Source organism: Equus caballus, chromosome 8 (assembly GCF_041296265.1).
Source record: "Equus caballus isolate H_3958 breed thoroughbred chromosome 8, TB-T2T, whole genome shotgun sequence".
NCBI classification, from domain to species: Eukaryota; Metazoa; Chordata; class Mammalia; order Perissodactyla; family Equidae; genus Equus; species Equus caballus.
The window spans coordinates 24778509-25007540 of record NC_091691.1 but is presented as its reverse complement, the minus strand read 5'-3'; the positions used below and the strand labels follow the sequence as shown (position 1 = coordinate 25007540).

General features: G+C 42.1%; 7 protein-coding genes and 2 long non-coding RNA genes across 66 annotated transcripts; 5 read left to right on the top strand and 4 right to left on the bottom strand.

Annotated features, from left to right (window-relative positions):
- Nucleotides 1-24909: 24909 nt before the first annotated feature.
- On the bottom strand, nt 24910-29709 carry LOC138915216 (uncharacterized). Its single transcript, XR_011420844.1, has 2 exons — nt 29533-29709; nt 24910-28228 (listed from the first exon to the last, which is right to left on the bottom strand). It is a non-coding gene; the product is annotated as an uncharacterized lncRNA (long non-coding RNA).
- On the top strand, nt 28659-142871 carry CLIP1 (CAP-Gly domain containing linker protein 1). Of its 50 annotated transcripts, XM_070220270.1 has the most exons (28): nt 44039-44302; nt 51594-51720; nt 60277-60469; nt 62559-63130; nt 73090-73214; nt 75086-75308; nt 78983-79180; nt 79799-79902; nt 82036-82096; nt 83374-83406; nt 86447-86551; nt 90730-91674; nt 94013-94129; nt 96518-96575; nt 97085-97168; nt 98047-98203; nt 99601-99766; nt 99864-100079; nt 102345-104612; nt 105974-106090; nt 108398-108504; nt 113425-113545; nt 131287-131339; nt 137251-137368; nt 137449-137599; nt 138219-138268; nt 140745-140869; nt 141181-142871. In XM_070220270.1, the coding sequence occupies exons 3-28, from the start codon at nt 60385-60387 to the stop codon at nt 141404-141406; spliced, it is 6585 nt and encodes a 2194-aa protein (XP_070076371.1). In that variant the 5' UTR covers nt 44039-44302; nt 51594-51720; nt 60277-60384; the 3' UTR covers nt 141407-142871. The 50 variants fall into 50 exon arrangements, with proteins under 50 accessions (XP_070076414.1, XP_070076369.1, XP_070076372.1 ...); XM_070220268.1 differs by lacking the exons at nt 44039-44302; nt 51594-51720 and adding an exon at nt 28691-28860; XM_023647225.2 differs by lacking the exon at nt 51594-51720 and having other exon boundaries at nt 43570-44302.
- On the bottom strand, nt 43794-47080 carry LOC111774664 (uncharacterized). Its single transcript, XR_002809757.2, has 3 exons — nt 46910-47080; nt 46564-46681; nt 43794-44776 (listed from the first exon to the last, which is right to left on the bottom strand). It is a non-coding gene; the product is annotated as an uncharacterized lncRNA (long non-coding RNA).
- Nucleotides 142872-144460: 1589 nt separating the features above from the next.
- Nucleotides 144461-164890, top strand: VPS33A (VPS33A core subunit of CORVET and HOPS complexes). Its single transcript, XM_001496784.7, has 13 exons — nt 144461-144873; nt 146409-146474; nt 146922-147049; nt 147945-148131; nt 153801-153917; nt 154874-155048; nt 155921-156114; nt 157340-157466; nt 158387-158454; nt 159191-159328; nt 161395-161532; nt 163764-163932; nt 164316-164890. Exons 1-13 carry the CDS (start codon nt 144772-144774, stop codon nt 164495-164497), a joined length of 1791 nt encoding a protein of 596 aa, XP_001496834.1. The 5' UTR covers nt 144461-144771; the 3' UTR covers nt 164498-164890.
- A 4886-nt stretch (nt 164891-169776) lies between these two features.
- LOC138915214 (uncharacterized) lies at nt 169777-169911 on the top strand. The gene has a single exon (XM_070220331.1). It carries the CDS (start codon nt 169777-169779, stop codon nt 169909-169911), a length of 135 nt encoding a protein of 44 aa, XP_070076432.1.
- A 124-nt stretch (nt 169912-170035) lies between these two features.
- Nucleotides 170036-180288, top strand: DIABLO (diablo IAP-binding mitochondrial protein). Of its 2 annotated transcripts, none has more exons than XM_001496711.5 (6): nt 170036-170446; nt 171292-171418; nt 176171-176302; nt 177212-177322; nt 177497-177593; nt 179494-180288. In XM_001496711.5, exons 1-6 carry the CDS (start codon nt 170298-170300, stop codon nt 179688-179690), a joined length of 813 nt encoding a protein of 270 aa, XP_001496761.2. In that variant the 5' UTR covers nt 170036-170297; the 3' UTR covers nt 179691-180288. The 2 variants fall into 2 exon arrangements, with proteins under 2 accessions (XP_001496761.2, XP_023502987.1); XM_023647219.2 differs by having other exon boundaries at nt 170381-170651.
- Nucleotides 180289-180507: 219 nt separating this feature from the next.
- On the bottom strand, nt 180508-184460 carry B3GNT4 (UDP-GlcNAc:betaGal beta-1,3-N-acetylglucosaminyltransferase 4). The gene is made up of 2 exons (XM_023647218.2): nt 184334-184460; nt 180508-181739 (listed from the first exon to the last, which is right to left on the bottom strand). Exon 2 carries the CDS (start codon nt 181729-181731, stop codon nt 180676-180678), a length of 1056 nt encoding a protein of 351 aa, XP_023502986.1. The 5' UTR covers nt 181732-181739; nt 184334-184460; the 3' UTR covers nt 180508-180675.
- Nucleotides 184461-184671: 211 nt separating this feature from the next.
- Nucleotides 184672-214230, bottom strand: LRRC43 (leucine rich repeat containing 43). Of its 8 annotated transcripts, none has more exons than XR_011420842.1 (16): nt 214033-214230; nt 207403-208844; nt 206423-206884; nt 204570-204830; nt 203447-203557; nt 201864-202003; nt 199433-199671; nt 198606-198793; nt 197787-198022; nt 195987-196128; nt 195686-195811; nt 195393-195581; nt 194905-194935; nt 194736-194771; nt 185858-186248; nt 184672-184827 (listed from the first exon to the last, which is right to left on the bottom strand). XR_011420842.1 is itself a non-coding variant. In XM_070220327.1 (16 exons), exons 4-16 carry the CDS (start codon nt 206513-206515, stop codon nt 184700-184702), a joined length of 1920 nt encoding a protein of 639 aa, XP_070076428.1. In that variant the 5' UTR covers nt 206516-206884; nt 207403-208844; nt 213898-213981; nt 214092-214230; the 3' UTR covers nt 184672-184699. The 8 variants fall into 8 exon arrangements, 7 of the variants coding, with proteins under 7 accessions (XP_070076428.1, XP_070076429.1, XP_005612673.3 ...); XM_070220327.1 differs by lacking the exon at nt 185858-186248 and adding an exon at nt 213898-213981 and having other exon boundaries at nt 214092-214230; XM_070220328.1 differs by lacking the exon at nt 185858-186248 and having other exon boundaries at nt 194736-194794.
- A 5146-nt stretch (nt 214231-219376) lies between these two features.
- On the top strand, nt 219377-221907 carry IL31 (interleukin 31). The gene is made up of 3 exons (XM_070220330.1): nt 219377-219492; nt 219663-219811; nt 221206-221907. Exons 1-3 carry the CDS (start codon nt 219477-219479, stop codon nt 221500-221502), a joined length of 462 nt encoding a protein of 153 aa, XP_070076431.1. The 5' UTR covers nt 219377-219476; the 3' UTR covers nt 221503-221907.
- The last annotated feature ends 7125 nt before the right edge of the window (nt 221908-229032 follow it).

Below are 229032 nucleotides of genomic sequence, written 5' to 3'. Positions count from 1 at the left end.
CACAGGGCCATGGGTTTAAGTATTCATTGGAGGGTATTTGAAGACTTCCGGAAAGAGAAACTTTGAGCTGATCCTTAACAGGAGAATTTCCGTAGACAAAATGAGCATTGAGATGTACAAGAAATAGCTCGAGTGAAACAACAGGAGCACTCAGGAAATGGCGGATGGTAGAGAAGAGGACTTGTAAAAGGGTGGTTCGTTCATTGATGCTGAGAACTGTTGATTGCTTTGCTATGGAGTTTGAATTTTAAGGAAAAGGATCTGATGAAGATCTTTCAGTGAGGAGTGATATTTCAGGAAAAGAAATCCTAAAGCAAAATTCAGAATAAGTTGAAGAGACGTTTTATAAAAGGGAGCCCAGAAAAATGGGAAGTAGTTGCCTTCAGAAGGTGCCCCATTTTAAAAGTTTATTCTCTGCTGTATGTGTGTGTTATGAAGAGAACGGTGGGTGGAGGAGTAAGTTACTGTTTGGACTTGTCCGTGCGGGCACAGGTCTGCAGGTGTGGGCAGGTGAGGTCATAATTCAGCACTTGTGATTCAGGATGGACTTGGAGCAGGGTGGGGACTGGCTTCTAATCCTTGCCTTCGTTTGAAAGGAATGTGAAGTGTAACATGGGTTGCTAAAACAAAGCCAGCTGTCATCTCCTTGGGCGGGTAAGAGAAAGAGGCTCTGTCCTTAGGAAAATACCAAAGGACCGATTTCTTATTTCAAAAGCTTGCATTTTCTTAAGTGGTCAAAAATATGGTCTACTTTCCACCAAGAGGCTTCCATCTAGTTGGTTCTATCCTTCAAGTTCTCTGCCGGAGTCATTTTCCCCTTCTGTCTCATACTTTGTAGGTTATCATTAGCAGGCAAAACCAACAAGGGTGTTGTAACAATTTTGAATACCCAAGTAGCTTGTAAGGCATGACTCAGTTTCCAAGAACCCAGTGTGTCCGCACAACCTGTGTTTTTCTTCAGCCATTAGGAAAATTCTTTTTCCTTCAACTTAGTATATTCATTTGCTTTAATGGTATAAATTCACTTTAAAATGTTTAGGGTTGGGGGCCAGCCCCATGGCACGCTCCGCTTCAGAGGCCCAGGGTTTTGCCAGTTCGGATCCTGGATAAAATCTTTAAAAAAACTTTAAGGGGCTGGCCCTGTGGCCGAGTGGTTAAGTTCGCGCACTCCGCTGCAGGCGGCCCAGTGTTTCGTTGGTTCGAATCCTGGGCGCAGACATGGCACTGCTCGTCGAGCCATGCTGAGGCGGCGTCCCACATGCCACAACTAGAAGGACCCACAACTAAAAACATACAACTATGTACCTGGTGGCTTTGGGGAGAAAAAGGAAAAAAAAAGAAATCTTAAAAAAAAAACTTAAAAAAAATCTTAATTTTTTAAATTAAATGGATAAAATCTTTAAAAAAATGTTTAGGGTTAAATTATTTTGTTAAGGTGTTTATAAACAGTTCTCAATTACAGAGCCATTTCTGTATTCTTAATAAATTAGAAGTCTTTGAACAAGCATGATTCATAAAAAACTAGCAATGTAGCTAGAACATTTATATTGGAATATGGGAGTGGAAGGGGAAAAATGTGACAGCTGTCTAAAAAGGAGGAAATGTCTTTTTTTTTAATCTAAAAAAAATTGCATTTTGGGGGGAAAGAGAGTGAGGCTGTAAGATTAGATGAAACTGAAAGACCTCCCTCCCTATTCAAACAGTTGAAGAACATGTCTTTGTCATCTGCACGCACTTAGACTTTGAATTTGTGGATTTTATAATTTAGAAAACAGCCTCCCCATAAAATTCACATCTCATACCCTTCTATTAGCTGTTGTTAAATGCTCATGCATTGGCTCCAATATCTAGTACATTTTCATTTGTAATTAAATTATACCCTTTCATAACCATTTAAGAGTAAAATGAGAGACTTGATTTTTCTTTGTCTAAAATGTTTGCTTTTTAAATTGTAAGCAGAAGGAATAAAAAAGCCATAAATTTGAAGGAAAAAAACCCATAAAGGAAGCCCATACCATTTTTCTACATACAATGTAGAAATTTATTTTCTCACCAGACAATTTTCTAAACCCAAAACTTTTTTTCTTTCCGAAAATGGAAATTTTGTTTTTAAAGATTTTAGTTTTTCTTTTTTTCCCCAAAGCCCCTGGGTACGTAGTTGCCTACTTTTAGTTGTGGATCCTTCTAGTTGTGGCATGTGGGACGCCGCCTCAGCATGGCTTGATGAGTGGTGCCATGTCCACGCCCAGGATCTGAACCGGCGAAACCCTGGGCCACCAAAGTGGAGGGCGAGAACCCAACCACTTGGCCACGGGGCCGGCCCCTTGAAAATGGAAATTATTTGTTTTGTTGCTGATTAAAGATATATTTGTTTGTAAATTCAAACAAAACAATAATATGGAGAAAAAATCCTGTATAATCACAACTTTCAGAGAAAATCATTGTTCACAGTTTGGTATACCTTTTTCCTGAGGAAATACATGTAACTAAGAATTTTTTGTTAAAGTTTCATGTATATATAAGTGTGTTTTAACAAAAGTGAGATTATACTGTACTTTCCTTGTCAGTATTTGAAAGCTAATTATTCTTAGTGGGTGCATAGTAGCATACCATATTTTATTTGATATTGTTTATGATATTTTGTTAACAATGCTGCAGTGAACATTTTTAAAGGTAAATCTTTGAATATCTGTGGAAATAAGTATAAAGGATGCACTCCTAGATTATCAGATTGAATATCTTATGTTTATTGGCAATTTTTATTTCTTCTATGAATTGTCTTTATATCCTTTGCTCATTGTTCTATTGGTTTATTTAATGATATATAATAATTCTTTATTAAAAATACATATCTTTTGTTACATACACTGCCAATTTATGTTTTTAATTTGTCATGTATATTTTAACTCGTTTATGATACCTTTTGTAGTATAGAAATTTCAAATTGCTATGAGTCAAATCTTTGAATCTTTTCCTTTATGAATTGACAATTTTGGTGTGATGTTGTATTTTCCAAAAGACTTCTTGTTTTGCAAATTCACCATCTGATTTCCGATAATGTGGTTATTGATAGAAACTGGTATTGAAAAATTATTTCCTCCTCAGTATTTAAATTGTGTAATTAATAAGACTCTCTCTCCTTACAACTCTCCAAGTTTATTTTCATATAGATGATTTTACTAATTACTGTCCAGATTTGATTCATTATACCCTGACTTATCACTATATTTTAGGTTTTCTTTCTTTCTTTTTTTTAAAGATTTTATTTTTACTTTTTCTCCTCAAAGCCCCCTGGTACATAGTTGCAAATTTTTAGTTGTGGGTCCTTCTAGTTGTGGCATGTGGCACACTGCCTCAGCATGGCCTGATGAGCGGTGCCATATCCGTGCCCAGGATCCGAACCAGCAAAACCCCGGGCCACCAAAGCAGAGCGTGCAAACTTAACTGCTCGGCCACGGGGCCGGCCCCTAGGTTTTCTTTCTGAATAAACTGGAAAGAGAATCTCATTGTCTTTCCTTTTATTGGATTATTTTTTTACATATGGATTAAATGAAAAAAAAAAAACAGAAAGAATGACTACAGCAGAATGCCAAAAATATTTTATAACCTAACCAAAAGAAGAAACAGATGATGCAAAAAAAAAAAAAGGTTAGGATGCTAATGCTTTTATTATATCTGTGGTAATGGGAAATCTTGTATACTACAAATTCTAGATGTCAGAAATGCATTTTTCAGACAAAATTATCAATGATCTGGCTACATTTGGAATTTTTGTAATATAAGGAATTACTAAAAATGCCAGGAGTATGGCCCTGACTCAGCTTTCCACCATTTAGACTGCTGAGATGCTCCTCTGTAGAGCTGACCTCGTACCAGAATAACTTCTTAAAGTTTCCAGTTGTGGAGGCGAGTTCATTAGTCATAAGTGAGAATGACAAGTGAAACTGGATTAGAACAGGTTACAGGATTAGACCCAGGGCAAATTTCTCACGGTTTCTAACGAGTTCCCGTCTGTTCCTACCACATGCCTACTTTCGTGTCTGTCCTGATCTTTGACTCTCTCAAACAATTACGATTCTGTTTGTCGTATTGGTCCAGTTTACTTTAAAGGTTTGACGTACGAATATATGGAGGAATACTGAGGCCCTCGTATATTAGGTTGGTTGAAACCTAGTATGGTTTCCTGACTCACAGAATCGAACATGAGGACACGCACAGCAGGCACATGGTAGGAACACAATGTGTTGCCTACATTCGTAACTGAAAGAAATGTTTCCCTGAATTTTATCCAAAAGGTCTGTGGACTCACAGCGAAGAACCTTGCATTAGAGGAATCTGGTGAGAAGTTTCTCAGACCTGCCTTAGGTCATTTGCTCTGCCTGTGTCCTCTGCCTGGACTGCTTTTCCCCTGACATCCGATCGGCTAAGTCCCTTACCTCCTTCAAGTCTGTGCTTAAGTTCCACCTTCTCAATGCGATGACCATGACCACCTGATTTAAAACTCCCCCCCCACACACATGTGCACCACTCACTCACCCCCACCCCCTTGATCTGCTCTCTTTTCCGGGGCATTTTTCACTCTCTAACATATTACATAATGACTTTGCTTATTGTTTATTGTCTGCCTTCCCCCGTTGGAATTTCAGTTCCACAAGAGCAGGGATCTTTCTGTCCACTGATATGTCCCATGGGTCTAGAACAGTGCCTGGCACATTAGTAAATGTTCAATAAAGTTTTATTAAGTGACTAGATTTGAAAGTTGACATATCGTGTTTATTACCTTTTAGAGATGGGCTGACAACTGGATTCATGCACAGGAAAGGTTTGAACTTTGTGATCTCTAAGGTCCCTTCCAACTCTTGAGTTTCTGGTTTTGTCCCCACTTAAGCTTCCTTCGCCATGAACTGCATTTCATTTTTGATGAACTGAAAGATTTTCCTAAGCTCATTCTTTATTCTGATATTCAGAGCAAAACTACCATCATATGTAATATGCTTTGTGTGAATGATTCACTCCTGGGTGTATTTAGGATGTATAGACAAAGATAGGCCTTACTGTATTCCTAAGAAGAAATCGGGGGCCGACCCAGTGGTGCAGCAGTTAAGTTCGCAGGTTCCACTTCAGGAGCCCAAGGTCCGCCAGTTTGGATCCCAGATGTGGACCTACACACCGCTTGTCAAGCCATGCCATGGCAGCTGTCCCACATATAAAGTAGAGGAAGATGGGCACAGATGTTAGCTCAGGGCTAATCTTCCTCAAGCAAAAAAAAAAAGAGGGAGATTGGCGAGGATGTTAGCTCAGGGCGAATCTTCTTCATCAAAAAAAAAAAAGAAGAAATTGCAACCAAATGTATTATACAAAGGAATACATGAATAACTGTAGGCACAAAACATAAATGATCTACTGAAAAGTCATCAGTTGTGGTGGGAATGGCTTGTGTTGATTTCCTAGTTTATTGAGTGTTTTTCATGAAGCAAGATTGAATTTTGTCAAATACTTTTTCTGTATTGAGGTTATCATGTGGTTTTGTCATTTATTCTACTGATACAGTGTATTCCATTAGTTGGTTTTCAGGTGTTGAACCAACATTGCATTCTTGGGATAAATCCCACTTTGTCATAATACATAATCCTTTTTATACATTGGTGGATTCAATTTACTAGTATTTTCTTGAGGAGTTTACATCTATACTCATAAAGATATTGTTGTGTGGTTTTCTTTTTTCTAGTGTAGTTTTCTTTTTTGTTGTATTGATTTTTAAAGTACAATGAGATAACGAGTCTGTGGGGAGTAATCTAATCATCGGAGAACTTACATCTTAGAACCATTATTTTAAAAAACGTTTCTTCTTTCATTTTTCTCAGTTATTAAGGAAGTTTATCTCATTATTAACTCTAAGGGCAAGGACTTATTGCATTCTTAGTTAGTGTACAGTAATTACATATGCATACCATAGGGCACCTAGTAAATTTATTGCTAAATTTCACATACTTATTACCTAATTTAGTTGATTGTTTAAATTCTTTTTTTTTTTTGAGGAAGACTGGCCCTGAGCTAACATCCGTGCCCACCTTCCTCTAATTTATATGTGGGATGCCTACCACAGCATGGTGTGCCAAGCAGTGCCATGTCCGCACCCGGGATCCGAACCAGCGGACCCCAGACCGCTGAGAAGCAGAACGTGCGAACTTAACCACTGTGCCACCGGGCTGGCCCCAGATTGTTTAAATTCTTTAGCTTTCACTGATTTTACCTCAAACATCTACTTTCTGGGCATTTTGCTTCTCATTCTGCCTTTTGTTGATATGTATAATTGAAACTTGGCTAATAATTTAGTAATGTTTAATGACATATTAAAGATGGTGTATCAGTGATCTGTTGCTGTGTAACAGATGATCCCAAAACTTAGCGACTTAAAAACGTCAACAATTTATTATTTCTCATGATTCTATAGGTTGACTGGGCAGTTCTGCTCACCCTCACTTAGATTCGCTCATGTGGCTGCCTTCAGTTGGTGGCTTGACTGGGGATGGAGGTTCTGAGATGCTTCACTCCCATGTTTGGGACTTTGGTACTAGTTGTCAGCTGGGCCCCTCTCTCCATGTGACCTTACCTCATTCAGTAGTCTAGACTGAGCTCATTTACTAGTAGCAAAAGCATTCCAAGAAGGCAAAAGCAGAAGCTGAAGGCCTCTGGAGGTCTGGACTGTGAAATTCACACAATTTCTCTCCTGCCATATTCTTTGCAAGTCAGGAAGTCCAGCTCAGATTCAAGGAGTGGGGAAAGAGAGTCCAACTCTTAAGGAGATGAGTGCAAAATATTGTGGCTATTTTTTTTAATCTACTATCATGTATATTTCAAGCAAAGTATTGTAAGTCTCTTCCGTTCTTTGAGAATCCTCATGAATTCTGTAATCACTTAGTGCAATCTGTAGTGTCTAGCAAGTATGAATGATATGTTTTAAAATGGTTTTGAAAGTCACTTATTTTGGAAATATCTGAGATTAAAAATAAGTAGCTTCAAGAATAGGAAAAAAATTAAGTGGAATAAGATAATGTTTAAAATCAGAAACTGCTGAGATAACAACGTCAAATGGTAATATTAACAAATACACCTAATTTTAGAGCACTCAGTTTTTCAGACACTCTTATCCCTTGGCCTGCGAGAACACACTGCCCTTCCCAGGAATTGTTTGTCTTATGATTTGCCCAGAGTACCACATTCAAGCTTAAAGTCACGTGCTGTTGTGTCACATGATTGATGATAACTAATAGACATCAGTTCAGTAAAATTGAAAGTTGACACAAATTGAATCCTATCCGTACGAATAAGATAGTAGATGGCGTAAATATACGTGCAGCGCCTACCACATGCAATACACTTTTCTGCAACCTCTTTATGCGGAGAAGAATCAGACCTCCAGTCCCGGAGGAAACAGAAAGAACGCGAGGAACTATCACAAAGTCCTATTGAAGGTCAGAGCAGGCTGAGAACGCTACCACCTGATCAGGATGCATTTGACGTTAGTCCAATAGAGCTGAGAAGCCCAAGAGTAACTTTAGGGAAAGATCAAACTTCTTGAGACCATAATACAGTGAAGATATGCCTGTTGAAATAAATGACTTTAACAATTAGAATTGGTCCTTAGAAATAGGTTAGAGGTGCCGGGTGCTAGGCTGAGTTCCTGGATAATATCCTGAGAGGGGAGACACACAGTTGGTGCCAGAATCAGAGTCAGTTTAGCTTATATTTGAAGATGTTACCCTTGGAGAGTCTGGCATTACCCGCTGTGCTGGGTTGAATAATGTCCCCCCACAAATTCATGTGATCCACAACCTCAGAAGTGACCTTATTTGGAAATAAGGTCATTGCAGCTATAATTAGTTAAGATGAGGTCATACTGGAGTAGGGTGGGCCTTTAATCCAATATGTCTGATGTCCTTACAAGAGGGAAATTTGGACACAAAGAGAGACACACAGGGAGAACGTCATGTGAAGATGGAGGTGGCGATTGGAGGGATGTGTTTACAAGCCAAGGCATGCCAGCAAATACCAGAAGCAGGAGAGAGGCATGGAACAGATTCTCCCTCAGAGTGCCCAGAAGGCATTAACCTTGCCAACTTTCTGCCTCCAGAACTGTGAGAGAATAAATGTCTGTTGTTTAAACCATCCAGTTCATGATACTTTGTTTAGCAATCCCAGGAGACTAACACACCTAGTTAGCCGCTTAGCATGCTTATAGACCTCCATTATTAGGGACCCAGGATCCTCCTAATTGTTGGTGCTGTGTCAGTCACAACAAGTAGTTTTCCCCTTGGGGTCAACATTGCAATTTCAGCTCCAGCCATCATGTCTGTATTCCAGTCAGCAGGAAGGAGAAAAGAAAGAGAAGGGTTTGCCCTCTCCCTTTAAGAATACTTCCCAGATGTTGCACATGCTATTTCAGCTTGGCCAGAACTTAGTCTCGTGGCCACACCTAGTAACACAGGCGGCTTTGGTATTTTAGTCTTCAGTCTGGATATACATGTGCCAGGAAAAATCAGGTGTAGAAAAAGGGAAGAATGGGCCTATCCCTATGGCTGAGTGGTTGAGTTGGCGTGCTCCGCTTTGGTGGCCCAGGGTTTTGCCGGTTCGGATCCTGGGCGTGGACATGGCACCATTCATCAAGCCATGCTGAGGCGGCGTCCCACACGCCACAACTAGAAGGACCCGCAACTAAAAATATTCAACTATGTACCGGGGGGTTTTGGGAAGAAAAAGGAAAAATAAAATCTTTAAAAAAAGAAAAAGGGAAGAATGGCTTTTGAGGGGACATTGAATAGTTTCTGCCACAGTCTTTGAAAACCAAAGCAGTGTAGTTAGCAAGCAGTGTAGTTAGCCCTGAGCTCACATCCGTGCCCATCTTCCTCTACTTTATGTGTGGGACGCCTACCCCATCATGGCTTGACAAGTGGTGCCATGTCTGCACTCGGGATCCGAACCGGCGAACCCCAGGCCACTGAAGCAGAACATGGCAACTTAACTGCTGCGCCGCTGGACCAGCCCCAGAGCGAGTGCATTCTGACTGGGCTAGTGAGAGGCAAGGAGAGGCACGCTGGAAGTTACGCTTGTGTTCTTAGAAAGGCACATGGAAGCGTGAATAAGGAAATGTGTAACATCTATTGCTCTGGCACCCATCTCACAACCAGCCTTAGGATGAAACTGACTCCGCAAATGGCAGGGAAAGAGGAGAAAAGATTTTGGGTGCTTGGGAAAATTATTGGGTCACTGAATCAGCAAACGATGAAGCTCAACCAACGCTGAAGCTCAACCCTGCTCCAAACTTCCTGTTTTGTGAGCTCATAAATTATCTTATTGTTTAAGCTGAGCTGAGTTAGACCAGGGGCTGAAATCATGCTAGCTGATGTCAACGCTATTAAAATGTGAGAGACGTTTTGAACAGCAGAATATGAAACGCAATATCCGAGTAGCCTCAGCAGATTTAAGTGCCCTCATCTTCTTTTAGCTTTCGGAGTTTCATCTGGGACTCGAATAGTTTTAGCTGGCAGGAACACATGCATAGTTATTTCCAAGTAGCCTCTGATGGCTTGTGTTTGATGGAGTAATATTGGTTTTGCATTTAGGAAAGGTTCAAGTATGGGGAGACACACATTCTCTTACGTTGTTAGTGGGGATGGAAATTGGTTCAATCTTTTCCAGAGGGCAATTAAAAAAGAAATTTAAATGTGCATACTTTAGATTTAGCAGACATAATCTAAGAATTAATCCTACAAGTATATATGCACACAAGGTTGTTTATTGTGGCAATGCATGTACTAGAAACACTGAAAACAACCGAAATGTCTATCAATAGGAATCTGGTTAAATCATAGTACTCTCATGATCCTGTAATGCAATAATTGAAAAAAAAAGAGGTCTCTACAACTACTAATATGAAAAAAGACCTAGCTATCTATCTCCCTAATACATGTGTTAACTAAAGAGTGTGTGTGTGACTATATATGAATGTTATATATATATATATATTTATATAAAAGTTTATATATATAATGTGTTATATAATATATAAACTCATATTGTAACAATATACATGTTAACTAAATTATATATATATTAAATTTTATATTGTTAATGGGATATATATACATATCCCATTATATATATATATATCCCATATATATATACATATATACACACACATATATACATGTATATACATATATATGTGTGTGTGTGTGTATATATATATATATATATAAAATTAGGTGCAATACACACACAAGTTTAAACAATTTTGATTGCCTGCCTCATATCATACACAAAAGTCTATGTCAGGAGAATAAAAGATTTAATGTGGAAAGCAAACCTTAAAAATTTTTATAAGAAAATATAGAAGAATACTTTGTGACCTAGAGTTTTAAAAATATCTGGGGCCAGCCCAGTGGCGCAGCAGTTAAGTTTGCATGTTCCACTTTGGCAGCCCGGGGTTTGCCAGTTCCAATCCCAAGTACAGACTTGGCACCGCTTGGCATTCATGCTGTGGTAGGCATCCTATGTGTAAAGTAGAGGAAGATGGGCACGGATGTTAGCTCAGGGCCAGTCTTCCTCAGCAAAAAGAGGAGGATTGGCAGCAGATGTTAGTCCAGAGCGAATCTTCCTCAAAAAAAAAAAAATCTATTAATTGAAAAGCACCATTTTTCTTTTTTATTTTTTTGCTGAAGAAGATTCGCCCTGAGCTAACATTGGTTGCCAATCTTCCTTTTTGTATGTGAGCTGCCACTACAGCATGGCCACTGACAGACGAGTGGTGTAGGTCCATGCCCAGTAACTGAACCCAGGCCACAGAAGCAGAGCACACAGAACTTAACCATTAGGCCACCAGGGCTGGTCCGAAAAGCAGCATTTTTAAAAAGTGAAAAAATGAGCCACAGACTGGGAAAAGATTATATATGTGTATGTATATATATATATATAAAATGAGAATATATTAAAAACTTCTGCAATCAATTTAAAAAATGAAAGATAATCCATTGGAATAATGAGCAAAAGATACAAAGCGGCAATACACCTAAGAAAATATATTGAGTGGCCATATGAAAAGATTCTCAAGCTCATTAGTAATCAGGAAAATGCAACTTAAAAGCATGAGAGGGGCCAGCCCTTTGGCGTAGTGGTTAAGTTTGGCGCACTCTGCTTTGGCAGCCTGGGTTCTTGGGTTCAGATCCCGGGCGCAGACCTATACCACTCATCAGCCATGCTGTGGTAGTGACCCATATACAAAGTTGGCACAGATGTTAGCTCAGAGCTAATCTTCCTCAAGCAAAAAAAAGAAAAAAAAAGAGGAAGATTGGCAACAGATGTTAGCTCAGAACTAATTTTCCTCAGCAAAAACAAAAAAAAATGAGAGATTATTTCAAATCTTTCAGATGGACAAATATCTGATAATACCAAGTGTTGACAAGTATGCGGAGCAATGTGCGTATTGGGGTTGGGGATGCCTCCACAAGTAGAATGTCTAAACCCTATAAAGATCTAAACATGTCTTGGGTGGGGTGTGTGGTAGTTTTAAAATATGTCTATAAAGTGTTTGACACTCTCCTCTTCAAAAAATGGAGCCTAATTCTTCTTTCCTTGCGTGTGGACTGGACTTAGTGACCTACTGCTAATGGGGAGGTGATGGGGTGACTTCTAAGACTAGATCATAAAAAACATTGCAGCTTCCTTCTTGTTTGCTCTCCTGGATCACTGATCCTGGGGGAAGTCAGTTGCCAAGTTGTCAGGACACAAAAGCAGCCAGTAGAGAGGACCACACGGCAAGAATCGGAGGCCTCCTTCCAGCAGCCTTGAGAGTGAACCCTTTTGGGAAACAATTCTCTAGCCCAGCGTAACTTACCTTTTTGTTAATTATCGCTTCCTGCCATAGACTGAATGTTTGTGTCCCACCCCCCAAATTCCTATGTTGAAACCCCAAGGTGATGGTATTAGGAGGTGGGGTCTTTGGGAGGCAGTTAGATCATGAGGGTGGAACCCTCACGGATGGGATTAGAGTCCTTATAAAGGAGAGCACAGAGAGCTCTCTCTTCTGCCATGTGAGGACACAGCGAGAAGACGGCGTCTGTGAGCCAGGAAGCAGGCTCTTACCAGACACAGAATCTGCCGGCACCTGGATCTTGGACTTCCAGGTTCCAGAACTGTGAGAAACAAATGTCTCTTTTTTATAAACTACGCAATCTGTGGTATTTTGTTATAGCAATGTGAACGGACTAAGACATCACCTTAAGGAGAAACGTTAAATTATATTAAACTTTTATAATTGTATTAATTATTTAATCTCTCTCTCTAGTGAGAGAGTCTGAATACTAAGGAATAAGATTTTGTCAGGTGAGTTTGAGTTTTAGAGCGCCATAAACCATTGTAATATCTAAGATATTTTGCCCCTGACCAAGAACAAACTTTCATCGCCTTGGGGGCCATAATACCCCCGTTGAGAACGCATGTTCTAGCCGCAGTCAAGCCTTCAAATGACTACAGCCCCAGGGGACATCTTGACTGCGACTTCATGAGTGCCCTTGAGCCAGAAGACCCCGCTAAACCGCTTCTGGATGCCCAACCCTCAGAAATGGTGTGAGACCAGGTTTATGGTTTTAAGCACTAAGTTTTAGACTAACCTGTTACCCAGCAATAGGTAATTCAGACAAGGGGCAATGATTCAATCTACAACATATAGAATCTCAACTTGTTTAAGAGTCAAACAAAGGCTTGTCAAGGACCTTCTGCTTTGGATAATGCTGCAAAGAGAAGAAATATATTGCTTGGGAATTGCATGGACATAATGCACATTATTTACTAATAAATATAAACAAATTATTAGATTGAACCATTTGCCATTGAAGTTGCCATTTTGTACACAAAAATAGTCAAATGCCAGCAATTTCATATGGTTTCAAGAGTCTGAATGCAGAAAAACACTCTCATCAACTTTGTAGGAAGGCCTATGAACTCTTTGACTTTCTATCTCGGTTGATTCCAGTAGCCTTGAGCTTTTAACTTATCTGATCTCAGTTCTTTAATCTGTGAAATGGGCATAAGAACACTTTATCTCCTGTTCCCACAAGAATATAGATTATAGCACCTAATTAGCCTTGCTATTCAGATGCAGAGATCTGAAGCAGTGCATTATGGCTTGTTATTACTATGGATGTATTTTAAGCTTGAAGTCATGGAAAATATAAGTAGCTGGCTTTGCTGGCAGGTATTTTTCTAATGTAGCTTTTTACAGGCCTATGAATCTCCAGCTGGAAAGCTAACTTTTCTGCAGGGAAGACATTGTATCTGTTGCTAATCTTCCTCTTCTTGCTTTAGGCAGATAGTCCCTGAGCTAACATCCGTGCCAGTCTTCCTCTATTTTGTATATGGGATGCTGCCACAGCATAGCTTGACAAACTGTGTAGGTTTGAGCCCAGGATCCGAACCTGTGAACCCCAGCCACCAAAGCAGAGTGTGTGAACTTAACCACTACACCGCCAGGCTGGCCCCATTTGCTCTGTTTTTTGAAGATATCATATGTGAATAAATTCACTTAGATTAAATTTGTCTTATGACTTTGTGCATTTGGCTTTAAAGCCTATGTGTGCATATATATACGTACATTTGTGTATATATATATGTATATATATTTTTTTTTTTTTTGGCTGTTGCTCATTTGTTTGTATTTTTACTGCCAAACCAGAAGCACTGTAGATTATATTATATATAATATATATATTATATACAATATATAAAAATAAGATTATGTAATAGAAAAAAATACAACCTAATTTTCTTTTGCACTTAAGTGCCTTGAAATAAACACAGAACGGAAAATTAACTTCAGCAGCCTGAAGCCTTGCTCCGTAATAACAAAAGGAACATTCTAAACTAAAATTAACTTCCTCACCAAAGGTGCCAGTTTTTGCTTTTATGGTTTTTACATAGTTACAAAGTGAAAAAGCTCTGTGGTGCAACATGTAGAAAACTGATTTAAGATGCCAAGAAAATTCATGAGTCTCAGGGCCTGGTGGACAAACAGTAAAATGGAAGATCTGAGGGGACGAGTTCTAACACCAGTTTAAGATTTTTGATAGAATAATGACAATTGAATAAATGAAAAAAATTCTCATTAACCTCATTGAATTATGGAATCTTTTCTTGAGGATAACAACATGAGAATCACTGTCATGCAATTGTCATCCTTAACATTTTGGGAAGGTTGTCAAAATACTCTGACCATTTTGACTGGTAAGATGTTTATTCAAATACAGCAGTTGCCCTTATGATGGCTTTGAACAGAAACATTTTAGTCTTGGAAGGGGAAGTGGACATTTACCACTTCCTGTTGCCTCGAATTCAAATGCCGTTCCTATTTGGGGAATCTTGGGATAGGTTCTGAGCCCCTTTTCCTGATACAGACCGTCCGGCAGAGCTGTCCCCTCTTTTCCATCTCCGGCACAGCCTTGACCTAGGCTAAGCCAACTGGATGACACTGTTGGGAACTTTAACCTTGAGGAAGGAACATAAAGGCCCACACATGGCTAAAAAATATTCCCTATGGATGCAGCAAGGCTGAAAGTCCAAAAGAGTGGCCACAAGTGTCCAGGACATAGACCTAGTCCCACAGTTCATCCCCACGTTTGCGGGGCCCAGTGCCTCCAGTGCCTGCGCCCTCCCAGGGGCCTGCCCCTGACGGGTAGCCCCTCTCAAGTTACTTTTAGCCTCCTTTTCTCTACTAAAGGCGATACTCTTCTTTCTGTCTTTCATCCTCCAAAAATGTCCTGTTGGAAAGGAAAAACAGGTTACACTTTGGCATCTCTCCTGTTCTCTTTATCCTTGTGGGCTTTCATCCCTTCATTCCCATTTTGGTAAGATTTAGGAAGGGAGTAGAGATAAATTTTCCAACAACATAATTTTCCAACAAATTACAGGAATAATACAATGAATACCCATCAACCATCACTTAGACTCAACAATTATTAATATTGTGCCACTTAGTTTTATCTGTGTGTGTGCATTGCTGAGCCATTTGAAAAGTAAATTGTAGACATCACGACACTTCATCCCTAAATATTTCATTATGCATTTCCTGGGAATAAGGACATTCTTTTAAATAACCGAAATACCGTCAGGGTACCTAAGAAAATTACGAACCCAATTAAAGTCCACACAATTGGTTGCTATGTACCTTTACCCTCTTTTAATCTAGAACAACTCACGTTTGTTCCTCACTCATGATGCTTTTTGTTTCTTTTACTTTCTATTTTGAAACAATTATAGACTCATTGGAGGTTGTAAATTAATGTACAGGAAAGTCCCATGCACCCTTCCCCCAGCCTTCCCCAATGTTAACATCTTATATAACCATAGTACCATATCAAGACAAGAAATACACATCGGTACAATCCACTGAACTTATCAGATTTTACCAGATATACATACGCTCATTTATGAGTGTGTGTGTGTAGCTCTATGCAAAATAACAATTTTATTGAGATATAATTCATACAACATTAAATTAATCCTTTTAAAGTTTACAATTCAGTGCGTTTTGGTATAGTCATAGAGTTGTGAAACTATCACACACTCAATATTAGAATATTTTCATCAACCCAGAGAGAAACCCTGCATCCACTAGCAGTCACTACTCATTTCCTTCCTGCCCCAGCCCCTGGCAACCACTAGTCAGCTTTGTGTCTCTATCGATTTGCTTATTCTGGACATTTCATATAAATGGAATCTTTTGTGACTGGCTTCTTTCAGTTAGCATGTTTTCAAAATTCATCCATGTTGTAGCATATGTCAGTACTTCATTCCTTTTTATGGCTGGATAATATTTCATTGCATGGACGTACCACAATCTGTTTATCCACTCATCAGTTGATGAACATTGGGGTTGTTCCCACTTTTTGGCTCTTATGAATAAAACTGCTATAAATCTATGAATATTTATATACGAGTTTTTGTGTGTACATATATTTTCATTTCTCTTGGGAACATACCTATGAGTGGAATTCCTGGGTCATATGGAACTCTGTGTTCAACATTTTGAGGCATTGCCAAACTGTTTTCCAAAGTAGCTGCACCATTTTACATTCTCATCAACAATTTATGAGGGTTCTAACTTCTTCACATCCTTTCCAACACTTGTTACTATCTTTTTTATTTTACTTATCTTAGTGGGTGTGAAGTGATATCTCATTGTGATTTTCATTGGCATTTCCCTAATGACTAATGATGCTGAGCATCTTTCCACAGGCTTATTAGCCATTCGTATATCTTCTTTCGACAAATGTCTATTCAAATCCTCTGCCTATGTTTTTTTTTTTTTTAAAGATTTTATTTTTTCCTTTTTCTCCCCAAAGCCCCCTGGTACATAGTTGTATATTCTTTGTTGTGGGTCCTTCTAGTTGTGGCATGTGGGACGCTGCCTCAGCGTGGTTTGATGAGCAGTGCCATGTCCGCGCCCAGGATTCGAACCAACGAAACACTGGGCCGCCTGCAGCGGAGCGCGCGAACTTAACCACTCGGCCACGGGGCCAGCCCCGTCTCTGCCTATGTTTTAATTGGATTATATATCTTGTAATTGTTGCGTTATAAGTGTTCTTTATATATTCTTGATATAAATTCCTTAACAGATATCAAATATTTTCTCCCATTATATTTTCACTTTCTTAATGATATCCTTTAAAATACACAAGTTTATAATTTTGATGGAATCCAACCTATCTATTTTTCTTTTATTGCTTGTGCTTTTGGTATTGTATCTAAGAAATTATTGCCTAACCCAAGATCATGAAGATTTACTCCTACGTTTTCCTCTAAGAGCTGAATAGTTTTAGCTCTTCACTTTAGGTCTTTGATCCAATTTAAGTTAGTTTTTGTATATGATGTGAAGTAGGGTCCAATCTCATTCTTTATCAAGTGGATATCCATTCATCCCAGTTCTACTTGTTGAAAAGATGATTCTTTCCACCATTGAATGGTTTTGGCAAAAGACTACCTTGTCAAAAATCAGCTGACCCTAAATATAAGGGTTTTTTTCTGGACTCTTGATTCTACTCCATTAATGTATGTCTGTCCTTATTACACTGCCTTGTTTACTGCAGCATTGTAGTAGGTTTTGAAATCAGGAGGTGTCAGATCTCCAAATCTGTTCTTCTTTGTTCAAGATTTTTTGGCTATTCAAAGTCTCTTGCAATTCCATATGAATTTTAAGATCAGCTTTCCATTTCTGAAAGAGTCCAGCTGGGATTTTGATAGGAATTGCATTAAATATGGGGAGCTTTGAGGAGTTTTGCCATCCTAACAATATCAAGTATTCTGTTGCATGAATATGGGACATCTTTTCATTTATTTAGGTCTTTAATTTCTTTTAACTATATATATATATATATTTTTTTTTTTTTGAGGAAGATTAGCCCTGAGCTAACAGCTGCTGCCAATCCTCCTCTTTTTGCTGAGGAAGACTGCCCTGAGCTAACATCCATGCCCATCTTCCTCTACTTTTTTATATGTGGGACGCCTACCACAGCATGGCTTGCCAAGCAGTGCCATGTCCGCACCTGACATCCAAATCGGTGAACCCTGGGCCGCCGAAGCGGAACGTGCACACTTAACCACTGCGCCACGAGGCTGGCCCCTCTTTTAACAATATTTCATTGTTGTTTAGTGTATAATAGTCCCATTTTCTTTATTTTTTTAAAAAACGCCATTGACTATCTGAAAAAACTGGGCCAGCTGTCCTGTATAGAATGTTCCACCTTCTGGATTTGTTATTTAACTTTTCCTCCATCGCCTAGATTTCTTGTAAACTAGAAGATAGCCCTTGATTAGGCTTAATTAGATTCAGGTTCAATTATTTGGTAAGAATATTTCATAGATGGTGCTGTGTACTTTATAATGCATCGCATTCAGAGACACATAAAGGCTGGTTGTTCCACAAAAGAGCTTTAAGTAGAAGAGTTCTATTGACTTTGCTTTATCAAAATATCACCCTGGGGCCAGCCCTGATGGTGTAGTGGTTAAAGTTCAGCATTGTCTGCTTCAGCCACATAGAGTTTTGTTCCCAGGCATGGAACCACACCACTCATCTGTCAGTGGCCATGCTGTGGTGGTGGCTTACGTAAAAGAACAAGAAGGACTTACAACTAGAATATACAGCTATGTACTGGCGCTTTGGGGAGGGAAAAAAAAAGGATCTCTCTAATAACAAAGCAGGGAAGGGATTGAAAGGCAATAACACATGAGTCCAGAAGACCAACAGTCATATATTGCTGTTATTTAGAAGAAAGGACATCACTTTTTGTGTTGTAATCATCCCATAGCTGATGGTGGTCTAGACTAGAGTAACAGTAAGGATAGAGAAGAGTTGATGGGTTTACAACAAATTAGATGGACTTGACAGAACTTGGTGGCTGACTGCAGGTGGACAGGAGTTAAGGAAATAAGGAGCCTAGAGGAGGAGTTAGGAGTTCAGTATGGAATATATGCAATTTGTGCCTCTGATACAACCAGTAAGTATTTACTGAATAAATTGAAGTGGAGATGTCCAATATTCATTTGCATGTACTATCTGAAAGTCAAGAATTCTGGACTGGGGATGTAGATTTGGGAATTGTTTGTACACAGATAGTAACTGAAGACAAGCAAGTTGATGAGATTATTCAGAGAAAAAATGATGGGTGGGAAGAGAAGAGGGAACTAAAACAGAGCCTTGAGGAATATCAATATTAAGGGGTAGGTAGAGAGAGGCCTGCAAAAGAGATTGAGAAGGAACAGCCAAAGAAGAAGGAGGAAAATAAGAAGAGTGTGATGTCATAGAAAACAAGGAATCAGAAGGGCATACGGAAAGACGATGTATCAGTTAGCTATTGCTGAGTGACAAACCATCCCAAAAATTTAGTGGATTAAAACTACAACCATTTATTTAGCTCATAATTCTGTAGGTTGGAAATTTAGACTGCTTAGTTGTGTAGTTCTTCTGGTCTCAGTTGGACTCCCTGACAGGTCTGCAATCAGTTGCAGGTTATCTAGGCAGCAATTCTTATGGCGTTTGGCATGAATAATTGTGGCCACTTTTTGCAATATACCCCAGAGGGAAGAGCCAACAGTGAAAATGCTCCTAAGATATCAAATAGGTCAAATTCTTGCCTCCACTGCTCAGCTGAAACTACTGTTGCCAAAGTCATCAACGACAGCCATTTCACTAAGTTCACTAAATGACATGGCTGTCATTGATGATGTTGGGAGTCACAGTGTCAGCTAAGCAATGAGGGCAAAAGCCAGAGTGAAGTGGGGAAACAGAGACTTCAGGCTTAGAGAACTTATTCAGGAAGCTTGGCTGGGGGCCTGGCCTGGTGGCGCAGTGGTTAAGTTCGCACGTTCCGCTTTGGCGGCCCAGGGTTCGCGGGCCCAGATCCCAGGTGCGGACATGGCACCACTTGGCAAGCCATGCTGTGGTGGGCATCCCATAAATGGAGTGGAGGAAGATGGGCACGGATGTTCACTCAGGGCCAGTCTTCCTCAGCAAAAAGAGGAGGATTGGCAGCAGATGTTAGCTCAGGGCTAATCTTCCTCAAAAAAAAAAAAAAAAGAAGCTTGGCAGCTTGTCTGGGAAAGTGAAGATGGTTTGAGGGAGGGTCTTATTTTGTTTCATTCTGTTTTCAAGATAGAGAAGCTTGAATACGTTTACATGCTAATGAGGAGTCAGTAGACAGAGAGAGGCTGAAGATACTGGAGAAAAAGTGATAATTCATAAGCTTGGCATCAATGTTCAACCTGAGACCTACCTAGCAGTGTAGGAAGTTAATAAAAAATACGATAAACAACCTTATCTGGCAAAGTTCAGAACAATGAGGTAATTTTTTTTGGCTGAGGAAGACTGGCCCTGAGCTAACATCCGTGCCCATCTTCCTCTACTTTATATGTAGGACGCCTACCACAGCATGGCCTGCCAAGCAGTGCATAGGTCCACACCTGGGATCTGAACTGGTGAAGCCCCGGCCGCCAAAGCAGAACATGTGAACTTAACCGCTGCGCCACCAGGCGGTCCCCCAAAGAAACGATTTGTATGTGAAAATACTACTTGTGCTTGTATTCGTATATGGATTTCATACGTTACAGAGTATGCAAGTGTCATTTGAGGACTCTCTACTGAGGAAAAGCTCCTGTAAGCAGCTTTTGGTCTCCCCTGAACCCATGTCTACCTTGGAGCAGGACTCAGGACTACTTGGCATTCCTCTAAAAGCAAATCCAAACTCACAAAGCATTAATAAGTGATGTACATTTGTAAAAAAATTGGAGTAAAACACAGTTACATGCAACATAAATAGTAAACCAATAAAAATCCTCAGTAGCCATGTCCATTTTCTTCATAAAGTTCCTTTCAACCAGTCTATTAGCTCCTAATATTTATTTTATTGTTCTAAGTAGTTCTAGTTTGGTTCTTACCAAATACTTGCCTGAGATAAACAGGCATCATCTTAGGAGAGGAATTCTGTTCTTTCAATCTTTCTGCTTTGCCACCTTGGCCTGCTGGCTTTTGTCTTCAGGCTCATGACCTCTGGGTAACAACATAGCTGCTTCAGCTCCAGATAGCGTCTGTGTCTCCATTTATCAGGGTTTATCAGGGAAGGAAAAGCTTTCCCAGAAGTGCCTCTAGTTCACTTTCCTAGGGAAAGCCTGAGTAAGTAAGCATAAGCTGTTTGGCACATTGCCATGTCAAATATAATTGGGGTTTGTTAAGCAAAAAAGGGGAAAGGATCTGGGGTGGGTACTCAGCAATGTCAGCCGCAGCTGAGTTCCCTGAGGGTGGCTGCCCAGTGCTGTGTCCGAATGTTTGCTTGGAGCCTGCTCCTAACATATGCTGTTTCTTGGCTCAGTCAGGACTCCGTGCCTCCTCCTGCTGACTCAGCCTTCGCTCCTCTCACTGGCACAGCAGGCACCGCTGAGTCTCTGCCACGATACTGCCACAGTGGGCCCCAGAGCGGGCACACAAAGCTCTCAAACAGCCATTCATGCCACCAAGTGTCTAAAGGCGGCCAGAAGTGCGAACTGGATGTTCCTTATGCCTGACTTTGCTGCCCATCTTGTTAACGCTGTTGGCGTACAGCTACCGCCCTGCCTAAGGTTTTCTTCCATACTCTCAAATGCAGAGTGGGGACAAAGCCTCCTGTTCTGGGAGCCACCCCGCTTCCCTGTCCCAGATCTCCACCTGTCGATCTGCCTTACTTCCCTGTCTCTCTTTTTCCTTTTCCCCATCAATTTCCAGACCTGGAAGTACAGCATTCTCTCTTATTTCTTCTATGCCATATTCTTTCTTCCCATCTTCAGCCTCCTGGCTAAGTCCTAACGTTAGGAGTTTCTTCTGTACATCACAGCAGAAATGCTGTGGTCTTCCAGGCCCTTGGTATGACAGATGGGAGCTAAAGGAATTTTTTTTTTTTGAGGAAGATTAGCCCTGAGCTAACTACTGCCAATCCTCCTCTTAGTGCTGAAGAAGACTGGCCCTGAGCTAACATCCATGCCCATCTTCCTCTACTTTATACGTGGGATGCCTACCACAGCATGGTGTGCCAAGCGGTGCCATGTCCGCACCCGGGATCCGAACCAGCGAACCCCGGGCTGCCGAGAAGCAGAATGTGCGCACTTAAACCACTGTGCCACTGGGCCAGGCCAGGAATTTTTTTTTTAAGGTATGCTTTCTTTTGGTGAGGAAGATTGGCCCTGAGCTAACATCTGTTGCCAATCTTCCTCTTTTTTTCTTCCCCCCAAAGCCCCAGTAGATAGTTGAATACCCTAGTTGCTAAGTCCCTCTAGTTCTTCCATGTGGGATGTCACCACAGCATGGCTTGATGAGCAGTGTGTAGGTCTGCACCCAGGATCCAAACCGGTGAAACCTGGGCTACTGAAGTGGAGCTTGTGAAACCAACCACTACGCCACTGGGTCAGCCGCTAAAGGAATTTTTAATAATTCTTTTTTGCTAGACAATGCTGGAATATCAAGACTTTTTTTTTCTCTGCAAATTCCTATTTTGGGCTGTACAATATTGTGAATGCAACTCATGCCACTGAGTTGCTAATGGTTAAAATTAATGGTTAGGGGCTGGCCCTGTGGCCAAGTGCTTAAGTTGGCACACTCCACTTTGGCAGCCCAGGGTTTTGCTGGTTTGGGTCCTGGGTGTGGACCTGGCACTGCTCATCAGGCCACGCTGAGGCGGCGTCCCACATAGCAGAGCCAGGAGGACCTACAACTAGAATATACAACTGTGGACTGTGGGGTTTTGGGGAGAAGAAGAAAAAAAGATTGGCAACAGATGTTAGCTCAGGTGCCAATCTTTAAAAAAAAAGGTTAAAATGGCAAATTTTATGTTATATATATTTTTACCATAATTTTTGAAAAGCTAATAATGTAATATACCAAAAATCAATGAATTCTATACTTTAAATGGGTGAATTACAGGGTATGTGAATTACATCTCAATAAAGCTGTTACAAAGATCCTATTTTGAATGTCAAAACTTGAGTTGTTTTTTTTTTAAGATTTTATTTTTCCTTTTTCTCCCAAAGCCCCCCAGTACATAGTTGTGTATTTTCAGTTGTGAGTCCTTCTAGTTGTGGCATGTAGGATGCCACCTCAGCGTGGCTTGAAAAGCAGTGCCATGTCCGTGCCCAGGATTCGAACCGGTGAAACCCTGGGCCGCCAAAGTAGAGCGCGCGAACTTAGCCACTCCGCCGCGGAGCAGCCCCCAAACCTGAGTTTTAATTCTATCTTTTCCTTTACTCTTCTTGGGTAGCAATCCTACCTCACTTTCTCTCCTGCCTCCCAGTCATGTCAAATGGATGCCTTGGGCTGTCTAGGGTCAAGGTCAGGTATGAGGAAAGACAAGACAAGTGCATTAATATTTTCTTTAAAATAAATACTTTCATTAAACATTTATGTATATATCTCTCCCTTGCTTATTTAAAAAAACAACATAGCATCTTATGAACACTGTTTTGGACCTTGCTTTTTTTGTTTAAAATATTTTCCCCAGGGGCCAGCCCCGTGGCCGAGTAGTTAAGTTCGCGAGTTTTGCTTCGGTGGCCCAGGGTTTTGCCAGTTCGAATCCTGGGTGCTGACACGGCACCGCTCATTAAGCCATGCTGAGGCGGCATCCCACATACCACATCTAGAAGGATACACAACTGAAAAAAAAAATACACCACTATGTACTGGGGGGCTTTGGGAGAAAAAGGAAAAAAAATAAAATCTTTAAAAAAAATATTGTCCCCAGGAAATCGTGACATGAGTTTCATTGACAACCATTAATCTCAAGGGTATCCAACTGACCCCTTGACATGTAATAAATGTATACCCAGAATGACACACACACATGTATACTCACACAGACTGTGAGGCATGAAATCAATTAATTTAGTATTAAAGAGTTAAATAAATGAGTTAAAGTGGCATTAAAAGTTTTTAATTGAAGTCAATTAAAAACTATCTTGCATCTCCAGGATGCAGGATTGAGGACTGTATTAAATTTGCCTATTTTGTTTGAGCCTTTCCTTTTAGAAAGTGTCTAAATGAGAGTCATTTTATTTGAACGCAAGCCCTAGCAGAGGCTGACAATTCCTTGTATACACTTCCTTAGATATATAGTCCAAATTTAATTTTGGTCTCCTTTGTACTGTTAGACTTTAGATCTAATACGGTCATGATCCATCCAGTTGTCAGAATTGAACACTAAGGAAAAGCAGAATCTGTAAAATCATAAAATATGGGAGTTGGGAAGGACTTTAGTCCAAACTGCCTCCCGATTTAAAAATCTCTTTTCCAAAATCTCCCACCTACTTTATTATCATCCAATTTCTACTTGACTATTCTTTGCAGTACTTAATACTTTCATTTATTGATGTATTTATTTTCATTGAAATGATATTCGCATGACATAAAATTCACCATTTTAAAGTACACAATTCAGTAGCATTTACTGCATTCACAATGTTGTCCAACCACCACCTCTATCCTGTTCCAAACATTTTTATCACTCCAAAACGGGACCTCAGATTCGTTAAGCAGTTGCTCCCAACTCTCTCTTTCCCTAGTTCCCGGCAACCACTAAGCTACCTTCTGTCTCTATGGATTGACCTATTCTGAACATTTCATATCAATGGAATCATATGTGGCCTTTTGTGTCTGGCCTCTTTCACTCAATCTATTGTTTTTGAGGTTCATCCAGTTTATAGTATGTATCAGTACTTTTTTTTTTGGTGAGGAAGATTGCCGCTGAGCTAACATCTGTGCTACTCTTCCTCTATTTTATTTTTAATTAAAAAACTTTTTTTTGCTTTTTCTTCCCCAATCCCCCAATACATAGTTGTATATTTTTTTAGTTGTGGGTCCTTCTAGTTGTGGCACGTAGGAATGCTGCCTCAGCGTGACCTGACAAGTGGTGCCATGTCCACACCCAGGATCCGAACCAGCAAAACCCCGGGCCGCCAAAGCAGAGAGTGCGAACTTCACCACTCTCGGCCACAGGGCTGGCCCCTCTTCCTCTATTTTATATGTGGGACATGGCTTGATGAGTGGTGTGTAGGTCCATGCCCAGGATCTGAACCCACTAACCCTGGGCCACTGAAGCAGAGCACGTGAACTTAACCACCAGGCGAACACCACCAGGCCGGCCCCCAGTACTTAATTTTTAAAAAATTTTGGCTGAATAATATTTCATTGTATGGATATATCACATTTGGTTTATCCATTCATCTGTTGATGAACATTTGGCTTGTTTCCACCTTTTGGCCATTGTGAATAGTGCTGCTGTGAACATGTATATACATGTATTTGTTTGAGTCTGCTTGATTTTAGCTGAAGATAGAATCAACTTTTCATGCACTCAACAAATATTTATTGAATTAGATCAGAACTGCTGCATCAACCACTGATTCTGCAAATGTTTTGCTTTACCGATAAAAGTCACAGAATCCTAAAAATGTTTGTGGTAGGAACTTTGTAAGGCATCTTGTTCAACCCCCTCATCATGAAACTACACGCACTCAAAGCACTAGTCTATTTAGAAGGCCCCAAACACAGTTTGCGTCCTGATGTGTGGTGCACTGATACTGTTCTTTGTTAACGGAATGTGTACAATACATCTTTTGTTGTCACAAGATGGTTCTCCTTGAGAAGTGATTGTATGAATTTAAATTTACTAGCTTGTCCTTCTTCCATTGTTTCGTTTTTTGAAAAATTCCGTGAAACCACCACCATCAGCACTGTTTGTATACACTAGATATGGCAGACAGTCTTCACTGGTTTCAGTGATAAAATTAATTTTTGGCCCAAAATAGTCTGAATGCTTCATCAAGTGTTGTGGGATTTATTTTTTGGTTTCCTTTCTTTGCAGTTAAAGACACTGTCTTGCTCTGGATCAGTCACTTTTTGATTAAATGAACCAGCACTAGTTCCTTACCTTTGCAAGGAAATGTTAACATTTCCTAAAACATCAGTTAACAGGCTTTATAAATCTCTCCCTCAATTTTTAGCAGAGTTGAATGAAATTGACAAGGGGTGTGGTCTGGTGATTTCCACTGGTTATATCCACCACATTATATCCATTGTGAGTATAAAACCAGTGGAACTCGTGGAACAATGATTATCCACCTTGCTTTAGTAAACCAGATAGCAGTAAAAGTCAGGGAAGGAAGACAGGGACTTGATCTTCACTGCTCTACCCCCAATACCTGGAACAGCGCCTAGGACACAGTAGGGGTTCAGGAAACATTTGTTGGATGAGTGAATGAAATTAATTTGATTCTGGTTTCTGAAACAACGCTAGTAATAGCAGATGTAATTTAAAAGATAGCATAGTGAAAGTGAATTCCTATATCTTCTTTATAAAGACTATTTTAATCATGGACTCTCTTAGGAGTTACATTTTTAATTGTTACCTACCTATCATGGTTCAGGAACTTACAAAAAAGAAAAAAGAAAAACAAAAAAATGTACTTTTAAAGAGTATTCTTGTTATGACAGCTTTGGTTTCATTTTCTATTTTAAAAGCTCTATAAATCCTCACATCTTCATAGCAGTTTACAAAGTACTCTCCAATCACTATTTCATACTGAATGTTGTTTTTGAATGGCAATAAGAATTATTAGTTCCTTCGTGGATGTGCGGGATTATAACTGTTTTGTTTTTTTCATTTTGCTTGCTGTAATTTTATGTAATGAACGTCTATTGTTCTTTAAAAAAAAAGACAAAATACTGGAAAAAGTCCCCAGTTACTTAGAACCCAAAGTCTCAGATTCTGTCCATTTTAAAAGTAATCTACTGCGGACCAAGCATTATTCTTGGGATGCAGTTAGAGTGATGAATGAGTCAACAATCCTTGCTCTCTTGGAATCTACGTTCGAGTAGAGGTGGAGGAAGGCCACTAATAAAATAATAAACCTGCTGTATTGCAGAACACTGTCACGGAAAGAATTAATGCTAAAGAGCTGTGTAGAAACAAACCATGAGCATCTATCTCTTTACAGAGAATATTCTCTACTCATTTTGTTTGAGGACCTTAAATATCTTTTTTTTAAGAAATCAAAGTAATTCATTCACATGGTTTTAAAAAATAAAGTACAACAGGGTTCATAATGAAAAGCAACACTGTTCTGCCCTCCCCCCAACCCTGTTCCCCAGAGACCACTAATTTTTTGCTTTTAGTTCTTCTGGTGGTAACTTACATATCTCTAAAAATACACTTACATTGCTATTTATTTATCATCTGTAGACATTATATATTGAGTTTCTGTTATAACCAAAGCACCGCCATCTCTCCCCTCAACACAGTCCTACCACTCTTTGTAGTTATCTCTGGTTACATTAATGATACAATTAAACCTTTATTTTGTGCTCCAGCAAAAAAACCCCAGGTATTTACCAACTTCCCCACTTTGTAAAATGAAGATCTGGGAGCTCTTACCTGGCTTTCTACTTCTGCCATCTTCCAAGGTCTTGTCAATCGAACTGTTCTAATACTTTTACAGAGGACATGCATTTTAAAAAGCTCAGTGGCTCAATCTAAAAACAGAATGTAAACGCTTATTTTGAAGCAGGACTGTGAACAACTTCTTTAGTCCTGACACTGGCCACACTGAGCACAGTCAATGCCCTGATAGTAGGGCTGGGACTAGGCCTTGGTCACAAAATTGAAGGGGGTGCTAAAAACTCAGTAGTCAGGAGAAATAATATTTTAATGCAATCTTAAAAAAATCAAAATAAATCGCAAAAAAATCCATGAACAAAATGTCAGCATTTTAAAATAAAGACAGGCTCAGCAGAATGAGTAGAAAAAACAGAAGTATTCATAGTGGCACCCCACCGCTAACAGTGGTCTTTGCCTTATTCTACAGCATCTATGATTATGTAGGTTGCTTATTAGAGCTGAAAGTGCTCAGATGAGGGGGTGAGGTGTGCCTTTCAGATTAGGAACATGAATACTGGATTTCAAGGGTGCCACCACCACACTGACCTTGCAGCTTGCAAATCACATAGATGCTGAATTAGGAAATAGAATTTTTTGTGATTTAAAAGTGAATCGAGGGGCGGGGCCAACAGATAAATTCACTTTGTTTAAAACTTCTGCATTTCCAGTGTAGTTCCCTCCCCCCTGCTCTGTGCAGCCTGTTACTCCAGGCAGCACGGTGCTTTGAATAAAGGTCAGCAAGGGGGTCACCCTCCTGATTATTCTCTTCTACCGGGAGAGGAGGAGGAAGACCCCCGCCCCCTTATCCACCACTGAGTCGCCGCAAGATCCTGGGCTTCCCTGACAGCTGCAAATTCCTCCCAGAAGCTGCCAAGCTTCTGTGGTTGCCATGGTCCATGGGAGTGAAATGCTGGCCGGCCTCTGCTGCAGCAGCCCTGAGCAGGCTGTTGCTGCCTCCTCGCCAGTCCTTTTCAACAGCTTCTAAAGGAGATCCCATGGGGAGGAGGCAGGACGGGACATTAACCAGGGCTTCAGTCCAAGCGGCTGGGGCGAATGAAAGAGGCTTTTCTCAAACTAACGTAGCAAGTGCTGGGCTTGTTTAAAGGGCTTTTTAACCCTCGGTCTTTCCCTGGAGGGAAAGGGACGGTAGAGACGGTCCTTGCCGAGCTTCACTTGCTGTAGGCAGCTCCCTTCAGCTTTTTTCCCGGGGATTCCTCACCCTGGGTCTTTCCCTGGAGGGAGAGGAGGGCAGAGATGATGCTCCTAAACTTAACCTGCGGTGGGCAGCTCCTCCTAGCTTGATTCAAAGGATTTCTCACCCTGGGTCTGGCAAAAAAAAAAAAAAAATCAACCGCAAACAGGCTGTGGTCCAGACTAAATGCAGCTATCGGGTGTGACTTGCAAATTCTGGGAACACTTAGAGAAAACCGGGAACTAACAGAAATGATGAGAAGCCCCTCAGTCCAGGCCTCTGGGGTTTCCCTCCCACCTTCCTCCCCCTCCCGGTCCTCGTTGGGATCTGAGGGCGGGGCGGCGGGGTCGCCGGGGGTCTGGGGCTCGCCTCCCCGGCAGCGGCGGGGGCAGACAAAGAGGCGGCGGCGGGGGCTCGGGCTCGGGCTCGGGGCCGGGCGGGCGCGGCGGCCGAGCGCGCGGGGAGGGGCCGCCGCGGCGTCTTCTCCCGGCGGCGCGCGCCCGCCCGGCCCCGCGGCGGCGGCGGCGGCGGCGGCGGCGCGTCACGCTCTCCCCCGCCCGAGCCGACAAGCCGGGAGGCGGGAGGCGGCGGCCGCGCGGCTGCTGCTGCTGCAGTGGGGCAGGTGGCGGCGGCTGGCGGCTGGCGGCGACCGAGGCGGCGGCGCGGCGAGCGGTGAGCGGGGCGCAGGGCGCGGGGGGCGGCGCGGCCCTCTTCCCTTCCCTTCCCCGACCCCTCCGCACCGCTCCCTCCAGCCTGCCGGGCCCGCTCCTGCCCGCCCGGCTCGGGGCTCGGGGCTCGGGGCCGGGGTCGGGCCCGCCGTCCGGCAGGGGCCGTCCCCGAGGGCCCCCGGGAGCCCCGGGTGGGTGGGCCCGGAGGCCGGGGTCCCTGGGCTGCCCTCGTCGGAGCCGGGAAAGTGGCCGGCCCTGTCAGCGCCGAGCCCGGCCTTCCCTTTCTCCGCCCGCCTCAAGATGGAGCGTGGACTCCGTGCCCTGCGCCGCCCCAGGCGCCGCTCCCTCCTTACCCCCGCCCCCCCCCCCCCCCCGCTCCGCCCGGCCCCGGGGGGCCTGGGGTCGCCGGACCCCCGGGAGGCCGAGGCCCGGCAGGACCTGTTGCCCCGGGCGCCGCCGCCCGGTCACCTGAGCATTCCGCGGGCGGGCGTGGAGGGCACCGTGGCCGTGGCCTCCGCGGGGCGCCGGCCGGCGGGCTGGCCCCGGCTGGCCTCGGGCCTGGCCTGGCCGTGGCTTTTGTCCCCCCCCCCCCGAGTGGGGCTGTGATTCTCGGAGCGGGGGGATGACAGGAGGTGACAAGATTTGGGAGATAGTAGCGCTGCCCCGTCGCCCGAACCTTGTGCCTCGGCAGGGGATTGGCTCGGAAGGCAGATGACACTTGTTCGGAGGTCATTCTACAGGCAGAGCCTTCGGATGCCGGTCGCTGGGAGGTCCTGGGCGGCGGGCCCCGGCTTGTGATGGGGGGCAAACCCGGAACTCGGCCGTTTCTCCACTTCATGTGGTTTTTCCATCTGGCAGGACCCGAGCACCGCCCCCTCCTCCCTTCACAGCCCCTCCTCTTCGGTGGGAAGAAATTACACGTTAAGTCTGAAGTCTGTAATCGTTTGATACTTGTTTTTAGCAAAACTTGGGGGCCAATTACTGTATTTAGAAAGGACAGTGGGGAAAATTCTGTATTTTTTTTTTTTGATTCAGCAACCTTGCCTTGTTCCTGTTTTAGATTAGGACAGTGCCTGGCCGGTAGGCTCAGTAGGAGTGTTGCTGCTGCTGCTGTTATGGTTATCATTCTGGTTGGTGTCACCCTTTTATTATTATTACTTACAGTATCTGTACCAAATGTGTTTGACTTTTGGCTTTAATGATAACCTTTTGTAAGAAACCTCAAGTATGTTGCTCCCCAGCCTTGGGGCAGTTTTTCTCTGGAAATAATGCCATTAACATTTATTGAGAGCTTCCTATGGTCAGGCTCTGGGCAAGTCTTTTATGTGTTTTATCTCATTAATCAGTGTAACCCAGTGCTGGCGCTATCATTATCCCCATTTTACAGAGGAGGCGTAGAAAGGTCAAGTTCCTTGCCCAGGGTCACATAGCTAGTAAGTGGTGTCAGGATTTGGGCTCAGCTATTCTGACTCCACGTGCTTGGTTATTAAATTAGGATGGAGGATCTCTGGCAAGGAGCAAAGCTGGCCTTTATTAAAGCAAAGGAAGTGGGTGCTTGCTTGGCCAAGGCCTTGTGCTGGGTTTTTGAGGTTCAGAGAAAGTAGTAAGGTACGTCTCAGGCCTCCCGCTAGGCCTAGTTCGGAAGGGTAAAAAACTGAAACTGAGTAGGCCCTTGCGAGATACTCTGTCTGAAGATAAAGATCCTGCCCTTCCCTACTTTTTTCAGCAATTGCTTAAGTTCCTACTTGTGCTTGAGCACAACATAAGCCGATCTGTTTTCTGTTCTTTAGGAGTTTGGTGCTCTTCTTACTTATTCTAAATAAAATTTTTTTTACTCAATGTGTAACATTGAGTCTCTCACACCCCATATGACCCATCAATGCCTATGAACTTAACTCAGGAATGTTTGACTCTCGCTTCTTAAGTGCTGTCTCTTTTGGGATTCTAAGCCCAATAGATGGTATATGAGAGATAAATTTGTCCTCTTATACTCCATGCAAAGGTAGGCACCTAAATGTATATATATAGACATATAGATATGTCTATATATATACATTTATATTCTGGGGGTATATATGGCAAGGACCTTGTATTTCACTTTATAGCATCCTCTGTAGGATTCTGCAGAGTCCCATGTGTTTGGTAAATATGTATTATTTAGTTAATTGAAAATATGTGGTCCATTAGTTTCAAGACTGGTTTTATAGAAGACAAAGCTAAATAAAAAAACAGAAGGTAGTTTAGTAAAGTCACAGAGAGATGGCTTAATATTTGTTAACACTAAAAGAACACTTTGTCTATACAATGTTAACTGAAATGAGACTTTTAACCTCATATAACTTTCTACTTTATCCCAATTAGCTTCTTTCCTCCTTTCCTTGTACAAATGAGGTGGGAGGTGGAGTGTGTTTTTCTGATGTACAGAATGGACAGTGTTTATTAGTCAGGGCAAGCCTGTAGTTGTCCTTTATAGTAGTATTTTTGAAGTGTTGTGATAGTTTCCCTAAAGGCAGCTTGTGGGGCTAATGTGTACCTATCTGTGGGCTGTAATTAGGTCTCATTTAGTATTCATTCAACAGATATTGAGCACCTACTGTGTGCCAGGTGCCATCTGGATGCTGGTGATACAGCAGTGAATAAAACAGACAGAAATCCCTGCTCTCTTGGAACTCCCCTTTGAGTAGGGGAGGCAGACAATACTCATATTAGTAAAATGCATAGTATGTTGGGAAGTGATACGTGGTAAGAAAAAAAAATCAGGGAAGGGGGAATATGAAGTTTTGGGGACAAGAGTTAGGGTAATGGAAATCTTAGGGTGGCAAGAGGAGATCTCGCTGAGAACCTGACTTTTGAGTAGAGACCTAGAGGAGGTGAGGGAATGTAGATCCCAGAGGGAAAAGCATCCTAGGAAGAGGGAACAGCAAGTGCAAAGGTCCTGAGGTGGAAGCTTGGGAGAGGGCAGATAATTTAAGGCCATATAGGTTGTAGTCCTTAAAACATTTATTAAAATATTTTAAAATAATGAAAGATATGGAATAATTTTATACCATGTTATTAGTGATTTTGATGAAGAAAAAGTTAAAGATGGGGGAACTGAGCCTCACTTACTTGCCTAAAAGACTGCACAGCCAGTGAATACATAGCTAGAAATTGAACCCTAGTTTATGTTATATTAGGCAATGCACAGAATCTGTTGGCAGTGCAACCTTAAGAAAGTGGCTGGCAGGAAGGCCAGAGCGGTGCTTGATGTTCAGACTTGCTGTTGAGTGTAGAGTGTGCTTTTCCTATTTGTATGCAGGCTCTTTGCTCAACCTTGGGAGGCCTTGTAACTGACATTTGCATGTACAGTATAGCTTTTTCCTGGAATTGTGCTCCTGGCAGCAAAGCCTTCCTTTTTAGTCTTAAAAGTTTCATGGTTATGGGGCTGGCCTGGTGGTGGTGCATCAGTTAAGTCCACAGGTTCCGTTTCTCGGCAGCCCGGGGTTCGCTGGTTCGGATCCTGGGTGCGGACATGACACCGCTTGGCAAAAGCCATGCTGTGGTAGGCGTCCCATGTATAAAAGAAGAGGAAGATGGGCATGGATGTTAGCTCAGGGCCAGGCTTCTGCAGCAAAAAGAGGAGGATTGGCAGTCGTTAGCTCAGGGCTAATCTTCCTCAAAAAAAAAAGTTTCATTGTTTAAAATTTATGTTTCATATAAACCTTTATGTAAGTCTCTTGGATCTTAATTCAAAAGCAGTGTCAGTATTACCCCGGATATGATTTTTTTTGATAACTATTTAGGGGAACTTTAAACTATCATAGTATCTTAAATATTTTTAATATACGTGTTGTATGTTTTCCATGTAGATGGAACTCAAAGAATCCATATGCTTTAAATTAGCATTTGAGTTACAGTGCACTTTTAAGGGACAACGTGTTGACTGATGATCCCATACAAGAATCTCAAGTAAGAGTGACTTCTCTTCAGATTTCAATGAGGGGAACAGAGGAGGCCTTTTTACTTTTTTGGGTAGGTTGGCAGACTGTAATTAACCAACCTTGAATTTGGCTAGGACATCTGGGTTAATATCCTGGCCCTGGCACCAAGTACCAAGGAATCTTGGCCACAATTAGTAAGGAGCTTTTTTTTTTTTTTTTAATCTCCATCTGGCACTTCCAGAAGGACAGATTCCGCTAGCACTAACTCAGTGGGTGGGTCTGTTTTTTAACTGTCGATCTTATTGTGGTTCAGCAACAAAATCTTAAAAGTACTCTTTGCAAAATCTTAGAAAAAAGGAAGTAGTCCTGTTAGAGAATCCTCTGGGGGATCTCTGGTACATCTTTCCCTGGGGAAATGATTCTCGTCTCCCTCTCCTCAGGGATGCTAATGACACTACAGACAGGCATTTTGCTGCCCTTGAGTTTTCTGTAAGCGTAAGGTCTAGTATACTTCCGACTTGAATTGAGTTGGTTTGATATTTGTGTTCTCCTTTGCTGACTTATGTCTAAGTATAGCTTGGATTAGATCCCAGTTTTAACTGCCCATTTTTTACACTTAAAATTGCCGAGTCCTTGATTTACTGGATCTTCTCTGAAGTTAAGGGCCTGAAGATCCAGATGTTCAGGACGTGCAAATCATCCAAAATTTGGGTTTGATGTATAAAGGGAAGGCAACTTGAATGCGTTTTTTCCCCCTGATTCTACAAATTCCTAGTCAAGTAGTGCATTGAAATATTTGGCATATTTTTCTCCCTCCCAGGAAATTTAAGAAATATTAGGAATATTGTCCTAAAGACCTTTTAATTAACTCTTTTGACTTCCTGCCTTCTCTCTTTAACTGATTTTCTCCTTAGAGTGAGTCTTATTGGAGACATTATCCTCTAATACCTTAAGGCAGGAAAGAACCTATTTAGACTTTTCTTTTGCAGACTAGAGAATAAATAACCTTTATAGGCAGCATAACTTTTTTACAGCCTCAGTGAAAGAAAACTTTTATCACTAAGTTTCTTTCACACATAGGTGACTAGGAAAAAGCATGTGTATCACATGAAACCATATTGCTAATTTCTGTTGTAAGGTGTCTGTGGCTTGCTTAGAATCTAGTATCAGAGTGAAATTTAGATTTTAGAAAATGTTTTCCAGTGAAGTTTTTTTTTTAGGTTTTCAGGCTTATATTTTCCTTATATACTAGTTTTACAGTGGCCCTTACATTTTAATAACGTATTTTCTCTTGTAATATGTGGGTTCAATGCATAAGGTATAAAACACACACATACAAAAACAGAAGAAAGCAAATTCGTAATCCTACTGTCCAGAGAAAATCATTTCATTATTTTAGAATATGACCTTCCAGTATTTTTTCTTTATACTTAAAAAGAATATTTATGTCTGGATCTATGTTTCTTTTCTTTTTTTTCTGAGGAAGATTCCCCCTGAGCTAACGTCTGTTGCCAGTCTTCCTCTTTTTTTGCTTGAGGAAGATTAGCCCTGAGCCGACATCTGCACCAGTCTTCTACTTTACATGTGGGTCACTGCCACAGCATTGCTGACAAGTGGTGTAGGTCTGTGCCTGGGATCTGAACCCGCGAACCTGGGCCACCAAGTGGAGTGTCCCAAACTTAACCACTATGCCACAGGGCTGGCCCCTATATTTCTAAGTAATTTAAAGTGTAATATGTTCAGTGGAAACAGTCTCAGCAAACCAACATGGGAAGTCAGAACCGGTATTAAGAAGTTTGAGGTCCTGAATTTGTTTCAGCCTCAGTTCTGTGAGTCTGTGAACTTGGGCAAATTGCTTAACCTCTCAATCTGCTTCTCGCTCTGTAAAATGGGGATGACACCTGCCCTTTCCACCCTATAGGGTTGCTGTATTGATGAAAAGAATTAGGCCTTGATGAGCTAGAGATCTCTGGATAACCTTGTCAGGTGGTAACAGTAGTGCAAAGGGAGTTTCTCAGCACTTTCAAATACCAAAGAGGCTGGGAAGACAGAGGCCAGTTGCCTGTGAGTCACCTGGTTTATTGTATCCATGCTTATAAATTTATAGTAAAGCTTTTCAGATGAATGTGACCAATAAAAAGTGTCTGGTGGGGTGGGAGAAAACCCCAAAGATGCCAGTTTATCAAACATTTGTTGAGTGCTGTGAAGACTCTGCTAGGTACAAGGAGCTCTCTGTCTCACCTTGTGAGACAACTACTCTAGGCAAGGTATAGGATAAAACGGAGGTGGGACGGGACCGTGGAAGAGATGAGTTTGTTTGGCTTGGGATGTGTGTTGGGGAGGGAATCAAAGAAAGCTTCCGAAGTACGAATTGGCACTTGTGTTTGGCATTGATGAAGAACTAGGGTTTGTAGGCAGGGACAGGTGAGGTGAGACTTTCCAGGCCAGCTTGAGCAAAGATACGAGACGTAAAAGTAGCGTGTTGAGATAATGGCAGATAGTCTGCTGTTCTGTAGTTTGAGGGCGGGTAACAGGAAATAAACTTGAGAAAAGACATTTGGGTTTATATCCAGGGGAGGCTTCCCTGCCCTGAGGAGGTCCCTCTGACTGGTCTTTAGCAGTTTATAATCGCTGAACTTTCTGCATGTCTTTTTTCTGATGTTTGGTCAAAAATATCTGGTTGTAGGTAGTAAACTGGAAAACTGCTGGCTATACGAATTCTCTTGTTTTACACAGAGTTATGCAGCCATCACCACAATCAGTTTTAGAATATTTTCTTCATACCGAAAAGAAACCTTCTACCCATTAGCAGTCACTCCTCATTTCCCCCTGACCCTCCCAGCCCTACTCTTTGTCTCTGTAAATCTGCCTGTTCCGGACGTTTCGTATAAATGGAATCAGAATATGACTGGCTTCTTTCACTTAGCAAAATGTTTTCAAGGTTCATCCATGTTGTAGCTTGTATCAATACTTCATTCTTTTTTTTTTTTGCTAGGAATGATTTGCTCTGAGCTAACATCGGTTACCAATCTTCCTCCCCCTCCCCCAAAAGCCCCAGTACATAGTTGTATATTCTAGCTGTAAGTCCTTCTGGTTCTTCTATGTGAGCTGCCGCCACAGCCTGGCTACTGACAGATGAGCGGTGGTGTATTGCACCAGGAACTGAACCCCGGCTGCCAAAGTGGAGCACACTGAGCTTTAACCACTAGGCCATCAGGGCTGGCTCACTTTGTTCTTTTTTATTTTTTATTATAGTCCATTGTCTGGATATACCACATTTTGGCTATTCACCAGCTGGTGGACATTTGGGTTGTTTCCACTTTCACAGTGCTGCTATGAACATCTGGGTATTAGTTTTTGTGTGGACATACGTTTCCATTTATCTTGGGGTGTATATCTCAGTATGGAATTGCTGGATCATATGAGAACTCTACCTTTTGAGAAACTGCAAAACTGTTTTCTAAAGTGATTGTACCACCAGCAATGATTGAGGTTCCAGTTTTTCCATATCCTCACCAACACTTGTTGTTATCTCGATTTTTTATTAGTCATCCAAGTCGGGGTGAGGTGAGGTATCTTGTGATTTTAATTTGCATTTTCCCTATGGCTAGTGATGTTGAGCACATTTTTGTGTACTTAGTGGCCATTTGTATAGCTTCTTCGGAGAATGTATCAATTATCTTTTTATTTTTTGCCTTCAAAAATTTATTAAGTATAAAAGCAAAGTGCAGAACAATAGTATGCTACCATTTAGGATAAAAAGGATGTACAAAAGAATACCAATTATCTTTCACTTGCTTTTATTATGGTAAAATACACATATAAAAATTACCATCTTAACCATTTTTAAGTGGCATTAAGTACATTCATATTGTTTTGCAACCATCCCTACCATCCATCTCCAGAGTTCTTTTCATCTTGCAAAACTGAAACTCTATTCCCATTAAACACTAATTCCCCAGTCCCTCTCTCCTTACACCTGGCAGCCACCATTCTACTTTCTGTCTCTATGATTTCGAGTACTCTTAGGCACCTCATATGAGTGGAACCATACAGCATTTGTCCTTTTGTGACTGGCTTATTTCATTTAGTGTGATGTCCTCAGGTTCATCCATGTTGTAGCATCTTTCAGAATTTCCTTCCTTTTAAAGGCTGAATAATACTCCGTTGTATGTGTATACCACATTTTGCTTACCCATTCATCTGTCAGTGGACACTTGGATTGCTTCCACGTTTTAGCTATGGCAAATAATGCTGCTATGAACATGGGTGTATAAATACCACTTTGAGATACTGCTTTCAGATATTTTGGGTATATGCCCAAAAGCAAAATTGCTAGATCCTATGGTAATTCTTTTTAATTTTTTGAGGAACTGCCATATGTTTTCCTCAGTGACTGTACCATTTTATAGTCCCACCAACAGTGCACCAGGGTTCCAGTTTCTCCACATCTCTGCCAACACTTGTTTTCTGTTTTTTTGATAGTAACCATACTAATGGGTATGAGGTTGTATCTCACTGTTTTTTTTTTTTTTAAGATTTTATTTTTCCTTTTTCTCCCCAAAGCACCCTGTACGTAGTTGTGTATTTTAGTTGTGAGTCCTTTAGTTGTGGCATGTGGAATGTCGCCTCAGCATGGCCTGACAAGCGGTGCCATGTCCGCACCCAGGATCCGAACCAGCAAAACCCTGGGCAGCTGAAGCGGAGCGCGAGAACTTAACCACTCGGCCTTGGGGCTGGCCCCTCTCCTGTGGTTATAATTTGCATTTTCCTAATGATTAGTGATGTTGAGCATCTTTTCATTCGCTTATTGGCCATTTGTACATCTTGAAGAAATGTCTATTTAAGTCCTTTACCAGTTTTGAATTGGGTTGTTTGTTTTTTTGTTGTTGAGTTTACCAATTATCTTTTAATTCATATATTCATCAAGCATTTATTGAGTGTGTACTGTAGGGGACAGTAGCACAGATGTTGGGGGTACAAAGTTGAGTAAAACAGGTACACGTTCTGCTCTTGGGGACCCCAGAGCTGTTAGCGGAAGTCAGGTTAAGAGCAAGAATTCCATCCTTTGCCTGACAGCAAATCCTGGCTCTGTTACTTTAGGAAGACCTTGCACAAACTGCTTCACTTTTGGAGTGCAGTTTTCTCATCTATAAATTGAGGATAATAGCTACTCCGTACAGTCATTGTGACAATTAAATGAATTAATGTGTGTAGACCCTAGTAAGCGTTAGTACTCTTTCCCTTCCCCTTCAGTCCCTTGTGTCTTCCTGACTTCCCATCGCTAAAGGAAGTTACGTTTCAGCACCTGAGTTTTCTCCTTTCATTTAAGTCAGAATGGGGGAAAAATCCACTTCTACTGGGAGGAGAAATGAAAACCTTTCTTCCTGCCATGTTTTGGAAAATTAATTTGAGTAGGAGTGCCTTGCCGTTACTGAACGGCATATTTTTAATGAACAGTTGTTGCTGAAGAACTTGTAATTTATGAAGAATTAAATATTCAGCATGGAAAAGCCACTCATGCTCCTCATGTCAGAACTTGTGCCTTGCCAAATTTCAGGTCCTGTCATGTGTTTGTCAGTTTTATTTCCCACTGTTTAATTAAAGGTGGAGTTTTTCTTTCTAAGGTCTAATAGAACTTGCTGTGTGTCTGTGTAGAAGATGACCTAAACAGGTGAAAAAGAACCAACAGTGACGTTGGGTGTTAAGATGCAAATGAAAACAATTCCTAGGCTCCGTTTATAGCACCTAGGCTCATTGTCCAGAAAACTCTCTTAGGGACCCTAAGTAAAATTAGTAAATGAGTAAAATTAGTAGGGGATATTTTCTCTTGAAATAGCCAGATATCCTTCAGTATTGTGAAAATAGAAATGTGGTTATTTTTTCTATTGGATCTAAAGACCTATAGCAAGTATTAAATTTGCTTATTTGCAAAGTAAAAACAAGAAGGCTTTTATAAAGAGAAAAAAACAGTAAGGAAGTAATTGATTCTTCTGTGAGTTATCTTCATGCCCTGTTCTCGTTCAGAGCAAACAGTTGGTGTGTGTTTGCTCTTAGTATGGGCAATGTCTGACTGTTTAAGGGCGAGCAACAATATGCCTGCTTTTATTCCTTTGTGAAGATTGTAAAGGGAAGCCAATTTTAACTTGCTTTGAGATTGACTCATTTATCTCGCTGCTGTATATTACAGATCAGAAACTTTTTTTCATCAGCATAGTTTAGGGTCAGGAGTCTTTAATCTGGAGATTAGAGTTTAAGTCCTAGGTTGTTAAGTAACTGTGACCTTAACGAGTGATTTCACTTTTCAGAATCAGTTTCCTCCGTGGTAAAATGAGTAAGTTGAACTAGATTGCTAAGGTCTCTTCTGATTTTAAAAGTTTATGATGCTATATTAAGCACATTTGCTCCTTTTTACATATTTTACATATTAGTATAATTGACTGCTGTCGACCTATTAAGTTCTTCTGGGATACTAACCAGGCCTAGTAATTTCAGTCCCTTTTAAGATCCATCTCTAAGCTGGTGGTATAAGAATCACAGGAATTTTGTAGAAACTTGTGTAAATGAGCAAAATAGCTCAAATTATTTGGCTTTCCATGTCCCCCTCATCTTTTTTTTTTTTTTAATTCTTTTGAAGATGGAGGAACTTTGGGAGGCTGCTTATTTTCTGCTTATCTAAGTAGCAGGAAGAAAATAAATCTTCACTCAAACTTAGTTGTACAAAGACATTCATAATTGCAGGCAGTTGCATCGTGGCACAGAGTTCTATCTTTTAAAAAAAGGTCTAATGTTCCAGCTCTCTTTGCCTTAGTTAGGTTTTGGCCTCCTCCCCCTCCTTTTTAAAATGGCTGTAGACTTTGAAACTCTGGGTACAGATTGTGTTCTGTACTATGTCATACATACTTTAAGTTTTAAAAGCATGTAATTTTCAAGCACAGAATAATTTTTCAAGGGGTTTTGTCTATCTATTGATACCCTGTTCTGACTTTGTTCAGCAACATCCTGAACTGAGTCTTCAATCACTTAAAATTCTACTTCTGACTTTGATGGAAAGATATTGTAAAACTTTCTGTTTACTTTCAGTATCTTACTGTATGATATTCTCAAACCAACACTTAGGGTTGGTAGACTGATTTTATAAATTGCTTTGTAAGGGCTCTACCAGTTAGAAGTGGGAAGTACAACTCCCTTGTAGCACCGTTTGAATTAAGGAGCCAGTTAATTTTCTGACCCTTACTGGCTTGTGTTAGTCCTTTAATGCCTAAATGGGCTTTTCACATTGATTCCCTTAAATAGTGACTACGCTATTTACTTACCTTTCATCTTTTGTACTTTATCCTTGCTAGAGATATGCAGTTTGTGTTTTTAATTCTTTGTGTTAATTTTAAAGCTGAGTCTGGCCTATTTAAAAAGTTATATCATATATTGTGTATGAAACATACATAAATGCTACTTATGTAGATAAATGTCAGTGAAAATAGATCTTAGTGGTACTCAAGTACAATAAGGTGACAGAAGGCTAAAGAAGAGCCAGAATTATGCTACCTGGAATCTTTCTAACATTTTTTGCCTAGATATTCCCTTATGAATCCAGAGTGATGACAGCAACAGGACCCATCCAGATGAATTACCCAGGAGTTGGAGATGTTTGTGGAAGTATTGGTGTTCATGAATATTTTTGACAATGGAATGAAAAAAAGGAGGATAGGCTGCATGTATTTAATATTCAATTAACGTTTGTTAAGTAATCTACCATATGAGAGGCACAGGGAACTGAAATTGTTGCAAGTAAAGACAATGAGGACCATGTTTTGAAAAATAGCTGTGAGTGCTCGTATTCTGACAAATGGCTCTTTGGAGTTGGTGTAAGTAAATCCTGTAAGAACAAGGTAATAAACTGAGTAGAGAGATGTGGAACTGAATGAAAGTGTTGACAGGTGGCCCCATACTTAAGTTGGTGTTTTTTACATTTTAGTTTTACCTTTCTCATGTCTCCTTTTCTCTTCCTTTAACTTATTTTATTATTTTGTGTCATACTTTATAATGATTTCTGAAATATATAAATTTAGCACTACATGAATATGTTATTACCACCTCTTTCTTCAGCTTGTGGATTAACTGTAAGTTTATCAAAAGTGGTACAAAATTAGCTTGAACTGTGAGAGAGGTGTCAGGTGACTTGCAGTTCTTAGAAGATTCTGTTTCTTCAGCTAGGTGATCTTTGGAGAACTCTGGCAATCTTTAAGCTAGACTACGATGCTGCTTTTTCCAATTTATATGAAAAATTAAGTAATGAACAATGGTTTTCTTAATTTCATTTTTCATTTATTGTGGGAGTTTTTTAGTTTAAGTCTTAGGCTCCTGCCACGGTATATTTAGAAAATTTAGACTTTGTACTGAACCTCAGTATTTTGTGGTATTCTATTAAGAACACCGCTATTTCCAGATGCTCTGGCCTCCTCAACACATTTGAGACACTGCTCCACCGTTTTAAGCTTACCCTTTGGAAGGACAGAGTCTGCTCTCTGGAGGATGGATTCTCTATTTCTTTCCACGTGGGAAAATGGCTTTCACTTCTTCTGTATGTTTATTTCTGGCAAGGCTGTATGGCCTTTTCCCCCTGGCTAATCTTTTCATTATTCCTGAGTCTTGGAATGGTCTGCTGGAGATGGTGGGATAAAGAAACAGAGGGACAATTTCAAAATCCCTCCCTGTCTTCCCAGGCATCAGCCTTAGTGACTTATCTCCCATGTGTATGGTTTATCCTGTTGCCTTTAAACCAGTCATTTAGTTGCTGCTGACAACAGATGGCTCCGGTCCCCTACCTTCTTCTCTCTAGTTTCTCTCACTTGTCATTACACTGATGTGAACAGTGGCTCTTCTGTGGCCTGTACCCTACACTGTGTTTGGTGAAGTCACACACATTTTCCCTGTGTTCAAGGGGCAAGCTTCGGGTAGGCCAGAACCTTAGGATGACCTTATGTGGCTTCATGTCACTCATCATCAGTTCACACTGACTGACCACTCATGTGCTTGCCAGATACTCTACCCTGGAGAAGATGCTCCTCCCTCCATCCTCCGAGGAATATTCTGCGTTTTCATTCAGTAGACTAACAAGTTTTCCAGATGTTAAAACTTGGGACAAGGCTCTTTCTTTCCTGGGTCTTACATTTTACATTATAGCCACTAGCCTGTTTCTAAGTCAAAGCCAATTTACTAAAGTTTAGGGGAAAAAATATCAGATTAGTAAGAAACTAATAGCTGACAATACAGTCGCATCCTTCACCTCTCTTTTCTCTCCTACAGTTTTTCCATCCAGTCTGCAGGCTGATCTTTCCATATGTTCTTAACACGCCATTCCTTCACTCTGCATTGGTTTACCTCAATCAGAAAGATGGAAGATGCTGCTTCAGTAAAATAATGCTCTCGCTCCCCTCTTTGTACTTGAAATGCTGCCTCCTGCCATACTGGCCTTAAATCTGCCGGTCGCTGACTCTCGGTTCCTTTCTTGTATCTTGAGACACACCTATTAAATTTTTATCTGTAACTCAATCTCTGTACTTTGCTTTGAGTTTGCGTGGGTATATTTTCAAACTCTTAGTGTAAGCTGTCAGTTTTACTGGGCAGGGCCTGTGCTGTAAGCAGGGCTTCTTTACACATTAGGTATCCCCTGTCAAATAGATATTTTAAGGGTCCTTTTGCTGTAAATGCTATTTTTTCCTTTTTTATCTTAAGAACAATTAGATTATTCAAAATTTTATGTTCAAGAGTTTACGTTTTTCTGATCTTTTCCTCACATATGTATTGTAATGAAGTAGGAAAGACGAAGGTTGCATACGCAGCCCGATTTGGGGTATTTGATTGGCAAGTGTCTTATCAATGCCAAGAGGAGAGCTACTTTATATTCTGCCTTAAACGTACATTCTACACCTGCACTGTCCAGTACAGTAGCCACAATCCGCGGATGGCTTTTGAGCACTTGAACTGTGCGAAGTCCAAGTTGTTATGTGCTATTAAGTATAAAATACACAATAGATTTCAAAGACCTAGTATGAAAAAAAGAATGTGAAATAGCTTAGTAATAATTTTTATATTGATTACATTTTGAAGTAATATTTTGGATTTACTGGGTTAAATAAAATGTTATTAGTTTCAGCTATTTTATTTTTTAAATGTGCTTACTAGAAAATTCAAAGTTATGCATATATCTCACGTTATACTTCTATTGGACAGCACTGTTCTAGAAAGTATAGTAGTGTCAACAAAGGTAATGATCTAATTTGTCTTACAGCTCTTATGTACCACCTACTGGAGGTGGTAATCGAACAGTTTACTCATAGCCTCATTGGCCTGCTTTTAAAAAGAGGCCCCAGAGTTGGGAAACCCTCTAATGCTGTTGTTTTCAGCAAATGCTTAGAGGGTGAAGTATAAATTACAGAATTGCATCATTTTATGGGTTCTTGTTTTGAGGTTGAGTCAGTTCAGAAGGGTTTTGAACTCTTACTATATATCACATGCTATCTTGGGTCCTTTGGATGCAAAGGCAAATTTCATCCCTGACCATGAGGAACTTAGTCATAGCATGCTATGCAAACAAAACACGAGTGAGTGTGATTCATCGTCCAATAATAGAAGACTGCACAGTGGCTGGAGTAGTCCAGGGGAGGGAGAGATGGGGCAGGAAGAGTAGTCAGGAGAAACCCCACGAGGAGTGATGCGTCTGCTTGTATTCTGTTAGAGTCATTTCCTGTGTCCCCCGAAGCCCTTATATATGGGAATGTGCTGCATGCAGCAGTGGAGTGTGCGCCTTGGGTGTATAAACAGCCCATATGTGGGAGATGAGGCATGACTGTGCACTTCCCATCAAACGACCTGAAGCTCAGTTCAGCTGGCATGCGAGATGTGTTTAAATTGGTCCCGGGCAGGCCTATCAGCTTAGTAATTGGGTTTTGATAGTCTTCTGTGAAGTTGAAATACTTGACCTTCCTTGTTTTACGCAGGAATTGGAGAAAATCTGTAAATGCTTGTCAATTTTATTTGTCTCTCTCAGTCTTTTCTGTATGTACAGAAATATGAATGTGAATGAAATTGAAAGAGGGGGAAAAATTGAATAACTTACATTTCTTTAGTGGAAATACTAGTCAATTTGGAAAGCCACCAGAGTATTGTGTAAGTGTTTTCAGTGGCTGAAGCAGATGAGCTCAGGTTTCAGTGTGTCTCCTGTGTTGGGGGTGGGGGAGAGCAAGTGACACAGCATACAACAGACACTTACATAACCATGACTTCAGGGGACAGGATTAAGCTGTGAATGAACCTCCCAAACTCAGGCGTATGATATTAGAACACAACATTTGAGTTTTTCTCTCAAGCTTGACTTGAAAATCAGCATCAGAAACATCTTTCAAACTAGCCTTTTCATTACTCTCAGAACTTCTTTCCACGTCCCTTCTGTTATTAAGTTCGTGGACTTTTAACGTTTTAGAATTGGAAGGGAGCTCAGACGTCTCGGAGTGCAGCTCTCTACAGGTAAGTCACTTAACCCGTCTACTGCTGGATTTCCTCTCAGTCACCCAGCGGGGCTAAGCCGAAGCCTGGGTTTCCAGAAGCCCCCTCTTCTGTACGTGCAACCTGTCTCTGGAGGCCCAGAGTTAAACTCCCTCTCCTGGCAGATTAAATTCATTGGAGATTCTTCAGCTCTCCTTTTGCCTCCCAACAGATTTTCCGGATTTGGTAAATAAAGGACTATTTTCGTTTTGCTGATGGGGCGAAATAGACTATAAAGGGACTGAGACCAAGTGTGGAGATGTGATTTGCCTCAGACGATACAGTGCCCTGCTGGAGGGTGCCAGGAGATGCTGAACCTGTTAGAGGCCCACCTTATCAGATGTGGGTTCTTCTTCACTGATGGCAGAGTACTCTTTGGCAAAGTGAGAGCCTCACTTTGAATCACTTTCACTTTTGAATCCTTGCCCTTTCATTTAGGGAGTTTCAACTTGGAATCTAAACAGTAGAACCACAAAAAGATGGAGTTAGAAATAGATCTTACTTAATCAGTATCCTCAGGTTATAGATCAGGATATTAAGGTCTGGGAGGGGTTACGTACCTGTTGAATGTCATCCGGCTGGGACAGAGTCCAGGTGTTCATTACCCAGTCTAACCTTTTTATACGTTTGTTTTTTAAAGCCACAAATTTTTTTATGACAGTAAACAAAAAACCTAAACAAAACCTTAAGAAATCAGACAAGAATTATGAAGAATATTATTCCTTTTCACTTGAACATAATTTGTACCATGCTTGTTTTTGGAAACTGCTTGTTTTGAGGAACCTCTTGTTTCTGTAAATTGCTTAAGCTTTTTTTAGGTTATGAGGGGTGAGGCAGAAGGTGGTGTTTGGATTTTACTAAAATAGCTTCTATAATAAAACTTTTTATTATCGGAAATTTCAGACAGACACAAAAGTAGAATGGTACCATCACCTATCTTGAACAGTTATCAACTCATCAGTCTTATATAAGTTTAAGTATGCTGTCATCAAACTTGTGTGTAATTTAGACATAATTTGCTCTTGCCAGTAAAATGTCTTTTTGCTTTTAAGGAAATACAATACTTTTATTTATTATTCATGTAATTGTGCTTTTTGCGGTAGGAAGCTTGTACCTCAGGTGCATAGAGTTTATTTAGGTGAGATGATTCCCAATCTCTAAGCAGAGTTTTTATCTTTATTAGGTAAGAAAAACTAGCTGCTGTAAGAAACCCCACTAATTTTGGTGACCTTAATGGATGCGAGTTTATTTTCAGTTATGGAAAAGTCCAGAGTGGGTATTTCCTGATAGGGGAATGGGGAGAAGTGATTCAGGATTCAGCCTTCTTCCACCTTGTGATCCCACATTCCTCAATCTATGCTTTCGAGGTTGCCCAGCTTGTCTCCATCAAGCCGTCGGAGGGGCTGAGAGGATGGGGGATTGTACATGGGAAGATTTTATGGGCTAGCCCTAGAAGTGGCATACCTCCCACATAGAACTCAATCACATGGTCACACTGATCTGCAAAGGGAGCTGGGAAGTGGGGTCTGTGACTCCAGGAAGAAAAAGAAAAAGGCTTGGCGAACCTCTAGCCACTCTGCATGCTTATCCACTCCTCGTACTGGCCTTGTGCTGCATTTATGTTCCTGTGTAGAAAGCTGCACGGTAGAGTCTGCTTCAGTACTCTCTGGTTGAAGGCATTTTACTGTGGCTCAAAATCATTAAATTTTTTTCCTGCTTATGAAATTATACCTATTCATTAAATAAAATGTGAGAAACCCAAGAAGACACAAATATGGTATAAAAACTACCAATATAATCCCATAACCTGGAGATAATTATTATTAATCCTTTGCTACATTTTCTTCCAATTCAATTTTTTTTCTTAAGATTGGCACCTGAGCTAACAACTGTTGCCAATCTCCTTTTTTTTTCTTTCTGCTTTTTCTCCCCAAATCCCCCCAGTATATAGTTGTATATTTTAGTTGTGGGTCCTTCTAGTTGTAGTACATGGGACGCCGCCTCAACGTTGCCTAATGAGTGGTACCATGTCTGCGCCCGGGATCCAAACCAGAGAAACCCTGGGCTGCCGTAGCGGAGCACGCGAACTTAACCACTTGGCCACGGGGCCGGCCCCCAATTCAATAATTTTTAACCACTTAGAAATAATAAAATTTCACCAATTCTTATTCTGTGCTGGCTTGCAAACTGAAGCTCATAAGCAGGGGAAAACAACAACAATAACAACAATCTGACAACTGTACCTTTTCTTAGCAAAGATACACTGTTTGGAGCTCTGCTGAGGCTTTACACTTTGGGTGTTTCTGAACTGAACTTTCTGCTTACACATTGTAATCTTCTTCTTGGTAGAAAATATTGAGGCTGGCGAAGTTAAAGAAATATTAGAATGGCAAGGCAGGAATAACATTTTAAGTTTATGATTGACTTCCTACTCACTTTTCAGAATTCTTAAATATAGCTTAATTTTCCAGGAGGGAATACTAAGAAAAGGAGTTTGAAACAGAACTAACTTGCAAACTTGAAAAATGTAAAAAATACATTCTTCGTGGTGAGCTGAATACTTGGGTGGATGTGCTTCTCCCTGCTTACCTGCATTGCTTATAGTGGTCAGTAGTGGAGAAAGATGCTGCTAATCTTAGATGGGAGGACAGTTTCTTGGGAGAAGGTGCATTTCCTGAGTCATCAGCTCCAGATTCAGGGATACCAAACCTTCTGGTTTTTCTTTAAAGTGGTGAGGTTGCATCCTAGAGGCAGACCAACATCAGAATTCCTGTTTATGAGGTCATCATCATGACCTCACAGCCGAGGTCACTTAAAATGTTTGCCCAACTTCTGGCAGGATATGAGCTGAGGCCTGGTCCAATTCTACAGTCATCATGAGGTACTGTTTGTCTCATATTCCTAGATTTGGGTTGACTTTTCTGCAACTTCTGTAGATAAAAAGTAAAGAAGTTGTCATTAGGCCCTCTATATTTTACTGAAAAAGATTATATAATGAAAAGAAAATCATTGCTTTAAAATATCCTCTGGCAGGACGTTTAAAAACAGAAGACTGAGCAGTAGAGCAGAAATGTCTCACTGTGTGAATGGGTGTGTGGTCAACCAGTGGCTCTGTTTACTAGGTGATTTGATAGCAGTTTTCCTGTTCCCTGCAAATAAACATAGCATTTTTGTTCTAGGAAAATATATCTACCACACCAGGCAAGTAACAATCTGAAATGATTAGACTTTGTTATCAGTAGTATAAATTATTTATGACCCAGAAGCCTAAATTCAGATGTATCACAATTAAGAAGAAATATCCAGAAACCTGGTCTCTAAGGGTTAATACATATAATTTTCTTAAGGATTGCCCTCCTTTAAACTGTTAACCTAAAAAATAAAACACCCAGTTATTTTACCAGCAAAGTGGATTTACTGGGGAACAGCAAAGAATTTCAGTTCGGAACAAGCAAGCTATAGCAAAAGCCACAGGCAAGTCCAAGAATCAAAGGAGAGGACCATTATTTTATAGGGAAAAAGGAGGAAATTGGGAGGAGTTGTTTTGAATGGAAGTCCATTGGAGAAGAGCAAGAGTTCAGGGTGGTGATGGTTTCTCATTGACTGAGTTGCTAGTGTGGTCCGTTTCTATTTGGGGTGCAATGTACGTTTCTTCCTATTGGGGTCTGTAATTGATGATTCTTCCTGTTGAGGACTTCTTTTTCTTGGGGTCTATTAATTGACAATCTTTCCTGTAATTGACCTCAAGTGACAGTGTGTGGCAGCTCCCTCTTTGGGCCCCTGGACTCCATTTTAAATGAAGTTTCCATTTATTAATTTTCACAAACAAAAACTTCAAAAACTCTGTGTTCCTCTGTGCTAGGAATGAGCACTTGATAAATTATCCCAATCCCATCTTTTATTTAAGTAGATACTGGATTCTCCTAAGTTTGATTCTAGAGTTAAGAGATTATGTGGCCAAAATTTTTTTGTTTTGTTTCGTTACTGCTTTTCCCCCCACAAAGCATGTCAGTATCAGAAAGACTCAATATCCACTTTTTGAAGTAGATTGCTCTTTTTGTTTCTTGAAAAAATTTTTTTTGTTTTAATAGACGTTATTTTTTAGAGCAATTTTAGTTTCACAGCAAAATTGAGTGGAAGATACAGAGATTTCCCATATACCCCCTGCTACCACACATGCATTAGACTGCTCTTTTTAAAGCATTGTCCCATGTGTTCCCCATTTTTTCCCCTCTGTAACAGTCACATGTCCCTATTTTCTTAAATATGTATGACCTAAAGTCTTAAAATATTTGCTTTCTTTGAAACTAAGAGCCCTTTATGGATTTCCTAGGTATGTTCCCTTTCAAATGTGTGTCTTTAACTGGGATGTATTTAAGACAGCTTTTAGAAATGAGACATCCTGTACATATATGTTGTAGAAACTTGAAATTACCAATTTAAGGTTAATTTTAGCTATGGGGACAGTATTTAATTGCTTTAGATCAGTGTCAGTAATTAAAGTAATTATTTCATTATCTCATTTCATTTCTGTGCTTTCAGAAATAGAACTGTGCTTTCATATATTCTTTGACAGGTAGAACAGAATTGAGTCTTTTGAATTCCCATTCTCTTTCATGGAAGGGGTATCAAGATGGGGTCTGAATGGTAGTGGTTGTTAGCAGATGGGGAATGATCCCTCAGGCATCTTGAAATGAACTCTGGTGGTTTCCTGGGGCAGCTGGAACAGTTGACGGCTCTTTGTGCTTTGCATAAAGTGTTAGATGGCACTGGCTTCACCTCCAAACTTGGGGTTCATCACTACAGTCGTGCTTTTTTTTTTTTCTTTCAAGAGCCTGATAACTAACCCATTGTTTTTTTACTACAAATAAATGTTTTCTTTATCTGCATGTTTTCAATATTCTTCCCTTTATGAGGCATATTCTAGGGGACTGCTTAGGAGTAACTGTAGTAAGTATATGTTCTATGTTTTGAGAAGGCTCTCATCTTGAACTGTATTCCCAACCTCAGAAAATTTGTTAGAACGGAAGACTGATTTTTATGTAATTTCCTGTTCAAGTAACGTGTAGTGAAAGAGGTTATATCTGAGAGGAAAGTGGGGCAGTTGGATTCTTAGAAATAACTGGCTAGTATTTGTGGTGCATACTGTGTACTGGCATTGTTCTAATCACTTGAAGCCTCTCCAGACGCTACTGTTTTCCAGTATCTAACACACTAGACAAATGTGTCCCAAACCTTAGCTTCCCAGAGGGTGGAGCACATATTTGTGTTGGGTGGAAGGAGAATAGCGCTACTTTCTGGAATCCTAACTTTGAGTAAAGCTAACATTCTCAAGGCATATAAAGCACACTTCTGTTTAGGAAATACTGAACAGGGTAGGTCTTCTAAGGTTATTTGCTTCCCTGAAATAAATGTCTTGCCCTTTTAAATTTGTTATTTAAATCAGATCTCAGAGTTAAATCACAAACTAGGATATTAATGTAGTTCAAAATTTTTGCTTATTTCAGGCCTCGCTTTTTTGTCTCTTAAAATAATCCTGTAGCTTACACAGAAAAAAAACACAAAAAACTGTTCCTCTAGTGTTGATGTTTAGCAACAAAACTTCCTGTTTTTAGGCAGAAACCTTTTAATGAGAAGGAAGAGAGTCAGAAAGGATGTGCCACTGAACCATCCATGCCTGGAGCCCTTCTCCCTGGTACAGAGTTGGTGCTTGGAAGTAGATCGCTGTCCCTGCTTCTCCCGTTTGAGAATGTACAAGCAATATAGTAGCTATTTTTGACTGTTCAGAACATTTTTCAAGTGGTTCTTGGCTTGAAAAAATATTATAACTATGGCATCAATCAATGGTGTAAATATAGGATTCTGGGGGTTAGTGTATAGTATATGTTGCAACCTTATAGTTTGGAAAGCAAGATTATAAAGTAATGTGACTGACTTTTAAAAATAAATGGAAAAAATACACCAGATCTTAAATTCTTTCATCTAGAGAGGTGTCATTCATTTATTACAGTGATACTGCCGTTAATAATTTTTGGAACTCTTGGAATTACCCTATGTGTCTTGGATAAATTTTTGCTGTGTTCAATAGTTACACGTCATTGTATTTTTGGTTCAAATTATGGAGACAGCTAGTAGTGTTTTAGAGGCAAGTCTAATGAAGACCTTTGAGAGATTGAGATGGTCACTGCCATCTTGGGTCACCACTAAAGGGCAATTTATAAACTGCCTCTGAAAGAGGAGTTAAAAAATATTTTGACCAAAGCAGTATTATTTAAATAAACTTACGGTTTCCTCAGGTGATCACTTTGAAGGACACTGTTCATTTGGCAAGTAGATTGTCCCTGGATGGAGGAGGTTCTAGAACAGTGCTGTCCAGTAGGACTTTCTGTGATAATGGAAATTATTCTACATGTTGCACTGTGGCTTTTGAGCACTCGAAAAGTGGCTGCTGTGACTGAAGAACTGAATTTTTAATTTTATTTTAAAAGAATTTAAACAGTGCATGTGGCTTAGTGGCTACCATATTGGAGAGTGTAGATCTAGAATATTTGCCTTTCAGCCTAACTTGAAGACTGGGGTGAGCAGTTTATGATAAGTTTATGATAAGAGACCAAAAGTTATCAAGGCAGAGTAGGTCATGGAATATCTGGTCCCCCTCCCCTCCCGTTGTGCACAGAGTAGGAGAAAAGCCTGGAATTTGTCATTTGTGTTCAGTGCTATCTAATCTTTAGAGGGCTCCAGTTTATCCTTGCTAAAGTGTTATCCAAAGGGTTTTAGATGAGAACCTTCCTTTGTATTTACAGTTTAATCATCAACTTTTGATGCTCATGGCTCTTCTTCCCTGAAATTTAAGACCTGCCCTGTAGCCCCCATGAATACTGTTACCTGGAGGGAGTGAAGACTTGAATGCCAACCTTTGGTTTAAATCTTTACTTGATGCTGGTGGTTAGGTTAAGATAACGGAAACAAGCAAATAAAGTAAATAATAGGCTTAAAGGAGAAACTCTAGACGTCTTTCATTTTGTACCGGTAGAATCTTGAAGTAAAAGAGGCTTTTCCTTTGAGGTGTAAGACAAGTAAAAACAGATCACAGCAAAGGTCTTAGGTGGAGCTTTAAGATTCTTTAGTCTTCTTTCAGTCTACTTTTCTAAGTTGATTTCTTACAAAAATCTTCTGATGTTAGCCAAACTGAGCTCCTCATTGTCTTATTTACACGCTTTATTCCTTTCCTTCTCATCTCCTTCCCTGAAATCTTTTCTGTCTGCCTTTTTAGAAATCCTGACTTCCAACACCTGCACAACGCTGTTACTTTTCCCTGAGCCCTGCTCAAATCCTGCCTCGCCCCTGAAGCCTTTTCTTTCTGCCCGAGTCCATCCTCCCATCTTCCAAAACACTTTCAGGTATTTCTCATAAGTTGCATCACATTCTTAGTTATTTTTCATATGTATGGGTCTTCCCTCCCCAACTACCTTATAAATTCCTTGAGCTTAGGGCTGTGTCATATATTTTTCTGTCACCTGTAGCAAGTACCAAGTATATAACTTTTAAAAATACTGGATACACCCCAACTAGTTTGTAGAGTCATTTAAACAATGGAGACTTTTTATCTCATTCATTTTATTTAGTGCGCATTGTTTATAAAGTACTGTGGGGAATATAACGATGACTAAAAGACAGTTTCTCCCCTCAGGGCATTTATAGTCTGGTGGGATCTATAGACTACACACGGTGCAGTGTGCCAGGTGCCAGAAAAGAGGTACAGACTCAGTACCGTGGGAAATTGAGCGATGGACACGTTTTCATCGGAGAGGATTGCAGAAGGTTTTGTGGGGAGGGTGAGTGATGCCTGCGTTTGCCCTTGAGTAAGGTTTCAGCAGATCAAGATAACTAGACTTGGAAAGGGTGTTCAAGGCCAAATGAACAAGCTGAAACAAAAGCATAGAGGGGTGAAAGCGCCAAGGCTTCTGTAGTGGTATTTGGGAAATCAGTCATGTGGGTGATTCGTGTGCATGTAATTGAGAAAATGAACCTCAGGTAACTTTTCTTATCAGTCGTTTAGCAGTGGTTCTCAAACTTCAGCATCAGAATCACCAGAAGGACTTGAATACAGATAGCTGGGCCCACCCCCAGATTTTGTTTCAGTAGGTTTGGGGAGGGACCCTGCTAATTTGCACTTCTAACAGGTTCCCAGGTGATGTGGATGCTGCTACCCATTTTGAGAACCACTGAGTAGAGCACCAGTCCATCTGATAACTGGCTTAGAGAAATGCCTGTTTTACATGTAGAAATACCCCCAATGTTAATGCATAATTGTGTTCTTGTTGCTTTATGTACAGACCTCTGGTCTTTCCACAGATTGTAAATTCAGGCTGCTTATGTCACTCAACCCCTAGCACAATGCTGTAACAATGGTAATACAGTGGTAAATACTGTGTTTGCTAAATCTATAAATCTATAGATTTACAGTGCATCCAAATCTATAAATATCTGAACTAGAAGTACATGCTTCTGGAAGCCCTTATGAAATGGGAGTTTTAAACCTTTGTGACTCAAAATGTAAAGAAAAATTAATATAGCAGCAATTCTCAAACTTTTTTCCTCAGGACCCCTTTAGAGTCTTACAAATTATTGAGGTCTCCAAAGAGCTTTTGTTTATGTAGGTTTTATCTGTTGATGTTTACCATATTAGAAATGAAAACGGAAAGTATTTATTAGTTCATCAGAAATTATAATAAACCCATTATGTGTTACATAAATTTTTAATGAAGAATATTTTCTAAAATAAAAAATTTAATGAGAAGATGGCCTTGCTTTACATTTTTGCAAATCTCCGTAATGTCTGGCTTTAGCAGAAGACAAGTGCTGCCTTTCCTCTCTAGGGATACATTGTTTTGGTTGAAGTACGTGAAGAAAATTGGCCTCACACAGATGAATAGGAAAGGAAGGGAAAAGAGTATTTTAAGAGCATTTTCAGAATTATGGATTTTCTTCTTTGCTACTACTTAAAGACTTGGTAGGTGGTTATTTCTTGAAGGTGGAATCTGAAACTATATGAATGAACTTTTATTGTTACATAAAAATCCGTTGTTCTAATTTGTGCTTTGAATGAATCCTTTAGCCATGAATGCTTTTGTAACATTATGCACCATTAGTTGGGAAATGTTGATTCACCGAGTTATGAGATATTCCAAATACTGGCACATTTCATTATACAGTATCAAAAACTGCATTTGTTAATATCATTGATCTCATCAGAAAAGTCTTTAGCATTGAGAAGCTTCAAGCTCACAGTGAAGGATATGTTTTCCAAAATTCTCATTTTCTCTTGAAAGCTTAGATTTTATCATTGTTAACAAATAGTTGTTTTCCTTAAAGTGACAGGCTCACATAGTTCATTTTCAGGAAAATGTCTGCTGGATACCCAAGTCTAAGTAACCATAGTTAGTAATTTTTTCAAGTGAAAATGGTGTTCCATGGACAAAGTGGTTGTCTGAGCCTGCAGTTACACGTTTGCTTGTCTTTGAGACGGTCCCGGTCCACGGCGCGCAGAAGTGCTTCACGTGTGCTTCCCATTTTGGTACTCAGGGTGTTAAAAAGGTGTGTATTCATGGTTGAAATTTAGTAAAATTATTCGTTTTTCTGCTTCATCAAGTGCTTCATCACATTATTGTGTGAAAGTGGCTTTTTTTTTTTTCCTGCAAGTACTGGTGGCAGAGAATACAAGCTTCCATTGCCTTGATCTAGCACCTACAGTTTTTACCTGCTGTTGCTTTTGTACCGCGAGTGTCAATGTCAACATAGTAGAAAAAGGCAAATACCGTCTTAGTAATATTATGAAATCAGTTTTGCCTCCCTGCAAGGGTCTTGGGAGCACATGGACCACGCTTTGAGAACCACTGTGTGATAGTAGTGAAAGTCAGGGTGGGCAGGACAGGGTACCTCTGCATCACTCCTGCTTTAGAGACCGTACCCTCAGCTTTCATAAGCTCAGAAACTTTTTTCTTTTTACCCCTTTACCCAGAGATTAGACTCCTGAATCATACTATCAAATTTAGAGATTGCACTTTATAAAATATGACTTTGTGTATTTATAATGAGAGAAATGCCAAAAGACAGCATTCTCTTTGGTCACTCTTGGAAACCTAAACCATAATCTGAGCACAGAATTTTGGAGCATTGTCTCCAGTGTCCTTAATGCCGATTTTCATCCAGCTTTGCAAATTTGACTCACCCTTTTTCATAACAGGAATGTACCTGTTCCATAGACTTTATATTTCTTTCCAGAGAACCTTTTTTCAGTGTACGTAAAATAAACATTTTCTTTTAACTCCCTTTTTCAAGACTTCTTGGGTTATACTTTTTAGTTACATACCACCTTTCTTCATTTTGGTGTGTTTTCATGTTAAATAATTTTTATACATATGAAATAAGTGTGTGTATGCAGTATATAAATCTGCCGTTTAACAAGATCCCCAGGAATTTGTATGTACATAATGAACAATGAAACAAATACCCGTATACACCCTGCCCAACTCAAAAAATTGAACATTACCATTATGTTGGATTTCAATGTGGTTTTTATAACTGATTATTACAAAACAGCATTGTTTTTTGTTAGATTTTAGGTTCATTATGTTTTGGTTGCTTCATAAATGCACTTTTTTTAGTATACTACCTCTTAATTATGATATAGGACAGATAATTTTATACTTAACTATTCATCCCCGTACTGCTGGTTTCATCTGCTAATTGAGCCCAGTTCTTTACTCCTTCTTGTCTTCCCAAACTCTTTAACTCTGCCTTCTGCAATTCAAGTTGGTGATTATCAGTCTTCTCTCTGTATCACCAACCTCTTCTCTGAACATTCTCCTTCCCTTCTTGCCTTATCTAGAACTTGGCTGGCCCTTGAAGACACTATTTTGCCTGCAGCCCTCTCAAGGTTCTACCACAGAGCCAGGAGAGTGTGGAGGTGACAACATTGTTCGATGCTTTAGAGTACTGCTCAGGTCTTCAAAAATGCCAGCTCCTCTGAAGTTCTATGACCTGACATCCTTCCTGTGGCTGATATCCACTGACCTCAGTCTCTTTCCTTCATTCCTTTTAACTTCTGCTTCCTCCTGGCCATCAACATCTCCACTACCACTCCCTTTATTTGTAGGTTCCCAAAGTCCTACCAGTAACCCCTTCAGTGCCCAGGCCTCTGAGTTCCATCCCCATAGTCAGAGCCTTCACGCTTCTCACTCTAACCACCACCTCTTATCCGTCAACCCCTTGCTACTAAAAGAAAGGGATGTCCTCAAAATGGCGGCGTTAATCACTCCTGGGACTGTTAGAAAGCAGAATCTGAGGCCCCACGCCAGCCCTACTGAGTCAGAATCTGCAGCTTAACCAGATCCTAGGAGATTTGTATGCACGTGTGAATATCCAGAGTCCTCACTGTAGCAGTCCTTCATCCTGTTGAGGCCTCTCCTCCCTTGGCCTCACCACTTTCTCGCCATCAGACCTGCTCTATCTTCCCTTCTTACCCATCTCAGATTCCTGGCCCATTTCAATCACTCCTTTAAAACACTCCTTTAAAATTGCCATCAGCTCCCTTCTTTTTCCCTTCCATTTAATTTAATTGCCAAAATTTTGATGTGGTTGAACTTTGCTACCTACTTTTCTTGTACCTGTGCTTGAGCAGAAGCTTGTTATCAGAGTGAAAATGAGGGGAGGCTGGTTTCACTTTAAATTCGTGACCACAAACCTCACAAATACTTTGGGCTGCTTGGCTTTCTTACTATGTTTTCCTAATAAGCTCCTGTTTCTTTGCTCAAAGACAGATATTTTGTGTGTTCAACTCTCTCTCTCAGCCTCCCAGAGGGTTCTCCCTCCTGTTTCCCCACTGGGTGATAAGAAAATGGAAGTATCTTTTGCATAGTAGTTTCTCAGGAAATATTTGTTGAATGAATGAATGACCATCTTGTGGGAAGGTTTCCTTCAGAGAGCTCATCTATTAGGCAAAGCACTGGCTCCCCAAAGTGCCACCACTTCTTTAACTGAGTGACCTTGGGAAAGCCACTTAACCTCTCAGACCTTTCTCATAGTCCATGACTGGGCATGATGGTAATCATTCACCTACCTTCACAGTGATTTTGAGACTCAAGGCAGTTCTGTATTTGCGCTTTGTGAACTCTTGGTGCTGCACAAATGCAGTTCATTTTAGTGATACTAGCACTAATGTTTTGGATTGTGGTGTGTGGTCTCTCCAAGTTTGAATGTTAGATTTAGTGGAAAGAACTTGGTCTCTGGAGTCACACTTGTATTCGCATTTCTGCTTCTTGGCCAGATGACTTTAGGCAGCAGGTCATTTAACAGATGAGGAAATACACGTGTTAATTTCTGAGATGTTCCTTCGCTTAAGGACAAAGAATAATTGTAGCTAATCCATAGTATTGAAAGGCTCAAATGGGATAATAATATGCATAAAAAGTATTTCTAAATTATAACCTTGTGTGTTATGGTCCTTACATTTTGAAAAGGGGGAGGAAGAAGGGTAGTTTGTCTTATTTGAGGTCCAAAACTCTTGATTCCGTGAGCACAAGCATCAAAAATTAAAATATGCTCAGTGTATAGTGAGGCGAGAACATCTTTTTTTTCTTTTGCATGTATTTTGGAATTGATTAGTTTCAACGTAACATTCACTGACCTTGAAACATTATGCAGAAATGTTGTTTCTTGGTCATTACATTTTGTGGGTAACCATGACCAAGACTTTGATCTTTTGTTTCTCAGTGAATTGATTTTTTAGAGCAAGCCTGACATGCCATTCATTAATAATGCATGAAGAAGAATCTTAAATTGGAAGATTTAGAAAACCAACATTGGTGTTGTTTCTCCTAATTCTTTTACTGAGACAAACTAGACTTTTCTCCTTCATTAAATCTTGGTCACAGTTCCCTGCTTTCGGATTCAAGTAACTCAGATGGACTGAGAGCCTGAAGCAGGAAGATTAGACAACAGAAGTCATAGATTTTGAGTTTGTGACCATTCTTAGGTTCCTAATAAGCACTTGCCTCTGTTTCTTAGGCTGAGGCTTTTAGATGGTCAGATTTTTGTGTGCTTAGGTTTGAAACTGGCTGAGGCTTGCCTAGTTGCTTATTGTGGTAGTTTTCAAAATTTCTCTTTAGGGAGGAGTGCTTGACCTGAGCCCAAGAATTCGCAGTGAAATATTTTAAGAAATACTTCATCCTCTCTTCTTGCCCTCGTAATAGCTTTTCCAGGACTATTGTGCCCCCTCTGTCTGTTCTCTTCTTACCTACCTGACCCTTGTCACTTTATGGTGTTGGAGCAGAGTGAAGAGTAGGCGAGACATTACAAGACCCCACGGTAATTTCTGTGCTTAGCCTATCCCCATCCTCAAACTTTTTGGACATGTAAATAGCTTTTCTCAGCTGAGTTTAGAGGGGACTCAGCCAGTCCCTTCTATCTGTCTAAGGCAGTAGCAAGAGCAAGTAATTTTGCTTGCAACTTACAGGCTGTGTATGGTGAGGGTCTGACAGTAAAGCAAGTGGTTTCAAACCCGACTCTGGATCAGAACCACTTGACCTGGCACACAGACTCCCACACCCACTGCCCCCGTCGTGGCAGTGATAATGATGGTGGTAGTAGTCAGCAGTATATTAATAGTCAGGATTGGCAACTACTGTCTTCAGGTACACGGCAGTTCTTTCTCTGCTAATCACAGTCTGCCCCTAGACCACGCAGTTTACCTTTGGCATTTTTTTAAACACCTTGTTTAAAAGGTGCTTGGGGGCCGGCTCTGTGGCCGAGTGGTTAAGTTCACGTGCTCCGCTTCAGTGGCCCAGGGTTTCGCCGGTTCAGATCCTGGGCACGGACGTGGCACTGCTCAAAAGGCCATGCTGAGGCGGTGTCCCACATGGTGCAACTAGAAGGACCCACAACTACAATATACCACTATGTACCAAGGGGCTTTGGGGAGAAAAAGGAAAAATAAAACCTTTAAAAAAAAAAGGTGCTTGGACCCTCTTAGGAACTGTGGGGAGCCTGCAGAGTGAGTATAATGAGGCAACTGTCTTGGTTTGGTTTCCGTTCAGTCTGATTATCTTTGAGTAGAAAAACTTACGTGGCTGTATTCGTTTGCTAGGGCTGCCATAACGAATTACCACAAACTGGGTGGCTTAAAACAGCAGAAGTTTGTTCTCTCGCAATTCTGGAGGCCAGAGGCCCAAAAGCAAGAGGCCAGTGGGATTGGTTCTCTCTGGAGCTCTGAGAGAATCCTTCTCATCCTCTCTCCTAGTTTCACCTTTAGACACATCACTGCAGCCTCTGCCTCCATCTTGACATGACCTCTCCTCTGTGTGTTCTCCTCTTCTAATAAGGACACTTGTCATTGGATTTAGGGCCTGCCCAGGTAATCCAAGATGATCTCATCTCAAGATCCTTAACTGATTTACATCTGCAAAGACTCTTTTTCCGAATAAGGTCACATTCTCACATTTGCAGGTTCCAGATGGACATATGTTTGGGGAGGCCACTGATCAACCCACTACAGGGACCATAGCAGGCTCCTCTGTCAACCCTGGCCAGATCGTTTGCTGATGCTTGGCATTGCTCTTCAGAGAGGGTGAGAGTGAGGTCTGTGCTTCACCATGCCGGCTGTACTAGTGGAGAAAAATGCAAACACAGTCATTTGAGAGAGTCAGTAAATGGCATTTTTCTCTTTGAATTGTTCTGTTTTTATGTCTAGAAATATCTTATCATATGCTAAAATCCCAAGGTCTTCCTCCTCACTTAAAAAGAATATGACAGGATACTATTTTGCTTGAGCCCAGAAATTATAGATTCATACCTGGTCTTGAGTAAATCAGAAGTTTATTGTGTTTCTGTAGACAAAACAAAGATAATTTTCTTTCAGCACTTTCCAGATATGGCTTTTTCTTATGGAGTTTGAGCTCTTCTCTAGTTTAACATTTATATGATTTTATATTGAGTATTGCATAATTCTGTGGATTTAAAAAAATGCACAGTTAATATAGGCTTGTGGTTATAAAACTTAAGCAATATAGAAGTGTATGAAGTAGAAACTGAAAACTCCTTTCTCTTCCTCCCATTAAGTTAGATGCACATTGTTTCTGGACCCGCTTCTATGGATTGTGTGGTTTTTTAGGCACTATACAGAGCTGGTGTTATTAGATACTATGAAAAAAAGTAAATAGATTGCTAGTCTTAGCTACTTGTCTTTAGAATAGTAAATTGCTTTTAAATCCATTTGAGCAGCATCTTCATGTTTTGTTCTATTTTGGGTTTTTTTGGTGAGGAAATTGGCCCTGAGCTACCATCCATTGCCAATCTTCCTCTTTTTATTGCTTGAGGAAGATTAGCTCTGAGCTGACCTCTGTGCCAGTCTTCCTCTACTCTGTATGTGGGATGCTGCCACAGCATGGCTGATGAGGGGAGGAGGTCTGTGCCTGGGATCCAAACCTGCGAACCTGGGCTACTAAAGCAGAGCATGCAGAACTTGAACTACTCGGCCATGTGGCTGGCCCCCTGTTGTTTTTAATATGTAAAGTTTTCTAAGTACCTAGGTTCAGTGTGGAGATGGTTTATTATCATATATAAGGGAAATTTTAGTCTGTGAAAACTACTTTTATTTTTTATTATTTATTTTTTTCCTTTTTCTCCCCAAAGCCCCCCAGTACATAGTTGTATATTTTTAGTTGTGGGTCCTTCTAGTTGTGGCATGTGGGACGCTGCCTCAGCATGGCCTGATGAGTGGTGCCATGTCTGTGCCCAGGATCTGAACCAGCGAAACACCCTGGGCCACCGAAGCGGAGCGCGCAAACTTAACCACTTGGCCATTGGGCTGGCCCTGAAAGCTACTTTAATAATAACTGTTGTTTCTACTTTCTTTCTCCTATAGATTCTAAACTCTTTTTATATTTTTCTATTTGCAGATTTAACCCAGAGACTGACTTCACCATAGAAACACCCACAGTTGTATCAATGGTTTGGGAAAGATAGTGGCAACAGGCAAAGGAAAACAGCTCTGAGAAACTGAGACAATGAGTTTGCTGAAACCAAGTGGGCTTAAGGCCCCTACCAAGATCCTTAAGCCTGGGAGCACAACCTTGAAGACGCCAGCTGCCGGTAGTGCTTTGTGTTTTTCCTTAATAGCAAATAAATTATACTGCTATTTGAAGACTTTAACCTGAAAACTTTAAAAAGACCATCTTAAAAAAACTTCATATTCTTGAAAATATTTGGAAAAGTTTTAATTAAAAGACATAGATTTTTACATATAGAAGTCTTAGTCAATGAAGAGTTTACTTTTTTGTAGGTTATCTTTTTAATTTAACTTAGTTGATTTAGTGTAAGGTCCTAAAATAATTGTCAAGTTAAGTAACTTCGGTATTTGATCCCTACAGTGTTAAGGTATTTCTTTCGGTTTTTACCCCATGTATTTTCCTGAACTCATCAGGACCTTTCTCCTTGGGGTTTAGGGACATGTAGAGAAAAAAAAGACTAGTCTGGCTTAAAAAATTTATTGACACTAATTGACCTGAGAGTCGGCCATTGGCGTCAATGGAGCAGGTGGTGCCATGGTTCAAGTCTGACTCGTGAGGGAACGCTTCCCCATTCTACAGATGAACCCAGCCCCTTCATCATCTTCAGCAACCTATTCCTCATCTGTTTTCCATCTCTTCCCCAACAGTACTTGGCACACATTAGATTTTTTTTTAAGAGTAAGGCAGCTTATTAATACTAAAACTTATATGCTTAAAAGGAAATAATTGTCAAGGAATTTGAGGCGCTTTTATAAAGATTGTTTTTCAGAAATTCATGCTTAAAGCATCCTGTGAAGAAGATGTACAAAGTTAGAACAGACTCTGAAAAACCAAATGGGCTGACCCTGTCCTTGGCAGGTTATTATTTGTTCTCAGAGTGTTTACTCTTCTTCTAAAAACAAAACAAAAAAACTTCCACACGTGGAAACTCCACAGTTTCCCTTTCTGTGTGGGGTAAAGAGATGTTCAGCACCATCTCTAGTCTGGCTAGACCACTCTGCTTCATCGTTGGCTCTGTCTGTTGATCAGGCCTTAGGCCGGACAAGTGTCACCTCCTCCAGGAGACCCTTCCTGACTGCTCTGCCCAAGGGAACTGTCTCCTCCACAACACTTAGACCACCTGAAATCACCTGGTGTGTCTCTTGACTGACTTTCTCCCCACCTTTAGACTCTGAGCTCTATAAGGGTATGGACTGTGCTGTCCTGCTTTGTCTCCAACAAAGAGCAATGCCTGGGACTAGTTCCTGAGTGGTAGGAGCTCAAAAAATGTGTGCAGCATGAATAAATACATTATCTCATTTAAAAACCCTCAAGATAGATAATACTTTCCCCTTACAGATAAAGGAATTCTACTCAGAGAGGTCGTGTAACATCCTAAGATCACGATATGTCTAGTAAATGGTAGAGCAACTAAGAATGTGGGCTTTCTTTGCCAATTCACACTAAATGTTTAATACATCCTTTCTGGGTGAATGCATGAATGCATTTCCAGTGTAAATATCACATTTCTGGCAAAATTTAACTCTGTCTTTACCATAGAGTAGAGATTGCACAAAGTCGTCTTACCTTAACAGGGAGTTTGACCAGATGCTATCTTTTTTTCCTTGCTGTGATTTCCATTTCTGCTGGCAAAGGAACAGGGTTTATTTGGTAGTCTTAGGATGCTGATGGTAGGGTCTGCAGCACTGAATCCCCTCTTCCATCAAGCCTAATTGTGAATCTGTGGTTAGATGGTCCAGGTCTTGTCAGCTTTTATTGACCACTCAAATGTGGCAATAGAGCCCATCTCAGTGGATCTGAATGGGTATTTGCTCATGATGTGCAGGGTCAGGGGTGGAGTAAAGAATGAAATCAGACTTATATTAGAAACTCTGAGAAAAGGACTAGTTTTTTTCATTTTGACTTCTTCCAATCTTAACTGCAAATAAGAATTAAATCTCACCAGCTCATGGAGTTTCAACAGCATTGAAAATGGTAGTGATGGATCAAATACTTTTTGCCTCCTTGCTAAAGAAAAAGAGAAGAAAGAAGAAGGAAAAACAGAACGTCTCTCGAGGAGTCGTGGCTGCTCCTGTTGTTTTTGGCTTTCTCTGGTTTATTTTGTTTTAAGTTAGGTGTTAGCTGCTTAAATGTGAAATGGAGTCTCTTCTGATCCTTGCTTCTGTTTTCAGTTGCAGCTCCAGTAGAAAAAGTAATATCCAGTGAAAAAGCATCCAGCAGTCCATCTTCTGAGACACAAGAAGAGTTCGTGGATGACTTTCGAGTTGGGGAGCGAGTTTGGGTCAATGGAAATAAGCCTGGGTTTATCCAGTTTCTGGGAGAAACCCAGTTTGCACCAGGCCAGTGGGCCGGGATTGTTTTAGATGAACCCATAGGCAAGAATGATGGTTCAGTGGCAGGAGTTCGGTATTTCCAGTGTGAGCCTTTAAAGGGCATATTCACCCGACCTTCAAAGTTGACAAGGAAGGTGCAGGCAGAAGATGAAGCTAACGGCCTGCAGACAACTCATGCTTCCAGAGCAACTTCGCCTTTGTCCACTTCTGCAGCCAGCATGATGTCCTCCACCTCAGCCACGCCCTCAAATATTCCCCATAAATCATCCCAGCCAGCACCAAAGGAACCTTCAGCTACATCTCAGATCAGCAACCTTACGAAAACTGCCAGTGAATCTATCTCCAACCTTTCGGAGGCTGGCTCAATCAAGAAAGGAGAAAGAGAGCTCAAAATTGGAGACAGAGTACTGGTGAGTCCAGAAACCTTCTAAGGTCATTATGTTGAACTCTGAGATATAATCACTGATGAGTGATTCAAATACATGCAGGCTCAGAGTCTGTTCTGGAGAGATGACCACTCATTTATAGAGAAATTAATCAGTTTTTCTAGTTGCTCAGTGTATGTGTAAACATGGAATAAAGTAGAAACTGGCTATGTAGTTTGAACATGGTATGAACAGAGGTTTGCAATGGTAGCAATTTTTCTCATTGATGAAAATTTAAAGCTTTACTATTTCACTCTTTCAGCACTTTAGACAGTTCAGTTCAAGGCATGAAGTTTGTCAGAAATCTTTAACCCTGTGCTCTTTCAGTTTCCTTCTATCTGTTCAACAGCTGTAAAATTCCCTTGGACCTGGTGGCTTCCAGTAATATAATAGGAAAACAGAGTAGCTGTTGGTCCTAAGAGTGTACCATGTGTCTTATTTAATGTGTCAACAGTGTTACGGAGAAACCCCCGTAGAACTGATACGGAAATGGAGGCTCTCGAAAGTGGTCACTTGTCCAAGTTTTGCAACCTGAAGAGTGGTGTATCTGCAGTTTAAATTTAGGTATTTTTACTTGAGAGCCTGTTGTGTAGAGCTGATGATCGAGAGTATGATTTTACATTTGGAAGTATTCTGTATGATTTTGTTATCTTACAGATAAAGAAGCTTTAGCCCAGAGAAATGCAGTGACTACCTGCAGTCACTATAGTGAGTTCATGCAGGTTTTAGAGCTAGAGCTTGGGATTTCTGTCTGCAGTCTCGTAGCATCATGAATCCAGGAGGCTGCACATAACTGTGGGAGCCCTTGAATGCCTGTTACTTTCAAGGGCTTCCTGCTGGATCCCTTAGTTTCAAGGTCAGTAGGTTCTCTCCAACTACAATAATCATGAATTTCAAAGTTTGATGCTTCAGAACTTTGCTTTCAGAGCATTCTTCAGACAGCATTTCAGGACTATGCCGCTTAATTTATATCTTGTTTGTTTAGCTAATACTCACGTGCTATACCAATTTTGAATTTGGCACAACTGCTCTTTTGTTGCAACAAAGGTTTTTTGTTTTTTTTTTTTAAGATTTAATTTTTCTCCCAAAGCCCCCCGGTACATAGTTGTGTATTTTTAGTTGTGGGTCCTTCTAGTTGTGGCATGTGGGATGCCGCCTCAGCATGGCTTGATGAGTGGTGCTGTGGCCGCGCCCAGGATTCGAACTGGTGAAGCCCTGGGCCACTGAAGCAGAGCCCGTGAACTTAACAACTTGGCCACGGCCCCGCAACAAAGGTTTTTTTTGCCTCAGGCCATATAGCTATGTGTACATTTATCACTGTCTTCTTGTTCTCAGTTTCTGTTGTTTCTGCTTTAACATGCTGCTCTGTTTAATAGAAATCTTTGACTTAGAAATTTAAGACGTTTACTTCAAAATTAATTTATTAAGGAAATTAGATTTAGAAATGTAAAATCCTAAGGGAAGTAAGATCATTAGATCCTTGTTATGTGAGGATTGGTCTAGAATTTTCCCAGCACCCCCACAGTGCCCTCATGGTTCCTGCCGTGCTGAACTCGTGCAGAGAGGGCAGAGTTCAGCCTGCCTTCTCCATGCACCTTGCCCTATATTACTTCAGTTCTTCCTCTGATGGCAGGAAGAGCAGGAAAGGGGGTTTCTGCATTAGGTGTGATGTTCAGCCATTGATCTCTGTAAGATCCAAAGATAGGAGCTCCTGAGATATGCAGGTGTCAGGCACTGATGTCTTGAGGAAGGCAGTCAGGGCTTGGAGAGGCTTCCCCTCGTCACCTCTCCCCCCACCTATGCTTCTAGTCACCATTGGGATGAATCAGCTGTACTGTGAGCTGTGCTGATTTTGGTAATATCTGGATCCTTGAGGACGGTGAGTCAGAGTTGCTTATAACAAACCCAGTTGTGTCCTTCGCATCTCTCTCTCTGGCTTCTTTGTCGCCATTTGTCCTCATCAATATGACATGGATCTTACTAGTTGAAGATTGCTTTGGTCTGTCCTATGTGATGAGCTTCTTTGGGTTGTTGCTGTGGTCACTTGACTTTCAGAGACATACCTCTTTCCAGACTAGGAATCCCTGGGGTAACTAATCACTCTTGAATGTTTTTGAGATGGTCTTGCTGCGTTTTTGGGTATATTTGGGACTTCAAGGATGTGATGTCTGAGAAACCTAGCTGTTCTGTTTCAACATGGTTGTCTCTGTGTCTGAATTGTAAGCTGTATGATGAATTCTTAGCTTATGACCATATATGAGAAGGAGACTTTTTAGCCTTTTATTTATTTATTTTTGAGGAAGTTTAGCCCTGAGCTAACATCTGCCGCCAATCCTCTGCTTTTTTTGCTGAGGAAGACTGGCCCTGAGCTAACACCGTGCCCGTCTTCCTCTACTTTATATGTGGGATACCTACCACAGCATGGCTTGCCAAGCGGTGCCATGTCTGCACCTGGGATCTGAACCGGCGAACCCTGGGCCGCCGAAGCGAAACGTGTGCACTTAACTGCTGCGCCACTGGGCCAGCCCCTAGCCTTTTATTTTTAAGTGACAAGCTTTCTCTTTCTATGAGCTGCTCCCAGGGATCTTACACTGAGAATCTTATACTGTAAATCTGTAAGTCTTCTGGATACTGGAAAAAAAAAAGTCTGCCTGATAATTTAAAAATATCTCTATGCATAAGATTTATTTTGCTTGTGTTTGAACCTTAAATAAGTACAATTCATCCAGTATGTATTTTTTTGTGTCTTTCTTCATTTGTTCAACATTATGTTTGTGAGATTTCTCAATAACGTGTAAACTTAAAACACACATAGTGGGGTCATATTATATATACACCATTTCACAATATACTTTGATAGATTTGGGGCATTTCTGTGCTAGTAAATACAACTATCCATGAAAATAATAAGCTGCTATTTGGTATCACACTGTTTGGAAGTTCAGTACCTAATCTAATCATAGACATTTAGCTTGTTTCCATCCTTTTCCCTACAAATGAAATTTCTGAGTCAAAGAGTATATAAATATTTAAAATTGTAATAGATATTGCCAAATTAAAAGCAAAAAAGCCATTTTTTTGTTCCCACAAACAGTGTACAAGTATGCTCTTTCTAAAAATTTGATTTCTTCTATTTTTCTAGATCCTCCTACCAGTGACTTAGAACCCCCGAATCTATGAGTCTGGTTGCGACGCTGCACTTACATTTGGCGTTTGTGTATCATCTGGCTGAAGGAGTTTCTTGGATTCTCTTTGGGTGGGGGGTGCTCTGAGGAAGCTGTTCTTTACCATGGCCTCTCCTTACCTTGATTGCTGATACAGTAGTTACTAGTAGAAGGATCTGTCATTTTGTACGGCCCAAAGTTGAGAAGACTCCAGATGTTCACATTAGGTTAAAAACTCTTTCTGGAGGCCTCAGCTGAATGTGGAGATCTTTTCCAGCTGGTAGGTTTTACTTAGCCTAATTCCTTTGCAGTGAGGATCGCTGCAGATTTGAATTATTTTTTCTGATTTTAGTTTGGATTTTTTTTCATTTGCAGTTTCCACAAGCCTTAAATCTGACTCAGCATAGCCTTGTAGGATTGCCGGGAAGGAAATGCAGAGAACCTTGCACTACTAATGGGAAGCTGGACTTGGCAGCTTCCTGCTATTTGTGCACAGCCAGATTCAGTAGTCAAATCTTAGCAGTTCGTAGTCAATGTTGATGCTCCTCTTCCTGCTCACTGCTTTCAGTTGTGAGAGGGTGGAATCCTAAGTGTGCTTTTCGCATGTCTACTTTTGAGGTGTGGGAATGCATGAAATAATCCACCCACCCGTCGCATTTCATGTCTTTGGCGTCACTCTCCATCTTCCTCCAGTCCTGTGGACCTGCGCGGCCTTGAATTAAGCCATCATCACCTTTGCCTGGACTTCCACACTGTTGTCCATTTAAGTTGTACATCTGATTATGCTGTTCCCCTGCATAAAACCCTTCGTGGTGCCCTGTCTGCCTATAGCAGCGGTTTTGTTTTCACACTGCTGGAGAGTTTTCTACAGGGCTCAGTAACTGGGCACTTGCTGATTAGTGTGAAATGAGGGTTCATTTTGCAAACCTAAGCCTGTGTCTTAACCCAGAGGTATCAAAGCTGGTATCTCTCCAGCCTTGAGAACTGTGCGGAGGCCCCTGGGGCTTGCGAGTTTCTGGGGGGGAAGAGGCAGCTCACTCTATCCTGCTTTGGGGCTTGGGGCGAGGAAGGTCTGACCACTGCCCGGGCCTGAGTCTGTTGAAATGCCTGTTAGTACATCACGTCTTCTAACTTTTAATACTGCATTTGTGAATTCTTTAAACATCCTTGCAAAAATATGTTGAGCCTGAGACTCTTTGTAGTTTATGATCTTATGTAGATTAGAAAAGCAGACTTCGCTAATATCATTTTGGTTACGTGGAGTACTTTTTGATCTTAGTGCCACATAAGAAACTGACTCCGGTGATTAAATATTCTGCACTTTATCAACCCCAGGGCTAGTAGGGGTAGATGTTTCTTGGTTTTGTGTTAAATGTTTAAACAGTTAAAATCTATTTTTTAAAATGAAGTATTTGTGGAACCCTGGAAATATGTTTGCCTGAACTGCCTACTTTGAAAACCGTAACTGTAGAAAATACTGAGTTTTGTTTGCTTTTTTTGTTTCATTGGTGTTTTGAGGAGTTTGGGCAAATAATTTTTTATTTAAAGATTGGCACCTGAGCTGACATCTGTTGCCAGTCTTCCTTTTTTCTTTTTTCTTCTTCTTCTCCCCAAACTGCCCCCCCCCCCCCAGTACATAGTTGTATATTCTAGTTGTGCCTCTGATTGTGCTATGTGGGACGCCACCTCAGCATGGCCTGATGAGCAGTGCCATGTCCGCACCCAGGATCTGGACCGGCGAAACCCTGGGCCGCCGAAGCTGAGCGCATGAACTTGGCCACGAGGTGACCCCAACATGTAGTTTTTAATGTCTGTCTTCTTTCACTTAGCCTAATGTTTTGAGATTCAGCATGTTATATTTCCTTTTTTTTTAATGACTGAATATATTTCATTTTATAGACATGCCTCATCTTATCCAGTTTTATTTATTTATTTAATTAGGTGAAATTTTTTTTAAAAGGAATTCATGCTCATAGTTTAAAATGTCAAATATTTGGTGCTTGCAGTCTTATATTAAGCAATTCTGTGCCCACTCTCTGAGGTAACAGATTAACCCTTTCCCTTTTTTTTTTTTCTTATTTCTCGGTATTCTTGGGGTACTGGATCCTGAAGGAGTTAATATGTTTTTCAGAAGGCAAAATTAGTTTCAAGAGTTAAAGTCCAAGTTAAGCATAACTTTTTTTAATCTTTTAACCAGTGTCTTCATAATTGTCATCTTTTGTTTACCTGTTTGTTCTGGGGAGAGTTAAAGTTAGGGGAGAATATCTGTTATACGTCATCTGCTCTTGTCATATTAGTTTTTTAAGGGGGTTTACTTACCACTGTATATTATAGATTTGGAGACTCAAAATGATACTATAAAGAAGCCACCCCACAAAATTTAATTGCTCTCAAAATTCCTGTGAAATAATCCATTATTACCACTCATTGGATGTTTTATGGTTTTATAAAGCAAGGCATGGTGAGATTAAATGGCTTGTTTGGGACTTGATAATGAATAGATGGGAGAGTTCAGAGAGGGTTAAATGTTTCCTGTTTCCTGTTTGTGGACCCATTCATGAGTCCAGCAGAATTTATCAGTGTTCCTATTTTTCACAAGAGTTTAAAAGAAGAATATATGTTTCTGTTCCCACAGCATTTTTTAGAAACCTCTTAAAGTACTTATCACTTTTTACTGGAATTATTTGAATTTCTCTTTCCGTCAGTGGCCAACACTGTGTTCTGTTTATCTTTGTGTCCTAAGGGCCCAAGCACTCAAGAAATATATATTGAATGAATGAATGAGAATTTAAAAATCTGAGATTTGCTAAAGCATGAACATGGCTGGATTTTCCTTTAGTTGAGTTTCTAGTTTAGATTAACTTCTAATTTTGACTTAGGTTGACCACAGTGTTAGGAGTTATATGCTTGTTTTCTGAGAGTAAAGAAAATTAATGGTAGTAATTTATGTTTGCCATAGGAATCTATATTTCTGGTTCAATGTTGAAAATTTTTTTCTTTCATAATCTTGATATCTGCCCTTAAAACATAGATTTGAAAATTGTGGCTTCTACTTATTGTAAATGTACATATTAAGATTCTCTGGAACACGTGAGAAGTGTTTAAGTGAACTGTGAAATAAGCAGAAAAGCATTTGAGTGATTTTAGGACTTCCTGTGACTTTCTGTCTCTGTTGAAGATATTTTGAATAATTACTAATGATCTTTTAGAAGGGAAAGGAAAGCATATTGTCTGTTACATGAGTCAACAATTCCACGTTTGGTGGGAGAAGAAGTATAAGAAAACTGGCCATTCTAGGAACTAGTAATCATGCATTTCAAACAAACTTTGTGGCATGGTATTTTTTTCAGGGTAAATGTCTGTTACCTGCATTTAGAGAAATAGTTGCTAATCAGTTATTCGTGGTAATTTTTTATAAGGCTTCTGACCTGAATGAAGCCTGTGGTTTGCTTGGAGAATTTCCTGACCACAGCCTGTTAGACGCTTCTTGGAAAAACAATTGTCATGACAGTAACTTAGGCTCACCCCCAAAGAATTCAACAGATCTTCAGAGATTGCATCATCTTCAACTAATGTACTGTGTTTTGCTCGGATCATGTTGGTTAGACTGCTGCTCTGAATGCTGTGGTGTAGGAGGATGGAGAAGACTGAGCCAATTGTATATAGACAACTATTTGTAGATTCTGTGAATACCAGTAAGAGCGTTAAAAAGTCAAATGTGCCAGATCTAGAACTAGTACTCTTGTTAGTGTGGGCAAACTAACACATACTCTTACGCTGTCGGACACTGCGCTGAGCAATTTTGTGTGGATTATTTTATTTAATCCTCACAGAAGTCATATAATTATCCCCGTGTTACTTATGAGGAAGCTGAGATTTAGAAATTAAGCAACTTGCCTAGTTAATAGACAGAGATGGCATTTGAATGTGTCCAGCTTGAGAGCTCATGCTCTGTGTTAGCATATTTCTTCTTTGCCTGCTTCTGAGACATCAAATTCACCCTCAGCCATGGGATATCTTTTTCCTTTAGTTGGTTTACATGGAAAAGGGGCCGTTTCTATGTAGGTCCCAATGGAGAAGGTCACCTTTCATTTATGCAGCAAATCTGTGTCAAGTGCCTACCCTTCTCTGCTGGGCATTGCGTGTTGAAGTGCTGGACACAAGAGACTTGCTGCCATGGAGTTTTCTCCAACCTCCAGCTCTGTCTTTCCTCAGTGATGCCTGTCATGACACCAGGATGTTTCTGGAATGTCCTGGTGCTGCCTGCCCTCTGTCACTCCCTACATGCCCTCCCTGTCTAGAGTATCTTAAACCATAACTCCTTTAGGTCCTTAAATCAGTTTCACAAGAAGTTTCTCTTTTAGAGAAAATGTAGATAGCTTTGAGGCTTTAAAGTTTTCCATCTTACCAAAGAGTTAAACAAAGCTAAGGAAAAAATGTGTCATCCCAAACTCAAGGAAAGTGGTATTCAGGGAAAAATTAGAAACAAATATCTGGGGTCGGCCCCGTGGCCAAGTGGTTAAGTTCACATGCTCCACTTTGGTGGCCCAGGGTTTCGCTGGTTCAGATCCTGGTGCAGACATGGCACCGCTCATCAGGCCATGTTGAGGTGGCGTCCCACATAGCACGACTAGAAGGACTCACAAGTAAAAATATCAACTATGCATCGGGGGGCTTTGGGGAGAAAAAGGAAAAATAAAATCTTCAAAAAAAAAAAAGAAACAAATATCTTGAGTATGAAAAAGCAAGACATGGGGCCAGCCCAGTGGCGCAGCAGTTAAGTTCGCACATTCTGCTTTGGCAGCCTGGGGTTTGCCAGTTTGGATCCCGGATGCGGACATGGCACCGCTTGGCAAGCCATGCTGTGGTAGGCGTCCCACATATAAAGTAGAGGAACATGGGCATGGATGTTAGCTCAGGGCCAGTCTTCCTCAGCAAAAAGAGGAGGATTGGTGGCAGATGTTAGCTCAGGGCTAATCTTCCTCAAAAAAATTAATTAATTAAATAAATAAATAAAAAACAAGACAAAGGATGAACTTAGTATTGGTTTTAAGAAATTAGGAGGGAAAGAACAATAAACCAAAAGTAACAAAAAGGAAATAGTAAAGATAAAAAGTGAATTAAATTAAATAGAGAACATCACAAACAAAAGGGGAAAAACTTAAAAACTAGTTCCTTATAAAGATCAATAAGATTAATTACCTTCCCAAGGTAATCTAAGTTTAACGCAATCCCATTGTACATTTTTAAGAATTAGCCAAAATGATTTTTAAATTGGTTAAACAAATAAACCTACTTAACCTAAATGTCTATGAGTAGGGGCTGATTTAATAAACTGGGTGCATCCATACAGTGGAGTGACATGCACTTGTAAATGCAAAGAAGGAAGCTCTCCATGTCTTGATATGGAACAAAGCGAAGCACAGAGCAGTGCATGTAGTACACTGGCTTTAGTGTGAAAACAACAGGGAGGAATAAAAAGCCAAATTAGCCCTTGCTTTTGTATGCCTATGGGAATGCTGGGAGGCAGGACACACTGTAGATCAATAATAGTGGTTACACCTGTGATGGTGGGAGTAGGGCAGATAGGGGACAAGAGTTTAATAAGGGAGAGTCTTTCTTCGATACATATTTATATTTAAAATTTTTGAACCATGAGAATGTATTGATTATTCAAGAATTAATTTCAATTCATTACGTATAAAGAGGGTTTTTTTTAATCAGTAAGGAAAAGGTGAACATCCCAAATGAAAAATGAGTCAGGTGCACATTGTGACTCATCTATACTGTGGAATACTAAACAGCCAGCAGTGACTGTGTCTGGGTGTTGAGAATACAGGTATTACCTTTATTTTTTGCTTGTAATGGTCTTAATTTCCTGCAGTGATCCACCTCTTTTAAAATTGGGGATGTAAAAAAACCAAAAGTAAGACAAAAGAAGCTTAGAAAAAAGTAAGAAAATCGAAGAGTATTCCAAAGAAGTAGAGTAGTAAGGAAAATGAGCAGTAGCAAATATGGTAGAGATTGTGAAGTTGCAGTAATTGAAATGCCGTGGCAGGAGGGCAGAGACTGAACTGGAACCTGTGGAAAGACTCAGACGCATCTGTGTGTTCTCATGTGCACGTGACAGAGAATGTGATGTAATGAGTATTTGAAATAGAAAAATTAAGGCAAAGGAAGGAATAATTAATAAATGCTGGTGGGATAATTGTGGACATAATTAATGTTTAGCTATTATTTAAACAATAGATGGGACAAAGAGTCAAACGTTTAAAAAGACTCACAGTTTTGAACAGTTCATGTAAAGTAAAATGTGATAATATGTATATGTTACTGCTTCCTTTACATGAGAGAATAAACACAGCAATTGTTACAGTGTAGGGACTACGGATGAATTTTGTGTTCCTTTAATGATGTAGGGGTTTTATTTTTGTGGCAGACATTTATTTTGAAGCAGGAAAATCCCTCTGGAGTATTTTTATAAAGTATTTTTCTAAGGAAGGGAATAATTAATTTGATGGACAGTCTTAATTACTCCATATTACATAGACTATTTCATTATTGGACTATATTAGGTATCAAATTACTCTGGTAATATAAGTCACCCAGGTAAAGTTTGCCTGTCTTTGGAGAGAAGTCTTCAGAGAGTTGAAGAGAAGGCGGAGAGAAGAGGTTCTGATAGAAGTGATGGAGCACAGTACTTAGTTCTTGGTTGCAGCAGCAAAGGATTAAGCTATGGAAATATGTTCATCTCGTCATTTGCACATTCTCTTCTTCCAGGTTGGTGGCACTAAGGCTGGTGTAGTCCGGTTTCTTGGGGAGACAGACTTTGCCAAGGGGGAATGGTGTGGTGTGGAATTAGACGAGCCTCTTGGGAAGAATGACGGGGCTGTGGCTGGAACCAGGTTTGTTTGGAATTGGAATCTTGTCTCCCTCTTGCATGTAAAGGTGCTCAGCACATCTCACCAATTGTGTGTAATAAAACGGAAGTGAGTGTTTTGAAGAGCTGCACTTCTATTTCCTAAGACGACTCTACTGATTGTTTTCCTCCACTAGAACTGGAGTTGTTCTTTTGACTGTCTCTTAGTAATATGTGTAACGCATCTGAGTAGATTCTGAATAGGCATTCAGTTTATTTAAGACTTTATTATTATTATTATTTTTAGAGCAGTTTTAGGTTCAAAGCAAAATTGAGAGGAAGGTTCAGAGAGTTCCTGTACACCCCCTGCCCCACACATGCACAGCTTCTCCCTTTTCAACATCCTGCACCTAATGGAACATTTGTTGCAACTGATGAACCTACATTGGCATATCATAATCAGCCAAAGTCCAAGTTCACACTTGGTGGTGTACATTCTGTGGGTTTTGATAAATGTATAATGAAATGTATCCACCATTATAGTATCATATATAGTATTCTCAATTTATTTTTCAAAATAGAAAGGAAATATGTCATCCTTTTGGCTCCTCTCCTTTTTGATAGCACTCAACCTCTGAATGAGTTTCTGGGTGTTGGGGGTCGGGGAGTGAAGAGAAGGAAGTTACCTTTGTTAGGCAAAGAACATAAAACATGTCTTCGTATCTGATGACAAGAATTCTGTCCTGTGGCAAGAGAACAGATAGCAGGCAGACCTCTTCCATTGTGAGGATAACCCCACTCTCACCTCCCAGAGATAAGATGGGTGGAAATTAAATGTACAAATGAATGCAAGAGAAATTTCCCACACTTTCTTTTCAAAATATTTTGAAGACTGGGCATAGGTACGGTATATGATGCATTATTAGTAGTATAAAGTGTTGTCATTAACATTTTACTTATAAAATGTATCCAGATTCAGGATAAAGAAGATGTGGTACATATATACAATGGAATACTACTCAGCTATAAAACAGAACAAAATCATTCCATTTGCAATAACATGGATGGACCTTGAGGGAATTATGTTAAGTGAAATAAGCCAGCGAGAGAAGGATAATCTGTGTATGACTCCACTCATATGAGGAATTTAAAATTATGGACTAAGAACAGTTTAGTGGATACCAGGGGAAAGGTGGGGTGGGGGGTGGGCACAAAGGGTGAAGTGGTGCCCCTGCAACACGAATGACAAACATTAATGTACAACTGAAATTTCACAAGATTGTAACCTATCATTAACTCAATTAAAAAAAAAAAGAGTATCCAAATTCATTGTAAGCATATGGGCTTTATCTACCCAATACAATGATAATGCCTTGAGGAGATAAAACCTCTTGGTGCTGCAACAGTTATGAAGCCGTCCTTCTTGATATTAAGACATTGTAATTCTCTAGAGTCGTATGGTCTCCAGTGTCAGTCTGAGAACTGACTGTACTGGTTGAGATTTCTCCACCTTTACTTTAGTGAATCTGCCAGAGTTAGGTGCTTGTTTGATTTCTTTTTCCCTTTGTTTGGCATGGTTTTATGAAGTGGGATCACTATATTACTAAGGTCTCCTTTATGTATGTTTATCAGATGGTAGAAATATTTATTCCTTTTGCATAGAACCTTAGTAACAGATGAATAATTCCATCTCTCTCTATCATTGTTATTTATTAGCATGTTTTCTAAAACATTATTGAGGTTACTTATCAGCCTAGATACACGTAAATGCTTCACACTGGGTATCACCCCAGCTTATTGGTAGAATTCACAGTAAACCAGTCATGAGTTAGGAGTTAGGAGAGCATTTTAGTTGTAATTGTGATTTCTTGTAATTAAGTTGTTTTTTGTTACTGTTCTTATTGTTGTTCTCTAAAGGTATTTTCAGTGTCAACCCAAATATGGCTTGTTTGCTCCTGTCCACAAAGTGACCAAGATTGGCTTCCCTTCCACTACACCAGCCAAAGCCAAGGCCGCTGCCGTGAGGCGAGTGATGGCAACCACGCCTGCCAGCCTGAAGCGCAGCCCGTCCGCCTCCTCTCTCAGCTCCGTGAGCTCGGTGGCCTCCTCCGTGAGCAGCAAGCCCAGCCGGACAGGATTAGTAAGCCTCCCTGTTCTTACTGCGTGATCACTGCGGCTGTCAGGGCACCTGCTTTGCTTTAGGAAATATTGAGTCTCTCCTTGCCCTTGTTCTAAATGTGGGTTGTAGCCTGTGAAAGTCGTTACAAGTTTCACAAGATAAAACTCCAGCAAGAATACAAGTTTTGAAATAAAGAGTTTTTAACAGCCCTTTTTAGATTCTTAAGGCTTTAAGTTGTACCAGTTCTTGGTGAGTCCGTAGTAACTACTGTTTTTTCATCTAACATATGGGATGATGTCTTTTCTCTGAAATTATTTTGAGCACAAGGATGACAGGAAGATTGGAGGGATCCTTTTCCTCAAGGATGTAGGTCTCTTTATCTTTGACTTCAGACAATTTTAGGAACTAGAGTATTTTGAGAAAAGCCGTGTTCTCAGAATTCTAGTATTACGTGAATACAGTCTAATCCAATGAAAGCAGTTAATGTGTGGAGTGTTCCTGACTTGGGCCAGAGGACACAGAGCGGAACTTATAGAACTTGAAAGGATGCTAGGAAAAGCCGTGTTTTGTTTTGTCTCCTCTCTTCATCTCATCCTCCCGCTCCCTCTTCCTCTTTCTCTGCTCTCATTTAGATCAGTAAAAATAGAATCACCAGGATTAAAATAAAATAGGCAATGCCTCATTCTGTGTGTTAATGTGGTGTTTTATTAGAGTCAAGGCAATGACTTTTTGGCTAATAAATAAGTTATCATCTCCTGCCTTTAAGTTTATTTACTTGAAGTGAGGCAAATACCATTTAAATTTGAAATGAGAGCATAAGATTGTACTCCAAACTGAACTGGAGATCTCTGCGTTATGATGGTGAACTGCAGACAAGAGTTAGAACGTTAAGTGGCATGATGGGAGTGAGGCTGCTGGCCCTTGGTCTTGTTTTGCCTTCTCTTCCGTGATCGTGGGGCAGGAATGTCAGGGGAATCTCTCCTCAGAGTGGGGGTGGTGCTCCTCTGCCAGCCAGCTGGTCTTTCTTCCTCTTAAGTTCAGGTAAAATAAATACCTGCTTGAACTTCTTCATTTTGTGTGTGAAAATAAAGTCTGCATCTTCAACAGAAAAATGGCAAATGAACTTTTATGAGAAAAGCTTGACAAGAAGAGTGAAATGGAGGTAAAGAACCCCCTCCGTTTGAACAAAGCCTGGTTCAGAGTGGGCCGGCAAACTCTGATATGGGCATCGTCTCCTTCGCTAATCCTGGACAATTTCACAAAGTGTCTGCTCTGGATTGGGAATTCTTTCTTGAGTAGTTTATATTACATTTTAATTATGAGTGTCCATTTCTTTGGAAAATAACCAATCTCTCCCTGCTCTCCCCAATGTCTTCTCTTACTTTTCAGACCAGTTCTGCTTCCCCTTAGCTCACCCCATTCAGTGAAGAAAACTGACAAAAGAGAATGTCTCTTTGCCTTGTAGAACAGCTTACTTTTGAATATCTTTACATACGGTGGCTATTGTTTCTAATTCAAAAATCACCATAAAAGAATATGCCAAGAATATAGAATAATTGAAAGTGTGACTTCCTGGAAACATATGTCAGCAATATAATCCCATTCATGTATACAAAAAAGTCTAAAGATTATTTAATGCAAAATGATCTTCTCAAAGTATTGAGCACCAAGGTGCCCAAACTTTCTGGTTTCATAGCACTTTTAGTGTCTCAGTTATTTTTTCATGGTGCCCCAGGCCAAAAGAATAGCTAACAGTTTTGTTTATTAAGTAATTAGGCCCAAACAATTAATACTTCTGTCCTAACAATTCAGTAGCTGGTTGAAAAAAAATGATACCCATTAATTGAGAGAATATTTTTTTATTCATTCTTGACCATAATCACTTACTATTAGATTGTATGCTCCTCTTGGGCGCTGCACAGCTTGTCAAACGTTGGAATCTTACTGAACACAGCTACCCTCATTTCCTATGCTGCTTTTGATTTTTGCACAGTACTGGCTTTTTGTCATGACGGTAGCCAGAACCTAGCTTTGGAAAGACATGATGTTATCGAAAGGAATGTAGTACAGTCTAAGGTTGAATTGCCTCAAACGAGTAGTTGTGTGGTGTCCACCAGGCGTTGCTGTGTTTCCCTTGAAATTTTAAAATATGCCACAGTGCCCTGTGTGTTTGCTGCAGTGCCCTGGGGTGTCTCTGCTCAGGGTTTGGGAACCTCAGATTTAGTGTCTTCAGGAAGAAACGTTAGTATGAGAAAGTATAATTTAACCATATGATGAAATTGGGAAGTCAAGGTCAGGTGGTTAAAAGAGAAAACAGGAATCCTCCCTCATATGTTTAAATAATTCAAGAAAGTTCGCTAAATAGAAACAGCAAAGGACCGTTGGGTTTGATTGGATTCCTTTACTCTTGTAGTTATCAGGTTGCCTCACTATTAACTGATAACAGATCCTTACTCACTCTGCATCCTGAACGAGGGCTCAGGTAGACTGATGAAGAGAAGAGCATTCAGGCGGCAAATGTGGCTTTGACTGCAGAAGATGAAATCGAGGCTGCTTGATCTAGAGCCAGCCATCGCTAAGGATATGGCCTTGGACAACAGCTTACCAAGGGAGGAGGCCTTTTCTTGACTACCTCCCAGCCTCTGGAGCCTAGCTTGGAAGAATATTATTCAACTTGCCCAAATTACCTGTTAACATTTAATAAGAGGTTCTTTTCTCTCTGTTTTTACGTGACGATTATCCTCAAGATGGAAGAATTGGGTACATGAAACAGCAAAGATTAACAGATGACACAACTGAAGCTTCTTTCTGCTTTCCCCAAGCTGTCTTTCTCTCCCTGCTTCTCATTTTCCTCCTGCCTTCTCCAATCCCCTTATCTTCTCCCTCTGCCCCTCCTCTACTTCTCTTTTTCCACAGATCTCTCTTCCTGCTCTTTTTTCTCCCTCCTGTGTCCTTTTCCTTCCTCTCTCTTGTGTGTGTACTTGCCCATGCATGCACACTCACCCACTCACACACACTTTTGAAGGCAGATGGAGTTTTCCTCTTAATCTTATCTTTATAAATCTCTCTGGTGATGGGGATTCATGTCTTCAAGGCTGGATTCATGAGTGAGATCTCCTCTGCCTTCATTTTGAAAGAAAAATGAAGAAAATAAATCCTGACGAAGATTCAACTGTTTAATCAATTGAAGGAAGGTTTGTGACTCAAGGGGTGACTTCTTGGTTATTTAGTGGTATTTAGAAGCTTAAGAAGTTGAAAAAAGTCTCAGCCTCAAGCCTAAGGATCAAAAGATTGGCCAAAATGTCATAACAAGAAGATAGCTGTTAATGACGTTCAGGCCGAAGTGGAGTTTAGAGAAACTTGTTAAATGGGTTCTGTGGAATTTTTCAAGATTCTTACAAGGCCCTGTCAACTGAGTTCAGGGTACATTTGATTTGAGCCACTTATTTCCTTCTAAACATCTTCCTGATTGTTCCGTGAACTCTTTACATTGATGTGTTCTTTGTGAAATTTACAAGCAGGAGGCACATGCTGTCTTGTTTTCTTGATGAACAACCTTTTCTAATAATTGGCAAGCCTGCGAGTCAGGGCAGCACTTTTGCTTTGCTGAGGAGACGCCTGCCATGCATGCATCGCACCCTCCTTGCATCCCTGATAGCATCATCATCCTTCACTTCTTTAACTTTCCTTTGCAGTTGACTGAAACCTCCTCCCGTTACGCCAGGAAGATCTCCGGCACCACTGCCCTCCAGGAGGCCTTGAAGGAGAAGCAGCAGCACATTGAGCAGCTGCTGGCTGAACGGGATCTAGAGAGGGCGGAGGTGGCCAAGGCCACGAGCCACGTGGGGGAAATAGAGCAGGAGCTAGCTCTGGCCCGGGACGGACACGACCAGGTGAAGTCTGGCGCTGACCTTGTTGCGGAGATGGTGACGGGTTCTAAGCTGATGTTGTTGCGGAGATGGTGATGGTTTCTAAATTGAGGGAGGAGGCCGAATGGCGTACCTGGTGCTTGGAGCTGGGGAGCTAGTTTTGAGAGTACTAGAAATAAGTATAAATGTCTCTGCCGGGCTGTTTGAAAGCTGTGACCAGGGGTGCCAGTTTGCATTGTCATAAAGATGAAGTTTTGTTCTTCTTGAGTCTACCTTGCGTTTTGGTCTTTCTGTCCGGGTCTTTTGGCCTGTGTTAGGAGAGCTTGTTTGCTAGGACTTTACCAGTGATTAAAACTCCTGTTTTATAGATTATCCTTTGTATGAGTTTCAGCTTCAAAAAAGATGACAGTTGTTTTAATATTGCCCTCTATCACTTTAATGGCATGATTTTTCATCATCTAGCTTCCAGGAATGCTGCTGAGAATAACCTATTAAAGATCATAGAAAGCATTTTAACGTGAAACGGTTTTAGGTTAATGTCAACCCATAATGGTACCACTTAGCCATAGCTCTTTGGAGACATCCTTGGGCCTGTATCTGGGTCAGAAAGAGGCTACTCACTGACGTCCTTGCCTTCCCCAGCATGTCCTAGAATTGGAGGCCAAGATGGACCAGCTACGAACAATGGTGGAAGCTGCTGACAGGGAGAAAGTGGAGCTTCTCAACCAACTTGAAGAGGAGAAAAGGTGATCTCAGACTGTTCCCTGGGGCAAGCGTGGCCTTTTCCTTTTAACTGACCTTCGGAAAAACTTGTACCATTAACAGCCTTACTGGGTCAGCCTTCAGAAGCAAAGGAAGGACTGTGTCTTCAGCAGGGCTTGATCTCTTCATATCGTGTGAGGAGGGTTCACTTTGATTTGACTTTTTTCGAGAACTTTGGAATCATCTAAACATGACCTGATTAATTTAACAAATATTTATTAAACCCCTACTGTGTGCAAGCATCCTCTTGAAGATAGCCTTAGTCAGGGTTGTGGAGTTAATTCAAACCCAGCTTCCACCTGGAGCCATTCCTGGTGAGAGGATATTCAAGGTCCAAGTTACCCAGTGTTTACAAAACCCCTTCCCTGTATCTAATGAAATTGTATGATGCTGGTGGGTGATATAAGGTCCCTGTCCTTGAGAAACTCCTACCTTATTAGGAAAACAAAACTCTCATGTGAAGCAATTAGAGGATTATCCAGGTCAGGATGAAATCAAGTGCTAAATTGTGTGAGACAGAGAAAGCAAGTTTGGCTCTTATAAAAGGTTTTTTGAGGCTGTGGATAAACAAGATCTCTGAAAAAGGTGTCTGCAGGGAACCCATCTGAACATCTCCGGGTTAGAGACATCTGTCCTCGGTTGCATTTTGTTCCGTTTTCTGACATGTCGGGTAGTGACTTAACTCAGTAGTAACTGGTATAACTGTGCTCGGGAGGGTCATGAGCGCTGCTCTGGTGAGGGGATCCGGGGAAGGTGTGACACAGTCTTTTAACAAGGAAATTGCCTTTTTACTGGAGAGAGAAGTGCCATACATAGGAAATTCTCCTTGCATCCTAAATATGGCTACAAGTAAACGAGAGACAGTGGCAGACCCTCCTAGGCCCTTCTGAATGCCAAGGCACCAGTACCATTGGCTTCTGTTCTGAAAATGGCTCTTGCTCTGCTGATTGCTGGGCAATAGAAATGTCCCTCCAGCTCTGCAATAATCATGGGGGCTTACACCTGTGATTATATTTCTGATTTAACTGAGGAGAATTTTTTTGTTCCTAATTTTGCTAGAAATGCTAGTGAGTTTGAAAGATTTTTGGTTTTTACATATAGGTTATGAACTTTGTCCCCCCCTTTCTTCCTTCTCCTATACCCACTTTTTTTTTTTTTGAGGAAGATTAGCCCTGAGCTAACATCTGCCGCCAATCCTCCTCTTTTTGCTGAGGAAGACTGGCGCTGAGCTAACATCCGTGCCCATCTTCCTCTACTTTATACATGGGAATGCCTACCACAACATGCTGTGCCAAGTGGTGCCGTGTCCGCACCCGCGATCCGAACCGGTGAACCCCGGGCTGCCGAAGCGGAATGTGCGCACTTAACTACTGCACCACTGGCCCAGCCCCTACACCCACTTTTGTACAGATTCATAACATGGATGTTACCCAGATTTTGTAAATCTTCAGAATATCATATTTCTTTGACTTTGGGATGGCTTTGATTGAAACCCACACCCAATATCAGATATTTTAAAATGTGAAAAAATGTGCATTTTAGAATCAAAGAAATTGGATCCTCGATTGCTCCTCCTCCAAATTGTTCACAACGTTACTCTCTCAGTCTTGGAACAGGTCCTAGTACTGTCCTGGGGATCCCTGCTTGGTGTGGGCAGTCTGCTAACCTCACGCGAGAATACCTGATGGAGGGTGGTATGAAGAGAGATGTGTTGTTTGTGCCACTACCCCCTATGTTCTGTTAATGGAAAGAAGAAATTATAGATTTGCTTCTCAAACCTATTTCTTTGGTAATCAGACCTTTTCCCTTTGGGCTGATCTTGTCTTGATTAGATCCATTCTGGTGGTTGTGACCAAGGGAACCAATTGATTTTTCTCAACTCTCATTACCTCCCGCCTTCTGGCATCGGTACCTGGACAGAACTTTGGAGTTTCCTGAGTAGAGCTCTTAGATTTATAAACCAGAGGCCTAAAGATGCATTTCTTTATTTTCTATGTCTCTAAGGCATTTCTTTCCACCATTATCTGCTAAATTCACCAGGGTATTGATTATAGATTTTTGTGTTATTTTTTGGTAAGGCAGACTTTTAAGTGCTTTGTTTCGATTTTGTTCCACAGGAAGGTTGAGGACCTTCAGTTCCGGGTTGAGGAGGAATCAATCACTAAAGGCGATCTTGAGGTAAAACCCCTCCGGCTCTTCTAAAGCTTTTCTGGGTACCGCTGTTCAGAACTGTGAATGAAAGCACTGCGCCAGCTGACACGCGTGGCCAGAGCAGGCAGCAGAGGCAAGCGCAGGAACCCCAGTCTCTCGCCGGGCGGGGTCTGGGTGTGGCTTACGGCTGAGGTCCTGGAGCCCGTCCTTGAGCCTGTGGCTGTGCTGTCCAACTCCTGTGGCCGAGTAAAAGTTTCACTCTTTTCTCGTGCTTCAAAATTCCAAACCGTAAATTGGAGTTAATCTTAAGTCATAAATCTGGCAGTGTGTCCTAAGTGAGACTGTGTTTCTTTGATGACCAGAAATGGCATTTTAAAGAGCATTTTTTGTTTCATTGTAATAGTCCAAAACAAAGCTTTTTGCTTTACCTCAGCTTTGCTTTTCAGTTGAGCTGGAAGAATTCTTCATAACCCTATAAAAGGAGTGAATATATGTTCTAGTAGTCGGTTTTCTCCAAGTAATCATCAGAGCAAAAATCAGGAGCAGTTTGTATTTCAACAACTTCTACTTCCACAGCATGTTTTAAATTCATAGAAGTTTTCCTTTAGCATCAGGTTCTCATTTTTTAACAGTTATTCATATAGTTTTTGAATTAAACACCAGGATTAAATGGTTTTGATGCTTTTTAAGACACTGCTAGATATATGACATGTAAATTATTAACTTTTCCAAATTTTGCTGATTTTTGGTTCTTTAATCTGTAATATTTTAGTGAAAATTGCATTTGTCTGTGAAGTTCTCAGAACATACTTTTTCACTACTGTTACAATCTTAGAGGCTATTGACTGCCCACACCATTCTTAAATTTCAGGGACCCTTCCAAATAGAAACTCTTGATTTCTTTGCAAATAAATATATCTTTACAGTCAACAAAAAATAATAAGGGAAACATTTTCTGAAGTTCTAGTTTTATAAGGCCCAGAATTTAATGGATTATTAATAATTTAATAGATATCCTCTTCATTCATTTCATATATAGTCACATTCCTTTAGTTGACTTTTATGTTGTTCTCATCCATTTAAAAACACTTCAAAGTTTCATACCATCATCTGGTTCGTATGAAATACAGCCTATGGTGTTTTGGGGAGGGCAGGTTAAATTATTTACCGCAGCGCTAGGCTAGTATAATCTGTCTGGTAAACTTACTTGAAATTAATCAAAGTTATTTTGAAACCCTAACACATATTGAAACTTTAAATATCTCTTTTGTTGTTGCTTAATTTTTTTATTTTTTTACTGATAGCAAAAGAGCCAGATATCTGAAGATCCTGAGAATGTAAGAGGGCACTTAACTGTGTGGATATTTCCCTTGTTAACACAGATTGATTACAGATTAAAATGCTTATTGATATACTCAAACACTAACTGCATAATCTGACCTTGAGACTTCGACCTTAATATTGCTGTGCATGTGGCTTTCAAAGCAGTTACATTTGTATCCTGAAGAAATTGTATGTAATGACTGAGCTCTATAAATCCGTTTGTTTAACACATAGACAAATGTTTGCTTTATAAAAAATTTTGCCATAAAAGAAAAAAAAGAATTTTATCTGGGGGCCTGACTGCCTTTACTTAATTCATAATATCTTCTGATTTTAAGAGAATTATTCCAAAAGAGACGATAGCTGACAAGCGTAAAACATATTAGATGAAGGAATTACAGAAATTCTGGGGGAAAGTTTCTAATTTTATTCCTGCGAGAGTGAAAGGGGTTTGAGAGTCCCAGACTGATTGCCTTTTGTGTGCGCTCCCCCTGCTGGCTGATGCCTGCCAGTGCAGCTGACAAGAAATTCAAACTTCCATTGTTGCTGCAGTATTTTCCTTACTTTGTGAGCCTAGAGGCAAGCATTCTTCAGTGACGGCTCTGTTTTAAATTTATTATTATTGAAGTGATATTTTTCTAGCAGCAGTGCTCCTGGGCAGGTGGGTGTTTTTCTTTCTTCCTTCCCTCTGATTACAACCAAACACCCAATTCAGATCTTACCAAAGTGGCCTCGAGAGCCTGTCTTCTCCGTGCACCCTGCCAGCAGGGATGCCAATTGAAAGGCCCTAAAAAATCTTACTTTGACTTACCATCACAAGAGAACAAAGTTTAAACAGAGAACTTTTCTTCTTACCACCTCCTGGCAGCTAAACTAGCCAACTCAAGACAAGTTTTACAAGTCTCCGTTCTGAAGGTTTCCTTTTTGTGAAGCTACTTCAGTGCTCTGGGTCTCCTCTCTCCTTCCCACACAGGCTCCGCTGCTTCCGGTGTCAGTCTGCATGGGGTCTCCCTCCACCTTCACCTCTCTCCTGTGCTTCTCCAGAGCCTTTGCTTTTCCTCTCAGTGCCCTGTCCCAGGACTTTCCTCTTGGGATGCTCTGCCTTATTTAAGAAAGGAATAATGTAGAAGGAGGGTTGTCCGTTCCATGTAACATTTTTAGTCTATACTGTGGCATGGAAGTGGGTCACTGTTCCCTGGCTCATTATCAATTGCTTACTCTGTGGGGTCCCAGATCATCTGTATGCATACCACCAGAATGAGGTGTCGCTGCAGGCATCTGGAAGATCTCGGAATAGGGAGAAGATCACGTTCAATGGGTATTTGCTTTTTATCTAAAAGTAGTGACCTTTCATTCAGAGGACACTGAACTCAGTGTCAAGAGGTGAAGAAAGGTTCTGTTGCCTTCGCTTTTTCCTGTTAGTTTTGGACTTCAGTTTTTGAGGCTGTGACCCCAATTATGTAGATCTGGATTAGATTCTTGTAAAAGCAGGGAAGTTGAACAACTTCTGTCTAAGGCACATAGGGACCAAGGGGACTATCCAGACAATTCGGTTTTGAATTTTATTTCATTATTTTTGTTGAGTGTAAAGAGCTGAAGCAGGTGAGAATTTTTAAAAAATTTTTTGTTCACCTTTTAAATATTCCATAATGGTTTATACCTGGTTCGCAAGCAAAGTGACCTCTTGACTGCATTGAAATCCCCAGGGTACCACTGGAGTGAGTAAAGATGTTTATAATGTAAAACATTCCATCTTCTACTTAAACTTTGCATGACTTTATTAGAGTTTATTGTCATTTTCTCATTGCCCATAATTGTTCAGACTAAGAGATTTGACCAGTTAGAACCATAAAATATTTAAATTAATACAAATATCTAGAACTGCTGCGAGGAGCTCTGTCAGTAGGTTTTTCAGTTGATTATGCTGATAGCCCTTGGGTAGGAGAGGTGAGTGGGGAAAGAAGTACATTCAGACTGATATCTAGACTATTTCAAATTGATGAAGATTTTGCTGCACTTAAACCTGTTAGAGATTGCTTTCTGTGTTCTCCATCAGGTTACATCTGAGTAAGTGTTGATGGGGAATCTCACTTTAGGATCCTACCCGCAATTTTTGCATAGAGTTCAAACTCATGTCTTTGTGTCGAGTCACTATTTCTTACCTCTGGGCTGATAAGACCTACTTCATCTCAGGATCAAGATAATGATGAGCCCTCACCAGTTCTAGATGAACTTTTATCCTGCTCTAAGTCTCAGAGATGGAGGCTGTGGAGCATCATTATTACTGAATTTTCTCTTTGTAAATTTGATTCCCCCTCTTTTTTTTTTTCTGGTGACAAATAGTCTTTGGAAAATCCACTATTGGAAGGAAATTAGAGCTTTAGTGTCTCCTCGCCTGTCAGATGTGAGAATGTTGCCAAGAATCTCAGTTTCTTCTTGCTTATCTCAGCAAAGGCCACTGGTGTGATTTCCTTAGCTCTCATTTCTAGATTCCCTTCATTAGGTTTAATGCTTGACCATTTTCACATCAAATTGTGTGCCAAAGTGCAATTCATTGAGCACTTACAAGATTTACGAGGTTATCTTTTCCATATTTAGATGATAGTGATGATCATTTTGAGGGTCAATCTCCTTTTTAAAGTCACTGAGTCAGTTACATACACATTAATGTGAAATAGCTGTTGTCGGGAGGAGGGAAAATAATAGTTTAGAGTAATATTAACTATTCTAATTTGTGCCGATAAACTCCACTTATCAATATACTTATATTTGGCTGCATGCACCTGACACTTTACATCTTGCCTCATATGTTTTTCATTTTTTCATTCTCATCAGACTGGCTCATGTCTCTGCCCACTTCATCCTTCTGTAGTATTCATCCTCACCCCCAACCTCCTCATCTCAGTTCCATCCTCTTCCCTTCTCCATTACCCTTTTTGTTCATCCTTTGGCAGAAGGTACTGGTGGCTCAGCCTGCATGCCGCTCTCTCTCCTCTTGTGCTGGCATGTCATGGTGGCACTGTTGTGTCTTTTCCTCTTCCTTTTTACTAACAGACGCAGACCAAACTGGAGCATGCCCGCATTAAGGAGCTTGAACAGAGCCTGCTCTTTGAAAAGACCAAAGCTGACAAACTCCAGAGGGAGTTAGAAGACACTAGGGTAATGGTTTTCACTATTTCATGAAGCAGACCCTTGTATGTGAGTGGTGGACACCACCGGTGACATGCTGTGCACTTGGCCTAAGCCTTGACCCAGTGGTTCAACCTGAGTTAGGTCTTAGTACTGTTCAGGTGTTCATGAGCTTACACTGATGAGTAGGCACAGGTGTTTTATATCAACTCTTGTCAAAGGTAAAGATTTATTCCTTTGGTGAACTCAGCCAAAATCAAGATCAGAAACTTTATAACCATATAGACTGCACGGACATCCACAACTGCATTTGAGAGTCTTTGTATTAATCCATTTTGAAATATCTTTCTCCATTTGCCACAAGCAGTCAATTGTCCTCTTGTTCTCATATTCCTAGTTACTGGGTTTTCTAAATAATTTTTTATTATTGTTGTTTTCCTGCCTTCTTCCCTGGCCTCTTGGGGGAAGGAATTGAAACATTGGCTCTTTTTAATGAGAGTTAAGGACTTTCACCCTAGGTATCTTTTTTTTCTTGATACCTGATCGCTCTTTGCATTTCCCTCCTTTCTGTCACCCACTAGGTTAAAATCTTGGTGGTCAGGAGGGAAAAGTATGTTGGGAACAGAATGGCTTCTCACAAGCTCCAGCTCACTGTGTTTGGCCCTCAGAGCCACTGCATAGTCATGTTTTCACTTATTTATATATGAAAGCACCTATATAGTGCTTGCGCCCTGCCAGGCACTGTTGTAAGCACTTGACAAGTACTAACTTACTCAGTCTCACCCGGCAGGAGGGAGGTGGTAGTATTGTCCCCATTTTACAGGTGAGGACGCTGAGGCACAAAGAGGTTAAATAATTTGCCCAGGGTCACACAGCTAATAGTAATAGTGGAGCCAGGATTTGTGTCTAGGTCATTTGGCCCCGGAGTCTGTGCCGTTAACCACCACAGGATGGCATCTATTTTGGAAGCAGTTTTGTGCTGAAAGATTTAAGAAACAATCTGAGTCGTTTACACATAAGGAAACATATATGCGTATATACCTTTTAAATCATGAATTTGACTATCAGTGGCTAAATTGACCAGATCTTTAACTTTAAAATTTCAAAAATTACTGTCTGTGATCAAATTTGATATCTTGATTTTTTCTTTTGAATTATTAGTATTTCTAGTAATTTCTCTTGAGAAATCATTGACTGATCTAAAAATCTAGATAATTTTTCTTCTCTAAATCATAAGTTTTTATTTTTTAAGAAGAAAGAAAATGTTCTCACTTGGCCTCAAAGCTAAAGATATCTCCTGTGTATTTGGTAAGGAAAAAACCTCGTAGTTTGGTGCTGTTTCTTTGTTACCTGAGAGCCAGACTTGATCTGGGAAATATAAGGGACTAATAATAAGATTGAGCTCCTTTAGTGTGATTGGCTGTTGAGGTAAGGATATTTTTTTTACTTCTGAACTCCTCTCCTATACAGCTTTGTTAGCAAACAACTTGGATGCTTTTTGAATTTTTATTTATTTATTTATTTTTGCTATGGATAAGAAGGTATCCATTCACAACATGGTTTATTCCAGTATTTCAGATTCAAGCTGTTATCTTTCAATAACAAGCTGTGTCTTCTGTTGAGCCTCACTCTTGGTTTGCCAAGTGTGAAACTAACTAGTGACCCATATAAGTTTCCTATCACCTACATTCCTTTTTAGGAAGCACTTTAGAATTTCTCTAAGCCAGTAAGTCCGGTTTATAAACAGTGTGCTTGGTGCTGTAGAGATATGAGCAAGAATAAGAAATGATACCTGAATTTTATGGCCTCAAACTGCTGGGAGAGGCAGACACATAGAAAGTTTCAGCTAAGAACAGACTTTGAGAAATAAAATAAAAAATAGAAGTGCTGTGAAAATGCTATGTAAAGTATAATCACACTGTTTATTATTTTTACTTATTTTTTGCTTGGCATTTTCTCAATTTGACTGTTGTGACTAAGAATTATTACCCTATTGGATTTAATTTACTTATGTTATAGACCTGGTAGCAATAGGGTTTGTTAATGTTTTGTACCTTATTATTATTTTTTTTTGAGGAAGATTAGCCCTGAGCTAGCATACACTGCCAATCCTCTTTTTAAGATTGGCCCTGAGCTAACATCTGTGCCCATCCTCCTCTATTTTTTTGTATGGGGGACATCTGCCACAGCATGGCTCGATAAGCAATGCATAGGTCTGTGCCTGGGATCCAAACCAGCAAACCCCTGGGCTGCCAAAGTGGAGTGCTAAATTTAACCGCTACACCACTGGGCCGGCCCCTGTACCTTATTTTTTGGTAACAAACTCTTGGACTCCCTCAGTCCCTAGGAAAAGTATGTAAATGAATTAACTTCCGTAACCTGAAGCACCTGTAACTCTGAAATACAACAGTTATAGTTGGTTCTGAACTGTTCACTGACTTGATTATGCCATGCTGGAGAACCAAGTGCTTTCTTTATCTCTTCTCTTGTGGACAATTTAGTCTTTATCCGTATCACAGCCTGAGGTGGGCCGAGGAAATGAAGGAAACACACATCCGTTACTTTCTGTCCCAATAAAGGCAGTGTGGGAGAGGAGTCTTCAGTTTAGAGGAGTTATGATCCTTGGAATTTGGGACTCACTGGTGTTTTCAAATCATTCATGTTACCTTCTATTTCCCAGGTTAGTCAAATAATTAATTTTTATGCCTGAAGCTACCATTTCCTATGTTTTATGTACTAACCTAACTGCCTAATAGGTAGCAGAAGGAAACAATTTCCTAAGAATAAAAGGACACAGGTTAAGAAAGTGCTTTTCCTTGTGCTGGGGTATTTATGTAAAAAAGCAGATTCCTGGGTAGTATTCCAGAGCGCAAATAGAATCCAAATATGTGGGAGTAATTGGGAACCTGCATTTTAGACATCCATCCCCGGTGATTCCTGTGTTCACTAAAGTCTGAGAACCACTGGGTTAGGGGAACAAGATGTGTATATCAGAATGCTGATAGAATCATAAAACCTAAAAGGGAGACTCCATGTAAGATTCTTATATGTAATGGCAGGTAAGTAATCATTCTTATTTTTTCATGTTAGAAAAGGTTAGTGAATTAATTATTATCCAGTTGAGGGTTTTATTCTACAGTTGGTGTGATTTTCATTGAAACATTTGATAGGTAATTTTATACCTTTCATACTAGTGCTATCCAATAGAAGTATAATATGAGCCACATTTGTATATAATTGAAAATTTTCTGGTACTCATATTAACATACTTTTTTAATAGTTAAAAAGAAACAGATGAGGGACCAGCCCCATGGTGTAGTGGTAAGGTTTGGCATACTCCACTTTGGTGGCCCGGGTTCATGGGTTCGGATCCTGGGTGCAGACCTGTACCACTTGTCAGCCATGCTGAGGTGGCGACCCACATATGAAATGGAGGAATATTGGCACAGATGTTAGCTCAGGGCTAATTTTCCTCAGGAAAAAAATATTTTCTTTTAAATTTAAAAGAAACAGATGAAATTAATAATGTATTATATTTAAATCAATGTGTTCAAAATATTGTCATTTCATTATGTAATCAATATAAAAATTATTAAGATATTTTACGTTCTTTCTTTCTTAAGTCTTCAAAATCTGGTGTATATTTTATACTTAGAGTACATGTCACTTCAGATGAGCCACATTACAAGTGCTCAGTAGCCGTATGTGGCTAATGGCTACTATACTGGACAGCACAGTCTGTAAAATCACCTCCATCAGATCGATAAGCATTTATCCATCCTGGGTGAAGTGGGGTAGATAGAACAGGCAAAATAGGAAAGATTCTTTCTTATCTCTCAGCTATAGCTGAGAACTTTGAAAGTTACTGTTTCTGTTAACTTATTATGAGTTAATGAGTACTTCCCTGATTTAAGTTTCTTTAGTGGAAAAAGAAATGTTTTTGGAGTGAGTTAAACTCCAGATCAATTTTAGATTCCTTTAACATCTCAAAATAGTGGAAGTTTGCCAAAGATTATAATTTGAAATTGGGGCTCCCAGAATTGGGCATAAGCCATTATCTCAGTTAGAGGTAGATTAACATGTAGGCGCTTGTAATAGCTGGACTGGCTGCCTAGATGGGGTAGTCATTAAAGACCTTCAAAGTTAAAGAAAATTGTCAGCGATTTGTTATTTAAATGATCTCTTTTTCTTTGGACTGCTGTTAATAGGTGGCTACAGTGTCAGAAAAGTCCCGTATAATGGAACTAGAAAAAGACCTAGCATTGAGAGTACAGGAAGTAACTGAGCTGCGCAGAAGGCTAGAGTCCAGTAAGCCTGCTGGGGATGTTGATATGTCACTCTCCCTTTTGCAAGAGATAAGCTCTTTGCAAGAAAAGTTAGAAGCTACCCATACTGACCACCAGAGAGAAATCACTTCTCTGAAGGAGCATTTTGGAGCCCAGGAAGAAACGCATCAGAAGGAGATAAAGGCTCTTCAGGTCAGCACAGAGAAACTTTCCAAAGAGAATGAGTCATTGAAAAGCAAGCTTGATCATGCCAACAAGGAGAACTCGGACGTGATAGCTCTGTGGAAGTGCAAGCTGGAGACTGCCATTGCGTCCCACCAGCAGGCGATGGAGGAGCTGAAGGTGTCCTTCAGCAAGGGGGTTGGAACGGAGACAGCAGAATTTGCTGAGTTAAAAACGCAAATAGAGAAAATGAGACTAGATTACCAGCACGAAATAGAAAATTTGCAGAATAAACAAGACTCTGAACGGTCTGCTCACGCTAAAGAGTTAGAAGCCCTCAGGGCTAAACTGATGAAAGTCATTAAAGAGAAAGAGAACAGTCTGGAAGCCGTCAAATCGAAACTGGACAAAGCAGAAGACCAACATCTAGTAGAAATGGAAGACACCTTGAACAAGTTACAGGAAGCTGAAATAAAGGTAAAGGAGCTGGAGGCGCTCCAAGCCAAATGCAGGGAGCAAGCCAGGGTTCTTGATAATGTTACGTCACAGCTCAAGGCTGCCGAGGAAAAGCTCGTGGATCTTGATGCGCTTCGGAAAGCCAGTTCCGAAGGTAAATCGGAAACTGAGACACTTAGACAGCAGCTTGAGGCAGCTGAGAACCAGATTAAAACTTTAGAGATTGAAAAGAGTGCTGAAAGTGACAAGGTTTGTATTGACATCTCCATCATTTTATTTTCTATTTGTTATCCATATTTTGCATTGTATGTTATTTTTGAGTTGAGGTAATTCATCCTCCAAATTCCTGATTTAATTAAAACAGATTGCTTGGTGCTAACAAATTTCTCAGTTGAGTATATTCTGAGTGTTTTGAATATGATTTCATCTGAGGAGATTAGAGAGCATAATAGCTCAACTAAGTGAACTTATTTTGGTTTCTTATTATCTGGGTACTTTACCTCTGGGCCATGCTGTGTGATCTCTGTTCAAGCTTGGTTCCAGTCTATAATCTCCTTCTAAAATAGAGAACTCCCTAAAATGATGGTGTTAAGGTAAATGAATTGAATGAATAAGATAGAGTATACTTATAAGATCATCTCCTCCTTTCCCACCAACATTATTGTCTTGTCCATAAGGTTATATATAAAAACAGAATGTGAACTCTGAGTGCCACTTGACTTTTATAAACTTACATGCTATGATAAATAACATTCACAGCAAAATTGAGGTTAACAGCCTAGAGCCCTTTGCAGTGCCACTAATGTCTCATTGGAGTTTTTTCTATGTCACAATGAAAATAGGATTTATTCCTTTTTTGAGGAAAGACTGGACAAGTATGCTTTTGATCAAGGAAATTATATGAAACATTTGCCAGCTACATTTCTTGCTAACTAGGCTTGTTAAATATCATCTTCTGTGGTGTTTTTGCTGAGGATGATTGGCCCTAAGCTAACATCTGTTGCCATTCGTCATCTTTTTTTTTGCTGAAGAAGGTTGGCACTAAGCTAACATTTGTGCCAATCCTTCTCTATTTTTCTTTTTTTTTTTGAGGAATGTTAGCCCTGAGCTAACATCTGCCACCAATCCTCCTCTTTTTGCTGAGGAAGACTGGCCCTGAGCTAACATCCTTGCCCATCTTCCTCTGCTTTATATGTGGGATGCCTGCCACAGCATGGCTTGATAAGTGATGCATAGGTCTATACCCAGGATCCAAACAGGTGAACCCTGGGCTGCTGAGGCGGAACATGCGAACTTAACCACTGCACCACCGGGCTGGCCCCACCAGTCTTCTTCTTTTTATAGGTGAGCTGCTGCCACAGCATGGCCACTGACAGGTGAGTGGTATAGATCCACATCCGGGAATTGAGCCCAGGCCGCCAAAGCAGAGTACGCCAAACTTAACCACTAGGCCACTGGGGCTGGCCCATCATCTTCATTTTTAAGGATCGTTTGAGGAATGAATACTCTTTCCCAGTCCTCCTGCCACTAGTTGGGTGCTGGTATTAATGCTAAATGTTCTGAACTTTTTGCAGGAAAAGCTACTCTATTGGCAAAGAAGGAAGGGTTATGATGGTTAAACGGGGAGAGGTGAGGGCAGACAAACAGCAAAAAATGGCTAGGTAGACTCAGTTGAAGAAGACAAACTGATTACAGGAAATTTTTCTCAAATCTCCTCAGTTGGTTTCAAAATACCAATCAAAACACAAAAATTAACTAGTAGAAAATATGTAGCCACTGGTTGCTCTACTTTTTTTACGTCAATTTAATGAAAGCCTGTTTCTGATGACTGTTGTTTAGTGCATTTTTAAAGTTTTATTTTTATTTTAAATGTTAAAATACTTTAAGCATATAAATGTATAAGCATATAAAATAATGCAGACATGTACCCACCATTCCCATCTTAAGGTTTGTAAAGTCCAGAAAATGAAGATGCTCAACTAACTCATTCAGAAAGTAAGCACCTGCACTTTCTGCTTTGGATCATACTGATATCCCAAATTTAGGTATAAAAAAATACTCTATTTTGAATATTTAAAATTAGCTATTAGGCAATCATATCTAGAACTGATTGTGTGAGAAGTCATTGGCTTCTTAGAGTTAAAAAAAACAAACAAACTGAGGTCAGCCCTATGGTGTATTGGTTAAGTTTGGCATGCCCTGCTTTGGCGGCCTGGGGTTGGGTCTCGGCTGTGAGCCTACACCACTGGTTGGCCATGCTGTGGTGGCAACCCACATGTAAGGTGGAAGAAGACTGGCACAGATGTTAGCTCAGGGCTAATCTTCCTCAAGCAAAAAAACACAAGATTGACAACAGATGTTAGCTCAGGGCTAATCTTCTTCAGAAAAAACAAAACCAAACAAAACCAAAAAGAACCCACCCAAACCAAAAAGGACTTTTTACCCATCCATACTTTTATTTCTTTCAGTTTTATTTGGTTGTGTTTGTTTCTCATAAATTTTTTATGTTTGCCTTATTTTTTCTTTCTCATTCTTTTTTGTTTCCTTTGATTCATTTGCTTCTATACCATATCACTATGAATGGTAGGCTAGTAGTGTTACCAGAGAGCTGCAGGGGAAAGAGCTAATGCTCAATAACCTCCAGGAAAACTTGAGTGAAGTCAGTCAAGTGAAAGAGGCTTTGGAAAAAGAACTTCAGATTTTGGTAAGTACCTGTTGGGGATCTGAATCTCAGAGTTTCTGGCCATTTGAATTGTTCCTGTTTAAAAACAAAAATCTCCCTAAAGAAAGAAGTATTACACCTATTTCTTTTCTCCTTCAAAGTGTTGGTTTAAATTGAGTGTATTAGTCATTGGCTGATAAATACCTTGAGGGGAATCGGTTCAAACCCAAACTAGCAATAAAGGTAGGTGTTACTTTTTTTTTTTAATCTCTCCTTTTTCTCTGGTAAAGCTTTGCTTTGGCATGTTATTGACTGACTTAGTTTTACTGAACACAAGGACCTTCCAAGTTGTACATCCAGCACAGTTAGGCTTCATTTGTAGTATGGCCGTGCACCTTCTCCTGTGTGCTGTGGACTGTGTGGAGCAGCAAGCTGTCCTGGACCGTCAGCACCCTCTCTTGGCAAGTCAGGGTGCTGTCTAATTCAGCTAATTTGAAGAATTCTCTCTTACAACTCAGTTTATTCCACCTCAGATTACTTTTCATATATGTCCTCTTCTCTTCATCCCAAGTTGTAAGACATTTTTTTCTTATCTTTTCTCAACCGTTCTCCCTTCTACCCTGCCTCTTGCATGAAAAACTTGAGCTTAGGGGGGCCAGCCTGGTGGCGTAGTGGTTAAGTTCACACGCTCCGCTTTGGTGGCCCGGGGTTCACGGGTTCAGATCCTAGGCATGGACCTACACATTGCTCATCAAGCCATGCTGTGGTGGCGTCCCACATACAAAGTAGAGGAAGATGGGCACAGATGTTAGCTCAGGGTCAATCTTCCTCACCCCCAAAACCCCCAAAAAACTGGAGTTTAAAGAAGGCTGACAGTCATGATCAGTGCCATGATCAGTGGGTATTCCACGTGTCCTGGGAAAGGAAAGTTGTAGGCTTATGGAGAAACTAGATAAGGGGAAGTTGGTTATGAAGGGTCAGTTGTTTTAGATCCTCTATATACCTTCCTATTCCACTTGTTACACTTGTTACACTTCTGTGCGAATACCAGTGGTGAATAAAAGTGTTTGATTTTTTTTTTAAAGATTTTATTTTTCCTTTTTCTCCCTAAAGCCCCCTGGTACATAGTTGTATATTTTTAGTTGTGGGTCCTTCTAGTTGTGGCATGTGGGATGCCACCTCAGCATGGCCTGGTGAGCGGTGCCATGTTGGTGCCAAGGATCCGAACCAGTGAAACCCTGGGCCGCCGAAGCGGAGCGCGTGAACTAAACCACTTGGCCACGGGGCTGGCCCCTGATTTTTTTTCTTATTTAAATGCCAATATTACAAATTTCTACTTTTTAAAATGTTAAATATGTAGCTGCACTGTTCATTATGGTAGCTACTGTTCACATATGGCTATATAAATTTAAATGAATTAAAATTAAATAAAACTTAAAATTCAGTTCCTCAGTTGTACTAGCTGCATTTAAGTGTTTAATAGCCACGTGTGACTATTGGCTGCCATACTGAACAGTGCAGTATAGAACATTTCCGTCATTGTAGAGAGTTCTGTCGGACAGTTCTGGTATATATTTCACCTACATTTTGAGAAAAACTTCTGGAAATTACCATGTTCTAATATGATGTCCTTTAAGAAAATGTGTTTTGAGTTTCACGTCATTTCTCTGCCCTCCTCCCCAAACTTTTAGGATACTTTACTTTCTTTTCAAGTTAGAGTATTTCTCTATATACTCTGAAGAGACAACTTGCCACCTTAAGTCTGGCTTTGAGAATAACACAGGTGGACAACCTGTGGGCTTTGATGGACTTGTGGCTTGTCTGCACATTTTTTAATAATCCTAGTTAGTTAGAAATACTCATTTAAAAATTCTCTTGGTGTATCTAGTTCAAAATTCGTCTCAGGAAAACCAGGAGAGTGGTTTTATCTTGCCTACTGTCAGGTTTAGAAAAGACAGTGGGTAAGTGATGGACCTTTCAGTTTAAGAAGTCGTTAACACAGCTTTAGTTTCAAGATAATAGGTTACAATTACTCTCAGATATAAAACATTTCAGAACTCAGATCACGGTCTTAGACAGATTTCTGAAGAGAAGGTATGCTACTTGAGGTTAGCACCATGAAGAAAAAGCATGCACCATATGTATACACACACATGCATATACCTCCAGAAGTATGCACATTCACACATGTGTACAGGTATACGTGCATACCCAGGCATGTACACACACCCATGCAAACCTCCTTTACTCATGCGTACACATACATAGTATACATATGGTAGTAATCAATGCCTACATGTTTTAAGTATACATTAGTTTTAATGAAACAAAACCAGTAACAAAAAGTAGATAGTGTTGTAGTTATAACTGATAGAAACTTTTTATAATTTGAAATTTTGCTAATCTGAATATGTAATTCTTTTCCTTTAGAAAGAAAAGTTTGCTGATGCTTCAGAGGAGGCGGTCTCTGTTCAGAGAAGTATGCAAGGTATGTCTAACCAAAGTATGGGCAGAGAATGTCATGTTCTCAGACTGGAGCTGGCCTCAGGAGTATACAGAATAGATGCTGCCTGTAGACTAATTTCACTATCCTGGAAGCTCCCGCAGTGTACAGTAATACTGGATTTCATTGCCTCTGTCTTCTTTTCACTTAAAGCTTGTTCCATATTAAAATGTAAGTATACTTGGGAAAAGCATTATCTTACTTAAGCTTTAGTCATTGATAGCTTTACTGAATTTTGATTGGAAAGAGGAAAGAGATGACTGAAAAAGGGATGCCTGGTACCTGCCTTGTCCACAGATTTGAGGAGGCAAAAGAGAGATGCACGCTTATTTCTTTAGGTTCGTTACACAGTGGTTTGATTTGTAATGGGACTTTTTAGTATTCCTTTAATCTTATATCTCAAGCATATGATTTGATTTGGTTGTAAGACAGCCAAGCTCTCGATGGCTTATGAAATATGAAATATATTAAACTTTCACCTTTATCCTAAATAGAAACTGTAAATAAATTACGCCAAAAAGAGGAACAGTTTAATGCGCTGTCTTCTGAATTGGAGAAGTTGAGAGAAAATTTAACAGGTAAGAAGACGTCTCTAGTTGCCTTACGTTAGATATAGTAGGCTTCCTAGGATTTGAGATGATCGTAATATGTTACAATAACATATCTACTATTCAGGCGTTATTTCTTCACTCATTATTCTGCCATAATGTGATAAAATACTTGAGATCTATAACCTACAGCAAATCCTCTCAGGGGTTTTCAAACAAGTCAGAATTCACCACATCGCACCACTCCCACTGCTGTCCTCCATCCAAGCCAACTATCATCTTTATCTGAGCTACTGTAACAGTGGCCACCTGGTCTGCCTGCTTCTGCCCTTGCCCCCTTTGTCTGTCCTCAGCACAGCAATCAGAGCGATCCTTTTAACATCACGTCAGATCATGTCACTTCTCTGCTCAAGATCCCCAGCGGCTCCCATCTCACTCAGAGTGAAAGCTATGATCCTTACCGTCATTGGCCCTGTTACCGCTCTGATTTCATCTCATTCTACTCTTCCCCTTGTTCATTCTACTCCAATCACATTGGCCTCCTTTGTGACACTTGCATGTCAAGCATGTTCTTGCCTCAGGGCCTTTGCACTTGCCTTTTCCTCTGCCTGCAATCCTCTTCCTTCACTTCCTTCCGACCTTTACTTAAACGTCACCATCTCAGAGAGGCCCCATCTAAGATTTTAACCTCACAACTCCTTCCTAGCTCCTTTCTCTGCTTGTATTTTTTTCTTCTTAGCACTTAGCACTATCTGTTATACTATTTATTTTCTTTATATGATTTTCATGAGAGCAGGGATTGCTCTGTGCACGTGTTCCAAGAAAAAGACTTGGCATACAGGATGCAGTCAATAAATTTTCGTTGATTATGACGCAACAGTGCTGTTCTTTTTTCTATATATATTCAGACATGGAGGCGAAATTTAGAGAGAGAGATGAAAAGGAAGAGCAGTTGATAAAGGCGAAGGAAAAGTTGGAAAACGACATTGCAGAAATCATGAAAATGTCTGGAGATAATTCTTCTCAGCTGACAAAAATGAATGACGAATTACGTCTGAAAGAAAGGTATGTATGAATATGTTCGTAAGAGTACTTGCATAGGTTGGGCTCTGAAGCAAGGTTTAGATGGGAGAGGAGCCATACTCTCCAGGATTGCTATGTTTTAAAGTTCCCTTCTCTCTCTCTTTCTCTATTACCTCAGTGTATCTTTGAATCAACTATTTACCCTTCTAAGTGGTACAATATTGTAGACTTTTTGGTGACTTATAAAGAAAAGGTAGTAGTTTACCAATGGCAATAACATCTTTTACAAGCAGTTAAAATATTTTTAATTCTTTTTCAATGTAGTGATAGGTAACACTTATTCATGGCTTACTTGTGCCACGGACAATGCCAGCAGCTTTATATAGAGTATATTTTCTAATTCTCATAATAATCCTATCAGGTGAGTGTATGATTGTTCCCATTTTGAAGAAAAAGACATGGAGGCTTAACAAGGCTAAGTAACTTGCCTGAAGTTTCAGATCTAGGTAGTCTGGTCCCAGAGCCCTTGCTGCTCCTAATCATGACCTTGTACTTCCTCAGGCTAAAACTTCTATTATCTTAATCTCTGTTCTTGTCTTTATTCTGAGGTTTTGTTGCTTTGATTTTTTTCTTTTAAAAGTTGCCTTATAAAAATCGCATATTTTTTACAAGGCAAAAACTTTCAGAGGATATTTTAGGACTGTTAGACTTTTGATTTTGAAAGTGTTAATACTTGGCAAAGTTACGTGCACATCCAGGCTTACACCTATGCACAATTCAGCATTAGCAGCTGGGCCTTGGTTGGCCAACTCTGGTCAAACTTGCTGTGAGGCGGGTACCGCCACACAGGTGATTGTGCAGTGCCTTCGAGAAGTTCCATTTCTGTAGGTGTTTTATGGGTGTAAAATCCAGAGGTACCATACAAGTTTCCTTCCTGTGTCCTCAGATTCACTTGACAGCCTGTTTTCTACGTTGATGTCCACGTTTTTTGTACATCTTTGTTCGACCACATGTGAAAACTTTAAGTGAAAACTTCAGATTATTTATAGTCATTTTTCATATCTTCTGTTCTCAAGTGGCACTAGAATGAGCTTTTGATAATTAAGTCTGCTAAAATTTTGAAACTTTCTAAATTCTCATTTCTTCTACTGTGTTTACATTTCACTCATTTTTCCTTGCTGATCTGTTGACATAAAATAATAAACCTTCACAGTTATTATAGTTGTTACTCTAAATAGTGTATTTATAGCTATCAACATTGTTAGAATTATTCTTCAGGGCAAGTCAAGGTCATTTTGCTTATTTCAGATGTTATTAATTACTCATAACATTTATAATCATTAATACAATTATTATTAATAGTATCTTTTTAAGTAGAGCTCTAGAACTTAAAGCATGTTTTTGAAAAATGTAACACCTTGTCTTGAAACCTGTTCCAGAAACGTAGAAGAATTACAGCTACAGCTTACCAAGGCCAATGAAAATGCAAGTATTCTGCAGAAGAGTATTGGGGAAGCAACTCTCAAAGCTGAACAGAGCCAGCAAGAAGCAGCTAAAAAGCATGAGGAAGAAAAGAAAGAATTGCTGAGAAAGTTGTCAGACCTGGTAAGGAGAGAATAAATGGGACTCTTTGCTGGCAGGGAAGGTGAAGGTAGGACCTATGTGGCTAGATGACTTATTCCTTCACTTGGGGTGGCTGCAGGAAAAGAAGATGGAAATGAGCCACAACCAGTGTCAAGATCTAAAAGCCAGGTATGAAGAAGCCAGTTCTGAGACAAAGGCAAAGCATGAGGAAGTCCTGCAGAACCTACAGAAGATGCTGTCGGACACAGAGGAGAGGCTGAAGGCTGCAAAGAAGGAGAACAGTGACTTGTTGCAGGAGATGGTGGAACTGAAGAAACAAGCCGACAAAGCCAAAGTAGGTTATGGGAGAGAATTATATTGTTGCATTACAGTTTGCTCAAGTTCTGCATCGAGGCTGTAAGTTGCTTAGAAAGTAGCAGCACATAGGATGAGTGAAGTTGGCCTTTACAAATGTTAACCTGAGTGCATGACAGGGTGGCAAATCACCTTTCCCATGGCTTCACATGTTTCCTACCAGCTGCTGTGCCTTCTCAGGGATGGTAATGGCTGCAGGTCTTTCCCCTGAATGTACTGGGTAGCCATCACCCCCTCTGCTCCTTGTCCCCAGCTGTCACAGAGTCTTATGTTGCCTGAGCTCTGTCTGCCTGCTTGTAGTAGACTCTTTGTTGTGAGAAAGCATGTCCTCTAATCTTGGCCGTCTTGCTGCTGCCTTGCACTAGGGTGAGGAGAGACATATTGCAGAAAGGCAAGAGGCAGAGGCCAAGTGAAGCAGGGAATGGAGGCTGGTTGGAGGAACAGAGCTCTTACAGGAAAAACTAGAAATGAGAACTCTAGAGAGGGCTTTTATATGTTCGCAGAAAGGCACCATGAGCTTATTGACAAGGAGGCTGGATTCGAGGGCTGTGAGGAAACATCCTATTATTAAATACAATGGAACTTGATGTATTGAATTTCATTTTGTGGTGTCAGGATTGTATCTGTGCCCCAGTATATTTTTTGACTCTGGTAACTTAATGAAATTCAACTCTCATACTGCTATTTAACTTTTTCCTGCTACTGTTTAACTTACTCAAAGAAAAGTAAATACTTGTTTCTGTTTTTAATGTGTCAGAGAAATGTTTGTATAGGAGTTTAGTAGAAAAAAATAGACCATACATAGAACTTGAAACGAAGCCTATTTAAAACTTGTTAATTAAGTGGACCATGACATAGTCATATTTAAGATGCCTAAATTTTGTCTTCTACATACTAGCCTTCAAGGCTTTCTTTTCTCCCTATAAGACATCTCCAGTTTTATGAGCCATTTAACACTGGATATAATTTCCAGATCTTTTGTCTTTGTGGTTCCCTTTATCTGGACAGACTCCAGATTTTTAGTTTTTCCCTTACAATGTTGCAGCCTGACCAAAACACAGCATTCTGGTAGTTTGTGTAAAGTCTCATTAATTTTGTTTGCTGGTTTTTTTTTTTTCACAAGGATCACTTGGTTAAAATGCCAGGCATGTTTCTCCTCCAAAGTTGTCTGGATATCTGATTTCTGTGGATTTTGGTGTTTGTCAACAGCAGTGGCTCACAGACTCTTTTGAGAATCTGATAAAACCTTAAGATGTTTTTCCCAGGAAAGTTTATATATACACCAACAAGTTTTATAAAAAATTTCAGGGGGTTCATGGAGCCTACAACGCTTCTGTGTTTCCTGGTTTAAGAGCCAGTGATCTATAGCTGTGCTATCCAGTACAGTAGCTGTTAGCCACACGTGGCCATTCAAATTTAAATTAGTTAAATTTTAATAAAATTACAAATTCACCTCCTTGGTCACACTCACCACACTTCAAGTGCTTACTGACCACACATGTGGCCAGTGGCTGCCTTATTGGACAGTGCAGATAAAGAACATTTACATCATTGCAGAAAGTTCTAGACACTGCTGATAGAGACATTGTGGTCAAATTATTTTATAAACCAATACCTTTTTTTAAACCCGTTTGTTTAGTCACCAAAGCCTAACAAATTAGTCTGTATTTTTAATAAGTTATATGTAATATTGAGACTAAATTAGCCTCAGGCCAGTGGTTGTCCTTTAATAAGTAAGGTCCTGCTGTTAGTTTTTCAAACTATTGGAAAGTAATAGTTTCTTTTTCTCTCACCTTCCCCCCCCCCCCCTTTTTTGGCTAAAATATACTCACTTTTTGTAGTTCTTTGGATTTTATTTTTAAAAATTCTTCTATGAATCCTTTCTTTGATAGAAATAGTTGGATAATTGGAATGGCAGGAAAGAATCCTATGCCCTGATGTCAAAGTCAGATCACTGACTTCTTTCTTTCTCTTTTTGGTAGCTATCAGGAATAATTTTAAAATTTATTTCAAAGATAAAATAGACTAATAGATATATCAATACCTTGCAGAGCTAACCTTGCTTTGTGTTATCCTTTCATGGGCTCTGTTCATCTAGTTTCTTTCCCTTATTATCCAGGTAGTTTCTAAGACATTGTAACAGTTTTTTAACTTGTATGATTTAGGTTGTATTAAGTTATTTGGGCTTGCATTTGTCTGCTTGATTTCATTTTGTTTCCATTCTTTCCATCTTTTGTTTCTGTAGTCGCTAACTTATTTGTTAACATCAGCCAAAAAAGAAATTGAACTAATGTCAGAAGAGCTGAGGGGTGTGAAATCAGAGAAGCAGCTTCTTGCACAGGAGGGAAATGCTTTAAAGTTAGAAAAAGGTTCACTTTTATCAAAACTTATAGAGGTGGAGGCCAAAATAACTTTACTTCAGGAAGACCAACAGAAACTGTGGTCATTAAATGAAACTCTTAATTTAGAAAAGGAGAAAGTCTTAGAAGAAAAGCAAGACACTGAAAAGCTTTATCAGCAGGAACAGCTCAATAAAGCGGCTTTGGCTATTGAGAGAGAGAAATTATTTAAAGAAATCAATATTGCACAGGAAGAACTCTTGAAGATAAATGTGGAAAATGACTCTTTGCGAGCTTCCAAAGCGAGCTTGCAGGCACTCATAGAAGAACTCCAGTTCAGCAAAGATAATTTGATTACTGAGTCTAAGAGGGATCAGGAAGCAAAAGATCACCTGGAGGATCGTATCGAGAAGCTTGTTACTGAAAACCTTGCCTTGGCTAAAGATAAAGATGAAATTATTCAGAGGCTTCAGAGCTCTTATGAGGAGCTAGTCAAAGATCAGAAAACCTTGGTGCAGGAGATTGAAGATCTCACAGCTGAGAAACAGTCAGCTTTAGAGAAACAGTCAGGTCTTGATAACATGTGTGTAGCCTTAAAGGTAGAACGAGACAGTCTTCTTCAAAACAATAAAGATCTGCAATTTGAGAAGGATGCGCTGCTTCAGCATCAGGAAAAGCTCAATGCCAGCCTGGAGGCTGCTTTTCAGGCCAAACAGCTGCTCAGCATGGAAGCCAGTGGGCTCTGCACACAGCTGGACGCCGCCAGCAAGGCTCTGAGGAAGGCTGAGCTGGAGACTCTGCAACTTCAGGCTACAAATACAAGCCTCACAAAGCTCCTGGAGGAAATTAAGACCAGTCGGGAGATCACAGACTCTGAGTGCATCCAGCTTCTGCATGAAAAGGAAACGTTGGCCTCATCTGAGAGGAGGCTCTTGGCTGAAAAAGAAGAACTTCTCAGTGAAAATAGGCTCATCACTGAAAAACTCAGCAAATGCTCAGAAGAGGCTGCCCATGTTGAGATGAGCCTGAACGAGAAGATCACTTACCTGAATTCTGAGAAGGAGGTGATTTGTCAGAAAATTACTAAACTCAAAAAGCAGCACGATAGTCTCCTGAAAGAGAAATCTGTGTTGGAAATGCAAAATGGAGATTTACTTGCAGAAAGAGAAAATTCCATCAAAGCCATGGGCGACCTTAAAAGGAAATATGATCAAGAGTCTGCAAACAGAAGAATCATTGTGCAAGAGAAGATAAAACTGCTTGGCAACCTTGATGCTCTGAAGAAAGAGCTTCAAGAGAGAAAAAAAGAAAACCAAGAACTAACAGCCACCAAGTGTGATCTCTCTTTAATGCTGAAAGAGGCTCAAAATGCCAAAAAGAATCTAGAAAAAGAACACACTAACATATTGGAAGCAAAGGAGAGTTTGAATGCTGAACTTAAGACTTGCTGTTCTGAAAAGAAGATCTTGCTGAGGGATGGTTTGAACCTGCAAGAAGAGTGTCAGAAATTAAACGAGGAGATCCATACGATGCAGCAGTCCTTGATCCTGGAAAAAGAAGCCAGAGCAAAGGAAAACGAGTCATCCTTGTATGAAAACAGTAAACTCCACAGGAGAATGGTGCTCCTGGAGCAGGAGGTGGAAGAGTTAAGAGGGTGTACCAAGGAGCTCCAGTCTGAAAATTTTGTACTAATCCAAGAGAAGACCAAATCAGAGCAAAAAGTGGCAGAGATAATTAAGGAAAAGGAACTCTTGAGTGCAGAAACAGCTCAACTTGCTGCCAATATAGAGACTCTGAAGAGCGATTTTGCTGCCTTGTCCAAATCTAAGTTAGAACTGCAGGAACTGCACAGCTACCTCACCAAGATCCTGGATGACCTCCAGCTGAACCACGAGGTGACGCTGGCTGATCGAGCCAAGGTGATGCAGGACAACAAGAACCTCCTGGCTGAGAAAAGAGAAATGATACTGAAAAAGGATGAGCTCCTGAAGGAGAAGGAAAAGCTGGCGGAAAGCTACTTCATTCTTCAGAAAGAGATTAGCCAGTTGGCCAAAACCAACAGCCATATTTCAGCCAATCTCCTAGAATCTCAAAATGAAAACCGTATTTTGAGGAAAGACAAGAGCAAGCTCACTCTTAAAATTAGAGAGCTCGAGACCCTTCATTCATTTACGGTAAAGTAGGAGGTTCGAGTATTGAGCACCTGGACTACTAACACCGTGCACTAACTTTTTAGTGGTTTAGGGGATTTGGCTTCATTTCCACATAAGGAAACCCCACCCTATTTAATCAGTTGCTTAGATGTCTCAAGCTCTTTGTTACCACCCAAAAGGGCAGTTTTTTACTAAGTGTCTAATTGCAGTAGTCTCTCTCAATTAGAAAGAATTGTAAACTGTGAATAAAAAGGATATGTTTTTTAATTTAAGGAAGAATTTTCATTTCATTGTAAAAATGGGCACATATTGAAATATAGCGTCTTCTATTTGGCTTTTCTCTGTTTCATTGTGCCTGTCAATTTGGAGCTGGAAGATTCCAGTGACATCTCCATATAGGGAAGGGAGAATTCCCATAAGCTTTATTAGACCAAATGGAATTGTAAGCAAGTACCTAAAAAGATTTTAATTCATTTTTATGATTTTTTCTATCTTATCAGCTAAGGATTTGTTTCCATATGCATATTATCTTTTTTATTCACAGCCGTGTTTACATTTGTTACCCACAGCTTCTCATAGACTTTTCCATTCACTGCTTCTCATTAAACACTTGAGCCTTACGTTATAATTGCCCAAATACTTTTTATTTTTATTGGAAAAATTCTCAACCTAAATTCTGAGTGATTTTGAAAGCCCCAAATTTGAAATAGCAAGAATAGTATTTTAGGAGCTAGCCCTGTGGCTGAGTGGTTAAGTTCGTGCACTCTGCTTTGGCAGCCTGGGGTTTGCTGGTTTGGATCCTGGGTGTGGACATACACACTGCTAATCAAGCCAAGCTGTGACAGCATCCCACATAGAAGAACTAGAATGACTTACAACTAGGATATACAACTATGTACTGGGGCTTTAGGGAGGGGGGAAAAAAAGATTGGCAACACATGTTAGCTCAGGGCCAATATTCCTCACCAAAAAACCAAAAAAGAATAGTATTTTAAACTTATAACAATAAATAAGATTAAGAGACAATCCAGCTCCATAAGAATGTTGCTCTTTATTATCACTGAACATTTCTCTCAAACATAAGTCAGATTGAGCATGACTGTCAGGTGTAACTTGGAACTTGCATTGAAAAATGTAGGCTAAGAGGGGTCTGAAAATATGCAAATTGCATATTACAATTGGCTTACTGAAAAATGGCATGAAAATGGTCTGCAACTTTGTTCTGCTTCGGAGTAAAGACCTTTCATGTCTTGGTCTGTTCATTTTGGCATCATCCTCCCTGTGTGATTCCATAACCACACAGACATGGAGTGCTGCCTGAGCCTGCCTATTGGGGTTGGTGAGGGCTGTCCTCATTTCTCACAGTGCTTTCTTGTATCTAGGCTGCTCAAACAGCAGAAGATGCCATGCAGATAATGGAGCAGATGACCAAAGAGAAGACCGAAACCCTGGCCTCCTTGGAGGATACCAAGCAAACAAATGAAAAACTACAGAATGAAGTAATCAGATTTAAATGGCTTTTTGTACAAAGGACAGCTTATCGACTTCATGGAATGTTTGATCACTAACTCAGGATTGTTTATTTTTTGAAGTGTGGCCTTATACAGGTTTGATCTACATTAGTGGAGTCGAATGTACACCAGAACCATGATAAATTAAATAAAATGTAATTCTTCACTGCTTATTTAGTAGGATCAACCTTTAAAAAATGAGGGGGAAACCCTAATAGCGTGGCTTTCTATGGGTATTTTCCAGTGACAGAACTAATGAGAGGAGGTACTGATAACATTCTTTAGTTTTTATATCTTTTATCGTTTTTTTTTGAGGAAGATTAGCCCTGAGCTAACATCTGCTGCCAATCCTCCTCTTTTTGCTGAGGAAGACTGGCCCTGAGCTAACATCCGTGCCCATCTTACTCTACTTTACATATGGGACACCTGCCACAGCATGGCTTGCCAAGCAGTGCCATGTCCACACCCGGGATCCGAACCGGCGAACCCCGGGCCGCAGAAGTGGAACGTGCAAACTTAACCGCTGCGCTACCGGGCTGGCCCCAGTGTATCTTTTATCTTAAATCACATTTTTTTCCTCAACTGTGTCCCACCTTTGAGCCCCTGAATTCCATTCCTCAGCCCTGAGTTTGACGTAAGCCGTTTCTTGTCCTACTTCAGTGCTGGTTCCCTTTTGTGTCATCTTGAATTAGTCATTTTTGAGTCTCATACAAATTTGTGGTGTTAAGATAATTTTGACTCTGTCCAAAAGTAGCATTTCTCATTCTTGCACCCTTGTTTGATTCCCCTCCTCCCACCCTCCCAACTCATACCAACTCTTTCTTTCTTTGGAAAGCTGTTACCTAAATCCTAAGCAGATTGATTCACTGAAATAGTTATGTGAAATTCTGTAGAACTTCAGATGCTTTTTAAAGTGATAGGCAGGTAAGACATTAAGGAATTAAAGTAAAGGAAGGGACGGCCACGTTGAACTGCTGTTATAAAGACTAGGCCTTCTCATGTGGAGGGTCAGTGGTTGAGATCTAGGAAGATGTGAACATTTAAGATAATTATAGGATAAATAAAATGATGTAGAAGGGAGCACATTTATAGAACTGATAGTCCTAAGAGCAGAAAACTTAAGCTGAAAATTAAAAAAAACATTAAAAAATCATAGATGATAATCAAAATTAGAAGCAAAGTAAATGAAAAGATTTTTAGGCAATGTCTCTAATCTTTGCGGATAGATCAGGAAGAATTGTGTGTTTCCATAACATACTCATTGGTGTGTTTATTACAGCCAGACTACAAGACTCGGTGAATCATTTCTTGGACCTATTGTGAAATTATGTTTTTCTTGTTCTGTGACTCTGGAATTTTAGAGGGCATTAAGAGGAAGATGGTGGTGTTAAAACCAGCAAGACACTTTCTGGGACTCCTGACTGGTGGCATGTGATATGACAAAAGTGTCTCTGGCTGTAGGAGATAACTGCACAAGTCATGGAGAGCCAGCATGGCACTGGGGCACACCCTGTGTAATGGATGGCCCCTGTCAAGCTCCCGTCCTCAGTGCGGGCTCCCCATCTAGAACTCCAGCCACCTGCCGGGGCCTGTGTTTGGTCACATCCCCACTCATGCCAGTAATGTGTCTGGCTTTCCCATCAGGGACCAGGCCCTGAGCTGGCTTTGTCCCCCATGGGCAGACGATGGGGCTGAATGTGTGTGAGTACCTTTCAGTCTCACTACGTGGCTTTTTCCTTTTTGGATTGAATTTCAGATGAATAACTGAATCTTTTCCCATCCACAAATATTTTGATTCAAATAATTTTTGTCATGAGGACTATATAAATTTGGTACTGATGTTGAAAAATATCATCCTAATTTATTAATCTGTAGGGAGAAAGGGGTTTGTTTTCATTACAAAGAATAATCCTTGCTGATGTCACTCATGCCTTTCCAATTTGTTCTTTTTTTTTTAATATGGATCATACATGAATAGCAAGTTCAAGGATAAATATTGAGAATTGTACACAAGGAGAAAGAAAACTTTTATTTTAATTTACATAGCAATTTAGCTTGACATTTTGGCCAGGTATACAGGAAATGTCTGACTAAATGTAAGGGGGAAGTTTGCAGTTTATAATAGACTTAGTCATTTGTAATCTCTTCACCCAGGTGATTTTTTTTTTTTTTTTTTGGCAAGTGACTGATTTCACCTATCTTTTTAATGTGTATTTTCACGAATAATTTGTCTATCCAATCATGTCATTGGAAAAGGAAATAATTTCATCAAGTTTTTTTCTCTTCGTCTTTAAGTTGGATACACTTAAAGAAAACAACTTGAAAAATGTGGAAGAGCTGAACAAATCAAAAGAACTTCTGACTGTAGAGAATCAAAAAATGGAAGAATTCAGGAAAGAAATGTAAGTTTACCTCCTTTGAGAGAAATTATGGAACTTATTTAAAATTGCGAAAATGAAAATGCTAATTATTTAAAAACTGCTTGACAAGCACATAAAGTAAAAAGTAACGGTCACCCTCCAGTGTCTGAAATGCTGTTGCATACCTGAGAAGTAACCCCTGTAACCACTGTTAAGTCAGCATTATACCTAAGTTAAAGGATCAAAATGAAACGTGCTGGCTGAGGAGTTTAGGACATTTGGAATTCAAATGTGGCTTTGTAAAGCCTTCTGAAAATACAAGTGGAATCACAGTTTTTTAACTCTTAACATTTGGAAACGTCAGACTCTTTATTAATAAATCCCTCAAACTCTTTCTGAGGAAAAAATAGGTCATTTTTCAGATTATCAATAATCTTGATTTTGAGAGTAATCAAATCTGGCATGGAAATTAAATGAGCAGAATTTTGGAAGCCCTTTTCTAATCAAGGTTCACCCATCAATCTGCTGCCTAGATTTCAGGCAGACAGGCTATCCATGTTTCCTTTGTCAACACTGCCTTTCAAGTTTGGTTATTATAATTATTGCAGATTGTTATTTATCTGGCATTTTAAATAATAGTTACAGTGGAGATTTCCTTTTGCTTATTTATTCTGAGAACTACACTATATCAACTGTATGAACCTAAAAATTTAAAGTCAGTTAGTCTGGTGAACATTTGAGCATGTCCTTCACGCTAGGTACAGTGAAGCTAGGACGAATACAAAGATGAATTATGTGTAGTCCCTGCCCTTCAAGGTTTTATATTATTATTTCTAGTTCTGATCAAATAGATGAGATTCAAACAAAAACAAAAGGATCAATTCCAAACTGCTGTTCCTAAGTCATTACCCTCGATACTATTTGCTGATCAAACTTGGATTAAACTGGTATATGTCTAATTCTTCTGAGAGTTCTTAAATATTGTTTCCTAGAATAATTAAAAATTATTTTCTAGAAATAATCTCATCTGAGCTACTTGTGATGATTGATCCCTTCCTCAGTCTTAGTTCTAATGATTCCTCTCTAGATGGTTGAACAGTTCCCAACAGTTCCATTTACATACGCAGATTTATCAATTTATGATTGTGATTATGGCTATCAGGAGAGGCTTAAATTTCTTGGCCTGAAAAGCCAAATAACACAAATAGATAATGGTCACTGATGGGAGAAACCAATTCAGTATCAGTTCAGAGAAGCTGAGTCCAGTCACAGTTGAGGATTTTTTCCCATGGCACGAGTAGTTAAGCTGGAGTGTTTTGGAACACTAAGTTGACTTTAGTTCTCTTGTGTCACACAGGCAGCTGGTGAGGGAGGATCTGAGCAGCAGAAGATTCCCTAACCCACCTCCCACTGCCATAGGCCCTCTGAGCTCTCTGGGCCTTACTAAGTAATGCAGGGGCCAGGACCAGAGGGCCCTAGCCGGGAGAGCTCTTGGGAGTTAGATGCAGATCCTCGTCCTGCAGTGCTGCTTAGGAGCCCCTGGTAACGGTCATTACGTTGGTCTAGTATTTAACTGTTCAGCATCCTCACTAAATCTGTCACATCACCCACCCCCAGTTAATGTGGGGTGGTTTCACTTCTATTAAGAGATAAATTGTTTTTGTGCCGCCTTCTTTGAATGATCTCACTGAATAATAAAAGCTTAGCCTCCTGCCTATAGATGCACAGATTCGGAGGCCCTCTGACCCTGGCCTGTTTTCCTCCCTGGAGCTACTTCCCCCAGATTTCTGATCCCTGAGGGGAGTAGTTCAGGCAAGGAAGAACCAGACCACAGCGCAGACAGGGCCTGGGTGGTTTGAGATTCTTTACCTCTTTTCTGGCTCACCAGACCTTAGGGGATCATGTCTTCTGTGAGTAACTCAGTACACGGTGGCCAGGATTCTTAGCAAGAGGGAGGAGCAGTGGGAAACATACCAGTGACAGACGTCAGAGCTGGTGGGGGAGCCATGAGGAGTAGGTAGAAAGAGCCTCTGCCCCTAGTGACTCATTGTTCCCTACCCTAGACTTGGCCAAATTTCAAGGACCATCTGATATAAATGTACTCTGTAACGGGAACAGTCCTTCTCAAAACAAACGAAAAAACAGTCATTTTACTGTTCCTTAGTTCCTCAGTGCTCAAAACTAGAGAATGAGCAGCTGTTTATTTTCCTAGGGCTTAGCGTGTATCTGGGGCTCTTTGCATCCTCTGGAGCTTTCCTGATGTTTTTCCTCACCTGGCAGGGCTGCAGTTCCTGAAGGAAAAGGGACACCAGTGTACACACTGGAGCTCTAATAGGAACCACCTCCTAAAGAATGGTGCCCTTGACACTGGGAGCCCAGCACTGTAACCAAGGCTTCCTCTTCTCTGTGCTGCTTACTGGACTGGTTCAAGGAAAACCCTTGCTCCTATTTTCACATGGAGAGAGAGAATAAAATGGTTTCTCTCTGGTGTATAATTTCGAATCTTAGGGAAAACAATATTAAGCAGTCTAATATTTATCTTTAATTACTTTCTGGGCACAGTAATAAATCTAGAATATATTTAGCATAGTACTTAATAGATTTATGATAGATTCATAAGTAGAATGTTTGCAAGTCGGTGTTAACAATGTTTACGTTACCTCTCAGTTTTAAAACTGGGACAGTCTTCTGTTTCAAGATATCTTGTTGTGTATAAAGAAAAGGAGCTTGAAAATTTAGAAATATATTTGTAGGTATTTTCAGAATTATTCCTCTGAGTATTTCCAGAAGTTGGACTATTAGAGCCTTTGTCCTCTGTGAAATGCATGTGCTCGCTGTGCTCTAAGAAAACCTGAAAGGTGTTTCTATATTTGAATCACAGCTGAGGTCCTGCCACTTTTAGCTACAGTTCTCTTCCTTCTGCAACTTAGTGACTTTATGATTTGGGGCAAATCTTTTCACATCCCTGAGCCTCAGTTTTCTCACCTTTAAACTACAAATAATAACATTGGCCTCTTTGAGCTTTGAGGATTAAAGGAGAAAATGTACATGTAAGCATTTGTAGATTTTAAATCATTGAACAATTACTGGTGGGGTGTGTGTGTGTGTGTGTGTGTGTGTATTTTGTTTTGTTTTGTTTGCTGAGGAAGATTAGCCCTAGGCTAATATCTGTTGCCAATCTTCCTCTTTTTTTGCTTGAGGAAAATTAGCCCTAAGCTAACATCTGTGCCAATCTTGCTGTGTTTTGTCTGTGGGTCACCACCACAGCATGGCTGCTGATGAGTGGTTAGGTCTGCACCGGGGATCCAAACCTGCAAACCTGGACTGCCAAAGCAGGGCACCCCGACCTTAACCACTATGCCACAGGGCTGGCCCCCATAAATACTGTTTCTATAGATCAGTACTTTAGGCCATTTTGATATTTCTTTGACTCCTTGTTTTAACTTTCCTTGTTGTGGGCTCTTAATAGAAACTAAGGATTTAAAAAACTTTAGAAGATGAAAATCTTAAAGAGAGAAAGATCTGGATCACATACTTATCACTGACAGGCCACACAAATACTGAGACCAAACAGCCCCTAAAGAAGGCAGTGACCACTTGGGAATAAATTGTTTGGTTTATGATGACTTTGTCATAAGTAAAATCTTCTGATTTGTCAAGAATTGGTGGACTTTGCCAGAAGATGAACTTGAGCTGTAGGGTGTGTGTGTGTGTGTGTGTGTGTGTGTGTGTATTTTGATCATAATTAAAATCAAGCCTTCCAGCTTTTGAATGACTAATTACCTGAGGCTAAAATTTCTTCTCAGTTTTTCTTCACTTACTGAATAAACTTCTCTGGAAAACACCTAATTTAATGTGTTAAGAGAATTTTTGTGTAGATTTATTCTCCTAAATCTTCATGAGGTCATCCCAGTATGTATAGTACAGGTGGATGGAGAATTAAAAATCAGAAAACTGAAGATGCCAAGCACTGCCACCCATTAGACAATTGAAGTTAAAAATAGCTGTATTCGTGCATCAGCAGATGGATTCATACCCAGATGACTTGATTCAGAATTCAGCCATGCATGACAGCTCGCTAAATGGAGTTTAGCCAGCACAGATTTAAAATTCATAATTGCATCAAAACCTTCTATGGCATAAAACCAAAATCCAGGGATCAAATAAAGTATTTTTAATATCCTCGGGTAAGGATAACAATTCGGGATATTTTGGATTAATTAATAGTGAGGTGATGTTTAATAAGTCTACTCACCTTGTTCACATTTTATATGCTGACAGTCGTGATATAGGTTAGCAGGCTATATTTTTGTTTGCTTCTTTTAATTACAAATTAGCATTGTGGAAAGAATGCAGTCAAAATAGAACACCTGTTATGTAATTAGAAAACTGCATTTGCTTTGGGTGTTTCACCTCGAATTGTTCTAAAAATATACTCAGATTCACCCCAGCTCTTGACTCTGATAGATACTGGCAAATGGGGCCATTAGATTTTTATTTCTGCCAGAAAAAAACACATTACAGATGTATGCAGTTAGAACAGAGAGACTTAGCAGCAAAGTAAATGACTTTATCAACGTCGTGGGTTTTAGTGTAATTTTGTAATGAAAATAGTCCTAAAGACGAGGAATACTGACCGTTTCATTTGTTACCTGTTTTATAGTAACATTGCTTTTATATGGGGAGTGTTTAGAAATGGGATAAGTGTGGGTGGTGAGAGGGTGGATGTAGTGTTTATTAGGTTTAAAAAAATGTAATAATTGTGGGTGGTAGCACTCCTCTTGAGAGGTTAAAGCCATTTAGCCCCTCCTGCATGTAGACAATACTGTCTCCTGTTATTATAGATCCTATCAGGCACGTGACCCAGATATATTTTCCTCAGTGCTGTGAAGCTGGTCGTCTCCCACAGTTTCCTTGCTTGTCTTGTTTCTATGGTAACCCTGCACTCACTGTCCTTTGCAGAGAAACCCTAAAGCAGGCAGCAGCTCAGAAGTCCCAGCAGCTTTCAGCGTTGCAGGAAGAGAACGTTAAACTTGCTGAGGAGCTGGGGAGAAGCAGGGACGAAGTCACAAGTCATCAAAAGGTCAGTGGGCCTTGGTGGGCGTTCCTCGCTCTGCCATGCTAACGTCTGCTGCTGTTGGCAGAGCACTTGGAGGTTCCTCAGAGATGTGCTCGATGTGGTTGGGTCGTTCCAAATGGGATTTCAAGTTACCTATGTTGTGTCTCCTCGTTTTTCAAGCGTCCTTTTATAGGACTTAGGGTAGGAGTGAGTTGATGGATCCTTAAAAAGAAAAACACACTGGGAACTTGCAAGCAAGTAGAAAATATTTTTATTAGATGATCTTATAGCAATGCATTTAAATTGAAAGAAACAATATTTTTTCCCTACTATTGCTTGGATTTCAAAATTATTTTTCTGTAAGATTTTTTTTTCTTTCATCAAAATTGGTTTTAAGGAAACAGATTCCAAGAATACGGATTTGGTGCGAGGGTTGGCAGCTGTTTTTAAATAGAATTCTGCTTTTCTTTAAATTAAAAAAAAATCTAAACATTTCCTAGTGGAATTGTGTATATATGTGCACTCATGTACATTGATATGTGGAATATGTGGTACACCTGGAATGGCCTGTAAGCTGACCACAACCCATTTGCTTCTGTATTTAAATTACAAAGGTTTCTGATAAGTTTATTAAACACTGAAACAAAACTGATTTTAAGTAATGCTTCCTTCTGCTTTTTATTCTTTGACAGTTGAATGAAAGTGGTAGATTGTTATTCACATCTGACTTCAGAGCAGAAGCTCAAAATGACATTTTTAAGAGAATTTTACTGTGTAGTCATTAATTCTTGCTTTGCACTTCAAGAGAAAAAAATTTTTTTCTTCAGCATACTTTGCAAACATTAATTCTCATTTGGGATGGAGTAGTTTGGGGTAATCGTGTTGAGTACCCGTTGACCTGGTGCAGTTTGTGGTGAAAGTACTTCTTGGAGAGTTGATTTCTGACTTTAAAGTCTTCAGTATAGCTTTCCACATTTTCTTACTTCATGAAAGAGGTGCCACATCTCTCCAGACTCTGGGATGATGATGATGCAGTTGGAGATAGTGGCTCACATTTATTATTGGCTCTTACTGTGTTCCAGGCACAAATAAATGATAACTATCATCTCGCTTAATCTTTACAATAATTATGAGAGACAGCACTATTGTTATGCCCATTAGTAAAAGAGGGAACAGAAGCACAAAGAAGATAGTGATTTGCTCAACCACATTCAGCTAATAGTGTGAAGAGATGTTTGTCATCTTCTGATTTGGATCAGGAAAAGAATCAGAGGGTTGACTTAAATAGGGTCACCGCATTCTCCTCTGATGGGCGTGTAAGAAATTGGTGTTCATGAAAATGGAAGCCCTTTGACCAGATGAGGTTATTTTTTTCCTGGCACAAACAAGTGTGTCTAAAATGTTGGGTAGCTCTGACATCAGTGTGCCTGTAAGGACTTACAGGAGAAGGATCTCTGCTGAGTGCTGAGTCTGTTCGTCTCCTTTTATCTCATTTCACTGAGCGTCTCTGGGAGAGAGAGTGGGTTCCATACACGGCAGGAACACACAGAGATCATCCTCTCGTCTCATGTTGTGACCTTAACCGGACTGTTGATTACATTTCTGTTTCCGTCACTCGGACCAGAAGGAGTTCAGAGGGAAGCGTCGTGACTCTTTGGGCAGAGGTTTTCAGTGCATCTCTCCATCCTCCAGCTCTTTCTCTTTTGCAAATTGGGATTTGAATTATCTTCCTTTTGGAAAGGTTTTATGACTAAAAACATGAAAATCAGTGACTGAAGAGTGTTAGAAAACAGCACCTGCAAGGAACAAAAAAAAGAAAGTGACTTCCCTTCAAAGAATGGGGTCGTCGTGCCGCTTGTAGTAGTGTTTCACTCAGAAGAGAGAAACTGGGAGTGTGAACGAAAACATAATAGGCTTGGATGATAGAGATTGTTAAAAATGATATTGATTCCAAGAAAGATTATAGGTAATTCTTCCCTTGATATAAATATATTTAAAAAGAGTGGAGAGAATCACCCATTTAAAATAACTTAGAAGCAACCTTAGTTTACAGAAGACTGATTAATTCATCGAGCTCTCTTACTCTTACTGTATAATCTCCAAGAATCTAGAGTACTGTTTACTTCTGTAAAATTACAAATTTTTACTTCATTACTGTCTATAGTTGAGCCAAACTATTGATCCGCTATGTTCACAGATGTACTACAGAGCCACAGTGTTTGACAGAAACCCTAGTTTTTAAAAAAAGAATTTTAATTGTAGTGCTATAGAAATATTTAGTGTTTCATTCTAAAATTAAGACAGCAGAAGCTAGATTGACTTAGGATAGATAAATACTGACCTAGGACCCGCGTTCTATCCTAATCCCTTTATTTAGTAGCACCATGATTTACTGAATGTTTACTGAGCTGACTGCCGTGTTTCACAGAATCATCACAACATACCTATGAGATAGTAAGATTATTTTGTAGACAAGGAAGCTGAGGCTCAAAAGTGAAGCAACTTGCCAAAGCCACACAGCTCTAGACAGTGGAGGAGCCGAGATCTGAACTCGTGTCTGACTGACTCGGAAGCCTGCTACTCTCCTATATTGAGGATAAAACTTACTTCTACTTACTTCATTGTTACTGTTGTTAAGATTAAAAAAATTACCCATGAGCTAGGATTGGGGTAGATGGAGTCAGACACTGCTATAAAAATGTACTCTCTACTGGTATTTTTTTTTCCTGTCTCATATTTATTTTGCTTAGAAAATCCGAGACATCTCAGAATCTGTTCTGCATCTTAAGGATCTTACTGGGATTATTGGCTAAAGATTTTTCTTTGAAAAGCCTCGTTCGTGATGAGGGCTGTTTCCTTTTGCTTTTTGTCATTTGGAAGTGAGGTTATTTGTTGAAATAAAAGAATCCCTGCGCTCCCTGTGACAGTGGTTTTGTAGAACACTCTCTGTGTGTCACCTTAAAAAGATGATGCAGGAAATTCTAATTAAGAGAGTTAATAACAAGTAGGACTACTGTTGGTCGAAGGTGGAGAGTAATAAATTCCATTCTTTGTTGGAATCTCCCATTCAACTTGATTGACAAGTGGGCATCATGTGCCCCTCTGAAGGAAGTATTTTAACAATTGAAAGTGCTCCCCTATTTGCTTATAATCCTTGAGGAAGGAGCTGGCAAAGCCAGAAAGAGAACCTACGCATTTGCATTCTTTGTTGTCTGCTCCCCCTATCAGATGTTCTCCTTTCCAATAAAATTAAGTCACCTTTCATTTTAGGAGAGGAGAGAGGTGAAAACCAGCATCAGTTAGGATTGTGAGAGGCAGAAGTGTTTATCTGGCATCAACAGTGACAGAAATCTTCATAAAATGTCATATGGAGGGCCTTGCCTTTTAAAAGAGACCATATTAGAGTGAACCATATGAAATTGCTATTATTCTGCAATTTCATATGGTTTAACCTAACGATTAACATAACTTACCTTTTCCTGGTACCTGATGATTATGAAGGTTGTCCTCGTCATTGCTATTGACTGTTTGCTCTCACATTCAGTTTCCTGCCTGATGGCCGGCTGGTTTCATGCTGCTTTAGGTTGGCTGTGTGTGTCTGTTAAAATACACTTAACGTAAAATTTACTGTTTTGACTGTTTTACAGTGTATAATTCAGTGGCATTAAGAAGATTCACAGTGTTGTGCAGCTATCACTTCTATCTAGTTCCAGAACATTTTCATCACCACAAAAGGAAACCCTATCCCATTTAAGCAGTGATTCTGCATTTCCCCTCCACCCACAACCACTAATCTGCTTTCTGTCTCTATGGATTTTCCTGTTCTGGATATTTCATATAAATGGAATCATACAATATGTGACCTTTTGTGTCTGGCTTTTTTCACTTAGCATCATGTTTTTAAGGTTCATCCATGTTGCAGCAGGTCTCAGTGCTTCATTTCTTTTCATGGCTGTATAGTGCTTTTAAATGGTCGACATTTTGTTTATCCATTTGTTTCAAGTGTTCGTGTCTTCTTTCTCTGTTCAGACTGTCACCTGTCCTGATGTCTGCATCCCTGCCTATAGCCACTATCTCTGATGGCCACTGTGGATCTTCTGTGGGTTAGAAAATCTTTCTCATTTCCTCAAAAGCAGTTCTAAATCTTGCCACACCGTTCACACTTACAGCCCTATCTTCTCTTTTTCTTTATTTCCAAAGTTTTAAAAAGAGTGATCTGTTTTCTGCCTTTATTTTTCACCTCCCATTTTCTTCCGCATCCCCTGCAGTCTGCTTTTTGCCACCACCAGTGCACTGCTGAAATGACTCTTGCTGGAGTCATCACTTACCTAGTGACTGCTCATTCTACTTTGTTACGTGATTCCAGTTACTTCTAAGTTCTTAGCTTTGTTGCAGAGAGTTGTGGTTCCAAAAGCCTGATCACCAAATGAGTGGGGCATTTGCTATGTGTGGATGCTGGAAGCATACAGTGCTTCCGTAGAGAAGAACATAATTTCTTTTCATAGAGAAGACTAAAAATAATCATAATAGTGTGAGTTCTTCTATAGAAATAGTTACCATAGGTAGTCACTTTTGAAATGTCTGATTTATCATTCCCAAACCTCACATGTGTTCCCCCTTGTAAGGACTGCAGATACACTGAGCTATCACTATGGGAACAGTGCTGATTTCCTCCTGGTTATTTGCAAAATGAGGTTACAGTTTGCTTATAGAAACTGGACAGGGATTAGATGACTCAATACTATATTTCATCAACAGTTCTTCATGACAGAGGTTATAGCAGCTGTCATATACAAAAAACTGCATTTATCATCTGAATTGATCCATGAATATTACCTGGCTTTTAAATGGACCTGAATTCCCAGACATGAATATTTAGAAAGGGAACGGTGTTTTTAGCTTGTCATGTTTTATTTTGGAAAAATGGTGATTGTCAGCTGTCATCATTTTCATCTGGGCTCAGGGGACTCCTGGGCAGGTAGGACTGAGTGAAGCTGGATCACAGAATCTCTCTGTGTCAATACCTATGAAATGAACATACTTTTTTGACTATTAAAAAATGTCTCCAGGAGGGGCTGGCCCCGTGGCCGAGTGGTTAAGTTCACGCGCTCCGCTGCAGGCGGCCCAGTGTTTCGTCGGTTCGAATCCTGGGCGCGGACATGGCACTGCTCGTCACACCACGCTGAGGCAGCGTCCCACATGCCACAACTAGAGGAACCCACAACGAAGAATACGCAACTATGTACCGGGGGGCTTTGGGGAGAAAAAGGAAAAAATAAAAAAAAAATCTTTAAAAAAAAAAAAAAATGTCTCCAGGAAAACCAGCAAAGCCAGTAAAATTCATGCTGTAAATGTTAAAGTTGACGGTTAAGAAAAGAAACAAAGTTGTGGTTTGACTCTGACACTGTGTTCACAGTGGTAAGAGAGGAAAACAAATAACAAAATCCTGAGAATTTTCCCTCTAATTCTCCCCATCCCCATACCCAATCCAGTTGGCAGAAGATAAGACTGAAGAGGTGAGTAGGCAGCCTGGGAAATAGTCAAGGAAAACTCTTGGAGGCTGGAAGCCCTTTTCTATGATCTCAGGATTCTATCAGAGGCAGGAAAAACTCCTAGTTGTCATTTTCCATCACTCTTCTGGCCAAACAAAGAGTGCTTAAGTGAACGAGGGTGGGTGGGAGTGGGTTGGGGTTTTCTCTCAAATGATAATAAGTCCACAGGTGGGCAATGCATGTAGGTCCAGCCACTCAAGAACGTCCTCAGCAAACCCTGCTTTTCTTTCTGCTCTGCTGCCATCCTTAGCATGTAGTTTTCATCCTCTTGATCACTGATGGCTGTTGTACCTCCAGGCATTAGAAAGCTTTCCAGGAGGGAACAGGGGGAGGGACAAGGTAGGGAAGGGCAGAGGGCTTCTCTTCACATGGTTTTGTCACCTCCAACCATAAATGGGGCTGAGTTCCCATCTCTAGGAAGGAGAGGTGACAGGAGAGTAGATGTTAAAAGATCCAATTTGTAATATCTGTCTAAGGCTGAAACCTGAGGACATGCTCCTGTGGGAATATGATTACTTCTTTTCAGAGGAGTGAATGAGATAAAGGACACAAAAAGACAAATCTTAGAAAAGAGATCTCCAACACATTCTATACATTGCCATGATAACACTTTTCCCATCCTTGCCCCAGGGCCCTCTGGCTATGGAAGGGTACAGTCGTGCACTGCATGATGATGTTTCGGTCAACGAGGGACCACATATATGACAGTGATCCCATAAGATTAGTACCATATGGCCTAGGTGTGTAGTAGACTGTACCATCTAGGTTTGTAAGTACACCCTGTGATGTTCACACAATGACAACATCGCCCAGCGATGCATTTCTCAGAAATGTATCCCTGTTGTTAAGTGGGGCATGACTGTGTAGATGTCAATGCCTGATTTTTTGTTGTAGCTTAGAGATGAAGATTAAAGGTCTCAGATAAAGCAGGAAGGATAGTAGAGAAAATTCAGTTACATTCCACGTGAGCAAATAGAAGATCTAGGTAGAGTTGCCTTGTAGTGAGATGAATAACTGAACACATATTATGCCAAAAGAGGAAAGAAAGGAACACAGGAATCCATACAGAGATGAGGAATTCAGGCCGTGAGACAACATTGCCCAAAGTAAAATATTCCTTTTTGCCTTATAAAAACCTAAGTGATTTAAATAAAACAGCTGTTCAAAGAGGAGATTATAAAATGACACAAATTGAACAGAATAAAGAGTTAAGGAAACAAATTGAAGACGAAAACCACAGCATATCAGAACTTCTAAATAGATCAGAAACAGAAAGGAGCCTAATGAACATTTCTAAAGGTATAAAAGAAAAGCTCGAGTTGGTCATAATATATTAGAAAGGAAAACAGTCAAAAGATACTAAGGAATTAGAGTGAAGGAAGAGCTGAGTTACAGATGAGGAGGACGTGGTGGGTTGTATGGAAACCCAGTCAGGGAACACAGAGGGGGATATTGGTCCAAAGCAGTTGACACCAAAAAGTACCCTGGTTATTACTGAAATTCAAGAATACAGAGTTCAGGGCCAGCCCTGTGGCCGAGTGGTTAACTTCACGCGCTCCGCTTCAATGGCTCAGGGTTTCGCTGGTTCAGATCCTGGGTGTGGACATGGCACTGCTCATCAGGCCATGCTGAGGCCGTGTCCCACATAGCACAACCAGAAGGACCTACAACTAAAATATACAGCTGTCTATTTGGGGGCTTTGAGGAAAAGAAGAAGAAAAAAGAAGACAAAATTCTTCAGGGGCCCAGGTAGAAAAAGGTGATTCCTTATAAAAAAGTAAAGAACCAACCCACTCACTGCAGCCAATATTCACTGCCAGAAAATTGTGGTGCACTGTTTCAGAGTTCTAAGGGACAGAAAATAGGATCAGGAGCATCATATCCAGGCAGTTATTCAGGTAAGAAGACAGACCAGATGTCTTCAAACATAAAAGAACTTAGAATCTGCAGCATCTGTGAGTCCTTCTGGAAAGTAGCTACTTGATGATAAAATCTGGCCAAGCAAGACATGAATCACGATATAGGACTCGGCTAAAGAGGAACTGTGGTGGGAGGGCGGTGGCGAGTGCTAAATCCAGGTAAACAGACAACTGAGCTGACAGCATAGGGAATTGCAGATACAGACAGAATTGTGTTTTTAACTTTTTATTTGGAAATTACTTCAAACTTTGCAAAAGCTGTAAAAATAGAACACAGAATGCTCAGCTCATGAGCTCTAAGGACTTGTTTTTACCTAACCACAGTGCAATTATCAAATTTAGGAGGTTCAGCGCTATTACCTAGTGTGCAGGCTGTGTTCCTTTTAGGCAGTTCTCCCAGTAATGTCCTTAGAGCTTTTTTTCCTGCTTCAGGATCCAATCCAGGATCATGCATTCCATTCGTTGAGTTGTCATGTCTCTTCAGTCTTCTTTAATCTGGAATTATTCCTCTGCCTTTCTTTGTCTGTTATGACTTGACTCTTTTGAAAAGAACAGGCCAGTTCTGTTGTATAAAATCTTTTGGGCCAGCCCGGTGGTGTAGTGGTTAAGTTCATGCGCTCCACTTCGGCGGCCTGGGGTTCGCAGGTTCAGATCCTGGGTGCCAACCTACACACTGCTCATCAAGCCATGCTGTGATGGCATCCCACATACAAAATAGAGGAAGGTTGGCACAGATGTTAGCTTAGGGACAATCTTCCTCACCCAAAAACAAAAAAGGGGAAAAAAATCCTTCATTTTGGGTTTGTCTGATGTTTCATCATGATGGCATTGAGGTTGCACATTTTTAGCAGGAAGACCATATAAGTGATACTGTATCCTCCTGGCAGGATGTTGCTTTATCCCATTATTGGTGATGTTAATTTTTGATCATTTGGTGAATGTAAGTTTAAGACATTAACAAAGTAAAAAGGAAAAAAAGAAAAATATACAGAGAGGGTATGACTAACAAAATTTGGGGTGGTAGGATTGAAAGAAAGTGGATGTGTGCAAACTTCTCCATCTTTTATATCAGGATGATGTTTGATATTGTCTAAAGTTAAAATTAATTTATGCCTGAGAAAATGATGTTAACCTCTTCAAAAAATATTTTATTTACAAATTTTACAAAGTGAATATATAGTATAAACCTAGTCGGAGCTCTTAGAATGGAATATGTCTTTGTGATAAAGAACATTTTTCTGCCCCCAACCAATTTATTTTGTCTACTTCAACTTTAATTTTTCTTTCACCCCTATCTATCTTTCTTGCTATTATACACATAGAGATGTCTGGCATGTCATTCAGCTAATGTTAATTATAGTAGAATTATTCTACCATAAAATTTCATTCAGTTTTTCCATTCGCTTAAAATTATTCCTCAGTGGTAAAATTGGGGAAATTTTTTCCTTCTTTTAAAAAATTGTTCTGTATTGCTGAGTTTTCTGAAAAAAAAAAGAACGTGTATCATTCTAACAAAAATAATAAAGTAATTATTCTTTTAAAAAGTAACAATTTTATCTACAACTTAGAAATTGCTGAAGCCAAAACCTCTGATTTGTTGGGTTCTGTGGGAATCTTCCTTTCACCTAGTTAAGCGTTTTCAAGCGTTACATTTAGAAAATGGGCCAAGGGATGCATTCAGTTGCCGAAGGTCTTTTTACATCCTGCGTATTCTCTTTCTGCATATTTTAAGTTTCTTGCTTGAAACGTTCCTCTTGACTTCACAGTCGTCTTAACCACTCTAGCTTTTGAGGAGATTTGTACCAGGCCACTTCCTAGCACTGAGATGCCATCCAGTCTGTAAGTAACTGCCAGAGGGTCTAGGCCAAAGGGTGTGGGTCTCTTCTGGCTTGCTTCTGCACAGTTAAGGATGCTTTTGGCTGGACAGAGGATACACTTTAACTGACTCAAGATGCCAGCAGTCTTATGGGAAGAGTAGCTGCTGTCTTTTCAGCAACGAGGAGTAAAAATTAAAGACTGAGTTGCCATGTGTGCACTGTATAAAGAACTCCATGTGTATTGGCCTCACTGAGTCACAGTCCCCTAGGACCTTATGGCCACACCATCAACAGCATTCTTGATAAAGGACAGTGATACCTGTGTATGTGTTTGAAGTTATAAATATATTCATATATATTTACTTATGTAATTCATATACATATTCATATAAACTCAACCCAGTCTCCAAGGCCTGCCATCTCCCTATGCCTCTTCTAAGAACTTACAGTGGTGACTTAATGCATACTGTTGCAGGTCAAGTTCCCAGGGAAGGAGGCTGAGAGAGTGTTTAGTGTGCATGATGTTTATTAAGGTGTGCCCTTGGGGCAGCACCTGTGGAAAGGAGGGGAAAGAAGCAGGATTGGGCAGAGCGAGAAGTTGAGCCATGGTGCGGGCCCATGGCAGACTTGACTGACCCCATGAGGAGCTCTGGAGCTGGAGTGGCCCTTGAGATTTGTCCCAAGTTGCACCAGATGGCCAGTCTCTTTATAATCCCAGATTAAGCAGTCATTGGATGTGGTCCATCCTGCAAAGGGGCTGTGACCATGGCAGAGGTGGCTCTGCAGCAGCGATCACTGAAGAGGCTGACAGTGGGCTCTCTGCAGCCAGCATTCCCAGAAGCTGGTGACAAGGCCTGGCTTGAAAGTGGGGTCTAGGCAGCACTTCACTATGTCTGTCCCACCTTCCTTTCTTTTCTCAAAGGGCTTGTCCACAAAAATAACTAAATCCTCCTCTCCCGTTTTTCCCCATTACCTTCTTCACTTCTAAGAGCAGAAGTCTGTCTGTGTGTGTGTGTGGGAGGCGAGACAAGAAATCTTCAGGCACAAGGGATGTGAATGTGTTTTGTGCTGACAAGGTAGAGCTGCTATTTTGGACCTCAGAACACTTGCTTAGAGAATAGACTGAAATAGCCCAGATGTGAAATAGCCCCGTCTCACTGGGGAAGTCGGTGGGAGAAGAGCTGGCTTAGCATTGGCTTGCTTAGACTAGTTGAACAGAGAGAGTTCATCCTGAGAGAATGCTGGCTTCCAACTCATACCCATTGAGAGCACCAGCTTTCTGACTATCTGATAAATTTGTTCACTCAACACATAGTTGTTGAGTGCCTACTACGTGCCTGCCAGTGTTCCAGAAATGGAGGAGATGGCATTGAGCAAAACTGAGAAAATTGCTACTCCTCTTTGGCGGTTTTTATTCAGGTGGTTTTATTGAGCCTACAAAAAAAAGGAGCTGTGTGTAATGACTTCGAACTTCAACACATCCTTCATTTCACCTGAGCTAGTATTTTCTTAGCTTAAATGATAGATTTAAAGCAAATTACCTATCATGTTTATTTATAAAACAGTTTTGTGAATAGATGAGCTCTTTAAGATTTTCTGGTCTGGTGTTCCCCAGACTATGATCATTTTTACACTACCTTCCCTGTAATATTGTTTTCTTAATATATTTCTTTAAAGTAACCCTCCCCTTTTTTCAATCTTTTATTATGAAAAATTTCAAGCACTTGCAGAAGCAGAGTGAGTAGTACAATGAATCCCCATGTATCCAACTCCAAAAGCAGTCAACTCTCGCAACTCCCACTCACTCTCCACCCTGTCATGGATTATTTTGAAACAAATCCTAGATATCCTATCATTTCATGTGTAAATATTTTGTATCTCTAAAAAACAAGAAATATTTATTCCTCTTAAACTATAATGGTATTTTTAAATTAGAAATATACATTTGTCACGTGAAACAATACAAATATGTGTCATTTCAAAATTATTACTCCTCCCATTGTCATTTCATTGAGGCAACGTTATAAATGGTTTGGTGTATCTTTCCATACTGTTCTTCATGTATTTAACAGCATATACAAATGTATATATACGTTCAGTTTTTGTTTTTTATGAAAGTCATATTGTAAACGTTACTCAAACTTGCTTTTTTCCCCCCAAAGTCAAACTTATTAAGGTGTAATTTACAGAAATTAAAATTCATCCTTCATAGGTGTATGGTTTAGTGAGTTTTGACACATATATATATACAGTCACATAACTTACCCCACAATCAAGATTTCCTTCACCCTAAAAAAGTTCTCTGATAATCCTTTATAGTTGATCACTTGTTAATCCCTAAAAAATGTTTATCTCGTTTATGGCCCTATAGTTTTGCCTTTTCTAGTTAGGTAACATAAATGGAATCAAAATAGTATGTACCAGTAAAATATTAGCAAGTTGAATCTAGCAATATATAAAAAGAATTATGTATTATGACCAAGTGAGATTTTTCCCAGATATACAAGGCTGGCTCAGTGTTTGAAATCAGTTAATATAATCCATCACATCAACAGACTAAAGAAAAAAATCACATGATCATATCAATAGATGTAGAAAAAGCATTTGAAAAAAATCCAACACCCATTCATGATAAAATCTCTCAGCAAACTAGGAATAGAGGGGGAACTTCCTCAATTTGATAAAGAATATCTACAAAAAACCTGCAGCTGCCATGCTTAATGGTGAAAAAGGCAAAGCTTTCTCTCTAAGATTTGGCACAATTCAGGGATGTCCTTTCTCACTGCTGCTTTTCAACATTGTACTGCTAGTCCTTCATAATGCATTAAGACAAGAAAAGGAAATAAAAGGTATACGTATTGAGAAGGAAGAAATAAAACTGTCTTTGTTTGCAGATGACATAACATAGAAAATCTGAAAGAATTACTAAAAAACACTTCTGGAACTAATAAGTGATTATAGCAAGATTGCAGAATACAAAGTTTAATATACAAAAGTCAATTGCTTTCTTATATACCAGCAATGAACAAGTGGAATTTGAAATTAAAAAACATAATGCCATTTATATTAGCACCCCCCAAAATGGAATACTTAGGTGTAAATCTAACAAAATACCTATCTGAGGAAAACTACAAAACTCTGATGAACGAAATCAAAGAACTAAATAAATGGAGAGATAGTCCATGTTCATGGATAGAAAGACTCAAAATTGTGAAAATGTTGGTTCTTCCCAACATGATCTATAGATTTAATGCAATTCCAGTCAAAATCCTAGAAAGTTATTTTGTGGATGTTGACAAACTGATTCTAAGGTTTATATGGAGAGGCAAAAGACCCCAAATAACCAACTTAATATTGAAGGATAACAACAAAATTGAAGGATTACACTACCCAACTTCAAGACTTAGTATAAAGCTATGGTAATCAATACAGTGTGGTATTGGCAAAAGAATGGACAAATATATCAGTGTAACAGAATAAAGAGCTTAGAAATAGACCCATATAGGGGCTGGCCCCATGACCGAGTGGGTAAGTTCACACCCTCTGCTTTCACAGCCCAGGGTTCCACCGGTTTGGATCCTGGGCACTGACATGGCACTGCTCATCAAGCCATGCTGAGGCAGTGTCCCACATGCCACAACTAGAAGGACCCACAACCAAAAATATACAACTATGTACTAGGGGGCTTTGCGGAGAAAAAGGAAAAATTTTAAAAATCTTTAAATATAGGCAACTGATCTTTGACAAAAGAGGAAGGCAATACAATGGAGCAAAGATCATCTTTTCAACAAATGATGCTGGAACAACTGGACATCCACATGCAAAAAAGTGAACCTAGACACAAATATTACACCCTTCACAAAAATTAAGTAAAAATGATCATAGATCTAAATATAAAATGCAAAACTATAAAACTCCTAAAAAATAAAATAGGCGAAAACCTAGATGACATTGGGTATAGTGATGACTTTTTAGGTACAACACCAAAAGCATGATCCATGAAAGAAAGAATTTATAAGCTGGACTTTATTAAAATTAGACACTCCTGCTTTGTGAAAGACAATGTCCAAAGAGAATGAGAAGACAAACCACTGATTGGGAGAAAGTATTTACAAAAGATACAACTGATAAAGGACTGTTACCCAAAATATACAAACAACTCTTAAAACTCAACAATAAGAAAATGAACAACCTGATTAAAAAATGCACAAAAGACCTGAATAGACACCTCACCAAGAAAGATGTAGATGGCAAGTAAGATATCAAAAGATGCCCAACATTGTATATCATTAGAGAATTGTAAAATTAACAATGAGATACTACTATTACACACCTATTAGAATGGCCAAAATCCAAAACACTGACAACGCCAAATGTTAGTGAAGATGTCAAGCAACAGGAACTCTCATTCATTGCTGGTGGGAATGCAAAATGGTACAGCTGCTTTGGAAGACAGTTCAGCAGTTTCTTACAAGACTAAACATATCCTTACCGTATGATCCAGCAATCATGCTCCTTGGTATTTACCCAAATGAATTGGAAACTTATGTCCACATGAAATCCTGTACATGGATGTTTATCAGATTTACTCACAATTGACAAAACTTGGAGGCAATCAAGATGTTCTTCAGTAGGTGAGTGGATAAATAAACTGTAGTATATCCAGACATGGAATGTTATTCATTGCCAAAAAGAAGTGAGCTATCAAGCCGTGAAAAGACAGGGAGGAACTTTAAATGCATATTACTAAGTGAAAGCCAATTTGAAAAGGTTGCATACTGTATGGTTTTAACTATATGACATTCTGGGAAAGGCAAAACTATGGAGACAATAAAAAAACCACTGGTTATCAGGGATGGGGGAGAGAGTAATGAATAGGGAGAGTATCAATGATTTTTAGGGCGGTGAAACTGTTCTGTAAAATACTACAGTGGTAGATACATGTCTTTATACATTTGTCAAAACCCTTAGAATGTACCACACCAAGAGTGAACCTAATGTAAATTATGGACTTTGGGTGATAATGATGTGTCAGTGTAGGGTCATTGATTGTAACAAATGTGGGATGTTGATAGTAGGGGAGGTTGTGGAGAGGGCAGGGGGTATATGGGAAACTCCATACTTTCTGCTTGATTTTGGCGTGAATCTAAACTGCTCTAAAAGATAAAATTTATTAATTGAAAAAAGATATATAACCTTGCCATAATAACATTAAATGTAAATGGATTAAACACTGATTAAAAGGCAGAGATTGACAGAATGAATTTTTTAAAAACATGATCTAACTATATGCTGTCTATAAGAGACACGGTTTAGATTCAAAGACACAAATGGGTTGAAAGTAAAAAGATGGAGCAAGATATACCATGCAAAGAGTAACCAGAAGTGAGCTGGAGTGGCTATGCTAATATCACACAAAATAGACTTTTAAGACAAAAATTTTTACTGAAGACAGAGAGACGGACATTCTATAATAATAAAAAGGTCAATCCACAGGCTGGCCCTGTGGCCAAGTGGTTGAGTTCACGCGCTCCACTTTGGCAGCCCAGGGTTTCACTTGCTCAGATCCTGGGTGCGGACCTACACACCACTCATCAAGCCATGCTAAGGTGGCATCCCACATGGCACAAGTAGAAGGACCCACAACTAAAATATACAACTATGTACTGGGGGGCTTTGGGGAGAAGAAGGAAAAAAAAAGTCAATCCATCTAGAAAATATAACAATTATAAATATTTGTGCATCTAATAATAGCTTCAAAATATATGAAGCAAAAACCGACAGAATTAAAGGAAGAAGTAGACAACTCAACAATAATAGTTGGAGACTTCAGCACCCTATTTCAGTAAGGGATAGAACAACTAGACAGAGGATCAATAAGGAAATAGAAGACTTGAATAACACTATAAATCAGCTAGACCTAACGGTCATCTATAGAGCATTCCATCCAATAACGGCAGAATACACATTTTTCTCAGAATACACATGGAACATCCTCCAGGATATGTGTTAGTCATAAAGCAAGTCTCAATAAATTTAAAAGGATTGAAATCATGCAAAGTATGTTCCCTGAACACAATGGAATGAAATTAGAAATCATAAAACAAGTGTCTCAAGTGTCATTTTAATTTGCGTTTCCCTGATGACTAATGATGATGAGCATCTTTTCACGTGCTTATTGGCCCTCTTTATCTCTTCTGTGGTCAAATGTCTGTTGAGATCTTTTGCCCATTTTTTAATTTGGTTGTTTGTCTGCATATTATTGAGTTGTGAGAGTTCTTAATATATTGTGGATACAAGTTCTTTATCAGGTTGTGTTTTGCAAGTGTTTTCTCTCAGTCTGTGGCTTGTCTTTACTCTTCCTTAACAGTGTCTTTTAAAGAGCAGAAGTTTTAAATTTTTCTCAAGTCCACTGACACGGCTTAGAAGCAGTAACACCATCATGGTAATAATTTATTTAGGCAAGAATTATCAATTAGTGCTAAAACAAGTGGGTCAGATTTTGTTGACGAACAGGAAATTTACATGGCGTGAAAGTATCTTCCCACATAATACATGTTAATTACAAAGAAAAAATAGTACCTTTACAGTGGAGAAACATGGAAGATGCTTCTTCCTTAACCAAGTGATCAAAGTCACCCTCACCAAAAATCGACATTGTGCACCTCTTGATAGTGTGTCCTGAGAAGGACACGGCATCACTTCTCTGGTGTTCCTGCCAGAGAGCACATGATCTGGCTCCACTCACGTGGAAACAGCGGATGAATCCAAACTGACGGACCTTCTATAAGATAAGTGGCCTTCACTCTTCAAAAATACCAAGGTCACAAAAGACAAGGAAAACGTGAGGAACTATTTAGCTTTAAGGTTTCTTAAAGTCATATTTATGACTCCTATGTGCAACTTGTTTTCCTAGATTGGGTCATGGACCAGAAGAAGAAAAAATTGTTGTTTTCTATAAAGAATCACTACAATAAGTATCCCAAATGTCTATTCCATGGAAATTCAGGCACAATGCATCCTCCAAGAATGAGGGAGAATCTCCGCATACTGTTTTTTGCAGAGTTGAATGATTTTTTAAATGTTTATTAATAATTTGTGTTTTCTCTGTTGTGAACTCTCTGCCATGTCTTTTATCTATTTATATCTTCATTATAGGCATTTCCCAGTCTTGTTTGTTTATTGATTTTTTCTTCTGTTTTATTTTTTTAACTATGAAAGTAAAACAGCTTCCTTGTTTAAAAAATAAACTGTATAAAACAGCATAAAGGAAAAAATGAAAGCCCCTCTTGTCACCACATCCCACTCTCCAGATGTTCTCCCTTTGATTTTTTAAAGTTTACTTCCCGTTCTTTTTTTTTTTTTGGAGGAAGATTAGCTCTGAGCTAACTACTGCCAATCCTCTTTTTTGCTGAGGAAGCCTGGCCCTGAGCTAACGTCCATGCCCATCTTCCTCTGCTTTCTTTGTGGGATGCCTACCACAGCATGGCTTTTGCCACGCGGTGCCATGTCCGCACCTGGGATCTGAACCAGTGAACCCCGGGGCCACCGAGAAGCGGAACATGCCCCTACTTCCCATTCTTTTTCCTTCCTTTCACTCTTTAAAAATTTCTAAATATTTCTATGAATTACTCATGCAGCAAAAGCATATACCTTAATGGATATAAATATCCATGAAGCATGAAAACCTTATAGCAAAGCATGTACATAATGGATACATGATCAGAAAGAAGACCATAACTACCTATAGTGAGCCAGTAGCTTAAATTCTGGGCTGTTGGAAACCATTATATAGTCTCTGGTGTTATCCTTAAAAGAAAAATCCACACAAGAACTTTTTCACTCCTTTTTTAATTAACAGTGTGATTTGAAATCGGTGGTTGGCTAAACTCTGTGTGGTGCAGATTGAGGGTACAGGTGAGTCTTCTCTTACAAGATTAACTGAGTCTTTTGTTTTTTACCCTTCAGAGGATAATAGAATTTTAGAACTAAAGGGCCGCTGGAAATGCCTTTGGAACCTCTTTATTTTATAGGTGAGAAACAGATGCCTGGAATACAGTAGGCATAAAATAAGGCCCGTGTCGAGTCAGTGCCCTGCGCCTAGCCCTCCTTGAGTTAGTGACGCTTGACCTCTGTTGTTTCAGTGAAGGAACCAGGATGTTCCTAGTGGAGCTTTCACTCGCTGGGTTAACAAACATTTACTGAGTGCCTAAGATGCGGCATGTGCTGGTCAGGTCTGGCTATTTAATATTTTTGACTCTCAGGTCCCTGAGGAACGGGAGTCATTCAAGTCAAAAATGATTTATAAATTAATAACTGTCATTCTGGGAAATCGTGGCCGCTTGCTCCTTGTTCATTGCCTGTGAGGAAGGCCAGTCGCTTTAGCTGTCCTGGAGCCTGGGAATGTGGCTGGTGGGTGAGAGAGAGGCCTCTCATGGGCCTGTTATGAACTGAACTTTTTTTTTTTTTTTTTCCAGCTGGAAGAAGAGAGATCTGCACTCAATAATCAGTTGTTAGAAATGAAAAAGAGGTAGGCTTTCCTTTTTTCAGTTTATTGCTGTGTGAGTGTGTGTGTATGTGTGTGTTTAATAAGGAAAATGTTAGAACATGATATGTACAGTGACTTGTGGAAAACATGCGACCTTCTTATAACCAGAAAATTTCCTTGTGATAATATGGTATTCATATTTGACACGTTATGAAAATTTATTTGCGAAGGTTTCAGTATTAGTAAAACAAAGAATAGTTTAATTTTTAAGCCATGTTCAGTTGCATTTAATCAGAAGTGTTCCAAAATCAGATTCTCATACTGCTGTTACCTCCTAGTTTCAGTAACTAAAAATACTATAATTTTATATAGAGTAACTGATCTGCATATAAATACTGATTTCAATTATATAAAAATTATAATTTTTCAATAATAATGAGTAACAGCATTTTAAATGCTTTTATTTATTTTATAAAAAGGAGTTTGTTATTCTTTCATGATAATCAAATGGAAGCCTTCCAGTATTTTTGAATAAGGGTAAACAGGCCCACAGAAATAATTGTTTAGAAGCCTAAACCATCCTGACAGTCGCTGTCCGCTCTTTAAAATGTGCGGTTTGTGTCCAGAAAAGGCCTGTGCTTCGCGCATGCCCAGCAGGGTCGCGGTGTGCCGCCGAGAGCCACGGCCTGTACAGTGGTTTGCTGTGCGGTTCTGAAGAGATGGGCATCGCAACAGTGGCAGGCTTTTTTCTGATTAAAAACAAAACTAAAACTAAAACTAAAACCTTTAAGAATAGCATAATCAAGAATTCTTCTATACTTCAATTAGGAAAATAATAATAAGATAGAAAAAAACCCTGAAGATTTCCTCTATGCCCTCTCACAGTATTTTATTCTTGCCTGTCAAGGCAGAGGTTTCCCTCACCGACCACTGACACACATGCTTGACACTGGCAGTGTCCCCTCCTGCCAGCATGGCAGTTGCTTAGGAATTGAGGGCTTTATTTAGCCCACAAAGACATTCGGGTTCTGTAAGCTATATTCTAGAGGACATTAGGCCTCTTTCCAAAGGTGCCTTTCCTCATTTCCTTTTTTAATTGAGAAATACTTAGATTCATTCTTCTTTAAAGTTTCACACCAGAATGCACGGGTGTTTCGCCGCAGCCACACCGCTGATCCAGCCAGGTGTGCTCCAAGTGACCATGAGCTGTGGTGACTGGTCTGCCAGGCCTTAACCTCGTTCCTGTGTACAGGCGCCGCTCTGCCCATGTGGGCCTTGGAACATTTGATTTTACGTAAATAAGGCTTTGTTTCTCTAAAAAGAACTTCATGTATGCAGTTATCAAGGAGATGTGAAAAAATTAATAGGGCTTATCCCTGTGACAAGGGAATATATACAAATGGGCTGGTGTAAATACTGACCTAGTCCCCTTGCATTTATGCAGCACTTCATAATTCACAAGTTTAATCTCACAACCACTCAGTGGATACATGCTGGAGCTTACATTTAAAAATGAGCTAACTAAAGCCCTAAAAGTCAGGCAACTTGGCCAGAAATTCGGATGCAAGCATAAGACCCTGGTCTTCAGATTTTTATGCTCCTTCTATTCTTAGTGTACATTTATTTAGTTTATTTATTATTACTTTTTAATCTTTTTTTTAAAACAAAGATGTGCTTCGTTAGTCCTCACCATGTGACTTTAACTAAATTACGTGCCTTTCAAAATGTGGTTAGGCATGTGACTTTTTTCATGGCTTAAAAAGATGGAACAAATTTGAGTACTTGTCAAGTCCTCTCTTCTTACGTCACCATCTCTGCTCCCATTTTGAAGTCCTGGATATGTTTGGGAGAAGGTCTCTCGAAAATTACTCATTTTATCAGAAATGCAGATAAAGATGATAATTTTTCCTGAGAGCGAAAAATTTAAAAACCTAGTTTCTCATATTTAGAACTGTTTTTTTGTCAACTTGTTAATTAACTCTCATGGAAAGTTATGTCTGTTTTAGAAGTCTGAATGCAAATATATTTTAGCTAATAATTTGGACTCTTAAATGCCTTCTAAAAGTCAGTTTGGTAAAGGATCCGTATGTAGGTCTATGTGTGTAATAGTTAAGTACATATAGCATAAAGTAATCAAAAGAATTTGATATGTTCTTAATTTAAAAGTCTGGAAAGTACTTAAACCATAAAAATATTTGAAATGTATTTGCTCATGCAAGAACTGAGATCTTAATCAACAGTTTAGAAGTGATATGTGAACATTCATAGTCAAGATGGTATATAATTGCTTCATTCGAGTGATCATTATATTGAAGTGCAGAACTTCTTCCTGACTGTAGGATGAAACTACTTATTAAGAAATTAGTAGCATCCTCCTGTATTTGCTGTATTTTTTTGGTATCTAAACATTGAATTGCAAGCAATACGTAGTAGAAGTTTTTCTCTTAGCTTAAAAATGTAATCATTTCTTTGGAAAACTGGTCTCCAAGTTTGGGAAACATCTTTCAAACCAGGTTGCAAGATGTCTAGTAGATAAAGCAGAGCCAACCTTGTCTTGCTCTAGTTGATAGAAGTAGAGAAGTGTGTTCCTCTGATGGCTCAAGCCTGCAGCAGGTTGGGGAACTTGGCTTCTCTCCCTTCTCTAGGCTTTTTGATCTCAAAGAAGGGACTCCAGAGCCAAAATCTTAGGTGTGGACTTTTTGGAGTCAGAATTAATTCTGTTAGTGTAAATGCCAGATTTCTGCCGGGAATGAAAACTGGTTGACAGTACCGTCCGCCAGTTCTGACGAGGTCCCCTGCTCCAGCTCATGAGGCTCACTGTGGGTTGCTAACTGTCTGACTGTCTCTGAGCTTGCGCTACTTACCAATGCTCATTTCACCCCTCTCTTTTCCCTTTCCTACTCTTGCTTCCTTTGCTATATCTGTGTGTCTTTAATGGTAAGACTAAAGAAAGTCTATCCACGTTATAATAAATAAATTTCATATATTTTTAGTAAACCAAATTGTTGTATATATTTTTTGGCTGCCTTTGTCCCTCTGTGTCTTGCTTCTGTTTTGTAGAATATCCTCAGCAGTATACACACACACACACACACACACACGTATCTCTTTTAAATCTATATACAGCAAAGAACTTCCGTGCAAATTTAGTTCTCCTTACTGTATTTGCATTTCTCTTCATGTTTCTAATATTTGGTTCTTGTTATCTTGCATTTTTAAAGCTTGCCCAGTAACACTTTAAGGTATTTGCTTCATTACTGGAATTTATTTCCTATGTAAGTAGTACGGAAAGAATCTGGGTGATATGTTCTCCTGGGGGAAAGATTTCTGGCCCCTATAGCCCTTCTTTCATATTATGTTTATTTTCCCTTCTTGTTATTTTTAGTAACACCAAGTCAGTCTATGGCTTAAAAGTAACAGGGGTCCTCCTGTCAGTGTGGTTTGTGACTCAGGTGTCAGTAATGTTGGCATAAATGGTTTAATTTAGCTCCTCTTGGTTTGCATAATAGGATTAGAGCTTAGAAATAGCCTACAAAGCTGGCAGTGAAGATTGGTCACCAGGATGAGCTGCCAAAGTCTATTTGTCCTGTCATTTGGTTTATGAATGACAAGTTAGATCCCTTTAACCCTGCGTCTTTGATAACTTGTGCAAGAAACGTTTTACTTCCATCTTCTTAGAAAGCAGCCTCACTTAGAGGTTGTCTGTATGTGATGATAGGCAGATAAAGATACCCACACCTATTACCTTCTGCCAGCTGATGGTGTCTTTATCCTTCCCTAACACAAGGAATCTGTGAGATCTTGCCTAACTAGAGTCTGATTATAGAAGAATCTAAATCTGTTCAACAACCCCCAAATCCTGGTATTTTTCAGTAAAAACATTTAAAATTACGTTTTTCAAATTTGAGGTGGATTTATAACAAATGAAGCTCTTGAAATAGTTTTTACAATAGAATAAGCTACCAAATAAATTTAGTAGAAGCTTAAAGAGCCCAAGACTTACTGAATCTTTGGATAATGTCAGATATTTTCTTTTCCAGGTGGAATAAATGCCTGTACATTCCTTCCATTAAAATCTTTGTTTTAACCTGAACAAGATCCTATTTCCTAGCAAGGTGTTAATCACTTAGCAATTTAATGGCATCAATACTCACCCCCTTTCCAGTGTACATATAACGTTTGGGTGTTGAATTCAAGAAATTTCTGTAAGTCTCAGATTCTTTTCTTACTACTTATCATTCTGGAGTATAAGCCACACAATGAGATAAATACAAAACTTATATATTCATCTTTGTGTAGAATTTCAACTTACCATAAATCATGAGAATTCTGTAATTCGTGTGCCGGATATCTTGGGTCTCACTAACCAGACATACGTTCTGCCATTTCTAACCTGGGCCTCAGTTTCTGATTCCTCCAGTCAGTTCTAAAACAGACTGAACCATTACATTCTCTGCATTCACCCAGTTACTTCTAATAAAACCAGGAGTAATTCGGCTTGTTTTTGTTAAGTTATGAACTCTCACTGATGATTATCTACATTAACACAGTGTCTAGGGTGTGTGGCCTGAGGGCTGGCTAGGAAATTTTTCTCTGGTTCTGTTTTTCCCAAAGCGTTTTTGTGATATAAGATCTTTTTCCTCTTCACACTGCATGTAATTTTTAAAAACTTTTTGTTTTAAAATAATTTCAGACTTACAGAAGAGTTGAAGGTAGTACAGAAAGTTCCCATGTACCCTTCACCCAGTTTCCCCAACGTGAACATCTTACATTCCTGGTGCATTTATCAAAACTAGGAAAGGCACGTTGGCACAGTACTCCTAGCTAGGCTCTAGACTTTATTCAGATTCCCCACTTTTTCCATTAACGTGTTTTTTCTCTTTCAGGATCCAATCTAGGAAACCACATTGCGTTCAGTTGTCGTATCTCCTTTGTCTCCTCCAATCTGTGACAGTTCCTCAGTCTTTCCTTGTCTTTGATGACCTGGGCACTTTTGAATGCATGTAATTTTTAGAGCAAAAATGTAAACACACATGTATATAAACAGAGAAGCCTGCCCTTTAGGGTTGTATCTATTGTGTCTTGCCCTCCCTCCCTGTCCCCTGTCATCTTTCCCTTTCTTCTTCCATTCCCTGATGCCAGGATAAATGTTTTCCTCTCATTAAAGGCCTGGGCCCCCTCCCTCTGCTGATAACCAAATGCTGCATCAGGCTGCGAACAGAAACCAAGCGTGCTGATGCTCCTCCTCCGGACTCCCCATGCTTTCCTTCTACACCCGGAAATCCATTGTAACATTTCTGTTCTAGCCGTTATGTAATTACCTTTCATTCCTATGAGCAACTTAATGTCCTCTTCAGATTCTATGGATGAAAAGTAATAATCCTTCAGTTTGAATAGTAGTAATAATCTTTGCTACTGTTTTGGCCCATAGATCTCAAAAACACGTTCTTGGAACTTGCTAAAAGTTACTGAAATTAGTGAGAACCAATTGATACTTCCAGCATAAAACTGCTCTGCATGACATCTGTATAATCGCTTTGCATGTGTGTATTTTAATTGTTGTTATTGCTTGGTAATAATTTATTCAAGAAGTAACAGAATTCAACTTGGGGTTAGCTTTTTTAAGAAATTCTTTGGGGTTACAACAGTCTTGTGTTTTTTAATTTTACGTCTTCCAAAGTTATTAACTTGTTTCTTTAAATTCAAATGGATACAATGATACGCAGATTCTGGCATGTCTATGCATACATAGGTAAACTTTTTCTCCCCTCACAGTAAGTAAAATTTCAAGTAAAATTTTGCAAACGTAATAGCCTTAGACCCCTATAAACTTCCCTCTGATACTTTTTTCTTACATTAACTGAAGTTAATTGCCTATTTGTTCTAGGACAGTTGTACACTGACCACTCTCTCGGTTGATTTCTGGAATTTTTTTAACTCTTTGGTCTTTTAGAGAATCCAAGTTAATAAAAGACACAGATGAAGAAAAAGCCTCCTTGCAGAAATCCATCAGTATTACTAGTGCCTTACTCACAGAAAAGGATGCAGAGCTGGAAAAACTGAGAAATGAGGTAGAGTACCGTCTAAGGTGAACATTCACGCTCCCTCTTTTCGTTCAACTCCGAGCCTAAGTTAAACCACTGTGTTTCAGGTCACAGTGCTCAGGGGAGAAAACGCCTCTGCCAAGTCCTTGCATTCAGTTGTTCAGTCTCTAGAGTCTGATAAGGTGAAGCTTGAGCTCAAGGTAAAGAACTTGGAGCTTCAACTCAAAGAAAACAAGAGGCAGCTCAGCAGCTCCTCAGGTAAAATGATGACCGCGTGGCGCTTCTTTCTAACACCGCTGCTTCCTGCAGAGGAGCCGTTCCCATTAGAGATGCCCTTTGAAGGCAGCTGTTGCACTGCCCCTGATCTGCCCCATCTGTCCTTGGCTCTCCCACTGTATAATCAGATGAGGGCTAGTCACGACCCAGGTCCCACACACATGGGTGTGCCTGGTATCCGCACTCTGGACCTTCCCGTCGTCTTGCATGTTGGCAGAAATATACCATGGTAGGTGTTAGCTGCCATCCCAGTAGCAACTGTGGGTCCTGAAAGTACACTGCAGTGGAGAACAGAGATGGTCTCTTTGTGAAAGAATGATAGTTGGTTCTTTAAATTCAGATGGGTGTGAGGGCACTCTTACCCAGCACTGGGCCAGCCTGAGAGAGAACACCTGAGGGGTAGGGCCAGCATCTAGGTAGATCCTTTAGGGGTCCAGACATGGGATGGGAATTCATGAATGTGTTCTCAAAGAGGCACACCTGGGAATTCCATGTGAAAATGAATTTCTAACATTGACCCTTTCATTGCAATAACAAGGAAAAAAAGATTGTAATTTTTAAGAAATCCCCCCTCCACTTTTTTTTTTTTTTTTAATATAAGGTAATACTGATACTCAGGCAGACGAGGATGAAAGAGCGCAAGAGAGTCAGGTAATGTTCCTTCCTTTTGCTTTGCTTACTTGCTACTTTTAAAAATCATTTAATCTTTTGAATAGGTAATACATTCATACGGTGTAAACATTAAACAATATTACAAATACATACAGGAATAAAATCTCCCTCTGAACAAAAAATCTCCCTCCTCTCTCTCCTCCTCGGTTCCCAACTCCCCAAACAGTTAATCACTATTATTAGTGTCCTTTTTTTGTTTATCTTTTCAGAGATTAAAAAAAATGTATATACAAGCCAAGACTAATACAGTCTTTTTCCCATTCTTTCTTTTTCTTTTTTTTTTTTGAGGAAGACTAGCCCTGAGCTAACATCTGCCAATCCTCCTCTTTTTGCTGAGGAAGGCTGGCCCTGACTAACATCTGTGCCCATCTCCCTCTGCTTTATATGTGGGACGCCCACCACAGCATGGCTTGCCAAGCAGTGCCATGTGTGCACCCGGGATCTGAACTGGCGAACGCCGGGCTGCTGAAGCTGTACATGCAAACTTAACCGCTGCACCACCCGGCTGGCCCCCTTTTTCTTTTTTTTTAAAAGATTGGCAGCTGAGCTAACATCTGTTGCCAGTCTTCTTTATTTTTTTTTCCTTCTTCTCCCCAAAACCCCCCAGTACATGATTATATATTCTAGTTGTGAGTGCCTCTGGTTGTGCTATGTGGGACGCTGCCTAAGCATGGCCTGATGAGTGGTGCCATGTCTCTGCCCAGGATCTGAACCTGTGCAACCCTGGGCCACCGAAGCAGAGCGCACGAACTTAATGACTCAGCCATGGGGCTGGCCCCCTTTCCCCTTCTTTTTTTACATAAATGGTGGCATATTACACAAACTGGTCTGCACTTACTTTTTTTATAGTTGTATAGTATTCCATTATATGGATGTACTGTGATTTAATCAGTTCCCTATCGATTGACATGACATTTCGGATATTTCTGATCTTTTAGGTGTATTATAAACATCTATCATTTTGCAGATATACCATTATTTCTTTAGGATAAATTCCTAGAAGTAGAATTGCTTTGTCAAATGGTTCCTTTCTCATCTTTACCTTAAAAAGATGAGGTTCTTGAAAATTGTTTCCTAAAGCCAAAATTATCAAAACAGCCTTAGTTTTAAAAGTGGGATTATATGGAGGCAAACTGTTCTATATTTGGAAATATAATAGCACATTAGCAACAAACATCGATCTTTAATTTTAATAATATAGTTTAGATATAGTTATCCTGTTCAAAATTCAAAGGTACAAAAGCCATCTTTCACTTTTAAATAAAAGAAAAACTCAGTTTGTGATTTGTCTTAGTTATCCGACATCTCCTTTGAAAGGCATGAAAGGAGTCAACAAACATACTAACTTACCCTGGATAGCATTGTCTGCTTAGTTTGTATGCCTCATAAGCATAAATTTAATTAACAGTGTTTTCTCTTTCCCCCTTTCCTTTCTGCTTCTGTTTGTTTCATCTGCCGCTGCCATCACTTTCTTCCAATCAGCAAATGGTATTATTTATGTTTCCTAATTTTCGAGCACGTGTGCGTGTGTGGTTTCCCACTATATTTACATCCATCTTGTGGCTTTTTTCCTTCCTGAAATGGATCTCCTAACAGGATAAAGTCTTAGAAAATGCAGTTTGAGAAGTGAAAAGAGATTCAGTGGGTCTGCCTTCAGCGTTAGAAGGAGTGTTCTACAGAGAATCACAAAGCTAGTGACTGCTAGCTTTGTTTTATAACTTGCCCCAGCAGGAGAAAAAGGCCAAATATTTCTTTAAAAAAATGAAATATGTATGTATGTGAACATATATACATACACACACGTATTTTTTAATATTGTAAAGTGGGATTTTTTTCCCCAATGGATATTTAGAGAAGTGAGACCTTTTTATTATTTGTAGAAGACGGAAGAATCTTTTTGTTTTTAATAATATATTTTGTGCCCTTGGTTTGAAAGGAAATGTTAAGACAAGAGCGTTTCCTCCTGATGGGCATCCTGTCGTCCCAGTGCCCAGTGAGTCTTGGCACAGGGGCTCTTCTTATGTGTGGCACCTGAAGGCTGCCCTGTCATCGGGTGCCAAAGTGTCTCCTCAATTGAAAGGGAGTTTGAACTTTCTCCTTAAAACTCCTTCATTTTTCTCTGAAGACACATTTACCGTCCCGCTGTGACCAATCACTAAGTGTTCAATGGTGGGCTGAGGAGAATTTCCATGGACTTTTTCAAACCTACAGAACATAAAAGTCCTGGATTGGTTCTACAGCTTAAGGGAGCAACTAACTGGTTGTGCTTTTTGTAACATTTTGTGTGTGTGTATATATGAAATATGGGTTCGGGAACAGCCAGCGTTGGCCCCTTCTGCAGTGCCCAGCACACTCTGCGGCCGTAGCAGGAGAGTACGCCCCTGTGACTTGTTGATACTCCGGCGCACGCCTGTCAGACGTTTGACACACGTTTTTCTTTTCTTGGACAAATTAGATTGATTTCCTGAATTCAGTAATAGTGGACCTCCAGAGGAAGAATCAAGACCTCAAGATGAAGGTGGAGATGATGTCAGAAGCAGCCCTTAACGGGAACGGTGATGACTTCAACAATTATGACAGGTATTTCACGTGAGACAGCACTGATGGCAACCTTAGCTCCATCTAAAGAAATGTGTGTGTTTAAAGTTAGGTTCCCCAGTGGATTGGAGAAGCAATTGCTTTGTGGTTATATGGCTATAAATCTGGAAAGAGAGCGATACACTACAAATGGTTTGACATGAAAATTTTCAATGTGGATTGTAGTACCTACACTTGTGGCTCCCAGACTTGGCCATAATTTGTTCTTGCTTTTTATTCTTTAGAAGTGATATTATCTCTTGAATTTCTTCTGATAGAGATGAGTTTCTGATTATACGTGTTAACATTTGTAGTGATGACCAGGAAAAACAGTCTAAGAAGAAACCTCGCCTCTTCTGTGACATATGTGACTGCTTTGATCTCCATGACACCGAGGATTGTCCTACCCAGGCACAGATGTCTGATGACCCCCCGCATTCCACCCACCATGGCAGTCGGAGCGAGGAACGCCCGTACTGTGAAATCTGTGAGATGTTTGGGCACTGGGCAACCAACTGCAATGACGACGAGACCTTCTGATGAAAACTCAAGTCACAAACTGGGCTTTCTCAGATGCACTAGCATTTAGGCAATTGAACACCAGCATTGTGTGTGCAGACTTCAGGAGAACTCACGTTATTTTTGACCCCCATCGACAAATCTAGGAAAATATTTTGATCTTCAACAAATCGCCCTTTTAGTCTCCCCTTAAGTTAGAATAATAAATGCTTAGTAGGTGAGTTTTCACCTCTAATTTTGTCTTCTTGATTTTTAAAAGTTTTAACAAGACATTGCACCAGATGCCATTACATTTGTTGTCCCTAGGGAACCTCGTTGGACCGTCCCCACCCTTACGACACCTTATTTAAGTACCTTTAAATTATGCTGTTATTTTTCATATTTGCACTAAAATATTTCCAGGCTGCATTTGTATATTTAGATGTTTTGGTTAAGCTTTGACACTGGAATGAGTTGAAAAAAATGTGCCATTTTGCATTTTCATCTACTCAAAGTATTTTATTCTTCATCAAAGAAATATCTGAGCTCTTTGCACTACCTGATGTCAGTAGTGCCTTTATTTCAGGCTTGATAATACGTAGGTGTGATTATAAAATCATAAAACAGGTAAAGGGAGGGGGAAGCCCCAAAACTGCTGTGGGGACATTTTATAATCTATATGCTGCACCCACTTATTCTACTGTGGCGTTTTGTTTATTGGTTTTGCATAATTTCAGCTTCTATATATTGTATGTATATATTTTTTAAAAAAATCTATATTTTGGGAAAAAACATACACAATGTGTCTTTCTTTTCAGATTTTTACCTTTATGAAAAAGAAAACACTTAAAATGTGCATCAGGACATAATGGACTAGGCCAGAAATAGCATCACGTAGCTTTACAACTGTTTTTTCTGTTGTTTTCATTTTGTTTCTTTATCAGGTGTAAATGGGAAAATTTTCTCATATTTTTTTTCCTTCTACAGCAGATATCCCCAGCAGTCAAATAATTAGATAATAAGCCACTATTAAACACCTAAATTAACCAATCTGCAGTCTTTACAAGATTTTTTTTTTTACTGTGTTTTTAGAATGAATGTATGATGAGAAATTCACCATAAATAATTTTGGATTTTCTTATCACAAAGAATAAAATGAAGGACCTCAGCCACCATAAGTTTATCAACCAGTTTGAATCTATTTATCTTCATTTTAATGTCTTCTAGAATATGTAAAAAGTAATAAATAAATGTATGTTCCATGCTACATGTATAATAAGAACTTCTATAATTGTACATATTGCCTTTGATGTATTTTCCCCTCAAGATTATCAACTCTGTGTTGACAAGTGAAAAGTAAATCTGTAATCAGTTGAAATTTTTGGTTATAAACATTATAATAGGAATTGATTCACAAACTATGTAAAGCAGTATTAAAATTTGAGCAAACAAACGTTCTGTATCTCCTTTAATAAATGGTTCTTTTTTGCCTGTGGTAGTAAACTGATATTATTCTCAGGTTTATCTGTCATAATAGTTTTTCTTCAAACGAGCAGGCACTATAGATCCAAATAACGGTTTCCACTGTTGATAAATAGCTTTGAAGAAATTGGTTTATCATTCTTATCTCAAAGCAGTCTATGACCTATTCAGCATAAAATAAATACCTAAGGTTGCTAGCCATTGCTATATCACACCATATTACCTGACAAAAATATAAGTGGCACCATGTATTAATCCTTGACGTTTTGGAAAGAAACTCTGTGAGAGTTGCTGTGATATTTACCAAAATGATTACTGAATCAAATATCTGTTTTATGAGCACAGACTTCCCCACAAGTAGATATTTCCAAAGCAGAGTTACTAGTTGAACAAAAACATTACTTTTACCTAAATAATACCCTGACAGTAGTCCTTGACTTCAGTATTGACCATAGGGGAATAAAAGACTCATATAAACTTACTGTGGTAATCATTTTGCAATATATACAATTATCAGATCTATGTTGTACACCTGAAACATTCATACAATGTTACATGTCAATTATATCTCAATAAAAAAAAAAAACACTAAGCAAGTCTGCAATCTTTATAGGGCAACTACAGCAGTGTCTCCGATCATTGTGTCTCTACAGGAAGTAAAACGCCTCTGTTGATCATCTTGATCGTGTTTTGAGGATAGTTGATCCTGGTCTTACTCTTTTCCACTCACGCATACTTGAGATTTCACTAGCCTTGGCATTCTACCTCTTAGAGTAAGTTGTGCCCTCATTCAACAGTTCCTGACGTGGCCTGCTGAGCTCAACATTTACTCTCACAGACTGTTCTAAAATAATACGCATTCTCAGTTGAACAAAACCCCGCACACGTGAGAATAATTTGTGATACAGGTAGAGAATCCCTGTGAAAACCGGTTTGAGAAATGGCACAGAACAGTCTGCATGAGTGAAAACAAGTTATTTTAAAATGTCTTTGATGGAATCATAAACTTGAGAGTGGAAGTATGTATAATTGTATGATTGCTTTTCTGCATCCCCAAATTCCGCTTTTTACTCAGACCCCATGGTAATTGCTTAGCGAGTCCCTTCTTCATAACGTAAAGTGTTATGACAGACTGACGGGAGCCATGCGCTCGAAGACGAAACATTTTCAGCGTCTTTCACCCGATCCCAATTAGCCAACTTCCACCTCAAAGTATGGAAACCCATATGTCATCCTAAAGCAATAGGTATCATTTATTGAACAGTTAAGTTCCAGGGACCCTGCTAAGCTTTCTATAGGAATTGCACCATGTGAATTACATCCTCTTTAATCCTCACAACTCACACGCGAATTTTCTGATGAAGCAACTGGCGGGACCTGGGTTCCCCATCGGCTAGTATTTGTGTGAAATACCATGTCGCAGTGAAAGTTTACTAGAAAGAGCTGAACAGACAAGTACTCAAGGTTCCCTCCGCTACTGGCCGTTTTGTAAAGTTTAGCCCACAAACCAAAAGAGCAAAGCGAAGGAGCTTTTGATTGCTATAATTTAAGAGATTGCCACTCAAGTTTAGGTTCAGGTTACCATTTTACAGCGAGTACGCTTGCTGCTACGAAGAAAGTCGCGATTTTTAAACGGCACGAGTAGGACCCAGCCTCCGTCTTCAAACTCAAGTCTCAGCGCCCAGCGACCCCGGACTGAGGCAGGGTCTGGATGGGGCCGTCGGAACCCACGCGGTGGAGGAAGGCGGCGGGCGCTAGGGCCAGAAAAGAGCCCGGCACACGCCGGCCGATTCCGGTTTCCGGGTTTGGCGTGCTGTCCGCGGCCCTGGTCACGTGATCTCGCCGTCACGTGACCGCGTTCCTGGGCCTTGCGTTGGGGGAAGCGGGCACGGTTGGATTAGGGGGGAAAGGGGGCGAGGGGCAACATGGCGGCGCACCTGTCCTACGGGCGAGTGAACCTGAACGTGCTGCGTGAGGCGGTGCGTCGCGAGCTGCGCGAATTCCTGGACAAGTGCGCGGGAAGCAAGGTGAGGGACAGGATGCGGCGACACTGCTCTCAAGCCCTGTCCGGTCTGGCCTAATCCCGTCCCTGACCGCCTGAGCCCCCGGTGTACGAGGTCGCCTGGGGCTTCCAGGGAGGCGAGCAGGCGGGAACGATGAGGCGGGGAGAGGGCCGGCTGGTGCGGCCTGAGTCGTACAGCCTGGAGTCGGCATGGCATCACGATTGTTTTATGGCAGCAAAGTAAGCCACCGTATATCTCAGCCCGTCGTGAACGGGCTTGTCAGGCGCCCTTTAGGTGCAGAGGAGCAGGTCTGGAGCCCCCTGAGACACTGGGACGAGTGAGGCGGGCCTGGCCTAAGGACGTAGAGATTCCGGTGTCCATTCACTACAACGATCGTACTTGACTTTACAAATCGTACCTTCGAAAGACTGTGAAGCAACCAACACCTTACAGCCTGCTGCTCACACGAATTATAAGAGCAGTTGTTGTTTGAGGTTTCAACGTGACCTTCCTAAAATAGGATTGTTCTTCCTGTTAGATGTTTACTAGCACCCAGCTCACAATTGAGTCTGAAACTGTAGATCAGAGACTTTATAGGATTTCTTTTAAGTGGCGTTACCTCTCCCCTCTCGCCTTAGGTTTTATCAGTCCCCCTAAGTATCTGGCAGTACAAGTCGGAAGAGAAAAGAACTGGGGAAACTCAGGAATCAATCTTAGAAAGAATAGAACCCCAAGAGGTAGAGTGAGTGCTGGCAGCCATTGAGAGAAGGAGGCAGGCTGAGTCCGAGGTGTCCAGTTCAAGCTCTAGAAATGAGCTGAAATCTGAATAAGATCGTGGATTGGATTAATATCCTAGTTGTAATATTGTCTTATAGTTTTGCAAAATATTACCATTAGGTGAAACTGGGCAAAGTGTACAAGAGATCTCTCTGTATTATTTCTTACAACTGAATGTTAATCTACAGTTATCTCAACAAAAATTTCAGTTTGAAAAAGAAAGAAAAAGAAATGTCCCTGGAGTTTAGCGGTGAAATACTCATAGTGGCCCAGAGCAATGACTTGTGGGGTCCTTAAGTCCTAGGCTGGAATCCTGACTCCCTTATACTGTATATAGTGTCCAAGGTCCCTGCATGACCTTGGACATGTTACTTAAAATTCCTGTTGAAATAAGATTTTTAATACCTCTATCAGAGGTTTTAGTATTATATAGTTGGATTATATGATACTTATATATAAAATACTAGCTTGAACTATTGCCATTGGCAGTTTCCATATGGTTCAACATAATAATACCATGACTCTGATACACAAGAAACCACAGTTCCTTCTTTCTGTTTAGGACGATGATTAAGTCTTAACTTTCCCATGACCATCAGTTGCCCCTGATGCTCTTTTTCTTTAGACCCGTAGGGTATGAATGTGGTCAGAGCCAATTAAACTTTTTGTTAATTCAGAGTTTGAAGCAAATATTCCTACTACATATGACTGCTATTTTCTGTTGATGTTGTTGAAATTCCTGATATTAACCATAATAAGAGAATATTTCTCCCCTCTTATAGGCAATAGTTTGGGACGAGTACCTCACAGGACCGTTTGGCCTGATTGCACAGTATTCGCTACTGAAGGTAAATGAGCTCTTTGAGTTTTGTTCAGGGATTAATAATTCTGTACTTTAGCAATAACAGTAGGATTTCACATTTCCTCCTGAGTAATTGGTTTGCAAAGCTTTTGGGTCTTTATAAACACTGTTACTAATGCGTGACTGTCATTTTGTGTACAGTAGTCCTTTGGCCGGTGTTCTATACTGATCCTAACCGTAGAGAAATTACTAGCGTTGCATTATTTCCCTGTTACCTAGTGTCTTTGATAGTTCATCCTGTGAGAGTCATTTGAATTCAAATGCAATAGCAGTGACTTCATCCTGAAACTTTGTCCTTTATACGGTTGGCTTCGGGGGATCTAAATTTTGAAAATAAAGTGCATTTGACTGGGAGTGTTTATGATGTCTGAGTCTGGATCTAATAGGTACGTTTCAGATTTCTTGTTAACCTTTTGTGTATGTGTTTACCTAGGAACATGAAGTGGAAAAAATGTTTACACTTAAAGGAAGTCGTTTGCCAGCAGCTGATGTCAAGAATATTATTTTTTTTGTCAGACCCAGGCTAGAATTGATGGATATAATTGCTGAAAATGTGCTCAGGTATCTCTCAGAGCTTATGTGTGGGGCAAAAGAGGTTGGTCCTTCTAATGGTTTTACTGTACTAAGGTCCTCATTGCAACCCCTTCTCCTGCCAGTGCATTGGAAAGTGATCTTTTGGAAAACGGGGACAGGCGTGAAAGAATACAAGAGGGAGCGTGGGAAACTTGTGAAGTTGTTAAAACAGTTTGAGAGGGGGAGTCATCATATGACCGCATTCTTTCAGGACAGCTAAAAGTATGGGCCTTTTTCAGTAGAAAGGACTCTAATTAAAAAAACAAAGCCTCTAATGGTTATTTTTTCAATATATTGAATTTAGTGTGCTTGAATTTCATAAGCAAAATAAGTAAGAGCTGATTAAAATTTAACACAGCATCCAATCTATAGAGGAAGTTCTCTCAGCCCAGTCTGCACTCTGTGGTACAGTTGATTGCTGTGGCCCCTAAAATCTTAAAAGCATATGGGCTATTTAGGGAAGTTCACTTTCAAGGAGAGTAGAGGTGGGAGTCAAGAGCGATCTTTCATTTTTAGTATAAGACTCTCTATCACTGCACTGGTTTGATTAAAGAACTATTTGTTTTCAATAAGACACAGATTTCCTGCTGAAATAAACCTGAGAGCTTTGATGCCACATAAATGGTTTAAGAGAAAGCTAGAAAGTGCATCTAAAAATACTGACTATGAATCAGTGCTTCTTTCTTGTCAGGGGAAAAAAGAGAGCAAGGAAGCAACTGTAACAATTTGGGTCTGAAAGTCAATATGCATATGTTTATGTAACCAGCATTTATTTAGTGCCTCCTGTGTGCCAGGCAGTGGGCTAGGCTGTAGGGATAAACTAAGCGAAATAGTCTGTGACTCTAGAGAGCTCATAAGCTAACAAATGTTACTTCTTTTGCAGTGAAGACAGACGTGGCCCAGCAAGAGATTTCCATATTTTGTTTGTGCCACGACGTAGCTTATTGTGCGAACAGCGGTTGAAGGATCTGGGTGTTTTGGGATCCTTTATTCATAGGGAGGAGTACAGCTTAGATCTCATTCCATTTGATGGGGATCTGTTATCCATGGAATCGGAGGGTGCGTTCAAAGTAAGTTTGACATTTTCTTTTTTAATGTCAGACTTTAGCTTTTGCCAAATTTATGAGTGTCTATTAGCATCGTCCCCAGCCACTGGCAATCACTAGTCTATTGGAGTCTGTGTGGATTTGCCTACTCTGGAGGTTTCTTATCAATGAAATCATATAAAATGTGATCTTTTCTGTCTGGCCTCTTTCTTAGCATAATGTTTTCAAGGTTCATCCATATTGTAGCAGGTGTCTGTACTTCATTCATTTTTATGGCCAAATAGTATTCCATTGTAATGATAGCCCACATTTTGTTTCTCATTTATCTGTGTTGAACAACTGATGACTTTCTGCTATATGCCTGTCATGATGCTGTGAACGTTCATACAAGTTTTCGTGTATATATATGTTTCATTTCTCTAAGCCATATCCAGGAGTGGAATTGCTGGGTCATTTGATGACTGTATGTTTAACATTTTGAGAAACCGTATTCCACAGTGATGGCACCACTTTATACTCCCACTGGCAGTGCATGAGGGTTCCGGCCTTACATCCCCATCAACGCTTGTTATTGTCTGTGTGTTTTTTAATTTCACCATCCTAGTGGGTATGAAGTATTATCTCACTGTGGTTTTGATTTGCATTTTTTCTAGTGACTAATGGTATTGATCACCTTTTCATGTGCTTATTGGCCATTTTTAGGTCTTCTTTTAAAGAAATGTCTATTCAGATCAATGTGCATTTTTGGGGGGGGGGGGTTTGTTTGTTTTTTTAAAAGATTTTATTTTTTTCCTTTTTCTCTCCAAAGCCCCCCGGTGCATAGTTGTATATTCTTCATTGTGGGTCCTTCTAGTTGTGGCATGTGGGATGCTGCCTCAGCATGGTTTGATGAGCAGTGCCATGTCCGCGCCCAGGATTCGAACCAACGAAACACTGGGCCGCCTGCAGTGGAGCGCGTGAACTTAACCACTCGGCCACGGGGCCAGCCCCTCCATGTGCATTTTTTAAATTGGGATAGATATCTTTTCATTATAAGAGTTGTAAGAATTCTTAATATATTCTGGATGCAAGTCCCAATATCTGATTTGGAAATATTTTCTCCCATTCTTTGGGTTCTTTTCACTTTCTTGGTGAAAGTGGTATCCTTCGATATACAAAAGTTTTTAGTTTTGATGAAGTTCAGTTCATCTGTTTTTTTCTCTTGTTGCTTGTGCTTTTGGTGTCATATCTAAGAAATCATTGCCTAACCCAAGGTCGTAAATTTACTCCTATGTTTTCCTCAGAGTTCTGTGATTTTAATCTTTAGGTCTTTAACCCATTTTGAGTTCATGTTTCTCTGATGAGAGGTAGAGGTCCAACTTCATTCTTTGCATGTGGCTATCTCTTTGTTCCAGCATCATTTGCTGAAAGACTGTATTTTCCTCATTGAATTGGCTTGGTACCCTTGTCGAAAATCAATTGTCCATAAATGTAAGTGTTTATTTCTGGTGTGTCAGTTCTATTCCATTGATCAGTATGTCTGTCTTTATGCCAGTAGCACACACACTGTTTTGATTTCTGTAACTCTGTAGTAAGCTTTGAAATTGGGACGTGTGAGTCCCTCCAACTTAAAGTAATTAAATATATCAGTTTTTTTTTTAATTTTATTTTTCGTTTTTCTCCCCAAAGCCCCCTGGTACATAGTTGTATATATTTTAGTTGTAGGTCCTTCTAGTTATGGCATGTGAGACACCACCTCAGCATGGCTTGATGAGCGGTGCCATGTCTGCGCCCAGGATTCGAACTGGCGAAACCCTGGGCCACCAAAGCGGAGCACATGAACTTAACCACTCAGCCATGGGCCCGGCCCCTTCTTTCAGTTTTTTGAGTCTTTATAAATCCTTCTCCATCCTGAAGACATAGAAAATCTTATATTTTCCTTTAAAAGTTTTAAAGTTTTGCTTTTCATATTCAGGTCTTTAATCCAGCTTGAATTGTGTATTTGTTGGGAAGTGTGTGTTATGAGGTAGGGGACTAATTGATTTTTTCCATATGGGTAGCCAGTTGTTCCAGCAGTATTTTTCCCTACTGATTATTTTCAGTATAAGTTTATTAGTGAATGTGCATACCTTTGTTCTCCAGCTCTGAAAGGTTTTTTGCAAATGTAGTTTTATGCATTTGTTTTATTTACCAACTTTATTTCAAAGAGCACTTTCTCTCCTAAGAATGTTACTTTATCTTTAGAAAATAATTTGAAAATGTTTTAAACATAATCTGTGCACATGGTAAGTTTCTTTGAGTTAAGAAAGGGTACAGAGTGAAAAGCCACTCATCACCCAGTTCTCAGACTGCCAGTTCCCTGCCACATGCAGTCGCTATTACTAATTCTTTTTATTTTTTCAGAGATGCTTCATGCAGCTACAGCTCATAGTATATATAATACCCTCCCCACTTTTATTCGAATGGTAGCATACACCAAAAAGCGTTGATATCTTGCTTTATTCTCTTAATATATCTTGGAGTCATTTTCTACCAAATATGAAAATGCTGCTTTAGTCTCGTTGAAGCTGCGTAGTGTTCCATTGTTTGGATGTACCATAATTTATTTTTCATAATTTATTAAATCGCCCCCCCTTTTGAAGAATAGTTCGTTGTTTTTCATCTTGTCCTGTTGGAGGCAGTGCTGTGTGAATTATCTCGTACATAGGTATTGTGCATATGGGCCCTGGATCTGTAGGGTGTTCTTTACCCCTCTTTGACATTTGTCTTTTGACTTTGCTTGTAGTAGTTTTTGCCATTTGTCTTTTCTTAATGTAATCACGTTTATCTGTATTTCGTTTGACTTACGGGTTTGTCACGCTGATGCTGCTGGTCTGCAGAACATTTGAGCGCCACTGGTGTACAAAAAATTATTTGCAGTTTTTTCTTCCCCAGTGTGTTGTTACAGTGATCACCAGCTTAAAAGAGTTAAACTGGGGGAGACCTCAGAGGCACCACTGATTACTTTTATACTCAAGAGAGTTTCTTGGCTCTTTTTTACCATGTTCCCATTGTTTGCTTACACTACACCTCATCCAATGAGATATAGACTTCCCCTCAGAACGTTTGATTTTATTTTTTATTTTTATTTTTTTTAAGATTAGCACCTGAGCTAACAACAGTTGCCAATCTTCTTTTTTTTTCTTCTTCTCCCCAAAGCCCCCCAGTACATAGTTGTATATTTCAGCTGTACATCCTTCTGGTTGTGCTCTGGGGGGTGGCCGCCTCAGCATGGCCTGGGGAGTGGTGCCGTGTCTGCGTCTGGGATCCAAACTGGCAAAACCCCAGGCCACCAAAGTGGAGCGCACGAACTTAACCACTCAGCCACAGGGCCAGCCCTGCCCCCAACATTTTATATGAAAAATTTCCAACATACAGAAAAGTTGGAAGAATTGTACAGTGAACAGCCGTATACCCATCACTTAGATTCTGGAATTAACATTTTGCTGTATTCACTTTATCATGTATCTATAATTATAACTACATATAATTAATTCACATCATGTAATTAATATGAATTGGTACCAGCTGAGGAAAACTTGTCCGGGCATGACAAAACCTGTCCAGAGGAGAGATTTCCTGTTTGTTTAATTGAGGATTTGCAAAAAAGGACAGAATTCTTTTCTGCTGAGAACTTTAAGCCCTTGGCTTTGTTCACTTAAGCTTCTGTTTTAGAAATCAAGGACTTTGCCTGGATGGTAAAGCTAATAGTTCTACCTAATGTTAAATCCAACCCCAGTTTCTGATGAAGTCGATCTAATTTTACTTATTTATGTTATTCTAAGCAATGAGCATAATTTAGTGGTTTGGGTCATCAGGAGGAACATGTGGATCTTTCTGTGCTTTAGGATATGATTATGATCTTCTCCATCATCTTACTGTACCAATAAGGGAATTAGAGTTCAGCCAGTTGAATGCTCAATAACACTGCTTAACATGTTGTGGCCTTCATTTGTATATATAAAAATCAGTGTATATAAAATCTATCTCCTTTGTAAAAACTGCAAGGTATTCTATTGTGTAGGCATGTGGGACTTTGAGGTCAGAAAATATGTGTATTTAAATGTTAATGGGCGTTAGCATTTGTCCCTCGCAAAATGTCCTCATGGCTTGAAATACCATGTGGAATTCCACAAGCACAGAATAGAGTTGGAATATTAATACAAATAGCCACCCCACTACCACTTATGTTAGAGCAAAAAATTCAGCGTTAATATCTGTTAACTTTTAAACTTTTTTGAAAAGGTGGAATTATAAAAGAAATGTCTTTATAGTAATACAACTTTTTGGTGGAGGGGGGAGATTAGCCCTGAACTAACATCTGCCACCAATCCTCTTCTTTTTGCTGAGGAAGACTGACCCTGAACTAACATCCATGCCCATCCTCCTCTACTTTGTATGAGAGATGCCTGCCACAGCATGGCTTGATAAGCAGTGCCGTGTCCGCACCCGGGATCCGAACCAGCGAACCCCGGGCCACCGAAGCAGAGCGCACAAATGTAACCATTACGCCACCGGGCCGGCCCCAATGATAGAACTTTTTAAATCAAAAAATATGAATGCTATTTTGAGACATATTCCCTAATATTTTTTTTTCTCAAATTTTCATCTTAGCTCTCCTCCTATCAGGAGTTTTAAGTAATTTTGCCAGAAAGTGTGTCTTCCGACATTCTTGATTTTGGCCTGTCATATTCAGTGAAATGTTAAAGTACACCAGACTTGGGAGAGCCGTCCGACAGGGCTTTCAGTAATAACTAAACACTCCTCACAGTGTCCTCCTGGAGATAGCCCTCCTTCCCCCACCCGGGCAGAGTGCACGAGAGCCCCCCCCTCTCTTCCTTAACCCCTCCAGTATCCCCTCACTCCTGGCTTTGGAGGCTAGAGACACGTTGGGTGGGGCCTTGGGACCAGTTGGGAAGTGACACGGCTGGGCTTCAGATGGACGCAACCTGAGTCTAGAACCTGTGCTCTCACTAACCAGTGTCAAAACTGATCGCGTCTCCGCTCACTTCCTAGCTGCTTTTGCATGTGTGTGGGAGTTTTTTGGGGCTCTTTTTTCAATATAAAAAACTATATTTTTGTATACTTTACAAAATATACCTTGTGTATTTTGTAAAGTAAAATATATTTTCCGAAAATGAGATCACATTCTAAAGATTGTTCAGCTACCCCTTTTCATTTCTCCAGGTGTTAGAGCATTTATTTGTTGTCAGTAGATATGAAAATCTGCCTCATGTTTGTAAAAACCGCAAAGTATTCTGTTGTGTAGTCATCTGGGACTTTGGGGTCAAAGAATATGTGCGATTTGTGGGTATTAGCATGTGGCCCTACCAAAGTTTACACTCACATAGGAACTGAGAGCACCCATTCCCTGTGTGAGTCTTTATTAATAAGTAGTTTATTCAAGAGCTAGCATGTCTGGTGAGCACTTTTCTTCCAAAGGGGTCTGCCCTGGCAGAATTGCTTCCACGGCCACACCCCTGCAGCAGAGCCGTGGGCCTCGTGGCCTTGAGTGCCAAACAGCAGCTTTGTAAAATGGCCTCCAGTCCCCAGCTTCCCCTGCAAGGTGGAATCCCAGTGCCAGGAATCCCGAATTCCAAGGACAGACAGAGGCGGGCCCCTGCGCGGCACCAGATGACCCTGGCCTGACAGTAACCGGCCCTTCCTCCCCACAGGAGTGCTACCTGGAGAGTGACCAGACGAGCCTCTACCATGCAGCCAAGGGGCTGATGACCCTGCAGGCTCTGTACGGCACGATCCCCCAGATCTTTGGGAAAGGAGAGTGCGCCCGGGTGAGAAACGCAGGTGTCTCTGGTGGTGAGGAAAGGGGCCCCCGGTGCCCAGATGGGGAGGGGAAGCTGTTTACAAACAGGCAGTCAATGCTTTTTACTGTGAATTTGCCTACTTGCTACAGTTTATTTGTAACCCCAAAATTGATGTTCTGAGTTTCGCAGAAGGCCCAGAGGGGCAAAAAATTTGACTTCTCTAATGTGCATGTTCCCAGTTGAAGTAGAACAAGGTGACGCTCTGCCTTCCTGTCTCAGCTCTCACACTGTAAACAAATGTCCTTTTTGCCACTATATGGTGCCATACACCACTTAATGACACATTTTTTTCACTTTTGTGCTATTTCTTGGTGATTTTGCTGTTTAAAATGACCCCCAAGCATAGTGCTGAAGCGCTGCCTAGCATTCCCCAGCACAGGGAGGCTGTGAGGACCTTAGGGAGAAAATACCTGTGTTAGATGCGCTGCCCTCAGGCACGAGTGATGGTGCTGTTGGCCATGAGTTTGGTGTGGATGAATCAACAGTATATGTTGAATAAGGCGTCTTTAAACAGAAGCACACGTAAAACCAGGTTATATATTGATCAGTTGACAAAAATGTTGTGAGCGGAGGCTCGCAGGAACTGAACCCTGTATTTCCCCTGGGAGCAGAGGCTCAGTATTTGCTAGTTCAGTATTCATGGCGACTTTATAGACAGAACTGCTATGAACAGCAAAAACAGACTGTCTCTGGTTTTACGCCTCATTGAGAAATAGCGGTTGCCATTGGCCAAAGTGTAAGTGCTGGAATAGGTGGGTGGCCAACAGCAAATACTTTTCTGTAGCTGCTTATTTCTTACCAATCTCACTCTTGCAGTTTTTCTCCCTTTTTCACTTTTTTTGATTGTCTTTCTGTTTTTAGCTGAATTTTAAAATCTACTAATTCCCAGGAGGGTCCCTCTTGATCAAATGTTTTGTTTCCAGCAAGTGGCCAATATGATGATCAGGATGAAGAGAGAATTTACGGGAAGCCAAAATTCGATATTTCCTGTTTTTGATAATCTCTTGTTGCTCGATCGAAATGTGGATTTATTAACGCCTCTTGCCACTCAGCTTACATACGAAGGACTCATTGATGAAATTTATGGCATTCAGAACAGTAAGTAAAGTGACATCTACTTTTACTAATAGATAGTCTGATAAAAATATCCAAAAGCTGATTTTTTTACACTTGATCTTAGCCACAAGGCCGAGAAGTGATAAAGGGTCCTTTTTTTAGGAGGCGCTTCCTTTGCATATAAATCAAAGAATATCTGAAAACATAAAAATACTGACCTGGACTTTCAGACACTAGGGTTAGACGACGGCCAAGCAAACTGCTCTTGGTCACGTGAGGGCCGGCCGGATGGGTAGTTGCAGGACTGTGCTTGTCCCTGTGAGCAGAGGCCAGGGGTTAAATGCAAGTAGCACTGTAGTTTGGAGAATACAGGTGCTCATGGCTGGTGGTCGCTCAGCAGAGCTTGTGCAGGAGGTGGCATTTGTACTGGGTTGGGAAAGAGGGGAGAGCTTAGAGGCCGTGCTGGCCAGGGGCAGGCAGCATGATGAAAGAAGGAATGAGGAGGCGACCAGCTTGCCACAGCAGAGGGCACAGGTGGGACTTATTCTGGGGGAAAGGCTGATACGGGAGGTCGGGGACAGTAGATGGAGGACCTGCGGGGAGGCCTGCTCGGGTTCAGCCTTGACAGATTGTTAGGTCAGAGGTCACAGACGTATTTGGTTTGAGCCCACTTCATGTTTTTTTCTGTCAGCATTTAAAATTTGAGAAATTTTTAATGATAACCCTGATTGATTTATTTATAATCAAAGTGTACTTTGATCATGGAAAAACCGAAAGCTCAGTGCTGTACTCCTTTTTTTCCTAAAGCTGGCTTATGTTCTCTCCTGAATTGGGGACTTCTGCTTCATGCCTGGGCACTCCATTGGGTCCGTAGGACACACACACAAGTGCTGGTTCCCTTCATTGTTGTTCAGGTTATGTGAAATTACCTCCAGAGAAATTTGCACCCAAGAAACAGGGCGATGGTGGTAAGGATCTTCCCACAGAAGCAAAGAAGCTTCAGCTGAATTCTGCAGAGGAGCTGTATGCTGAGATCCGAGATAAAAACTTCAATGCAGTGGGCTCTGTGCTCAGCAAGAAAGCGAAGGTGATCTCTGCAGCCTTTGAGGTGAGACGGCCGGTTGTCATCCTCCTGCCCTGGGTCACAGGCCTGACCGCCCACCCCCGAGGAGTGTCGGAGGTCCAAAAAGATGCAGCCACAGAGCAGGGCTTCAGTACACTTGCGCCTTTCTCATCCTAAGAAACCGCCAAGTCAGCTACTGGAGGACCCCAGGGTTTCTTTTTAAACTTTTTCCCAGACCCACGAGAAAAGATGTTGTGTTAAATTTTTCTCCTTTTTGGGGGGTGTGGGGGGCAGTGTTCACAGTTTACAAGCTTCACTCATAAACAATTGTTTACTTTCTTCTTTTAAATTTTTTCCTACCTCACTTAAAAGGAAGCCAGCTGTACTCTAAATGAAAGATCCTCTGTAATAGAACTTGCAGTGAACTTTGGGGTGAAAGCTCCAAGTTCAGCCACCGTGCTGGTGGCAGGGGAGCCCTGCACACGGGGCGGGTGATAATGACGGTGAAATCCCCACAGCCCAGAGCTTTTAAATGGGCAGCTTCATTATCACCTTCCTGCCTCTTCCAGCCCGGGCTCTGGTTTATTCCTGGTTCAGCTTGTTTTTGAAACATGGGAATTCATTAAGATGATTAGTTCTGAATATTTAGACTTTGGAAATATAAATTGGGAGAATTTTTTGAAAACTAATTTTTCATTGAGTAGGTATTACCAGATTTCATCTTTTTAGGAATTATATTCACTAATTGATTTTCATATTTCTGAAGTTACTTTTGGATTAAATTTTGCAAAAAATATTTTCTCATCACTAAGCAAGTTTCACTTTGTTCTTAGACAATATTCAAGATTGAGGTTCAGCAGTAAGAAAGGATTTTTTTCTGTTACAGAGGGAATTTTTTGCTGGTTATGTTCCCCTCTTAACATGATGTTTTCATTTTTTACTCAGAAATTTTTGTGGTTTACCTAATACTGTCCCCCACAAATACTCAGATGCCCACAAAATACTGATCACAGTATAAGCTGGTGCGTAGGAAGAGAAGGCCGCAGGCCTCTGCTCTCGAGAGAAGTGCTAACGCAGTAAACAGGACCGTGAAGTCTCTCCTTTCTGTTTTTCTATGTAACGTTGGAGGTGGGTTTGACCTGATTGATTTGTACTCCATTCTTTCTTTCGCGTTAATGTAAATTAAATGTCTTCTGAATAACACGAAGAACAGAGCACTTAAAAAAAGAATCTTCCCTGCTGGATGGTTCTGCTCTTTTCCCCGTTTCAGGAAAGGCACAACGCTAAGACAGTTGGGGAGATCAAGCAGTTCGTTTCCCAGCTGCCCCACATGCAGGCAGCAAGAGGCTCCCTTGCAAACCATACCTCGATCGCAGAGTTAATCAAAGATGTTACTAGTGAGTATCCTGTGGGGTGACTGTGTTCATCTGGGGCTGACCTGCCCATGCTGTCTGACGCCGTGGTCTTTGGCACCAGGACACTTCGTGGGAAAGTCAGCTCTACTTTAATATTGTATATTATCCTCAATATTAATTAAATACATGCATATTCATAGTTAAAAATGTTCCATTTGTGGTTAACTCATTCTTTTTCATTATTAAAATAATATAATCATATGACAAAATATTTGGACTATCAGTAAGAAGAAATAATTCTTCCGTAAGTGCGCCACCATAATACGAGGTGGTTAATTCTTTTTGTCTAGTTTCTTTTCCCATTGTTTAGGATTAGTTAATTAGAGTAACGTGATGTGTTTTAGTTTTTGTTTTTCCCTCGAAAACTTTCTGCAGGATTGGTGTAGAGAGTGCAGTTGAATATTTTGAAAGAGCTTGGAAGATGTGTATTAAACCAGAGACGAGTTCATTCCTTAAAACACAGGCTGTAAAAGCTGAGTAGGAGATAGGTCAGTGCCCTGTTTTATAAAGGATGCTTTGAATCGTAAACACAGGCTTGGAAAATCAGTCCTTTGTTTTCACGTTATAGAAGTGGAAATCAAGTGAAACTGGGTTGAATCTGTTGATCAAAGTGAAATGCTCTTGGGAAATTAGCTTTCATTGATCCTGAGGAAAAATTCGTGAGATCTGTCTTTGAGTCCTATGGACAGCAAAGGGGTACAGTAGTCAACTATATACAGATGTAATCAGGAGTACAGGGTTGAGGTGTTTTCTCTGTTTCTCAGAAGATTCTTTTCAGGTGACAACTTGAACGTTTTGTTTGCTTGCTTTTTTGCATGTCTTGTTTCTTAATCATGCTCTGTGTATAAAAGCGTTAATGTTCATTTAATTTCTAAGTTGCAAACGTGCTCATTACATTTTAGCTTCTGAAGACTTCTTTGATAAATTAACAGTGGAGCAGGAGTTTATGTCTGGAATAGACACTGATAAGGTATGTGAACAATAAACCTATTCTAACTAATAATTGATAATTTGTCAAACATAAATTATAGCTAGAAAAGTAATTGGTTTGATTCCTATGTTTTGCCTAAATATTTTTAAGAAAATATTTTTAAGAGTAAATGCAAATTGTGAAAATATAGATTTTATCAAGTAATGGATATTTAACATTACTCTATGCAGGGCACTTGCTGTCATACACAGAGAGGTGAGACCCAGCCCGTGGCATCAAAGATCTTTAAGGGCTGTAATAGATAAATTAAGGTATTTGCTTTCTGAGAGAATTGGCCATATAATTCCATACATGTCCACCTCTATTAATAAATTTAAAATTATTCAATTTATAAAAGTTCCTGTCTTCTAAAAAATTTCCTTTTACTTTCTGCTGCTAAGTTCTGCTGTTTTTCGGGTGGACTAGGTCTCACGTGCCCCAGACGTGCAGCAGCCTCTCAGGAGGTTGTCCATGGAGACTTATGAGTCCGGACAGGCTTGTATTGCCTGAGTGTGTCCTTGCCGGCCTTGTGCTCCCAATTATTGTGTGTTTGTGTGGTGACCGGGGTGCGTGTGGTAGGGGCCGGACGACCTACTTTGGAAGCGGTTAGGGAATGTGAGAAAGGAATGAACCATTCTCCCACACATCTCCCTTATTGACGTTGAAAACTAATAGTAACGATCAAGTTCTGTAGGTCCCAAACCAGACGCTGGTCTGCATGTCTGCTCTGTTGCAGGTCAACAGTTACGTTGAGGAGTGTATTGCCCAAAAGCACCCCCTCATCAAGGTGTTAAGACTAGTTTGCCTCCAGTCCGTGTGCAACAGTGGACTCAAACAAAAAGTTTTGGATTATTACAAAAGGGAAATTCTCCAGGTCAGTATATTTTTAAATTACTAATTTGCCAAGGGGGAAAACATCTTTTAAAAAAGTACTTCCCAAAGCTTCTGTTTTGGCGGATTGTTTCCACTGTCTTGTAAATTTTTTGACACTTAGAGGGATCCTCTTTGGTACTGATCATTGTTGACTGTGTTTGCATAATAATAACAGTAGCTAACATTTACTTAGTGTGTACCCTGCGCCAGGCTCTGTTGGAAGAGGTTTATATGTATTTATTTGTTTAATCCTCGCTGCAGCCCTGTGACTTAGATACTGTTATCATCGCCATTCTATGGATGAAAAAACTGAGGCACAGAGTAGTTATGTGACTTGGCCAAGGTCTCCCAGCTAACAAGTAGCAGAGCCAGCACTAAAACCCAGGCTGTTGGTGTCTAGCGCCCATGCTCTTAACCAGACAGTGTTCCATGGAGGAAGGGTACTTCTTGCAAATTTCTGATAATTTCTTAGCAGACTTACTTAAATTAAGCCTGTGTTACTTTGTAATAAAGAAAAGCCCACTATTACTTTAAAAGTTCTCCTCTCTGTTTAAAAGCATCTCCAGCAGTATTTATTTATTGTTATTATCAGTCACAGTTAAGTACATTATTGTTAAAACTAAATGTTCATTCAGTTTTGAGGGTTTTTTGCCTTGTTAAAAATTACCCACATAACACACACATTCTCATCATATAAGATTCAAATAAAACAGAAGTGTACTGCACAAAACGTGAGTGTCCCTGCGCCCCGCTTGCACCCCGTTTCCCTCCCTGGATGGATCCAGTGTCGCCGTTTGGTGTGTATGCTTCCAGATTCCCTGGTTTGCATTTACATGCAAAGAACGTTTACATACGCAGACTGTGGGGCGAAACAGGCTGCGTCCAAGGCGCAGCTCTATTATTCAGGAGCTGCATGACCTTGGGCATGTTATTTAAACTTCTCTGTAAAATGGAGGTAGGGGCCAGTCTGATCGCTCAGCAGTTAAGTTCGCACGCTCTGCTTTGGCAGCCTGGGTTTCGCTGATTTGGTCTCAGGTGTGGACCTATGCATCACTTATCAAGCCATGCTGTGGCAGGCGTCCCACATATAAAGTAGAGGAAAGTGGGCGTGGATGTTAGCTCAGGGCCAATCTTCCTCAGCAAAAAAAAAAAAAAAGAGGATTGGTGGCGGATGTTAGCTCAGGGCTAATCATCCTCAAAATAAATAAATAAACAAATAAAATAAAATAAAATGGAGTTAATATCTACCTCATGGGGTTAGAATAAAGGTGACTGAGTTAATGTAGGTAAAGTGCTTAGAACAGAACAGTGCCCCCACCTAGACAGTACTGTATTGTGTTGGCTGCTGTTGTTATTATCTACTAGATCTTTTTTTAACAGAAATAAAATCCTACTATACATATTATTATTATACTATTTTGTCCTTAGAAATATATCTAGAAGATCTTTCTTATCAGGATGTATGGATCTGCCTCATATTTTTTTTTGAGGAAGATCATCCCTGAGCTAACATATTCTGCCAATCTTTTTTTTTTTTTTTTTTTTTGCTGAGGAAGACTGGCCCTGAGCTAACATCCATGCCCATCTTCCTCTACTTTATATGTGGGACACCTGCCACAGCATGGCATGCCAGGCAGTGCCATGTCTGAACCCGGGATCTGAACCAATCCACTGAAACCCCCGAGCCACTGAAGCGGAACATCCACAGTTAACTGCTGCACCACCGGGCTGGCCCCTCATTCTTTTTTTTATAGCTAATTATATCCCATATAAAAATATGCTATAATTTATTTGATGTTCACTTTAAATTAGGTCCACAAATTCTGACTTTAAAGGAAGAATTTAAAATCTCTTTGAAACACTTAGCTGGAATAATGTGATGGGCAAGCAGTTTAGGGCAGGCTTTGTCCTCCGCCCAGCCCCTGTGCCCCTGGAGAGTCGTGGCCTGGACTTTGGTCACGTGCCCTGGAGCACAGACCGAATTGATGCGTTGCAAGTGCTCTGTTTTGGAAGTTGCAGAAACCCTTTTCCTGATCTGACATCAAGGCCAGACGACTTCTCTTGCAGACGTACGGCTATGAGCACATATTGACCTTACACAACCTTGAGAAGGCTGGCCTGCTGAAACCACAGTTGGGGGGCAGAAACAATTACCCAACGATCCGGAAGACATTACGCCTCTGGATGGATGATGTAAATGAACAAGTAAGACACTCCTGCGCTTTAACTCAGTGTAGTTACTGGTTAATGGTTTATTTTGACAATATATGCTACTTGATCTACACATCTGCCTTGCTTTCAAAAAACAATTTTCTAATGTTTTTGAAAAAGTAGTGTATTCATCTGTTGTATCCATCAGAATCCCAGCAGGAAACAGAGGGTGCTGTCACACTGGATAGTTTGAGGAGAGTTTCTTGAAGATGTGGAGGTGGGTCAGTGAGAGGCAGTGCAGCGAGGAGCCTTCCCAGCCAAGGCCTAAGGGCGCGGAGAGGGAGCTGTTCCAGAACCTGGAGAGAAGAGCTGAGTGGAGATGCCATCTGATAAGACGAGGGATGCGAGGTCTCTGGTTGAGAGATGCAGCCAACCTCCAGCAGTGTCACGGAGAGAAAGCCAGGGCAATGAACTCTGACCTCACGCTGCTGCTCGCTCTGCAGTTTCCTTCTAGTGCCTCCCACTGGCCAAACCCAAACAGAGGGCATGGGAGTGCGCAGGTGTGGAGTCTGCAGGTTTGCCCCCTGGGCACAGAGCGCTGAGGACAAGGGCCGGGAGGATCTGGAGAATATCCAGCACATGTTAAAAAGTCAGAATGTAAGCCAGACAGTTGTGAAATGCTAAAAGAAACCGCAAGTAAATTGGAGTTGGGAAGGCCTGTAGGGAGAGCTCTCATGCCCTACCATACGTTGTCAATTAGACCAAACAGGAAGAGACGGTAAGCTTGCATCTTTGACAGGACGTAAAACTGCCGAAGGAAGGCACCTGTGGCCGCCTGGGCTGCTACTCTCCCCCAGTGGGCTTGCCTTTAGAACAGCCTCTCCCTCTCCCCCTTTTTCTCTGTAAAAGCAGCTCCCCTCCTTTGTTTTTCACATTTGCCTGTGGTTCAACATAGCATGCCCATCCCAAATTGCAATTCTCTTTTGGTTATTCCCAAATAAACTCATTTTGAGGGTAAAATAACAGGCAAATTTGTTTTTAAGTTGATACAGTGAAAAATAAGTTTACTTCCACATCTAATCCCAATTTCCCCTCCGAGGCAACCATTGTAACCCGTTTTTTTTCTGTCCTTCCAGAAAGATTTTATGTATATTCAGGCATTTTTACGTAAATGGTACATACTCAATGCCATTGTCTCCAAAGTTGGGTGTACTTTGCCTTCCATTTATTGTTTATTCCAATCTTTCTAAATTTCTTTCTCTTTTTTTTTTTTTTAAAGATTTTATTTTTTCCTTTTTCTCCCCAAAGCCCCCTGGTACATAGTTATATATTCTCCGTTGTGGGTCCTTCTAGTTGTGGCCTGTGGGACGCTGCCTCAGCGTGGCTCGATGAGCAGTGCCATGTCCGCGCCCAGGATTCGAACCAGTGAAACACTGGGCTGCCTGCAGCGGAGCACGCCAACTTAACCACTCGGCCACGGGGCCGGCCCTTTCTTTCTCTTATTTTCTTTTTTGGTTCTTCATAAGGGACTTTATTCGGCTGCCTCTTGCAACAAAAACATAATTAAACAGTCTTGTCTATGAATAGCAAAATCAGATTATTTTTCCCCACTGGGAATATAGATGTTCTCAATTTCTGTGTTCTACAATGTAAACAAGTTATTAGTTCAGCTCTCCTCACTGTTCTGCCCTGCCTTTCCCCACCCCATCCACTGCTTAACGCTGTGTCTTGAAGATCCTTCTATGACCTACCTCATTTTTTTAAGTCCTTTTTAATTGCTACATAGTGGTTTTGCAGATATACCTTATTTTATGATTTAACAGATTTCTCTTGATAGAAATTCAGGTTGTTTCCGGTCTTTTGCTGGTACATACAGTGTTGTAGTTAATATGTTTGTGCTTTGGTCTCTTCTTCCCTGGTGTACGGGCCCCTCTGTAGGATAAATGCCTACAAGTAGAACTGCAGGGTTCGAGGTGTTACGTACTTGTTACTCAGCTAGAGAGTGCCAAGTTACCCTCCAAGAAGTTTCTTGCTGAACCAAGTAACGATTTTTCATCTTCAGTACCTAGAGATGCTTTGAGTGGCTTTTTAGGATTTGAGTTGAAAGTGAACCTCTGACTGCTAAGAATAGAGCCCACCTACGGTGGATTAGAGCAAGGTATTGGGGGAAGTTGTGTTTCTGCTTTCAAAGCCAAATCAAATAATTTTGGATTACCCAAAAGGCCACAGTTAGGTGGCTCTGAGTCTCTATATCTGTAGGCTTTTTTTCTTTATTTATTTAACAGAATCCCACGGACATATCCTATGTGTACAGTGGCTATGCCCCTCTCAGTGTGCGACTGGCCCAGCTGCTTTCCCGGCCTGGCTGGCGGAGCATTGAGGAAGTTCTCCGCATACTTCCAGGGCCCCACTTTGAAGAACGGCAGCCGTTGCCCACGGGACTGCAAAAGAAACGTAAGTCTACAGCCAGGTGTCTACAGATAATTAATTGTGTACTGTTAGTGTGGTTTTCAGGTATTATGCAATTGCTTTGTAAAATACATTTGTAAAGTACTTAGGAGTCAGAGGCCAATCTACCTCTTTTGTTAGTTGCTAATTATATTCTAAGCACTAGAACTCATCATTCCCTCAGGAGTAGCAGCTTTCAAACTCTGTGTTGAGGATCTCAATAGTTGGAAAAAACGTTGAGATCAAAATCATGTTCCTGAGTTTCAAATGAGCTGTCTGTATCAAGACACATTTGACTTTTTTACTTATGAATGATGCCATTTTTTCAGAGGTGAGAAGAGAAGCATCAATAATAAATAATTCTTAATTCTGAAATGTTTGAATTTTAGGTCAACCAGGAGAAAACCGAATCACTCTGATATTTTTCCTTGGGGGTGTAACTTTTGCTGAAATTGCTGCCCTGCGGTTTCTCTCCCAGTTGGAAGATGGAGGTACAGAATATGTAATTGCCACCACTAAACTAATGAACGGGGCCAGCTGGATAGAGTCTCTCATGGAAAAACCTTTCTAGGGCATTCAGAATAGACTTAACAAGTGAACTGCAGAATAAACTGCACCTTTGAAGAAGTTGCTGGAAGGAAGTGCAACCCCACAGAGGAGTAACAAGAAACAGAACTTACTTTGGGATCAGCTTCTTAAGTTATACTACTTTCCCTTTCTGCTTCTCTTTTGTGTTCCTAATTTTTTGAAGAAAGAAGAATAGAAGAGAATCGACCTGGATAAAAGAAACACTAGTTTTTAATGTTCTAAGCTCAGGATCTTCATTAGAAACCTCTGGAAATATATTAAGGATAGTGAGGATGGATAATCTGTACAGCTGCACAGATGGGACCAGTTCTTAAAATAAGGAAGCAGGGACTGAGGAGGTAAAAATGAAAATAAAAGTGGAAAGCCCCGCCCCTAATGAGTAGTGCTGCGTTTCTTGAAGGCACGTCATGCCTAGGGCAGTGGTTAAGTGTTGGGGGCTAGAGCTAATATTGTCACTGAGTTGAGATTTCTTATTCCTGCAAGTATGGCACATTATATTTGGTGTCACCAGTCTTTCTCTTACTGGACCATTAAGGCAAGTTTTGATTCCTCTGCTTCTATAAAGCAAGAGGTTTGTGGGAGCTTCTTTCGCCAAAACAAAGTTTATCATCTGATCAGCTAAATCTCTGTGGGTCCCGTACTTGTGAAGGGCTTTTTACATTGAGGAATATAAAAATCGGGGAGAAGCTTCCTGAGAATTTAACCATTTGAAGACACTTTCTTAGTGCGCATGTTGTTAACTCCAAGACATTTCAGTGGTAGATGCCTCCATCAAGGTTTCAGTTTTCTTCCCTGCCCATTGTGGGCCCCAATATCCAGCTGTGAGCAGTGGCGACTCTTGCTTCTTTGGCATCTTGCAACGCCATCTCCCTGGTAACTGCCACATGTACTTCTGTAGCACTCTGCAGCCACTCCATACTCAGCCTCTTGCATTTGTTGTGCATGAAACACCCAGCTCTCTTTCAGTCCCTGGTCTGGTAACCTCAGTGGAGCGACTCATCAGTGATCTTGGAGTACAGCCGCCATAGCTGCTGCTACTCCTGCAGAAGCCTGCTAGGCTGTGGGAGAGAGGAGCATGGGCGTTGGTAGAGAAGTTGGAGATCTCCCTCCTGCTCCATCCCAGCATCTGGAGGAGTTAAGGCCAAGAAGGGGACCACATTGACGGCTTCGCAGCTCTTGCCCAAGTCTCCAGCAAAATTAGCTGATCCCCCTCTTCGCTGGGGGACCAAGTCAGCATCCCTCCCCAGCTGTGGTTTCTATTGTTAGTTAGTACCCATACATGCTTTTACCTCACTTTTTTTCGTTAGTGGAATTCTTTTAGCACATTGCATGTTATGAGTGAAGGAGAAATTCTATATTTTAAAAAAATCTCTTTAATATAAGAATGAGCAGTAGAAGAGGTAATACTTAAAAGATTTTCTTCTCGTGGATTTAATTTGGTTTGGCATTCAGTATTTGGAAATGTCTTAAAACTATTCCTGTTTTAGAAATCCTTGTTCAAGTACTTGTTATCCCAAGGAGATTAGCTTATACCTTCTAGCCCCAGCAGTTGTCAGCCTCAGCTGCTTTAGAAAATGAAATCCACCTTGTCCCTCAGTGTTTTTGTCTCATGGGATTTGATTCAAGTCCAGTCAAGTCCTCTTGGCTGGGGTTTTTGTCCCATGAACAGATACTCAGTTGTGTCTCATATGTCTGCCTTCACTCGTGACTCTATACTTGCTTGCTCAGAGCAGTTAGGTAAGCTCCTAAAAATGCATTCAGCAGAAGACTGAAAAACATCAATTGCTTCATTTGTATGCAAATAGAAAGTGGTGGATAATTATATATTGTACACCTTTGTGTAAGTTCATTTAATACTTGAAGCAGGCTTTGTTCAAAGGAGTGTGCCCTTACTGAGAAAGGGCATGTGAATGGTACATTTATTCTTGGAGAGGGTGGATTGTTTACATCATGTCTGGACTTTTGTCTGGTTGGGTAGACAGTTCTGCTACACCAGAGGTCCCGTTAAAAAGAAGTCTGTGTAGATAAAGAAGTCTACATAGGCACTGTTTTGTGTCTTACTGTACACTTTTGAATTTTAGCCAACAGAGAAATAAGTATTTGCACTATAACTGTGGAGCAAGAAAGTAATGGTGAAAAGGAGGAGGATTAAAAATAGCAAATCTGATTCTTGAGGACTGGGAAGGGGTCTCCATGTGGTTGTCAGCTGTAGCTCTGCCCTCACTGGAGATGGATTAAGATTAATCATCATTGGGGCTGGCTCGGTGGCGCAGTGGTTAAGTGCGCATGTTCCGTTTTGGCGGCCCGGGGTTCGCTGGTTCAGATCCCGGGTGCGGACATGGCACCGCTTGGCAAGCCATGCTGAGGTAGAGGAAGATGGGCATGGATGTTAGCTCAGGGCCAGTCTTCCTCAGCAAAAAGAGGAGGATTGGCAGCAGATGTTAGCTCAGGGCTAATCTTCCTCAAAAAAAAAAAAAAGATTAGTCTTCACGTGCTGGTTTGTCTCTTATTCTCACTTCCCTGTTAAAGACTGGCCCATCAGCAAGAGGAATCATTTATATTTGTCACAGTTGAATCCAAGAAGAAATACTTTTTTAAAAAATATCAAAACAAACTGAGTAAAACAGACAGGAAGAGAGGCCATGATAAAGATGGCAGGACATAGAAACGCAGACATCACATAGATTATGGATTCTGAACAGACCATGAGTTAAGCTCCAGAGCCTCATGGATTATATTCAGTCATAGGGTTTAGTGGTGACACACTATAGAAAATGATGCCTTTTTTTCGTCCAGCAATTGAAGAAAAAGGCAGTAATGTAAATATCCTCAGATTCTCTTATTTCTGTGTGAATGCATATAAACTTCAAGCGACATAGTGTTTCTTAGCTTCAGTTAGTCCAGTGCTGTAAGATATTCCACACTGGGTGGCGACCAGAAGCCGCAAAGGCTCGAACGCTGAACTCCTTGAGACATACCTTTGAAGGATGGGAGTGAAACAGATCGGGCCTATTGGAACAGCTGCTGGTTTTCATCTGTTACTTTGGTGTGGGATGAGGGTATAAATCTCAGCCATGCTCTCGTTCCTGTGACTAGGCAGGACACAGAAGCCCTTCAGATGACCAATTCTCTGGGGGAGCAATTACTACTCACTGGCTTCCTGAGCAGCTTGATAATGTTCTGCTCCTGTTTTCAGTCAGGCTGCGGCCGGGGCAGTGATTTGATAATAAGAGATCCTGATCAAATTAAAGAGCCATTTGTTTCTAGATGATGATGTTGATAAAAGGGTTGATGTCCACACTGCCTGCCTTTTTAAAGGTCAAAACAGTCTTTACAAACTACTGTGAAAAGCAAAATAAGCAGAACAGCATAAACTTTGTGCTTTCTTTTCCTTCATTGTTACATCTGAGAAGGGGTCTGTTCTTTATTTGCTGAAATCCCAACTGGCTCTTTTTGCCTCACATTTGGAGGAGCTGAAATTGGAACTGGGTGCATTGGGAAGGTGACTGTCTAATGAGTCTTTATTTTTTATTTATTTATTTTTTTGAGGAAGATTAGCCCTGAGCTAACATCTGCCGCCAGTCCTCCTCTTTTTGCTGAGGAAGACTAGCCCTGAGCTAACATCCGTGCCCATCTTCCTCTATTTTATATGTGGGGCACCTGCCACAGCATGGCTTGACAAACGGTGAGCGTAGGTCCACTCCCAGGATCCGAACCAGCAAACCCCAGGCTGCTGAAGCGGAACATGTGAACTTAACCACTGTGCCACCGGCTGGCCCCTATAATGAGTCTTTAAACTGCTAAATTCTGTAAATTAGAATCAAGCACCAGGAGCTCCTGGCTCTCACACACACGCATGCTCACACTTGCGTGTTTTCTAAGATGAGATTTTACTTTAGTTGGGTGGTCATAAGTGAGTACCATTTGTACAGTGGTTCTTCTGAGACTCAGAGTAGGATGGGACTGCTCTCAGTGTGAGTTTTCTATGAAAGGATTTGGACTATATCCCACCTGCAGTGTTTAGAAAAGCAAGACAAGAAGGGGCATGAAATACCCCCTAGTGGACTGCTGAGATGCTCAGCCCATCTAAGTCAGGAGCTTTGCAGGCATCCTCGGAGCCCTGTGGGCTGTGGTGGTGACACAGGCGGAGGGCGGGCAGGGTTGCCAGTGCCCCGCCTGGCCTGGGATCGCCTGTGCGCAGCTCCCTGAGAGCTCAGGGACCACACGGAGATTGTGATTGGTCTCCAGACCACACCTAGTTGTCGAGTGCAGCTGCTGCCTGAAAATCCCTCAGCTCTGCCGAGATCGCTGAAGTGCACTCAAGCCTACCTTCGGACAGCAGACAGGGGAGGAACCGCAGAGCTGCCTCGCGGTGGAGTTGTGGAAACTTTGCTGAGTGAGTGAAACGGGGAGAGAGGGAAGCTAGTGGCTGGCACTGAGGGGACTTGCTGGGCGGCACAGCACTGGAGGTAAAGAGCTGGTTTGTGATTGTTACCATCTGATTCCGCCTGTGGAGGGAGATAGCAGGGCTGGAGCAGATGCACAAGAGCACGATGGGGCAGGAGATGAGCCCAGAATCAAATTCATACGCACCTCTTGGCACTCCTGCAATCCTGGCGGGCCAGAAGGGCAAGCAGGCTGGACCACAAAGCAAAGATTCTCAAACTGCGTTTTAACGACCCTTGGGGCAGGGGAATCACAGAGGAGCTGCGGTGAGGGCCTGCTGCCTTCCCCCTCCCCAAATGGGTCTTCTCTTCTCTTCCCCTCCCAAGCAGCACTGACAGCTGGGGCTGCAGCTTAAGTGATGGGAAAAGAAAGCTTTACTCCACCAGCCCATTAGCAGCACTCACAGCATTAAAAATGCAGGAGGTGGATGGGAGGAGAGGGCTGGGGATGAAGACTAACGCCGCAGCCGGGGCTGCGCACAGCCAGGCTTCTCCCCCTTCCAAGCCCGATTCAGGTTAGAAGCTGAAGAATGAAGGGAACTTGATTTAAAAGAATTCTATAGTGTAAACGCAAAGAGAGCATCCAGATGGTTGTCATGGAGAAAATCAGCACTTTGGGCTTCCTTAGCCTTGAGAAAGTGTGTTTACTCTTTTGAGGGCCAGGACCTAGCCTAGTCCCTGTATCCGCACTGCCTCCGACAGGGCCTGGCTCAGTGTCCGATGGAGGCTGGGCACGGGAGGGGACCGTCCTCTGGGCTTGCTCAGGGTCTCCCCGGCGCCCCTGGCCCACAGGTTCTCGGGCCTCCGGCACAGCGCGATGCCGGCCTCGTCCACCATCCACGTGCTGCAGCTGCTGCGGGAGCTGCTGGCCTTCGTGCTCCTCAGCTACACGGTGCTCATCGGGGCGCTGCTGCTGGCCGGCTGGACCACCTACTTCCTGGTGCTGAAGTGACAGCGCCGCCGGCCCGGCTCCCCGCCCCGCCCGCCCGCCCGCCCGCCCCCAGCCGCCAGCCGGAGCGGGCGCTGCTCCGCCTCCGGCCTCTGTCCTGCCAGACCCGCGCGGCCAGCTAACAGCACTCTCCGCCTCTCGCCCGGGCCGGGACTGCCCCTCGAGACGCGGCCGCGGCACGGGCACCAGTCCAACTACCCCTCACGACGGGCCGACTTCGTTCCTCCGCGCCCTCAGGCCCAGCGCCCGCCCCGCCCCGCCCCGCCCCGCCCCGCGCGGAAGCTCCGGCGGTTAGGCACCGGGAGCAACCGTTACAGCCGTTACCCTAGGCCCCGCCCCCTCCTCCCGTCTGCCCAATCCCGGCTTTCCCCTCGGGAGGGGACGTGGCCATGGGACCAGCCCCACTCAAGCGGCGGCCATGCCACGCCCCCCCGCTCACGGCGCGGCGTCACTTCCGGCGTGTGCGTCTGGCATCCGCCCGTCGCAGGATGGCGGCTCTGAGGAGTTGGGTGTCGCGGAGCGTAGCCTCCCTGGTCAGGTACCGCTGCGGTCGTGGAGGAGGGCGGGACCGGAGAGAGGGAGGAGGCGCAGAGAGCGCTGCAGCCGGGACTACAGCGCCGGCCTTGCTGGCGCGCGCTTCCCTTTTCGGCCGAGCGGGCCGCGGCGTCCAGCCCCTCTCAAGTCCGAGGACGTCCTGCGTCTGCCCGGGCCGGAGGCCTCCCGCCCCCTCGGCCAAGCCCGGGGTTCGTTTCTCACTGAAGGCATTTCCGTTATTCCACCTGCTGAGAGCGAATCCCCCAACCCCGAGCTGTCTTCTTGGGGCGGCTCGGCATGCCCGCGAGCTGCCATCGAAGTCACAGGGGAGAGTGGGGGACAGGCCCAGGGAGGCGCCAGATCCTTAGAGGAAGTTTTCCCCGAGGGCAGAAGGGGCCCCGGGAACTTGTCGGTCCGCGCGGGCCCTGCTCGCTGTGACCTCTTGACGCCGCAGCGCCCCTCGCAGCGCCTGCGGCTCCAGGGCTTGTCGAGCAGGGACGATCAGACACACCGGCCAGAGGCCCAGAGCTCGCTCGTGCCTGCAGAAGCGCTGATTTGGGCATGAGGTTTTACAAAAGCATTGAGACCGCCTTTTAACTTCCACACCGGTACCTGTTAAACCCCAAACCCCTTCGGCCCGCAGGAGCTAGGGAGCGGCTGCCCGGTTCAGCGAGTCTGGGGCTGTCCAGTGCACCACGCTATCCGCCGAGCCCTGTCACCTGGAAGGCCACCCTACATCTTCATTCAGGCTCCTGCGTGGCCCAAGTTTGAGTTTCCAACCCCTGCAAACAAGCTGAGACTTTTACAGATTGGCAGTTGTGCCTTATTAAATTTGACTTCCATTTCTAGATACAGACAGTGTGTTCCCGTCGCGGCTAACTTCAGGAAGCGCTGTTTCTCAGAATTGATAAGACCATGGCACAAAACTGTGGCAGTTGGATTTGGTGTAACCCTGTGTGCAGTTCCTATTGCACAGGTAAAGTACTGTCATGCCACTCTGTTTCTTGTCTTAGTGTACTGGGTCCTCTTGAAGTCTCAAGTGGTCACCAAACATCAGACAAGCTCTCATAGTTTTACTCGTGCTCCCAGCCCCCATATGATGGTATACTTTCTACTGAATCAGTATCTTCTTTTCTTAGCTGAGCAAATGTTTTTTATTTATTTATTTATTTTGAGGAAGATCAGCCCTGAGCTAACATCTGCCGCCAATCCTCCTCTTTTTGCTGAGGAAGACTGGCCCTGAGCTAACATCCATGCCCATCTTCCTCTACTTTATATGTGGGACGCCTACCACAGCATGGCTTGATAAGCAGTGCCATGTCTGCACCCGGGATCTGAATCAGTGAACCCTGGGCTGCCAAAGTGGAACGTGTGAACTTAACTACTATGCCACCGGGCCAGCCCAGAGCAAATATATTAATATCCCTGTTTTGTCTCATTTGGTAGGAATAGTATGTCAAGTTGGTCAAATTGTATAAAGAGGGAAGAGAGAAGTAAAAGCGTATTATGGTCTATCAACAAAATAGTCTTTCATTCAACACAAATTTGTTGAGCCATTTTTATGTGTCATATACTGGACATGCTAAGAGCAAAGCAAAGTGCCTACTTTTCGTAAAACTAAGATTCTGGGGGAAAGAAAGAGAAGAAAATAAACTAATATAAAATGCCAGGTGATGATAAGTGCTATGCAGAAAACAAATAGGGTAAGAAAGTAGGGAGTAGGGAGCTGTTTGGTTTTAGACAGAGTGGTCCAGGAGGTCTACTCTGATAAGGTGCTAGAGATCAGAATGATCTGAGGGCGTGAGCCATGGTAATATCTTGGAGAAGAGCTTGCCGAGCAGAAGGAATTCTTCAGTGCAAAGGCCTAGAAGCAGGAGTGTGCCTGATATGTTTGACGAACGATGAGGAGGTTACCGTGGCTGAAGTGGAACAAGGGAGAGAGAGTAAAAGATAGGCCAGAGAGTTAGCTGAGGATGAAATTGTGTGTTCTCTACTTCGTAGGCCATTGTAAAACTTTGGATTTTATTCTGAAAAGGAAGCCACAGAGGACTTTAACACCAAGAGTATTATGATCTGACATAAGTTTTTAAATGTTGCTGTGTAGAACTAGGAAGACCAATAGGAGTCCAGGCATGAGATGATGGTGGGCTTAGACTAGGCGGGCAGCACTGAGGTGGGAGGAAGTGGGCTGAGTGTGTCAGCAGGAGTTGCTGATGGATTAGATGTGGAGTGTATAACCTAGATTCTAATGCTTTTAAAAGGCCTAAACAACTGAAAGAATGGAGTGGCCATTTACTGGGATGGAGAGGAGTGGGTTTTGGGAGGAGATCAAGAGCTCACTTTTGGAAATGACAACTGAGATATCTAGTAGATATGAAAGTGGCACCTCATTTTAAAAATCACTGATTTTACACTTTATCAAGAAGAACTAAATAGGAAGCCAGCAAATCCCATTTTGGCAAAGTATTCCTGATACTTTTATATGTGTTTATCACAACAAGATTAATTCCATTTATCACCAGTATTTTCAGCATCTTCTGAGGCTCATTCATGAGCCTTCACTTTCTTGTGTCTCACTTCAACAGTTATCCCTGCAGGCTGATGCATCTTCGACCCTAAAACCCTTACTTGAACACCGGGCCATTTTCAGCCACAATTAGGACAGCCTTTTCTTTCTTCCTCCCAAAGATTTTTGGGAAGTTGTCCTTTCTCAGTTCCTGTAGTCTTCTTAAGCCCAAGTACCTCAGTTCTGGGCCACAAGGCAGGAGCCTCTAATCATTCCCTTGCAGAAAGAGCAGTCCCACTTCAGTTCTTTGAAACCCGCAGTGGCTTTCCATTATGTGGTACAAAGCTGAAACTCCACTCACTCCCCCTGCACTCCAGTGCCCTAGCCTGTCTGTCTCATCTCCCTTGTGCCATTGGCTCCAACCAGACTAGATTCCTGAACATCCCCTGCATGCAACATAGGTATTCTTTTCCTCATTATTTCTTCTCACTCAGGATGCCTGACTATCTAATCCTAAATCCTGAAGTCTTCAGGCCCAAATCCCACCTCTCTTTAAAGCCTTTCCTAGTTCCTGGCCAACAACTAGCCCCCTTTCTGATGACTTATGTTGTTTATTTTGATATTTGATGATGATCCATTTGGCGCTCTGCTGAGTCAGCAGAGCATAATGGAGAGGATACAAAGTTGAGAGTGAGATTTTGTTTGAGGTCTAGGTGAGTGGCTTTTGGGGAAAGTCACATAACTACTCTGAGCTTCCATTTCCTTGTCTATAAAAAAGAAGTCGTAATACCTAAACTGTTGTGAGGAACAAGTGAAATGCATTGTGAAATGTAGGGCATTATGAAGATTGAGTTATCAGAGTATGTCAAAATTAGCTTCCCATGAGCAGAGAGAATGTCATTCTTTCTAGCTCTCAGTGCAAGGTACATAATGAATACTTATTTGATTGAATGAAATATATAGTAAATAAAGTTCTTGATTTGTTCCTATGTCAAAGATAGTTCTTGACTGCTGCTTTCAACAGGTAGTGATTCTACGTGTTTATATTCTGAATAGCAAAGACAACATATGATAGAGAGATTGGTTTCTTTGTTAGTTCTGATATAGTCAGTGCTCTGCTGAAGAAGAAAAAGGCAGAGTCAGGGATGACCTCTCATTACAGTTGCCAATATTTAGTCAAGGTGGCCACGTTCCCTTAACTCTTGAGATGGTTATATTGGCTTTTTTTTAACAACTGAGGTCAAAGTCAGGAATCCCCCTTACACCCACCAAGACTATACTCTTCATAAGTGCCCTCCCCCATCCACCCATAACTTTATTTTTTTTGAGGAAGATTAACCCTGAGCTAACTACTGCCAATCCTCCTCTTTTTTGCTGAGGAAGCCTGGCTCTGAGCTAACATCCATGCCCATCTTCCTCTACTTTATATGTGGGACGCCTACCACAGCATGGCGTGCCAAGCAGTGCTGTGTCCACACCTGGGATTCGAACCAGCGAACCCTGGGCCTCCGAGAAGCGGAACATGCAAACTTAACTGCTGCGCCACTGGGCCAGCCCCCACCCATGACTTAATCCTCGTCAATTCTTTTTTTTTTATTGCAGTAACATTGGTTTATAATGTTATATAATTTCGAGTGTACATCATTGTATTTGGATTTCTGTGTAGATTACATCATGTTCACCACCCAAAGACTAATTACAGTCCATCACCACACACATGTGCCTAATGACCCCTTTTGCCCTCCTCCCTGCTTCCCCTCTGGTAACCACCAATCCAATCTGTCTCTGTGTGTTTGTTTTTATCTTCTATTTATGAGTGAGATCATACGGTATTTGACTTTCTCCCTCTGACTTACTGCACTTAGCATAATACCCTCAAGGTCCATCCATCTTGTCACAGATAGCCAGATTTCATTCTTTTTTATGGCTGAGTAGTATTCCATTGTGTATATATATACCACATCTTCTTTATCCATTCGTCCCTTGATGGACAGCTAGGTTGCTTCCAAGTCTTGGCTATTGTGAATAATGCTGCAGTGAACATAGGGATGCATGTATGTTTATGCATTCATGTTTTCCTGTTCTTTGGATAAGTACCCAGTAGTGGGGTAGCTCAATAGTTTGGTAGTTCTATTCTTAATTTTTTGAGGAATCTCCATACTGTTTTCTGTAGTGGCTGCACCAGTTTGCACTCCCACCAGCAGTGTATGAGAATTCCCTTCTCTCTGCATCCTCTCCAACACTTCTTGTTTCCTGCCTTGTTAATTATAGCCATTCTGACGGGCGAGAGATGATATTTCATTGTAGTTCTGATTTGCATTTCTCTGATAATTAGTGATGTTGAACATCTTTTCATCTGCCTATTGGCCATCTGTATATCTTCTTTGGAGAAATGTCTGTTCAGATCTTTTGCCCATTTTTCAATTGGGTTGTTAGTTTTTTTGTTGTTGAGATGTATGAGTTCTTTATATATTTTGGATATTAACCCCTTAATCCTGATCAATTCTATGAAGGTTTTCTAAGCTAATCTCATTCAACACAGAAGTGTTGCTCCCTTAAGTATGCCCCTACTGTAGCCCATACAGATTTCTGCAACAGCTCCCATGGTACTTGACTGCGCTAGTTGTCAAGTACTCTGTTAGCCCCTGCCCCTCCCCCTCTGTCTGAAATCTTTGAGGGCAGAGAATATATTTTATTTTTATATCCCAAGCATCTAGCACTGTGGTAATGAATGAATCATAACTTCATGAAACTCATTTGTTATAATTACTAGCCTTTTATTTTATATAAAGAAATACTTTGCTTTTTGGAGCAGAGAATAAAAAATAAAAGTAGATAGCAGGGGGGCCAGCCCCATGGCATAGTGGTTGAGTTTGGCACGCTGCCTTGGCAGCCCACTTCACAGGTTCAAATCCCAGGCACGGACCTACACTACTCATCAGCCAGGCTGTGGCAGTGTCCTACATACAAAATAGAGGGAGATTGGCACAGATGTTAGCTCAGGGCAAATCTTCCTCAACAACAACAACAACAGTGGATAGAAAGCATACTCTGGAATTATTTCCATGTGCTGTGTTACGTAGCCAAAATAAAGCCTAAAAAGAAAAAGTTAACACAAGCGTAGTGCAGTTGCAGCATGAGAATCCTGTTTTTCACTTGGCTGTCTGAAGTTCTCAGCTCATGCTTTAGGTAAGAAGTTGAGTGAAAATGTTTGTCTTTCAGAAATCGGAGCCTCATTCTCTTAGTAACGATGCATTAATGAGGAGGGCTGTGTCTTTGGTAACAGACAGCACCTCTACCTTTCTCTCTCAGACCACGTATGCATTGATTGAAGCAATCACTGAATATACTAAGGTAAGTGTCTTCTTGTTAAGTCTTGATCATCCTAAACTAGGGGTTAGCAAACGGTGGGTCACAGACCAAATCCGGTCTGATGCCTATTTTTGTACTTTTGCTGGAACAAAGCCAGACTCATTTATGTATTGTCTGTGACTGCTTTTGCTTTTGTGAGTTGAATAGTTCTGGCAGAGACTGTAAGGGCACAAAACCTAAAATATTTACCCTTTGGCCATTTACAAAAAAAACGTTGGCTGAGTCCTGACCTAAATCACTGGTTTTTAGACTTTTTCCAGGAAACTTTTTTAAAGGAAAAATCTTAAATCTAGCAGCCCAGTGTATAAGACAAATTAGTGCCCCTATAGACCAGACCAGTAGAAGCTAGGTTGTCAGTATTTAGAAAATGAAAAATAATAAAATGATAAAACTCCCAATTGGAAAATTTGATTGCTTCCAAATAGTTTTTAAGCATTTTTTTGTAACTGAATCAAGCTGATCTGGTTCACTTAAGGCTAGAAAGGTCCAGAGTCTACCACCAGCAGCACCAGGGCTTCTCTGTGAGGACACTTTGAAAACCACTGATGTGAGCTATTAGGAAGAGAGAGTATCCGGATAATCTAAATCATTTATATGTTTCTTTTATCTTGATTTTCCAGCAGCTTTTTCCTTGGCCGTGTGAGTTTGTCCTCTGCCTTGTGTTCTCTATTTCTAAATTGCTAACACGCTTTAAAAACACAAAAGTGGACTAGTGGAGATATTGATGTCCTGGAATAATGCCTCTGCTTCATACAACAGTGCAATTTCAGTGAGGCAGAAGAACTGAGAGCCAGTTTGCTGTGTGGAACTTCATCTCCTTGAGGTCTAAGCCTCACTAATCCTGACATGCCTCACGTATTTTACTCAGACTTATTTATTCTGTATTTGTAGGCTGTTTATACCTTAATTTCTCTGTACCGACAATATACAAGTTTACTTGGGAAAATGAATTCACAGGAGGAAGATGAAGTATGGCAGGTGATCATAGGAGCCAGAGTTGAGGTGAGCAAAAAGTTATTACCGATTTCTGTATTAGTGCTCCTGCCTCATTGTGGTATCTAAATTATTGAATTAAGATTTCTAACCAGTAACTGTTCCCTAAGTCTATTTTGAATAACTCTATTTAAATGTCTTTATCCTCTTTGTGTTGTCTCAAGTGCATTGTTTAATTTACAGATGACTTCAAAACAACAAGAATACTTGAAGCTGGAAACCACATGGATGACTGCAGTTGGTCTCTCAGAGATGGCAGCAGAAGCTGCATACCAAACTGGTAGGTAACAGTTTACACTATGGAGGCTCCATTTGAGTGTTCATCTAGCTGTAAAATGAGGGATTTAGATTAGATGGTCCAAGGCCCATTGTGGCTCTAACTTAGTGGGAAAATGTCCCCATTTTCAATATATTAACCAACTTTTCCTATTTGCACAATAGGAAAAATTAGTGCCCCTATAGACCAGACCAGTAGAAGCTAGGTTGTCAGTATTTAGAAAATGAAAAATAATATGATAAAACTCCCAATTGGAAAATTTGATTGCTTCCAAATAGTTTTTAAGCATTTTTTTGTAACTGAGATAATTTCTGAATAACCAGTTATAGAATGACACAGTTGGGTGAGACTTGAGATCATCAACCTATGTGAACCTTTTTGTACAGATGGAGAAAGTGAGACATGGAATCATAGTGGCAAAACCAGGAAAAATAATAGCTACCATTTATTGTCTATTTCAGGCTTTTTGGTAAGCATTTTCTAGGCACTTTTAATTTAATCCCCACAATCCCTTTAAAGTAGGAGCTATTATCATTCCCACTTTACAGATGAAGAAACTGAGGGACGGGGGATTAAGTAATTCACCCAAGATGCTATGGTATGGTAAGCAAGCAGCCAAACCTGGGATTCATCCAGGTGGATGAAATTCTAAAGCTGTTGCTCCTGGTAGCCAGGAGCAAACAATAGAAGTGTGAAAGTAGCATTATAGTAGTGCCACACCAGGGGTGGGAGTGGGAATTCCAGGTGTAAAGACAGGGCGATTTGCTGAGGTAAGCAGCAGGAACGTCCCCAGGCAACCTTCACCACTCACCTAGGCAGGCTTACATCTGGCAGGAGAAAAGAGGGAGAGTGAAGTGTAAGCATTACCTGAAAAAACAGGCCATTTCCAGAACTCATTGAAAGGGCTCGCAAAGGTCCTAAACAGTAAAAAAAAAAAAAAAAAAAAAAAACCGTGGAGAAATATTCAGAATGTAAAATATGCAAAGAAAAATCCTAAAAATAGATTTACATATATATGCCCCAAAGCCTTCAGTAAAATGTAGTACCCATTTATGATTTAAGTCTAAGAACAATTATGAAGAGAGAATTTTCTTAACATCATAAAGGTTAAGTAATCCTACTTAATAATGAAATACGAGAACCACTTCCATCAGGGTCAGGAAGGAGGCCTGCTATTCTCCACCACCTTCCAGCATCGTGCTGAAGGTTCTCATGAACGCAGTGAGATAGAAAAGAACCACCCAGATGTTCTGCAGCTGAACTGGTGAATGTTCTTGTCCATGTGATGAAGTGCACTAGCAGCAGGTACAAGGAATGATGGAGCTCAAAAACATGCTGTTAAAAATTGCAAAATATGTTCAATAGATACCTTTTGTCCATTATGTAAATTATAGTAACAAAATATTTTTCTGTGCATCCCATATGTATACGGTCACATTTTAAAAGATGAGAAAGATGCCCTTTAAACTTCCAACAGAGATTATCTCTGAAGATTGGGTAGGGAAAGGGAAGAGATCTGTGACAGTTTTATTAGTGATCTCTTAATTTGTCAAAAAGAAATGTATATGTATTACTCCTGTAGTTAAAAAATTAAAGTCATAAAATGTCTATTCAAAGAGCTGTGCAGCTATAGAGATAATTGTGGGAATTACATTTAATGATTATAATGATAGCTGCTCATAGCTGGAGAAAAATGCAGGGGTTTTGACACTAAAGAATAAAATGCAGACCTGAATGTGGAGGTAGAGTTCTCTGCAGAGAGAGGGCCAGCAGGGAGGGCACACAGAGGGGCTCTAAGAGGGGCTCAGATGACAACTGCGGAGCACTCCAGAGCTTTCCTTGTGTCCACTTGCACCTTCTACTCTGTCCGTCTGCTCAGCTTAACTGTCCCATCTTTTGGCAGGAGCAGATCAGGCCTCTATAACTGCCAGGAACCATATTCAGCTGGTGAAATCGCAGGTGCAGGAGGTGCGCCAGCTCTCCCAGAAAGCAGAAACCAAGTTGGCAGAAGCACAGACAGAAGAACTTCGTCAGAAAACACAGGGGGAAGGGGACGAGAGGGCTGAGACAGAGGAGGAGGCCTACCTGCGTGAGGATTGAGGGCCTGAGCTGCGGCCCACTCAGCCTGGAAAGCAAGGGCGGATGCCATCCGGCCCAGGATCCGCACAGCTTTCTGTGTGTGGAGAGGCGGCAGCAGGTCCTGCCCTGGTCCAACAGGCCTGAGGCCTTTGTGAGCTGTAAGTGCCTGACCTCCCCCCGTGGCCTCAGGCTTCCACTAGACCTGGTTCTTAGCCTGCGGGCACTGCACCCTGTTTAACATTTCACCCCACTCAGCACAGCTGCCCTCTCACCCACCAATCTTTACCTCCCAGAAGAGCATCTCAGCAACCTGGCCAGAGAGAGGGGGCCTTTTTTTGTCATGCCCACAAGTTCAGTAGCTGTTTAACGTGTTTCTGACCTTATTCACATTTTCAAATATGATTTACTATTTGCTCCCTCCATAGGTATGTGAGTTTTGTGGGGAAAGGGGAGCCTGTCGTGTTTGTAAGAGTTCTTTTTAAGTGTTTCTAATGCCTTCTCTGACCTGGCCCCACTGCCCTGTAAGGACAGCTCAGGCCAAGGAGCCAAAAGTCCACTACTTTTAAGGGACTGAATGCAGTGTTGACCTGGTGCTCTCAACAGGACTTACTCCAACACATGCTTCTCGTTTCCTTTGAGTTTCTCTATTCTGTCTGAAGGAGAATAATTTTTGTGTGCATTTAAAAATGTGTGTGTGTCTTCTGGGGCCCTATGCAGCCTCTCTCCTTCACGCCCAGCCTGGCAGAGCCCCAGGGGGCTCCAGGAATTCCCCCCATGGAGTTCTGGTGGCATTTGCTATGCTTTGGCTCCCATTCCACACATGCTAGTACAAGATAGCCAGGTTTCAAGTGTTTTTAATCCAAGTTTGCAAGGTGTGGGAGGGGGTTACAAAACCAATTCAGCATTTCCTGTAGACGTTAATCAAGGATCAAGCTTCAAGGTTCTCAGTTTCTCATCATGATAGGAAAATCAGCACTGAGTCACTCACTCAGCCCACCCCTCAGAGCTAGGACAAGGGGCCAGATGCACACTTGAGCCCCTCATCTGTCACCAATGCCCACATGGTCCACATCTCCAGGGGGCTGAGACGATGTACGAGTAGGAGCCCTTTGTACAGGCAGGGGTCCAAGGGGTCCAGGGGCTGTCGTATTCCAAATGTCTTGAAGCCAGCATGGTGCATGGGGCTCACCCCCAGCTTCCTCAGGCACATACCCACAAAGACGTCATCGATGGGGAAGAGTTCAGCCTCTTCCACGGCTGCTTGGAGGCGCTGCACGGTGGCTCTGGACATGACATACCCTCCACCCCCAGCATAGGGTGGGTAGTGGCGGGCCCTGTACATGGAGGGTGGGATGAAGTATTTGACCTTAGTGTTCCTGTTGGGCAGGGCCTGGTGGATGACATCTCCTACTAGGAGGTCTTGGGCTGGGTCCCAGCCATCCAAGAACTCGAGCACATTGGAGACATGAACAAAGACATCGTCATCTCCCTTTAGCATGAAGTGGACCTGGGGACAGGCAGCCGCCACCCAGCGCTGCAGGTGCAGCTCCTTGAGTGTCAGGTTGAAGAAGTCCTCAGCAAAGTCCCACTGTAGGATATCATCAAACTCCCGACTCTCATAGGCCAGCAGCTGGGCTGGGGGCACAGGTCCTGCCACCCCTAGGAGGAACACCAGCTTCAACTGCTGGCCCCTAGCCCAGTCCCCCGCCCGGCCCCAGGTGCTGCGGATGGCCGCACGCCGTTCCACGTGGCCAGGCTGCGACTTGATGGCCAAGAGCAGAAAGGTGTCCTTGGCACAGCCTGAAGGCTCCAGCAAGACAGAGAAGTTGCGGCAGTGGCGATAGGTCAAGAAGAGGCGGTGACGGCTAGGCAGGGACAGGGAGGCATTAGCCACTGTGTGGTTGGGAGGACACTGGCTGCGGCGGGGCCCCGCGGGAGCCCAGAAGAGCTGGCGGGCCGTGGGGCCCCGTGGCGGCTTGGGCTCCTTCTTCAGGAAGAGCAGGCAGCTTGGCAGCAGCACAGCCAGGCTGTACAGGACCGGCCAGCCCAGCCTGCGGAACATGGCAGGTCCTGCAAGAAGCGAGCTGTGTGAGTGGGCCCAGCCCCATCCCCTGTCAGCCTCCGCCCCCCTGGTCCCAAGAGCAACAGCTCCCCACAACCCAGCAGCTAAGCCCCTGCTGGCCTTTGGGACTTCCTTTTATTTATTCTTCACCATGTGTCCTCCAGCTCTTTCCAGAGTCCCTCCCCAGAGGAGACCAAGCTCAGCTGCTACGCTGGCCCTTGCCTGCATTCTGCGGTCATCAGAGGGCTCTTGGGGCAGCCTCTTCTCCAAAAACACTCGCAGCCACTTTAAAAGAGGCTCCACGAGCATTTTTCAGCATTTCCCAGGAAAATCAAGTACCTTAGGAGCATCAGTGAAAGTGGCGCCAAGTAGTTTAGCTTCGGGTTAAATTCATGCTAAGCCCGACATTCAGGGCTCTTAAGTCTAAAAGTCAAACCATTTCCAAAAAAAAGTCTAGAGTCTGACCTGTTGGTGGCAGGCCCTGCGTTGGGTGTCTCAGAGATGACAGCCCCAGGCACTGCCCTTGGGGAGTTTGCTCCTCCAGGGAGAAGAAACCTCAGCAGGGCAGCAGGTGGCAACGGCCACCACAGAACACACCCTTCACATCTGCCTGAAGTGGCCTGGATTTCCTGGAGAGCCACTTAAACGGGCTTTAGGAAAAAACCACACACAGGAATAGCGGGAAAACAAGCAGGAAAGCTGGAGACTTGTACCAGGGACAGCTGCCCTGCGGCCACCCCTCACCCGACCCTCCCACTCATGAGTTCTGGTTTTCCTCAGTAAGTCTCCCCGCAATCCAGAGAGAAGGCTGGAAATGGTAACGATCAGAGTAAGCTGCCCAAGGTCCAGAGCAGCAAAGCCAGGCCTCAGGCCCCTCCTCATCCCCTCCCTTGCCATGTCATCCTGATCCAACAGCCCTTCACTTCTAACCAGCCCACCCTCGTCCCTGTGGTCCCTGATGCCACCACTGCAAAAGCATCTCTTGCTAGCTGCTAGGGATGTGGTGGCAGGCAGGAGAGGCAGGGCCACTGTCCTCACAGAAAAGAGACAGACCAAAAAAGCCAGGACGAACTCTAGAGAGGGCTGAGGAGATCTTAAAGCAGTGTAATGGAATAATAAGAGACGGGGAAGGTTATTTGAGCCTAGGGTAGTTTAGAAAGCCTTGCAATGGGACATTTAAATGAGAACTGAATGATGTAAGGGACCAAACCACATCAAGATCTGGGGAGAGTGTGCTAGCAGGGGGAAGAGAAGTGCAGAGCTCCTCAAGTAGGAGTAGGTGTGACGTCTTTGAGGACAGGAGTGTAGTGTGGCTGGAGTATAAAGGGCAAGGAGCAAGGTGGCAGATGGTGAAGCGGGAGCAATAGCATGAGGAGGCACACGTCAGGGCCATGCTGAGGGCTTGGAGAAAGCGGAGGATCCCCTGGGAGGTTTGGAAGAGGCAGTAAAAGAATTTGTGTTGTTTGAAAAGTCACTACTGCTGCTGCAGTAATGGAGCGTGATAATGGATTGTGGAAGGGCAAGAATGGAAAAAGGAGATCAGCTAGAAAACTGCATTAGTCAGGACCCAAGACGCAGCTGGGACTGGGGAGGTGGCCGTGCAGCAGGTAAGAGCTAGATGGATTTCCGGTATGGAGAATGGATTTCAGCTGTGGGAGATACGCCAGCTGTGGGTGAGGGAGCCCCGGGGGGATGGTTGTGCCATGTACTGAGAAAGGCACACAGCAGGCGGTTTGGTCTTATGCGTTTCAGAGGCTCAGGCTGAAGTGCGCTGTCGACCCGATTTCCCCTTTGCCCACAGGCTCCTCGTGCCCGCACCCAAACCCTGCGGCCCTCCACTGCCAACGAACAGCAGTTCCCCAGTGCAGTGGCTGGGATCCAGCCCGCCTGCAGGCCTGCACCACGGTCGCCCTCTCGGGCCTTCCCTCTGCTCCCCACCCCACTAACCTCCTGTGAATCCTAATTCAGCACCTGCGAAGCCTATGTCTCCCACCATACTGTCAGCCCCCAAAGCCTGGTTCTTAACCTGGCATGGGCCTTGGCGAGTGCATGACCCTCTCCAAGTGGGTGCTGAGTCCTAAGGGGGTCTGCAATTGTTTCTGGGGCTGCTTCATTTTTTCCACGGGACAGTCTCTAAAGGGCTGTTGTGGGGGCCCAAGGGGCCGCGGGGTGGCCAGAGCAAGGACGCAGTGGACACTCCTCCCGGCCCTGAGCACAGCGAGCAGCGCTGCCCGTCGACGCGTCCGGGGCAAGCGAACCAGGCTGGCCCCTTCCACAACGCCCAGCTCCGGCCATTCTGGCCCCAGAAGGGGCGAACAGAAGGCAGGCGGCAAGAGGTGGCCGCTTAGTCCGATGGTCTCCTAGGGGCGGCAGGCCGCCCATCCGCTCGGCAGTGCAGCGACCATCCAGCCGCGGCCAGACTCAGCGCCTCCCGGGCGGGGACCCTGCGTCTTCGAGGCTGCCCCGGGGTGGCCACGACCGCGCGCGGAGCGGGGGCCCGCGGGGTCAGAGGCGCCCCTCTGCGCACAGTGAGGCAACCCCGTCCCAGCAGCGGGGCTCCAGGCGCCCCAGGCCCGGCACGACCCGCCCCACGCGGACCTACCTGAGGCGCGACGCCGGCCGGGCACAGGCGAGGAGCTCGCGTAGCAGAGGGGAGGCCGGAGTGACAGCCGCGCGCACCTGGCTCAGCTCGGGCAGTGGGCGGGGCCCGACCGCGGCCCCGAGCCCTGGCCACGCCCCCTCACGGGCAGCACGCCCCACCCACGGCCGCGGGGGCGGGGCTTCTGGAGGAGCGAGCCCGGGCCGTCGCGGGTCCCCTCCCGCCCGGGGCTTCACCGTGCCCCGCGCACCTGCCCGCGGAGAGGCCGCCCCCTCCGCGCAGCCCCCTCCCCGCAGCCCCCACTCCTGCCGCGCGGCGGCCAGACGGACACGGAGCCGGGGTGGTGAGAACAGCCTTTAATGCCGCGCCCTACAGGGAGAGCGCCCGGATCGCCTCCTCGGCCGAGCGGCACTGGTTCAGCTGGATCTGGACCTCCACCGTCAGAGGCTCGGGCTGGTAGTCGCCTTCGTACATTGAAAACACAGATTTTCTCTTTTCTGAGAAAATAAAAAACACGAGAATGTGAGTCCGCAGAGATGAGCGGGCCGGTTCTCGGCCGCCCTGGACACGATCAGCGCACGTCCCCAGAACGCAAACCCGCCCTCCGTCCCGAGGGAGGCGCGGTTTCACAACCGGAGACCGGCCCTCGGGTCTTAACCGTAGTAAGGAATACAATTAAATCGCATCTAATTGGATCATTTAACGAGTCGCAACTGGGAGTTACAAGGCGAACCAGCTGCTTTTTTGTTGGAACACCGTTTTCACTTGAAAGAACACTGACAAACTACGGCCGTTCAGACCTGAATATTTGGCAGATATTTCCTAAAAAACGAATAAAGTAAGCCCGACATTTCAGGGAAAACAACTGAAGCATTTTGATAATTAAATTTATAACACTTGAGCTTTCAAGTAGAAATTACAATACTGGAACATTGTATCTGCCACCATGAATTTAACAGTTTCCCAATACTCACAGACTTTTCTAATGATATGGGTGATGATATTAAAGAATGTGATTTTGGATAACGTATATTGAAACGTGTCAACAGTTGGAAGATCGGCATAGCTCAGTGAACCAGTGTCTTACAAATAACCAACGCCTGGTGTTACAGATTGTCTGTGGGTAAGACAACCATTCAAAATGCAATGTCAAAAAAATGCAATGTACACTAATGGATTTTTTAATATATATATAAATTTCTTTTATTTATTTATTTTGGAGGAACATTAGCCCTGAGCTAACATCTGCTGCCAATCCTCCTCTTTTTTGCTGAGGAAGATTGGCCCTGAGCTCACATCCATGCCCGTCTTCCTCTACTTTATATGTGGGACGCCTACCACAGCATGGCTTGTCATGCGGTGCCATGTCCACACCCGGGATCTGAACTGGGGAACCCCGGGCTGCTGAAGCAGAACCTGTGCATTTAACCGCTGCACCACCCGGCCGGCCCTGAGACTGATGGATTTTAACACAACTGATTATGAAAAAATTCATCCATATAGATTCATTTTTCACATTGTAACCACCTTTTAAAAAACTAGTTGTCAAATTTGATGTAATATCCAAGACTATCCACAGTTATTTGAAGGCCTGTTAAAATACTCCCTTCTTCTCCAATTCCACGTCCATGTGAGGTTGGATTTTCTTCGTCCACTTCAACCACAGCCACACATCACAAGAGACTGACTGCAGAAGCAGCGATGCAAATACAGCTATCCTCAATCAAGTCAGACACTAAAGACATTTCCAAAAATGTAATGAAAAAATATTTAAGATCGTCTTAACCCAGAAGCTGCATCACAAATCACATGCCCATATTTGTACGGGTCTTGAAGTCCTCCGTGCTTTTTCAAAGTTGTTTTGACTATTCTGGGTCTTTTGAATTTCCAGATGAACTTTAAAACAGCTTGCTGATTTCTAAAAAAAAAAAAAAAAATCCCTCCAGGATTATGATGGAGAGAGATTATGTTAAATCCATAGATCAATTTGAAGGAAACGGACGTCTTAACAATATGGAACCTCCTGATTCATGTACATAGTATCCATTTCCACTTATTTAGTTCTTTGATTTCTCCCAGGAACGTTTTGTAGTCTTCAGTGTACTTTGCCAGATTTATCCCTATTTCATATTTTTCAATGCTCTTGTAAATGGTATTGTTTTAAAATTTTAGTATATGATTGTTTTTTGCTAGGATATGGAAATAACAATTAATTTTTGAATACTGACCCTGTATCCTTCAACCCTGTTAAACTCACTTATTAGTTTTAGGAGCTTTTCTAATATAGACATTTAGTGTTATAAATTTCTCTCTAAATACCACTTTGGTTATATCCTACTCATTTTGGTATTTTGTATTTTCATTTTCATTCAGTTCAAACTACTTTTTTCATTTCCTTTTTATTTCTTCTTTGACCCATGGGTTATTTAGAAGTGTGTTACTTAGTTTCCAAAAATTTGGGGATTTTACACATATCTTTCTGTTACTGATTTCTAATTTAATACCACTATGGTCACAGAGGATATTTTGTATGACTTGAATTCTTTTAAACTTCTGAGACTTGTTTTATGACCCAGATTATGGAATACTTGGTTCCGCGTGCACTTAAAGACTGTGTATTCCCATGTTATTGGGTGGAGTACCCTATATGTGTCTGTTAGCTCAAGCTGATTGGCGGCGTGGTTCAAATCTTCTACATCCTTACTGATTGTCTGTCTACTTGTTCTAGCAATTACTTAGGGAGGTATGTTGAAATCTTTGAATTTTGGATTTGTCTGTTTCTCCATGTACTTCTATCAGTTTTTGTTTCACGTATTTTGAAGCTCAATTGTTAGATACATACATGCTTAGGATTGTTACATTCTCCTGATGAATCGACTCCTGTGTTATTATGAAATGACTCTTTTTATCCCTGATAATAGTCTTTGCTCTGCAATCTACGTTTTGTTTGTTTGTTTGTTTGTTTGTTTGAGGAAGATTAGTCCTGAGCTAACATCTGCTGCCAATCCTCCTCTTTTTGCTGAGGAAGACTGGCCCTGAGCTAACATCCATGCCCATCTTCCTCTATTTTATATGTGGGATGCCTGCCACAGCAGGGCTTGCCAAGCAGTGCATAGGTCCACACCCGGGATCCGAACCAGCAAATCCTGGGACTGCCCAAGAGGAATATGTGAACTCAACTGCTGTGCCACCGGCTGGCCCCTGAAAGCTACTTTGATACTAATACAGTCACTCTCATTTTCTTTTGATTAGTGTTAGCATAAATATCTTTTTCCATCCTTTTTAAATTTGTTATTATTTATTTTATTATTTTCCATTTTTATTATTTTTGTATCTTTATATTTAAAATGGGTTTCTGGTTAGCATATAGTTCGGGTCTTACATTTTTATGCAATCTGATCCTCTCTGCCTTTTATTTGGCTGTTTATACCATTAACATTTAGTGTGATTATTGATATGATTGGGATTGAGGCTACTATCTTGTTCCTTGTTTTCTATTTATCCCATGTGTTCTTTCTTTTTTTTCCACTTTCTTTTAGATTAACTGAATATTTTTATGATTTCTATTTTCTCTCTTTTGTTGGCTTGTTAGCTATAACTCTTTGTTATGCCATTTTAGTGGTTGTTTTAGAATTTATAATAAATATCTTTAACCTATCACAGTCTAGCTTCAAGTGACATTACACCACTTCACGGATAGTTTAAGAACCTTACAATGATGTACTTCCATTTCTCTCCTTACCCCACCCCTCACCTTTGTGCTATTATCATACATTTTATTTCTATATATGTTATCAGCACCATGATATAGTTATTTTTTGCATTAAACAATCAACTATCATTTAAAGTTTTTAAATAATAAGAGTATATTTACCCACAGTTACCATTTCCAGTGCTCTTGATGTCTCTGTACAGATCCAGATTTCACAACCTGGTATTATTTTTCTTCTGCTTAAAGGACTTTTTTAAAACATTTCTTGTGGTACAGGCATGCTGGTGATGGGTTCTTTCAGCATTTGTATGTCTGGAAAACTGTTCATTTCACCTTTGCTTTTGAAAGATATTTTTGTTGGGGAAAGAATTTTAAGTTGATAGGTATTTTTCTCTGATGTTTAAGATGTTCTTCCACTGTCTTCTAGTTTGCATTTTTTCTGATAGTAAATCTCCTGTCATCTTTATCTTAGTTTGTCTGTACGTAATGTGTCTTTTTTTCTCTGCCTGCTTTAAAAGTTTTCTCTTTGTCACTGATTTTAAGCATTTTTCTTATTATCTAGCTTGGTTTAGTTTTCTTCACGTTTCTTGTGTTTAGGGTTCATTGAACTTTTTGAATCTATGTGTTTATATGTTCCATCTAATTTGGAAATGTCTCAGCAATTATTTCTTCAGACATTCTTTCTGCCCTCCCCCCTTTCCTTTGGGGACTCCAACTGCATGGACATTAGCTCCTTTGAATTTGTCTCAAAATTCATTGATACTCTATTTTTTTCCAGCCATTTTTCTCTCTGAGTTTAATTCTGGATAGTTTCTACTGCTTCAAGTTTATTAATCTTTTCTTCTGCATTCTCAAAGCTGCCATTAATCCCATAGAGTGTATTTTCCATGTGACATTGTAGTTTTCGTCTCTAAAAGTTTGACTTCTTTTATCTTCCATGTTGCTAGACAACATGGTCAGTCTTTTCTCTAGCTTTTTTTGTTTTTTTGAGGAAGATTAGCTCTGAGATAACTCCTGCCAATACCCCTCTTTTTGCTGAGGAATACAGGTCCTGAGCTAACATCTGTGCCCATCTTCCTCTACTTTTATACATGGGACGCCTACCACAGAATGGCTTTTGCCAAGTGGTGCCATGTCCGTACGCAGGATCCGAACCGGCGAAACTCGGGCCGCTGAGAAGCGGAACATGCAAACTTAACCGCTGTGCAACCAGGCCGGCCCCCTCTAGCTTTTTGAATATATGGAATTCAATTATGAAAACTGCTTTAAGGTCCTTGTCTACTAATTCTATCATATATGTTATTTCTGAGACAATTATGACTGGTAAATTCTCCCCATTATACGCTGAATTTTCTTACTCTTTTGCATGCCTGGTAATTTTTTAATTGGATGGCAGACATTGTGAATTTTAGCTTGGGCACTGGCTATTTTTGTATTTCTATCAACATCCTTGAGTTTGGTTTTAGGACACAGTTAAGTTAGAAGCTTTCAGGTCTTTCTTTCCCTTCCTGCTCAAAATCTGTAGTGTTCCCCTAGGGAACTGTGCTCAATCCTTTCCTCTTCTCTGTCAACATAAGCTTACGTATTTTCATGGCTTTGAACACCACCTATAAGCTGATTCATTCCTTTAATCAATGTCTGTTGCTGGCCTACTATGTGCCTACTAGGCTGGGGGCTGGGGGCTTGTGTGACTTTAAATAATCCAGGCACAGCCCCTGCCCTCCTCTAGCTTCAGTGCAGTGGACAAGATAAAAATTAAACATTACACAGATTCACATCTCCACAGTTATCATTGTGATAAATACTATACAGGGAAACACAGGATCCTATGAAGAAAACAAGGGGGCCTACCCTAGTCCAGAGGCCCAGCTTCCCTGAAGAAGGGCCACCGACGCTGAGACCCGGCAGATGAAGAAGCAGCTGAGCAAGCAGGGTGGCAAGTGCGAAGTAAACATTCCCAGCAGACCTCTCGGGGCCTTGTGGGCCACGGGAATTTTGATTTTGTGATGTGGCCAGCAGGAAGTCAGGGAATAATTTTCAGCAGGGGAGTCACTCAGCCATATCTGCAAACGAGATTGGTCTGGCTGCTGTAGGAGGGACTGAGGGGCTGGTGGGAGGGAGGAGGTGCGGGAAGATGGCAATTGCAGTGGTCTGGGTGAAGAACTTGGTGTTCTGGAGGGGTGGCGGCAAAGGAGATGGAGACAGAGAAGCGGAATAAGCTCTATGGCCCTAGATGACAATGGGCAGGTGAGGGAAAGGCTTCTTGCATGCTCCACACGTTTCAACTTCATATATGCAAAACTGAGCTCAACGGGGGTGACGGCAGCAACATGGCAGAGTCAGCTGTTCCCTTTGTCTCTCCCTCTTCGAACTAGAACTAAGTGGACATTCACTGATCATTAGAGGATACCCACACAACACATCAGGACGCCTGAGAGACCCGTGCAGCTACACATCCGAAAGTGGATGGACTACGCCCTGGGGAGGTGGCGGAGACAGATGAGCACTCTCTGGCCCCCCGGCAGCCCAGTACATGCATGTGACTGCTCGCCCAGCTGGAGTGCTCATATCACTGCTGCAGCCCTGAGGGTGGGAGTGAGCCTTGGCGCGACTGCAGGAACAGGTGATGGCAGCCCTGAGCCCCCAAGTGATAGCTTCCCTGTCCAGTGGGAGAGCGCACAGTGCTACACATTCCATAGGGAGTGGCTCAGGCTCGGACCCAGTGGAGAGGCCCCGCCCACCAAGCACAGAGGCTGGTCCAACCTAGAAGCAGATGGTGGCGGATCTGCGCACCTGGGCAAACGAGCTCCCAGCTGCTGCAAACACCCATAGTACCACTGCAGCCCTGAAGCAGGGAGCACATCATGGCGGGACTGTGGGAGCAGGCAGCGGCAGCCCTTAGCCTCCACATGATTGTTTTCCCATTTGATGGGAGAGCCCACAGGGCTGCTGTGGTCCCAAGGAGTGGCCCAGGCTTGGAAAGGCACAGCTGACAGGGATCGCAGTGGGCTCAGAATACACAGCTCCTGCCCCCAACCCAGCAGCAGCAGTTGGAACCTGTGACCAAATACTATCACCACATGACAGCACAAATCCACTCCATCAAGTAGTATGAAGAAATATATTATTAGTCCAGACCAGAAGGAAAAAGATAAACACCCAGAAATCAAACCTGAAGGCACAGAAATCCATAATCTAAATGACAGAGAATTCAAAATAGCCATCATAAAAAAAACTCAGGGAGTTACAAGAAAACTCAGAAAGACAGTCCAAGAAATCAGGAGCAAAGTTAATTAACAGAGGGAATTCTTCACAGAAGAGACTGAAACTATAAAGGAAACCAATCAGAAATGTTGGAGATGAAAAACACAATGGATGAAATAATTTTTTCATCCATTTCATTTTTAAGGACTGTAAAAAAAACAGACCTGATATTATGAAGGACAGAATTAGCAATAGAGAGGACAGGAATATAGAGATGCTTCAGATGAAGGAGGAGAGGGAACTAAGGCTAAGAAGAAATGAAGAAATTTTCCAAGAAATATCTGACTCAATTTGGAAATGTAACATAAAGATTATAGGTATGCCAGAGGTAGAAGAGAGGGAGAAAGGAGCAGAAAGCTTGTTCAAAGAACTAATAGCTGAGAACTTCCCAAACCTGGAGGAGAAGCTGGAATTATGTGTAAATGAAGCCAATAGAAGCAGACTACATCAATGTATAAAGACCATCTCCAAGACATTTTTAGTAAAACTGGCAAAAGTCAATGACAAAGAAAAAATATTAAGGGCAACAAGGCAGAAGGAAATAACCTACAAAGGAACCCCTATCAGGCTTTCAGTGGATTTCTCAGCAGAAACCTTACAGGCTAGGAGAGAATGGAATGATATATCCAAAATTCTGAAAGACAAAAACTTTCAGCCAAGAATACTCTATCCAGTGAAAATATCCTTCAGATATGATGGAGAAATAAAAACTTTCCCAGATAAACGAAAACTGAGGGAGTTCATCGCCACAAGACCCCACCTACAAGATATGATCAAGAAGGCCCTCATACCTGAAAAAAAAGACGAAGAAAGGGCTTACAAAGCCTTGGGCAAGGAGATAAATAGGCAGGCAAAATCAGAAAATTGCAACTTTCTATCAGAACGGATTAACAAATACTTCATTATAACTCTAAAGATAAAGGGAAGGAAAACATCAAAAATAAATATAATCACTTCATTTTAACCACAAACTTACAACAACAACAAAAAAAACAGAATAAATTGTGACAGCAAGTTAGAATGGGAAGAGGAAGGGAATGGAACTTGCTTAGACTAAGGGAATAAGAGGCTATCAGAAAATGGACTAGCTCATCTATGAGATCTTTTATACAAACCTCACAAACCACTAAACAAAAAGTCAGAAGAGAGACACAAGTGACAAATAAAGATAAAACTGAGAAAACCATCATAGAGCCACCAAACTGAATTGGCACTCTGAAATACACGGCATGAGAAACAAGGGAAATACAGAACAACCAGAAAATCAGTGGTAAAATGGCAGCATTAAGCCCTCATATGTCAATAATCACTCTAAATGTAAATGATTGAATTCCCCAATCAAAAGACACAGAGTGGCTGGATGGATTGAAAAACAAGACCCAATAATATGCTGCCTCCAGGAAACACATCTCAGCTCTAAAGACAAACACAAGCTTGGAACGAAGGGATAGAAGACGATACTCCAAGCTAACGGCAAACAAAAGAAAGCAGGTGTTGCCATACTTATATCAGACAAAGCAGAGTTCAAGATAAAAAAGGCAATGAGAGACAAAGAGAAGCAGTATATAATGATAAAAGGGACACTCCACCAAGAGGACATAACACTTATAAATATGTATGCACCTAACACAGGAGCCCCCAGTACATAAAGCAACTATTAATTGACCTAAAAGGAGAGATTACCAGCAACACAATAACAGTAGGGGACCTGAACACCCCACTTTCATCAATGGATGATCAACCAGACAGAAAATCAATAAGAAAATAATGGAACTAAATGAAACACTAGACCAGATGGACTTAACAGAAATGTATAGAACACTCCATCCAATATCGGCAGAACGCACATTCTTCTCAAGTGCACAAGGAACACTCTCAAAGATAGACCATATGTTGGGAAACAAGGCAAGCCTCAATAAATTGAAGAAGACTGAAATCATACCAGCATCTTTTCTGACCATAATGCTATGAAACTAGAAATCAACTACAAGAAAAAATCTGGGAAAGTGTTCACACCATCTCTGCCACCAACACCTAAATCCTGGCCCTTATCATTTCTTGCCTTATACCTTTTGTTAGGTGAATATTTTTTCATTGAGATAAAATTCAACATTTTAACCATTTTAAAATCTACAGTGCAGGGGCCGGCCCAGTGGTGTAGTGGTTAAGTTCACACACTCCGCTTCAGTGGACGGGGGTTCGTGGGTTCGGATCCCAGGCGCAGACCTATACACTGTTCATTAAGCTGTGCTGTGGCAGCATCCCACATACAAAGTAGAGGAAGACTGGCAAACATGTTAGCTCAGGGCCAATCTTCCTCACCAAAAAACCCCCAAAACTACAGTTCAGTGGTTTCTAGCGTATTCACAATGTTGTACAATCATCGCTGCTATCTAATTCCAGAACATTTTTATCATCCTAAATGGAAACCCCAGACCCACTAAGCAGTCACTCCCCAATCCCCCCGCCTCCAGCCCCTGACAATCACTAATCCGCTTTCAGTCTCTATGGATTTGCCTGTTCTGGACATTTCGTGCATATGGAATCAACAATATGTGGTCTTTTGTGTCTGGCTTCTTCACCTTAGCATCATGTTTTCAAGACTCATTCATGGTGTAGCAGGTATCAGTCCTTCATTCCTTTTTGTGGCCAAATAATATCCCATTATATGGATGGACCACATTCATCTGTTGATGGCCTTTTGGGCTGTCTCCACTTTCCGGCTATTGTGAGTGATGCTGCTATGACCGGCCTTATTCTTCTGCAGCAGCCTCCCAGCTGGTCTCCCTGTCTCCTATCTCTCCCTCCAAGCCAGACAGTTCTTTCTAAACCTCAGACCTAAATCTTATCTATTTCAGACACTTCAGTGGCTGCCCATCAAACATAGAACAAATTCAGGCTCCTTAGACAGCAAATTGGGGCTAATGACCTGACGCAGGAACCAAGCAACCTCTGAGCCCCAAAGACCCTGGGCCAGTCCCACTTCTGACCCCCCTTTTCCACCTCAACCTGGCTCCTACCCCGGAATGCTTTCTTGCCCATAGTGTAACCTGCAGCAGGCCGCTCTTGTCTCAGGGCTGCAAAGACACAGAGTGTGTCCTTTGGGTGGGCATGGCCTTCCCACTGACCAGAAGATACGATTCTTCAACCATCCATTCCTTTGGTCTGAAATCAGGCTGATCCCTCAGCAGGTCCTGCTATGGTCTGAATGTGTGTCCCCCTAAAATTCATATGTGGAAATCCTAACCCCCAAAGGTGATGGTATTAGGAGATGGGGTCTTTGGGAGGTGATTAAGTCATGAGGGCGCAACCCTCATAAATGGGATTAGTGCCCCTATAAAAGAGGGTCCAAAGAGATCCCTCACCCCTTCCGTCACATGAGGACACAGCGAGAAGGTGCCGGCTATGAACCAGGAACAGGACCCTTACCTGACGCTCCTGGCTTGGTCTTGGACTTCCCAGTCTCTAGAACGTTGAGAAATAAACATCTGTTGTTTATAAGGCGCCTGGCCTGCGGTACTCTGTCATAGCAGCCCAAACAGACCAAGGCAGGTCCTCATTAAACACTCCCCGCTCACTTACTGTCATTGGCTCTCACCTTTTTTAGCTTTCTTAGGTTTCTTTGAGTCCTGAGAGAAAGAAGCACAAAAAGAGATGCTCACTGGAGTTGGGGGATGCTGGGAAAGGGGGGATGCAGATTCCAGTGCCATCTGGGGGTGGCTCCTGCCCCCGCCAGGGCCTCTCCTGGTCCAGGAAGGCAGGGCGGGGTCTCCTAGGGAGGAGCTGGCCTGACCCGCCCACCTGCCTGGCTCCTCGCACCTGAGAAGGCTGCTCAGCGTGCCAGGAACCCGCAGAGCTGGGAGCCTGGCAGCCTGGCTGCGTGACCCAAGGAGAGGCCCTCCTTCTCCCTGGCCTTCCTGTGCACTGGGGCCCTGCGGTTGCTGGGGCTTCTGGAGCGGGTCTGGGGGGCTCCGAGCCCCTCCTCCCCCAGCCCGTCTCCCCCTCCTTCCCACCACTTGGCCTCATGGCCCTTCCTCACTCAGCACCGGTTCCGTGGGGAGGGGTATGGCAGGGGCCCTACTGTACCCTGAGAAACGTCAGCCTGTCAGATTCCAAGGTGCGGATCACCCCAAAGTTGCACACGGTGGACACAAGCGGCTCCCCGACGAGCAGCGGCTCCAGGACCACTGCGCCGCTGCCCAGCACGCGCAGGATGGGCTGGTCCTGCTGGAGGTCCTTAGGAAGCTCTTTCTTCTTCTTGGATCCCTTCTGGTCCTGTGGGGAGAGGCCAGGAAGGTGGACAGGGCCGGGCAGGGACCGTGGCGAGAGGGTCCGTTGCCACTGTCCCAAGGTAGCACCCGGCGGCCGCTGGCTGGTACCTTAGCCGCCTCTTTTCCCCCATTCAAATCTGTTCCCTTCTTGTCTTTCTTGTTCTTCTCCCCTTTTCCTTTCCTGGCAGACAAGGAAGCGTCGACAAGAGGCAGCCCCGCAGGCCAGGAGAGAACCTAGGGGACAGCAAGCGGCCTTGAGTGAACAGAGGGCCCCTTGGGGCTGGCTGGGATCTTTCTGGAAAAGGAACTGAGACCAGCCAACAAGGGAGGGGGGCTATAGATGCCCTGACAGAAAACCAGCACAGAGGAGAATGAGGGCAATGTGTCACGGCGAATTCCAGCTGCTCACCTTCTCCTCCACGACGGTCACCGTGGTTCCGGCCAGCAGGAAGGCCTTGAGTGGCACCAGGTCCTTGAGGGTGTGCTGCATCTCATAGTTACAGGGGATGACCTCTGCCCAGGGCTTGCGGACTGTGCTGAAGAGAACCGTCCTTGGGGAGGGGACATGAAGACATTGTGCCATTACCTAGGGGGCTGTGGCCGGGACCAGGGACCAAGCTGTGAGGGCCCTTTGAGAAGACGTTCACACACGTGCACAGCGTGACCCTGAGGGCCCAGCACCATCAGGAGGGCGGGGCCAGAAGGCGGGAGGGATATGGGCACAGAGGAGAAAGCAAAACCACAACTGCCAGCTGGAGCCTTCCCCCTGGGGCACGACTGTGTACTGAACAGCGATGGAAACCAACCAAACACAAATCAAAAGTTTTTAAAACTTCAGCAAAGTAGTAGTAAAAAAGTGAATTAGGGCTGGCCCCACCGCTAAGTGGCTGAGCTTGCACGCTCCGCGGCAGCGGCCCAGGGTTTCGCTGGTTCGGATCCTGGTGGCAGACATGGCGCCGCTCATCAGGCCGTGCTGAGGTGGCGTCCCACATAGCACAACCAGAAGGACCCACAACTAGAATATACAACTAGGTACTGGGGGGCTTTGGGGAGAAGAAGAAAAAAAATTGGCAACAGATGTTAGCTCAGGTGCCAATCTTAAAAAAATAAACAAATAAAGTAATTAATACTCTGGGATGAGTTAGACAGATGAGGGGAGGAAATTTTTTTTCTAATTTACGTAATTTTTAAAGTGGTAGAATTATTTGTGGCTCTTACTTTTTTGTTAGTCTTTCCAAAAATTAAAACAACAGCAAAAGCATCGTCGGCTGAGATTAACCCAGCCCCCTGGCACAGAATTGGCTGGTTCCATCACTGCCTTCTCTCCAGCAGCAAGGACAGCTGTTCCCTCTGTTCTGTCACCAGTGGGAACGGTGGCACTGCGTGTGGGCAATTTTAGCTCGCCCAGATTCCCAACAAGCCTGTACTGTTTACTTTCAGTTGAGGTTTTAAATAATTTTTATTAAATAATTCTTTTTTAAGAGAAGCTAGTTTCCCAGATTCCTTGAGGGCGTCAGCAGCAGAGTCCGAGTGAGACGAAAGCTCAGTGAACTGGATCTCAGTCACACGTTTTGTTTTCTGTACTCTGGACACCAAAAGAGTCACGTAACAACAAAAGCTGAAAGCGGGAATTTTGCAAAAAATAAATAAATAAACCCAAACCAATACTCATTGAGAACTGACTCTAAGTTCCTATAAAATTCTTCAACTTCAAAAAAGATTCTTTATAAAATAAGAGAAAATGTGTGATACATATGAAGCCCGTGGGATGGACTAGATTGGACTTATTAAGACAAGCAAGAACCCAGGGCTCAGGGCTGAAGACCCATACCACACGTTAGATGTCAGAATAAGTTCTAGATGAATTAAAAGATTAAACCGAAAAGGGTTTCAATCTTAAGGGCTGAAATGAAAAGGCTGTCCATTTCTTATCTCTCTGTGGACAAAGAAATGCGATCATTCAGAAAACCTTGGCCTTTCAGGGAAAGGAGGTGGAGCTGCCCTTTGAGTGGAAGGTGAGGAGTCTAGGAAAGAAGTGGAACACTCAACCCAAACGCACCCACCGGGCTAATGGCCTGGAGGGTCCCTCTACCGAGAGAGCGTGGCCATAGTTGTTCAGAGTGGGCTCCTGGGAGGAGGCAGGCAGGTCTGAGCTCGCTGTGACCCCGGTGACCCCGGGCACCGCTCCCAGCCAGGTCTCCATCCTTACCCTGGGGATGGGCAGAGCCGGGGATCTGTAAGCGGCCGCAACTTGGCCAACTCTTCTGCGGAGTCTGTCAACCTGGGCAAGGGCGCCGACCCGCCCGAGACGAGGGACTCCTCCTCCAGCTCTCCCGACTGGGTCTGGGTAGTCAGCCCAGACTCTAGAGAGCCTTCAGCCTCTCCGATGACCTCTTCAGGAAACTCCTCGCCTAACTGCTCCATGATGAGAGAGGGACTGACAATCTGCCAGAGAAGACAGAGAAACCCGTCCAGGGCTGCTCTCTTCAGACTTCTCCTCTGACGCAATGTGAACGTGTGTGCACAGGTATCAGTGTCTGGATGAATTGGAAAATGAGCAAACACATGAAGTTAGGCTGCAGGAAGTTTAAAAAAAATGCCAGTCTTGTTTCTTGAGTGATCTATGTTAGAGTAAAAACAGCAAAAATAACAACTTCCGCATGAAATAAGAGATGCCCACATTTCTCCTGGTCAGATGACATCCTCGGGTTTCACTTCGATGGGAAGGAGAAGGGAGCTGCAGGGGAGCTGGAGAATGGGGCTGGGAGCATCAGCCTAGACGTGAAATTCTGGGCTGCTCGCTTGTTAGGCTCCTATTTCAAGGCGGACAGAAGGGGTGAGCACGGATGAGAATTACTCCAGCTGCAGCAAGGGGCTGAGCGGAAGCCAGTTCCCTGCTCGGAACAGGTATGAATCAGAAAGACCCATATTAAGGGATTTCCTGGCCCCCAAGAAGCTGTTCTGCCTGCACAGGAGATCCCATGGACCCCCAAGTAGAGACCCCCATATTCTCAGGAAAGGCACACACCTCAGCCAGCACGCCACCATATTTTTTTCCTTCGTCTTCTTCATCTTCCACAAAATCGTAGGTCACATAATAGCTGTAAGTGATAAAAGGGCCTTGGGGCCCTGGTTCTGGATCTAGGACAGAGGTGTCGGGGACCCCTCTGACATTTCCAATAGTCACCACAAACTGTGCCTCGCGTGGCAGGAGATCTGCAGGGGGAACGAGCAGGAGTGAGGGGAGCCACCGAGACGGAAGCTGCAAGACAAACAGCACGAGAGGGCGGGACGAGCCTAGCTCCCCGCATCCATGCAGGGCTGAGCCTCAGAGTTTGCAGACTTGCAAATTTGTTCTACGTTCCAACAGTGACTTAGTAAGTCTCCTTTCGGTAAGACACCCCTCTTAAGCCTGTTTCTTGCTCTGTATAATGGGAATGACAGTAGCTGCTTTGCAGGACGGGTACAGATCAAGAATACATGTTACCTGAGCAGGTGTCTGGCACTAAGCTGGTGTAGCTATGTTATGCATTTTGTCACCCTGACCTTGAGAAGGCTCTCCTGCAGCTTGTGGCGTGGGCCACAAGGGGGTGATCTCAGGCCACCATGGAAGTGAAGAAACTGATGTAACGAATGTTTCCCATTTGCCTCAGAAGGGAAGGGACCACAGTGGTCCCAACCTCCCTACCACTCCTGTCCCCAAATCTCAACCACAGGGATCAAAATCTGGGAGAGCGCTCTGACCAAGGAGGTGAGCTACACTTGACTAGGGGAGTTGTGGGGACAGATGGGCACACGCCCCCAGTAGGATGTCAGATGCCGGCTCCTCTCCGCCGTGCACATCAGCACCCTCACCCCCACTGTGGCCGAGGTCCCGGAACAGGTGCTTCTCATTGGGAGACACGGTGATGTCATCCAGCACGCAGAGCCGGGACAGGCTGTCGATGGTGAAGCCTCTGTAGTAGGGCACCAGGGCCAGCGGGTTCCCCTGAAGCACCAGCAGCCGCAGGTGCTGGAGCGTGCTGAGGCTGGCGATCAGGCTCTGCAGGTCCGTCAGGTTGTTGAAGCCCAGGTCCAGAGAGACAAGGGTGGGCCTAGAAGGTGAGCAGGACTGTTCAGGAGTCAAGAGGCCAGGTGAGCAAAGGGCTGGTGACAGGGATCTGTGGTCTTGCTGCCTGGCCTGTCCCACCCAGCATCCCCCAGCACCCCGTGTCCAGGACAGACGGAAGGCTTGATACTAAGAGCGGGAGGGGAGACTGCCCATCCTTGAATCACATGCCTTGTGCTGCCCTTGACCCAAGTCGACCCCCTTTTGGGAAGGACCTCCTGGTTCTACTGTCCCCTCTCCGCGACACTGCCACCCTCCCCGTGGTGCAGACAGCCCCGTCACATCCTGCCACCACCTGACTTCTATTTATAGGGATCTTCTCTTTTTAGTTAAACATCTTGGTCTCTCCTGGAGAGCCTGACAGGGTGTTGTACATCTAGAAGGTTCTCAACAAAGACTGACAGGCTGGCAAGGAAGACAGAGGGAAGCCACAGCAGGCAGGCGCAGTGGGTGAGGACGGAGAGCTGGGTAGATACGGGGACCCTGAAAGAGGGTCTGGAGGCTCTTGAGGGGTCTAGAGGCCGGGGGACACTTTCCAAGGCCGGGCACGTGCATGACCACAGGAAGCTATCTGGTTCACTTCTTGGGGCCCTCAGGTGAAGAAGATGATGCCCCTGAGGACAAAGGAGGCGCCCGCCAGCTCAGCCCAGTGAAGAAGGCCAGGACGAGAGCTGGGCGGCTTTCCTGCACAGACTAGAAAGCAAACTGATTCCAGCTCTGAGGACAGAGGCACAAAAACACAAGGGGGCGCCCCCTCAGCACAACCTTCCACAACCACAGCCAACGGGCCCCGCGGACGGAACTCAGGTACCTCACTGCATCTCCCTCCCCTCCCTCCTGGCCCGTCCTGCCCGTGGTGTTGGCCACATAGTCAACGGGAAATACACTGGAAGACCGCTTTGTGGGGACCAGCACGCAGACGTCACCCCAAATCAGCCTTCTTCAAGAGAACTGGGGGAAACACCAGCAACACTGATTCACAAGAAGTGTACCCTCTTTTTAATCTCAAAACAGTGAAAGATGGAGGTTTCGCATATATGTTTCCACGAAATCCACACTGAGCTTTAAGCGGGTTACCTCATGGTGAGCATGTTTTCCAAATGAAAAATCAGAACACTTGGTAACTCAGTCCACAGCACGAGTCTGAAACCAGCTGTCAGAGGAAGTCCAAAGTGTCATCTCCTTCCTGCGCTATGTTCCCTGACAGCTACAGTCTATGGACAAGGGGTCCCGAATCGTATGCAGCCAAGACTGTAGAGGCAGCTTGGCCAAGAGCAGGAGGAAGGAGGAGGAAATTACGGTCAGAGAGAGGAACCTTCCAAGAGTGTACATGGTCGGGTCACCCAGGAGAGCATTCCTAGGTTACCCAGGAGAGCAGGGAAGTGACATTGACCTTCGCCTTCTGCCCCTTCCGGGCTGTGAAGGGAACGACAGCGAGCCTAAGCCCATGGAAGTGCTACCCAGGATGCTGAAACCCTGGGAATCTTCCGGCATGCTCTGACAAGCCTTCCTGGCCCCCCTTCCTCTAATGGCCTTTCACAGGGGGGTCTGATCCCCTCTTACTTCTCAGATCCAGGGTGTTCAGCTTCCCACTGCTCACCCACCAAGGAGACAAAGTCAAACATCGATAACTGGGAGGTGACTATCCTGCACAACCTCAAATGCACACTGACCTTTCAATCCCAGTGGGACATCCAGATCCCACCCAGAGCTGTCCGCACGCAGGGCAGCGGTGCCCACTTCGGGGCAGTGTCGCCCCCTAGTGGACATTTGGCACTGTCTGGAAACATTTTGGTTGCGAGAATCGGTGTGGGTGGGTGCTCCTGGCATCTGTGGGTGGAGGCCAGGGATGCTGCTCAACAGCCTATGGTGCAGAAGACAGCCCCACAGCGAAGAATGATCCAGCCTAAACGTCACCAGTGCCCAAGTCCCCACGCTAAAGCACGGCATCAAAGCCAAAGGTCTCACTCACTCCCACTACCTCTTGGTACCCGCTGCTGGGCTTCAGTGGGATTTTTTATTGGGTCAGAGAAATAAATCCTAGGTCTGGAGTTGGCCGCCAACCAGGAGTTCTTATAGCAAAGAGCAAAGTTGGGATCGTCAAGCCGCCAGGGTAGAATCACCCAGATCTAAGGCTTAATGCTTCCTCTCTCTTTCCATTTGGGGCTCTTGAGTTACCAGTGATCCGCGGTGACATACAGACTTTCCAAGGGGCCCAGAAGTTTGTTGTGACCTAAGCCCAAGTGCTGGAGGCACGGGGGTGGGCGGGCACACAGACACTCCATGCTGGTGACCTCATTGCCGTAGAGCTCCAACACCTGCGACAGAGCAGAGAGACAGGGCCTGTGAGGCCAGTCCCACTGAGTCCCCAGCCTTCCTTCCACCTGGGACACCGAGGGGAGAAGTTATGACTCACTCATGCCACGCCTCCCTGCGTCCAACTGGACTCCCTTTCAAACATCCGGGAAGAAAGTATGCCTGCGGCAGGTGTTGGAAAGTTTCTTTTCCTTTTGTGGAGGAAACTTTAAAGTTTGGAATGGGAGGTGATGTTGGAGAGGGTGGGAGGGGACACAAATAACATCTTGGCAACTTGTCAACCCCTGGCAATGCATCTCTGGGAAAGCCAAAGGGACACCGGAAGGAATAGGAATAAACTCAAAGATAACAGCCAACACTCGCCTTTCTCCACCAAGGCCCTGCCTGGTTTTTTCTTGAGAATGGCATTGAGCCATATTTCTGAGTCCCTTCTGCCACTAAGTCTACTAATGTCAACATTTAATTTAAAATTGAGACCATTTTGACATGCTCAGCTGAAGACTCATAACAAAGCCTGGCCTACAGTCATTCATTCATTCATTCATTTTGGTGAGAAAGATTGGCCCTGAGCTAACATCCGTGGCCAACCTTCCTCTATTTTGTATATGGGATGCTGCCACAGCATAGCTTGATAAGCAGCATGTAGGTCCGTGTCCAGGATCTGAACCTGTGAACCCCAGGGCCCTGAAGTGGAGTGCACGAACTTAACCACTATGCCACTAGGCCGGCTCTCTGGCCTACATTTTTTTAAACAATTTTTTATTGTGGTAAAATATACATAACATGATTTGCCATTTTAACCACTTTTCAGCATACAATTCAGGGGCATTAAGTACTTTCACATTGTCGGACAGTCATCATCATTAGCTATCTCCAAAACTTTTCATCACCCAAACAGAAACTCTGTGCCTGTTAAGCAATAACTCCCCATTGCCCGCCCCATGCACGTCATAACCTCTAATCTATTTTCAATCTCTGTGCACTTGCCTCTTCTAGATATTTCATGTAAGCGGAACCGTCTAGTATGTGGCCTTTTGTGTCTGGCCTCTTTCTTTCAGCATAATGTTTTCAAGGTTCATCCATGTTGGAGCATGGGTCATTCCTTCTTTGACTAAATAATATTCCACTGTATGGACAGACATGTTTATCTTATTTGTCCATTCATCTACTGATAGACACTTGGGTTGTCTCCACCTTTTGGCTATTGTGAATAACGCTGCTATGCACATGGCATCCAAGAATCTGTTTGAGTCCCTGCCTTCAATCCATCTGGGCACATACCTAAGAATGGAATTGCTGGGTCATATGGAAACTCTACTTTTTGAGGAATCTGGTCTATGTCTTAAAAGCCTGGCGCTGGCTCTTAGGACATAGCCGCAATGGCCAAAGCTTCTGTGCATGGGGCAGGGCCGGGCAGGGCCGGGCAGGGCCCTGGGCTCCTTTACCTTGAGAGTGGGGGGCAGATTGACGGCGTCGATCTCCTTGATTCGATTAGCACTCAGGATCAACTCTTCCAGCTTCGTAAATTTCAGGAGGTCTTTATCCACCAGGCTCACCTGGAAGGGAAGAAAAGGTAGCTAAGAGCTCCCGTGGGCAAGGCTGCACTGGAGCAGAAGCCAAGTCTTACCCATCTTCAGAGACTTACCTCCCAACCCCCCGAACCCCTCCCCTCTCCTGGAAGCCTTTCCTGCATTGTTCTGCCAGGATCCAAGTGCCTCATCCTTGCAGTGACCTCTCACCTCTTCAACTCTCACCCCCTCCTCTGACTGTAGGGGTTATACAACTTCCAGCTCAGTGTCCTGTGTTGGTCTGTGAGCTCCTGAGGGCAGGAACCCCATCTTTTTTGCTGTCTACCCCGGAGCCACAGTGAACACCAAGACTATAAGTTTACACAGCAGGGTCAGACCAGAAGCTTCAGGGGCCCATCCATGAATCCTCAGTTCCCTGTGGCCTCAAAGAAATCAGAGGCCCTTCCTGGCTAGGCTCTCTTTTCTAAGGTGACCAACTGTGCCAGCAGGCCCAGGATTGAGGGGTTCCCAGTGCTAACACCAGGAGAATCCCAGGCAACCTGGCACAGGTTGCTCCCTCTCCTCATGCCCCAGGACTGTGTAAATTCAGTTTCTCCGGGAAAGGAGAAGCAAGCTCAGGAAGGCCAAGACCAAGTTCCTGTGCAATTTTGGGGCTCTGTTACGGATATAAGTAAAGAAGGCTTTTCAGTACCAGAAATTAATATAGTACTATGCCAACGCCCCCAACCCCTGGTCCCCACAGTTTAAATTAAGCAGAATCAATATGGACCATGAAAAGTCTTGACTAGGACCCAGGAGGGCTGACTGTAGGGTGCGCCAGAAATCAGGTGTAGAAGATACATAGTGGACTCCCCACCAGGGAGAAGGAAGACAACACTTAACAAAGAATAAGTGGGCAGCTGGCCCTGCTTGGTAGGAAGCTGGTGAGATGAATTAGACAGAGGGCAGAGCTATCGCCCCATCCTCCCTCCCACTTAATGCCTGGGTCTTACCACTTACCTCCCACTGTCATGGGAATGGCCTCCCTCACAGCACTCACATGCTTGTTCACCATCCGTAGGGACTTGAAGTAAGAGTAGAAGAAGGTGTCTTTGAGCCTCAGTGGATTCTGGATGGCCAGTTCTCTCAGAAAATGGTCCTCTTTACTTGAGCCCTCCAGCAGAGCCCAGGGCGAGTGGGGGCTGCGGACCAGGTCCAGCAGAGCCTCCCTTGTCTCCTCCCCGGGGCTCGCAGCCTCCTCCTCTCTGGGGGTCAGCTCCCTCCATGTTCGCCAAGTTTGAGGAAGAAAGCGTGACTTATTCTGCAATAGTGGAGGTGGAAAATTTCTCTAGTTATGGCTCAGCCCTCTCAAGGATTCGAAAGTCTCCAAATAAAACAGATTATAAAATAGGAGGATCAAGGATAAGCGTTTAGAAATTTGGATGAGTAATTGATACTTTTGACTGATTATTAGCCATGGACATAACTACAGATGAGAGAAGATACAAAATAATAAAAAGGTCCATTCCTAGCTTTATGAGTTTACTCTCAAACTGGGAGCCTTGAAGATGCAAGTAAAAGTGACTAAACATTTAATGCAAAATTTATGTACTAGAAGCCAGGAGGGGCAAAAGGCAATCTGTGGGAGGTAACCGATCAAGGAAAGGTGTTTGAAGAAGAGCTGGCAAGGCTGGAAAGGTAAATTCAGATCCTTTAGATGCCATAAGCGGATGATGAAAGACTTCGTCCCAGAGTTTACTTTCTCCCATCCCTTCCTCCAGGAGACTCTTAAGAGACATCTAAGAAACCCTAAAGCTCAGCACAATGCCAGGCACACAGTAGGTGCTCAACTGATGTTTGTTGCTTAAACGAACAAATGGATTAGTTCCCTGATTGGTCTCTCAATTTTATACTCTGTGAAAATGGGAACACTGACTTCTCCCTAGGGCCGACAAGTGTGGCCAGCCCAGCTTCCCACCAAGACCACAGAAACCTTTCAGGACCCGCATGAGACTCCTGTGCCCACTTGAGGAGCCTGGGTTCTCAACGTCATGCTCCTCCTCCCTGCCACGTGCACCCAGCTGATGAGGATGGCCCTAACCGCCAGCAATGCTCTCAGGATGAGTGCACACATCAAAGTAGGAGAGAAAGGGACCTTCTTGGACAGTAAAGCGCCATGCTTCGTCTTGAAGCTGTCACAACTATGCCCAGCGCCTTATTTCGTTCTGCCTCCCCAGAGCCCTGGAAGCATGGGGGGAGGGCGCAGATGCACCTGCTCTAGCCTTCCTGAGCCACCACTCGCTCCCCAGGGGAAAGCTTTAGGAGGGAAGGGCCTCTGCCCTCAGAGACACGGAGACAGGGACGGAAGGCGGAAGCCGCTTCTCCCACATCCGCCCGCCTCCGTAGCATCCGAACAGGGCCTGCTCAGGACCATCGCCCCCACGCGGCTCGGGGCTCTCGTTCTGTGCTCTGGGGCTCTTGAAGGGTGAGCAGCTCTTCGCCCACACGAAAGCTTTTCACTCCAAAAGGAGCGTGGTGTCTTTAAGAGAGCGAGAGGCCCTGCCCCAGGTCAGTCCGAGGTGCTCAGGATGGGGTCTCTGCCCTCCACCCCCAAGGGGTCAGCGCCCACAAGCCTAGGCGGGTAGGGAGGGGGGGAGGGGGGCCTATTCGGTCCAGCCCTGCAGAGTCCCACCCCCACCCCAGGTCAGGCCGCCCGCTAAACGCCCAGATGCGAACCTCCTCTCAGGTCCTCCAGATCAGCCAACTCCCGGGGCTGGCGGACCCCACAGCCCCCGGGCCAACCCCACCCCGGCCCCGCTCCCAGTCCCCAGGCCCTGGCCTGGCCCCTGATCCGTCCCCTCCGGCTCCCAGACCCCCTGAGTCCCTCCGCCGCCGCCCGCGCCGGCGCCGCACCCAGCTGCCGGTGCCGCACGGGAACTCGCGCAGACACAGCTGCCGCAGGTGCTCGCGGACCGCGGCGCTCAAGGTCCGGGTGGGCTCCTCCATGCCGGCGCACACCGTTGCTAGGCAACCGCCCGGACGCGCGCGCCGGGGCGGGGCATCGGCTCCAGGCGGCTGTGGCCGCAGAGGCGCAGGCGCTCCCGGAAACCACGACTTCCCGGTGCGTGCACACTTCTCCGGCCAGGAATCAGAGACCCGGACTCGGTCCCCAACGACCTGGTTTTCTCTTCTGACCTTATCTGCGCTCGCAGCTGTAAAATTGGGCTAAGAGTACCCTTCCCTCTACAGCCAGGGGGTTATAACTTGCGTAGCTCCCAGCAGGTGTTGAGCGCTTCCCATATGCTAGTCTGTTTCCATTTCTCCTCCGCAGCACCCTTCGAGGAAAGTGCTAATTCTTATCCCCATTTGATCGATCTGGAAAGGAGAAATGAGCGCAAGGTCAAACAATCTTAACACTCTAATCAATGGATTCCAAGGTGGAGCTCTTCATTCGTCCAGTCAGGGGTTTATCACTGTCTCCTGTATCACACATTTCTGTCTGTCTGTATAACCGGTGTGGCACCAAGACCCCATTTTGATGCAATCTATTCACCTCTCCATTCTCAGAGCCTCTAGGCCACTGCTGGCCACACAGTAGGGGCTCCTGGGCACCGGTTGTGAACTTCATGGGATAAGATGATTCTGAAAATTTGGAAATGCAACATCTTTATTGGATTATGATTTACACACTATAAAATTCATCCGTTTAAAGTGTACAATTCTGCAGTTATTAGTATATTCATAGTGCCACTATATTCGTAGTGCAACTATAATTTTCAACGTCTTCTGTTCCCTAAAAGGAAACCCTGTCCCCGTTAACCAGTCATTCCCCATTCCCCCACCCGCCCAGCCCCAGGCAACCACTAATATGCCTTCTGTCTCTATGGACTTGCCTCTTCTAGATATTTCATGTAAGTGGAATCATGCAATCTGTATCCTCTTGTGTCTGGCTTCTTTCGTTTAGCATAATGTTTTCAAAGTCCGTCCATATTGTAGCAGGTGTCAGTGCTTCACGCCTTTCTCTGGCTGAGTGATATTCCAGTGCACGGATAGACTGCATTCTGTTTATCCATTCATCAGGTGATGGACATTTGGGTTGTTTCCACTTTTTGGCTCTTTTGAATAATGCTCTACGAACATTTGTGTTCAAGTTTTTGCGTCAACATATGTTTTCATTTTCATTCCTAGGGTAGATACCTAGGAATCAAATTACTGGGTCACATGGTAACTCAATGTTTAACACTTTGAGGAACTGCCAAATTATTTTATACAGAATCTGCACCATTTTACCTTCCCACCAGCAATATATGAATGTTCTGATTTTTCATATCCTCACCAACACATATTATTTACATTTTTTTATTATAGCCATCTTAGTAGGTGTGAAGTATCTCACTGTAGTTTTTAATTTGCATTTCCCTAAGGCCTGACTAATAATATTGAGCATCTTTTCATGGGCTTATTGGCCATTTGTATGTCTTCTTTGGAGAAATGTCTATTCAAATCCTTTAGTCATTTTTAAATTGGGTTATTTGTCTTTTTATTGTTGAGTTGTAAGAGTTTTTTTTTTACATATTCTGGATACTAGTCCCTTGTTTTATACTTGATTTGCAAGTATTTTCTCCCATTTCTGTGGGTCATCTTTTCAATTTCTTGATAGTGTCCTTTGACACACAGAAGTTTTTAATTTTGATAAAGTTTGTCTGTTTTTTTCTTTGGCCGCTTGTGTTTTTGGTGTCATTTTAAAGAAACCATTACCTAATCCATAAAATTGAGTTTTGAGCATGAAGCCAAGAATGAAAAAGTTAAAATCTCTACTAGGGCAAAAACTTCGAGATGAGCTTTGCTGATCTCAGTTCCTGATAGTCTTTTGTTTTACTGGATAGGCATCAGAGACCAGAGCAGTGGCCTGTACCCTGATCTTTCAGTTGTCATGGATGATGGCTATCAGCACAACCTCTCTGCCTGAGGGTCATCACATTCTTAAGGAACTCAAAAGAACAAAGTTATCAACTTATAGCAACTGTTGGGGGGGGGGGGGCTCCATAAAATCTACAGAGCATGTCTGAGTTAGTTAATCAGAAGTCATTCAAAGTTACAGAATGGTTTCTTTTCTACAATATGGCTCCCCTTATGTCAACCTTGTGTTGAGCTGGTATCAAATCACCCCTTTTGTTGTTCATCCTCAATCTTGAGGGATTATCCTGTTGATGAGGGGCATAGGTTGTTCCATCTCATTGAACCAGTCTCTTAGTAAGATGGTGTTGCAGGTGGGCTCCCAAAGTTCAGCTTATGTTGTGTAAGCAAGTAACCAAGTATTTAATAAGAAGTATTTCTAGAGAGACAAAAAGAAAAACAAAGTTAATGGTGGGAGCAAATTACAAGCCTTTCTGAGCCCAAGTGGCAGCCAGTCAAAAAGGTTTCTAGATGGAAGAGTCAAAGCATCTTTTGCAGTTTGAAGTGTCTGTGATGATGTCATCAGGTGTCAACAGACATGAATATCTCTTAAGTTTATATCAAACTATCCAGCTTCAGTTTGCAAGATTTCAGGAAAATGGCAGGTTCAGTTCTCAATGATTCCAAATGAAGATGATGGGAAAAAGTTCAAAGTATTAGTTTGAAGATTTGTAGCCAGATACTTCAAGAGGCTAGAAGAATTCAGGATCCAGTCCAGTCAACAGATAGAAAACAAAACCTCAAAGACAATTATCAGAACTGGAACCTAATATCCATGAATGTGTACTATAGTTTCTATTGAAACATAATGTATCTCTCTAAAATCACCCTCATTTTTTATAAAAGATAGCCAAAGTAAGACTAACTGGTTTGCAAAATAAGTTCAGTGTCAATAAACTTGGCCCAATTATTTACATAAGTACAGAAAGAATAACAATTGATTATACAGGTTTTTTCAAATCTGCTTAGCTGGAACTTTTTATGAGGAATCTTAGATTGAACTTTAAAGGCTTCTCCAGGCTAGGAAAGCCAAGTCAAAGACTTGTCATCAGATTTTGCCTGCAATACCCACAGCTTTGGGTAGATTCCTCTCTTCTCTAGGTCTCCAAAAATATTTCAAGATTCCAGGTGCCTGCCAGGTAAGTGATCCTACTTACTTACTGGGTAAGATTGCTGGAATTCATGTAAACAAGGTACCAGGCCAATATTTCCAAATGGCTTTATTCAGAAAGTCAACGCTTATTCCTCAAAAGCTGTCTTGTCATATCTGAATCTGCATGTTTCTCTCAAATATGACATTCCAGTCAAAGTCTTGGTAAGGTAACCAATGTTTCCAAATGTGTCCTGCTATACGGAGAACAGATTCTTATTGAACTTATGCAAATAACTATATTGCCATGAAAACAATACTCATTAGAAGTTTCTAATTCCTGGAGGGATCAGGTAGGGAGAAAAAGAAATGTTCCAAATCTGCTTACAAAGGTATAATTTATCAAATTTATATAAGTCATAGCACGAGAGAAAAAGACTTCCTTAGATCTGGAAACAAAACAGAACATCAAAAAAATCAGCAATATCTCAAATGAAAAGTCATATAAATCATAGTCATCCTCATCAGTTCATTCAGTCCTGTGTAATTCATTCTTGATCTTAATCTTCTGTTGGCAGTTTTATGAGGTCATCAGTTTCTGTATTAGAGTTCTGTAATTTCTTACCCCATTCAGTTTTGCAATCTGAAAGTTTATCAGAAACCTGTATTCTAGCGTGCCAGAGTCCTTTCCATGAATTTCTCTGATGATAAAACATATTTTGCAAAATCATCAGAGTAAAACATTAACTGTCTGTAAACAACAAGATCCCAAAATGGCAACTGACAAAGAAATCTGGTTAATTTTGTAACATACAATACTTTAAAATAACAACCAGAATTATGGCTGACAACCAGGACAGATCAGAATTGTAGGAATGTTATATGATTTTTAAAACATTTATATCAATAACATTTACCGAGATAATACCACTTAAGAAGGTTTATCATCATTTATTTGACAATGCTTCCTATGTAATTTGACAGACCAAATAAGCCTAATTAGCTTAGTGTCTTCCTCCTTATAGGAAGAGAGAAAATCTCTTTGAGAAGTCTCGGGGCCCTCTGAAAATCCTCAGAGAAATTCTCTTCCTTCTTCCAGGCCAAAATAAAGCTTTTATTCAGGATTTGAATATTTTGGTTGGGCGGCGGGAGCTTGTAAAAAATATCGAAAGGTTTTAAAACACTTGGTCCAATAGAAAATAGTGCTCACTCCATTCAATCAACGTGACAACAGGAACAGTCAAGGGCGAGCAGTTAAAACAGTGAAAAAATCCTAACAGTGTTTCTGAACACAGGAAATTATTTTAACAAAACATGGATTTTCTGTCTTTTAGGTAGACTTACTCAAAAATAAAGAAAAAACCTTTTATAACCCCTTTATCAAGAGCAGACCAAAAGTTCAAGAAAATTATCCTTTTGAGAGAGAAGACCAAATTTTAATTTTTGCACCAGCTCATGTTTTTTTTTCACATTAAAACTCATTTACTTAATTGGATTTACTTTAATCTTAGCCAACTTGACCAGGCATAAAACTCCTTTCAGAATTTCTCTTTTACAAACCTTCTATAACTTTCTTTTTCCATTCCGAATTTGTCCCATGCTTCCTTTTTTTTCTTCTAGTACGTTAGGACAAATTTGTCTTTCTTAACCCAACAAACAAAAATATTTCCATTCTTTATACCTTCTTTACTGAAAACATACACTTTACTTTCCCTAGACACAAAGATGTTTGCCTTATTAATTTTCAGTAGCTTTAATTGTATATATTAATTAGAATTTTTAACCCTTACAGACCCTAGGAAAAACTAAAAACAAAGCAATTATGAACTGTCTTTTACATTAGCATATTGTTGCTTGGCAAATTTATAAATACTTTTTATAATTTCTAGAAATATGCTGCTTTGTGGTACAATCTTAATAAAATACAAGATATGTTTACTAATAGACTCAAACATCTTTTAGTTTCTTTGTAATAAGAAGCCAAAGGTAGATAAATCTAGACATGTCTAAGGATAATGTTTCAGTATTTTATCTTATTGGAAAAATGACCTGGATATTCAGTGAGTTTTTTATAATTCAATTTTACCTAGCAACACTTCAAAGTTTCAAGTTACCAGAAAGATTTTGGAAGTTATTTTAAAAATACATGTCATGAGATATCATTATTTTAAAAAGTTCACCCAACACTTTTATCTTTTTCACATCTATTTAGTTTACTCATTCCCAATAATTATTTAGATTGCCTATAAAACTTCATGAGACATTACACAAAATTAATCATTTTAAGTTACTATTTTTGCTAACCAATTTTGTAATAGAGATAACATCAGCTTATTTGACCAATAAATGGAGAATAAGGGCTGCATGTCTGCATCACACTCAGTGCTAACTCTGGAAGACATGTCCATTTAATCAAACCAACAAACCTAAACAAGCTTTCAGTTACCAAAGATTAATTTATATCATGTTAACTTGAAAGATATTTGGGTAAGTTTCTATTATATTTACAATGTATGTAAGTGTTTATTTTTAGCCAATTAAACAGAGCTCTTAATTTTTGGCCATACCATCTGGAGGTAAAAATGCCACACACACATCTAACCTACATATAGACAGACATACCCAGTCTTCACAGCTATTGTTTTGAAAAATTACTGCCACGAATCAGGCACAGTAATACAAAGGTCCCTAGTTAGGAACCCAAATTTTGTTTTCAGCCTTTTTACTAATATTTGTGGAGAAGACACTCAAGATGCTAGATTTTTGATGAGGGCACTCTTGTGGCCGTTTTTTGGCCTTTTCCCTTTTTTTCCTTCAGTCTTAGGAATTAGTGATGGGTTAGATAGTCCCAGAGGATTTGCAAGGTCTCGGAGATAAGGGAAATGGATGGAACCTGAACTGCCTCTAGAGCTGCATTTCCAGCCTTACAAGGATTTTCCAAGGACAGTTGCTCTTGATTTCTCAGAAATCAGGTTGTAATTCAAATGACATTATAGGCTGATCTACCTGTCCACCTACATAATAAAGGCACAGAGAAACCACTCAAGTTTTCTCCAAGATGGATTATCTGGGGCATAACCCATCCAATTGAAAATGCACTCTGACTGACAGGGGGCCAAAGAAGGGTGCAGAGCCCAACCGCGGGCATCAACATAGTTATCAGATTTAGTCAAGTCCCATTCAGCCCAGGCACTTAGTCCCTGAGCCAGCACAAGGCAAGCCAGGGAGGCAACAGGCAAAGGCCTGGAGCGGGCTGGGGCTGGCGGGTCCCAATGCCAGCATTGAGAGTTAAGTCCCTGGCAGAAAGTTTTTCAAGTTTTTTTTTTTTTAAAGATTGGCGCCTGAACTAACATCTACTGCAATCTTTTTCTTCTTCTTCTCCTTCTTCCTCTTCTTCCTCTTCTTCTCCCCAAAGCCCCCCAGTACATAGTTGTATATTCTAGTTGTAGGTCCTTCTAGTTGTGCTATGTGGGACACCACCTCAGCATGGCTTGATGAGCACTGCCAGGTCCTCAACCAGGATCCAAACCAGTGAAACCCTGGGCTGCCGAAGTGGAGTGCACAAACTTAACCACTTGCCCACGGGGCTGGCCCCAGTTTTTCAAGTTTTGATTTTACAGAAGGTCTAGGTTCTGCTCAGGTCCAGCCTGAACTGAACCCCAACTTGGTGACAACAGACAAAGTGACGAAGGAGACAGACAAAGCAGGGAAAGAAGTGATCAGGCCTCACCCTCCCGGCCTCTTCCCAAGGGTTGTCAAGATAAAGGTCATGCAAACAACAGTTCCCAGGAAAGACAGTTTACAGAAGAAATTACAGGTCTCCTGTCCCATAACTGACTTAGTAGGCACCTAAAATACTCAACAAGCTCTTGACAAGAGACAAAACAGGGTTCCAGGTTGTCAGTCAAATGAGTGACCAAGGTGCCAACCTGGAATCACTCCAGGTGCCCAAAAACCAGAGGAGAGCTCCCAGGGGAGGGGATGGGTTGTGGAGCCTGCCTTAGCTTCTGTCACACCACAAGAGGCAGCTGAGATTCCAAATTTGATTGACTAGTCATTGCAAGAGCAATGATTGTGGCCACGTGGTGTTATAGAAAAATACCATCTTTTTCTTTTTCATGGACTCATAACTGAAAGTTGCCCAATTTTGAAGAATGCAGCCTAGGGGGCTGCAGGTGGGAATCAAATTGGTATTACCCATTGTTTCAGAATTGAGACACGGCCGGTCAAAGTATACTTATGCTGAGCTAGAACCAAAACCAAACCAAGCCAAGCGCTATTCTGTGAGTGGATCCCCTAATTCTTCCTTATTATCGAGCGTCCCCGAAACCAAGAACCTCACCGGGAAGGCCAGACAACGGCTTCCTTTGTCTGAAGTCACGGAGGGAGTCCCCTGCCAAACCAAGGCTTCCTTTCGGACGTCAGACTAAAAGGAAGAAGAAATAAGAATTTCGTCACTTGTACGGAAGTTACTCACCAAAAAGACACGTTCCAAACCAAGAAACCGTCTCTCTACTGCAAAGTGAAAATACGCGCCAAGGAGTCGGCAGTGCCAAGCCAGGGAAGAAGCCCAGAATGGTCCCAGGAGAAATGCTCCTGGCAGCTGCTGGACTTGGCCACAGGTCCTCCACACTGGCAAGGGGTTGACGTATCTTGGGCAAAAAGGTCCATCTGGACTTAGCTCCTGGCTGATTTGTCAATTTGTTACCACACCAGCTTTGTTTTGCCCGCCACCCGGAAAGCCAAACACCGAGATGAGGAGATTGCAGCAGAGAGAGAGTTTAATCACAAGGCAGCCATGCGAAGAAGCAAGAGCATGGGTCTCAAATCCACTTCCCCAAAAATAGGGGACACGGAAATTTATGGGATAGGAGCAAGGTGGTCTGAAATATGGAGAGAGGTGATTGGAGGTGAGGAGAGGTGAGAGAATTGATGGTCTGCCCAAGCGTAGTCAGACTTCATGCCTCTTCATAGGACCCATGTTCATAGGACCCACAGCAGCATTAGCATCATCTGAGGGTGGAGTTTTTAGCCTCTTGATGTCAACAGGTTGCCTATCGGACATCTGCGTGGGCCCAGTTGATGAGTTGGTGGTCTCAACCAGCCTGGAGTGGACAAAGGAGTTCTAATTCCTGATGAACAGCTCAAACACCCAATACCATGGTGACCCAGGCTCCAGCAAGATGTTATCTATAGGAGCCTAGTGGGTGTCAGAGAGCATATTGCCTAAACAGCACAGTTAACAATGGGTGGGTTAAACAGCTAAAAGCTATAATCAGTCACTGCAAAAAGGAAAAAAACTTTAGTTCCCAGCTACTTAATCATCAATGGCTAACTCTTTGCCAGTTTCAGTAACAAGCATTCTTTATATATTGTTCTTTTTTTTTTTTTTCCCCCCCTGAGGAAGACTTGCCCTGAACTAACATCTGTACCAGTCTTCCTCTATTTTGCATGTGGGTTGCTGCCACAACATGGCTGACAAGTGGTGTAGGTCTGAGCCTGGGATCCAAACCCACAAACCCTGGGCTACTGAAGTGGAGCACTCTGAACTTAACCACTATGTCATAGGGCTGGCCCCAATATATTCTATTCTTTCTATATTTTGTCAGATATGTGGTTTGCAAATATTTTTCTCCCAGCCTAGGCTTGTCTTTTCATCCTCTGTGCAAGTGTCTTTAGAAGAGCAAAACATCTTAATTTTGAGGAAGTGCAATTTATTGATGTGATCCTTCCAAACACATCCACTGTGGTGGACATCTATCATTCTTTTTGACTGTCCTATGTCAGAACACCTTTACTATTATTAGAAAAATTCTCCAAAACTTGGATATAAGCCAAAAAGAGAACCATATGTCCTTCAAAGAATAAAACACATATTCATGAGTCTATAGTGACATAAACCAATCAAGAAGATGAATCAGGGATGACTTCTGGGATCTTGATTAAACAACTGGGTGGTTGATGTGCAGTGAGAGAAAAGAAGTCTGGAGAGGGGACATCGAGAGTCCTGTTTGGAATGAGTTAAGTTTGAGACGCCCACTGGGCTTCTATTTGACAGCAAGTCAACCATTGGATGGCAGCTAAGAGCTCAGGGATGAGGTCACACCTGGGGGATCTGTAGAACCCAAGACAGACAACAGAAGAGACAGCCAGGAACCCCCTTTCACCCTTAATCCCAAGTCCCCCTTCAGCCACTGCTGTTTCTTTCCTCTTCTTATCCAAGCTTCTTGAGAGAGCAGGCTATACACACTTTCCTTACTTCCCAAGCCACCACAACATGGCCTTCACCCCCAACAATTTATTCAAAATCCCCTAGCAAAGTTCCCAGTGACCTCATGTTGCCAAACCTGGTAAATCTCTTCAGCTTTTATCTTATTTGACCTTTCCATGGCTTATAATGGTGCCAATCATTTCCTCCTTCTTGCAAACCACTTTTCACCTTGTTCCATGACAACACCTTTCTCTAGCATATTTCTTTCCCTGTTGAGCGTGCTTTCTCATTGTTCCAGACTAAGTCATCTTCCTCTCCCTCTTTTGTTGATGGAATGTGCCCCAGGGCTCCACACTTGGTTTACACGTCTCACATCGCTCATCCCTTGTAGGCTTACAGTTTTATCAACCACAATATACAGATGGCACCCAAATTTATGTCTCTAGTTCCTTCCTTCAAGCTGCAAATCCAGATGTCTAATGCAGCTGTACGTCTTTATCTGAGAGTTCCACGATACTTCTATCTCACCACACCACAAACTGAATTCTTCACTTCACCTGAGCCCTGTGATTCTCTCTGTTTGTAACACCACCATCCATCCAGTTGCCCAAACCAGACACCTTACAGTTGTGCTCAACTCTTCCCTTTCCACTATCCCCACATCCACTCAATCATCCTCTCTTGTGAATTTTACCTCCTACATATTTCTCAAATCCATCCACATATCTTCATCTCCACTCTCACTATTACCCCGGTTCAGATCCTCGGCTTTGGACACATTGAGTGTGAGATACGGGTGGGACATTCACCTGGAGATGTTCATTAAGCAATTGGACATTTAGATCTAGAGTTTGAAGGAAAGAGACATTAAAGTGTGAGGAACATAGATCAAGGATGGGGCCCTTGGAGACACGTCCATTAAAGGGCCAACCCGGAAGGTGATTCAGCCTGAGAAGGCACTGTCAGGGAGGCAAACCATACCAGGATAATGTGGTCATGGAAGGAGAGGAAAGAGAAGTTATCAAGAAGGGAGGAAGTGGTCGGTAGCATTGCATACCCTAGAGGGGTCAAGTAAGACGAAGGCTGAAAAAATCCCAGTAAGGTTGACAGCATGAGGTCACTGGAGACTATACTAGTTCTCTATTGCTGTTGTAACAAATACCATAAACTCAGCAGTTTAAAACCACAAAGTCACTGTCTCACAGTTTCTGCAGGTCAGAAGTTCAGCATGGTGCAACTGGATTCTCTGCTCGGAATCTCACCTAGCTAAAGTCAAGGTATCAGCTGGAGCTAATGTTCTTACCTAGGGTCCAGGGTCCTCTTCCAAGCTCACTGGTTGTTGGCCAAATTAATTTCCTTTGACATTTTCCACGTGGCTCCTTCCATCTTCAAGCCAGCAAGGGAAGTTGAGTCCTTCTCATGCTTTGAATTTCTCTGACTTCCTCTTCTGCGCTACTCTCGTTTTTAAGGGCTCATGTGATTACATTGGACCAACCTGGTAATCAACCTATCTTAAGGTCAACTGATTAGTAACTTTAATTACATCTGTGAAGTCCCCTTTTTCATGTAAGATGACATAATTATGGGAGTAAACACCAGAGGGTGAACATCATAGGAGCAAAATTCTGCCTATCACAGACTTTGCTAGGGGATTTTCAATATATTCTTGGGGTGAAAACATATTGTGGTGGTTTGGGAAGTGAGGAAAAAGTGTGCATAGACCACTCTGTCAAGAAGCTTGGATAAGGGGCTGGCCCCGTGGCTGAGTAGTTAAGTTCACACGCTCCACTTCGGTGGCACAGGGTTTCGCTGGTTTGGATCCTGGGTTGGACATGGCACTGCTCATTGGGCCATGCTGAGGTGGCATCCCACATAGCACAACCACAAGCACTCACAACTAGAATATACAACTAGGTACTGGGGGGCTTTGGGGAGAAGAAGACGGAAAAAAAAAAAGAAGATTGGCAACAGTTGTTAGCTCAGGTGCCAATCTTTAAAAAAATAAAAGAAGCATCTTGGATAAGAAGAGGAAAGAGCAGTGGCTGAAGGGGGACTTGGGATTAAGGGTGAAAGGGGGTTCCTGGCTGTCTCTTCTGTTGTGGTTCTTGGGTTCTGTGGACCCCCCCAGGTGTGACCTCGTCCCTGAGCTCTTGGGTCCCATCCAATGGCCGACCTGACATCGAGTAGAAGCTCAGTGGGCATCTCAAACTTAACTCATTCCAAACAGGATTCCTGATTTCCCCTCTCCAGACTTCTTTTCTCTCACTGCACATCAACCACCCAGTTGCTTAATCAAGATCCAGAAGCCAGCCTTGATTTCTCTCTTTGATTCATCTCCACATCAGTCCACCAACCAGTTCTGTAGACTTCATCTCCATCCACTCCACCCTGGTCCAAGCCACCGTCATCTCTCATCTGGACAGTTGCATAACCTCCTAATTGGTCCCTCTGGTTTCATCTTGGATTGCCACAATCCCTTCTCCACTTAGCAGCCTATCTGTTTCTTGCTTTTTAAAGTCCACTAGATCCTATGTTTCCCTACCTATGGCCAAGCAGTGGTGCCTCAGCACAAGTTCTTCATCATGGTCTTGTAAGACCCTCGAGGCCCGGCCTCTGCCTCCCTCTCCACCGGCCTTCCCTTCTCCCACTTGACTCTGACTACCATGACCTGCCTCCTGTTCCTGACCACATCAAGCTAATTTTCACCTGAGAACTTTTGCACTGCTTTCCCCTCTGCTTGGAGGGCTCCAGATCTTCTCACAGCAGGCTACTTCTCATCTTCCAGGTCTCAGCTTAAATGCGACCTCCTCAGAGAGACTTTTCCTCGTCACCTGACTTACAGAGTCTCCCCATCACTCTCTATCGCGCCACCTTGTTGTATTTTTATAGCTCTTATCATTTGCCCAAAGCTTTCTTGTTTGTTCACACTGTTTATTGTCTGCCTCTTGCCCACTAGAACGCCAGCTCCTTGCAGGCAGGGACCTTGCCTAACTTCTTCACCTCCACTCCTGAGACCCTGGAAGAGTGTCTGGTCAAAGTTGGCACTCAAAATATGAATAAGAGGTTTCAACAAATACCTCTTGAGCACAGATTCTGGTTCTAGGCCCTGCGATTGCAAAGATGCAGTTGGGAGTCTGATGATGTTCGAGGTCAAGCAGAGTGGAGAGGAATACTTTGACTCACTATGCTCACAGTGGTTATCTGGGCCGTCCCCGCACACTGGCACAGGCATGCTTCAGAAATTTCCAAAGATAATACCTTTTGCAAACCTCAGGCCAGCTTTATGCTTACGCACACTCACTGTGACCCTCCCCAGAAATTCCCTGCAGGGGACTGACCTGCAAATCCTGTAAGTCATTTGTTCCTTGTGGGTTGCGCCCGTCTACCATGGGCTTCAAACTTTCTTCAAGTCAAATCAACAAGCTCTTTCCAAGAAGAAATGGCAGAGAGATGTGTGTGTGTACTGAGTCAGGCATCTGCCTACCTTGAGGGTAACCTCAGCATTTCCTTCCAGCCCTGCTTTCACCCAGCCTTGGGTGGCAGAATTTTGAAAGTGTTTTCTGAAGAAAAGCTGAGCAATAATTTGCCATGGGCGGGACATTAATTGCTCTTCTTCCTCACAACTGGCCCTTTATATATCTCCTGAAGACCATGGCGAACACATCTGGTTCAAGAAGCTGGTGCTGAAGCAGGCCTTGTGCTCTCTCGCCATGGTCTCCCATATAGGTACCACTGCGTCCTGCTGCCTCTGGTTCTTGGGCTGTCTCATCACACAGGGAGGAAGCCTCTGGAGGGGCTTGGCCCAGTGGTTGCTCAACGATGGCTTAAGTGATTGAAGCTCGGGTGGGCGGGGGTAGCTGCCTCATGTGCCTCACAGCATCGTTCTCTTTCTCCAGGATCCACTAGGTTTGCCCTGTTCCTGCTCTGCTGTTTGGGAACTTTGATGTTCTCTCATACGGGACCCATCTATCAGCTACAACCAAAAGAAATACAAGCAATAATCGTAGAATTACAGAACTTGTCTAAGAAACTTTTGGATGACTACGTAAGTGCCCTAGAGACTTCTATTCTAAGCTGTTTCTTTAAAACGCCTTACATTGCCTCCAGAAGAAGCCTATTCTTTTCAGACCTGAAGCTAGGGCTGTGGATACGCCAGGAAGGGATGGGAACAACTAGATAGGCTGTTATGGAATTTTTATGAAGGTAGGGGTCAAAGGCAGGAATTAGCCCAGCCAGCCAAAAACTCAACAGTTTCTCATGTACTATAGCATTTGCTTTAGTAGGCTTGCTCACCTCTAACATTTTTCGTTCATAGTAATATTCAATTAGTTTTCCTGCCTCTAGCACATCCCTAGAGATGGGCCATCTGCCCGCCCATTCAGGAGCCCCTAAGGAGCAGCAAATGCCAACCTAAGCCATAAATGATGTCCCAGCAAACGCAGGACATTAAAATCCTCTTGTGGGTCACTGTTAGCACAGAGAAGGGCAGTTAACAAATTAGGTGTCTGTTTGCATGCTACTTTACTTATTTAATTAGAACCTGGTCGGCTTCTAGCAGAGGCACTGCTGAGCCTGACTCCATCGGGAAGAAAGTATGGCTGAATAAATGTAAATATTCTTTCATTTTCTCAGAGTTGTGATTAAGACAGAACCACTTAGGTGGCTTTGATTAAACAAACAAATATCAAAACGTGGAAACAATTCGGGAAATTGGCCTTGCCCTTCCCTTCCTCCCTGGCGTGTAAACCTTAGCCTCGGCTTTTACAGACACAAAGGCACAGGTTGTTTACCAGCCCAGGCGACTGGGAAGTTCAGGCTGATCAGATGCTCATGGCACTTCAGTTGAACCCAAAAGCTCTTAGTTCTTAGGAATAGGGACAGGAGAGGGCACGGTCTGGAGTCCTTGTCATCTTGGAAAAACTCTCCCTGGCATCTTGGAGGCCTTTCCAGGCAAGCGTACTGCCCCTCTCCACCGCCATGGGGCGTGAGGGGACATTGGCCTTAATGCCGAGTCACAACGAGCAAGGAGCAGCATGGAAACCCAGATGCTCTCCTATTCTTCACCTCTCTGGGCCCCCAAGCCATTAAAAGCAGGTTCCAGAAGGCTGTGGAGACCTCAGCTAGATAGAGCAGAGGAGGCAGAACGGGGTAGTGGTTAGTAGCCAGGCTCCAGAATTACCGCTTGACGTGGGTTGGAATCCTGGGTCTGCCGCTTGATCGTGGGCCAGCTCCGCACAGCACTTGAGCTTTATTTTTCTCTGGGAATGGGGATGGTGATGACTGCAGCCTCAGACGGGTGTTGCACCAATTAGATGCTATGGCGAGAAGGAGGAGCTCGCCCAAGCCAGTCACAGGGGAAGCATTCAGATGTCAGCCATTGGGATTTCTAGCTGTTATTACAAACCCAATGCTCACCCTTTTCTCTCCCTCCTTCCACAGCTGAACAAAGAGAAGGGAGTGCAAAAATTCGACAGTGACTTGCCGTCATGTTTCACCTCTGACTCCCAAGCACCAGGCAACATCAACAGCTCAGCCATCCTGCCTTATTTCAAGGCCATCAGTCCATCATTAAATAACGATAAGAGCCTTTACATCATAGAACAGCTCGACAAACTCAATTTTCAAAATGCACCAGAAACAGAAGTTTCTATGCCTACAGATAACTTTGAACGTAAAAGATTCATCTTGACCATTTTACGATGGTTTTCAAACTGCCTGGAACATAGAGCTCAGTAGGTCATTTAAGGCCATCTGGTTGAACCGATTCCTTACAGAATGACAGAAACGTATGAAGCCTGAAAAAGAGATGAGCTCAGTGTGAGAACTCTGCTGTCAGTTATTAAGTAAATGATTCCATGAACTATCTCAATGAATCCCCAGATGGGCCAGTCCTGCAAGGACTGAGATAATCAATAGATGAGTTGAATTGTAAAAGATTTCAAGTTATGTCATTGTTTTTCATCTTGGTATTTATAGAATATTTTTCTTCTTCAGACTTAAATGTTACTTTTTCTCAGTAAACCCTTGTGAGGGTAGGAGGTGGCAGCTATGTTAGTTTATTGATATTTATTGTATTGAGAGTTAATGCTCCTCGGAGGAGCTCTTGGAAACTATTTAATAAATTATATTGAATTTTCCTCATAATCTGTCTTGGATTTTGTGAGAAGGTTAAAATGCGGGACTGGGAATCCGGGCTGGGTGGTATGACTGAGGGAACGTGGGACATGCTGTGGAAACAGATACTAATTCTGTCACTGCCAATTCTCCCCACAGGACAGGCTCAGTTGCAAATGATAGCAATTCTAGAAGCAACAACCATTTATTATTTTCTTTATGCCAGGCCATGTGGTGGGGAAACTGAGGCAAGAAGTCATTTAGTCACTTGCCCAAGGTCACACAGCTGTGAAGTGGTGGGACTCAGATTCAAGCTTGCTCTTCACCGCTCTGCCCAACCTTTGTCCCTCCTGGACAGTGACGGGGTCTTAGAGGCACTTAACGCCATGCCTGGCACAGAGCTATCATTCAAACGTCTACTGCGTGATTCCCTACTGGATTTCCAGTGCCTCTGCTCCTGCAAAGACCTGTTCCATCATTTCGTCAGTGATAGCTTCACAACCAGGGCCAAAGATTTTATTGTTTGAATAAATGTTGGGTCCCAGATTCTTACAGATCATCTGGATTAATGGTTCTCAAAGCGTCTCTGGACCCACAGCACCAGCATCACCTGGGAATGGGTTAGAAATGCAAATCCCTGGACCTCACCCCAGACATGGTGGGGGTACAGCCAGCAATCCGTGTTTTAATGAAACCTCCAGGTGATTCACATGCACGCTCAAGCCTGAGAACCACTGATCTAGAGTCGATCAGCACCTTCATCTTCATCTTATTTTGGGGGAAACTGAGGCCCAAAGAGAGACTATGATTTTCCCAAGTTCTCATATAAGGGAGGTGAGGTTAGGACTCTGAGAGATGCAGTTCAGCCTTGGACCTCTTCTCATTCTTACTCTTGGTATTTCCACTCCAGTCCAACACCAGGCTTTTAAGCCCCCAAATGTCCTAGCCTTCAATGACAATATTTTGGTCAATACATTCAGAAACACCTACTGTGGTGGACACCTATCATTCTTTTTAACTGTCCTATATTGGAACACCTTTACTATTACTAGAAAAATTATCCAAAAACTGGGAAATAAGGCAAAAAGATGACCATATGTCCTTCCAAAGAGCAAAATAAATATCCATTAGTCTGCAGTGACATAAACAAACAAACGGAGGAGAAGGGACAAATGTTCCTTACAGAGTTTTAATTAGTAAATGCAGAGGAATGAGGGAAAGAGGTAGTCACCGTTGGAACACTGCAGAGCGAATTGCTCCACGCGGGCTCCGCACACACGGCTGAAACCTACGGGCGACACTTGGAGGAGAAGCAGGGAACCTGCGTAGCCTCGCGGCACTTTCCCTCAGATGTTTACTAACGATCGTGGCGGGTTAACTCGCATCCACACACTCTCTGCCGTTCCTCCTCCAGGACGTGTTGCTGAGCCCCCTCCCCTCCCCTCCCCTCCCCTCCCCTCCCCTCGACAGCAGGCTGGAGTGCGGACTCGCTTCTCTCGCGCAGAGGACGGCCGAGAAGGAGAGCAGCCAAGGGAGGACAAACAAGGCAGACCCCACCCTCATCCACGGAGCCGGGCGGTCACACCCGGCCCGTGGGCGTCAGGCGCTCCTGACCGAGGCGATGGGAGGGGCGCCTCGCTCCCCTCTGTGGGACTCTTCCCCGAGATCCACAGGCCCAGTGTCCTCATGAGGTGACATCAGACAAACCCACATTGAGGGACATTCTACAGACTCCCTGACCAGTGCTCTTCAAAAGCATCAGGGCCAGGAAAGACAAGGAGAGAGGAGGAACCGTCACAGACTGGGGACCAAGGAGACAGTGGGATTGAACACAATCTTGGAGGGGATCCCAAAAAAGGATGTTAGTGAAAAAACTGGTGAAAATCCAAATTAAGCCTATACTAGTGTTAATATCTTAGTTTTGATAAATATACCATGGTTATGTAAGACCTTCACATTTAGAAGGTGGGAGAAGGGTAGATGAGAACTCTGTACTATCTATAATTTTTCTGTATATCTAAAATTATTTCAAAATAAAACATTTTTTAAAAAAAATCCAGCTCCCCAGACACACTAGCCACATTTTAAGTGCTCAACAGCCTCATGTGGCTCGTGGCTCCTGCATTAGACAGCACAGATACAGAACATTTCCATTGTCACAGAAAGTTCTATTTGACAGAGTTGCTTTCGGGAAATGGGGCTTTCTTTGACATGATTTATTAATTAGGCCCCAGTGTCTGTAAACTTGTAGAAAACTGAAAGATGCAAATGATTTCTATCAAGTGGAGACGTTAAGATAACCCTGGGGGGGTGACGGTTTTATTGACATTAACCAGCTGAACATCTGCCTTAGCGTTTTGCCCCAGCCTTCTTTTCCTCACTGATGAGGGTAGACAGATGAGAGAGGGATGCTAGTTTCTCGTATCGTCCTTTGAATCGTTGGTGCTGCACTGATAATTCCTTCACTGAGGAGGTAAATAACACCTTGGCACATGCCCACTCTGTCTTTATTTGAGAATTACGTCTTAACAGTCTGAGACACGTTTGCTGGAAGGCAGAGCCTGCTTCCTGCATTGAAGCTGAAAAGGTGAGACATTTGCCTCCCCAGCCTTCCTTGCGGCCAGCGTGCGGGCATGAAAGGAAAACTGTTTCTCCACTCCCACACCACTTTCCACACCAAATGTGTGGGTTTCCACTCCAAGCAATTCTCCATTTCTTCTGGACACCAACTGGGTGTCCCACAAGTCAATCTAATTCTGACACTAATTCCCGGAGTTAGTACAGACCCCACAGGTTAAGGGCTCAATCCCATAAGACTGTCCCCCACCCACTGCAGATGCCAATTACAGGTAGCGGGTCCCCAGGTTACCCACACTTCTGTGTGACCTGGCTACAAATCAGAGGGTCCCACAACCCTCTACTCTGGTTTAGTAATTTGCTAGAATGGCTCACAGGACTCAGGAAAACATTTTACTTATGTTTACTGGTTTACTATAATGGATATTATAAATAATACAGATGAACAGCTAGATGAAGAGGCACATAAGGCAAGGCCTGGAAGGGTCTCAAGCCCAGGAGCTTCTGTCCCCATGAGGTCAGGTTGTGCCACCCCCCTGGCACATGGATGCATTCACCAACCCTGAAGATCTGTGACCCCTATAATTCAGAGATTTTTATGGAGGTTTCAGCATGTAGGCTGGGTTGATCATTACCTCAATCTTCAGCCCCTCGCCTTCCCCAGAGGAGGAGAGAGAGGGAGGATGGAGTTGAAAGTTCCAAGCTTCTAATCATGGCTTGGTCTTTCTGGTGACCAGCCTCCATCCTGAAGCTATCCAGGAGCCCACCAAGAGTCGTCTCACTAGAACCAAAGATGCTCCTATCAGCCAGGAAATTCCAAGGGATTTACGGGTTCTGTGTCAAACGCTCCTGTCATCCCCATCACTCAGGAAATTACAAGGAGCTCTGCGTGAGGAACTGGGCGCAGAGACCAAATATATATTTCTTACTATGTCACAGCATGTGACCATAGCAATACAATCAGACTGCTGATGAGGGACTAGTGACACGAAACAGCAGGGATGGTGGAAAGTTAATCATTGCTGGGAAAGATGGCGATTGCAGTGAGACCCAGTCTGTAGGGCAGCAGGGGCTGAGCTGTTAGTGGCTGCCAACCCCCCACCCCCACCCCGGAGAGGTCCCCAGTGAGCAAGGGCTCACAGCGATTCTGCGAGCCCCTCTGAGCCTTTCAAAACCTCACATTCAGCTTGAATCAACCAGAAGACTTGGTCAGTGTTGCTTGATTGATAGACCCACCCAGGATCTCCCGAAGATCTGGCAGCAGCCTGGGCCTTTCTCTTTTTTTCACCAAAAGCCCACAGTTCTGGAGATGACTCAGCCGCTGGCTGGGGGACTCCACCACGGGTCTTCTGACTAAAACCGCTTCACTGTTCTGGCAGGGAAAGGAAATCTTACGCAGTTTTTTATTTTTCCTCTCGTACTTCCAGATCCTCCCCCTACAGCTTTGCCACCGGAGAGGCACACCCGCTAACCAAATTCCCTCCTTCCTTTGGGTCGAGCACCCCAAACTTTAGTCTGGGCTACAGGGCCGGCTTTACGGGCCCACGACCCGTGCAGTCGAACAGGGCCCGTGCTCAGAAGGGCCCCACACTTGTTTTAAAGCTCTGTTGTCACTGTCTTGAAATTCTTAATGATTTAGGAACAGGGGCCCTACACTTTCATTTTGTGCTGGGGCCTGCAAACTCTGGAGCTGATCCTGCTGGGGTGTTTGGATGAAATGCAGATTCTTTGGTTTTACATTGAGATTCTGATTGAGCAGGTCTGGGCTGTGTCCTGAAATCAGTATTTTAACCGCTTTCTTGACTTATAATTTACATCCCTCAAAGTTCACCCATTTCAAGTGTATAATTTGATGTTCTTTCAGTATAGTCAGAGCTGTGCAGCCATCGCCGCGAATTCCAGCACATTTTCATCACCCCAAAAAGAAGCCCTGTTCCCTTTAACCAGTCCCTCCCTTTGCCCCCTCCCTTCGGCCTCTAGCAACCCCGAATCTACTTTGTCTGAATAATTTGCCTGTTCCAAACATTTCATAGCAATGGGATCATACGACATGTGGCCTTCTGTGTCTGGCTTCTTCCACGCAGCTCGTGTTTCCCAGGTTCATTCGTGTTGTAGCAGGTGTCAGTGCTTCATTCCTTTCCACTGGTGAGCAATACAGGATCAGTATTTTTTAAACCAGCCCCTGAGGCCTGATGCAGGTGGTATGGCGACATTTGCCTTGAAGCCTGCTTTCCCCATTTCTGAGAAACAGGAAAAATTTGGAGGGGAAATGAGGGAGGAGATTAAGGGCAGAAACGTGCCTCTAAATCAAGACCACCTACCACAGCGTCATGCAAGAGGGAAAACCCAATTCAACTTTGCCCCTCCTGAAAGCAGCAACATAGGACAGAGACGACCACAGGTGATAAATCCTGTTACCTGGAACTAAACTAACAAGAACTCTCAGATAATTAGAATTTCTTTTGGTGATAACCCACCAAAACCTAGAGAGAGGCAAAAAGATAAGCAGATCTTGGCATTTTGTGACAAATTTAATATCTCCTCCACCAAATGATTGTGATCAAAATACTCCAAAATCATGACTTTTAACAATCAAGTGCCACTGACTCACAGAAAGTTGACATTTTATATTAAATATGTAACCGTAGGAGTCAACCTTTAAATCTTGCTCAACGTCTACTTTATTTTTGAGGAAGATTGGCCCTGAGCTAACATCTGCCACCAATCCTCCTCTTTTTGCTGAGGAAGATTGGCCCTGAGCTAATATCCATGCCCATCTTCCTTTCCTTTATATGTGAGACACCTGCCACAGCATGGCTTGCAGAGCAGTGCTATGTCCACCCCCGGGATCTGAACTGGTGAACCCCGGGCCGCCAAAGTGGAGCACGTGAACTGAACTGCGCCACTGGGCTGGCCCTTCAACATCTACTTTAACTTGCCACCTGCAGCCCCTAGTTGCCCCCGCCTCCCTGAAGTCTATCAGGGATCCCCCATCCCACGTCTGTGACATGGACGTGGGGAAGGGGCAGCTGGTGGGACGGCATAGGGCTGAGGGCTCATTCAGTGGGTCACCTGATACCTGCTTTGTGCTAGTTCTGTGCTGGGCACAGCAGTGACCATGGGGCCCCTGTCCTGACAGGTAGGATAAATGATAGTGACAAACACGACCAGTGTCTTGAGGAAATAGACATAGGGTGCTTGTGTGTGTGCCTGTGTGTACACGTGTGTGTATGTGTGCACCCACGTGTCGGGGAGAGGAACACTAGGGCTGGTTCCTGAAGAAACGTTCTGATGTTTAAGGATTAAGATGGAAGAAAAGGCTGGAACGGGCCTGTGGCGTACTGGCTAAATTTGGCGTGCTTCGCTTCAGTGGCCCAGCTTTGGTTCCTGGGCACGGACCTACACCACTTGTGGCCATGCTGTGGCAGCAGCCCACATACAAAACAGAGGAAGATTGGCACAGATGTTAACTCAGGAAGAATCTTTCACAGCAAAACAAAAACAAAAACAAAAACAAAAGATGGAAGAAAAGGGGAGCTGGCCAGGAAAGGAAAGGGAGATGGGGAAAGGCTTGGGAAGAGGAAACAGGCCTTAGGAAAACAAAACAGAACACAGAATGTTCAAAGTACTGAAAAGAGTAAAAAAACTGAGGTTGGAAAGGGAAGCAGGGGCCAGACAGCAGGAGGGGTGGGGCGGGGGCCAACAGGAGGGTTTGGCCTTTATGGGGAAAGCCCTTGAAGGACCGAGTAGAGGAGTGAGGAGTAGAGGAGCATGACGGCTAGACCTGCACTTTTCCAAGTGCTGACTACGAGAGAGATTGTAAGACAGGACGGAAGGAAGGACACCACCATGTGAGCGGGTTGAGAAATCATGGCAACTCAGACCCGGGTGACGGTGGTGGGATGGAGAAGAGCGGACGATGTGTTTGGGAGAAATTCGGAAGACAAACTTGACAGGACATGGTGTCGGGGAGGCGAGAGGAGGGGAAGGACATCAAGGAGACTCCTCCGGATTTGGTGGCTGGAGGCCATTACAAGACAAAAAGCAATCCTTTAGCCTTCTCACCCTGACCACATAGCCCTGCTACCTTGGAAACAACTTGATTTCTTCCTCTATAAAGTGGTATAAAATATCGGTTGTCATCCTGTGGTGGCTGTGCATTGCTGTGATGATGAAAGCTATGCACCAGTATTTCAAATACCAGCAAGTCACCCATGGTGGACAGGTTTCACAGAGCTTCCAGACTAAGACAGACTAGGAAGAAAGACCTAGCCACTCACTTCTGAAAAAACTGGCCATGAAAACCCTGTGAACAGCAGCAGAGAATTGTCTGATACAGCACCAGAAGGGGAGAGGATGGTGCAAAAACACCAGGCAGGGCTCCACTCTGCTGTCCAAAGGGTCGCTAGTAGTCAGAATTGACTCAAAAGCACTAACAACAAAAAATGAGAATAATCAGGGACAAGCCTGGTGGTAAAGTGGTTAAATTTGCATGCTTCATTTCGGCAGCCCAGGGTTCTCCAGTTTGGATCCCGTGCATGGACCTACATATCACTCAAGTCATACTGTGGTGGC

What these genes read in the sequence shown, in the direction of transcription:
- CLIP1 (XM_070220268.1), top strand. Translation starts at nt 60,385, where the DNA reads ATGAGTTTGCTGAAACCAAGTGGGCTTAAGGCCCCTACCAAGATCCTT. An exon ending in AAAAAGAACTTCAGATTTTG is followed by an intron (nt 94,130 to 96,517) that starts GTAAGTACCTGT and finishes CTTTTCCTTTAG; the next exon opens with AAAGAAAAGTTTGCTGATGC. An exon ending in GCAGCTCAGCAGCTCCTCAG is followed by an intron (nt 137,600 to 138,218) that starts GTAAAATGATGA and finishes TTTTAATATAAG; the next exon opens with GTAATACTGATACTCAGGCA.
- VPS33A (XM_001496784.7), top strand. Translation starts at nt 144,772, where the DNA reads ATGGCGGCGCACCTGTCCTACGGGCGAGTGAACCTGAACGTGCTGCGT. An exon ending in AATTTATGGCATTCAGAACA is followed by an intron (nt 155,049 to 155,920) that starts GTAAGTAAAGTG and finishes ATTGTTGTTCAG; the next exon opens with GTTATGTGAAATTACCTCCA. An exon ending in TGGATGATGTAAATGAACAA is followed by an intron (nt 161,533 to 163,763) that starts GTAAGACACTCC and finishes TTTATTTAACAG; the next exon opens with AATCCCACGGACATATCCTA.
- LOC138915214 (XM_070220331.1), top strand. Translation starts at nt 169,777, where the DNA reads ATGCCGGCCTCGTCCACCATCCACGTGCTGCAGCTGCTGCGGGAGCTG.
- DIABLO (XM_001496711.5), top strand. Translation starts at nt 170,298, where the DNA reads ATGGGACCAGCCCCACTCAAGCGGCGGCCATGCCACGCCCCCCCGCTC. An exon ending in GTGCAGTTCCTATTGCACAG is followed by an intron (nt 171,419 to 176,170) that starts GTAAAGTACTGT and finishes TTTGTCTTTCAG; the next exon opens with AAATCGGAGCCTCATTCTCT. An exon ending in TCATAGGAGCCAGAGTTGAG is followed by an intron (nt 177,323 to 177,496) that starts GTGAGCAAAAAG and finishes TTTAATTTACAG; the next exon opens with ATGACTTCAAAACAACAAGA.
- B3GNT4 (XM_023647218.2), bottom strand. Translation starts at nt 181,731, where the DNA reads ATGTTCCGCAGGCTGGGCTGGCCGGTCCTGTACAGCCTGGCTGTGCTG.
- LRRC43 (XM_070220327.1), bottom strand. Translation starts at nt 206,515, where the DNA reads ATGGAGGAGCCCACCCGGACCTTGAGCGCCGCGGTCCGCGAGCACCTG. An exon ending in TACGGATGGTGAACAAGCAT is followed by an intron (nt 203,558 to 204,569) that starts GTGAGTGCTGTG and finishes CTTCCCTTCCAG; the next exon opens with GTGAGCCTGGTGGATAAAGA. An exon ending in ATCTGCCCCCCACTCTCAAG is followed by an intron (nt 202,004 to 203,446) that starts GTAAAGGAGCCC and finishes GCTCTGTCGCAG; the next exon opens with GTGTTGGAGCTCTACGGCAA.
- IL31 (XM_070220330.1), top strand. An exon ending in AGAAACTTTTGGATGACTAC is followed by an intron (nt 219,812 to 221,205) that starts GTAAGTGCCCTA and finishes CTCCTTCCACAG; the next exon opens with CTGAACAAAGAGAAGGGAGT.